This window comes from Pagrus major, chromosome 3 (assembly GCF_040436345.1).
Source record: "Pagrus major chromosome 3, Pma_NU_1.0".
NCBI classification, from domain to species: domain Eukaryota; kingdom Metazoa; phylum Chordata; class Actinopteri; order Spariformes; family Sparidae; genus Pagrus; species Pagrus major.
Window position 1 is genome coordinate 5,893,154 of NC_133217.1, and position 262,500 is coordinate 6,155,653.

At 42.0% G+C, this 262,500-nt stretch overlaps 8 protein-coding genes across 11 annotated transcripts in view; 3 read left to right on the plus strand and 5 right to left on the minus strand.

Moving 5' to 3' along the window:
* The window catches only part of atxn1a (ataxin 1a), a 98,532-nt gene extending 45,248 nt beyond the window's left edge, over nt 1–53,284 (minus strand). Inside the window, exons 1-2 of the mRNA XM_073462985.1 lie at nt 53,145–53,284; nt 26,775–26,950 (exon numbers count right to left, since the gene is read on the minus strand). The gene's annotated coding sequence lies outside the window, so the exon portion shown is untranslated. The remainder of the gene's footprint in view (nt 1–26,774; nt 26,951–53,144) is intronic.
* A 20,504-nt stretch (nt 53,285–73,788) lies between these two features.
* fam8a1a (family with sequence similarity 8 member A1a) lies at nt 73,789–77,044 on the minus strand. The gene is made up of 5 exons (XM_073463159.1): nt 76,543–77,044; nt 76,159–76,279; nt 75,873–75,996; nt 75,053–75,192; nt 73,789–74,895 (listed from the first exon to the last, which is right to left on the minus strand). Exons 1-5 carry the CDS (start codon nt 76,961–76,963, stop codon nt 74,751–74,753), a joined length of 951 nt encoding a protein of 316 aa, XP_073319260.1. The 5' UTR covers nt 76,964–77,044; the 3' UTR covers nt 73,789–74,750.
* A 14,690-nt stretch (nt 77,045–91,734) lies between these two features.
* Nucleotides 91,735–93,377, minus strand: fabp4a (fatty acid binding protein 4a). Its single transcript, XM_073463229.1, has 4 exons — nt 93,233–93,377; nt 92,833–93,008; nt 92,579–92,680; nt 91,735–92,022 (listed from the first exon to the last, which is right to left on the minus strand). Exons 1-4 carry the CDS (start codon nt 93,303–93,305, stop codon nt 91,969–91,971), a joined length of 405 nt encoding a protein of 134 aa, XP_073319330.1. The 5' UTR covers nt 93,306–93,377; the 3' UTR covers nt 91,735–91,968.
* A 1,377-nt stretch (nt 93,378–94,754) lies between these two features.
* mrpl53 (mitochondrial ribosomal protein L53) lies at nt 94,755–97,431 on the minus strand. Its single transcript, XM_073463290.1, has 3 exons — nt 97,322–97,431; nt 95,781–95,893; nt 94,755–94,955 (listed from the first exon to the last, which is right to left on the minus strand). The coding sequence occupies exons 1-3, from the start codon at nt 97,414–97,416 to the stop codon at nt 94,837–94,839; spliced, it is 327 nt and encodes a 108-aa protein (XP_073319391.1). The 5' UTR covers nt 97,417–97,431; the 3' UTR covers nt 94,755–94,836.
* A 4,201-nt stretch (nt 97,432–101,632) lies between these two features.
* pag1 (phosphoprotein membrane anchor with glycosphingolipid microdomains 1) lies at nt 101,633–156,336 on the plus strand. Its single transcript, XM_073463519.1, has 9 exons — nt 101,633–101,876; nt 137,560–137,595; nt 138,968–139,199; nt 140,681–140,738; nt 145,686–145,782; nt 146,208–146,377; nt 146,598–147,029; nt 152,538–152,597; nt 152,888–156,336. The coding sequence occupies exons 3-9, from the start codon at nt 139,012–139,014 to the stop codon at nt 153,236–153,238; spliced, it is 1,356 nt and encodes a 451-aa protein (XP_073319620.1). The 5' UTR covers nt 101,633–101,876; nt 137,560–137,595; nt 138,968–139,011; the 3' UTR covers nt 153,239–156,336.
* A 1,606-nt stretch (nt 156,337–157,942) lies between these two features.
* znf704 (zinc finger protein 704) lies at nt 157,943–202,353 on the plus strand. Its single transcript, XM_073463570.1, has 9 exons — nt 157,943–158,527; nt 165,304–165,491; nt 194,758–194,861; nt 196,125–196,402; nt 199,494–199,594; nt 199,987–200,281; nt 200,882–201,016; nt 201,099–201,190; nt 201,821–202,353. The coding sequence occupies exons 1-9, from the start codon at nt 158,267–158,269 to the stop codon at nt 201,933–201,935; spliced, it is 1,569 nt and encodes a 522-aa protein (XP_073319671.1). The 5' UTR covers nt 157,943–158,266; the 3' UTR covers nt 201,936–202,353.
* A 12,868-nt stretch (nt 202,354–215,221) lies between these two features.
* Nucleotides 215,222–234,820, minus strand: tpd52 (tumor protein D52). Of its 3 annotated transcripts, none has more exons than XM_073463325.1 (6): nt 234,691–234,820; nt 221,213–221,343; nt 220,653–220,801; nt 220,170–220,271; nt 217,003–217,051; nt 215,222–216,227 (listed from the first exon to the last, which is right to left on the minus strand). In XM_073463325.1, exons 1-6 carry the CDS (start codon nt 234,707–234,709, stop codon nt 216,102–216,104), a joined length of 576 nt encoding a protein of 191 aa, XP_073319426.1. In that variant the 5' UTR covers nt 234,710–234,820; the 3' UTR covers nt 215,222–216,101. The 3 variants fall into 3 exon arrangements, with proteins under 3 accessions (XP_073319426.1, XP_073319427.1, XP_073319428.1); XM_073463326.1 differs by lacking the exon at nt 234,691–234,820 and adding an exon at nt 225,491–225,652 and having other exon boundaries at nt 216,022–216,227; XM_073463327.1 differs by lacking the exons at nt 215,222–216,227; nt 217,003–217,051; nt 234,691–234,820 and adding exons at nt 218,079–218,251; nt 225,491–225,659 and having other exon boundaries at nt 220,166–220,271.
* Nucleotides 234,821–237,149: 2,329 nt separating this feature from the next.
* On the plus strand, nt 237,150–255,795 carry zbtb10 (zinc finger and BTB domain containing 10). Of its 2 annotated transcripts, XM_073463311.1 has the most exons (5): nt 237,152–238,105; nt 245,254–246,286; nt 252,253–252,318; nt 253,724–253,899; nt 254,709–255,792. In XM_073463311.1, exons 1-5 carry the CDS (start codon nt 237,431–237,433, stop codon nt 254,997–254,999), a joined length of 2,241 nt encoding a protein of 746 aa, XP_073319412.1. In that variant the 5' UTR covers nt 237,152–237,430; the 3' UTR covers nt 255,000–255,792. The 2 variants fall into 2 exon arrangements, with proteins under 2 accessions (XP_073319413.1, XP_073319412.1); XM_073463312.1 differs by lacking the exon at nt 252,253–252,318 and having other exon boundaries at nt 237,150–238,105; nt 254,709–255,795.
* The last annotated feature ends 6,705 nt before the right edge of the window (nt 255,796–262,500 follow it).

Genomic DNA, 262,500 nt, shown 5'->3' on the forward strand with positions numbered 1-262,500 from the left:
ATAAAATGTAGATGAGGGTTATTGTTTGTGTGGTGGGTCACATTTTATCAATGGGAATCTAATAATGTGGATGGTAACCCACCTCGCCTGCATAAAGCGAGAATATCAAAAGTAGTTAAACCCAGACTCAAACACACTTCATGGCCGCACAACGAAAACAAGACTATCTTTGAACCCGAGACAGATCAAAAAAAGAGAGAGACAGAAATAAAAAAAAAAATTGCAGAGGCAGATGAGGGTGGGGTGATAACACAGAGAATGAATAAAAGACAGAGACGAAACACAAAAGACGAAACCGAGTTGAGGCTGAGTATAATAAAGGAAAAAGGAACTTGTCTGTGTGTGTGCGTCTCTCTCTTTCATTCTGAAATGTTCAAAGACTAAAGCAACACTCCTGAGACACTGCTACCAACACTGGTGGGACACACATACACACACACACACACACACACATACAGATACACACAAGTTCATCCTGCTGGGAGACAATCTCTGTGCAACCCTCCTCTGAACCAAAGTAATGATACACTAGAAACTCAGACAGACAGATGAAGGGAGAGAAAGAGGCTGAGTAAGAGAGAAAGAAAAACAGATGACAAAGAAGGAAAGAGGAAGAAATTAGACAGAACGTATTAAAGATGTGTGTTGGGACACCAGCTACAGGGGCAGATCTAGTTTACATTACTCTTATATGTGCATTTAGCAAAAATCAAAGCAGATAAAAGCAGAAAAACAAAACTGTTATGTCATCTAATTTAACTGCCATATCATCAAGATAATAATGAAAGCTGAACTGTAGAACTACATATTCCCATCAGGAGTTGGTTCAGACCAAAACAGAGCTAAGAGAGTGAATATTGGGCTTAGCATATTTGGTGTCTACAAATAAAAGTTTCCAAGCATTAATATTTTTAAAAAAAACACATTATTTTTCTTTTTTACCTTACATTGCTCTGTTTCAGCTCCTGTCTCTTTAAGGCCCCCCTCCTGAAAAGCCCAGTCTGCTCTGATTGGTCACTTCTCACAGGCCTGAGCCGGCATCATGTTTCTGCACCAGTTCTGCAGGTGTTGTTGTTACAGTTGGAACATCACAACCACACGAAAGACCTGACCGCTTGTCTAAAGGCATAGTTTCTAAATACTATCGGCAGCTTTAATGAAGATCATATTTACGCCAATGTTTTCTTGCAAAACACAGATGTACGCGTGCCCAAACTCATGCCAATGTCATCTTGCCTTCGTCATCTGCCATTATTTTTATAATCAAAATACTTTCTGTTAATCTTTGATGAAACATTACAGAAATAAAAGCAATACAATAAAGATACCTGCCTTCTACAGACAGCTGACAAACATTGCTGTTTCTCTCCACCGCTGCCCTCGGAGAGAATTCACAACCTAACATAACATCACTGTATATCCCCTCACAGCTTATAAGATGAGTCTTCCTCGGCGGCGTGAAAATCTGTGCTGTACACGGCTTTATCACCAATCTGCACGGCTGATAAAGTCGGACTCATCATTTGCCGTGGTTGTTACTGGGGCTGCTTGGTCTGGGGAAATAATATTCTTGCACGCCTTGTTAACTCTGTTTCTCTTCGGTTCTTTCACCCGCCCTCATTTTCTATTTTGTCTCCGTCTTTCTCTTCACAAACCTCCTAATTCTCTTGTCTCCCTCGCCGCCTTTTTCATTGTTGTCTTTCAAACTCCGTCACTTTGTCTCTCACTGTGGCTGTAGGCTGAGCATATCTCGTCTCTTCCTCATTTGACCTTCCTGCTCCTCTCTCTCCTTTACCCTCCGTGCAACACACTTGCGAGTTGAACAATGATGTGGCCCTTCGAGTCAGTTTACTCATGTGTGGCCTATTGCAGACTGTATACACTTGTCTAAGGAGCACTCGGAGGATGTTTTACACACAGCTCAATTCCACGCTCAATTGGTTAACTGACAGAGCGCTTTGCTGAAAACTAGCAAGTTGTGACAATGCTCTAAGTTACTGCACAAATACAAGAACAAGTCTCTAACCTTTTCGGTGAAAAGTAGGTAACACAGGTAAAATTTAAAAGGAAAAAAGAGGAGATGAAGCTTGAAAGAAAGAAATGCAGGGACAGATATGATATCAAGCCAACATATAAAAGTTTGTTTTTTAACTTACTGTAACTCCACAGAGTGAGCACCTGACTGTAGTCCCACTTTGCAGTTAACGTTGAATACAGATGAACACGCAGGCACGTTAATGAGCGTCATATTCCTTTAAGAGTGTGGGTTCCTTTCAGCAGTCACACACTGAGCCACATCTATTTATAACCCTGCTGTTTTTGAGGACTCTGCTACATTTACATGGGAGCTGTGCATACACACACACACACACACACACACATTCATAGTCCACATATGCATTCTCTCTCTCTCTCTCTCTCTCTCTCTCTCTCTCTCTCTCTCTCTCTCTCTCTCTCTCTTCACACACACACATATTTGCATACGGGTACACATGCTGGGTGATACTAAAAATGCTTTTCCTGCTTCATGTGGTTGTGTGTGTGGTTTGACATCACTCTGACAGTAAATGTATGATATTTCTCGACATCACAGAACAGTTCAGTCACACAGTGTTTGTTCAGAGATATGTGAGTGCATCCGTGTTCAAGTTAAGTAACAGTTAAGAGTGATTACGAGTGAGCTGTTTGATGCCTAAACCTAACAAAGGGGTTTCGGTGCCTAAACCTCACCATGTAGTTATTGTAAACCTTTAAGTAAGTAGTTTCAGTGCCTGGGCCTAACCATGAAGTTTTGGTGCCTGAACCTCACCAAGTACTTATTGTGCCTAAACCTAACTGTGATCGTTTCACAATAGTAACAAAAGTCCATAAGTCTTAGTGTGTCAATATATGTCATGTTTATCCGCAAGCTTTATTTTTAAAGTCTTACTGGACACATACTATGTATTTTTGCCCTGTATTTGACAGGTTGAGACCCAGTAATTAATCAAATGAATCATGGCTCCATTACATTTAAAATCCCTTATTAAATCGTGCTAGTGAGCAAGCATGTATAATAGGATTTTTTTTTTTTTTTTTACAGCAAACACTTGCCATAGTCGCAACAGTACAGGTGTTACTAATAACATTAATGATGGCTCAGATCAAGTGTCCCAGTGAGTCATGACAGTGTGACAGTGAGCCAACATGCACAATGCCAGCACTCTGAAACTAAAGCAGCTAAATGGAATTCAGCCATCATTAATTTTATGATTTTACGACTGTTGCATCTCAAAATGTCTCCATTTTAAAAGAGTGTGGGTTCAATATGTATTTCCATGTGTTCAGGAGTGTGATATACCCTTTTCAGTACTGTTACGTATTCATACATGCAACATATAAAACATATATACAGTATAAGAAGCCAAGACTGTCGTGTAGAGAGAGAGACAGCACACACTTTATCAGCTTTTACAGCAGCCTAGAATGAATTCACCCGTCTACACTGATGTGCTGTTTCTATTATTTTCCTTCTATCACAAATCAAAATGTCTTCTGTGAAAAAGACTTAATTGTGTGTACATGCATCATTCTTAGCAAATGTATCTATCATAACCGCTTGAAGCCACGTTCATCGTGCGTGACTTCAATTACAAAAATGACCTTGTAGGATCTCTCAGCGAAGATGCTCGCAGGATGTTAATCCCTTGTTTATCAAAGGATATTGCGTGGTTGTTTTCAAGGTCTGAGAAGTGCTTTGAAAGAATTAAGTAATATGTGTAATGCATTGGTGTGTGTGTGTGTGTGTGTGTGTGTGTGTGTATGAGAGAGAGGATGACATCATTACTACCACTGGGCGCTGGCTGGTGGAAGGTCATTATGGCTTTCTGCCACGAGCTCTTAGTTTGTGGACGTGTGTGAGCATGAACACCACTCTCTCTGTCCCTTTGTGTGTGTGTGTGTGTGTGCGTGCGCGCGTGTGTGTGTGTGTGGATATTATATTGAGTTCATAAACATAATTTACACCCACAGTCCCTCTCTCTCTCTTGGCACCTATACAATTCTTTCTTCTTCTATCCCTCCTTTCTTCTCTGTCATTCTCATTCTCCATCCATCCACCTTTTTCTTTTTCTTTACACAGCAATTGGCATATGGCGATGACCACAGTATAACATCACGATGGAGGATTACATCGTTGTTGGGTTGTTCATTAGCACTGCTAGAGTCACTGCTGTTTCCCTCCGTGGCTCTGATGGCTACCTCCAACTGGCACACCTAGCCGAGGAAACTGTCTCCTGTCACCAGCGAAGAGAGTCAGAGCAACTCTCACATTCCTGCCTGGCAAGGTCGGACATACATCCCTGTGCAGGGTTTAAAAGGGTGTTCGTCTCAGAGCCACATATCCGTAACTTAGTAGTGTTCAGCCTCAGAAGTTTGAACATAGCTACCCTGCCAGCTATGCTGAGGAAACTAAGCTAGGAAACCAGAGCACGCTTCTCTTCCATTTTCTTGGTATCCAGAGTGACAGGTGATAAGCCCACCCAATCTAGAATATGATTGATTGCCTGAAAAAAAAAGTGACAATGACGACTCCAGCGCCTTTCTGAAAAGTTCAGAGATTTACAGCTAGAAGCGCTTGGAGGGGCCACACAAAAAAAGCCAAGTATCTATCTAGTAAGAAAAATAAATGAGACAAGGAGACGTACAGTAATGTCAGTGCATTGCATCAACAACTTTCTTTCCAACTCCTGCCTTACCGCAACTTCTGAGGAAACACTGCTTTTTTGCGCTCTCTGGTGAGGGGCCCTTTAAATCAGCATGTTACCATGGTACAGGGCTCAGGAGTCAGTGACTGCCAGCCCAACAAGTCCATCATCCATCAGCCCAATACTACTTCCATCCCTTTCTTGCTTACTTGCAACCTACATGACATTCATCCCTCTATCCCTCGATTAGTAATAATACCTCATTTACCAAGTAAACCAAATGTGATTTGAGTCAGATACAGAGAGAACATAGTCACCATCTCATCCCTTCGTCGTTCACTCCCTCTATGGAACCCCCACTGCGCTCGAGTCTAAATTTTTCCTCTCTCATCTCACTTTCAGCATAAATATCTCCCCCCGCTCTCCTCCTCTCTCTCCATTCACCCCCCGTCAATGTCATGCTTGTCCTTCTTCCCACTTTTCATCCCTCCCTCCCTTCCTCCCATCTGCTCACCGTCCTTCACCTCCCTGTATCTGCACTGCACACCTTCCATCCACCCCGACTTCCTTCGCTGCCTGTTGTTCAGTAGTTAGGTGAGGTAATACCCAGTTACACTCGTAAAGTCTCCCCATACACACATAGACGCTCTGTTCGAGCATAAAACAGTGCGATCATAAAGCTGACACTGCTGTCATTCAGACTTATAGCACTAGGGAGAAACACACCCAGAGAAACAGCAGAGGGTGGGGGGGCTGAAGGCTACAGCACAGAGGGGAGCCACTACAACTATTTACTGCAGTAAATCCAATGAAGAGAAAACTCAGTGTTTGACTGGAGGGACTTTCCTATATGCTCCATTCACTCTTAGTATAACAACCTCACTATGTGTGTGTGTGTGTGTGTGTGTGTGTAGGGGAATCCGCAGTTTGCTCCGCTCAGTTTCTCATTACATCATCACATGGCGCTCTGGGCTCACTCTCACGCACACACACAAAAAAGACACACGCTGTAGACACACACAGACGGAGATAAAACGTGTGTTAACTGTAGCTGCGTGTGTGTTTGTGTGTAAAGTGTCAGCGTGGACATACGGTAATGAAGTCATATGATTGCAGGGGCACGCTGGTTGACTCTCAAAGAGCTTTTATAATTCCTATTCAATATGACTGTGTTAGCGCGTGTAAAGAGAGAGAGAAGAGGAGCAGCCAAAAGGAGAGGAGAGAAGGATGGAAATTGAAAGAGAGGTGAGGCAAATTGAGCTTGTAAAAGAAAGAGAGACAGAGAGGATGAAGGTTAACATAGTAACGCCTGCATCGGGGAAGTAAGGAAGGAAGGAAGGAAAGAAAGAAAGAAAGAAAGAAAGAAAGAAAGAAAGAAAGAAAGAAAGAAAGAAAGAAAGAAAGAAAGAAAGAAAGAAAGAAAGAAATGCATCATGACTTAAAGACACAAGAGACAGACAAACAGAGAGTAAACAGAGTGGAGCTGAGATAAAACAGCGTGTGAAGCTGAGTCAAAGACGGAAAAACAGACAAAAGCAACAGATAGTCAACTCACACCATGTTTCTTCCATATCTTTGTCTGCTGCTGTCATATAAACTGACAAAGACATACAACACTATAGAACTGTCAGTGTTGAACACAAAAGTCATCCTTGAGTAAAAGTAAAGACGTTGTTTTAAAATATTAGTGCGGTAAAAGTCAAAGTCAAAGTCTTAAAGTATCTGATGTACTGAAAGCTACTCTGAGCCTTTTTTTAAGTGTTACATTGCTCTATATTTCAACAGTATGGAGTTATACAGTGTTTGGTCTGGGATCCATGTCTCTCCTCCTCCTGCTCATGCAATAAAAGAGAAAATACATTTTCTGGTATCCCTGCTCACTTTATCCAATCAGGACAGAGAAACTCCATAAAGAGGCGGTCCTGTTGGGGAACTGGCAGAGAGCAGGATCCTCCAATTCTCCAACTGACACGGGAATGACACAACAGGGAAAGCTACCAATTCGTGCAGGCCAATGCTGGCTTATACCACCTAATATGCCGAGCAAAGAAAAACGCTTGAAGAAAAGAAAGAGGCAAAGAGAGCGGCCTCGGAAAAGAGAAAGGAGTCGTGAAAATGTGTTGATGTGGAGAAGAGAGATGGGATTGCCAACTGCAAAAACGGACAGGAAGTTAGCTAATTGGGTAGTATTTTTCTGGCAATAAATGTAGATATGTATAAAAAGTACAAGTAAAAGTAAAATTATACATGTATTAATATATATGAATATTGTGTATATGATGGGGCAAACGATTATTTGATCAGATATTCAGTATTTGTGTGATTTTACTGGTAGGAATCAGTGTTCATTTTTAAAAAAAATCTGATTGCCGATTAAATAAATTATTTAAAGAGGTGGTACTTTGGCCTTGATGTAACATGCAATCTGCAAAGTATCTCATACCTTAAGTTATAAAAATGTAGTGGAGTAAAAAGTGCAAAATGTAGTCATTGGAAGAATAAAAAGTAGCAGAAAATGGAAATACTCTAGTAAAGTACAAGTATGTCATTTACCAAGTTACATTTCATCACTGAGAACTGTAAACATTCAATCAATCCGCTGTGATTCCATTTTTTTCATGCTTTCTGTCATTTAAAGTAATTTTGTGTCAAACACTGGTTTAAATGCAATAAACACCCTAATGATGCTAATAAATATCAGTAAGAAGTTTCTTAGTGCGAATACACTTCAACATGGTACTGAGTGAGTGAATATGGGTCTGACTGACTGCACAGTTGCTTGAATGGCTGACAGCCTGGTTACCTGAACAGCTGTCTGATTCACTGCACAGCTGCAAGCCTGGCAAACAGACAAACTGATTATCCGTCTCACTGGCTGGCTGCCTGGTTACTCAACAGCTGTCTTGCCGACTGATCGAGCTGGCTGACGGGAAGTTTGAATATGGAAAGGACTAGCCTACTGACTACATACCTGCATGACTGATGTTGTTGGCTAATATAGCAGGTACTGTATAAAATGAATATAATAACAAACATGTGTTTACCGCCTGTATCTGTGAGTGAATGACTGGATGTGTGTGCTGCTTCTCTATGCACCAGGAGGGGGCCTGTTGCTCTCTGCTGTTATACAATACATATTGTATAACAACTGGCAGTGTGTGGGCGGCTCCCGCCATCTGGAGAGAAGCAACCCCTGCTGTGCCTGAAACTACACACTGCATGTGTGTGTCTCTGTGCACTTCTGTGTGTGTGTGGTTGTGTTTTTGTCTACCCTGCAGCCACAAATAGATAACACGTCATCTACAGTAGTTAGGTTCCTGGGTTCATGTACAGAACGAATTAAAGGAAGGTAACTGAGAGCATGTTTTTCTGTGTATATTAAGATATACAAGTGTATTATTGTAAACATAATAGGGGTTTAGGGATTCTTCATCACACTAAATGTGGTAAGGTCCTCTGGGGGTTTGACAGCTGACAACAGAGAGTGAAGACTTCATTATGTGGCTTAGCAGGAGCCAAAGTCTGCCGGTGCTGCTTCCCTCCTCGTTCTGGGTTTCCACAGAGATGGGCTCAGCCAAACAAACAACGTCTTGGCGCTCTTCGTCCACAAATAAACAAAGATGCACTCAGAGGAAGACATACAACGCGCACACACTCACACTTATACATGCGCACACACAGAGTAAATAAGGTGCTGAGAAAATCCACTCCATCAACTCCAAGTCAGTGCTCAACAGTGAACTGTTGCTATGGAGAGGAAAAGCACGGCTTTCCAGTCTATTTTAAGGAAACCGGTGTTACTTATTTTTTCACTGCATATATCAGAGTCAAACAAACTGTGATAGGAAGCATTGAGCATTGTCACTACACCGTATGGCAAATATGAAAGGCTTTTTAATTACCAGACTTCAGTACGTGTCCTTCTGCTGCTGATCTGTCACTAATTAGTCCCACAAAAAAGATGAAGTTGTGTCACTGCAAATAAAGGTGTAAATGCAAAATGTCCCAATTAGAGCATGTACTACATTATGAATAGTATGCATGAGCAGTTACTGCCTTCATTTAAATATCAAAGCTTTAATTGCTAAGTAATAATGTATAACATTGCATGCTCCGTGCTACATCAGTATTAGCTCTGTATGTGCCTCTACATAAATGTGTGAATGTTCCTGTATTTTTTGCTTCAAGGTGGATGTGTAAGATCCACGCAGCGAGCGAGGTGTTACATTGCCTCTGTTTTTAGCAGATGACTTCACACCTCGAGAGGAAGTCATTGGAGCTCACATCCTGTCTGCTGGATTAGTGAATCCCAGCTTTTCTTTTGCGAGCATCACCTTACCGACTGCTGATAATCATATCCTGAATGCAAAACTTTATTTCACACTGTTGTGGCTGTGTGTGTTCCTGGAGTTTACATGTTTTCTGCTGTTTTCTTTCTCAATAAACTTTCAATTCAAGTGTCATAATGACATCTGCAAAACAGTGCATTTTAATACAGAAGGAATTAATTAGAATTGTTCTTTGTTGTCTTGAAAGACATAAAGAAAAGACATATAAATATATATTTTAATGAACCCCAAAGTTCAGGTGTTAGAGATGCTAATTTTATTCCTCCGGCTTGTCAGGTAGCAACCACCCATGGTGTTGAAAAGCAGGAAAACTGTGAAATATGTGGACTTAAATAATGAATCAAAATATCTGCTCTCATTGAGTGGTTTACAAAGAGGAGATGTGTCATCTCACTACCTTTTTTACGCCCCCACCTGCTGAAGCACAAAAACACACATATGATGCACACACCCAAATGCAATCAGTACAATGAAAAGGCAATTCCTAAAAAGCTGTAGCTCTACACACAGTTATTAAACTCTTATGTGGTCAAACAGGATTAGGTATTATTTTGACATCTTGACCAACACATCACAATAACAATCCATTAGTTTTAGGATTAAAAATCTTAACTATACATCTGCAGACAAACTGCATATCTGAGCATGCAAGAACTCTGTAGGACTCACAAATAACTTCTGTGAAACAGGCCAAAGTACAACAGTGGTTACTCGGCTGACGGCAGCTATGCACATGTTCAGATTAATGACCGTGGAAAATAAACTCTGGGCAACACCCAGGCCCGAGTAGAGTACACAGGAAGACCACCGCTGTTGTTACGTCATATTTCATCATCACTACTTCCCCTTTCTCTTGTGCCCCAAACAGGAAATAGTTCTGACACAAATCCCGGGGGCCAGTCGGTGTAATGAGGCCTGTACTGTACGTGTGTGTGTATATATGTGTGTGCACTGAAAAGGGGGTTGTGTGTACAAGGGTTGCATGCATTTTGATCTGCCTCTTGTTAAGGACTTCTCTGCAGAAACACACACAGACATACACACACAGGTCTGTAGAGGTTATGGGAAAGAGTCTTTGGCTGCCATTCTAGGACAGAAGGGAGCAAAAGAGCAAGAGAAGAAAACAAGAGAAAGCAAGAAATAGAGAGCAGACAGGCTGTAAAACATCCATACGTGTACATCAGCTGAAAACATACCATTCATTTTTTGTCATATCTGTTGAAAGGCACATTCTGTTTCTGACTTGGGCAGGCTGTTGTAAAAAATCAGGCTGCTCTGGATTAGATTTGACTAGAGAAGAATTTAACTGTCGAGCCCGAGCCAATGGAAAAATACCAGGGAGGGGCCTCATAAATAACTGGACCAATGACAGCTCATATCAATATTGAAGAGCAGAGAGGACATTGGAAGCAGTGGCAGAGGAGGGAGTGACATGGAATGGGATGAGAAAAAGTTGATGGTCTTGACTTTGGTTCATTTTAATGACACAAATCTTAATTTAACGTCCTATATGACTCAGTGTCCGAAATATTGATAAGTTGATGTATCCAAATTACTTACAGTTAAAGATATTGAGCTTCTTGCCTAGACGATAAAGAAAAACTGGCATCTTTTGCATCTTTTTATTTTTTATTTTATGCGTTTTTACTTGAGAGAAGATAAATATTGATTATCAAAACTTCTGATTATTTTTGTGTTGATAGGTGAAGCAATAAATTCAACTTTATGTCTACCTTGACCGCCAAAAATAAATAAAAGAAACTAGCTTCATTAGTTTAAGTGATTTGGATATTTACCATGGTGTTAAATTTTGGATGCTGGACAATATTTGAGTCAGAGGAAGTTAAGAATCTGAGGAAGACAGAGATAAGGGTCGTCCACACCAAGAACGATCACAATAACGACAACTTTAACGATAATGATGTCAGTATGCCCACTGATGAAGGATAATGTTCTGTAAACAGTGGCGCCAGCTGTGTCTGCAGCTGAGGAAAATGGATACTGATGACGTGTTACTGCAGAGTTTTATGACATTCCTCCAAAATGAGTGTTAGGAGATCCAACACTCTGTTACAAGAGTTGTCCTCTTTTGAAGACGAATTTTATTCAGACTTTTGTATGAGTCAACAGCAATTATCCTGGCATTCGTGAAAGAGGACAACAGTAAATACAAAACCCCATCAGTGCCAAAGATCGTTTGGCAGTATCTCTCAGGTAAAATGACGTTTTTTATGTGTACGCTTCGGCCTAATATGTGTTAAATAAGCTTTTATTAAGTTGTATAAATAACCGAGACTAAGTGATTAGAGGAGACCATCTAAAAAGTGTTTCCTAAATGCCATTAATAAGCTTAAAAGAGGTCAGCTACGGTTAAAAAACAATATTATAAGCACTCCTGCAAGATTGTTTTGTAGAAAAATGTCCATAAAACCACAATTTTGAAAGCAATCCCAAAGTACCATTTGCCACTGTCATTCTTTAGCCCACTCGCCAGGATATGATCTCACCTGCAGTTTTAGTCACACCACTATTTTTAAAGGACACCTGGGGACATTTCCAGATGTTTCTGTGGCGTCAAATCAAGGTGTTTTTTAAAGAGACCCGCGGACAATTCGAGCTGTTTTTGTGCCGACCAAAACAGGCATTTTAAGCCAAACCATGATTTTTTATTTTTTATTTTATGCTAACCAAGTGGTTTTTGTGCATATGACAAATGATTAATGTTGAGATGTAGCCAGTACTTGCTATCCAATCTGATTTCCATGAACGCACCATCTGTACCAAGGCCCATATACATCTAATCTAACGAGAAAGTAAAAAAAAAAAAAACAATCATCAAAAAGTTATCCATATATCATCTGAGAGTGAACCTTCCTGTGTATCCATCCAGGCTGTCATCCCTTTCTTTTTCTTTAAAGCTCAAACATCAGCAAAAAAGACACGGCTGCTGCTACTTGACATGCTCATCATAGCATGGGTTCCCTGTGGAGCACGTCAGTTATTAGTGCACCATTCATCAACTCCTGTCATAATAACAGGATAGAGACCTGTCTCACTGCCAACACTGAGCCACAATATACCCACATGAATATTCATTTGAACTGGCACCGACTATCGATACATGGCACTAAATCTATACAAACAAAAATCACTTGTGCTTTTTAATATTCAAACAAAAATGAGTTTGTAAATCAGATATTTACTCCTTGGTGAGGAATTTTAAAGGTTGGATCAGAAAGAAAAACCTGCTTAGGGCATGTTTAAAAAGCTACTCTTGTCTAAAAGTGTTTGTGACTTAGAAATTGTCTTTTCTGTGTACACAGAAACTCTGACAACAGTGACATTCGCTCTCAACTTTTAAGCCAACATGGACGAGAAGTGCTCCAGAACAGCTGTCCAGTGGACCTTGGGGTGAGATTATTTTGTCACCTGCTGATTTTAAGGTCAGGAGCGAACTTTCAGTCTTTTAAAATGCTTAAACGACCTACAAGGAGCTTTTAACTGGTTATCAGACAGCTGATGCCTCCAAATGACTGACATAAGCAAACAAGACCATCAGAGAGAAGATTGGCTATATCTACTGTATGTAGTTATTCTTAATTCTTAAAGTCCACCTGTAAAGACAGACCGGAGAGCAGATGAGTCTCCATTTTTAGTGTGGTGGCATTTTACATCCCCGAACATTAAAACCATGTTATGTCTTTCTTTCCAGAGCACACATTATCCAGATCATAATCTTTACGATACAAGGCAGAGGTGTTCATTCTGCTTTTGTCCACAGGGGCTGCCAGAATCAACAAAATGAAAGATCCGTATGGCAGCTTTAAGCAAATAAACTTTTATTTGTATCTTCTTCTTCTGGAAAAACAAAAAACAAAGAAAAGAAAACAGGAAATGTATCTTAGAGGAGTGGCGTAAAGGCTGCAAGATAAGATATCAAGTGTGTTGAAGGTGCAATTTTCTCTTTAAATAATGATGATCGCAGACGTTGTTTAGCAGTGATGGAGTAGGCACAAGTATATCTTTAAATCTCAACTCTCTTTCCGTCTCTCTGAATTTGCTGTTGCAGAGCAGGGTGGAGCCTTGTGAAGGAAAAAAATGCTCGTGTGGGAGTTGGGACGACGCACGGCAGTAAATAACGACTGTCTCAATGCACGGGAGATTTTAGAGGCAGTAATAGCAGCCTGTGATATGGGCCAAATCTGTCTCCAAGGACGACACTGGATTAACCAACATCACTCAAATCACACTAATGTACACACACACTCACTGGAATACTGGTTCACAAATAAAGCTGACCCTCCTTCGCACTCATCTAACAGAGGAGACTAAAAGAGGAAAAAAGAAGGAAGGAAGGGCCGAGGGAAGATAACAGTGTGTGTGAGAGAGAAAAATGAGATCTAAAGAGGGAGAGAAGAGAGAAAGAGATGGAGAGGGAGCAGAGAAAGAGGACAGGCGCTTCAATAATTCACAAACTCCTGCTTCATTTAGAATAGAATCGGTGCCCAAACTGGACCCGCGTGTCCTCCACTCATCGTCCACAGCGGTCGGCTCGCTCATAAACTCTGCGCCTTTTCTGTGCATCGAGCTCGTGAAAGGATGAGGGCAGCTCTGCCAACGAGCAGACATGGATTTCTATTAAAGGAGTAATGTAGATTCATTATCACGGCTGGTGCAGTGGAGGAGAGGGGAAAGGGCTGAGAAACAGGCTGCATTACATTTTTTACATTACAACTCTTTTTCAAGTTTAGCAGTATGTTAAGCACCTGGGTGTTTCAGACCACTCAAATAACACAGACATCAGCCAAAACACTACAACCAACAGTCTAAAAATACTTCCACAAAGCTGGCAACGACACGGCTCCTGTGTGTGTGTGTGTGCATGTGTGTGTGTGTGTGTGTGTGTGTGTGCAACAGAAGTCAATAATTCTGCACATAGAAACAGACAGATGGATCAGATGGAGGTGGTATGTCTCATTGTACGTGTGTTTGTTGCTGCAGCTAAGAATCTGGTTTGTATGTTTGTTTATCCTCGTGTGATGGGCTGATTTGCAAGCATCGTCCCATGCTTGGCACTTTCCAGGAATCGTGCAGTATCGCTCCAAAAATGCGACAAAGACACCCCCCCTTCCCTGAAAACCATTACTCGAAAATATCAAGCAGCTGAGGATAACGAGCAGAAGAATCTTACTGTTTTGTGGGTGAAGATTTCATCATTCTGTATAAATAAAAAATAAAAAAAACCTTCAAAAGACCCTCAAACAGACCAGATGGAAAGACAAAAGAGAGAAAGGGCAAGAACACTGAAGGCATACAAGAGGAGGTGTGTGTGTGTGTGTGTATTTACAACACACGTTTGTATTTGTAATGATTTACATGAGTGCCTGTGTGCGTGTGAATGCTGCTGTCATTCACGGTGACCTGCAGCAGCAGGCATCTCTGTTATGTAATCTTTGCTGTCAAATGCATTCACACACACCTCCGCACACACACACACACACACACACACACACACACACACCTGCCAGCGCCTTCGAACAGCTCAGAGGTTATTCTCGAGTTGTGGTGAGAAAACCTTGTGTGCTATCTCAGCAAAATCAAGACCAGAGCGTCCGTCCCTCCTGCAGCTGGTAAATAACTAACTAGTGTAATTAATGGTTCAAGTCCGAGGTTGTACTGCTGCTTCAGTTATTTTTGGGATGACAACCAATCAAAAATCCTTTTAAACTCTCTCAGAGTAATGAACAGTACAGACGCAGACTCATCATCAGGGTGATTTTTCAAGTAAAGGACCCACCTTTACATTTATGGCAGTCAAGATCAGTCAGTCTGTCACAACCTCTCCCTCTTTTACACATATATATGAATGTGACATGATGGCAGTTCTTTCCTCCCTCGCTGTGTGTGTGTTTATGTAACCTCCCACACAACAGTCAACACTGCCTACAGTTATGTACAGTGGCAGGCTCACGGCATTGTGCTGCTGTGTGATGTGTACAGCACGTTCCTCATCTAAGGCTATCACAATACTGTATGAAGTCCCATCAGAGTGTAGCAGCACAGCACCGAATTACTGCTTGAGAGGGGCTGTGTTGTACAAATGGATTCATGAAAGAGCCAGGGATTTCAGTCCAACAAAGGCGTTTTATTTGGAGGAGAAATTATGCCCATTTGCGAAGGACGATGAGGAGAGTAATTAAATTAATGTGCGGGTGCTGTATGTGGAGTTTCTTCTGAGGTCAAATCATTGATTCTAGCAAATAAACCACAACAGAGAGAGCTAAAGTGATTAGTCTATTAATAGAGCATGTCGATTAGAGTTCAACTGACATATCGGTCGGCCAATATTATCAACCAATATGTGCTTATAAAAGATCTATCGTATCGATCTATATGGAAATACTGATATGAGCCACTATGGGAACTTTTTTTTTCTTTCTACAGAATATAATGCAGACAATGATGGTTGGGGTAATTTATAACTATTGAATTCCCCGGTGAAGATTACTGTTTCGGTGCACTGATGTTATTTTGGACAATATATTTTATTGTTAAGAATATTTGTCAATATGTGAATTTTTTCGCCCTACTATCAAGAAAACAATCCCAAACATTTGCAAACGTTTTCTGACTTCTCACATGTGAAGACACTGTACAGTGATATTCTTTGGCCATTATGTTATATATGCTATATTACATAGTTGACGTGTATGCACAGGGACTGTACCTTATGTATTTACTCTGTGTTTATTGTGTATTGTGTTTTATTATGTAAGCCTAAGCAGCTTATTTGGTCACTTTACCCTTTACGATTTCTTTCTATATTTCTATATATTCTTTTCTATATATATTGTATAATGTCCATGTGAAGCACTTTGTGACTTTTGTCTGTGAGAAGAAACTTAAAGGTGTCCCCGGGCTAAAAGCAAACACCTGAACTGTATAGTCATGAGTCAAAATGGTACTAAATTCCCTTAATTGACTGAATTCCTGCACAAAGTGTCGCTCTGCCCACCAAGCTCAGATTAAGAAAAATAATAAATAACAAGGGATCCTACATGTTTAAGGAGTATTTTACTCACAAAAAAGGCAAAAAAACAACAATTTATATGATAATTTTCATTCATTTTCATTCATTTTTTCATTTTTTTGCTAGAAACATCATTGGACAGCCCTGCGCTTTACAAATACATTTTACTTATCAGTAAAATTTTCAGCAGACTCTGGCAGGCAGCACTTTTACTGCTTTACACTTTTATAGGTTTTTTGTAGGGGTGTACAAAAATACACTGCAACTTTGAAAATCTCTCGTGTATCCATGTTGAATAATGTCTGCTCACTGTCACCCTGGACTGCTCCATTAAAATCCCTCAACTGAAGCCTATATGCCATTGTTATACCGTTCAGGAAACCACAGGCCTTTACATTAGCCCCGAGTTCACTCCGTTCCCCCAAGTGAAGGAAAACTAGTTTAGCTCAATGGGCTATTAGCCCACACCTCTCCACGCATAAAGGGATTGAGTAAAGGGGCATAAGTGGATAGAATATAGGGATACTGGTAAGTGGCCATCCATCAAGGCAGCCATACAGAGCCGACAATTTTGTGATGGCAGGAAGGCCTGATATATACAGTACAGTACAGCACTAGACAGTAAGAGAATAATGGTGTGATTTTTTGAGACAACAAACCAGAATCCCACAGCAAAATGTTTGTTTTACCAGAGACAAATACATTATGAGAGAAATAATGCTGATATGTTTGTGTGTACAGCACATAACTGTAAAACCAGTTATCTAAGTCAACACTAGCTGGCACAGACCAATAGGAAGTTTAATTGTCTCCCAGGCTCCTGTCAAGCCAACTTGTCTGGTTTTCTCAAGGTAATTATCACAGAGGGTGGGAGGCTGTGATTGGAGCTAACAGCTCAGGTATCATATCATTAGATCACGAGCATGAACCAATCTGCCAATTAGCAACACCACTTAGTGTCTGCTCAGCCATTCCAACCACCTGATGAAAAGGAAATTGACATTAATGGCATTAAAACCAATGGCTGCTAACTACAGGGTTCATACAGGTTTTTAAGAGTACAATTCAAGCACTTTAAAGGTACTTAAAAGGAAGCCATTATCATCACATCAAAACTGTTGTAAATGCAATTGTGAAATATAAAGTTTACAGAATTCATTTGTAGTCACAGCAATCAATGTTTTCTATCAGGTTAGAAGTTGTTTTATTAACTTTATATGTTTTGATTATGATTATTTAATGCTTGCTTATTTCAACACCAGGAGACGACAAACAAATGTGACCACAGGATCTTATAATTTCAAATATCAAATGATTTTTGCTTTACACGAGTGACTGTGTAGATGATGCACCAGAGCATTTTTCAAGGGGTCTGTTTGAATTCAAGCCTGTTCCTTAACTTGCAAACATAATGGTTACTATTTAAGCATTTTCCAGACTTGCAATAGTTTGTACAAACCCTGTCACTATAAGAGACGAGAGGAGAGCGTGGCAAAGCAAACGACAGGGAGTTAGAAAGAGCCACGCAGAGAAAAGCAGAAGGGAACAGAAATAAGGACACACACCAAGATGAGAGGGGAAAAAATGAAGGGAAAGTTGACAAAAAGAGAACAAGATAACAGAAGAAGAAGGCATATACACAGAGTCACATGCAGAGAGACGGAAAGCAAACGTTGTGTGGGAGAGAGTGGGTGGTCAGAAAGACGGCACTTTATCATAGAGCCTTGTTGTAAAAGCAATAAGCCCTCTATAGGTCTCAGCATAAGGACTTCCCAGGCACCACGAAGGCCATCCCCATTCATCTTACTAAAACCTCAAGTTGCTGAACCGAGCTCAATACCTCTTGGGGGAGGTCTTGTCATCATGAACTCCTGAGTATTTCAGAACAGCTAGGCTAAAAATCCATAAATAAATCCGAGAAACCCTTTGATTTGTTGCTTTTGAGGTGAAGGGGCCATCTGCTTTTCTTGTTTCATTATTTTAAATGAGAAAATAAACAAAACTTTGAGCTCTGAGCTCAACTGAAACAGCTCCTTAATCTTACGCAAAACTTTTTTATTGTATGTAATTGGTTGTTTTTGTTTCTACACTGGTAAAGTCGAATCAGGTAACCTTATTCACACTGTTCAACAATCGACCAGGAATTCAGTTGAACCTATTGATCCTTTTCTCGTTTTCTCGACAGTGTATCATAAGCATACACTGTACATTTTAAAAAGTTTACTTTCCTTCAAAAAATAAGATAAAAATGTGTAATTTAAGTTGTGCCGGCTAAATAGTTGTATTCACTTAAAATTATTAGTCAACTTTATCTGATAATTTTGGGGTAATCGGTTTCCTTGATTATTTTAAAGTAAAGACATTTAGTCAGATTTTACAGTGTAAACTAGGTATTTTAAAGTAGACTGAACTGTTGATGAAGTATTTTCAGCTTTGAGTTTCTAGTTGAAAGAAACTGACAGATTTCGTTGACTCAACTAGAAACCGCTGCGTGTTTCAAGTAAAAGTTTGGAAGACAAACAGGTTCCTGAATGTGACCGTATACATATAATGAATTTGAAGGCTGAATAAATCTAAAAAGTAAAACAATTGTCCAGGGCATTTCATGTCACCAATCAGCTGATCAGTTCAGGTATGTCTTGACTGGTATTCACAGACGCTTCATGAATACCAGCCTTAAAAACTATAATAAAGTAAACAAATTAGTAGTTCTGTGATTGTACAGTTGACATTTGTACCAATAACCTAAACAGGTAACTTGACTAACAGGAGAACCTGTAAATTATCTAATGTGCATGACTGCCTCCAGGTAATTATCCTCTGATGTGATCACTCCTGCCAGTCACCACCCACCAGTCCCTCTTCTGTATCTCCTTATCCTTTCTCGATTGTCTCTCTCTCTCTCTCTCTCGGTGCACTTATACTGGAGGTGTGATTGCATTAAGCTGCCGAGGGCGAGGGCATTCCCGTGGCCATGCTAATGCACAGAACAGAATGTACAGCGGAGTGAGTGTGAAGGAGAGCAGGAGAAAGGCTGGAGGAGGAGGAGGAGGAGGAGGGGGGCATCCATTACTATAATCAATTTTACCTCATTTGAAAAGGTGGCTGCTGTGAAAGGAAGACCACAGAGAAGAAAAGAGAGATGAGTGGTGGAAAAAGCCTCTCATGGCTGTTAGTAAATCTGAAGCGCAACTTCATTTTTCAACCTTTATTGCTTTCTCACATGAGCACCCAGAGCACCCACACAATAACCAAACACATTCCAGTGGTATATTATTATCCCCGTAGTGCGTTTGTAATATCCTTAAAGTATCCTGAGATGCGCATGTTGAATGACAGCAATTAACAAGACCAGTCAAAGCTCTGCAACAATCACAGCTATTTAACTTTGCTCACTGTTCAGGTTAAAATGCACAGACCATAAATCAGAAACCAACCAGCAAATTCTCACTATAAATACAACAAAACCAAAACAAAGGCAATATGTTGCTCCATCCAAATAATGAGGGATATCTTTCAAAGCGGGGGCGGAGGACAGGGAATACCCTGAAGGAATAACATCTAATGCAATCAGATCGCTCTGGCCAATTAGTCGGCACTAGCCTAGCCAGAGATGATGTCAGTCATCATTACTCATTGCTTAATGCTATAAAGCAGAAGGGAATCAAGAGCAAACAAAGAAAAGAGCAACAAAAGTGGGTCGGAGTTAGGAAGGATGCTGGATTAATCACGCCAAAAGGCAGACAAGCGCTCTTCTGTGAACAATGGCACCCACACAGAGTCGAATTACGCACGAACACACACACTTCTTACTGTAAGTTCCTGAAACACACACTTTACCCCCTTAAATACAAATTGAAAAGTAAAAGCTTTGATATATTAAGTCACCAAGACACAATACACACCACAAATATGCAGACGCAGGCATCCACCCTCATTCCCTCACACACACACACACACACACACACACACACACACACGCTCGCTCACAGACCCACACAATGTTCCAGCACATGTATGGCTCATTAGTAATGACCTACAGCAACATGTTTTTCCATGCTGATGGCTGAATTCCAGTCGATACCCCACAGCTCCACATGACATTTCACATTTCACTTACACATGCGCTTCAGCATGTTGCGGTTTGCCAACAACTGAAGGCTGTGTCTCTAACATGACCACGCACTGTACAGTCCACACACACACACACACACACACACACACACACACACACACACACACACACACACAGATGCAGATACTTATAGAAGAAGGTAAATGTATGTTCATGCAGGGAGACACTCACGGTGATGTTTATCAGGACAGAGTAATGGAACATAGGGGTTGAAGCCAAGCACACATAAGCATGCTGATTAGCTCCTATGGGGGAAGCCATTGCAACCCCTGTACAGTTATTAAGCCTGACTTCAACATCTCTCCTTTGTAAACAGGCGGCGGCTTTATGGAACATAAAGGAGCTGCTGCAGAAGTTTACTGTAACAGAGTTATCTACTTCAATAGCTTTTGATTTTCTGGTTCTCAGAACACAAAGTGCAGATTGTTTTACCGCTTGAAACTCCTTTTTTTTGATTGTATCAACCGTGCAAAAAGCGAAAAGAAGCTGTTTTTAACAATACTACCACATAACTGCTTTGTCGGGTGGTATTAGGAAGAGAGACAAAAGACGTATGGTGAAGCATTACAGCCCTGCAAAAAGGTTTATGCTACAGTTTCTCATTTTTGGGTCTGGAACATGTATGAAGTCACTTGATATGGAAACTGGATCGTGACAGATTTCAAATATGATTATGTTACTTTGTTAGATAAATCCAGTTAAAATGAATATTAGATAGTAAGTCTAAATGAATTATGCTGGTTTTGTAACCTAAAAAAATCCAATGTTTTTAATGTAGTATGGCTCCTTTTTGCTCTTTTTCTCCACATGTAGATCTGGGTATGTTGTCAGGTACAAATATTACATTCATGTGGCATCGTATTAATTGAATGAATGAGTTCCCGATGAGAGAAATTCACATGAAGGCCCCCTCAAGCCAGAGCAACAACATGGGAAGTCGGACGAAAGTAATATTTGGTAAATATTTGGTTGATGGTTATTAATTCATGTCTTAGATATCATTTTTTTACAAACATATCAGTGTTTCCCACACATATACTTTACTTCGGTGTTCTGCACAGGTTTATTAACAACGAGCCGTCGCTGATAACAAGTCTAGTAACGCAATATTTTAGCTGTTTGAGGGGATGTACTGAAGTCTGGCACAAAATCACTTTGTGATTTAATTTTTCAAACTTCAAACAGCTATCAACATGTTGTTTAAAACGCCCTGAGCAAAAGTTACAACATCACCATGGTCCAACAGCTAAATCAGTACTCAAGTATATTTTTTGTTTTTTTTAACGCATTACATCAAAAATCCCCTAATAACCCCGTAGTAGTAGAGCAACATTATTCTTTATTCTTCACATTAACAATCATTAATTATTCATAGTTTTATGCATCACAGCTCTCATCTAAAGTCACCAGCACTGCGTCAACACGTGACCGCGTGACAGCCTGGCTTGCAAATTCCAACGCAAGATGTCGGTAAAGTCAAGCCTTAAAAAACTGAAAAAATGACCCCCAAAATGTCGAGTGCCAGATGTGCCAAAGGAAACTGCCATATCACAAATCAACCACGAGTTTGGCTATCCACCTGAAAGCTGTAAGTAACAGCTGAGCCATCTTGCACTTGAAATGTCTTTATGGCTGACATACTATGGCTTTTGGTCCTGTCCCCACCAGCCGCCACTGAAGCTTCGAAAATTCTCACTGAAGCTCCAAAGCCCTAAAAATGGTATTCTGGACAGCCCTTCATATAGTTTCTATATTCCAACTTAACAGCTCATTAACACACTGAAGTCCAAAGAACCACTATCCAACATGGGAAACGGGATCATCCGGGGAGCATGTAAATGCAGGGATTGTCACACAAAATTCAGCAATTTTAGCAAAAGACGTTTTCACATAACGGACTTAGACTTTCAAGAAAATATCCTTACAAATGTCCTAACAAAGGAGTCATGATATGGTTTTATTAGCCTTTTCAAGCCGAAAGGCCTTGGCTGAAACATTCAAATGAAGTGTGTTCAAACACACTCCATTGTGTTCTTTTCTTCTCTCTTGCTAAGAGTTTCTAGTACCGGCACAATAGGCAGTCTGAGGTCAGTTCTTCCAATTGAGAAAGCCTCCCTTTTCATTCATTCCTCCACTCTTCATTCGTCCGCCTCCTCTCCTCTCTACCTCTCTCTTCTCAACTCAGTAGTTCAGGATGAAACATGGTGAACTAAATGACCCTGTGCAGGGTAATTAACTACTTGCTTATTGTGCGGTGACAACCATAGTACAGCATGTGTAACATGACAAGTAAAGAGGGCGAGACAGTGACAGAGAGACAAAGCAGGAAGGAGATGGAGGAGGAAAGAGAGAGATTCAAATTGAATGTGTCTCGTCTGTGGCCAGCGCCGTATTAGAAGAGAACACTTTCATTTTAAGATGCAAATTCTCTCGGTTCATTCCAGTAATCCAGCCTCTCTCTCTTATTAGCTGTCTCTTCTCTTCCTTCTCTTCTTTTCTCACCATCTCCACCTATCCTCGTGTGTCTTACTACTTCCCCTCCTCACCCTCCCTCTCTCCCTCTCCTCTCTCTGTCTCTCTCCCTGCTTCGTTCTGGGGCAGCTGCTGTAGCAGTTGGCAGTCTCAGGTGTGTGTGTGTGTGTGTGTGTGTGTGTGTGTGTGTGTGTGTGTGTGTGTGTGTTTCCCTCGCTCTCCAAACCCAATTCAATCCTACTATGAGAGCGGGGGCCCAGATCAAATAAAGCAGAGCGCAGCTATTACAAGAAAACAGAGAAGGGGAAATCCATGCTCACACACAGAGAGCCAGAAGGGGGGACCTCTCCATTTACTTGGGTTGTTTAACCCTCCGAGGGATGCAGTTTGCACTACATGTAACAGGCTTCTTACTACAGGAAGCTTATGTTACGTTTTCATTAAATTTTCTTTATATCTGACATGTAAAATAGTATTAACGGTAACATTTAGCAGGCTAAAGCAAACAAGTTATTTGGATCAACATGAACATTTTTGGTGACCAAATTACCTCAGTCGAATGTCAAACAGCGGGAACAGGTTCAGTTTACTTTTTATCGACCATTTGGACTGACACCTGCTGGCATAGCTGGACATCTTATGGCTGCTCTGAAGCTTTATTATCAAGACCATTGCAGGGTTAATTGGTAATTTGACATCAGATTACTGTGAGCCGTCGCTGCAGGCCGCATTGAGTCAAACCATGAGAGAGTGGGTGGGAGTCATTTCAGTTTCAAATGAAAAAGAAAAATCAATCTCTGGAAATATAAAGTTAATATAATGCTGTCAGATTTGCCCTGCAAGACGAGTTTACTCTCTCTATCTTTCAGTGTATAAAATATCACAGCCTGGCTGTGTAATAATGAAATCAAAGCCAAGCATTTTTTTTTTTTTTTTTGTAAATGTGCCCCGGGTGTTATCTCAATTTAAAGTTAAAGCCAACCAATAATGTAAGAAGTTTAATGAGTGGATCAATGCGATGCTTCCAGTGAAGAAACAGCAGAAAGAGACTCAATCTTGTTCCTGATTTCTGTGGATTCTGTAAAGAGCCACAATCAGTGGAGCCTGAACAGCAGTATTGAAAACATTTTATGCTGTATTTTATGGGTCTATAATTTAATTGTAATAAATTTCAAGGAAGTTTCCTGGAAAGAAGTATGTGATTTGTTACTAATTGTGCGGGGAAAACCGACATGAGTATTTATTCCTTATTCAATTATAGTTGTAAGCTTTCCTGTAGACAAGTTTCACATGATTGCATGTTTAGCTGACCTACTGGGCACTGGCTAAAAGACTCACAGGACTTAAGCACGCAATTTATTGGGATATGATTAACAACAAATTACAATGTTCTTTGCATACAAAACTTTCTGGGATAATACAAAAAAAATTATCTTGACCAAAAAAGACTTGGCGGACCTGTAAAGTAAAGCGGTACCATTTTTTAAAATTGAATTCTGGCGGCGTCCTGCATGGAAATTCTCAGTCACATGAGAAAGAGGTATTGTGAAGTCTGAGAAAATACATGGGAAACACGGGGGATGCACAGCATACTAACTACTAACTATTCATTTTTATAACAATTGTTGACATGCACGCCTGGACCATTGTTGTTTTTGTCTATCTGGTGTGTTTTTAATGCGTCTGTATGTTCTGTGTTGTACCACAAATTGCCTCTGAGGAGGAAATTAAAATTTTGTCTTCTGTTTCATTCATAATAATTAATACAACAGATTTTTAGCGCACACGAGCCAACCAGCAGCCACATTCACCATCTTAATAACTCACATATATAAAGATTATATTATTTACGACTTATAATGTTAGCTGTCAGTAACATATGTTTATTGAACTCTCTGTAAGCCATGCAGGATACAACATAAGGCACATGTCAAACATCTGAACACACATGTCAAGTCTTAAGTGTTTGGATTCTGACTCCACGTCCTCAACAGGAATCCTTCCCCTACATAGAAGACTGACAGTCTGTATACGGCTCCCCCATTAACAGCCATTTTCTGACATGTGTTGATCACCACGACTTGCCGCCCAGCGTCATTGTTTGAGCTTCGAGACTGTCAGCCCTCCATCTGCTCATTTCTGAGGCTTTCTGCTCGGAGAAAGGCGACTGTCAACAGCGAATTTACAAAAGAGAGAGGAAGCAGGGAGCGAAATGTGTAATTTCCATTCAGCGAGACTGATGGGTGAAGAAAGGAGGAGAGAGGAGAGAGGGAGGGGAAGAAGCAGCAGGGAAAGGTTGAATCTGAGTGAGAAAGAAACAGAACTTAAAAGACTACTTTATATTCATCATTTTTGTTTAATTATGTACTTTCTTTACATCTCTTTCATCTAAATCTTACCTTTCATTTCTTTATTTTTCCTCTCTCAGAGGCTCTACTCATTTCACACCCCTCCTCGCTGCTCCTCTCTGAATTGGTACAAAGTTAAATTAATAAACTAATTAGTCTGCACTTCAGAACATATTTGTATACTTATGTAGCAAGTCCCCGAGCACACTGAAGTACCTCACAGCAAAATATAATGATGCTGTTGTTGAGTCAAGTGCAACTGTATATTGCTGAAGGGTGATAAACAAAAAAACTGTTGAGTCAAAAGTCAGTGGGTATGCTGCAACTGGGGTGATTTTTTTGAACTAATAAAACTCTTTGTAGTTTCACTAAAAATGCTGCAAACAAATCTGTACGTTGGCTCCGTTTGCTTATAATCTTTCCCTCACTTTCTGTCTTGAAATACATCCTTCTTAATATTAAAACCCCGTCTGAGACACTGGGTACAGCGGGAGGAAGATGAGATGGGATTGGTCACAGCAGCGTCTTAGGACAGAGGAGAGGACAGGAGGAGAGGAGAGAGAGGAGTAAGAGACCAAAGGCAGGGATTGGCTTCCTCACTGTTCTCACTGTAAGCCCTTCTATTCATTCTGCTCTCCCTCATAGGAGAGAATGGAGCTTCAACACACAGCTGGTGAGACTGAGATAAAGGACTGACGGAGGAGCTTCAATAGATCCAGCGAGCAGAGTGCAGAGAGGAGGAGGAAAAACTGAGTTTTGAGAGACATCAGCGGGAGGGTCAACGTGAGGAATCAAAAGACAGATCATGAGAATGGAAGAGGAGAGGAGGAGGAGGAGGAGGAGGAGGAAGGAGGAGGAGGAAGAAGGAGGGCAAAATAGCAAAAACTCAATAGGCACAAAGAGTGAAATACCATGCAGGTGCAATATCTAGTGCAGGTGTACACTGTAAAAACAGATTACATCAAAATGACCAAGTAAAGTAGACTAATAATCTAACTAACTTTACATGGTAATTAAGATGTAATCGGTTTGACTTTAAAGTAAAGTCAACTTTTAAACTTTACAGTGTATGTTTGATTTATTTTCATGTGAAATACTGGACACTCTCTCTTCTTCAGGCTTTTTAAAATCCTGCAGGATAGAGGTTTGAAATGCTGATCATTCAATTCCAGATTCCAGTCGGAGACCTCCCATTGCATGTCAGGTCTCCCCTCACTCCCTGTTTACCTGAAGTCTACAATCTGCCATCAATGTAAAGGCAAAGATATCCCAAAAAATATTAAGAGAAACAAAAAAATGTTAGTAAGTTAAATGTGCCACATTTCATTCTGGTGACTGAGAGCAGGTCACGCAACATTTTGCTACATCCCAAGTATTTATCCTATCTGGGGTCACATGAGAGTGCTTATGACAAAAGTTCACTATAAGTCAAGACTGCAACTTGGACTGGTACACAATGAATCTAGAAACAGGCTAAAAAAGCGGCATACTGTGCTGTAATGTTGTGTATATAATGTTTTAACGACTTGTCACTTTCTGATTGAGCAATCTGATGGTTATGTATAGGTGTTGCCATGGTTACCAAATGAGCTTGCGTGAATACATCTCCTGTGCAGGCTGAATAGATCAATTTCTTAACAATTCACAATCAGCAGATGGATTTAATCGTAGTTTAGATTTTGAATTCATGCTAAAATCACATATCTTCAAACTCCAAACTCCACTTCGGTGCAGTTTGTTTGACTTGCGTCCTACCTGAGCAGAGGAGGCAGAGCTACTTGGGCGGAGTAGGTGGAGCCTGCTGCTCAGTTGAAAGGCGATGACCGACTGAAGCCGCAGTTCCTGGTGTGAAGTCTGAATGGGAGGGAAGCGTTCTGGGTGTCTGCACCGTCTGTCCACGTCTGTCTGTCTGCAGGTGCTGTCACCATTCCCTATAGGGGAAATACAGAAAGAGAGAAGGTTAACGCCATGTTGCACTTATTCTACACAGCAGCAGGAAATTATATTTCTCCTGATATGATCGTGGCTTGCTCTAGCTCAATTATCGCTGCATAATAACCAAATCACCTGCTATGCAATTACAATCATCAGCTTAACCTTCAGCCATTTTCCACAAAACGATTTGCTTTCAGTTAAAATGGCATTTGTGCAGAAGAGCAGCAGACACACTCAGACTACTAACTACTTGCATCAACAATAATTGATCTTTCTAGTTAGTCAGCGAGACAGTTAACTGATCTTTCAGCAGCACGGACTTTGATTTAAAGAAAAAAAACTAAAAGCAACATTAATGTGGTGTTGATAAAAGTGTGTAAATGTTACAAAGGCAACCTGTTGACTTTGGATGCATACTGACATTCATGCATGCGACTCTCCCACACAACATACATCCATGCTAGTGGAAGCTCCTCCTTCATTAGATCCTAATTTGTGTATAAATGTGCATAGCTGCAAACCATGTTCATCTGTTAAAGTCTGTGCTTGTGATTCAACACTGGCTATCACTGTCTCCCTGCTATTCCCTCTGTGTCTGTCTCCTCTCTCTCTCTCTCTGGAGTATTCAGAACAAACACCCATGCTATTTATACACTGACGCCCCATCGGCATGGCAACCACGCTTTGTTTACCCGCATGAGACACTGGTTTGAGGCGTGTGTCCTCCCTTCTTTTTTGTTGAAATTAAAACATAGTTATTTGGAGGCATTTAGGTCTCTTTCATGAGCTCGGCTCGCTTCTCAGTGGACAATCTTTCACTTTGTCCAAATGCCTCCGGTAAACCGAGAGCTATTATGATGAAATGGAAAGCTGGGGATAAAACGAGTGGTTCTGTGAGACCAAAATGTACTTTGTTTGTTGGTTTTCTTGTTGTTTGGGTCATAGCCTGACAGAGCTGCTGTTAAAATGTTAAAATAATTTCACGCTACAAATGGTTATGTGAATAAATACACACTGCAAGGCAGTTTCATGAAGCTCTATCATAGAAACTGATGCTTAACACCATAATAAACATAACAGCACGTCATGTAATGTCTGCAACAATACTGAGAGTATCACACTTTATATAGATTATAATTTCTTTGTTTACTTATTTCTATCCTCATTAGCTTTCACAGACTGTTCACTAATCTCCCTGGGGTCCTTGAAAAAAGCATTTATTTAGGGCACTAAATGCTGTTTTGAAGTCCCATAGGTCAAAGACTTACAGATCCAGCTCTGCCAAAACTTCTGTCAACAACTACAGGGCAGAGCACTTAATCTCAAATGACTACAGTGGCACTGCACAATAGCCTATAGAGAAGTAGACTATGGTATCATGTATCAGCCAGGTGTGAGTCTAACTTTATGAAAGTGTTTCAGAGTGTTCCCCTAAAACGAGTTAATCCCCCCTGGGAAAGTAAATGTGGTAAAGAGCCTAATTTGATGCACAAGCACAGAGAAAACTGCTCGGCGCACTCATCCGACTCACTCGTCTCATTTACAGTAACCCCGGAGGCTGTTACCATGGCGACAAAGACATGTCCCAAGGTCACGGGGCAGAGCTGAACCCTGAAACAAGGCATCGCCTCTGCAACGCAAAATCAGGTCGGTTGATCGTGTGACAAATAGGCCCTGGGGAGAGAAACTGATACTTGTTTGTACTGAGTTGACACAAACTCAACAAACATACAAACACAGAAGCATGCAGGCATGTGAAACCTGTAAAACACCTCATGCACACATAGAAATACACACACAGAGTTTAGAGTCACGTACACACACTTGTAATACTTGTACAAGACATCAAGAGTCCACAATGACAAAATGGAAATTAAGGTTTTGGCACAGATAACATGCTAACTGTCTGACATGTTGTTTTTAAGAGTCTATGTGCAATAAGCTGAATCTTGTTGTCTGACGCACATCATCTACTTTAACTAGAGTATTTGAAATATTTCCACATTTTGATTTAAATCAGGAAGTATCTGAAGAATAAAGCAGAAGAACGAGTGAACCTTGCAAACATGACCAGATATTCAATGCAACAGTCAACAGTTCTCAATACTTGAAGCTACAGACACTCTTTGGTCGCTTCAAAAACAGTATTGGCTCTATTTACACTGTCGCTTTAAGACCTTTAACTGTAGTGACTGTATATCTTAACATCTTAATTCACAAAGTAAACATACCTCTTTACCATCAGTGCTGTGACTGTAACTGGCACATTAACTACTCTACTTGCTTCTTGGAAGAGAGTCACTCAGGAAATCATTACCTGCATTAAAAAAAATTACAACCACCAATAAAATCACTACTCCTCATCTCTCTTTCCACAATATATTTCAGTTGTATCAATGTGTAAGATAATCCTCCCATGAATCAGTATCTATATCTGATTGATTTCGGAGTTGAAATCAGTACAGGGACAGAGCTTTCACCTGGATTCACCTTGTCTATCTGTTTAATGGAACAGCATGGTCCAAATTTGGTGCACACACACTCACACACACACACACACACACACACAAATGCAAGTTTTTTTTCCTCCAACTCAGCAGGCTAGGATTCAGTTCCCTGTCTGTCGCAAAACACACTCAGTAATACTGGCAGCCCTGTGTGTGTGTGTATGTGTGCGCATCTCCATGTGCACCTATGAAACCATGCCCTGCCCCTTTCAGTCTGCTTTTCTATTGGTCCCCTGCCTGTTGTCCCTCTGCCACACGCAGTGTTGGAAACGTACGCACGCACCCACACACACATTACACGCGCACTCTCAGAGACACAGCAAGCACAGCTGTCAACGAAGAGCATGGAGCCATAGGTGGGGTGTGCGTGCATGTGTGTGTGTGTATGAGGAGTAGTGCAGTATCTCTTGCAGGATTACACCCTGACCTAGCTTGTCTGGCTAATGCTTCTGTTACCATCGACAACATCTACACCTCAAAGAGACGAGAAACTCGACTCTACGGCTACAAAGAGCACGTTATATTATGTTTTTCATTTCTTCTTTTAGCTTAGAGTTCAACCTATACATCGCTGTCTCAAATGTCATGTCACATCAGCTACTGTTTTTAACACATTATTTGTTTTTTGTGTGTTAAATTAATTTAAATCATTCCTAGCAGGCGAGGAGGGCCAATCCATGTTCCCTTGTGGGCTTGCTTGGCTCCATAAGCATGTCCCTCTTTATGCCGCCTTTGTTCTTTATTTGTAACTTTGTATGCAGATGAAAAAAAAAACAAAAAAAACCCTCGAATAAAAGGAAAGGACCAAATGCACCAGAAGGCAACTGTCCTCAGACGGGAATTCCACTGAAGCTGACTTTTACTTGGCTACTCTGCAAAAGATAGACTGCAACAAACAAGCTGTTTTTCTGGTTTAAAATGCGTCATAAGTGTTGGCATCCAAAGGGCCGAGGAAAGTGCAGCATTGCAAAGTTCTTGGACTGCACCGCAGGCATTGGGTTCACTGGCTGAACACACAACAAGACAAGCAACTAACTGGCCAATAATAGGTGGTTTAGCTGAACACAACCCGATCTGCACCAGCCTACAGAGGTATAATTATTACCCAAAGTATGGGAGATGTTATGCACAGATAATTGAAGCACCTCTTTTAAATAACTCTAAATAAAAAGGCTCAGTTCATTGAGACTCTTCATGAAGCACCAGGTAAACTAGTCATGATACATTAGATTACATAGGAACAGTTCACACTTGAGCTAGAAATAAACAAATATCTCACATCCATAATGACTGTCTGTAAACAATGCAGATATTGTGAAATGCAGTATTAGAAAAACATCTACTCAACTAGCTTAGCTTGCAAAGCCAACTCAATGTTATGACATATAAACTACTTGCAATAATTCTCAACTCTCTTTTTCCTGTTTTACTAACTTCATCTGTTTCTGCAGTTTTGTTGCAGAGACATTCAAACATAAACCAGGCATCATTATCGTCTAGATGAAATGTATCTAAATGCAATGGTACTGCTGCTTGTGAGCTATCGGACCAGTGCAGCTTAATAAAATTAAATTCAGAAAAGCAGTGAGAGGGGAAGAGAGAGAAAAGAGAACCGACATACAGACACAAAGAGAAACATGAACTACCTCTTGGTTGTGCAACTCACTGCCTCACTAACCCTCAGCATTATCACTGCAGGTCAAAGTTCAGCACTCTTAAAAGCTGCTCAAATGTGCTTCTGTGTATCTGATGATCATGCTTTTCCCTGCTGATAAACACACACACGCACATGTCTCCTCTACCATTCATAAGTATGCTTACATAGCACAGATACTACTGCAGCTAAAACAGACGACAGGCACTCTGACACTTTGTGTACAATTAAGATAAGGCAGACTAATGTACAGCGATACATAAAGATAAAAACAGTATTGAGTCAACGTTGGGAGGCAAAAATGTAGCAGAGGTTTAGACTGAAGGCACATGCTCAGTCTCTGACTCCCATCTGTTAACAGGTGGGGATGTTAATTGACCATCTCCTGATGTCATTAAAGGTTTTTATGGTATAATAACAGCTGTCTAATGCCACAGTGTGATTGCATTACTTCACACAGGAATTTACAAAGTCAAGTCGATGACAAACTATCAAGGTTGTGTTCGTCCTGTTACAAAAGGGTTTAAGAGTAATAGTAAATCAAATCGAACATCATCATCTCTCATTTCTTCTTCTCTCTCTCTCTCCTCTCCCAAGGTCTCACATCTCTACTCTCCTCTTTTCATTTCCTCATCCGTCCTCTCTAACACTAGTACTCTCCCGGGCAACGCATCACATCATAACAACATCACCATGACACGTGACAGAGATGTGAGTGAGGGGGAATAAAATAGAGAGCACGACTCACACACACTTGTTCCACACTGTGTGCTGCAGAGAGGAAAAGTTTGTGAAACTTACAAAAGTGGAAGATGGAAAAAATGAATGTGTGCATGTATGTAAAGTATTTAACCCTGAGCGCACACACACGTGTGTGAGGAGCTAACATGTGTAAGTGAGACTGTTGGAGGTCTCTAACGCTGAACATCAGCACAAGCTGCCACCTGAGGGAATTACTCAGCATTCCTCCGTCGAGGCGCGTTAGCACAGAGGGCCTGGAGACGCGGGAGTCGCAGGGAGCCCGGCTTTGATCGGCCCCCTAAGATCCCAACGCTGGGATCAGGGGAATATGCTGGGAGGGGGGCCTGCAGGGAACAAGCACACACACACAAACTCACACATACACACACACAATCACATCTTCAAAGGTGAACACATGCACACACACAAACTTCTTTTTCCAAACATTCAAAAGACATATATGCTGCCCACGCATGCATAGTAATGATCCACTGTGTTTTGATCCTTTCTCAAGTCTTCTTCCTCCCTCTCACACACAGACTGTGCAAGCAGCACATACACACACACAATCTAAAAACATTAGTACGGAGAGCTCTCAGTGTCATCTGTACGCAAAGTCAATAAACTCTCCTTTACTTAAACACCCACACTGTCCAGCCCACCAACATAAACATCGTGCGCAGCAAACCAAAACGACAGGACGTAAACTGTCCAATTAAGAAAAGGCATTGAAATGTTTTTAAAAATTTAGTGTACAAAATGAGTAAACAGCGCTGATGCGACTGGCCTGCTCTCCAGCAGTAATCTGACAGTAAAGCAGACAGCAGGTTCTGTATAATGGCCGGATTATAGAAATTCTACCGCCGTCTTACAGCGAGGTGAGCTGCTGCCGTAAGATCATGTTTCATGAGGACTCATTCTACTCCTTGACACAAACTTTGAGTCTCACTCGCCCCCACAATTTCGTTCCTGCCAGGGCGTGCTGAATGACGTGTCAACCTGCACTCTTTTTCTTGCCTGTCGTGATTTTTACTGTGGCGAGAGAGCTGTTTCTTTTTGATGGCTTGAATGCTTATAGAAATCAAAGATTGAGGACAGAAAATGTTCTGCAATCATGGTGGAAAACTTTGATGTGGCAAACTCCCAGAAAAGTGAAACCAATGTAAAAACCAACAAGAAGCCACGTAGATATATTTTTGGATCAGAGAGACGGCTAATCTCAAAAATGCCTTTACCATTTAAGGTCACAAACGTAGCGGTCCAGCAGCAATCAGTACCATAAATTACATTTAAATAATAGAGTAAAGAAATATCACAATATATATCTGCATTTGTGCTCCATTTAATCCAAATCACTTTATTAACATTCAACATTTTGTGATGACATTGGGTACAGTCCTAGCCTTTTATGAACATATCTGTATCAGTCACGTATCTGTAATGCACCAAATACTTTAACACCCCTCTCTGGACATAGAGGCGAGTTGACTTTAAGAGGATAGTAGTTATTATGGGGCTCACAGCACGACCTTAGGAAGTCACCAACATACGTCATGAAGCACCACGGCTGTGGCAGGTCCCTGCTGGCAGCACAGGTGCTCACATGCACACACTAAACGCACACACGGATATACAGACACTTGGCCAGAGCACTGCAGGTACCCCCTCCCAACCCCACTGATGTACATAACCACACACATAAAGATGCACACACACAAAGTGCAGGTGCTCACACTGCCCCACCAGCTGTCCCTTGAGATCCTGCTACAAGGTCTGATGACCAAGACAGAGAGGACGAAGGAACAGAGGCACTACAAGAAAAAGGACTGAGCAGACGCCAACACTGACAGGTGTGTGTGTGTGTGTGTGTGTGTGTGTGTGTGTGTGTGTGTGTGTGTGTGTGTCTGTGTGTGTGTGTATGTCAGGCTCACTTCCAACATGCTGCACTGCCCTCAACCCAAATAAAGTCCAGTTATCTTTGTTTAACCTTGACTGCTAGTGCTGTGTGTGCATTTATGTGCATGTGTGTACAGTGTGTGTGTGTATGTGTGTGTGTGTGTGTGTGTGTGTGTGTGTGTGTGTGTGTGTGTGTGTGTGTGTGTGTGTGTGTGTGTGTGTGTGTACTGTGCCCTTAGTGTCCTGTGACAAAGTATAAAGTTGCTCATTTAAATCTGCAAAATCATCAAAACAAGCCGAGGGAGACTTACACCTGAAACTCAATAACGTAAGAGAGTAATGTTACTCCTCAGGTCAGCGTCGTTGGTTCTTTCGACTTTATGTTACGTCATTGTTTGTTATCTCTCACTACTGAGACTGACAATCAGTTATATAGCCGAGGTCACAGGGTCAGAGCAGCTAACACAGCGGCGCCACGCCCTGTGTGGCTGTTAGCATTCCATGGTGAGATACACTGTCAATACTTGACAGGTTGGAGATGTACAGCGCTGCTGTCCTGGCTTCAGAGGCCAGGCTCAAACATGTCTAGTGTGACCTCCTCTCTCCTGCAGTTAAACACAGAAAAAAGAAGCATGAGAAACTGCAAATTACCCCAGGAAGATTGTAGAAGATAACAAATAGTCACTGGTGTAAGTATTTTATTAAAGTAAAACAAGGAGTGCTACAGTATAAAAGTCTTTTAACCTTTTTCTTGCTTACAAGTAAAAGTCTTGCATTCAATATTTACATAGTAGTAAGTAAAAGCTCTAGTTTCAGCAGAAGCACTGAAAGTAATAAAAGTTTTCAGAATGAACCATTTCAAATTAAGTTATGTTAGATTATTGGATTATGCCTTTTGATGCATTAATGCCTCCAGAGGTGGGTCCAAGACCTCATTCTGACCAAATCAGGCATTGTGGCGAAAATGCCAATCCTCTGACTCATTTGAATGAGGGCAGAGCGTCTGGTCTGTAGTAGTGCAGACCGCAGGAGGTGGTGGAAAAAAAACGACAGCCTGGTTTTTGGCAAAAAAGTTAAAACAGAATCAATTTGAGCTGGCAATCAGACTGGAAGACTGTCAGCATAGCTAGCAATGACAGCAGCATAAAAACACAATGGAGTGTAATGTTATGTTTCACGTGTAGTCACTCAACTTGGCCTTGAGCACCAGTTTAAATCACACTGTAATGAGAGGCCTGGCATCCTGGTTATTTACTGAAAGTAAATGTGTTTTTTTCCATGTGTCAAAAATTACTGTCGGACCGCCATGCTTAACCTACTATAGCCAAGGTATGACCCATTCCATCACTTCTAATAGTAATAAACAATTTAAACTGGGTCAAAAAAAATAGTCCACAGTGATTTTTTTTTTAACGTAAAATAAGGACAGATGCTTTGTTTATATTGTAAACAGGTGAAGAAATAGTAAGAGTGAGATCCCCCTGAGCCAGACCACACATCATTTTCTATACTTCCAAGGCGTAAACACTAAGTACTGCTCTTTTTCCTAAAGGAGATCGCTACCTTGAGGCGACAATGGTAACCACTGAGACACAGCATCACTCTTAAATAAAGATATCTAATTCAAAATATGTTGCTACGCATCTATGCATCCTTAAATGTTAAATACAACTGCTCCACACTAAGAGGGGAGGCATGCCGACGCTTGCTGCAAAGCTACACTGTATATTGTGTTCTTTTCAAGTACATTAGCGCAGCTGCTTGAGGCAGCATGTTAGACTGGGTGTTAGTCACTGGGATGGGCACCGTGGGGCTACAAACTGCTACAAGGTCATACTGAGATTACAGTGTTGGAAGGTCCGACAAATAAAAATGTGCGCTCACACAAACACAGACACACACACTGTCACGTAGAGATTGTAGGTAGTTGTTGATTTCCATTACTTAACATTTACATTTCAAAATGTAAATATCATACGAAGCAGGATGTTGAATTTTAGGGCTTTTCTCATCCACACTATCTCAAAGCAGGAGTCTGTATTTAAGTATAAAGGCATGAGGTTTTTTTTCCATGTCCTGAAAATTCACATAATTCAAACAAGTAGAATATTTAGCTCTAATATTTTTTGCATCAACATCTTAGAAAATAAATGTCAACTTCACAAACACAAAGCTCAATCCGAGGAATCATTGCCAACAGAGCTTATTGCAGCTCAACAGTTCAAATGAGGACATCAGTTCTGCCTTTCTGTGTAAAAGAAAAGGGAATATGCATTATGAATCACACACACACACACACACACACAAAACAAGCACACACGCACACAGGGTCTCCGGTCAGAGAGTTCTAAGTGCAGTCTCTTCTGACACATACTGTACCAAGACCCTCGTTCACGCTCACGGATTAACACAACTACAGTACACACACACACACACACACACACACACTCAGAGATGCACAAAGGAGTGCCCCGAGTGTCTATACATGATTAAAAGACTGAAAGTGGGGCAAGTGCACAATTCTGGCTCCAGTGAAATTACTGCAGTTCCCTTCACCCACACACACACACACACACACACACACACACACACACACACACACACACACACACACACATTCAACTCGCTCTATGTCCAGTAAGCGTGCACAGCTACACGCACACAGCATTGGTGTGATAATCGAGCGATTCTCCCGATGAAGCAGCAGCTGAGAGGGAGCGTGAGAGCCGAGGATAACATTTTTAAATATTAGTCCCTCGCTTCCATTCATCAACCTGCTGAGTTAATGTTTTCCCGCTGTTCTGCACTTGACAGGACGGTGGCTATTATCATTTTATATTAGCATTCTGTAACACCCAAAATATTAGATATTACACTCCTCACCGTGGACTGACTGGGGGTCCGCAAACCGCTCAAACAAAACCTTCATGTTGCAAAAAATGTGAATAGGATCTATAAAATCTGTGTGAATTGCATTTGTTTTATCAGCTTTTAATGTAAAGCAATTAGCTGTGAATGGAATATACTATTAGATATTTCAAAAGTAGCTTACACAAAGCTTTTCAGCTCAGCGCAAATTAAAGGATCAATTTAAAGGATTAAAAAAATATCCCAGGGAATTTAAAGGCCTCATTAAAGTCAAAACTGCGGTCATGATGCTTGTCTTGCTGTTGGTGCACAATGCTGCATCACCATGAAATTCAGTGCAAGTAGGAGTGTTGCAAGTATGAGTGTTGCAAGTATGAGTGCTGCGTCACACAATATTAAATGAAAGAAACTGATCAGCTTCAAATATCAATAATAACAGACATACTTTGGTACACAACACTTAAATCAACTTCAGGCTTTTTCTCACTGCTCCAAACCAAACTTGGACCTCAGATCTCTCTTAAAAGACGGTCAGACATGAACATATTGCAGCCAGGTCCTGCTCACACTGAGTCACACACAAATGTTGAGAATCAGGCTGGAAATCTTCCATGACTCACAGCACTTTGGTCTGGAAGACATGGCTGAAATTACTTCTGTTATGTTCAGTTAAATGGATCTACAGAGGAGGTGTCTGGCATTTGCACGATTTTCCCAAATGCTTGATTTCATATAAACCATATGATGAAAACACAAAACTGAGTAGAAAACGTGTTCATCGTATTTGTCAATTTACCCAAAAATGAAGCCTTTAACACATGCCGTTCAGTTAAAAGCAACTGATGTTAGTGACCCGCCTCTGTAGTGTTGTAAAAGAGTGACAATGGTGCACGTTACAAATATTTCACTGTGTGTGCAGCCGAAGGTAATTCTCAGAGAAAACTAGACAGTCTGAGCTGAACCACATCTGGGCAAAACCTTTCTTTTCACGTCTCATGGGGCTTACAAACCGAAAGACCGTATAAATGAGCACAGGACACAAGCTTACTACTTTTACGAGGCATTATGAAACTGTGCCTCAGTTTTAAAAGATTAGAAGTAAACAACAACAATATAAACCCTCCAAATCTCTTCTCCAAAGCTGAACCAGAGGGGCCTGAGTAGTAATGCTATTGGTGGACTATAATCATGTGTTGCGCTTGGCAAACACACTTAGGACGGAGAAAAACCTTTGCAAAAAGTTCAAATAGAAAACCTGCAAATCCAGCAGCTTCTTAGCAGCCTTGTGCAAGGTCTCCGAGAATCCAATCCCAGGGTGTTTGCAGGAGAGGGGACTTGAGTTTCTCTGTTGTGATTTGGGGATTGAAAGAAATCTTTTGCAATGTGAATCTTTGAACTTGTGGTTTTTGTCCAGTTGTTGATTGATCATTCAGCTGAAAATGGGTGTTTCTGTTTCAACATCGCCACCAGATAAACAGAAAAAGAGATGATCACTTCCAAGAGAAGCTTCTATGAAACACAGATAGCCTGTAGGTCATGTTGATAAAGCTTAGTTTTGTTGCAAGTCAGCAGACAGGAAATGAAACACAGTCACACTTGCATACATACACACACATTTTAACATGCTTGTGATGACTACATTTCATGCGCATGCATACTTAGCAAACAAAGCAAACTCTGACACTGTATTTTGTCATGTCTCTAATGCATCTAGCCCTAATTAAATGCGCGGGCTGCAGCAATCTCTCTGAAGAAGGCGACTGACGCAGAGTATTTTGCAAGCCTTTTCCTGAGGTATCCATGACATCTGTGAACAAACAAATATAAACACAAGGAGTCAGCGCTAACAACCAAGCTGCCAGCTAGACAGAAGCAAGTGGCTCAGACTAGTGAGCAGCAAAACTCAAATGTAAAGAACACCTCCAAAACAAACACCTGCCTTGTGCTCATGTGCAACGGCAATATGTAGTATCAACAGTCCAGTTACCAGGATAAAATGGGAGCAGTTAACGTTTCTGCAACCGCTGATATGTTAACATCTGTACATGTCATGGGCTTATGTACCATATTTACATTTGTGCAATCACATTCACATTACATGTTCATGAAATTACTGTCATGTGGAGGGGATGGTGTGGAAGTTACGAGCAAGAAGGCTGTCAACTTAGTGACCGCATTTCGAGACTGCATTTCAACATTTGCAAGTGTGAAACCACTGGATATTTAAAAGGAAACCTCAGACAATTTCCATCCGTGTTTATGGTGACAAAACAAAGGGTCTTTAACACTTGACTTCTCAACATCTCCATTTGTCTTTGTGGCAACAAAACAGGTATTTTAAGACAAAATGATAATCTTTTACAAATCCCAGCCAAGTGGTTTTTGCACCTAAACCTAACCAGACCATAAGCACAGCACAATGTCACAATATAAAAAAGAAAATAGCTGCAAGGTTTGAAATACACAACAGTTTCTCTTGCACAGTTTCTAACATGTCAACAAGGCTGTCATGTCTTGCTATATAAAGCGAAAAGGAGTTGACCTATGAGGCTTGCATCATGGGGAGGATCTGGATCTTGGCAGGATAGTTGTTGAAAATCTCATTATATACCGAATGATCAGCAGCAGTAAGTTCAAACCAGTCTGCAATTTCTGCCGCTGTTAATCCACTAGGAGGGTATTAGCAGATGCTAGCTGATGTTCAGTGTCACAGTGAATCATTGTATCCCTCACATGGTTCAGGGTCACTCGAGCTCTGAGGAAAAGGTCATAGAGTTCAGGTCAGTTTGACCAAACTGAAAAAATCCAGCAGTGTGTGTTTGAGTTTCTGTGTCTGTGTGTGTTTGTGCATGTTGCTGCTGGGTTTTCATCAAAAGCCCAGAAAACCTGGCTTACCCTTTTCTACATACAGACCTTGGGTTGTCTGATGTCCAAGAACAGATAGGTTGAAGCAAGTTGCCTGAATGTTTTACCATCATTGTTCAACGAATGTGACAGCCCTGTATGTCAGCGGCAAATTAGGTCTCTCTATAATGTAGTGTGTTAGATAACATCTCTAGAGGAATGAATATTTGAGCCAAGGTACTTACAAACCAGGCAAACAACTATTTCCTTTTACCTTACTTAGAATGTATCAAGGTGAATGGACAACAGAGAAAATATGTTGGATCGTAAACAAGGCGATCTACTAAATGGGATCCAATTGCATCAACAGTGGTGGTACTGAACCATCGATCAGGTCCAACCGAGAGCTGAACTCAGAAATATTAAAGCAAGTTAAAAATATATTGACTTGAGGTTCTCTTTACCCTGCCAAGGACAATTTATGTGGCAGACAGATATATTGAATACCTTTTGAAACACTTTCAGATAACAGTAAATTCCAGACTTTTATCTGACTGTTAGCAACGGTCACGATTGTTTAGTCCCGGGCAGAAAGTAGCACATTAACAGTCTTTCACCATCAAATCTGATCATTCAGAAGAAGTCTTCCAACCTGGGACCCAAACGTGTTAGGATCCATGTTTTTTTACCCAAGTAGCACACAGAAGACCTGGCCGTGATCAGACTCATCTCATAGATGGCAACAAATGTGATTTTGTTATTATAGTTCAAAAAGGCCAAATAATCAAAGATTTATTTATTATGCAAAGCTGGTTCTGAACAAGTTGCATTTGTCATCCGTTACCATGACAGCAGGTGGACATTTAAGATGAAATAATGAGTGGATGAGCCAAGCTGTTTCAATCAGCAAGAGATGAATAACAGATAACCTGGACGTATTTTACCAACTTTCTCTGCAAGAATGAGGAATTATGGCACAGTGAAGAGGGAAACGTTACATCAGGTATGATACAATGTTTTCTCGTTTAAGGTTGTTAATTGCAACCACCAGTGAAATCAGTGCAGATTGAGTCTGTGTCACCCAGCTGGGTTCGGGTCCAACATTTCTCGGTTCTGCACCGGTCCTCGTCCCAGTTTTAAAATAATAGACAAGTCCAATTAATTTCTGAGTACTACATTTCCGGGTCTTTTGAGTTCAGGCCTGAATTTTTTGGACCTGTGTGAAGACCTCTAATCAGCAGAAGTGACAATCACATAATCAACGGTTGGGTGCCTTGATGTGGTATCTAAATGATGTAGTTTGCCTCTTATCCAAAAAAATACAAGTCCACATGTGATACATCAGCAATGGCAGTTTTGACAGGTGCATTTTGTCCAGGTTTGATGTCCTGAAACAACATAAATTTTAGATGATCTTACTCATTAATGACCCCCACCCCTGACCTACATTTACACACTGTTTCCCCTTACCACACGACAGCCCTCTTGCTTTGAGTAAGTGTAAATGGTGTCCATGAAGTGCCTCCTAAAAGGGTTATGCTACCGCTGTACTCTCACCCCCCACACACACACACCTCTACCCCCACACTTTCGGCAGTAGCCTACAGTGTCCTGTCAGGTTGCAAATGCACTCAGCTATCCATCTCAGGCAGCCACGCTAGAGGTAGTGTGGGGGCAAATCGCTAGCAGAGCTAATGGCACGTTATGTAGGATTAAACCAAGCTGACTGGGCGCTCGCCTCAAAAACAAAAGCACTGGGCTGAAAGAGGAAGAGGGGGGCGAAAGCATCTCCTCACTCAAAAAGATTGTCTGTTGTTGGGTTTTGAGGCTAATTGGCAGTGAGAGGTTTGATAGGAGGTTAGTGGTTAAAGCTACACATCTGACAAGCAGGCGTAGTAGGAGCCCATTCAGAATCTGCCTTGATGGAGGATGTCTTAAAGTGCTGTGGGAAATATTGTGCCAACATTTTCAGAACACATTACCAATCACACAGTGTAGCAAAGGCGGCGTGGAAACTCACAATTTCCTTTTTATCTGTGTCGCACTCCTGTGACATTTATGGGGCAAGCTATCAGAGGAACACAGCGGAGAGCACAGAGCAACAACTGACAATAAAAAGTCACTTTATTTGTAAGGCCCTGCGTCATTATTGTCGTCTTACAGCACTTCACTATAACCACACTAGTAAATGGACAGTTCACCACAAAATCAAAAATACAATGATTTTTCCTTGTACTTGAAGCATTATCTATCAATCTAGATTGTTTTAGTGTGAGTAGCCGAGACTTGGAGTCGCATAGATGTCTGGCACGAGGTTTGAGGTGGTCAATGCACCACAACACAAACTCAACAGCAGTATTCCAGAAACCATGACCCGGTTACTCAGGATAATCCACAGACATTACTGTGAGAAGTTTCATGTAGGAACTGTTTTCTACCGAACTATACCCACAAACCATATCACAGCCCAGAAGATAAAGAGCACTACAGCAAAGAGAAAAAAATATATTACTCCTAACACAATGGAAACAACATCTGAGACCTTAGACCTTCCACTCAGGACAACATGTGAATTAAAACCTCAAGATGAAGAAGAAATCTTTAGATACTTTTAAAGGGATCTACCTGCTCTGATGGTTTGGATGAATAAGGGATCCACATCAAAAGTAGCAGGGTTACTCCCGACCATCAATCACACTTACATGTGTTTTTATCACATACTAAATATAACATATGTTTTCAGGCCTGTGCGTTTTCACAAATTAGACCTCCAGTTTCTCCTGAAGTGAGCTATACGTATCAAAGACACCTATGTGTTTGTTGATGATGATGATTCCAAAACCACCTGATACTCAAACTGTGGCTGCTGGCTGAGATCTGAAGTTTTAAAGTTCCCGTAAGAGCTATTAAGGTTATGGAATGTACAAATTATTTTTGGTCTGATGAGGATGCCTTGTGATTTCCCATTAGGTCAACTTTCTTCTCCTACCGCAGGTATTTTCCCTGGGCAAACCCCGGCAATGGATGTGTACACTAGCACAAGCACAGCTGCACCAAGTTTCTGTGTTGTATGTCCATACAAATACGTGCTATGAATGTCTTTATATGGTGCAAGTCATGTTTGAGATTGATGTGAAACGTGCGCTTCTGCATGGGGTGTGGAGTGTATTTATGAGTGTGTACTATTGTGGCTCACGCAATGGAGGTATGACACTTAGCCATTTTGCAGCCAAGTCACCTCTCCCACTGTGGCCGTTGATAGTCGATGACAGTGTCAGGAAAGCCAGACCACAGTGAAACCTCACATTAACCTCATGTATCTGTGTTGTAGCTCATCACCTGACCCTCACACGCTTGTTGTTCTAATGGAAAAAACACTAGTCTGATCATACTAGGGCTGTTGAAAAGAATGTCTGGAGTTAAATTATTATTCAAATGTATATTTTTTGTAAATTTGTAGGCTAAGGGCCTATGTCTACATAACGTTTTTCGTAGTACCAGCAGCACAGAGAAAAAGTGCTGCTCCCAGTCTTCTTTCAGAGCGCTTCTAGTTGAAAATCTCTCAACTTTTCAGATAGGCGCTGGTGTTTAAGTAGTTTAAGTATTAAAAATGTGAATATAGGGGTGCACAAGTAGCTCAGCTGGTAGCGTGTACGCCTGTCCTCGCTGAAGCTGCCCAGAGTTCAAATCTGACCTGTGGCTCTCCAATCCCCATTTCATGTCACACTTCATGCTATAATATCAAAACTTATCAGGAATGATATTCGAATGGGATTACAGAGGAAGATTGACAGCACTAGATCTCACACAAACACATGCACACACACACTAAAATACCTCACACTTTACAGCAACCAATGAAATGTGTGAAATAGCATTCCACCTTTTCACCTTTTTAAAGTGTAACAGCTGAAAGATATTGAATTTCTCTTTAAGTTATCAGTGCAGTACTATGCACAAAACTACAAAAATGAAAGCCATTAACCATGTACAGCCATATTTGTCTTGCACGGTGCTTTTGCCACTACACTCAAAGCAGGAGTAATGTCACCATCTTAGAACATGTCTGTGTAATTTATAGCACCAATTAAGTTGCCTCTCCTCAGCCGACAATGTATGCAATCCCGTTACTTTCAGGGGACGCTTTGTTGCTCATCAAGCTGTAATAGCAGGCCACTGGAGAAACTTTGTAAAAATACAAAACTATCACAGATTCATGAAAGAAAAACGGAAAAAGAGACGCTCTCTAAAGAGGTGCTGATACGGTAATTGGTGATGGACTCCAGGGTCTCGTGGGCAGGCAGGGAACATCCTGGCTCACTCAGTCTTATCTCTGTCATCAGTGTTTTAGCACACCTCCCTGACTGTCATAGCCAAATGTCCCTGTTCCAATGTCATGAGCTTACTACATAGCTAAAGGAAGGTCCAGAAATAATAGCTAGTCAGTCAGGCAGCCAGCGAGTCAGTCAGCCAGACGGGTATCCAGAAAGCTTGTCAGCCTGCAGCCAAGCATCCAGTCAAATGTCCGGCCAGATGAGGCTGATCCGCGGCCATCCAAGCCTTCCAGCCATCCAGTAAAATAGACGAACTGGCCAAGCCGCAACTACCAGTCACGCAGCCAGCCAGATAGACAGACGAACAGAAGAAATCCAGCAACTTGCTCTGTTCAAACCACACCACAGCTCCGTCGGAGAGGAAATAGTTTCAGCCTTACAGACACTGTTTTAAATATTGCCTGTGGTTTGGTTGCACAGGCTTGTCTCAACCTGTCCTCCAGTGCCCACCCATGTGTGCCCCTGACCATATGGTGCTAAGTCCAATGTTTTCATCCAGAGGGGGACGGTGACAACAACTGGCTGCGGACAGACTGGAATTCAGGACTTCGCTGCACATGCCACATCGCAAACCATCAATGAAATGAGATGTTTGGGGATGCATTGTACTTGAGCATCTCAAGGAGTAAACAGTAGTAATGGAAAGCAAGTTTGTGCCAAGAACAACACTGGTGAAGGGTGGGTTTTGGTATTCCAGGGATTGTTTCTATCACTGGCCATTTTCCTGTTATTGAATTCCTCTCCCTAAATGCATATCCTCCTGGCTCAGAGTTAAGTCATTGTTGATACCCACAAACACACACACCCACCTTGCAGATGAGGGTCTGGGGGCTTTACTCCCAACCATTGAGGTAGAAGTACCACAAAAGGCAAGCACATGAGGTCATTTTTTAACATAATGTAAACTATTTTAATATAGATTTAGTGTAACATGAAGGACCCTTCTCAGCTCCCAGGCAGATTTTGATCTAGGGTTGAGTGAGCTGGCGTATGATGATGTCCAGAGTGAAACATCCCGGTAGATGTGACGATGTTTCCCACTGTCACTCTGACACACTGGTCTCAACCACTGACTGTATAAAATAGTGGACAGAACCACCTTGATGTGGCCCATAAGTTTCTAAAGAGCCAGACTGAAGCTCACAGATAGCTGACCTGTGTCCACACATAAAGATTGACCAGTTTCTTGGGATTTATCGGTATTCTATCTTGACCCAGCCTCAAGTAGCCATTCGAGAAACTGCAGCTCTGGGTACTTCTGCATTGGCTTCAATTCTCAGACCCAGAGGCCGACGTTTGATCTCAGCTAGCATAGAAAACTATCTCCCGTCACCACTGACATACTCCCCATACCGGTTTAAAAAGAGTCTTCATCTCTGCGCCACATATACGTAACATAGCCCTGTCCGGCCTCAGAAGGTCGAAATTAATTTAGCCGAGGAAGCTAAGGTAAGAAGATGTAAACAACAACGGCACGAATAAAAGAAACAAACTATTAGCAGCCCGCAGAAAAGAAACACAGCTGCCAACAATGTAAGCAAGCGTCTTGGGTTCACCTAACCGAGCAGGTATTTACAGTACACCCCTAAATTTACAAATTTATAAAAATTGCTACGTTTACCCTTATCTTTACAAAGACAATGCCTGTGAATGTGATGCTTATTTTGGGGTAACAGAAATAATATCATTTGTGCTCCAATATATGAAGATGACCCCGATTCCAAGCATTCTTCTTTCATCTCTCTTCTTCATCACTATCTATCTGGCTTTGTCCCAGGTTGTCAGCTTATCCCTGTCCCAGGCCTGGAGCTCTGTGGGGAAGAGAAGCGTCTGCAGGAGCTGTCTGACTGCCAGTCAGTGTCAACTCCCCACTGTAATCCTCTACTGCCTCCGATAAGGATAAGGCAGAGAAGACTGGGCCAGCAGGAAGAGAAGAGAAGAGAAGAGAAGAGAAGAGAAGAGAAGAGAAGAGAAGAGAAGAGAAGAGAAGAGAAGAGAAGAGAAGAGAATCCAGTTGCAAGAAGACGTGGAAGACTGAGCAGAACGACAGAAGTTGAGGTTACATGAGACAACTAACTGTTTTTGATGAAGGGAAATGAGTGGAAATATATTTTAGAGAAGGGAGATGGAGAATAATCATTAAGGCAACAAAAAAGGCACAGTTGAAAGAGCTTAGAGACATTGCTCCATGATGCACTCTGTAATTCTATCAAACATAGAGAAATAACTCCAACCACATTTGGACATCCTATAAAGAGTGAGCCGTTATCAGTCTCCCTCATTTAACTTGGCCCTCAAAAGGCCAAAGCTTAAAACCATTTCCACTCACCCGGGCTTCGCTCGGAGTATGATCAAATATGAATCAAGGCAGAGACATCAAAGGGGCAGCATACTGAATCAACCATTGCATGATGACTTACATGAGGCATCATATTTCATGTATAGCTCAGGCACAGGAACTATCTTTCGAGAGTGTTTATAAAAACAGATCGGAGGATTTTAGCCAATTTTCGTTGCTGGGATACAAATTGATGTGGGGCCTCACATTTGTAGCTTGGTTTAGAGATACTACTACATTCAGGCACTATACACTCTGGAGTTCAGTCCAGTTTAGCATTTTACAGCAACTTGCCTGGCATATAGACAACTGTATATCATGTCAGCAACACTGGCAGCCATTACAGAGCCAAAGCCAACACACGGCTGAACTAAGTCCCAAAGCCAGCTTCCCTTTTTCACATGGTTATTGAGCCGTGCAGTGGCTTATCGACCCGACAGCGTAACACAAGTTTGTAGGATGGCTTCAGTCCTCTCTCCCTCTATTTCCCTCCCTCTGTGTGTGTCTCTCTCTCTCATTCAAACACTGGGATTACCTCGGCCATTCAGAAGATTGGTATTGATTAGATTGCCGCTTCAAAATAAAAACGGTACGCACGGAAATAGGGTCACAGAGACTGCAGAATTACACATGTACTTTGACACATAATGTGTACTTTGACTTTGACACATAAAGTACGAGTACTTTAAAGTGCTTAACACCCCCTCTGGATGTTATAATGTATATTTTTGATTGAATTCTACATCTAGAAATGACTAAAGGGACTTCAAGTGTTCTCACTGACCTCTTTATAACCACTAACATGTTTTCACTCTTTATAGCCTCCATGAATTGCAGATTTAAGTGCTTGCCATGGCACCTCAATTGAATTGCTTTTGCTGCTCATACAGACAGCAGTCTAAGAAACACAAGACTGTGCACTAAGCAATAAAGCCACATACGATCACAAACGGTGGAATGTTCTTTCACACAAAATACAAAAAACTCTCATTGATCCCCTTTTAAAAGCAGTATTCTGTGTGAGAGTGTGTCCTTTCTCTGGTGTGCATGCACGTGCACTCGTGAATAGAGGAGGATGAAAGGAAAAGCTGAAAAGGTCTGAGCGCGCCGCATGGTTCAACCAGACAGCTCAATCTCTTGATCTGCCCCCACCCACACCCACCACCGCTCTTTATGTTTCCAAAAATCATTTTTCTCACACATTGCCGTTGTTTTTATCCTGTTTCGGGTCCCTTACTACCTTCGTTGCTTTTCTTCTTCTCTGTGTAGCTCATGTAGCTCCTTTGTGTAAAAGGAGGTGACCGGGGAATAACCTGTGACAGCAGTGTGGAGTGAATGCAGCAACATTGCAGTTGACATATTTTCATGATCCCGTATCGAACATAAAGTTTATGTATGTGAAAGTCAACATAGCCGAGAGATATTAGGGAGAAAAGGAAGCAATATCTTATCAATATGCTGAACATTGTTGCAAAAAACAGAAAAACTTCGGCTGCACATAAGAGCTAATAGTGATTGATGTGGCATTGTGTTAAGTAGATTTTTATTTGACGCAGCATGATTTACATACGTTTTTCTTACCACCTAAAGCTTTTGCAAACCTCAGTGCACTCTTTTACCTGCGCTCACGACGACATCACGATCTAGCAGAGGACAATGCATGCCAAAACAGCGGGATATCACAGGATATGGATTAATGCTGTTTCAGGTGGTGTTTACCCTTCATCACACCTCTACCCGCAGTGTGTAATCTGCCAAAGTGATTCTGTAAGTTAAGAGAAGGTACTTTTGTTCCAACTAATTTCTCCAGAAATACACACAGACACCTGTTTCAGCCATTGGTCGGTCCATTTGCTCCACCTACCCATCGTTCACTCTGCCTGTATTAGCAGGTTGGAGGATAGAGCCATTTCTGTCACTTACTCATTCAGCCGTGAAACCTCCGCCCAATCATTACCTGGAAATCTCTCGCTGTCTCTTTCAAGCACACGCTTGCTAACACACAATTTTCCTCTTTTCCCTTACATAAGTAGACAAAGACAAGAACTGTGGCATGATCTAGCAGATGTGTGTATTCATGTGTGTTTGAGCGTGTGGGTCCGTGTGCACATATGGCTCTGACAAATGAGCCAAGCTCAGTTAAATGGCTTGTGATTAGGACACATTGGCTTCTAATTGCCTCTCATTACCATTTGAAAGTGAGTGGCGGCTGGAATCAAAGGCTATGGTGGCAGTGGTAAGCGTGTGTGTGTGCGTGCGTGTGTGTGTGTGTGTGTGTGTGTGTGTGTGTGTGTGAGTGTGAGTGGTACGTGGGTGGAACAGCACCCCTGATTCACAGCGGCATCTACATAATAGAGCACTACAGTTTGGTGTTTCCCTATCACAAAGCCTCCACATTCACCATCATAACTAAGATAAATCCACAGCTTTTACAAACCTGGACAATATTAAACCTGGTCCTCTGTTAGACACGATCAAACCCCTCTCTGCTCCAATCTGAAACTACTTGACTTTCAACTGTTGACCAACTACAACTACTCCCTCTACTGTTTAACAGCTAAAATATATTTTAGCATTTCCACGTGTCAGTTTTGGACAAGCTCAGCACCTGGTTGGTCCTTATCCCCCTGCCTGTATCTCTACCAGTCCCTCTGTTTACCTACGAGGGGTGTCATGATTCTCCAAATCCAAGATTCGATTTGGCTTTTTGATATAAGGTCAAGATTTTATTTTCAATTTAAACATTTTATATTCGGCAATTAATTTTTAGATCACATCTGGATTTCAGATCAACAGATGTTTCATGCCCCAAAAACTGTCATTTACATTTTCACAATATTATTTTAAGTACAAACAGCTTGAGTTTATCCTGGTGGCTCTCTGCAGGTTCGGGTTAGACAAGTTCAAATAATAGTCACAAAAAGTAAAGATTTCAGAGTTAACAAGAAAACACCAGCCATCAGAGATTCAACAATAAATAACACAAGACAGAACACAAGTTTGTTGCAAAGTTTGGTTTCTCAAACCTGTTTAGAGTAAACCCTCTTCCCAAAAAAATCAATAAAGGATCTCTGAGACTGAAAACAAACCCAGTATCTGCAACGCTGTCAGAGTTACCTCTGGTACCAGTCAGCTGATTGTCTTAAAAGCACGCAGGATAAGTATCTGGAGTGTGCAAGCAGACGCGGGTGGAGAGAAAAAAATACTGGCAGAATCACTGATCCTGCTTTTGATTTCGATGATCAAAACTGAATGCTCATTTCAGTCAATTTTCATGTAGAAGCTTGTCAGCTTCAGTCTCCACCCTTTGTATTATCATCTCTCTGGTCATTATTCACCACCCTTAACACACAAGTCTTGGTCGTTAACCCCCATCCTGACAGACAGCTGGAACAACTGAGTTTAACTTTTGTTCCATCGATCCGATGCACAGTGCAGCTGACCCACGCTCTATCTCCACTCTTCTTTACAACCGGTGCTGTACATCTTTGGTTGATCTTTGGTTGTTCTCTTAAGTAAAACAGTTTGTCTGTATTTAGACCATGACCTCAGAGACCTCCTCATGGTATTCCACAGGGGCTAATACTGGGCCTCCTTTGCTTTAACACCTTCTCCTCGAATCATCCCCCGTTACAGAGCTCATGATAAGTGATTCGTTTCCATTTCACCCCCTGATAACTAGCTCTCTCCCTCTCCGGCCTGCTGTCTCTACAACACAGAGAACAGGACGAGCCAAATTCTCAACTCCAATTCCTTAAAGTAATTAAAGCACAATTAATACATTTTCAATTAATTTCGCAAAATGTTATGTCCTGACTGACATGAAACTTGTTATTATTATTAAAATATATATTTTCAACACTAATACGGTAGAATTCAACACCATAGACAAGCAAATATATGATGATAACAGTAACAAAACTGAAATTATTTGAATATACTCAAATATAACTTACATAACTTAACAATATCTCAATATCTCAAGTGCTCACAGTTCTCTTTCTGCTTGCCTATCCCAGGTGATCATAAAAATACTCAACAACAGTCCCCTCCCTGTCACCTTCAAACTTTACAATGGAGGTATAAAGACTATATACCCATGACCACTGCTCATTGTTGTTGTTAACATTGATGTTATGCTGTTATGACACTGTGATATATAATACTACACTACAAATTCTACACTATGGTTACTAGACTATATGGATATTGAAGAGTAACAACAGAAGCAAGTATTTTTCAGGATTTCTTGTGTGTTTCTGCATTTAAGAATATATAGCCATGGATATTCATATCATCAGACATTAAAGATCCCCCCCACACATGTATAAGGCATACAAATTCACTAATGTCTTTATCACATGCGACAAAAAGTGTTATCCACATTCAAATCCTTAAAATGGCACCTATGTCTTAACCTTCAATAAAATGAATATTTGCTGGACACAAGATGTCTCCCACTGGAGGCTTCAAGTCTCCACATCACACTTGTGTTTGCTGCATATCGGACCAGGATTAGCTTCCAGACTATTTGTGTTGTCACAAATCATGCTCGTAGGCCCACCTCTTTAAAATTCAATTTTCAATGAGCACAGAGAAACATTTCCACATTCAGCGATGAGTATCAGCCTTCTAGTGCCAAACTCTGCACATTCATCACTCTGCACAATGAAGCTCAAACATTCAGCTGTAAGTACAAGAAGAGAAACATATTTCTGAGTGGAGTAGGGACTTTAAAGATCGCTGTAGCCTGCTCAGTGAAAGATCGTTCATCGCCGTGCTCTAAATGTAATTACTCATAAAAAATATTTACATTTATTCTCAACTCATACAAAAAATACACTGCTATATCTGTTTCACTATTCAGGAGGCTATGCAATGTCAGTGTGGGGCTTTCAGCAAGAGCTATGAGCACCACACATGAGATCATTTCTCATTTAGTATCTATTAGACAGCATCTGTCAGCAATCACTGAGAGCCACTTGTATCAATTACTGTATATTATATAAATATCGAGCAGAATAATCCAAAAAATGTTGATCTGTGTGCTCACTAGGTCTCAAATACTGTACATGTATGTTTACTGAAATTCTGCTAAGTAAACCGATATTACTGGTCAACAGAGAGGCTGCAGGGCGGCATAAGTGGAAGTTTTTGAATGCAATATTTTGGAAAAAATTACACAGTTTTGAGGCACAATGTGCTTACAAGCATTACTTGAAAATTTAATTATGCTCCATAAACATTTTTGCAAAGTTTGTATTAACTTTATGGATGTTAACCAGCAAACTTTTCGGTGCATCAGATACAAAAGCATCAATCAAATCTCCATTTTAACTGTAAACATCTACATATTGGTTGTTTGTTGTACCCAGTAGTGAGCTAATAATCTAAATATATTCAGATGTACTGCAAACCGGGCTTGGGGAGCAACAGAATACATGTAACAGGATAATAAGGATACAAAAGATGTAACTGTATTCCTGTGAAGTTACAGGGAAAAAAAGATGTAATTAGATTACAGATAGTAAAAAAAAAGGGATTACTAACAGGATTACATTTTCAAAATAAAGAATGACATAGTAGTCTGTAATCATGCACGTGCGTAGACATGACAACAAATAAAAGATGATGAAATAAAAGTCATCGTATTGATATTTCTTTACTCTTGTAAATCGTGATATTGAGGTTATAAAAAAGGAACTGAAAGCAATCAAGTTACATTACTTTAACATTGTGATGCTGCATTTTTTTTAAAGTAACCCTCCCAATCTTGATGACTCCAACATGCTGCCATAAACACAGTATCTGCAGCTTCTCGTGAGGTGTTTGTACAGTAGCAGCTCTCTTAAGGACTCACTGCTTCAGGGAAGGCAGCTCAATAAACAAAGACGAGAAAAAAACACACACAATCAACAAGTAAATCAGACTTTTTCTGTTCAAATTGAAAATAATTACACAACAAGGGTTGGGGTTGGGGGGGGCACTTGGATGCAGCTGGTGTGTGAAGAGCTGCAGCTTGTCATCTTTTATCACACAGCCTACATCTGTCTCATCTGGATGCCATATTAAATTCATAAATGTGAGTGAAAGCATAGGCTACCTACCGCTTGGGACGCATAGACTACCCTGAGTGCAACTCCGAGGTGTAAACAGTGTAAAAATAGCCTGCTATCACAGGCTTCCCTACAGTCCCGTTATATAATGGTCCAAGCTAGGATGAATGACATCACGGGTAGTCCAGCAATCACAAACCCTATGTCCTTTACAACCAGCTGGCGATGTAAAACACTGTGTAGTAACATGTTACGTGCGCTTACATCTTCTAATAAACGACCACAACGTGCAAAAATACACTGACAACTACGCTTTTTGTGCCAACACTGAGACACATTATGTGGGACTGGTGCTTAGTTGTTCTTCGTCTCTTTTCGTGTGGAGAAAAACACTTCCGCGATGGTGAAACGTAGATTAAAATGTAATGACAGTCCCGCTCGGAAAGAAAAGAGTTGAAAAGAAGACACACGCGGCTCGAAGCCATGTTATTTAGCGGTGTGTGTCAGTGTGAGAAGCTGACAAACAGTCTTGCGAAGAGCAAAATGTTGGGAGCCGAGGTCGAGTGGCGCAGTTAGTGGAAGTGCAGCGCCTGCCCGACGCCAGCTCGCCCCGGCGAACGCGCTCCTCGGCTCGGTCACAATCCGAGCCGAGCCTCCGCTGCCTTTCCCCCCCCACTTAAACACTACTTCGCGCTGACGCCCCGAAATGACAAGTGTACACCGGAAAAAGCCCGCTCGACCCCTGGCTGTTTGCTCACTTAGAAATAGGTCAGAGGGCGAAGTAAACATTTCCCAAGGCTTTGAAGTAAACCGGAGCGTCAGCGCCACCCTGCCCAGTTCTTCCAGCCATTTTCTCTCCAACAGCTCCAGAGAAAGAGGAAAAAGTGGCACGGTGGAGGCGATGACAGGTTGCAGAAACCAGTAACTGAATGAGCAGTTTTGTGGGACTTACTGTTGGGTGTAACGGGCTGCTGAGTTTGTGTCTCTCGTTGTTGCCAGGGCTCCCCTTGCCCTGCTCCGGCGCTGACGGTGGAAAGCGTCTCCCCTCCTAATGATGTTTGCAGCGCGCAGCTAATAGCTCTCTGCCCCCACCTCCAGAGAGAGAGAGACACAGAGACACGCAGGGAGAGAGAGGCAGAGAGAGAGAGGGAGAGGGAGAGAAGTTCAAAAATGGAGCAGTTTGTAAGCTACTCATGCAAAAATATGAGGAGCGGAGCACACACGGACACACGGGCTGGATTACAAGGCAAGTTCACTGACAGTACTGGGGCGTGTGGATGCGCAGCAGACATATGTCATAACCAGATCAGGTGTGTTTGGATATAGCCGGATTCCAGTGGTGTGTGTGTGTGTGTGTGTGTGTGTGTGTGTGTGTGTGTGTGTGTGTGTGTGTGCGTGCGTGCGTGTGATAGAGAGAGAGAGAGAGAGAGAGAGAGAGAGAGAAAAAAGATATTTTTAATGCTTTTTCTGTAAATGCCAAATATAATGGACAGCTTCCTTGACCCAACCTCACTCAAAAGCAAGTTGCAATAGTAGCAGAATTTTCCTCAAGTGTTCATGAACATTTCAGCTGCAAACCTCAACAAAACATAAGATCAAGTAGTGCTTAATCTAATTTTAAGGTAGGTTTCCGCTCCTTTTTCCATTTCTATTGCTTTTCTTTTTTACTCCTCGACATATGACAGCTGCCTTTGCAGATTAAGATTTTACATATAAAACATACGATACGATATGATGCGACACGATACGATATGATACGACACGATACGATATGATGCGACACGATACGATATGATACGACACGATACGATATGATGCGACACGATACGATATGATGCGACACGATACGATATGATGCGACACGATACGATATGATGCGACACGATACGATATGATACGACACGATACGATATGATGCGACACGATACGATATGATGCGACACGATACGATATGATACGACACGATACGATATGATACGACACGATACGATATGATGCGACACGATACGATATGATGCGACATGATACCATAACACTTTTTTGAACCCTCAAAGGAGAAATTGACTTGTTACAGCAGCTCAAGAGTCATAAGCATAGGACAAAGAAGAGATTGAGTGATAAATAGGACATAAAACTACAAAATGCAATCATAGCAAAATAAAGGCGCCATATGTCATATCTATGTTTCAAAAATCCAAAAATTATCAACAGAACGTGAATGGATATTACTTTTTTTACATTCTGTCAAAGACGGAGGCTCATTGCTCCAAGCAGCAGGTCTGCAGAGCCTGGAGTCAGCTCAGGGCCGCTAGCTGCATGGCTAACTGAGCTAACTAGCTAATGGCAGCTGTAGATGGCTACAGAAAAGAGTATAGTTAGAAGCAGTTAACGGTTCCTCTGATGATATGCTACTCCCTATTTGTTTGTAGTGACCTTCGACAGGTGGTCAATCCTTACATATCGCCCCTTTAATAATGAAGACTATGTACACTCAAGTCACCTTTGCACAAACATTGCATTGTGTTAAATATATTATAATACACTATAGTATGTGTTATATGTAAATGTGTATGTATATTATTTGGAAAATGAATCAGTAGGATATATTCATGAGATAAGTAGTGCAAAGTAGCTCTGATGTTGAAGTGGTGGACAGTATGATCCATTTATATGATCTGATCCACTGTGATACTTTCAACCACCCAGCAGTATATAAAGTACTGTAGGGGCAGCTGTGGCTCAGGAGGTAGAGCAGGTCGTCCACTAATTGGAAGGTCAGTGGTTCAATCCCCAGGTCGCCCGGCGAGGTTTCCTCAGGCAAGTCCCCTTTAGGCGAGATGCTGTTCCCAATGGCTGTTCCATTGGTGTGAGTGAATGGCTGAGCATAGAAATAATGTGGGTACGATTTGGATAGGCTGCCATCTGCCAGCAGCGTAGGAATATGAGTATAAATGGATAAGTGCGACAAGTGTTGTTAAGGGCTTTGAGTAGTCAGCAGACTATGAGTACATTTACTATTTAAAGTCTTCAAAATAGTCCCACCTTTACCAGCTACAGCAATAAAATGCTACATCTTAATCTATCTGCAATGCAGTCGAATTGAGTATTTTCATATTCAAGTATTGCTACTTTTACATATATAATAGTTCTGAATACTAGTTTCAACACTGCATACGATATCAAGCAAAAATCAAGCAAATATTTTAAAAAACAAACTCTAAGAACATACAGATTATGATACTTCTTATAATACATCTACTATACACAATATTAGGCATTAAAAATAAATATCATATGCCCATAAAACATGTAGCATACATTTTATTGGGGCTCTAAAGTGTCACAATTACAAAGCGCTTTTTGATCATGAAAAACAATGCTGTCTCTGTGACATACCGTCAGCATTTAAGACGTATTTTATAATGTAACTTCTGAAACACTGGTGGCTTTTGTTTATTTCATGAGTTCAGTCCTATGTTTGATATCACATGGTGGGGATACTGTACCATCTTTACATTTAATTGCAATGTTAAACCTTAAACCTCTCTTTCTCAGAGAGCTGCTGTCAGCAGGCCAGAAGGTCATGGCAGGCGTTTGACGTCGAAAGCTCGAGATCACAGAGAGAATCAGCTTCAGCTAAAGGCAATGACTGATAGTCAGCTGACGGTGACAAGGTGGAAAATCTTTTCACGCACAGACACACACACAACCAGAAACACACACACACACATCATGCAGTAGTAACAGACAACATGTCAATTACGTTTATTTACTCATGACATTATTCGGTTATGGCTAATTCACTTTAAGCTGCTAAATTCAAGTGGCTCCTGGACAAATTTCCCTATCTAAAAAAAAAGGAGGTTAAACCGCATTACAAACAATGATGAGAGTTCATATCAGGAGGATATGAGGAAATCAACAATCTTGCAGAGTGGTGCACAGAGAATAACCTACTGCTCAGCTTCAGTAAAACCAAGGAGCTGGTTGTTGATTTTAGTGCCAAGTTCTTGTCATCATTTACAAACGAGCATGTCCCAGGACAGTAAGGCTCTGTCTGCATGGGATGATTGAAAACTGCCCAGAACATCATTGGTATCCATCTACCGAGCATCAGCTATATTGGTGAAGTGAGGTGTCTGCCATGGTCTGTTCAAAACATACAGAAATATCTGCTGCTGTACCACCAGACTACGGAGCAGCTTCCTCAGGCTGTAAGACTCCTGACTCCTCACCACTCCACCATAATAATATTTTTTTTCATGGGTAGCATAAAGGGACTACAACCCCGAATGGGTATCTGTATGAAGACAAAGTCAACTAAGATTATGTTTATTTTCACTGTATTTATCATCTTGACCTCTGTGACCTCTCCCTGATTTCCAAAATGGCAGCTAGCACCTTCGCCACTCCGTCACAGGAGAGTGCAACCCGACACTGACCACGAGCTGTAGGGTGCACGAGGCCGCAGAGTGACACACGATCTGGGATGTATCCCACTCCCTGCCAGTCACTCAATAAGTGGCCTATTGTCCGGCACTCTATTGTGCCCTTGTCACATGTATACCAAACAAAGAGACAGAGAGGTAGACTGCCCTGTGTGCCAGGAGGCTAGCATTACATTCATGGCCTGGATGCATAGAAATGAAGAGACAGCGTCTGGTGGTGAATGGACTTTGATATATGAATGGAATGAGGAGTTTCAGTTAACAACCATATATTATGCAGACTATATGTATACTGTGCATCCCATAGAGTCACTTTTAATTCAAACTTTATGGTTCAGTAATAGGGTTGCAAAGTTCAAGAAGAAGTGCATACTCATTTGCATACACACAAGCATGTACTCGCACCACTCTTTACTCTCTCTCTCGTTTGTCTCTGCGTGTACTTACAGGTATACACCTACTCACTCTTACAGCGAGTTGATGAATGGCTTCACTCGTTGAAAAGCTCCAGGTAAGACTTTTCAGCTGCTGCAAAGTACAAAAACCTACAGGGAGTGATAGTCGTTTAGGCACTTGCCTGTCTTTCAAGGCCTCCGTCTGAATGACTTTCACCATACAGAGTGCAGTGAGAATGTAGCCGTGTATGGGTGTGCATGTGTGTAGTACAGGGCCGTGGCGTGCTTGAGGAATAATAAAGAACTGCTCCCCAAGGAGGAGCAGATTCTTCGAGGCTTGGGTTACTCCCTGGAGATGTACCTGTGTTCTTTGTAGGAGGTGTGAACAGCGTACACTCAAAGACAATGAAGTGTACCAGGTGTGGCTTGTATGGGAAGAGCCCTGAGAAATGGAGGCTGGCTGTTTAAACCTGCATACCTGTACGGCTATTTTGTGAGATTAAATGACTCATATCTTAAATGCCAATTCAATTTTTTTTTCATCATGGTGATTAAAAAGCTTTCTTTTTGGGAAAGGACGCCGATTTAAAAATAGGAATAAAACAAGATATATCCCTGTGCAGCCTTTTTATGAAATATGTCCCTGTCAAAAAAATGCTGATCTAATTACTAGTCAGTTTTTAACCCTTTCTGACTTGAAAATCGAGGACATTCGACAAAATAAGATACACCCACTTAACTGACAAGTATACACAAACAAGGGATTTAACTCTTCACCTGGGATATGAATAAATAACACATTGGACTCAAAACACACACTAAGGGCGGATGAATAATTAATCGTCAACAGCCTTTCAAAGCAGCTCTTAAGGGATTTTGAAAGATTTTAATGGTCATGGACATCTCTCTTTGTCTATTGGAAAGAGTGTGTGTCTGAAGTGCCTGCCACTTAACATAATACACTGACTCAGCTGTTGAGCATCCCGGCTCTTCAGGCAATTGTACGTGAATATTATCCTTTACTTGTTCAGCTGGTGTGAGAATATAAGCAGGCCACTGCATCCACATGTCAGTCCTTCAAAAAATCCAATAAAGACTCTCACAGTGGAAGTTGAACGCTCATCCTGAATGCTTTGAAAGCAGCTGTCACTTCAGATTTCAAGGCTACAGTGTCTTGCTCAAATTCTGTCTGTGCACAGGAGATGGTGTGTTTTACAGCTGCTCACTGCTCCCCCTTTTGCTCAAATGAGGAAGTGTTTACAAGTATCAGCCAGGTAGGCCTACTAGACTGCATCATACTAAACACATAAGCAAGGAGAATAAGTTAACTCTTATTTTATACCCAAAGTATAATCTGCCACTTCTATAATTTTAAACAGACAAGATGATCACCCTTGAAACAACATTATTTTCTGTACAGTTAACTGTTCATCCGTCACCTCAATATTTATCCAGCGGCCTAACTGAAGCCATTATCCATTATTATGTTTTTCTGTAGCTATTCACTGTGTGAATTTTACTTTAGCTCAACTGTGCATTAGGCCTTATTATAGAGGATGGGGTTTGCAAAGCATTCTGGGTCAGCACCTCTATTTTTTTGAGAGTATAGCTAGGTAGCAGTTATTTGTCATCTGTCAATTTTAATCATCATTAATCATCATGTATAAAGTATGCATGAAAGACAAAAGCTCATATAACTAGCGAAGCACCCTACAGAGGTAATGGAGCCATATTTTAGGCATAATGATAATGTTCGTGGTTTGCCAATTTTATGTTAACTGAATGCTACCAAAATTTTGGTTTATCATGTATAATTAATCTACAAACATTATCTAGTGAAAAGAAACACATAATGTGAGCCCAATGCTGATGATAACTCCATGTTCCCATTAACCATTTACCAATTGCTGCAAGCCAGCTAGCCTAGCCTATTTCCCTTAAATATACCTGTCATTAGCCTACACTACTAGCTTGCTATTTTATTTTTATTTATTTTTTTACCATTTATCCATTACTATTACCAAAAGTAATGGATAAATGGTTTAAAGATTTTAGCTCTATGCTACAAAATTGAAGTTATATAATGATAGAGTCAGGGTAAACATTTTTTTGTTCACTGAATGCTACCAAAATGTTGGCTGATCAACCAATATGCTTTTTGATGATGTAATATTCCCCATTAATCATTTAGCTACCCCTGGCTATAAGATAGCTACCTAGCCAATCTCTCCTAACCATTAACTCATCATTAGCCTCATAGCAAGCTATCCTTTTAAACTATTTATCCATTGCTATTAGCTAGCTTTCTCTTTTAACCATTTGCACATTACTTTAGCTATCTATTCAAACCATTTATCCATAAACTTCAGATATCTATTTTAACCATTAATGCGTTTGCTATAATGAATGGTTTTAACATCTGCTCACTTAGCCTACTAGTTTTTACACACACTTTTAACACATGGTGGGTTTTTTTAATCCAAATCATGATTTTTTTTTTTTCACCATGTTGAGCTACACGACAATCCCCCAAGACAATTTCCACAAGATGCTGCAAATACATTATCACTTAATCATAATATATATACTGTACGGTAGCCTATATTTTACTTACCAACTAGCATAAAGATTTCTGTATGCACTGCAATCTATTTATGTATGTATGTGTAATCTAGTCCAAAATTGTAGAAGAACCAATAAATTGGACTTGCACCCAATTGCTTTCCCCCATTTTTCGTACTGCAGACTGTGCTGTAGCAATATTGATGCATCTCATCCACATGTGATGTCTTCATTGAATTCTAAGCATGAAAAAACTCAAATCCAGCCTCTGCAGCACTGTAATCGCTGTGTAACAATCACAAGCTCACTTATAAACCATCACTTTCACACCACCTCTCTAACAACCAAATTACAAAGGCTTAAAGTTGCCCTTGTGTAATCCTACAGTGAATGCCTGCTATCGGCTAACCTGTTCTCACACACCTTCCCTACTCCGCGACAAGGGAGAACGAGGCGAGGAGGATTAGGATGCAAAGAGAGTTCCCTAATCTGTGTATTAACAGCAGCCAATTGAATCAGGCTGTCTTGGGCAGGCAGATTTTGGGAAGTAATCTGGAGTGCATTAATGTGATGTGTTAAAAAGTCCAGACCTAATTGGACTGAAGAAATATATACTTAGATATTACTTAGTCAAAGATGTGCATGATACATACTCAGACATGAAGAAACTTGTCTCACTGTCTCTTACACATGTCATTGCACATGCAGGCACACAGAGAAACCTGAATGTCTTTATGTTACACTTTGCTTTTGATGAAACATAAAGAAGAGCGGAAAGAGAGGCACAATGTGTGTGTGGTGTCTTACAGCTGAGTTCCCTCTGTATGAAAAAATAATTGGCTCTTAGCTCTGGACCAAGAACTTATTATTAGGCTGCTGCCTTTAGATGAGACTGCGATATTACTCTAAGACAGAATGTTTTTCCACTTATTACTCTGTTGCTTTGCCTTTTGCACTCCCTGTTTAAACCTCAAGTCATTTTGGTGCTAATGTTTAATTCCACTTTCACCCTTCTTGTAATTCTCTCTGCGCTGGTGTCAGCGCCACTTTAAAAGTGATGTCTCTGTTCCACCCTCCATCCCCGAAAATAAAAACACCAGCCCCTCATGTATCATAAATGAGGATGGTTCCTCAGCCATCTTTTCTGGCTTAATAAGGGGAGAAAAAATGGCTGATATGCCCAAGCCACTCTCCTCCTACTAACCAGTGACTTTAATTATTGACCAGGCAAGGGAGGCTCTCCAACACACTTTTATATTCACACAAACACCCTAGTGTACGCACACACACACATACAAACAGTGGTGAGTGATATCAGGACAGCTTTTACAGTAAGCAGTCACCAACGTGGGGGTCAGCGAGGAGTCAGCTGGATAATAGATGAGCTGGAAAGAGGCAGCTGACAAATCTATAGCACTCGCCTTACACCCTGCCTGTCTGCCCGGGTGCCTGATTTTCTTTTCTGTGTGTGACAGTGTGTGACTGTGTTAGAGGAACAGAGAGAGGAGCTGCCAGTCTGAGGAGACACATTTTGCAACACCAGCGAGAGGGAGAATGACAGAGACGGAGGTAAAGGAGGAGATGAAGGGAAAGTAGAGCAGAGTGTCCCTTTGGTCTATCGTGGATATGGTGTGAGTGTGTGCCGCAAAAGAAATCCCCTTAATTTTAGATGAGCATATGTTCAACAGGGGTTGTCCTGTTTGATTCAAACATAACAAACGTGCTAAAGAGATTAGTATTCATCATTCTAGAAACAATTCATTGATTTATTGATTAGCTAGTTGACAGGATCGCAACAGTTCTGATGATGCTGTCACATTTGTACGTGTCGTAGGCTGCGAAAGATAAAACGTGTTCATTTTACATGTTTATGAGCCAACTTTCATGTCTGGAGGTGGAGGTGATGGTGATGGTGGTGAAGTTACAGGCCAGTGACAGTGTTTCAATGTTTAAAAAGTGTGAAACATTTTTTAAGTGTGACACAATGCCGGTGGCATAAAAAAAATGATATTTTTAATGTGATCTCGGTAAATGTCCAGCCATGTCTGTGGCAACCAAAACAAGTATTTTAAGCCCAAACATGATCTTTTCCCAGTGGCGGCCTCGGGATGTTTGAGGGGCAGGGGTGAAAATAAATAAAAAGGGCACTAGCTGTATGCAGTGGGGCACCAGCGTGCAGTAATCGTGGCATATTTGTAGTGAAAAGAGGGCGCTTTGGCATTTTGTCCAATGGAAGGGCACCCTAGATGGCACTGTATCGGGGTTTTATCTACCATAGGGGCATCCAAGAGGGCACTTTTGCAGTGTTTTTCAAACATGGGGCCACCAGGGGGGCAATCACGTTTCTTTGGGTTCAATTTTGATCTTCATAATGTGACAAAACTAAGCTCGAGGCACAAAAATGACTTGGTTAGAGCTGGGAAAAGATCATGTTTTGGCTTATCTGTTTTTTTTATTCCTGTTGCCACAAACATTGCTGCAAATTGCCCCGACGTCTCGTCAAAAATATCCAGTGGGTTTGCACCATCTCGAACAGGGTTGGTAGCCGTCTTGCCCAGCTGGCACGCGACTAACATCCCCTCTGCCTTCTGACATGAACGTCAGGTCATATACATGAAATGTGAACATGATATGACAGGTATTAACAGGAGGTATATACTGTAGAAATATTAGCGCTTCCCTGCTTCTCAAAATGTTCCATTAATTATCTTTCAAAGGGAAAAAGCTCAAATTTGTTGGGTCCATCCTCTCAAATGGATCTAAAATCTTCTTCTTCTTCAGCAGCCCTTCAGTTGAAACCTCCTATTATTGCAAATGTTGTTAGAGGACAAGTGGAGCAGGAGGACGGCAGACTGGTGCAAACGCCCTGTCTTACCACATGCATTGATTACAATGCGTCGTAGTCATCGATCAATACTGCTTCTGCGGCTTCACCCTGTGTCCGCCATCATTAGCACCTTCCGCTGTGACCCACCTCTGTGTCCCCAGTGCCACCTCTCCCTGTCTTCGCCTTTCTCCTCCCATGACTCCTCTCCACGTTCCCCTGAATGTTGAGGTTAATTTTGCCTCTTCACAGCTCTCACTGAGATATGTGTTGGTCCATTGGAGGGCTGGCCTTTTCCTCGAGTGGTACTTGAGGAACTTAAGCCTTAAGCGTGTTTGAGGGGATACATTTAAAGATCAAAACTCTAGTAAAGCTTAGTTTATTTAACATTGTGAGAGGAATATTGTAGAAGCACGCACTTTTATGAATTTGCATTATTATTGTGTTCATGTAAAGAAAGTGAAGATACCGTGACAAGGCAACATCATATACAATTATGGTGTACTATTCAGTTTCAGTATCTGTGATGTAAACTTGTTAAAAAACAAGCCACTGTATCTGTTATGTAATCTCCCTCAGCCTTTCATTCTGCCATGAAAGTTATCTGACTGCTGCTCTCTTCTTCAAGTGCAATTGGACATAAACATCCGCCCGGCCAAATCGTCTAGACGCTCGATTTCAAAGGCCTTTTAAAAAACTCAAATCAATAAACTCTCTGTCTCATCAACACACTGCTTCCCCAGACGGCAGGCCACAAGAGGCCCCGATAACATTGTGCTCGTACAAACTCAGCAACATCGTCAATTAATCTTTATCATCCCCCTGCATGTGTAGTCGTTGTCATAAGCGGAGGAGAGCTCTCTCAGCGAGGGAGAGTCCAGGTATGAGGTGGCTGTGTGTGTGGGCTTACTGTATTACAGTAAATGTAGGAAAATGTTTCCAATTATTTCTGTTGTGATAACCATCTCCCAAGTTTGTAAATGTACACGTTTACTGATTCGCTGTGGAAGTGCTTTCCTGGATGCCCCGGTGGTAGATATACCACAATAAAGTGCCCTTTTTGCATGCTGGTGCCCTTTTAATGTTTTTCACTCCTGGCCTTCAAACATCCTGAGTACAGCACTGAGTCTAGCCGCGTTTGTGGCGACCAAAACAGGTATTTTAAGCCACAACATGATGTTTTCCTAACCCTAACCAAGAGGTTTTTGTGCCTAAACCTAACCAAAGTTGTGCAGAAAAGTACGTTCTGGTGATTGGGTTGTAATTTCAGTGTAAAACATGCACAGAAGCTTGTAACTGCACTTTGCTGCATGGTATTTATTTACATACAGTACATCTTTGCATCAGGTTCTGCTGTAAATTGAGATCTGTGTGTAACACTGCACCACTGTCAGATCAAATCTGCAGGAATTAGAACACAAAGCTACTCCAACGATTATCCAGAAGCTCATCTTCACAGAGAAGCAAAACCATTACCTCTTTTTAACAGTAATGTAAAACAGCCATGAGTGGCAAAATACACAATCTCTCCACATTTAATTTCACACGACTTGCTTGCTTGATTGTTGATGTACTGCAGCCCTGCATGAATGAATTAATGAACTATAAAGGATTTTCTTCATACAGGGGCACTGAGTTAATTAATACACACAGACGATATTTGTAGGAGAATATTTATACAAAAGAAGATTTCAAAGAGATATAAGAAAGAAAGAACTGCTTCAAGAGGGTTGGCTATTTTGGCAGTGTTTTTTCTCTCTGCTCTCTTCTTCTATTCAAACAACCTTTAATCTTATTTATAGATCACTTCCTCTTTAATTGCTCAGTTCTCAGTTTTTCAGTTATGCAGACTCTTTTAAGTACACTAGCTGCAGTTGTATAACACATCTCAGGCCTGACCATGGATCATTAGCAGGATTCAGTTAGTGGTTTCAGGCTTTATTTGCTATATGGCTGAAAGTACAAAAAAACAGGCCACACTTTGTCCTGCAAATGCCCCCAAAACTTTACAGAAACTAACAGTCGCTGGCTTGCCAAACAGCATGCGTATTTGAGTCAAATCCTCTTCTGTGTGTATACGTGTGTGTGTGTGTGTGTGTGTGTGTGTGTGTGTGTGTGTGTGTGTGTGTGTGTGTGTTTGAGTGTGCTGAGGCATGCTGGATGAGTCATTTACAGTGGAAAAGGAAGGGTTTTCCAAATACTATAAATATCTTTGGCAGTGTGCTCCATGCATGTTGCGTGCAAACATGGCTAAATTATCACATGTAACAAAAGAGTTCACCACACACTTAACATCGTCCTTGCACAACAGCTGATTATGAAATGATTTCCCAAGTTATGGATTGTGAAGTCTTCTCTAAGCGTTGTATAAGAAGTGGCCTGAAATAAATTATGTGTGACTAATAGAGGTGGGAAAAAGCCAAAACTCTGGTTGACAGAACGCTAATCTTTATTAGTTTAAAGGGAATTACTGCAACATGTAGGGAAGGATAGACTCCTGTGCAAAAGGGCAAACAGGAAATGGCGAAATATAATGCGGCAGTAGTGAGAATATTTGCTCAAAAAGAAAGAGGTGTGTGGTGGGAATGGGCTGGGCGAGAAGGTGAGGGTGATCAAACCAGCTAGGAATGATGAAGAGCAGAGTTAATTCAGATGGAAGTGTTCAGACACACACTGCCTTCCAATAGTGAAACAACTCTTCCATCAAGGACAACCCTTGAAAACCTGCATACACGTTTCATCTGTCATCATCACTATTCCCAGCTCTATGGCTTTACTGACAGCTGATGTGCTAGTGTTACCTACCTCATGTTCACTATATGCCACTTTTAAAAAATGGATCCAGATCAATCACACAACCTGTTAACAAGATTGAGCAAAAAACTGAATAATACAATCATTATTCTGTGTAGTGTGTGCAGTTATGTATGCGTGCATGTGTCATGTCTGTGTGTGTGTGTGTGTGTGTGTGTGTGTGTGCCTGTGTGCTTGCTTTCCGTTCTATTAATAGCAGACCTCTAGTAGCTGACCCTGCTATAACACATGTTGTCAGTCAGCAGGCCAGATTATGACCCATCAGTTTGTTACGCTGCCATCTGGGACAGGATTTCTCAGACTCACACACACAGACATGAAAACACACCATGCATGACTGTACATTACTGTTAAAGTACAACATATGAGGAGAAGGAGGCTCTCTGTGTTTTTAAACGTACGTATGATAGTGTGTATATTTTATGGTAAAATAATACCAACCCAGAGTATTTCAGTCTGTGCCGGAGGAGCAAGAATGCAAAGATGTTTAGGTCACATCGTAACAGTGACTTAAGATAGTTATCGGCTTTAAGTCAATTTTTCTTGGGTAAGTCAAGTCCTTGGTTACAGGGGACTTCTTAAGCTTTTTAAATTGTTATCCTTTCCTTCAGTGTTTTATATATAGTATGTTCTTGTGCATGTAAAAAGATCTTGAAAGTAAAAAAAAAAAAAAGTCTATACCAGCAGATGCTCCTCTCTCCCACAGAAAACACTGCTCCTGAAACGCCCCGTCAGTGATCCCGCCTTTAATTCTGTGACTTTGGTGACATTACACTGCATCACCATGTCACACATTCACATAAGTAATGCCTAGCGGCTAGTTTGGCATGTAAAAATTGATTTAACACAGCTCTGTTGTTGTTAGCAGGCTCAGGTTTGTGTGAGCTGACCAATCAGATGAGACTGGGTATTCAGGAGGAGGAGCTTTAAAGAGACAGGAGCTAAAACAGAGCATGTTTATTGAGCATTAAAGCATGTAAACCTATTTGAATAGTAACCCAAAATAAAATCATGAACCTGAAAATGATGTGGATTATATCTAATATTTACACAGAAATCAGAAAATGAACACCAACAAGTCATTTGAGTCGTCATGTCTTAAAGGAGACATATTATGCTTATTTTCAGGTTAATAATTTAATTTTGGGTTACTACTAGAACAGGTTTACATGCTTTAATGCTCAAAAAACCCATCTGTTTTCTCATTCTTTCAAGTAATACAGGACTGTATTCCCTCTCTGTCTGAAATGCTCTGTTTTAGCTCCTGTCTCTTTAAGGCCCCTCCCCCTGAATACCCAGTCTACTCTGATTGGTCAGCTCATACAGGCCTGAGCCAGCACTGCTCACCATGTCTCTAGTCGGCTCTGTCATGTTTTTAACTTCCAGTTGGCTTCACTTCTACCTCGAATATAGGCATAAATCATGCAAATGTGTGACATGGTGACATAATGTGATGTCAAGAAGTCACAGAATTAAAGGCGGGACTACTGACGAGGCGTTTCAGGAGCAGTGTTTTCTGTGGGAGAGAGCAGCTCCTGTTGGTGCGGACTATGACCTTTTTAACTTTCAAGATATTTTACGTGCACAAGAATTGATATACACACTGAAGGAAAAAAACATCCAAATCAAGTCTGAAGATATTTATTTCTGTTGGGTCAAGTTGCAAGTCTTCAAAACAGTAACTCAAGTTGACTGGAGTCCAAGTCAAAAATGTCAAATTCTTAATAAAACTCCCACCTCCATTGTCCCCATTCATTCTTTTATACCTCTACAAATCACTAAACACACACACTTAAACACTATCTGTCCACAGACTTACACATCTACACATATGGACATACAGTACGCCTACACCAGCAGCCTCTCAAGGATTATTTTCGTCCCGTGTCTGAGAGACTCACTGGCATACAGTACATACCTCCACCAGGGGGAACCGGTTGGTGAGTCTGCTGAGGCCCCCCACTGGAGAGGCACTAATCCTGGGTCACTGCTGGCTGTCGGAGCCTGGAGCCTGAAACTTCTGTGTCAAGTATGTAACCCGCTGCCGTGCGTCAACACGGGCTCATAGAGGACACAAATGCTCCAAAGAGTCAGACAGCCGAGGGATTAAATACACTCAGGACTGTATGTTCAGAATGCTCACACACACACACACACACACATTAGCACATATTTATAAAGATGAATGTTTGGTGTAATTGCTCATGAGTGTATCTGGACAGAAGTTGTGCAACAGAGTACATGTGAGCAAATAATGTGTTTGTGAATTCACAAGAGGGAGAGGCACAGAGGGTGGGGCGCCTTTATGGATGTTTGGCAACTTGGAACAGCTGACAGTACTTCTTTGCACACACGCACACACACATTAACACACAGCACAATAAGATTGCTGCTCCGTCATCGAGTGCTTACCACTTCCTCCTCCGCTCCACTCGTCTCCTCCCTCTATCCACATATAGTATAGTACTACATGCTCCAGTTGACAGCTCATGCCGAGCCAGCACATTCCACATTATTACTACTTCAGATGTTTGTGGCCCAGAAGCGTGCCGATTGGCTGAGCCGCCTCCGACACTGGGGCTTTTGAGAGCCAATGAACAGCCTGCTCTGGGGAGCTGAGGAGACAGACAGTGGATTCAAAGGGAACTCCCTCTGCTGGGTAATACAGAGAACGCCTGAGTTAGTCTAAACACAGACACAACTGCCTGTTAATGGAATGTAATCTGATATTCACTTCACAGGGGAGGTTACGCTTGTTTCCTATTTGCTTGCACTACTATTAGATCTGTTATATATGCTCTCCTTCTCGCTGTGTTACCTTCCCTAGCTCCATCTTCCTCTCCTCTCTCCACCTAGTCTCCTCGCTTTTACTCAAGTTTTTGCACCATTCTTCTTCCCTTATATGAATTTATGCACAGGCAATTTTCCTTCTTTACTCTTTCGCTCGGCGGATCCATCCCTTTACTCAATTCTACTCATTCTCTCTCACTATCAGAGAGCAGTCCTGCAGCAAAAAACACTGGTTCAAGCATAGTTGACCTGCTGTTGCTGCACCCTGTGCGGTCTAGGAGAGCATCCAAAGGCCTGGAATGAGGTTCTATGAAGTATCACAGGGAGTGTCTCCTTCTATTAAAATCCTCATGAAATCTATTGCGTCAGATGGAAAGTCCAGTTGTGACTGAGCTGTAAATGGTGAGTCACAAACTTTGAGTCAGAATCAAATCATTTAATCTACTGATTTTTTCCTTAAATGGTCCTAGTTTTTGCTCCTATACATATTATGTATAGTATGTAGGCAGTTATTATAATGTAGTTAGTTAGTTAGTTAGTAAAGATGATGTCAGTGAAGGAGCCTGGTTAAATAGCTCCAACACTGACTTTTAATCTGATAAAACACTCACACCAAACATTTATACGGTTATTAAGTCAGATGTTTGTTTTTACACTTTATTACAAAGGGTTTAATTGTTAAAAGTTAGTTAAAGTTAAAAGATACAATACAAAGTGTTATAATACGATACAATACAATACGATACGATACGATGCGATGCGGGCTCAGTGTAGACAGTTTACAATTGACACCCATTTCCAGACATGGGCAGCTATTTTCAGCAGTAACGCTAATGAAACCACTCCCCAACAGCAGACACAATTATCAACTATTCCCAAACGAATTCAAATGATGCTCCACAAGTTTGCCAACACCATTACAACCTCAGAAGATATGTCATTGTTGGGTTTGCTGCCTCCAAGTGGCCAAAAATATTGCTGCTTTAATTTTTAAACCAAACAATACTCAGCTTGAACAACAATGTGTCGAATGGTAATGTGACAATGTGAAAAGCCACGCTTGTAGTGATGAAACGACAGAGAATTATCACCCAAAGCTGCAGCTCCCCTAAACTTCAAAGCTTCAGAGTTTCAGCTCATTGTTTCCTTCTTCAGTCCACCAATGTACTGTTTTTCTGCTGCAGCAGACTTCTTTCAGTGAAAAAAGCTCTAAAAACCCTCCTCTGCACACTACCAGCTCAGCATCCAACAGCTGACAGACACAGTTAGCAACTAGCTGGCGAACATAGTCGAGCATTTAGCAGCTAATGACTCATAAATTTCCCTCAGAAGTTGGTGGAGACCAAAAACAGAGCTAAAAGAGAGTGAATATGGGCCTTTTATTCCAGAGACATGACTCCAAATGAATGATAATGTTGCTGTGTATGTAAATAAGAATCATTGTTGTCATTGTTGTGTTTACAGCTTGTTTCTGCAGCCCCCTAAGACATTTGTGCAGCTTTAATTTTCATACAACACAATATTCCTTCAAAAAATGTTACTACCCTCAGAGCGATACTCACTAAAAACCAAGCCAACATACCTTCAACGCGCCAGTTCTGGTGTTAGTTACAGTCATATATTTTACACTATGTATACTGTGCTAAGTAAGTTCAAAAGCATTGTCCACAAGTTTCTCTCTTTGTCATAGAAGTGAGACAACTTTTGCTTGTGTGTGTTTGATGGGAGTGTATGCGTCTGTTTGTCTTTGGTGTGCGTGTCTATGTACTGTTTGCATGCGACAGAGAGCAAACAGAGAAAGCTGAGCTGTGCAGGGCATCTCTTGTATAATAACTGAGCGCTTTAGCGAGGCTGGATGAATTTTAATAGAGTTCTGCGGGGTATTCCATCGCCTCTGGTCCCACGGCTCAAAGATCAGAGAGAATTTTCAAGCATGGTGTCCCTCAGCCTCTCATACTCACTCCCTCTCATTCTCTCTCCTTTCCTCTCTTTTTCTCCTCCACTTCTCTTCCCATTTTGAACTCCATTTTCCAATCCTTTCCTTCCTCTTGGGCTTTTGTCTCTCTCTTAATCCCTTTCTGTGTCTCACACTTTCTGTTGGTTTCTCTCCCCACTCTGCCTCCCTGTGAAATTTGTATTAGAGCCACTCGAGGCGTAATTATTGCTAAGCCTCTCTCAGTTCCCTGGCACAGAGAACAACTCATGACTCTCAGCACAAAAACTTGCTACTGAAGGACAAAATGCTGTGATGAACTTTTAAAATCGGGCACAATGGCTGACAAAATGTTTGGATAGTTTCCTCTACGCACAGAGATTATACAACAGAAAGCTCATTTTCTCTCTGCCTCAAAGCCATTTAAGGAGTTTTGTACTTTTTTAACACGTACAAGGCTGAAAATTATGGACGATGTTACACATTTATAATTCAGACGCCGCATTTACATGTTCTACCACTCCTCAGATCAGGCCACACATGGGTGAAGATGCAAGCTCCGAGATGATATAGATCAGAGAAAGGGGGACACGAAAGAAACGGCTAAAAAGAACGAAACTCAAAGAAAAACCTAGCAACAAAAAACCTTGAATGGTGGCTATGATTTGTGCGTATGTTGGAGTGAGAAAGTTGGCAAGAGTCTGGTGATAATTACTAATTCATAAGGATTAATGGTTGCTATTTAAAAACCCACCATTCTGAGGAGAGCTGAGCGAACGTTGTGTCTTCCTACTGGGACCTTAAGACAAAATATGCCCCTGGCTAATCTTACATGAACACAGCTCATGGAAATTCAACTCCACAGCACTTTGGCACCAGAAATTAAAAAAAGAAAATTCAAACTGAAGTTGTGCTTTACTTTGTGTCACCTAAATAAACTGTTTCTAAAGGACATATGAATAACTTTATTAATAATCTTAGACCTTTAAATCAAACACCAAACCTGTGAGAGGAGTTGGCACAGTAGGGATTACCATCAAATATGACATGTAAGGTCAATTTTACCATCCTACGTCTAAAGGTGCTAAAAGGCTGTAGCGGTAGATTACTTGAAGGAACAACGCAACAATTCTTATTTTCCGGTAATTAAACACTAATGATATAGTGTTATAAACGCACGATTTTCCGCTGAAGTTCGAGCAGTTTCGGTTATTTTATTTTCTCTCTGATCACTTCTCACTGGTTTCAAAGGGGCAAGACTTTATATAAAAAACTTGTGTGAACCAAAATTATTTAGCACCAATTCAACCAGAATCTTGTAGTCACGGGTGGGATTTTTGGTCTCTATCAAATAGAATCTGACTCTTGATTTTAATTTTCTTAATAACGAGGGACGTTTGGTCTCTTCTTCAAGTGTGATGCAGCTGAATTCATCATAAAAAATTAATGTTTCAGAGAAACTGTTTTGATGGTACCCAAGCTCAAATGTAAAATCAACTTTTCCAAATGTCTTTAAGGCACACACGGTACGACCCCACTGCAAGACTGTAACAGTCCCACAATGCCTGTGCAATACTAAGTTAACATAAAGCAAAATGTTCACACTGGTAAGGCACTGTTGCATCATTGTTTATCCAGCAGGCTACCTTGCATGGCCTGTGGCCTTAAGATTTCTCATGCACTTATACTTTTGCTTCAGCAGGGAGTTTGCAGATGTCAGCAACCCGGCGATGGCTGGCGATGTCAGCGAGGAAAACAAACGCTGTCTGAAAATTAAGAAGGAAGTCTGTCAGCGATGTTTGTATACAATGTGTTCACATCATTAAGAGCTCAGACCCAAGCGTGACATACACCTGACAGCTGTTACAGGTGAAAGGGCATAAAGGCAGGTGCAAGCAGAATTTTTTTTTGCATGTCAGCATGTGATTCTTCAGCTATAATCAGGTTATTGCTTTATCAGTTATGAAAACACAGGCTGTGCTTTTTACCACTCGGGAAAGATTGTGTGCAAGAAATAATGCCAACATCCAGAAACTACAGTCTATTTCCATCGACTGTATCTGGGCCACAACATGCACTGATCTGTGTTGTCTAATGTCGCCCCCATGTGGCGATACATGTTGTAGCAACTCATGGTATTCTCTTTTCAACATGAAGAAAGCAAAACTGTTACATGGAGGTTTATATGAAAGACAGACAAACTATGAACTCAACATTATCCCAACTGTAGATTTGATAACTTCCTGATAATAGTGTCTGGATGAAGTAGTTGGAAGTTGTTCTGTACTTTAGTTTAAAGAATTGAATACTGACATTAAGGTGCACACCACGTGCCTGTTGTACCAGAGCGTGTAATGTCTTTTACAGGTCTTTAAGTATAAACTAATCCCTTTAATCCTGTATTCCTATAGCACAGTAGCTCCATCAGCCACATTCTCAGGCATGAGACAAAGAAGATTGATTTCTTAATATATTCTGAAAATCCTGTCAATCATGTTCAAGCTTTGTTTAGCTGAATCAGCTCTTTTCTTACTGTCTGAACTTTTGTTCCACAGGTAATAATAGGCCCTTCGCTTATACCTGCTTTCATGTTTTAAAATTAATGGACGCTGCAGTGCGATCACACTCAAATGTTCCTCTCTAACACGTCCACGCTGCATTCAAATGCTCCCTCTGTGCTCAGCTGCAGGACTTTGCTTTCCCCCGAAAGAGCTGTAAGGAACCGGGCAGAGAGACACTCTAATGATGCACCGCTCTCTTTGGACCAATCAAGGACAACAATTACATTTTAATTTAAGCAAGAGGACAGAACTCATTAAACGAGAATCTAAATGAAGAAGCTTGTATGGCATCTTTATTGTAATCCTCTACAGCGACCTCCCCGGCAGTGTTCAGTGTCAGTTTGTAAATGCTAAGTCAGCAGCTAGTCATTTCAGTTTGGTCTTAGCAATTTGCTTTCTCAACTATTTGTTTCAACTAAAAAAAGTTAATGTCCAAACAGCTTTAAATTTCTAAGTTTTGAATTTGAGAATATAAGTTAATTTTGTAATGATTCACAATAAATAAACTTTTCAACTCATGTAACTTTGATAATAAATCAGTTGTACTACCTAAAATATCTAGTTCACCTAACGTTATTATGGCAACTTTATGACTGTAAACATCCGGAGTAGCTGCCACTATTGGAGATACTTTGGTGCAGCAAAGATACAAAGGTTAAACCACTACCGGCTGTTCTTTCAAACTGCAAGTGAAAGTGTGAGTGGCTAGACTGAATTCAATGCTAACAATGTTTTAATTATTGTGAAAGCAACCAGCCATGATTTATCTTTAAAAGTATTTCGGACACAGCAAGTTTTCATCACACGTTTTCTTCAACTGTTAAACATTGCATGCTGTGAAGTATGCTAATATGCTGATCATGTTTCTTTAGAAACTTGTTTTCATGTTTGGTTGACTGCTGTACAGTGTATTCAACAAACTTTGTTAGAAAAAGTTAGAACTCATGTTTCATCAGTTCTAAAGTGGTCTGACAATAAAAACAAGAAGATTTTAAATTAGTTTAATTATCTTGATATAATTCAAACTTAAATATTTAGTTGATTCCACTAAATTCCTGTGACTTTTTAGAGTAGTGGATTTAAATATCAGGTGCAATATCAGTTTTTTAATTCATCTGCTGAGCCAATGGCACTGTCTGGCTTTCAACATGAGTGTTCTTGTAAAGACAAAGGCATTGCCTAGTATCATACAAAAAAAAAAAATCCAGCGGCCACACAGTGGATTTAAGCGAACTCTAAAGGGGACTGCTGTCATGACCAGCATGGAAGTGTGTTAATAAACCATTTATCATCTTTAATACCAGCAGAATTTCACACTGTGCATTATTGGAAATCTGACACGAGCGGTGGATTCAACAATGCAGCTAAGACAATCAGTGGCTCCGCCCTGAGTCCAGAGAAGTCCAAGACAGAAAATATGAACAAACAGGATTTCTTGGGTTTGACACTGGGAAAGAACATTGTTACATTTCACTGTGACAGAAAGATAATAAAACAAAACTTCTTCATTAAAATATCCAGAGGCACAGAGAAAGGGTACAAATAAGCCAGGTGTTATTTTTCTTCAGTCTGAGTAATCACAAACATTTGATTCACCATTATTACCTTGAAGAACAGAACAATGCATAGAAAAAGAAGCAGTGAAGTCAATAAATTAATAATGTTTAATCCTGATTTACAGCCCTTCTCTTCTGAACTGTTATGTGATTAAAGTGCCAAATTATTCTAAAAAAGTCTTGAAAATTAGACAATCAGCGTGAAAACTGGTGGGCTACTTGGGTTTTTTTTTTCTGGTCCAGCCACTGGTGGTCGCTATAAGTCTATAAATTCTGCACATACGGGTTTTAAACTTCAGGAAAATAAATAAAAAATATATTAAGAGTTAGCAAGCAAACTAAGATCATGAAGAAAATTCTCAGGAGATCCTGGAAACATTTGAAAGCACCCGACCATACTTTGCGATTATCAATCATCACAATACTTCAGAGGGTTTCCTGATAGCTTATTTGTTGAGTCAATGGTTCAAAAAACAACCTTGCACCAAAAAATGTATGGCTGGAGTCTTCTGTTTCCAATGTACCAGGTCTGATTCAGTATGCATCCAGTGCAGTTTGGGTCCTTCTTTGATCCACTGAGGAGACTGGACACGCTTTTTTCAGCACACGTGGTCCTGAAGTATACTTTTTTTACTTTTTTGTCGAGTATATCAGAGTCTGCTGCTGGAGGAGAGGCTATCTGCCCCCTCTGCGCTGGACCACAATGGTCCCCGCCACGATGTCATACACAGTCCTGTTGTGCTGGAAGAAGAGGAGAGTGATGAAGACGGGAAAGAGGAAGGCAATGGAGAAGTTCTTATTAAGTGCCCTCACTGTAGAGCTGTGAAAGACAAAGGAGACAAAACGAAACAAAGGTTAGATTAAGAGTTGCCACACTGATGCTCTACAAATACAAGACAAAATAGACATTGGATGTGATTTAGACACTATTCTTATTCCCAATCAAAATGTGATGTTTCCAGTCTGTGATCACTCACGCAGAGAGGGAGACATTAGATGCAGGGACTACGAGGACTCGGTTGGGTCGGACCAGAGTGGACGTGTCACAGGTCACCACTCGCAGGCCAAGCAGGAACTTCCCTGGTGTGGCACCACCAGCGCCCCAAATACAGATTGTCTGATTGGACAACAAGGACAAAATGTACACAGTTCATCACTGAATCCAATTGTGTGAGATGCACATTGCTCATAACGCTGTGGGCTTCTGACCATGCTGATAAGATGCATGGTTTTATTCTTTATTGTTTAAAACTGCAAGAAATTAATTTTCAGGCTCACACAGACAAGGTCAAACACTTTGACGTAAGGAAACATGCCAGATGGTGTTAGTCTAAGAGGAGGAGCCTGAGTGTCCCTGTGCTGCTTCCCACCTGGGAAAACCTAGCCACTAATGCACAGGTCGAACAAGAGACGTGGTACATGACTTCACCTCAAGCAACTACGAGTGCAACGTTGCATCACTGTCCTCTGTGGGAAATAATGTTGTGTTGCAGAGGAACTGTGACTCCTCTCATTAAACAGGAGCATGTGGCAGTGAGGGACAAAATGGGGAAGGAATGTTTAACTGTGAAAACAAACGGTGTGTTGAAAGTCTTTCCATTTAGCTGGAAAAACCTGTATGCAGCATGACATTAACTAAGAAAACATTGGTTTTAAATACTCAAGTTACAGACATTTTTAAGCTCAAACACAACACAATACAAACACCATCTTAAGCCAATAACCATGATATTCTCAACTTTACACGCGATTTATCGACCGCTTAGATACTGCAATATCACCAAACACATGACTCACCTCGTAGACGCACACTAGCACCCTGTAGACCAGAGCTACAGCCATCATCTTCTGCAGGTCCTCCATGGACGTGTTCTCATCGATCTCCTCCACAATGAAGTGGGTGATAAATTTGGCAATGTCCCTTTACAGAGGAGAGACAGATGCATGTGTGAGAATGTTGAAACAGCTTTAAGATATCATTAAAGCAGTCAACTCTTTGGTCAGCTTGATGAGAAGTTTGACATGTGTGAATCCCCAGTTTAGGCTCTGCCTTTATCTGTCTGGGTTCAATAGTTTCACTCACTTCATCCCACTCAGATGCATGATCCACAGCACGATGGTGGCCTTCACGCAAAACAGGATGAAGAAGTCCACTGTCTCAGCCAGGAACCTCTGGAGAGGAGAGGGGATGGTGTACTCCCGTCCTGTATGAGGTGGATGAGAAGACAAGTGCACTGAGAATGTTGTTGTTTTTTATTATTCACACATTTCTGCATGTTTACAGTCACATAAATCCCCCTGAATCACTGACTACATATAGCTGCTGTAGGTTAACAGAGCACTACACCTCTAAGCATATAAGCTTGTTTTCTTCACTTAAGCCTGCTTTCCACCACACTCGTGACCCAGCTTATACAAAATGAAGCCCACACACTGCTGCAGACCTCACTGTCAAACTGAGCCCTACCTGCCTGAGCTGGATTCCCGTTCTGGTGCTGGGCTGGCCGGGCATCAGCAGCTGAGGCTGGTGCTGGTGCTGCGGCTGAGCTCTGCTCGGTCTGGGCAGGATGAGGGAAGGATGCTGGGAAACTGAGCGGATACGGGTAGCTGTACCAGTTTCCCGTATCAAACCCCTGCTGCCCGCCGCCACCGGACGTCGAGGCAGGTGTCCCCGGTGAGTGCGCGCCTGCCCCCGGCGGAGGGAACCCGCACGGCGGCGGGAAGGCTGACAGAGCCAGCCAGCTCTGCCAGCTGGCATACCCCCAGTAATACTGCCACATCCACTGCTGCAACTTTGCGCAGTATTCCGTTGTTGCGGTGGTGTGAGGCGGCTTGGCGTCGCTTTCAGGGCCGTCACGGCGGTTGTCACTGCCGGTAGTCGCAAACATGTCCGACCCACCTCACAGTCTCACCTTGTTTAACATGAAAATCCTTTAAAAACGTCTTAAATGTTCGCTTTGCTCCGTTCATTAGCCCTCTGCAGGAGGGTACAGCCACCGCTAGCTAAGCTAACTGTGTTTGTAAATACAGGGATATCCGGAACCGCTCAACGCTAGACGTGAGTCCCCAGACTGGTGTCATTGTATAATATTTCGGTATCTAAATAAATCAGTAACGTGTAGATTAGAATTACAATGGCCATCTTAAATGTGGAGCAGATATCAGCGGAATAAGATCATTTTTGGAAATAGCTAATGTCGCCTCCTCCCCCCCCGCTGTCAAAAATGGTATGAGCCATTTAAAGGAGCTTTTTCCTCATTTTCAACAGCTCCATCATCAGGCACGAACATCACTTTCTCACAGGAGTTTGGAGTGATAAAGGTTATTTATGCACAATGAGTGAAGAAAAACATATTTCTTAAAAGAAATGAAGCTGTTATTGCCTTCTTCATGTCAGCCCTAAATATAAGACAGAACAATTTTACCAGATTTGACAAAAAGTGAAGTGCCAAAGGGCTAAACTTTTACATTCCTTATGTCTGACATGTCAGTCTTGACATTAAAAATGTATTCACTATTTTTTTCTCTGCTATGTTTATTAGTTTTAATCTTAGCAGTAGGCTGTCAAGTTGATTCTCGCAAATTCAATCTACTTAAACAGCCTGGGTTAAAATGTATTAATGAAATGAATGGGGTAATTAGCCAACTAACAAAATGAGCAAAGGGCCCGAATGAGGCCGCATTAGGCCCAATGGTCACCAGTTGAATAGGTCTGATGTAAGCTATACTGTCCACGTCCTCTCGTTTCACCCTGACCAAAATGTCTCGTGTCTGATTTAGATAATGCTATACATCAACTTAAAATGTTTTATTTACATCGTTGTAACCTGTATAATTAGTGAACAGAAATATACCAGCAGTCAGGGATTGAACAGGTTCAGTATCATATGAAGGAGAGCTTATTTAGCTTGGCTAAATACACAAAAGTGTCCGTTATCATCAAACTTCACAAACAGGAATTTTGATGTGAGTATTTTTGTTCCTTAATGTGTTTCAAAGCCAAAGTATTCTTATTTTATCAGCAATCGGATAAAGACACTGACCCCAAAAATCTGGAAAATGCTAATTATCAGATATATAATAAATAATCAGTCAACTCATTGTATACAGTGTATACATACATGTATATATGTGTAATTCTTTGATACTTAAGTACTACTTAACTTAATTTAATATCAGACACTTAAAGGTGCAATATGTAGGACTTGGCCACATGTTGAATTTATGCTTAAAACAAATGTGGGGCAGCATATCACCAGAGTAACTGCTAAATGCTGACAACAGCATGTTAGCTCAGTTAGCCGTGCAGCTAGCAGTCCATACTGGGAGCTTGGAGCACCAAGGAAGTGTTGGTGTTTACACGGCTGGCACAGGACCTTGGATCGGGATGGTGCTAGTTGGTTAGCATGCTACATACATAGATACATGTATGTGTACATGTGTACATAGAAGTCATAATGACAAAAGTCTTATCTTCTTTCCTTAACATTCTGTTGTTACATTTAGTCTGGCTTTGAATGTTTTCAACCAAAATCCTTACATATTGCACCATTAAAGATTTACTTGAATACTATTCATCATTTCAAAGTAATATTTTAACACGATATCTGCACTTTTACTCAAGTATGGCTTTTGGGTACACTGAATATACAGCATCATAAAGATAAATAGTCTTCCTCTTAGTCCTCACTGAAAGAAACATTATTTCAGATGCACCACAAGAGAGCAGCAGAGGCCAACTGATACATTTTATACCATACATACAATCAGAATTAACCACATTATTTCTATTAACAATATACATATTGTACAGTGGTGTCATATCATGTACGTAAATGTGAAAACATCTTGTAGCCGCATTTTGTATCTTCAGGCAGATAATACGTATTTTTTAATGCACATGCACGTGACATTTTCGCCTATTTAGATGTACATCCCAGGTTACATAGGGTGAGAGGGTGGGAGTTTCAACCTGCAGCCACATTTAGGGACCCCAGACATCAGAGTTCAGTGACAAATCAGTAGCCTGCCACAGAGGGCATCGGGGTCAAAACCTCCAAACTCTGTAAAAGCTGCTGCGGAAACGGCTTTGATTCAAGAGAGTGGCCGGCCAGTCAGCTGATGAAAAGCTGTTTTACTCTCTGTCACACACACACACACATGCACGCACGCACACACACATTGTCTCTCTTTTTCTCTATGCTACTCTTTCCCTACAACCCAATATATGCAGGAGTTGCTCATTCATGTCTCCCACTCTCTCCTCTGTTCCACCTCGACCTTTTTTCTCAGTCGTTTTCTTTGTCTGACTTTTTCTATCATTTTACTCCCCTCCTCTCTGATTACTAAAAGGGTGAGGAGGGAGGGGGGTGAGGGGGTTTGTATTTGCTGACTGGGCTGGCCCGGCTCTGTGGGTTAGGTGTTAGGTCTGCCAGTTCTAAATGATTGTGCCTGGCCCAGTGAATGGAGCCAGTGAGGCGGACGCCAATCCGACCCCAATGCGCGTTATCCCTGTCGACAGAGGCCATACGATGACTGTGCCCAAAAGTAATCGGGCCCAAATAAAAGCTGCGTCCGGCAAACGCTGACCCCCATAGAACCCAACAACCTGGTGGGATTAATGTGAGGGAGGTGTGTGTTTGTGTGTGTGTTTGTGTGTCTGAAGAGGGAGTGTATATGTTGGGAGAGGGGTGAGGGAATAGGGGAGTTTGGGTGAGTGGAATGTAACTGAGTACATTTACTCAAGTTCTGCAGCGTGGTTTTAAAGTAACAGTCAGTCTATTTTATTTTGAAAGATTGATTACTTTTGCTGACATTTATTTCCACAACACAATTACTCCATCACATCTGACGGCTTTGAATACGTCTGTATGCAAAATGCATGATGAGGTCATGAAATTAGAGCTGCAATTTCAACTGGAACGCCACAACATTTTGGCTACGTGCTTAAAATTGTATTATTAAATACAGTATTTATCAAGCGGATTGATCCGAGCTCTACATAAAATCCAATGTATTGTCACTCTTTAAATCAGCTAATATGACGGATGAACTTATCGGCAGACACTAAATATTACCCAGCTGTGGTGATAGTTTCACCGTTGTTCAACCTACATTTCAGTTTTTACTCTTTGAAAAGGTATGTGCTGAAAATTGTTATGACGTAGTTAAATACAAGTTTGCAAAAGTAGCAAATAAGAGCCACAGTGGGCCGATATTATATCCCCCATGAGATAAGGCTATCTTCAGCAAACATTGAGAGTACTGTTGCATATCAACAGAGCTCACAGTGTGTACCTTATTGGCCGAAAACATAACTTATATAATCTATCTTTGCTTTTTTAAGGTCAATACAGTTGATCCCCAGGAGAAGGCCATCTTTGAGTAAGGTGTAAGCACTGGTCCAGTGTGCGTCTGATTGGCACACGCACATGCTCTTCTGGTACGGTCAAGTTTACTGTAGAGGCACACGACACCATTCCCTTTTTTCATCTGTAGCAGCTTCGTGATAGGACATTTGCACGCTCAATTTTTTCTTAATGACGCAAGGAAAATGTCCCTTTTCACCGTGGCTGCAGCCTGATTACATCGCAGATGCTTGCACACACAGTGCACATGCTTACAGTGTGTGTGGAAGACAGGCCCGTCTTTTGATTTATTGGATTTCTGCTCTCATAAAGTTTGTGCACACCACTGAGTGTGAGACAGACACGAGTGAGGTTCACACAGTTCATACAGTTCTTGTGAAAAAAGTTTGCTGTGTCTATACCGGATGTGTACCATGCTCCTAGACATACACTACGGGAACAAGGTCACCAAATAATTGCTCGGAAAGACAGTTTGAGAACAAATTCAGAGTCGAGACCTTGAACGAAAAACTGTATTTGCTTTTTACAAGGGATGAGCACAGGTGGCTGTTGGCTGGTGGCAGCAGACATGACCTTGATTACTGTAAGAGGCTTCAATCAAATAACTTGTGCTAAAGGAACATTTTCCTTTGTGAGTACGATACCAGAGGATTAATACCGACAGAGACTTTATAAGAGAGGTGACAAACCACTTAAAAGATTTGAATAGAAAAGACAGAGATGGCGGTTGTATGACACACATCCCGCCCTTTCCCCCCCAAAAGCCAATCGTCTGCTTAAACGACAGCCAAATCAAGAAACATATCAGCCAATAGTTTTGTTGCGCTGATCTGAGCGCACGGTTGAAAATCACAACAGTTTCAGCCAATTTGGTGCGGCTGCAGACGGACTTCTGATAGGCATGGAATATAAGGATTTCACACTGATGCACAGGATTACCAAGAAAGGTGAGGTTATTTAAACGTATGATATTAAAAGTTGATAGTTGACATTGAGAGTGAAGTTCTGGCTCTCTCTCCCCATTCATTTATTTATGGGCCGGATCTTGTTAGCCCTGAGGAACTGCCCTGGGGCATTGCCAAGATGGCTTCCAAGTGGCAAGACTTGCCTAAAGGGACTTTGATACTTCTCTCATGCCAGTTTGCTAAATATGTCAGCAGGCAGCTAGTTTAGCTTAGAATAAAGACTGGAAACGAGGGGGAAACTGCTTCATTGGTTTCCTTCAGCCTCACGGAGATGACAAGAATCCAGGAAGTTGCTTTACTTTTATAGCCTATCGCAGGCGGACTTAGTAGGCCCACTGTTTCCCCCTATTTCCAGTCCTCATGCTAAGCTAAGCGAACTGGCCCCAGGGTTTAGCCTTATAATTGATGGACAAACATAAGAGTGGCATCAACTTTTCATCTAACTCTTTCCAAAAACGTGAATATGGATATTTTCCAAAATGTCAAATCAGGTTGCTAACAACCTGAGGACTTTGAAACAAGGCTATTAAGGGAAATAGATCTTTTTAAGTGAACTGTCTTGTGCATTATACAACTGGTGCACATGAATTTTAAAATGAAGTGGTACTTGCCTTTTAGCAGGCTTACTATCAGTCCTGTCCATTTACAGTGACTCCCACAGTTGTGAAATACAGTAAAACCTCCATAGATAACAGCATATCGCAGCTCTTAGCCAACAGTGATTTGGAGCTCTCTCCAAAAAGCAGTGACTCTTGATCCTCGAACTCATCATTCACACAAGTTTGTCAGAGAGCCCAGTGGGAGAAATATTGCAGACTTAGTCATGTCAAGACATAGGTTTCTAGATTTGGCTGCTGTACTCATGGGGTTTTCGTACTGGCATGTAGCCTTGTACAACCATGCACTGGTTTAGCCTTGGAGTGCACACAAGTGATTCAGCCCAGTGAGAATGTGTCCAGTAGGTCGCGGGTTAAAAAAATGAACAAAGCATTCGTTAGTCATCTGGAGAACTTGGGGAAAGGGGTCACTCACGTCCTGTTTTGAGAGAGCGGGGAGGGGAGCTGTCATGTGATTTATGTATAAATTACTTAGACTGTTTATGTAATGGTGTAAATCCATTAATGGGCTGGAACAGGCTATAATGAGAGCAACAGGGCATATACAAGAGGATTGTGACTTTGGCATTTTCATGTTTCATGTCATTCTTTACTGTCTCAAATAGGATTAATCTCTTTAATTCATTGATTTCATGCAGAGATCAAAGAGTGTTTACACAGTCAGTCCGTCACTGTGATTCGTGCTCGAACCTTTTCAAATTAGCTTTGATCAAATTAACAAGTAATGTGCAGATGAATGCTGCTTTAAACACAGTGAATATGTGACTGGAGCAAAGCACTGAGAGGAAAAACAACTGCCTTTGCTGAGACAGCGGAGGGAAGTCCTTGCTACCTTTGACCCAGAGAAGAGAAAAATCCCTCTGAGATTCTGTTGCTTTGTCTTCGACGTGTAACAGTGAGAACCAATTAAGTGAATTATGTCTGCTTCCCTGGAGCCCTGACAGGAACACCCAAGGGGAGAGTGAGACTGCTCTCCTGCTTCAAGCGAATTTCCCCTCATCCCCCTCCTCGTCCCCTCATCCTCCACCTAATCCTCTTTATTTCCTGTACCTTCAACGTCTTGCTCACCTTTCCCCTGGCACACTGTGGTGAGGAGGTGAGAGGGTTGTTCAAGAAGACTTACAGTCCTCTTCCTTTAAAAAACCCTGTTCCTTTCCTTCCTCTTGACATCCACTGCCATATCAACTTTATAAGGTGATCAAATCTTGTTTTTAATGCAGGTCCAAGGGAAAATTTTGTTAGAGGGGTAAAAGAGGGTAAAAGAAGTTGACATTTTTCTGCTACATGTTCAAAACAGTTTCCAAGATTACTTCAGCCAGTCCAACAGAACATATGTTGACGGTTAAGTTATTTTATTTAATGAAGCCATAATTTCTTCTTCCTGCTGCCAAAAGAAAGAAGAAAGAAAGAAAGAAAGAAAGAAAGAAAGAAAGAAAGAAAGAAAGAAAGAAAGAAAGAAATGACTCAATATATATGTCTAATATGTACTTAAATACAAAAAACATAGCATTAAAAACAAATGTAGGCATTCATTAATTAATTAATATTCCTTTTTTAATCACATCCACCAAGGAGGTTATGTTTTCACCCATGTCTGTTTGGTTGTTGGTTTGTTGGTTTGTCAGCAGGATTACACAAAATCTACAAAACAGTTTTCCACGAAATCTGGATTTAGGATGCGTCTTGGCTAAGAATAGACTCCATTCAGATTTGGAGTGGATCCGGCGTTTTTTTTTTTTCTTTCTTTCTTGTTAACCCTTTTCCATTAATTACCTCCCCAAACCGATTGATTTCTGTATTTTCTTTTTGCATGTCTTAATGACTTCTTAGGCTGTCATTCAAAGTGTTCCAGGGGCTCAACTTTTTGCCTATTGGGTGATCATCATCATCATCAGAGTACTGCTCCCTCTAGGGCAGCAGAGCACCTTTGAAAAAACCTTTGCCGCATATTCTGCAGTCCAAATGATGAGTTACTCTGGATGCTTCATCTAATTCCACTGTTGCTGGTGTCAGGAGCTTAACTTAAAGTCACATGCTCCACTTTCGCTTCTGCTTCCTCCCCCTCAATAGTGCCTGAATAGACAAAAATCTAACAACAAGCGTCGACCCACAGAAGGTGCTTGTGTGTTTAACGTGCAGCTGTGCGTTGCAGGGAAGGCAGCTGAGTTCTTTCCCAGTGCGTTTCACACGGGCATCGACTCAAACAGCTGTAAACCCATAGACCTCAGATTTATGGTTGTACACTTAAGCTTCATAAAGAAATACAGTTCTGTCTGACAGATATGGCTGCTTTGTAGCTTTTAAGGGGGATGCTGTTACTTTAAACTGACAGAGTGCTTACAGTATCGAGACAATGATGACGATGCCGGTAGATGTTACAGATAAAGAGAAAACTTAATGGTGGTTTAATAAATCTCACCCGAAGCACTTTGCTGCTGTTGACTCGGAGAAAGGTCAACCTGTCAGGAATAGCTTCCGTTTTCCTCCTGCCTATCAGAGGCTGTGGTTATCTCTCTAGTGCATTGTGGGGAAGTGCCTGTTGGATTCAGCACGTCTCAAAGTGCCTATCAGGCCAACTCTCCTAATGACCTATTGTTTTTTTTCTTTTTTATAAAAGTTTCCAAAGCCAAGTTCATACTGTCTGCGCCTGTCAGTGACTGAATGAGACATTGATGACATAATGTGCTATATATACACACACAGCAGAAGTGACACACTAACTGTAGATACTGTAAAGACCCAAAACTTGATCATTGCTTTTATTCTTACCATCAATTCACACTGAGCATGCTGCATTGCCAGCTTTTATTTCTGTGGTTAAAGCACGATGGCATATTTTGTTTTAAATATGAGAATATTGTTTTGGTTTTGCCCCTTTTAAACTCTACACAGCTAATATAAACTCCATAGATCCTCAAAACATACACCAGCCATACTGAATGTGTAAAGTCTAGTTCCTCATGTTTCATTCTCGCCTCCGTCTGTAGTTGCATGACCTGATAAAAAAAAAAGTAAACCATTAAAAAACCAGGACAGACAAATACCATAGCCTGACCTTTATAACATCAACACCATTCAGCCATACCACCTGCAAAAGAAGGTCAGTGTGTCTGTGTGCATACTTAAGACTTAGAACCACAACAAAGCATTTCCTTTCCACCGCTTTATCCATTTAGTTTCCTTGAAGTCTTACTGTGCACTACCATAAGGAGTGAACCAGACAGTGCGTTGTATCGTCTGGCTCAAGAAGGTGTGTGGCATTTTGTTTAGATGTAACAGAATATAACAACACTAACACACAACAGTAGGACATAACAAACAGAATTACAATTTGAACATTTGTTGTTTGTTTTTTTAGAGGAAGCATTGTGTGTGTTTGCTAGCACGTATTAAAGTGTGTCATGTATTCATATATGCAGAAGTGGAAGAGTGTGTTAGGTGTGTACGCTGTCATGGTTACGCAGAAGGGACCCAAACGCAAGACACACAAGCAGGCAGGTAGTACAACAACAAGCGAGCTTTAATGAAGTTGATTGTCCTAGCACTGAGAACACAGGAACTAGAACATGACAACAAGATACAAGAGGAGTTAGCTACAAAATAAAACAGGATATCAACAAAACAAAAAACCCAAACTGTACACACATAAGAGTATTAACATTAACATGGGTTTGCATGATTTTCAAGTTTAATATGCATTTATTCTGTCTTAGGGCTGAGTATGTAAAATGAATGCATCTCACAGTTTCACTGATTTAATTATGTAATAATTTAGTGTTTCCAGTCCATTCTGCTGACTTCCGTTCGCGCTCTTCGTGCTGCGGCCATAAAATAAACTGCTCCGCATGTTACAAAGTCACTGAGTTCTGTCTGAGGGTTGAGCACAAAGAACGCTTGATGTGAACAAACAGAGATCTACAGTATGCTGTTTCCCATCTGGTTTAACACACACAGCCGTATATTCAAGCTGAGACTCACAAGCGTTCGAAGATCACCCCATTCCTCACTCCCCCATCGGCATCACCCCATCCAGATTACAGATCACATGTCCCGTCACACAGTAGTCACAGGAGGAGGAGGAGCGGATTTAAAGCCGGCACTGTGACAACTTGTGGCATATCCAGAGCAGAAAACACTTCCTGACTTTTATTACCCCTTTCTTCAACAGAAATGCACAAGCATAAACACATGGACAAAAAATAGCAGGCAGCTGATCATGCTTGTGTATGAATGAAAGTCAGAGCCAGTTGCAGTGCTCTCCAGGGGAAACTATTGTTTAGGATCTGGTTTGTATGGCCTCACTTTAAAGATTTCCATCATCCTTCCTCTGAGCTTTACAATCGGGGGTCTCGCTCTACACTTAGCTTTGGCAGGAACTCCTGGTGGGAAGACTTGAAAAAACAGTCATTCTTTGTGTTGTCCTCAAAGGCAGAAATGTATTTCCTCATATACAGTGCAGAGGCCCTTAGAAGTTATATTTTGAGCTGGCCCTACACTATTTGAGTACATCATTTCACGTTGAGCACCATCTCAATCCCAGAAATACATATTAATATGTTTCATACTAGGTGGCCTCCTGTACACATTCCTCAGCTGAGCCTCTGACCTCTCTGTCTGGGAGCCCAAGGAGATTTTTTTTTTTTTTTTAATTTCAGAGTCACTGAAATTGACTTTAATCCTGTAGGCAAGTGAGAAATGTGGCCATCAGATGCAGAATTAAGCATTTCATGTTTCTTAAAGCCTGCATTTCTGAATTTGTGAGCACTAAGCCACTGGACGTCTTTAATGAGAGACCACTGTTTGAGCAGCGTTTCAACATTTGTAAACGTGTGAAACCACTTTATTATTGAGACGTCAGGACCTGCTCCAGCCCTGTTTGTGGCAACAGAACCAGGTAGACCAAAACATGATCTCTTCCTAACCCTAACCAAGTTGTTTTTGTGCCTGAACCTAACCAGACTGCACGCACAGCGTTGTCACAACATGAAACTGAAATATAAACCCAAGGAACTATAAAGTTTCGACATATCAGTGGTGGTCTGCAGAAATGGACATCGCCAACATTTACTATAGCGATTGCGTTGCTAAATGCTGCTAATATATGATGACTGAAGATACAGTTTTGGACTGATTGGTTGGACTGCGATCTCTAATCCTAAAGAATGTCCCTTAGTGGAATCCCAGGCATGTCTCTCCGGGTGTTTGGGGGAGATAATAGAGCGGCCTGCCTCTGTGCGACCGACCAGACGGGGCACAGCTTGCATAACATTCAGGGACTCGTTGGTGAAATCAGAGTTCACTCTAAAGTATAACTGGATTGCGGGGTTCAGTGGAAAGAAAGCCTCCCCTACGGTTCGGCGGGGCCTCAACTGACATAGTTTCTGCCCAGCTGTTTGGTTGCCCTCGGTGACTGATCCTGGGTCAGAATAGGTGCCATAGATCCTGTGGAGAGGGTTGAGGTAAAATCAATGTGCGCTCAGTGGTTTTGAGTTAAAGTGGAGGCATATAGTTCACAGCAGCAGGTCGTCCCCACCCTGTAGGAGAAACCGAAGTCCGAAAAACAAAAAGAGTGGGAGTGGGAATTGTGCTGTTGTCCGTCTTTTTCCTTGAAACCAAAGTCGTTCAGACACAACATCAAACCACGATGAAAAAAGCTGACGTAAAGTTCTCGTGAAACTTATAGCTGTTTTTTTGTGTCATTGCTTTAATGCTGACATATACTGTACATCAATCACAGCTGAATTATAAAGTTGTCCCATCATGCGAGGAAACGATCTGTCACTTTCTACAAACAGTTGTCTGTATAACCAAACTAATCTTCACACTCCTTCAGATGTGGAAACAGTTTGTCCCTGAGTTTGTTCCTACATTTCCTGCGGTTTTAGGTTTCCTGTGATCCCCAAATTCTGTTCTCCAGACCTGCTTATAGATTAGATTGTTGTGACTGAGAATTTACAGCCTCACACACTGTGGTCAACACATCGTGTTCGCTCACTCTGCCACCGCTCAGCATCCCTGAATTAAAAAATGAGTGAGTGGCTGGAATTAGCAAGTGTCTGACCTTGAACTCAGCCCCTCTACAATCCACGGCAAGTAAATACATAAGAAGTCTGCAATGGCGTGGGAATTAAAGCTCGTACTGCACATCATGTACCTTCTCTAGCCCCGTCCTGTCCACTTGAACATGAAAGGTGTTTGTGTTTGACAGAGTTTAAGTTAAGGACAAGCAGAGGACAAGCGGAGGAAGGGTGTCAACGCTGCAGCTCAAGTGGAGCTTTCCAGATGTTTTGCGAAGGATGTGAGTCCATTCTTCTTAAAGTCCAAGACAATCTTTCTTGACACAGAACAACCTCAGTGTCAACAAGATACCTTTGCCTATCACGAGAAACACACACACGCAGACACACACACACACACACACGGACAAACAGCAGGCAACAAGGGGAAATCAGCACTTTTTATTATCTGAGTAGTATATGAGCCACTTTCAGGGAGATAACGTACATATATGCCTCATTATTTATATATCGAAGTGGTATTCAGTGGTGGAATATAACTAAGTACTGGAGAACTTATTTGCAGATTGTAGGTACGTCGTTTTATCATGCAATTTTCCATTACTTTCTTCGACTCCACTACATTTCAGAGGAAAATATGGTACGTTTCACTGGTGGACCCCCACGGTCCCCCCATGTGCAAAAAAAGTGCCCTCTATGGTGCCCTTCAAGTGGACGAAACATGGTGAAGTGCCCTCTCTTCACTATAGATATATCACGACTTTCGGTGTGCTGGAGCCTCCTCGCATTCATGTGGTGCCCCTTTTTATTTTTTTCACCCCAGGCCCCTCAAACATCCTGAGTCCGCCACTGCCTGAGAGCTTTAATTTGTCCATATTGGATAATGAACAGCTTATAACATATGATGTTCTGGCACTAAATAAACTACAGTATCTAATAAACTATCGGTTGTCGGTTAATCGATCGCTCTTTTGACAGAAAATGAATCCAAGAATCATCATTTTTCATAGTTTTCAATTTGTTTTTTATTTTCAAAAAGTAGGAGAATTAAGAGTTAGATGTTTTTCATTCTCATTACTTCAATTATTTGATTTTTTAAAATAATTTTTAGGTTTGAACTATTGGTTAGACAAAAACAAACATTGCGAAGGTGTCACTTTGTGCTCTGTGTAACTGTGATGGCATTTCTCACTACTTCACCAACTTTCCTCAACCTCAACCAGCTACAACATCCTGCTTTTATTAATGCGTGAGTAATAATAATCCAATGAAATAATGTATGACAGAATAAAAGAAGCTACTTTTCTGCACTGAGTACTTTTACTTTTAATACTTTACGCATATTTTCATGATTGTACTCACATACGTTTACTTAATATTTTCAATCGAGGACTTCTACTTGCATTAGAGTATTATAGTGGTTCAAAGTTTAAAGAGTGGTATTATTACTATTATTTAAGGAAAGAATGTCATACTGATCAACATCACAACTCCAGTTCATCCTGTTGTCCCTTTGTTTTCCACCGTCCTTCTCTCCCAGTTAACTCTCAGCAGGCCTCTCACTATCAGCTCCTTCCTGAACAGTTTCCTAATTGTGACTCTGAAACCACTCTGCTGATGTAAGGTCTGCCTCTGTCAGGACCTTTCCTCTGCAGTGGAATACCTCCTGCCTCCCTTTCTATCCTGTTTGGCCTTCAGCTAATAGAGTATTATTTCAGATGGTCTTCAGATGCACACTGTTAATGTGTACGGTCGTATGTTCCTTGTTTTCAAATATTAGAGATGCTATAAATCATCACTGAGAGCTACTTGCATAAAGAGTCTTAAATCTCGTTCAATTGTCTCCCAGTTTCCAGCTCCGGTTCCCTGCTCTATTTTGAATAATTAAGAAACACAGAGGACTCATCAAATCAAGATGTCTGAGATGAAACAGGGAGGTGGAGATCTGCCTCATTCCCCGCAGTTATCCAAACAAAGTGACGGGGATGCCCGTGGAGCACAAGCACTGCACCTGTAAGTCAATCCGGAGCAGATGTGATCTTTTCTCTCTCTGGCTGTGAGAAAATGGAGAGTACAGTTATCATGTGCATACAGAACACCCATCATTTTGACTAGTACGTACAGGCATTAGAAGAAGACAGAAGCAGCAGCTCCTTAGATCATTTTGATCAAGATGGACTGCAGAGTATTCACAGCATGTAGGAAAGATGCAGAGTTTACAACAAGTAAACTTTATAGCCACCATGTCTTTATAAATTAGCATGGTATGAATTAAAAGCCATCATACTGGTGGAAAGTAATATTAATATAGCGTTTTAAAGTCTTTATTATAGCTGCAAAATCATTAAAAAAAAAAAAAATAAATAAAAAAAGCCACATGTTTCAGCCACTAGGTCTTCATCAGGGCTCAATACAACAAGTAAAAGGAATGTGGCCAGATCAGTCGGTGGCAATCCTTGCCTCTGATTGGCTGGTTTCTGAGCGCCTGGATTGCCTTTCTGGTTTTGAAGTACTTTTTTTCCGGTTTTCCAAGAGCACCCGGCACAGTTCTTTTAATCTACATTGTACTACACAGAGGAACCTATCCTCTTTTTCCTTGTATTAAAAGGCAGCATGATGCACAAACATCCACAATGAAACAGAGGAACAGCTGATCAAACAGAGTGCACTTGCAAGAAAACAACCACATGTCTCCCTTACAGTAGTTGCCATCATTTGAATGCCAAGTTGCCTTTTTTTTTTTTTTATCAGATAGGAGCAGTGCAACAAAGGAAATTCCACCTCCTCTAACGGATTTGGCGAAATGTCTTTCAGGCATTAAAAACATGTCCACTGACACACTGATCCAACTCTACACTGGTGACCTTTGCTTGCCGTCCGCTCTGATATTCTCATCCACTTGGCATCTCCCCAAAAGTTCAAGCGCTGAACATCCTCGACCTCTGCCAGCACCATTGTCCACGCAGAGGGGAACGAGAGTGTTGGCCTACGATTCCACCTGTTTCAGCTGTTTGGGCTATTAGGTCCAATCAGTGCTATCATCTCCCTTTCCTGTCATGGGAAAGTGGCGTTGCCTCTGGAACAATCCCCCCCCCCCCCCCCCCCACCCCCCCACCAACACACACACACTTGACCAGTGGCCAAAGGGTGGGGATGTCTATAGGGACGACCTATAATGCTTTCTTAGTTTCTCCGTGTACGTACAGCTGCCAAAAACATGTGCAATGGGAAATGTTTGACCTCCCCAGAAAGGAAGAGGGGATACATTTCCTCGCTGACCTCGCTACATGATGCTCTCAATAGTTCTAAAAAGAGTTCACATTCCTTCAGGGGTCCCTGCCAACACACATCGTACATCATCAGGACGGCTGACAGTTTTGACCTTAAAATAGGGAATATGTTTTGCTTTTGTCCTCTGACAAAAATGAGGAAGCATGAGGGAACTGTGCAAGCTAAAGTAGCTGGAAAGAGTGACAGCATGTGGAATAATTACTGTAATGTTCACCAAGCATGGGAGTAAAGTTGAAGCCAGGGGAGTCAGCCTTGTCAGATTAGGTGGTATGTTCCCATTAGAGCACTTTTTTTAACTGCAGCATTCCTCAGCATGCTTTTCGAGAATAATTGGACGTGACACCATTTAAATAAACAGCAAAAACCAGCGATAAACAGTCAATAAACTCACAGAGACGGCGTTTCGACAAATTCTCATTTTTATTCAAATCACCACAACAATTCCAAATGAACCCAAATGTGTCATGTTGGAGAAACAGAGGCACAGAAATTTAAATTTTTGGCAACACAGCGAAGATAAAGAATAGGAGGAGCAGAACACGCCATTACTTTAGTTTGGTATTATGCTCATTGAACTGAGCCTGTCATCCTGCGATGCGTCCTTCGACGATGAGGGGGGTCGGAGTGGACTCCCATCATGCCTCCTTCACGTACATCCTCACCGCGATCACGTCTCCCATTATGCATTTCTGTGGGGAGAAGAGGGAGATCAGGTGAGGCGAGGTGATGGATTCCTGCATATGTTTGCAGTTTAGGAAGAATTCAGTGTGCAGAGGCTATTTTTACACAAGTCTCTATGACGTGTGTTTGATTTTTACACAGTTAATCTTACAGTATATTCCTATTGGAGTGTCTGTGTTTATTTCTTATGAGATGAAATAAGGCGTTTGTTCTTACAGTACTTAATTACTTTGTTCTCCTCATATAACATAAGACTTTTTTGTAGTATAATGTCATTTTAATTCATTATTTTCATCCTAAGGTGCATGATTGCTCTCTCAGGTAGAGTGAAAACACATTAACGGTGGGAATAAGTGGTCGTGAACTTGTTACATTTGCATCGGCAGCATGTTTATTACAATGTAAGCATCAAATCTGACAGAAAAGGAGGCTGCGACTTCAGGGAAAATGATGGAGGATGCAAGTGATGAGGTACTTTTGCACAAACTAATTTCAAAGTCATACAGCCAGTTGCTCCTGGTTTTCCTACCCAGAAAAAAAGTCATGAGATAAAAAACACCTTACCGCTATCAACTTCCCATCAGTGACCTCCCTCTCGATATTTGTTTCTTTGCCGTCCCAGCTCTGTTTCTGCACGAGTTTGCCGTTCTCCAGAGTCACCACGGTCTGCAGGGCAACACAACACAGACAAGCTGTTAATCCCAGCACAGAAAAGCAGGCAGACCCCCTGACTGTGATATGACATCTCTCTCTCTCTCTCTCTCTCTCTCTCTCTCTCTCTCTCTCTTTTATTTTTTCTGCCCTCAGACCACACTAACCCTTGTCTTCCTGTCGTCGGCGGTGGTCTCCTCAAATGGTTCGTTGAGCTTGAACTTGATTTCAGTAGTTTTGAAGGTGCTCTGGGTCTTCATGCATACAATCCCCTGGTCGTCCATGGTCACCACCAGATTGGGTTTGGTCCTGTTGCCCACCTGCCGGGTCGCAAATCCCACACCTGCAGAAAAATACATCAAATATAACAGAGTAGTACAACTGCACTTTATCAACATGACTGCAGAGGATTCCTATAATACATGTCAGATGCTACACGTGTCAAAAAGCAGCATATCCGACATGAAATCAACAAGTTAGACGTCACACACACACAAAAAAAAAAAAGTTATCATGAATTAAACAATTAGCAACTGTCAAGCTAGCTCAAACTGCACACCCTCCTACCAATTGCCTTCATATAGTCGTCAAAGTTCTCGCTGGAAATCATCTTCCACGTCCCGACAAACTTCTCAACCATTTTTGCAGGTTTTCTGGTGTGATATCCTCAACAACGACAAGAACAAGCAGCGGAGTGACTCTGGGTTCAACTCTCCTCCACTGTGGGAACAGACTCGTTTTTAAAGGGCCAGCCCGACGTCCAGCGACGCGGCGGGAGCCAATCACAGCCCGCTACGTCACATGACGGAACGTGGAGATCCCGCCTCCAGCCTCACTAGCTGCTAGCATCCCTGACTTAATGACTTTTCTCATAAATGAGCAGTTAGATTGTAATTTTTCCCCCAAAAACGTCACATCTTCATGCGGTTTTAATTTATATTTTAAGCTGAATGTGTGTCTTTCACCACCCTGCATTATTAAATGTCAATTATTATTAAAATGTAATAATAATAATACGATTATTATGTTAGCATGCAGCAACAACACATCCAATGAGCCTTAAGCAAGTAGCACACTGTCAATTATAAGACATTAAACACATCTGGGTTGCCAGGTTGGGAAAAATCCCTCTGTTTTAACCACTTTTGCAGACAATCCCAGACCAAAAGTCATATTTTGACAACTTAACATTTGCAAACTGCAAACTCAATGATTAAAACCCTTTGAATGATTTACTAACATGCATGTTGCAGACTTAATGGTTTGTTAGACAGTGAATAAACCCATTAGCATTTCATGATGGATTAGTAACATTCATATCTGTTAATGTAGAATTATTAATGGCTACAACTGATCTGTAAAGCCTGAATCAATTATTAACTAATTAGGCCATTAGTTACAACTTGTGAAATGTTTCACATTAGGCCATGGTAGGAATTTTAGTTCCCAGTATAGTAGAAAACATTTAAGTTATTTAGCTTCTGAACGGCAAGCCCCATTTAAAAAAACATGGCTGTAATTACAGTGCATCCATGGAGAAAACCAGTTAAGCTACAGATGCTAATGAAACAGAGGGTAGCGAACAGAGAGGACAGGATTTCAGTTATCTATAACTGGGTGAAAGGTTTTTTTCTTTTCAGTGCATCTGAGACTCTGTGCCAAATTACATTCAGGCCTGCTGTGTCAAAGGTTGGAGCTTGCATAATGTTCTCTCAAACGCTGGAATGGTCTCTTTTATCAGGAAAATGGCACATTATGCAAGGACACACCATGAACCGGTACTGATCACAGCACGTTCTTACAGCGTTTCAACTGATGTATTCAACAAGGAGGAAATAAGCATGATGCATAAGCTGATGGGGCTCCTGGTGAAACTATTTCCCCCTAACATGAGAGTGCAACGCTTTTTCACTTTAACAGTAGAAACATCTGTTGACAGCAAAGAACATCTGGTCTTTAAATGGCTGAGGAATCTGAAATGTGTCATTCAAGTAGTAACTGACTCAATATCACGCCGTTGAAATTACATCACATTACTTAAGGAGTAGTTTCAGTAAGTCAAAGGTCAATTCACACTAGGACCACCACATTTAAATGAAAATCTTTAATTATAAACATCCAAGAATATACACATAAATACAGATAAATTCGCACATATAACATGAGGCTCATCATTTCTTTGCTGCAGTTTTTGCCTGTGGATCCTTGGATGTGCACCGGGACTGAAATGCACTCAGCATTTCCCTGCTGGTCAACTTTGCCCCCTTCATCACCAGCCTATCTCCATCCACTGTAGAGGAGAACGACAAAGACACAATGAGATGACTCAGAAAGCCACAATGACTGATCTCTGTGTAAAAGGGAGTACAAGAAGGAAAAAGGTGAAAAGTTGACTCTGTGCAAAAGTGAAGGGACACACAATGGACCACATCCTTATAATGTTCTGCTGAACTATGGCAGACATTTTTACTTTTGGTAAATACTTGACTCATGTGCGTGGGTGGTACATACTACGTAATATCAGGCAGTAACAACAGCAACATGAAAGTCCAAGACCAGGTCATACAGTCCTGAGTATATCCAACGTGTTGTGATGCATGTAAAGAGCCACATTTTACAGCCTTTTCCCCAATTACACCCATCAATCAATGGCAAGTCTGAGGAGATCAATATGTCAGAATGTAATTTATGGTTGCGATGCCTTTAGTTTTAGTTTTTCTTGTGACCATCTCTCTCTCTCAGCCAAAACTTAATAAATGTGTTAGTGTTTAAAATTAAGTTAAAAGGTGCAATTTGTAAGATAGTTGATTGTCTAGTCTCGCTCAAAGGTCGTCAAATTACTGACGCTTTGGACTGGTGGCCGGCCCGACCAACCAACACCAAATCATGAGTACTTGATGACCTGTGAATGAGACTCAACGATAACCTTTCTTCCTTCAGAATTGCTTTTCGCACCTTTAATATCATCCGCATGAGGTTTTACAGATGCAAAATTCAACATTCTCTCCTCGATAACCTCTCCATCTTACACGTGTAAGAACAATTCGAGAAATTTTGCCATAAAAATCTACTATATCTTCTTACACAGATTTGAATGTGGTAAAGTAATACTTACAATAAGTAATATCCACTACAGGTTCAGACTTGTCGTGTTTCACGGTGGTTACCACTTCACAGTTCATGTTGGTCGATCTGGCTTTCTCTGAGCCCACCATGGCCAGGAACTCCCTGTGGGGCAACGAGAGCATACGACAGACTGATTACATTAAGTACATTTATTAAAGTACTTCACTTTGAGGTACTATTTTTGTCTACTTTACACTTCAGTTTAAAATGGAGTATTTTTACAATGTGGTATTGCAACATTTACTTGAGTAATGGATCTGAACAGCTCTTCCTCTGCTGTTTTAATGATAGTAGACCGGAGCTCAACAATAACGATTGCCCGATCGCCGGTGCAAATAAAATGCAACATGGGGCAAGTAAAATGAGCAACTCGCACTCCAGAATCGGTCAGTGGTTAATGAAAGAACTAAACGCATCGTATTTTCCAAAGCTAATGATAAAAGTAGCTAAGGAGTGCGCCATCTCGTTTTCCCTCTCATCTCTGTTGAACACTGCTGTGGAAAGTGCAATACATTAGCATTGAGGGAGCAGCAGTTGCCAATTTTGATGCTGAGCGTGTTGTGCAAAGGTGACTGTCAGCAGGGCAGAGAGCACGTCGGACGTAATTAAGATTTGAATTTGTTTGATTTCATTAGGTTTTAAGTTGTGAAGCATCTGCTGTAGCCTGTACTTTCACTCACTCACTGTTAACGCATCTACGTCTGTGGAGAAGGAGCGGGGAGTGTCATACCATTTTCATTTCGACACTGTGTCTTCAGTCCTTGTTGTTACTTGATTGTCACTAAAATATAATAAAATCTGTATGGGGGCAGGTAAAAATTGACTTCAGACAAGGAGATTTCTACCCAACTGCGCGAGTAAAACAATACATTACACATATAGGGCTTATATCTTGCATCATACTAAACACAAAACTAAAATAGGTTTTATTTTTGATTCTATCCAAGTTGTCCAAAGGTTAAAGGGCCTACCAAAACAGGTGTTTTCATTTGTTTAGCTTTATTAGACCTGATATGATGACTGTGGGTGGAAGAGGGTACCCCAAAATTTTAAGATGTCCTATAATTCCAATATAAAATAGCTATGTTAGTGTGCAGATACATTTTACACCATTTAATCTCAATAAATCACTCCTTATACTGTGCAGGTCAGCATGGCAGGTAAATATAAACGTAATTTGGCTGTATTAAAACATAGTTGAGCTTTTTCCAGCAGCAGGTAGCGTTATTAAAGAGGAATATGAATTAATATAAAGTATATTAGGGTTGACGTGGCTGTGTAGAGAATAGGTAAGACAAAACCCTGGGACGACAACACAAACTGTCTACAACCACACCGCAGGCTTCAATCATCTCACTAAACAACAACAAGATATTAGCTAGCTAACTAAAATACAGCCTGAAGACTGTAGCGGCTAGTTAGCTAACATAGCTAGCTCATCTTGTAGCAGCGACTGCTGTTTGGAAACGGTTTATCCACAGTCTCCGTGACTTTCCCACACAGCAGCACATTAAAACACACATTTCTTACCGTGTGGACCGGACATTAGACTCAAACGGAGAAAACTTAATCGCTATTTTCTTCACAGCCTTCAAAACCACGGTCGCTTTACTGGGAGCCGCCATGTTTGATATTGTGACCTCCGCTGTGACGTAGAATGGCGCCTCTCGTGTGAGCCACTAGGGGGCGCCAGAGGATAGAGAGCTCACCAGTGTCAGGTAGCTGAGAGGGAAACTGGTAGAAATAAGGCACAAAATGTCACAAACGGCCAGTGGATTTTATTTGAGCCATGCCTGCCTCATACATTTAGGATTATCTGGTTATAACGATGGTGATAATGATGATTTGGGTTATATTTTTAAACCTGTTCATTAGTTCAGTCTGTATTTAGACCTAATCCTCTGCCACTTGTCATATTTTCAACCTCCACCTCCACAGTTCTCTTCACCTGCAGGCTCATGAAAGTCAAAAATGTGTTTTCCTGCCTTACAATCCCTCAAAACTGTCTTGTATCTGCTCTCCGAGAGTGGGTGCATTAACATTTGTGAGGTGAGGCGTGGAATTTATTGGCTGCAACGCTGTGTGTCTTATGTGTAAATGCATTTCCAACATGGGGTCCAGAGAAGGTGTTATTTATAGTGAGATCGGTCGTTTGGGCGTCGAGTATCAGCTTCTGCAGGTGTCGTGTTGTACAACTGCATTCCTGCTCTCTCCTGTAATGACAGGTGTCTCTGCAAGCTCACAGAGATAGTTAATAAATAACAACAGTAGTAGTGAGATTAACAGTCTTTATACGGGGGGTTTTAAATGCAGCACAAGTAGAGATATGTAGCCTAAACAGCAACAACTCGCTCATAATGGCATGACAAAGCTCATTAAAGCCAACTCGCAGGGAAAGTGACTGTGGCACCTCCCTGTAATGATCTGACAAACGATGTCACAGAGCAGAATTACGTTAGGAGAGGACGAGCAGAGGGGTCTGTCAGGCACTAAGTCAATAAAGGAGGTGCTGCTCTCCAAATAGACAATCAAACAGACACATCTCATAATCAAATAGACCAGGATGGGGAAAATGGTCCCCAGCTACTGCTGCTTCCTGCACTCAGCAGATGAAAAAAAAGGTCAAAAGCTTGTCAGGGTATAAAAACATGTCAGAAATGGAAATGCATTTGAATTTTGACTGTGTTAGCGCTTCAGTCAAATGTAATCAGGGCATGAATGGCTTCAGTAATGGAGGAGCTCTTGCAGCATGAAATCAAAACAACAATTATGCATTTTTTGCGAGGGAAGGCTGACAAATTTGATTTTCATAGTTGAAGGTAGAACCTTGTGCCTGTGTTTTGTCAGCAGTTCCAGTATATTTTCTCAATAAACTTATAATTAAAGGGTAACTCCACCTATTTTACACATTAAAATCTGTTTACACGTCTTGAGGCGTATCACTGCATATGTGAAAAAAGTAGTGTAAAGCCTTTTGTGGCTCCAGAGGAAGCTGCATGTATTCTGATAAACTGCCTCCAGTGATGTCACTCAGAAGCTAAGATGTATTGTGGGTAATGTAGGCGTCAGGAAGCATTGCACTCCTATCACACTGTTGGACTCAGTATAGAAAGTTTAAAAACAAATGCTCAAAATCAATATGGCAGAAACAGATATTAACTCTTTTATTCCAGGCTTTCTTCTTCCTTTTTTCAAAACCTGCAGCCTACATTACCCACAATGCACTTAAACTAAACTACTTTAACTTAAAGGGTGACTCCCCAAATTTTGCATATTAAAGTGTGTTTACAGGTCTTGTAAGTACTACTGCATAGGTGAAAAAAGTAGTATAAAGCCTTTTGTGGCAGATCACATGCAGCTTCCTCTGGAGCTGCAAAATGCTTTGCACTACTTTTTTTGGTGGAGTGATCCTTTAAGTTGCATTAACTGGCTTTTTTTTAAAAAAAGACATTACACTGCATACTAATCTTGTTAAAAAAACAAAACTTAAGCATTGTGTTCTTACTTCCCTGTCCTCTGGTCAGCGACGCTGGGTATTTATAGACACCCTGTTTTCAGGGCGTGTGAAGAACAAACGTGTTTTTCTCAGATCAGCACACCCCAGAGCTCGCACAATTTATCCTAACTTCAGCACGCCTCAAGTCTCTTTCCTGAGCGACCGACAGTCCGACCCAGCCTGTGACAGTTTGACAGTGGAGGCACGGGGCTCCAAATTTAGACACACGGATACTGAGAGGCAGAAGCATTTCCTATAAACTCCCCACACCCACTACAACACACAAAGATACTTATTAAGTAGCCGTACTGTAAGTCCAGGAATAAGAAAGTGGGGAGGAGGGCGCTCAGAAACAATGAAAGCTCAAGGGGACTGTTGACCTCAAAGAAAACAGGAGTATTGTCCTGGTGAAAGGGATTTCATCTATCGAGTTCTGTGCCTGAGCACGATAATAAGTTAAGAAATGATCTTCCAATGCAACACTGGTGTTTAGCATGTTCTGCCTGTGACCTTTTGAAAACTTAGTGCTGCTCGTATTATGAGAGTGTTAAACATGGAGTTGCACCGGGAGACATTATAACAATGTATGTGAGATGGGAAATACCAGTGCGGTTGCAGGAAAGGTATTTCCCCCTCGAGAGCAGCACAGCATTCATTACACCAGTCAGTATTCAGGTTCTGGCTCTCTGAGGAGCTCCCAGAAGTCCTCAGGGTTTCCCCAGGGGTGTGAAGAACATAAATTCACAGCATCACTGACTAAGACTGATTGTAATAAACAGGAGTGCACTAGTTTTATGCTTCTCTCTGCATGTGAGCTGTAACTGAACATGTTACCCATAAATCATAAGGTCATTATCAGACAAAGTATTTTTGTGTGTTGAGCCCCGCGAGGCAAACTGTTCTGGAGTCTCAGGGAAATACTTTTTACTCCACTGCATTTATTTGAATACTTTAGTTACTAGTTACTTTGCAGATTGCATGCTGCATTAAAGCCAAAGTAGTCCATTTTTAAAACTTTTATTTTTTAAAATTACATATGGTCAAAGGGTTACATCCCAGTTGAAGACAGTGCAATTTAGGAAAGAGGAAAAAAGAGGTGATAAAAACAAAGGAATAAACAGACAAAACAAAAAAAGATGAAAAAGCCCTGATAATGAATTAAGTAATTGATTTATTTTATTGACATTTAGAAAAACACACATTTTGTTAATGGAAAAAATGTATATTTTATGTTTATAAATAGAAGTAAACAAATGTATAATTTACTTTTACTTGCACTTTTGATGCTTAACATTCAATATGAGATACACTTTTACTGAAGTGCTTAATATAGGTGTATATATTGTAAATATTTCAACACATCTTCACTTTTATACGGAAGCCCTAAAGGGCCATGCATTCATACATTTTATTTCCTCCGTTTTCCCGTGATAACGAGTTAATTTCATTTGTTTTCTCGAGATCTCGAGTTATTATCTAGAAATAACAACTGCCGTTTTCCCGAGATAACGGGATAATTTTCTCGAGATCTCGAGATAACGAAACTTTGTTTTCCCGAGATAACGATATAATTAATTCGAGATCTCGAGATAATGACTGTGACATGATAGGCCTGAGATTATGGAGACGCCCGGGACCTCGTAACTGGTCAGCTATGTAGTTAACGACGACATCAGGCTCACTTAGATTGCGCCGCCGATATAGCTGAAGCCTTGCTAACGTCTTTTTAGATTACGCACACTAATGTGTATATTATCTGTAATAGCAAGGCATAATGCTATTTCAGCCTGTGTCAGGCCTTGATTGAAAAGATATGTGACATGGTGATCGATATGCTCCTGCTCCTCTGACATTGCTACACTGACTGATGTTTCCTGCAATGATTTAATATACTACACTATCGTTTTGTTTTCTCAAGATCTCAAATTAATTATATCGTTATCTCGGGAAAGCGGCAGTTGTTATTTCGAGATAATAACTCGAGATCTTGAGAAAACAAATGAAATTAACTTGTTATCACGGGAAAACAGAGGAAATAAAATGTATGAAAGCATGGCCCTTTAGGGCTTCCGTACTTTTACACAAATATCTCTCTTTTTTTTTTTTTACATGTAGTCCACTGGAGAGAAAAAAAACAAACATTTATCTTTAAAAGAAAATTAACTGTATCTAAAAGTCCCCTCATCCCTAGCCAGTTGCCACCTTTGTATTTCAGCACTTCTGGGACTTCTCAGTAAAGTTAGAGCCACCGCGGACTACATCTCCCAGGAAGCTTTGCGCGGCAGCTCTCCAGCCCTCCCCCTCCTCCCCCTCCTCCTCCCAGCAGCGTCCAGGCTGCCGGAGCTCAGAGCGGAGCGGCAGACTGATGAGCAGCTCCGCGTCTCCGTCACGTCCAGAAAATGTGCGCAGGCTGAAGAAGGAGTCTCATCCCCGTTCACACGCACGAAACATCGCTCTGACTTGTTTCATGCAGCAGCGGAGGAGGAGGAGGAAGCTTCAGACGGAGGACAGAAGAAACAAACCCAACAACCACTTTGTGTGAGAGCAAGACACCGACTGCCGACGGCTGCGGAGAGTCGTCTCTCTCTGGTAGGAGCTCGTTTCGTGTCTTTTTCTTTTTTTTACAGCTGTGTGTGAAAGTTGTCGTCTTCTTTATCCATCCTGCCACTGCTGCACTGCTGAGGGTGTGTGTGTGTGTGTGTGTGTGTGTGTGTGTGTGGAGGGAAACTTCACTGACAGTGTGTGTAGTAGTTGAGACTGCGGCAGCCTCGGTGGTCGCAGTGTGAAGCCTAATGTGAGAAGCGGTGACAGTCGACTTGTTGCCTTCCACTTGAACCTTTCGTGTTTCCTGTTAATGTAAAACAGAGAAATGACACTGATGTCAGCTCTCTCTCTCTCTCTCTCTCTCTCTCTCTCTCTCTCTCTCTCTCTCTCTCTCTTCATTTGGTCAAGGCTGCTGCATTAGGTTCATTTGTCTTAAAGGTGCAATATGTAATTTTTTTTCCGGAAAGAGCTTCATCAGAATCAGAGAATCAGAATCAGAATCAGAAATCCTTTATTTGTCCCGCAAATGGGGAAATTCCTTAGTCACAGCAGCCAAAGGACAGTATCACACTTAAACAATAATAAAAAGTAAAAAATAAACAATATAATAGAGATAAGAAATAGAATTAACTCGTATATACATAGTATTTACAATATGAACTTGGTATTTACAATATGACATAGTATTTATAATATGAACAGTGTAAGTATAAGCAGTTTTGTATTTTTATTTACAAACATTAAATAATAAATATGGGTATTAAAAAATTGTCCAATTAGTGCAAACCAGAAAGTGTGTGGATATGTGTCATCAGCTAAACAAACAGCTCTTTGTTTTCACGACTGAATAAACCGATTAAACAAAACGGGCCTCAAAGGACGGCACGTTTTCATGCCGTTTGACTTTGTTTATATGTGGCGGACCCTGCCACCTTCTCTAGCTTCAAACAGTGTTCTGGGGACCTTATTTTCCTCTGAGAACAGCTTCTTTATTCACTCATGGAAAAAATATGAATTATAGATATTAAAATTTTGAGTTTGAATTTCTTTCTCCAAAACTACACGGTGTCCGTGCAAAATGTAAGAACAGGCCGCCTGTCAACTTCATACTCAAAACAAACAGAGCACCAAAGTATCCCCTAACTGTAGCCGCTGTTAGCTCGTTAGCTCATTTAGCCGTGCATCTAGCGGTCTAGACTGGGAGCACCAGGTGTGTGTTGGTGTTTACACCGCTAGCACAGGAGCTTTGGTTGATAATTGTCGTTAATTTTTGAACGTTTTCAACTACAATTCTTACATATTGCACCTTTAAGGGCCGAGAACAGAGATTATGACTTTGGTGACAGACCTCAACTTTCAGTGATATTAATGGACTTACACCTGAAGATAAAATGTCTGTATTATCTTCTCATCTTTGTTTTCACGCGTGAATTTTTGTGTTTTCTTCCTCATTTGCTCACCACAACCTTTCTGGGAAAATATCTGATCATCGTCGTTAAAGTGAGATAGGCCTGTACTTGTTGGTCGGGTACAAATCAACTTCCCCACAGTGACAGACAGACAGACAGGTTTTAATCACAGACAGGCACCCACACACACACACACACACACACACACACACACACACACACACACACACACATATGTGGGCTACCACCATATACTGTATGAATGATGGTCGTGTGTGTGTTGCACAGCCCTCTGGGTAACCTCAGACGTGCTTAAACAGCACCGTCCTCGCCGACGCTGACAAGTACATGACATCTCCTTCTGTAAATTCATGCACACACCGACATGTGTGATGCGCGGTGAAGCACACACGTATTCTCCACCCGTCTCCCTCTGTAATTGTGAATTTCATCTCTGCTGACCTGCCAAATAAATAAACACCCCTTTTTTCACACTCTGTCAGTTCTCCTTGAGATCCCCCCCCCAACACACACAGACACAGACACACACACACACTCACACACACACCCATGGGCACACAGCGCCAAATGCCACCAATAGAAACCCCCCCCCCCCTCTCCTCCCTCAGTCTGTGCTGATGTTGTTGAATAGGAACTGTTGGCAGCCCATCTACCCTGCAGCGGACTGGCTTTCACAGAAGTTGACATTCACTTCAGCAAATACAATTTGCGCTTTGTTTTATAAGCTTCCCTTTGCTTTCACTGCACTTCCTCCCGTTTTACGCTTAAACATTAATGAATTTGGTATTTCCCTGACATCTCTTAATAGGAACACGGTAAATAAACAGCCGCCGCTCGGCCCGAATCTGGCAGCGGTTGTGATTTGAATCCTAAATGTGTGACCGAGCCTGAAACGAGCGCAGGGTTCCTTGTGCAAACATCGCACGACGGCCACACGATTCAAGCGATCCCCTGAAAAATCCCCCAAATGCTCACCAATGCTTTGTTTTCATTGTATTGTGTTGCTGGCAGTCTTTTGCAGCTCAGAACAGCCACATGTCAGGGTCAGAGCTGGATGTCAATATGTGACTGAATCTCTGTCACTCTCTCACAGATGTCAGAGTGAGAGGACAGCAGCACGCCAAATGCTTTGTGACAATTTTAACTTCGGAGTATTCATAGCATGCTGCTAATGCTGGTATTTGGATGGAGACGAGGTCGGGGACGTGCAGCTGTTGCACGTAAGAAGGGAGATGAGTGAGGAGCCAAAAGGGCCAAGAGAGCGTTCACCAACGACAGAGTTTGTCTCTTTGGGGAGCCTTTTGTTCAACCGCCCCTTAATTGAAAAGATCGGCACTCAAGCTGTCCAAACATTTTCCTCAGACTATCCACACTGCGCAGCTTTCAAGTTTTTTGTCTGCTCTGTTTCTAGTTTTCAGTGGGAAGCTGGAGTCAGAAGCCGGTCAGCTTAGCTTAGCTTAAAGACTGGAAATGGGGAGGAACAGCTAGACTGGCACTGTCCAAAGCCTAGCAGCACCTTTGACACGTTCTAGATATTAACACAATGTATCTTGTTTGTTTACTGGTACAGAGCCCAAAGCTAGAAAATGTCAAGTTGCGTTTATTGCCAAGCAACCAGCAGCCGAAACTCCAGGAAGTCACTGCTCCTGGCCAACAAAACCGTCTGGCGCACAACCCCCTCCGAAAATCACGACTTGTCATTTTTATACTCCAGTTTTTGGACAGATAAGACAGAAGAGATTAGGGTCGAGCCGATGGACGACTACTGAGCCCTGTAGCATCGTAGCATAATGATATAAAAGGCCCCCCAGCAGAGAGCGCAAAAAAGTAGTGTGTCCCCTCAGAGTTGCCGTAAGTCAGGAGTTGTCGGTGTTTGTGACATGTGGGAGAGGAAATAACAAGAAGTTTGTCGCCGCTCAATGCGCTAACGTTACGTCTCCATGTCTGAGAGCTGACTTCCTCCGCTGGTGACAGGAGACAGTTTTTTTTCCCCGGCTGGGTGGGATAGTCGGAGGTTGCTGTCAGAACAACAGTGGTAAACAGTGTTGACTACAGTGGCTTGCTAGTAAGCGACTCCTGCCTTGGGGACACACTGCCTCGAATTCACAGACACATAATGTCTGCCCCTCAACCCAGTGACGTTTCAATGCGGACATTGTCGTATGTCAATTCGGTAGACAATGCAGACGTCATGTCTTGATACAGAAACATCAAATCCTGTTCTTGACATTATGTTCGCCTTTAAGAATTCTGTGAAAGCGGGCCGAACATTTCTCTACAGCTGAACCACTTGGAAGGTGAAACATAACGGACGTAGACGTGTGTTCTGAGCTATGCTACCTCATGAGTTTTGGCGAGGATGGCTGAGTAAGTGTTCAGGGTAAGTGATGGCCCTCTGATTTCAGTTTTCCATTTCTACAGTGTGCTCATCGAACTCTGGGTAAAAAGGAATTAACTGTATCCCAGAGTATCAGACTATGCCTTTATGTGTTTGTCCGTTGCTTTAAGGAAATACTTCAGAACTGAATCATTCAAATCTGCTTTTTTTAACCTCAGCAGGCCTGTTTCATCCTCGGTGTAGGCTTTTGAGTCACATCACCTTGTGGTAAAATTACTTTGTAGAAAGTCATTTGCATGATCTGAACTGTTCCCTGTTCAGGAGGGGCGAGGCTGAACAGCTGCCTCTAATTCTGCGCTCATTAAAACGGCTCCTAATGTGTCTGGACTGATGGAGAACACAGTGATGTTGCTGTGCTGGGCCCCGACGTCTTGCGGCTGAAAGGAGAAAGTATAATCGCACTCTGTCCGACTGCTGTGAAAGTAGAGTTTCATCATAGGCTGTCAAGATTGTCGCTTAGCAGACTATACACATTTCACACTCACTTAGGCTTTAACAAGCAAAGAAGCCTCATCCCCATCATTGGTAGGCAAACAGCAGAGCGTTCGGCTCTGCACCCCAGGTTTTGCAATTACCCTGCACGCCCTGTTTGACACCCCTGTCCATCTGAGACGCACACCTCCGGGGATTGGACCGAGGATTGAGTACGGAGGAGACGCGTGTTGCTGTGACTACCAAAGATTTTTTGTTAAATGTCAAGCTTGCTTTGGATTGAGCAGGATTCAGAGGTGAAAATGGGAAATGCTGTTATGTGCTGTTGTTGGGAAGAGTATTTTTTCTTGCATTGAGCTTGGACGGAGCAAAATTGAGAAGCTTAAAGGAGACCTATTGTACTTTTTCTTTTTTTTCCTTTCCCTCAGTGTGTTATATCTGTTCTTGTGCATGTAAAAGGTCTTTAAAGTTGTCGTCAGTAGTCCCGCCTTGTTTTCCATGATCTTGTGACTGCACACTGCATCGCCACGTCACACATTCGCATAACCTATGCTTATAATCATGGTAGAAGTGATGCTAACTTAAGGCTGAAAACACGACAGATCCAACCTGAGACAAGGTGAGCGGTGCTGGCTCAGGCGTGTGTGAGCTGACCAATCAGAGCAGACTTGGCATTCAGGAGGGTCAGGGCCTTAAAGAGACAGGAGCTATAACAGAGCATTTAAGAGAGAGGGGGAATACAGTGCTGCAGTACAGGACATAATGAGAAAACTGATGTGTTTTTAAGCATTAAAGCATGTAAACCTATTCTAGTAGTAACCCAAAATAAAATATGAACCTGAAAATGAGCATAACGTCTCCTTTAGTATAATTATTTTCCTTACAGATTTGAATTTATATGTTTTTATCCACCAAAACATCACTGAAACATCATCTTTCATGGACATAAAACCAAACAACATGTTCCAAGTTGGCCTCTACCTTATTTTTGCATGATGCTAAGCTTGATGTTGTTTTGAACTTTTGAAAACATGCGTGTTCTCACCTTGCATTTGGGTTTTTTGTTTCCTCGCTAAGAAAGAGGAACCACGTGTCATAGCCAAAATAGCAGTGAACAACACTGTGGTCGTGGGATGCCTCTGTGGGCTAGCTGCAAACTGTGAAGGAAACACCCTGTTTACTTCTATTGAAAACGCAGGTTAATGGGCTGAGTGGACAGGGTTTCAGTTTCCATTCCCACCACTGCGTGAAAGCCAATGTTGTATATTCAAAGTGCTTTTATTGTAAGGCCTCATCAAGCTGCAGTGTAAGAAGTCTGTGGTAAATGATTCATTAGCTTGATTTGGCATCTTTTAGATTTAGTGTGACTGCAGGGAATGATGCTCATTTATCTCTAATCCGTCATTTCACTACACGAGGTCTGTCGTTGTAGAACAAAAGAGGAACCTCGCTGCTTTCGGAAAAATGATAATTAACTTTAGAGAGTTCGGCGACAAATGGAAAGAAAAAGAAGAAGAAAGACGATTAGATGGAGGTTATAACAGAAGAGGAGGAAGAAGAGCAGCTCTAATAATAAAAAGAGGATATTGATCTACAGTGCATCAGTTGGGTCACTGGTGCTCCTCTCAGTCTCCTCAACACCACTGACCCTCGCAGGATTGATTTTTCATTTGTTCTGTACAGAGAAAAGGACACTTGTTATGCTGTTTGAAATCCCATTTGTGGTTGTTATTAGAGTACCCAAAGTGCCTCTACACTATCTTCAAAGGGTGCACTTGACAGAGTTTATGGATCCTCGGCAGGGTTAGAGCCGCGTTCAGCTCAGAAATGCAAATTCCCACAGTGAAACAAGCACATGTCAAAAAAAAGATAGATGACAAATTTGTTTTTTTCGCACCTCTGTAAGATGAGGAAATGCACCTAGCTGTTTATTTCAGATGGGGAAACTCCCCAATGCTCTGCTGAGTTAATGTGTTGCACTAGTTGATCAATGATAGATCGACATGTTGAATCATGATGAATCTCTTCTTCGGCAAAATCTGGAGCTTCGGACTTTGGAAAGATTTATCATCCAGTGGGAGATCTTGTGGTGGTGATTGTCTTTTTTACAGCTTCATCACTGATGTTATTGAATACATTTCATTACAGCAGAGAAAGCAGTGTCAGATCATATCGCTTTCATTACATCTTCTGTAAAGGAGATATTATATGTGACATGGTGACGCAGTGCGATGTCAGAAAGTCGCTGAATTAAAGGCGGGACTACTGATGAGGCGTTTCAGGAGCAGTGTTTTCCGTGGGAGAGAGGAGCTCCAGTGGGCTTTTCTAAATTTCAAAATATTTTACTTGCACAAGAACCTAAAACATTTGGCAAACGTTGAAGCACATAAAATCTGTTGTTGCATTATTTTTCAACCATGCATACGCGTGTGAAAGGGTGTGTTTTCATACTTCACTTGGAATAGCAAGATGCAACAACTTTGAGGCAAGAAACAGCTGATCTCATTATGTAAGTAAGCCAAGCTCAGGAATGCAAACTCTCACGTGTGTGTGTGTGTGTGTGTGTGTGTGTGTGTGTGTGTGTGTGTGTTTGGGTCCTTGTATCTAACATGTCACACATTGTTAAAGCCAGACTTGTTTGTCTTGACGTACAGTAGTTGGAATCCTGCCTGATCCTGCCCAGAAACTCACACACACACCAGCCAAAACACAAAATGTGCTATCAGATAGACAGCACACATGCACTCACAGGTTACACACACACACACACACACACACACACACACACACAGTTATGAGATATAGACACACACATGCATAACTTAGTTTATCCAATCTCAAAAACATATTACACGATTGTTTACCACTTTCATACATGCAGCGCGTAGACCCACACACACTGTTATCACCTCAAGGTGGCCCTTAGCAATTTTCTCAAGGATAACAGGGTGTTTCAGCTCGTGTTTGGCGGTTCTGCAGCTCTGTGTTTGTGCTGTGTTCAGACTCTGAGCGCAGGAACAAACCTCAGCTCTGTGCTGCTGCGTGACGGAGCAAGAGAAAGAGACAGAGAGAGACAGAGAAAGAGAGAGAGAGAGAGGGGTTGAGGGAGTGTGTGGCGTGTTCTAGGCAAGTAAACACTGCGGATGCGATTAACTGAGATTGCCCTGGGGAAGCTCTAATGGGAAATCACAGTCCCTCTTCCCAGGAATTGCGGGTAACACAAGTTGTTAGGTATTCACCCCCTGATGTTAGATTCTGCTTCGAGGGAGGGGACAGGGTGGAGGAATTTGAAATGACTTGTATTCTGGTGCGCTGTCATCGCATGCTATGCAGGAAAAGATTAAATTGCTTTTCAGAGCATTCAACTGTATCACACTGTCTTCATTTACGAATGGAGTTAGCTCAGTTGTCAGGAAGATGCATCGTGACAGAAATGGCGAGAAAGTATCACTCTTGAGTAGGGATGAACTTTCGTGCTTGAAGGAACAGTCCTTTTTGTGAAGTTGCACATAATTGCCGTCTTGCCAAGAATTAGATGAAATAGTTGATACCACTCTCATATCTGTACACTAAATATGAAGCTACAGTTAATAAACAGTTAGCTTAGCTTAGCATAATGACTCGAAACAGTGGGAAAGAGCTAGCCTGGCTCTGTCCAAAGTAACAAAATCCTACTAACATTTCTAAAGCATGCTAATTCCTCTTTGACACTGGACAAAAAACCCAGCAACACTAACATCTGGATTTTGTCTTCAGTGGAAAGGGTACAATCAGCATTTATTCCCAGATCAAATGATGATATATGTATATGATATTTATTTTTTAAAGGTGCGTAAACCTGCTAAAAATTGAGTTTGAAAGAGAGACTGACTCAAAAGATCGAAAAAAAGGTAACGCCTGTAATATTGTCACTGGCCTCCATGCTGCTTTCTACTTGTTCCTTTTTTCTAGAGTGTTTGTGACATCACATGTGACAGAAAAAACAAAGAGGCTAACTCGTACTGGCAATGGGAAAGGAGTCAGTCATCTTAGTGGGTTTCCTGCGTTTAAAAATATATATACACACTAATTTTGCTGTGAAAGAGGTTACAAGTGCCAGGCTAGCTGTGTCTCCATGTTTCCAGTAGCTAGCGTAACTAGCTTCAGGCTGCAGCTTCATACTTGCTTTACAGACATGAGTGGTATCAATATTATCATCATCATTCATTCATTCATTTCTGGTTTACTTTGCTCATTTAAGTGTATGATTTCCAAAACAACCATACAAGACACATCAGGGCTCTGGCTCTTGAGCTGGTACGCCGACAAATCTAACAGACAACTAAGCACCCATGAAGAAAACTATATGATGCAGTTATAAGCCCAAGAAGGTAGTTAGAAGACCTTGAGCTGTGATGGTGAGCTGATAATGTTTATGGTAAACATAAATGCTTAGAATATTTTCTTACGTATCTGGTCCATCTGCTGAGATCTGTCTCCGAGATGTTGCCAACCGAATACAAAAGAGGTGAATGGAATTTTTGTCGAGACCTTCAAAACAAACAATCATCAGGAACATCTGTTTCTGCATGTATTGTCTGTAGTACTGTGGTAGTAATATGATTTCAATAATTTTGGCTAGGTGACACTATTGTGAGTATTCCTAGGAAACATTAAAGAGCGTTTTCAGCCGGCAGCCTCTAATGGACTGATTTTACATTGTGTGCCACCTGTTTGGAGTTAAGAGGAAAACCATTCAAGCCCACATGTCTTTATTTGAGTTTTACTCTGGCGTAGGACTGCCTGTTCCCTGCTATCATGGGCTGCTATCTACTGCTATTGTTGCCTCTGGCTCTTCAAGTCAAATGGAGCGATGCCAAGGACTGGGAGGGGACACGTAGCAACACCCTCCCTGTAACAGTTTATGGGAAGTGTTGTTTTTATTCTTGATGCACGCCAGAAATACTTGTAACACCTTTAAGTTCCCCAAATGTGGCTTGCATGTGTCGAGCTGCGAGCTCACGGTGGCCAAATGATCAGCGGCGTGCAGAGTGTAGAGGAGGGGTGAGGTGAGGTGATGGACAGGAGACATGGGTGAGTGAACAGAGTGGGTATAGGCTGTCCCTTCTCCCCGGTGTAAAGTGCTGCTGATGCAGCAGACGTTCACACACAGTCACACACTGCAGGGGTGGGATGCTATAATGTCACCTACGGGGAGGATCCTCATCTCACACTCTGCTGGCTAAAGCACTGCGGGGAGGGTTCACACGCATACATGCACATCCGACACGCAAAGGTCTGCGTGCACACTTATGCATGTCCTGAGCCTCATTTGTAGTCCCTGCAGTTGACTTTGCTTTTGTGAGAATATCTATTTCTTTGTGTGAGATCTGGCTACCTTTTCTGTTCAACTCACCTGTGTCCTTGTCTGCATCTCTGTCTGGGTATTTCTCTCCGGGTGTATTCATCGACAAAAGCCATCAGTGAAAAAACAGCTAGCAAGTAATATTTTTGTTTTTGTTATATGCGAAATGCACAACACAGTAAGGCAGTGTTCTGTCGATGTTAATAAGGTCATCATGTGTTTATGGGGGTCGGGTGTTTGACATCATGTGTTTGCAGGGAAATATCTGTTCATGAACAGTTTATAACTGGAGCTGAAAGAGGGTCATTGGGGACGTGATGAAAAGACAAAGAGATGATTGTTGGTTGGCCATCTGATGTCTCTCTGTGTGTATATTTAGCACTTTTCTACCATGTGTGTGTTTGGTCGCAGGATCTGATATCGCCGTGTTGGTGTCGTTCCTGGAACATTTTAATTAATGGTGCTTCAGGACCATCACTTCAACTGAGTCACGTTTTTGTAATGTCACAGCTTTGCGACTCGGGGGGGAAAAAGGACAAAAATAACAATACAGCAACGTCTCGTGGACTCAAGGAGGGGGAAGGTGCCCCCATTATCGAAAAAACACTGTGAAAGTGCCCTCTTGGATGCCCTACACTAGATAAAACATGATAAAGTGCCCTCGGCACACTGGTGCCCCATCTTATACAGCTGGTCCCCTTTTCAATTTGAATTTGGTCCATTTTTAAGTTCATTCCATCTAAATCAGACATGGTGGCGAGGCACACACTTATCAGGTGATACTGTGGTGAGGTTTTGTGCTCTACAGGGTGGTTGTTTGTCTGTCTCAGTGCACATGAAGGATGGGACGGCCGGTGGATTGGCTTCCATCCATCACCAAGGACCTCAGGCTAGCCGACACCATTTCACACCTTTTCTCACTGTCTATCTGCGCTGCCATCGCCCCATTTCCCTTTCCCCCTTCTTTCTGTCCTTAGGCCTATTTTTTATCGGTTTCTTCCGTCTTCTCTACACTCTACCTTGTTTTTCTTCGCCGCCCTCCCACCTCCTTTTCTTTCTTCATCTCGTCTTGCATTCCAGTCCGCCGCCAAACTAATCTTCTGCCACCATGTCTCATACTTATTCACATTTCCCCTTTATTTGTCTTCTTTCCATTCCTCTTTTTATATTTGTCACCGCTCTCTCCTCTGCCCTCTATCCTTGCACTCTCATACCACCTTCCTCTTTCTCTGTCTCTCAGTGTCTGAAATCCTGCATCCCTCTTACTGGCATCAATCCTGAGCAGAGGCACTTGGACACACACGCACGCGCATGCACGCACACACACACACACACACACACACACACACACACACACAAAAAGACAGTCTGTGCTGCTTACAATTAAAGCGTACCTCCCTCTTCCCTTTTCCCAAGCAGGCTCATAATAGGAAATGCCCCCGTTATCTCTACGGGCACCAGCGTATTAATATAAGCCGTAGACAAACAAGGTGTGGGTACGTGCTCTGCTATGTGTGCGCTCTGATAAAAAGGCCGAAATTACACGGGCAGCTATTTCAAACTGTTTTTCCCAAGTGATTTGTACGTGTCAGTGTAGTACTGTGGTGAAGGACGGTGAAGAACAGACAGGTGAGAAAAGCGAGAATGAAGTGAAAGATTGAGCTCTCAAGGGTCAAACAATGTTTTTTAAGGGTGTTTTTCCTTTTTATTGTGTCGAGTTTAGAGAGCCGAGTGTGGAGTGGACAGGGTGATGCACAGAAATGAGCTCGCTCTGTTATAAATACAGGATTGCATGTATGAGACAATTTATTATAGTAAGAATAAGGCTACGTGATGATTTTTTTTCATTAGTAATTCATCTGTAGTGTCGTGAGCTGCCAAACCAAAGTGATCTGGGGATGATTAACTATCTTTTTTCCAGGAAGTTGAATTTTTTTGTGCATGCAATCCAGAGGTCAAGCTATCACAGCTCTGAAAGTATCGTGTATTAAATTTCTTGTCTTTGTGTGTTTATATTGGCGAACACTTCCTTACTGCGTGAAACATGTGAGGGGTTTTCTAAAGCTACCAATCTAAACTTTGCTTAATAAGGAACCATCAAGTTCCTTATTGAAGTGCCAGTGACTATGAAAGTAGCTTCTCCTTTTTTTCTGTTATCTCTTTGATCGTTGAGCTTCTGCCTCTGCCCTCACTTCAACATAAAGGAAGTGATCGGTTTTGATTTCTGTCTAGCCTCAGAGATGATTGTTTGAAGCTATTATCTGGCCGGTACAGAGGAAATGAGCGGCTGGTTTTATCAATTTGTCTCTGAAGAGTGGCTTTTATCATAATTGAAAATGACTGTTTACTGTAGGGACAGTATTTTGTTAATGGACTATAGGGCATTATGTCACCAGGGAGCATGATGTGTGTGTGTGGGAGGAGGACAGCGCGACAGACAGTGTGTGTGTTTGTACTATTGAGTCTGAATGCAATAACCTGCAACATGAGATTTGAAGCAGATCTTGATGGTGATGCAATTATAGCCATTAGGACTGTTTGCACATGCTGTGTGATCTCTGAAATGAAGGGGATTGCTTGATATCCGAAAGTCATCCCGGGAATTTACTCTCCGTCTCCCTCTGTTTCCCCCCCCACTTCTTCCTCCTCCTTCCTTTCTACGTCTATGTCGCTGCCGAGCTCTTTGAATAGGCTGCTTGTTTGCCTCCGCTGGCTACTGGTAAATATGCTCCACTATCCAGGAGTAGACAATGCCAATGCCAAAACGTAAAGGAAGGAGGGAAAAAAGAGAGAGAGGGAGATACGAAGAGAGAGTGACACAGACAGAGAGAGTTCTGAATGAATGAGTAAATAGATTTGGAGAAAAGATGTTTGAGCCAAGTGGGAGAACAAAGAGGTGATTGTTGAGGTGAGTTTAGGGGCCTTTCAGTTCCCGGACAGTCGGTCCCTGATGTTTTTCTTAGATTGCCTGATGAAAAGTCGGAGGGTTTGGCATGTTAACTGTGCTAACAGTTTAACTTCATGCTGTCCTTCAAGAAAGGGTACAGTTTTATTTATTGAAAGAACTTTTCAATGGATCATTTTGGTTCATTTAAACATTTTAATTGGTACACTACCAATCAAAATGTGTAATGAGATTTGGCCTTGAATTATTGTTCAGATTTGTCTTTTTGGTTATTTGGTATTCGTCGTCAGTTTTTTTGCTTAAATATTTTGGCTGTTTGTCAAAGCTGGTGTCTGTCTGCGTTTGTTTACACAGCAAAATTTTTGGGAACTGTGGCTTTTTTAAAAAAAAAAAAAAAAAAGAAATGAATAAAGGGAAGCAAATATGTTCCTAAAAGGAAAGCATACAAAGCAGTATTGTTTTTGGTATAGGAACTCGTGCATCAGCACTCGTATAAAACATTTTCAAACAACCTGTGGAAATATTCTGGCTCTGCACCAGCTGCTTCTCTGATGTCTGCCCGTGAGACAGTGAGTTACGAGTTTATTTTGACCAAACCAGACTTGGAGACTGATTCTGGTGAGTTTTATTGTGTTTTTTCTGCCGTGTTCTTAAATGTGTGTTTTTTGACAGTAAAATTACTGTTTCTGCAAATTGACTGTGGTGGCTTTGGCAAGAGCGATAGCAGCTGTTTCTGGTTCAATTCTGGTTCGCATCAATCATTTGATGTGAGGATCTGTCTCTTTAGGGATGTTTTCCATAAAGTTGTCCGACAGGCAGAATAATAATCTGAGCCTGTCAGTGAATAAATAAGCACTTTTAGAGGACGTACTTTGACGGTGACAGGGATTACATTGCAGCCCAGTTTGTGGCAGCTGACTGCAGCAGTTTCTTAATATTGGAACAATTCCAAACATTTTTGTTCCTATTAGATGATTAGCCACATAGACATAGGGAAATAAGGTCCAGGTTGGTTAGCTTTTAAATAGAGTGGAGCTGAAACCACTTGTTGAATAATCAGCAATCATTTTGATAATCGGTTAATCATTTCAGTCATTTTTCAAGTCAAAATGCCCCCAAATCTTCCTGGTTCGAGCCTCCAGTGGAGGCTTCTTTGTCTTCTCAGAGCAACCTGAACATATTTGGGTTTTTGGACAACAATAATAGACGACAGACCAACAAGCATCTGCAGATGATCAAAGTAATCGTTGGTTGTCATGCAGAAATACAGCTGCTGCTGACTGCTGCGAACTGACTGCTGTCAAATGCTTATCTGTGACTTTTATAATCTTTTTATTTTTTCACACAGCTCAGTGAGGTTGTGAAGAGTACACACTTGGCCCGGGGAGTAGAGTGTTTTGAAAAATGCCTACAAAGCTTAAACGCTTAAGTTGCATGGCGGAAGTTGCACCTCTTCTCGGATAGCACGAATGGGAGTTTTGACAAGAGGAAGAAAAAAAAGAGGGAGGGGAAGATGAAAGTGGTTTACCTCCCAGTGCCAGAGAGAGAGAGAGAGAGAGGGAGAAAGAAAGAGAGAGGGAGAGATGGACCGGTTAAAGACCCACCACAGCAGGGAGCTCTGCTGAGCTGCAGTGAAAAGCGACATAAAAAGGTTTTGAACCTGAACCAGGCCCCTGAGCTTTCTACAAATGCCGAGGGACCGAGGAGAGCGGAAAAAAAGGAGAGGAAGTGATGGGAGGACAGAAAAGTTGGAGAAAATGGAGGATTAGAAGGGAGGGGTGGAGATGAAAAGAGGAGCAAGGAGTCAAGAAGAGAGGAGGAAAATGGGAAAGGACAGGGGAGAGGAGATAAAAGTGGAACCCTGTGTAGCGAAGTGAAGAAAGGATCTTTCCAGTGAGTTCTTTCAAGTTGACGGGTGACGTTTCGGATGAAGCGTGGTATAGATGACTGATTTCTGATGAAGGGCTTTAACTCTCTGGGATGCTGTCTTTCTCTTATCAACTGCATTTTTTTTTTATTTTCAGGGGAAATGTGAACAGGAAGCCTTTTCTTAAAGGGTGTGAGGGGATAACAGTAAAACTCTGAGGTTTGGGTATGACTCATTCAGGAGTGTCTCTGGATCCAGAGGAATGTAAGATTGGAAGGATGGAGCTGAGGATAGAGGAAGAAACGGAGAGGAGGAGGAGGAATTTGGGGGAATGAGCCAGTGGTAACTCTCAGACAGACTAGGAAGTGACGGCAGGAAATCCAAGTTGTAATTAGACCTACTTGTTGCTGATTCGCGAGACACAACAGACGAAACATTGTTAGTATTCAGATGTAAAATGCTCCAATCTAATGATATCCTTCTGGATCATTTTCCTAATCCTGAAGGGAATTCAGATGAAAGCATAAATGAAACGTCTTTGGCAGTGAATGAGTGTCTGATTAGAAGATTGGATCCTTGTGTTTGGCTCTGTGGACGGCTGTCGGACCGTCGCTTCGGTCCCGACTGAAATCAAGCTCAATCCCAACAACGATTGGACGGATTGCTATTAAATTTACTTTGTGTTTAGTACAATTTAGCAAACATTCGCTTGCTGACACTGTTAACTAAGATGATGCACATGGTAAATATCACTCCTGCTTTGAGCATGTTAGCATACCGGCGTTAGCATGTAGCTAAAAGCATTGCTGTGTTTCAAGATTTTTTGTCGTAATCATTGTTTACCTGCTACGGCTGCAACTATCTGTTATTAACATAAAAAAGAGGCTTAAAGAGGCTCTATGTAATAAACTGTAGCTGTTTACATGTATTAATCACTTTATTTGCCTTATGTGAGTGGATTTTAGCAGATTTAATAAAAAATAAGACAATAAAAAGGGCACCACATGTACGCAGCGGGGGCATATATTTACTGATATCATTAATCCATAATCAAAGTATAACCTGATTCCTTTTCTGTTGATCAACTATTTGATAAATCAACTCATTCAGTGCAATCAGACATAAACTGAAGATATATAAGCTGATTACGAATGTGTGCCTACGGATGTGGTTGTTTGTGGGTGTTGCTCTTTTCTTTGTGAGCTCTGCTGCTGCACTCTCGCTCTGATTTGAATAAATGTTCAGAGAATTGCTCCCTCTCAAGTTGTCGGGGGCAATAAAGGATGGTCTGGTGAAGCCCGTTTTTATCTCCCAGTAAATAGTGCCTATTCAGTGCTCCTGTGTCGCGTTTGATAAAAACAGGCTGCAGTGGCTGCTGCAGTGCTGGAGCAGGAGAGACGCAGGATGGGGGGAATTCGACAAACCGCTCTCACTGTACATTACTTCTCAGTTTGTTCCTCTCCCATCTCCACACAATCACCTTTTCCTTTTTCCGCACACATACACACCGCCTCCTGGCAATAAACACACTCGGTCATAAAGCGGTAAATTAAAAGCCTGAGTCAGAGCAACAAATGGGGCTGGGGGATTAGCTTCTTTTCAACCATGTTATGAAGGTTATTTTTAGGCTCCTCTGAGCCACACAATGCTCATAAAAAAAACAAAGCGAGTAGGGTTTGGCTTTCAAACACAGATCTCTGGCTCTGTGTCAGGTTTTAGTGGTTACTCATTGATTTTGACTTCCAGTAAATGTTGCTTTGAGGCAATTCATATGATGTAAAAGGGAGTTTATTATGACGTATACATGAAAAGTGCCTGATCTATTTATATAGGAGGAGTATTTAACCTGTTAAAAGTCAGCTTATAAGCCCGTCCTAAAGCCTGAAACAGCCAATGAGTGATTAGACAGGTGACCCACTCTCTCTTCTTTCTCCTCCCTCCTGAGCCACTTACACTCCAGCCTCCAGATGACTGATGCATCATGTGTCCAATGAGATTTCAAGTCCAGTAATATATAGTTTATTATAGTTTTTAAAGCCACAAACTTGGAAACTATGCAGGTTTATGTCGATTTACGCATTTTGCTCTTAGAATAGGCTGTTTTTCCACCTAAGCACTTGTTTTTGACTATTTTAAATGCATAAAGTTAGTGGGAATAAGGAACTACACTGAGATTTTACCTGTGTCACTCTCAGGCAGGGGTATTTTGAGGTCATAAAAAGACATTTTTTTTGCCAGGCCCCTGGATATTTCTTCAGAAAAGCAATTGTTAAGTGTTGAGTTATGAATTTGAAGTTGTGTTTTCCAGCTAACAGGGGCAGTTACAGGTCATGTGCAAGCTTATTTTTGGCGCGAAAAATAAATACGTAATTTAATGTGTTCAAACTCCTATAGATTATTGCGAGAGGAATTTACAGAGCTTCTGACAGCTTTGGGAAAAAAACACCCACTTATAACCTTTCAAATGAGCCCAAACCCACGCCTGTACTCCGAACGGTTCAACAACAGCTTTGCGTTTACGTTGGGCGAGACTGGGATGGGTGTTTTTAGGCTAATTTTTCATAAATTTCCAGGATTAAGAACAGGTTGGAATAAATTTGGCTTTTGTTTTTTTTCTCAGCATGACTGTTTCAATTTCGCACACACTAAACCTTCCCCGCCTTCTCCCTCCAAACCCCCTGCGTCGCGCACATACACACAGAAATCGGTGTTGGCCCTCAGCCTCCACAGTAACTAATCACTCAGACAGCGTGGCCGTGCCCTCTCATTAAGCATGCTGTACGCTGAAAGCAACACCGCTAATGACTCTGCATTGCTTGTTACACACACAATACTCTCAGGCTTTAATGCCATAATAGTACGCTTAAACCACACAAACTCCACAGACGGACGGACAGACGACACTCCTGCTCAGCTGTTTGTGAGAATGTGCGTGCTTTTCTGTTCAGGGATTTTAACCTAAAGCCCCGTGCCGTGCCCTCCTCCAACAATACCATCAACTGTTCCAGAAACTTCACATCCCATTTGTCCTGACGTCGGGGCCGCAGAGACGTTTGAGCGCTTGTTTTTCCACACTGTCATCTTGCATGCGCTGACGGCTGGAAGTTAGCATATAGCCCGCTCATTTGCTCTAGCGGAGTTAGCCGGGTTGCGCTTGACAACTTGACATTGTCAGCCGAGCATGCACGGATTCAATCAAGAGGAATTTGCAAGGAGGCGGATCTCAGTGCTGTTGAATCCTTGTCAGCATTATCTGTTTCTCCTTTAGCGGAGCACTCTGCAAATATTCAAATACAAAGATTTCTTTTGTACAAATTGATCTGGACATCACATTCCTCAGCACACGTCAATGACAGACGTGCGTCCCCACTCTGTGTGCTCCGTCTGTTGGCTCTTGTTTACCGACTGGCCCTAAACAGACAGTCATTTTGAATTGTCTGGTGCCGTTAGCTGGTGATGAATGTGAACGAGTGTAGCGGCATTGATTTCTCTATTCTCGATGTGAGGTAGCATATTGACTGTCTCAGTAACTCAATCACTCGGGGTAGTAGCACAGAGGAACGTGTGTGCGCCTGTTTATTAGTGCAAACAGGCTTGTGCTTGACATTTTGTGAGTCTACCTATTTTTGACCCTTTGTCCCACTGTGCTCCCGTTAATCTCCCGACTTCAAATCAAATGGCAATGTCTCAGTTTCTTGTGGGTTTGTGTGTGTCGTGGTACCTGGCAACCCCGTCCCTGGAGGCAGAGGTGGAGGTGAGCGTGCACAAAACTACCCTGCCTGATGTGTGTCACTGCTGAAAATGGATGAAACAGGTGCCAAAAAGAAGAAAGACGTTTCCAAAATTCTCTCCTCGCACCGCATGTATGTGTGCGAGTGAGGTTGTGTGTGCTAAAATAACATTTCATCTCGGTGCGAGACGTTCCCCTTTACTGACATTTGCTTCCTGTCGCACTCGCTCATCATCTTTCCTCCCTCTTTCATCCTCCCTCTTGTTCTTTTTGGGGGTTGTGGCTTCTCACACGCTCTCTCAACACACTGTGTTCGAAATGTTGACGTTTGATCGCTTATTTGTCACATTTTAGTTCACCGTGAGCTATGAATTTAAGACGAATATAAAGTTATTTTACCCTCACGTTCTTGTATTTACTCTATTATCCTCGTCTTCACAGCCCAATGTTGGCAAGTATGCAAGCATGTGTGTACCATGAATATGTATGCAGGAGGCGACCGTCCATGTCTATAAATTGTATTTTCATGCACGCAAGCAAGTTTTTCTTTCGCCTTTATGTGCCTGTCTCTGCATGTGTGCGGATCTGAAAGGTCTGCGTTATAAAGCCTTCTCCTGGCAACAAGAAGCTGATCACGCAGACCTGGTTACAGGGTTGCTAGGTGATGGATGGACAGGCTGGCATCACCAAAGTGCCAGCTAGGCATGTGGGCGCTCTGTATCCTGACGTCCTGCTCTTCTTCCTCACTCTCCTCCCCTTCATCTTGTTATTCAAAACGCCTGTGTTGGATTTTGAGTTTAAAATTCAATTGATTTTTCTGCACAAAAGCAGCGATGCAATAAAGGAGCTTTTGCAGAGCTGAGATTATCATGAACGAGTCAGTTTTTACTCAGTAGGTGCGACTCAAAAAAAGGCACGGCACCAACAATAATACAGAGTCTAATACCATGCGATTTGGGGATTAGGAAGCAAAGTTTCTGCTCTTGTGATGATTTGTCTGTCTGTTAAATAAAAACCCGCTGCATAAACAGGGCGTGTTCGGTCCCGGCAAACAGGAAGCGAGCGCGTGGTTTCATCTTCCCCCTCCCGTCCGAACCAGCGGTGTGATTTACATTCTGTCACAATTAGCAGATGACAAATCCCACGTTATGAATGGACTTCCTGTTTGTGTCCAATTATCGAGTTGTCATGGTGATGAATGCTCACGTTCGAGCACTGCAGTCGATTGAGTCCTTTTAATAGACAAGTCATTTATTATTACTGTTTCATTAGTAATCATGATGCAACAGCGGCGGCGTGGATGTTGTTTTAAAGATGTGTAGTGGTTGTAGAGAGAGTGTGTGTGTGTGTGTGTGTGTGTGTGCGTGTGTGTGCGTGTGTGTGTGTGTGTGTGTGAGAGGGAGAAAGAGAGGAAAGGAAAGGAGTGGAGGTTTGAGGCGCCAGCAAAGAGGATATGTCTGGCAGCTGTGTCATTTCGTGGAGTAAAGGATTATGGGAGAATTACAACGAATGAGCGGGAGGACCCACACACACACACACACAACTTTCCCTCTACATTGTGTGTGTGTGTGTGTGTGTGTTAGTAAGAGTGAGACTGTGTGTACTGTACGTTCATCGCTCATTTGCTGCCAGTGACTCGCTACTGTGGCATTCACAGCAGCTGGCAGTGCTTTAGTCACAGTCTACCTGCGACTTCCTGTAAACACTCACGCTGACATGAAGCCGTGTCACACCAAATGAAGTCAAAACACAGTGGCTTTTTATTTATTTAAGTATTTATTTCGAAGACGAAAAGGATAAGAGCCGTTCCTCAGCTGAGCTTTGCAAAGAAAGGCGACAAATGGGTGTAAAAGGATTGTTTACTTTAGATAAGCCTGCCAGATATGAAAGGTAAACACAGGTTTTCTGGCTTGTAGTAACGACAGGATTACTGTACGATTGTGATAGGATTATCTTAACGCCATATCAGATATTGACAGTGACTTCTAGCCCTCTCGACCCTCCGTTCTGCTCGTTTCCATCTCAGTGACACGTGATTGCAGAATGAGTTCTTGCATGAACTTGTCATGAGGCCAAACCCATGTAGACACAAACACACACAACACAGTCCAGTCATCAGGAATAATCGGTGTGTAATGTGTCTGTTGTCTTTGTGTCATCCCTCATCTGCTCATTACGCCACACTCACAAGGTTGTCTGATACGCGTCGCCGTATCGCCGAGTGCCTCTGAGGCCGCCGCTATGCATCGTCATTTTTACAGCCTGTTATTGGGAGTCGCCGCTCTGGTGCGACGCGGCCTGCCGAGCGATAACAAGAGCTGGGAAAAGGCATCCAACCTCTGAACATCAGGGGGGGCTTGTTAACAAGCTTTTTTGATATCCCCGGGTGTTTGTCGTACAACACACACACACACACACACATAAACACACTCACTGACTCTCACATGACGGCATAAATTAGTTGTGGACAGAGCGAATATAGACAAACAATTCAGGATTCATTCTCAGCTGACTTGAGGGCACTCAGCCATGGATTCACTGTGGCCCAACATCTTTGACCGTGTTCTGCTGTTTTAAGAGCTCCAGGCAACTTAATTATGTATTCATCTCTTGATTTATTCAATTTATTGATTAATAATTAATATAGGGTCAATCATCAAAGCCAAAAGTGATGCCTTTAAAGTTCCCATGAAGTCAAAATCGATGTTTATATTGTTTTTATCACATATTTCTCGCTCTGTATCTCCCCTGTGCACCACTATCAGGCAAACACCAACTCTCTCTTTCTCTCACTACTTCTTATCACTCTCTATGATCGAAACTATCCAAAATAAAAGCCATGAAAACAATCTTTAACATGCAAATGGTTGTCCTCCCGAATCAATGTCCCTGTCATTTTAAGGACCAGGAAGCTGCATTGAAACGCTGCAGGACCGTCAGCCTGGCTGCACTGTCAGCACTTCCTCTGCTCTATACGGGTCAGCGCACTAATGAACACCATGTGCGTTTTGCGGGTTCGAGTCCAGGTTCTAACATATGTCACATATCACACCTTTATGCACATCCTGTCCTCGCTGTTGCTTCTAGCATTACAACCAATAAAATCTATATTCCCCCGAGAGACTGCGTGACGCTCCACTCAACAAATCCCAGGATGAGGCTACGGAGCTCATTATTGTATCATCATATGGATCAAAAGCTCCACGCGTTGATTAATTATTCATAGGAATCTCTCTGAGGTGAATAATAAGTGCTTCTTTGTTCAGTTAGGACTGTTTGTAACACACTTACACTAGAGATTTAAGGTCAATAACTTTCTATTAGTGGTTTTTTAGCCTCCCAGAGGTTTTTCTCAGGGGGCTGAATCGAGTCTCCAAGCAGCTTGTTGTGCTTCAGAAGTCGATTCATGTCTTCTCCCACTTCCCTTTCTCTCTATCTCTTTCATTTCCTGTACGCGTCTTAGAGGATGAGGTGGGGGCTTTTTGGACCGACTCCAAACATCTGCCATAACTTTCTTTACCTTTACGGATCTGCACATGAAAGGGCTCTCAGCTTGACGCTTTACTGTTGCAGTCTGGGTAATTTAATGACCATACAGGGAAACATAAGGCCGGTATAACCACATATAGTGTGTTCTTTTATTACATTGACTGTCTGTCTTCTCTCCTTTTAAATTAATGAAGCGAGGGGATCAATAGGGAAGGTGCTTTTGAAGCTAGGTGATACTTCAGACACAGTAATGAGGGAAAGTTGTTGGTAATGATGAAATGAACCTTCCAGTCATAGCAAGTTTCTTCTTTTTTCTTCAAATCCTGAAGCATTTTTTTCTCTACATCTTCTCGTATTTAAAGGTGCAATATGTAATAATTGGCCAACTGTTGAACTCATACTCCAAACAAATAGGGGGCAGCATATTATTAGAGTAACCACTAACTGCTAATTGTCGCTGGCGTTAGCCAAGACCCCAGACTTTTTCACATAAGCTTACATTGTGAAAGAAGCATCTGTACAACGCAGGATATATTTTTTTGAGTGTCACTCAGAATTTTAATATTTAATATTTACATTATTAAGTATTTTAAAAATCGGTCCGGGAAGTCATCTTTCTCATCTGATTAAAATTTCCTCCCCAAAACTACACAGTGCACCTTTTAAGACTCCTGAGTAACTGAGAGGGAATTCACTATTAAAGGCTAAAAATACCTTCAACTTTTCCTGCTAGCTATCAAAAAATACTGTGATCTTCTGTGGCTTTTATATTTCCTCTGATGTGTTTCTTTTCCTCCACCCTTGAGATTTTTCTAAACAAATGTGTCAGCCGATTTTTGCAAACAAAACGACACTATAAAAGGACTTGAAAGCTGCAATGACCACAATTTCTCTCCCTGCTAAAGAAAGAATCTCCCACTTGAAACAATGGGAATCCACCCTTTCAAAGGCAGACGACTTCAAACTCCTCGGGTCCTTTTATTTGGAGCACTTGTGGCGAGTTCAGCCACAGAGACGCAGGGCGACACCGGCTGTTTATTAGCGGCCTGTCAGCAGAACAATAGCTGCAGTTGCCACAAGCAGAAGGAAGGCTAACTCTGCTAAGCTAAGCAGCAGGACTAACCACAGGACAAGGCCCGGGAGAAGCCAAAACACAGGAAATTAGCTGTTGTTTACTTTCGCTCGTCTAGACTTGTTCCTACTCATTAGGTGCAAAGAGCCCCCTTGTGAATTTCTGATCTCTGAGGAATGAACCTTCAAGGTTACTGCTGGTGTTGCATTGTTAGCGCTGCTTTTAAAATGAGGCAGTGTTTGACCCATTTGTGGCCCCCAGGACTGTGTGCTGCGGTGTTAGCCCTACAGTAATCCCCCCACGACCCAGAAAGTCATTTCTAGAGCAGCTGGTTATGTGGGCCATAGGCCTAATAACACAACAATGGCGTCATATGGCTGAGAAAGTGTAAAAGACAGCAGGGGTTTGGCAACTTGGTGTGCATTATTAAAAAGCAACATGTTCAATTCATGCCACTCCCCACCACACTATACCCAGAAGTTTCACTCTGCAACAAGTGTAAGTGATTAAAATCGTCTCAGAGAAGCTGAAGTGCATCTTGAGCACACACACAAACACACACACTAACTCAGGACTGTTGTGTGTGACCCAGAGAGGATGATGTCATTTATCCGATGCATAGGATTAGATTGAAGTATTGTGTGTGTGTGTGTGTGTGTGTGTGTGTGTGTGTGTGTGTGTGTGTTTGTGACAGGGATAATAAGAATAATACCGTCTGATGTTAAGTCTCTCATCTTATATTTCATGATAGATTCACCATCAACCAAACATGTTCTTCTTCTGCTTTTTAACTTCTCACCACACATTCTTCATGAATGCCAGTGTACGTGTGGGAAAACATCCACATTATTTATACATCTGGTCCCTGGTTTAGCTTTAGCCTCAACGCTAGCTGCAGCTGCGACATTATTTGCAGCATCATTCGACACAGGATGTTAAGTGCAAAACAAAAAGGTGAAGGTTGACATATTTCCCAGCATGCAGCTCGTTCCTGTAGCCTCTCATGGGGCCCTTTTTGAGGACGGTGCAAGGACATAGGGGGTAAACCAAGGGGACAATCCCAACAAACCGCGCTGTTCTCTGGGGCATCTTTTTCCAGATGAGGCCGTCGTCTCACGGCCTCTGATTAAGCATTCTGAGTGTGTGTGTGTGTGTGTGTGTGTGGGTGGCCTGTTTACATTCCACTGATTCCTCACGGGATTCCCGCTCTCTGTGTTCCCCAGCTTATTTGCCTGGGAAGGTACGCGTGTGTGTGTGTATGTGTGCAGGATATTTTTAGACTTCTCACTGGAATACAATTGGCAACCGTCCTCACACCAGAGCTTATCCCCGGTCAAACTTCACTCCCTCACAAACACACACATCCTGGTGGACTCTTTAACCTTGATTGGACTCCTGTTGGAGTTGAATGTGGGAATGCGACGACGCTCATGTGTACGGTATGCGCCTAAATGCATCATAGGGGCATTTTCGAATGAAAGTTTTCAAACTTTGTTGTGCTTTTCTAGGGAATCTTGCACATTTGTCGTAGGGAGCGAAGGGATTGCAGATGTCATTTTTGTGCCCAAGCAGCTTAAGACAAATCTGCAATCTCTTCTTTGGCTCTGTTCACACTGTTAAGTCCTCCTTCAAGAGATGTTTTTATGCTCCTTGCTGGTTGCCTTTTTTTTTTTTTTTTATCTCCCATTAATCTTTAGAAGCAAAAATCACACAAAGTGGAGCTCAAGTTTTTGAAAAGCTTAAGTTGTGTTGCCTATCACGCAGCAGGGAACGACTGTAAGGACAACCAATAGAGGGGATTGCATGCTACAAAGAAAAAGAGGTGGTTTACATCTATTTAAAGACTCCATGTCCGTTTTCCTTTAATCGACTTCCCCCTTTGAGAAATCCTCTGCATTTACACCGAGCAACATCCTGTCTGCTCTGATCGCCTGCTTCACAGTAATTGATATGACGCTGATAGACAGTCAGGAGGTTCTTAAGTAACCGAACCATAAAGACGAGTCATTATCACTGTAACATGCTGTCATATGTTGCATTACACATTTCACCCAGGATGATATCGGCAGGAAAAATCACCACGGGCAGCTCTCGAGAGGTCGGAGCAGCGTGGAGTGTGTATGTTGTGCCGAGGTGTGTTAAGTGTCCAGGGCTACGCTAATGGCAAAATATGAGTGTGCGGTCAGGAGCAGTGAGAGGTAATTTACAAACGCTGCAGCGTAATGGCTCTTGATGTGGAGGGGCACTCCGGAAGAGTGTGTGTTTGGTTAGAGTTCAGATGTGTGTGTGTGTTTGCTGAGGAGTGCACAGTGGTGTGTAAAGGACAAACAAGTTAAAGGGCGAAATGGTGGAGAAACCAAAGAGTGCTCAAGATTAAACGACAAATTACGTTTTGTAATGGCCCATCAGATTGATGTATTTTGTGTAAGCGACCTGACGGTTGCTAAGATACCGAGGTCCGGTGGTATCTGGCTCTGTTACTTCAAGTGAAATTAGCAGGTTTCAACCCAGCTGAACACCTTTGGAGCAAATTATAATGCAAAAACTTTTTTTACTCAAACTATTTACATCGTGTACCACCTCTTACTTACTGACTGTTTTGCTGCTAACGTAAGGAGGTGCTGTGAACGCATAAGCAGCTCTGCTTATGTTGCCATTAGCGCTCGTTAGCTGTTGACAACTTCAGTTTCGACGGGATGGATAGATGATGGATGGAATGATACTCAACAATCCCCTAGAAAGTTACAAAGTGTTGCGTTAAACCATCAATCAATTATTATTTATTATCCTGTATTCTTTAATGGATCCCCATTAGCGTCTGTGAAGTGGTTGCTAGTCTTCACGAGGTCCTCATCAACATAACAACCACAAAAATCTACAAATTAAAATTGTGCAGTGTCAATAAGACCAAAATATGCATTAAGATCGGAAAACAAATGAAGTAACTCTACGTATAAAGCAACAGTAACTCAAACAAAAAAATGCCAATAACATGTGCCTTATAAAACACACAAAAAGGAACCGAAACTTTATACAAACAGTTGATCAGCACTATTCTTTTTATAAAGTCTGGGTCTGTCCTCCACTTACTTTTCCCCCTCAGAGTGAATAATATCAGTGAGCGTCAGCCCTGCCTAACCATCTCTCCTCCACACATTATCCAGCCACTGTGTCGGGATGGATTCGCCTCTGGCCACCTCAGCTTCCTTAAGAGTGTGAAGGTGTCTCGGTTGCATTTTCCTCTCGGGCCGCTGCCTGCACACTGAGTGTTGCTTTAATGTTTTCTCTCACTCCGCTCGCTCTCTCTATCTCCCTCCATCTCGCTCTGTCACGCTGATGTCTGTCGCCTGCTAATTGGTTCATCTCTATTCGAATGTGTGACCATCTCGTCGTGTTTTTTTGTATAAATTGTGTGTGCGTGCATAAATAATTGCGGACGTGTGTGTGTGACTGACGGCAGATTTTCCGCCACCAGCAGGCGTTCTGTTTGCTGCTCTGATGCACATTCAGTTAGTTCATTTGGTTTTCAGCCCTCCCTCGGGACACACTGAGCCGCCCCCATTAACTGATTTGAGAGGAGATGTCGCAGCCACCGTCGCTTTGTAAATAAATATTCTATCGTGTTATATATTTATTATACATGATTTGGCCCTTTCCTTCATGTTGCTGTTGAATATGGAAACCATTTTGTAGAAATATTCAGCTGTGTGATTATTCGGTTGCTTGTAAAAAGACTTCTGTGGTGGCGAACAACAGGTCGTAGTAGTGGTACTGTAAATAATGGGTCAAACTGTGAATGTTAACTTAAAGCAACATTATGTAACTATTTGACCTTAAAATATCAGCTTCATTTTGAATGAACACTGACTTGTATTGGGGTGAATGGTGTCTCTGCCAGCCCTGCTCTGAGCCCAGATCACTTGTATTTGCACTGTGTAACTTGGGTGGGCGGGTAAGATCTCCCAGGAGAAGTGTATAATGCTGTACGGCACTATGTCACACAACATTAACTATGTCTGTGAAACTGAATCATATTTTTGGAGATAATATTTTCTGGCTCTCCCTCTGATTTCCTCTGTGATTTTCATAGCTCCTTGAAGGAAAGTTGGCTTCAGTCGTTGCTAAAGAAAATGTTACTGCTGCGAACTGTAGCTGCCATTAGCTAGTTAGCTCGTCTCACATTTCATCTGATGATATTGTTACAGTAGCCTGGGATTCCTCGACAGTGGTGTTCCACTCAGAGACTGTGGGGGCACCAGTCGCACAAAATTCCTACATAATGTTGCTTTAAAGAAGTTTGCCATTTTGAGAATTATTCTGAGATTTAGGTGAGAAGATTGACACCACTCTTGTATTTGTACAGTCGATATGAAGCCACCGCCAGCAGTCGGTTAGCTTAGCTTAGCTTAGCACAAAGACTGGAAACAAGAGGAAAGCTCTCGCGTGGCTCTGTCTGAAGGTAGTAAAAAATCTTCTTACCAAACATTTTATGTCTAGTTTCTTTTATCTAAGTGTAAAAAGTACATACTGTGGTTTAATATGTGCCAGACCTTTCCTTGGCGGGGTGCAGTGACTTCCTGGATTCTCCATCTGGCAACCTCACAGTGACAAGGAAGGGGGTAAAAGTTTGACATTTTGTAAAATATCAGCCTTCTTCCCAAGAGTTTGATGAGAAGATTGACGCCACCTTCATTTTTATACACTATATATGAAGCTACCTCTAGCAGTCACTTATCTTAGCCTAGCTTAGCTTAGTTTAGTACAAAGACTGGAAGCAAGTGGAAACAGCTAGCCTGGCTCTCTCTGAAGGTAACAAAATCTGCTTACCAACAGCTCTGAAGCTCACTAGTTAACATGTTATTTCTAGTTTGTTTAATCGGAATGTAAAAATGACACATCGTGGCTTTACATGTGCCGACTTGTTCTTGGTGAGGTGCAGTGACTTCCTCGAGTCTCTGCAGGGCCACCAGGAAGGAGGTTACCGTGCTTGGCCATGAAATAGTCCAATGACCACAACTTGGCAGATTTAGTTAACTTTTGACAAAGGCTAGCTTTCCCCTGTTACCAGTCTTTATGCTAAGCTAAGCTATCCAGCTGCTGGATGTAGCATCATATTTACCGTACAGGCATGAGAGTGAACTCTGCTTTTAAAATGTGAAAAAGGCTCAAATTTGGTCACATACTCTATAAAGTTGCTGCCAGTTTTGATTCCTCCTCTCTGACCTGGAGTGCCTCTTCCTCCCTGAACACCTCTCCTACTTACCGCCATGAAATATGGAATAAGCTTTCGGCTTGTGAAATGAGAAATCAAATGGAATTTGTGAAAAAGGTGGAGGCGGAACCGTATCTGACTTTTGCAATCACCCGGAGTTGCTCAGGCGTGTGGATTAAACCAGAAATCTGAAGATTGCTGTCTGAGGGTTGCCATGTCTTGCACCCCCCAACCCCCTCTCCTCCTTATAGAGGTTGCCAAGTATGTTTGGCTGCAACCCCCCACGGCCACCCCAGCCGTCGTCCACCCCACCCCCAGCTGCTGTTTCTGATTGTAGATATGCCCTTTGAGTCCCTGCAGGCTTCCATATTTTACCATATCTTTATGGGCTAGCAGACACTGTTGAATATGCTATGGTCTGGATGGAGAGGGACGGAGGGAGAGGTGAGAGGAAAGGTGCAGGGCTTGAGGATGAAGAGAGAGATGGAGGGAAACAGATTAGACAGAGACAAAGAGATGGAGGATGAGAACGGAGACACAGATTGCGGGACATGGGAGATGGTGATAGAGCTGGTGTTTTATGTGAGGTGGAGGACATGGGAGAGGTGCATCACCAGAGCCAGAAAGGGAGGAAGTGGGCTGATATTAAACAATCCCAGCCTGTACAAGTATGTCTGAAAAATGTCTCACACTGAAAGGTCACAAGCTGCATCAGCACGCCTAAACCTCCCTCCTTCCTCCTCAACTCTTCCCCATCCTCCCTCCTTAACCTCTCCTCATAAATGCACACACACACTCCCATTAGCGCGGCAGACTTGTGTTCCCTCTCCAGCGCAGCCACAATGTGTTACAGCCCGACACTACAGAGGGGTTGAAAGGGTCCGACCCCCTGCCATTTTCCCCGTCTGGGTCGTCTAATAAACCCACCCCTGCTGCGTTTAGATCCTTCTAAAGACGGATCGCATTTCCATTTCAGTTGCTCATCTGCTCACACACACATATACAGACACACACTTTCTATTAATTCCCCTTATTGCCCTGCGCTTTTTGTCCAAAAGGCTGGTGTCACAGGAGGAGATAAATGGAGTGCTGCGTGGCACTTTTTCAGCAGTGTGCAGCCTCCACAGCGTCGGGGTGTGTGTCTGCGAGACTTGGAAGTAGAAAGATATCAGCGCTTGTTAATGCATCTTTGATAGTGTGTGTGTGTGTGTGTGTGTGTGTGTATGTATGTATGAGATCATGCGTCTCCGGGCATCTGTTGCATCTCATTAACAGCTTTTCGAATGTATTACCTCACACACACACACACACACACACACCGTCCCTCATCCTATTCCATCCACCCTGATAATCCCTTTATCTTGGCGGCTATTCAGCACATAAAGGCCGATGCCACTGAATAATGATGTGGTCGTATCTGCTCCTCATTCACTCTCATGCTAATCTTCATCTCAAGGTGACAATGATAGAGAAATTTTATGCACGCAGTCGTTCAGCGCTGAATAAATCTTCCGCTTCCTAATCAAGAGGTGTGTGTGTGTAAGCATGAGTGAAGTTAAAGGTCTGTGTTTCCGAGTTCAGTATCAATTTTCACAAACAAGCCTCGTCCACGCTCATTCCTCAAACTCCCAGAGTTCAACAGTTCAACGACCTCCCCTCTCTCACCCCCTACCCAACCCCTCCATTAGCGTTCGAAGGTCACTTACAACGTGAGTGACAATCCCTGAAATTATTACAACAATCCGGCTCTTTTTTTTGTTCGTGCTCGGCGCTTCCATCTACATATTTGGATGACACGCCTGGCTGGTTTGTTTAATCACCAAGAATTGCTCCGCCGCACAATTACCGAAGCCGCTTTTGTTTTTAGTGTTTTTTATTATTAGCTGAGCGGCGGCGCTGTCACAAAGCTAATCAATTCCAGACAATGACAGAAGAACGCTTTTTTCTTTCTGCCGGAGCGAAGGGAACAAAAGTGCTCCGTCGGTGGGGAAACAAATGGCTTGTGGAATTTGGCTCAGTTCAATAAAGGTGCAGTCTGTAGTTTTGGGGAAGAAATTTTAATCAGATTGACTGACATCATTAACAAACGCTCTTCCTTTTAATGGCTGAAGCAACTGAATAACAAACTGACCTTAAAGGACAACACAATCTGTTTTACTTTGTGTATATTTGGCGGACCCTGCCACCTTTCTAGCTTTAAACAGTGTTCTGGGGACCTTATTTTACTCTGAGAACAGCTTGTTGATTTAGTAATGGGGAAAAAAGTAATATTTCTGATTTCTCCAAAACTACATAATACCTAATTAAATTTCAATTTTAACGTGTGCTCGTTTGCTTAAACAACCCACACAAAAAACACTGCGGCAACAAAGTTTTTGCTTGTCATCGACAGTCATGTTTTTACTGATGGGCGAGGTTCTTGTCAGCGTCCACTTCCCCTTTTTTTGAGGAGCGGAGGGAGTGTGTGAGAAAGAATTGAAATCGAAAGATTTATCATGTAAGAGACACACCGAAGCAAGCCTGAGAAAGCTGTTTTTCAGTGAAAGAAGGGAGGGAATGAGTAATGTGGAAGTGAAATTGAAAGGTGTCTGAGTGTGAGAGCGTGAGTGTTCTTTCCGTTGGACCCTCACACAGTCACACACAGCTGAATGAAGGCTCACAGAATCAAGTCCAAACAATTTAAATGCAAAGCAGCGGCCTCAGCCACTGGCAAAAACAACGATCGTAGGTTAGATAAAGTTTGAGAAAGTGGGGGAAAGCCGATTTGAGATGCAAAAATGGTGAATTATGCAGAACATTAGGGTAATTTATATCCCAAATATAAGCTTTTTGTTTTTAAAGTGAGTTCACCATGCTCTATTTGTCACAAAACTACCCTGAAATTCAGTTTTACAACCAGTAGTCAGATAAGCAAAACGCCTGAGGAGCTCCGGCCTCAATTGAGTTACATCTTCACGGTCATCCAATTAAAATACAGTAATTTCCGCTTCAGCAGTGTCTCTGAGTCTGAGCACAAAAACATCTGCAGGCCTTTCCAGGACTTCATGGTCATCAGTGTCCTCGAAAACACAACGGGAGACAGGAAGTGGTTCTGTCCCGTGGGGCTGTGTGACATTAACTAGAGGCCGATTTTACAAGCACGCACACATGTTGACACAAAATCTGAACATGTACAGTACACAGAGCCTCTGTGGACTGGACATAGAAACGCTCATGTTGTCATTTTTGGTGAAGACATAAGACACATGTTGCTGCGTCTGTGCAGCTGGGAGGGATTCAAGAGAAGAGAAGAAGAATTCTTGTATCCAGATTCTTCAGTCAACCACGAGACCACCCTGCCGTCCTGTAAAATGTGGTCGAGATGGAGTTCACCTCTTGCCAAATGTTTTCATTGTGGTGCAGGCAAACAAAGAGAGGAGAAGGAGAAAAGAAACAAACAAACATGTGCAAATGCTCAGTGTGCTTTCTAGAATGGTTGCTGCGTCTCTTTGAATCTTCAGGGAGTGAAACGTTTATCTGCTCCGAGAGGAAAAAAAAAAAAAGCTTCATATTTCGTTTATGTGTCCCCCAGTGGGAGATCGATATAAATGCTGCTGCCAGCAAACACAGCCACGGTGTCTTGCGAGAGAGAGGAGCGCAGTCCTGTGTAGTGATGAAGATACAACATCTGTAATATGAGAGAGGGAGAGGAGGGAGAAAACGGGGGGAGCCTCGCTAAATTATGCAGTTTCAATTTCCCCATTTAGGGAGGATAGATCAATTTCTCATGCTAAAAACCATTAACCCTTAGGATGGGCAGCGCTGCCATGGCAACATGAATTACGTCCCTTGATCAGAAGCACCTGTTTTCATGCTCGTACAAGCTCGCAGGCACACACATAGCAGACAGTGATTAGTAAATCAGACTGTGGACGACTGACTAGCATTGAAATACAGTGACCTCGGTTATGAAGTTACACTTGAGGTTTCATTTGTTCGTAATGATGCATTTGAGTCAACAGATACGTCTGTGTCTCTTAATTGCATTGTCCCTCTCGCCCTGCAGCCTGTTGGGAGTTGTATTTCATCAAGCCTCCCTTGGGATGGGTGTGTGTGTACGTATTTGTGTCACTATGACTATGCACACACACCTTTTTTTCTTCTTTACTTGTTAGTCTCTCTTTACTCTGTTTTCTTCTGTTTGCATTATGCTCTCTGTTCATCTTGACGACCCTCCTCCCACACACCTCCACCCCCTTTTTCTCTCTTCATCTTCTGTTCTCTCCACCCTTGGCAGCAGCCCCCTATCCTTCTTGTCTCCCCTCCCCCATTTTTTTCCACCCCCACTGTCCAAATGGCCCTCCGGTCAGGACACAAGATGGTCAGTGGTGTGTGTGTTATGTGGTTCGTAGTGTTCCTGGCTTTATGGAGACAAAAATCCCCCCAGAAGCCCTTAAAAATGACTATTTCTAGATTTGATTTAAAGGGGCAGTATGTCGTTTTGGAGAAGAAATTCAAACTCAGAATTTTAATATGTACAATATTATTGAGGTAATAATACAAACTCAGAAATATTTATATCATAGACGAGCTGTTTTCAGAGGAAAATAATGTCCCCAGAACACTGTTTGAAGCCAGAAAGGTGGCAGGGTCCACCAAATATAAACAAAGTATGACATTGTGTTGTCCTTTAAGGTCAGTGTGTTAATTCAGTTTGTTTAGGCTTAAAAAAAATCAATTGTTCTGTGCATTTTGTGTGTATGCACATGCCACTTGTGCTTATTAGCAGGTCCTCAGTTAACCCCGGTGATATTATGACATCAGCAAAGGACAACCACTAGCAATCTAACAATGCTGCATGCTGGGGGTGAGAAATTGAGACGACAGGGGGAAATGGAGGCTGTTAGACGAGGCTTTGATGTCTTCTTTTTCATTTCACATGGGGTGGTTTTATTTTGAAATTTAGTGCAGAGTGTGTGCAACAGTACAGAGAGACCCTGCAGGGATCTGTGTTGTTGTTCATGAGCATGAGGTCTTTGGGTTGTGTTTACTCCCTGTGGAACTGCAGAACGAGTGTCAGCGGCTGCATCGTTTGTATGCATGAATTCACATTTCTGCCGCCTAGAAAGATCACAGAAATTAGACGAAGTAGTGCTTTTGGATACAAAGCTTCTGTAACAATACCTCCTGGATAATTTCCTGCAAATGAAGCACAAATTCTAATTGTCTGGAATAAACTCCTCATCTTTTCTCCGCGAACTCCTTTTTTTTTTTTTGTCTTTATAATTTTAGAAATATGCTTCCAGCTTCCTGCAGTGTGCCGCACAAGCACGGCTTCTTAGAGAAAGTTGAGGCTCTTTCTCCCCTAAAAACTGGATTATTTATTATTGTGGAAATGCCTCTGGCTCTCCTCTGAGAAGCTTCCTGGGGCTCATTTCTCAGCAGCCATCCAGCTGTAAACCTTCCCCGTCTGCGTTGCACCCAGAGGACCCTGCAGAGGGAGGTGTCACACAGAAAGAGCCGCACTGCTCTGCCTGCGGTCGTTAATTCTCTGTTTCCTCCCTGTCTTTCGCTGCCGTCCAACAGCTTGTCTAACAGATGAAACTCACACACACACACACACGCACACACACACACACACACACAGTCTGCATGGCTGGTAAACCTCACTGCGATGTCAGGTAGTGTCTCAGCAGGACTCCGATTGGATTCCTCGACTCAAGTTTCATGCATGGAAGGTTATGCCTTGATGGGGCTTTTGATTGGTCGCAGGTCTCTCTTTCTGTGTGTGTGTTTGTGTGTGTACAGCTGTGCGAGGGTAGATTTTGGATTTCTGCCTCCGGTTCCCATAACACATTCCTTTTCAAATGGCTTTTCCAGTCGGTTATTTTCTATGGCATGAAACAGAAGACGGCCACGCTGATCGTCGCTCTTCCAAGGCTTCTGTTTTCTTTCATTGAAAGCCCGAATGCACCGCGAGAAAGAGAATGACAGCATGAAAGGCGTACAGTTGTAGGCCTTGGCTCGGCATCTTGTATCACATGGCGGTGGTCTGGGAGGAAGATTCTCAGAGTTTATATGCATGGTATTCATCAAGTATTTAGGAATGAAGTGAGTCCTCAGAGGAAAGACGGGATGGTTTACTCCACACAGCATGGAAATATGTCAGCAATGTTATCCAGAGCTGGATCTGTGTTTGTACTTAACAGGTTCTTCATACCATTTGAGTTAAGATGGCGGAAACATGACATCAAATGTGGTATGTTAGAGTAGGAGACAGGGAGGACTGGGGATGAATACAGCTGCAAAGAATGTGCCGGAGCTGTTTGCCTCAGAGGACAAATTTAACGCTATATTTACTAAACAGAGTGATTACAGGATAATGGCAAGTGTGAAAAAACTGTGATAGCAGTAGGATAAATAGCGAAGAGTTAATGTCAACAAACTGAGTTAGTACTGTCTAATGAGACAGAGATCTCAATCATAACATTAATTAGCATAAGCTAAGAGTTCCTGAAGAGGAAGAATCTGTTATTTCTTCTGCTTTTATGGTACCTCAGGATGTTTTTTGTCCAAATAGATAATCAAAGTTACCTGAAAGTAAGGTAAGTGAGTTTAGGTATCATTGGGAGAGTAGAGGAAGAGTCAGATTGGAATATCCCTCGATTAATCATTAAAACTCATCTTTCCAGCTTCGACAAGTCAAGGTCATTTCAGATGTCTGTTGAGATTTAATGAAAGAACAACCGAATTGTTTAGTTTGTCATTTATGAACTAACCTAAACTACACACAGTACAAACAGTAGGTTCATTGTAGACCCTGAAAACATCATCTTGACAAAAAAAGTGTCGGCATGAGGTCCAACTTGTCTCGCGTCCTTCCTCAGCAGGTGAAGTTGCTCAGCTGTCATGGAGATTGCCTCTGTTTGATGCTAGTGACCATACTAAGATATACACCCATATACAGTACGACCACCTGTTGTCACATCACCTAACTTCCACACTCTGCTCACATGATAACAACCAAACCGTCTCACTGACCCTGGACTCTTTACGTTGCGTGTAAAGACAACAAATACAATCAACTCAACACACACACCTGCAGCTTAATACCCCTCCACAGTGTATGAGTTGGTTTAAAACATTTCTGTGGATTTTTTATTTTTTTCTCTCCCTCCTACCACCATAAATAGCTCTGATGGGAAGAAGGGAATGTTGCCATGGTGACACAGAGCTGTGGCAGCCGGTAATTATTCTGGTTTAAGTGCCAGCAGAGACACACGAGCTGGCACACAGCGGCTGATAGTGACACCTGGACACACACGAGCCTCTCAGACGAGACGTGGTAAAGGAATTTATCGGGTTGGGTGTCAGTCACGTTAAAGGATCGACGTCTTGACTAACGTGGACTCAAAAAATCTGGAAATCAAGGTCAAAACCTCTGCAAGTTTGAAAGACGAGAGATGAGTGTGTTTCCATGTGGACAACATGATGTACGATACATCGATCCTCTCAGTTACATGGGCAGAGTGGTCAATAAAGTGGACATTGTGTGCACATGGTTGAAGGTGTGTGTGTGTGTGTGTGTGTGTGTGTGTGTGTGTGTGTGTGTGTGTGTGTGTGTGTGTGTGTGTGTGTGTGTGTCTGAGAGGTTGCAGGCAGCCTGTTGTCCAGCATGTATTTGATATAAGCACAAACATACTCACAACTCCCTTGCTGCTCTCCCACACATACACTTGCCCAGTTCATGTATCCACACACACACACACACACACACACACACACACACACACGCATGCCCTCCAAGGATAATATTCAACTCGGTGCTTCACTTCCTCCCCCTTCTCATTTTTTATCTCCTCTCTTCCAGGCGAGGCCAACCTGACTAATCATCCGAGGTGTCAAGGTAAGGTTGTGTTTGCCTCTCACCACACACTCACACTGATAGCAACACGAGCCCCGGTTGTGTTTTTCATCCAGGAAAACACCAACCCAACAAAAACAGGAATTCCTCAGCGTCCCCTTTGAAGAAGAAGTTAAAATTGGCTTCCATCTGATGCGCCACGAAACTTCCCTTCGCCTCTCGAAGACGGAGGAGCTCGGCGCTGCTTCCCCCAACTCCCACACTCCCCGGTCGCATTAGCATAGGCGAGAAAAGAGACACAATGGAGTTTTTCACCGCCAGCACAAAATACACTTATTCCATCTAGACGAGCACTCACATCGCCGCAGACGGTAGTTAGAGAGATGAGGTGAGATAGATTGACATGTTTTTGTTACTGTCTCCCGATCCTGCTGGAGCTGTCTTGTGTGCTGATTGAAAAGAGAAGGACAAACAAAAGAGAGGCAGATAGATAGATAACCAGAGAGAAAACCCTCCTGACTTTCTGTGCTTTTTTCCCTCCCTCCTCACTGTCAGTCGTCCTGCCTCGCTCTCTTTTCAATCACCTTTTCATTCCCGTCCTTACCTGCCCGCACAAACCCTCTGCTTCCCATTTATTTGTTTTATTTCAGAGTTTTCTGAGTAGCACGCAAGCTCATCCCCACCACAGCCCCCCCTCCACCCGCAATGCCACGCGTGCAGCGCCATAAATCACCCGAGATAACATCAGGGGTTCCATCAGCTCAGTGAAACCCAACTTTGGCTGTTAGACGGAGACGTGATGAGGTTGCTTATGCTGTGCGCAGAGCCCAGACACCAGTTGTGGAGGCTCTGGTGTGAGGGGCTACTGCAGCAGACTCCTCTGTCTGCACTGCAGTCTGACTCTGCTGCCACCTGCTGGCCACAGTGTGCAGCTAAGACGCTGGATTATTAAACCTTTAGATCTTTATTAATGCATGTGAACGGGTAAAGTGATCAAGGGCATTACAGGACCTGCATTAAAGTAAGATTTCAGGTGTCAGATCAGTGATGCATGTTTTATTAAAGATGGCAAAGCGCGCCTGTTGTTGTTTCATAGTAGAATTTGTGGATGACTAACTGCGATGAAGCAGCTGCACCACAATCAACTCAATCCAGCATGTTTGCTTGACAAATAAGAGACAGTTTGCCCAGTTTCTCAGTAAATAAAGTCCTGATCCTCAACCGACAATGATCATTTAGAATGTGCTGAGGAAGAGAAAACATGCAGATTCTTCCATTACATATTTATTCTTACTTATCTGTTAGTGTCTCCGTCCAAAGAAGAAAATCATTACTGGTAAATATTTAATTTGTTTGTCTGTTTTCAATCTGCAGAGAATTTATGGTGTCTTTTTTTCCCCTTGCGTTTCCGCAGCCGGTACCTGTCCGATGTCCTCTCCGCCCACAGTGTGATGCGTCATGGCTCCGGTGCTGAGTGGAGTGTGGTGGGGGCCGGAGGCGGGTGTCGTCGGGTCGGGGGCGGCAGCTGCTACCGGGGTGGCATCGTGGCTGGGCAGCGGGCAGCTGGTCCTGGCCATCACCCTCAGCACCCTCACCGGCCTGCTGCTGCTCTCTGTGCTGCTGCTGCTGTGTGCAGGCTGCCAGGGGTGAGCAGCATCGCACACACACACACACACACACACACACACACACACACACACACACACACACACACACACACACACACACACACACACATTACAGTGCTGACTTAGATGATTGCTGTTGTTTTATGAAAAACACCTATTTAGAAGATGTCAGGAAAGTCTGAGCTGTTTGCTAGTTTTACTACACAGTACATTTATATACTACTGTAATACTCGAGACATTCATTTTATACTACTTTAGCACTCAATTATGTTTTAAATGCAACTAACTAAGTCGGTTAACATGATGAGCCAATCTGTAGAATGAGTACTTTTACTTTAGCTATTTGATTATAATGTCACTTGATTATTTTCCTGTTACTTTTGGATGAACTCAATAACAAACATGCAAACAAAGACAAGAGAAATTAAATATCAATAAGATGACTTTTATTTGATTTTGATACACATGTGTATATTCGGTAAGAATCCCAATGTAATCTCAATACATGTATTACTTTTCTCCCCAAGCCCGTAGAGTTGTTTTATTGAGTAATACTCAGCAATTCTAATGTGTACTTGTTGTTGTTGTGGTTGCTTTGTTAATGAGGACCCCAGAAAGACTAGCAACCATTAAGTGGAAGCTAATAGGGATCCAGTAAAGCATAAAGAATCCAGGACTTTGAATTATAACAGAGTATTTTTAGACTGCTGTATCTCTACTTTACCTCAAGTAAAGGATCAGAGTACTACTCTCTCCACTGTTTATTTATCCTGCAGCCAAGAATCGAAACAGAATCTGTTCCTGCTGGAAATGCCGGTTCTGCATAGTGGTGTTGATAATAGCGCAAATACCTGAGAGGGCATTCTGAGCTACAGTAATTAAAGGTGCAGCAGCAGCGAGGAACAGTTCTGCTGAGCGGCAATAAAGAACGTCCTCGGGGATAATATGCCTTTAATATAACAATTATGAATGTGTGCTGTCAAAATGGGCTAGCATGTAGAAAGTGTACTATTGTGTAACTGTTTTTATATTTACCCCCAAGAGTTTATAGAGCTCTAATGTCCCTAATGGCTAATTTGGCTTACAGCCTGCGGTCAATAAAAAAGCACAGCAATGAATAAAACCACTTACAATACAACAAAGTACACAAGTTAATGCCAACGCTGTTGTGGTTATAGTTATCAGAGAAAATTGGAAATCAGCAGATAACCCTGTGACATCCAACTCTTTCAGCTAATTACATTTTGATTTGAAAAGCCAGAAGCTGATGGAATAAAAGACCCGCTGTACCTGGGCGGATTGGAGCGGCCTCAGACACTATTAAATCAGAGCAGCCGCACTCTAACCTCACGATGAATAACAACAGCTTCATTTTCCTTTTGGCCTCACACAAGACGCTGACACAACAAACTGCAAAATGAGTGCTGTCTGGTGTCCTCTGCTCTGAAATCATCCACCTTTAACCCCCCCTACCCTCTCCATTCCCCTCTCTCTCCAGGCAGAAGAAGGCAGCCAATGGACATCCAGCAGGAGACAATGAGAACCTCATGAATGGAGTGAGTAGGACGTCAGGGGTTTTCTTGCAATAGCAATAATAGTAGACGTGAATGAAATTCAGAAGAAACTGTTGACATTTTGAGAAATACACTGTCGGTTAGCTTTGCTTAGCTTAGCGTAAAGACTGAAGAGGAAGGGGAACAGCTAGCCTGGTTCTGTCTGAAGGGAGCAAAATGGGCCAACCAACACCTCTGAAGCTCACTAGTTAACACGTTATTACTCATTTGAAGTTGTCCCTATTTCTCGTCCTTAGGATTAATTCCAATCCCAATACACCCCTTGCTCATACCACTGAGCCCTACGCCTCCATTTTTATGTTCTCTAGGAGTAGGGTGTCCTGATTCTTGTTGGGATAGAGAGGTAGGGCGACATCTTTGGGCTACACGACCCTCCAAACAGAGGTTGCTCAGAGGCACTTCAAACCAAGGGTTATGAGAAATCTCTGTTGTTGCACAAATCAATCAGTACTAGTTTGCTGTTGTCTCGGTAGTTAAATAGCTAGCTAGCTAACGTTATATTCTTATTGCTGATTTGTGAATGAAAGCCCACGTTTCGACACAGGCCTATAATATTGCATTCCTCCACCAGTTTTATGGTATATGATGCCCTTAATTTAACTAAAGTCCAGATGGGAAGTTGCTCCTCTAATATCAGTGCAGACTGGCATCACGGGTTGCTAATGTTTGCTTATAAAGCAACACTAGTGGCCATGTAATGAAGACGTTTTCTTTGTTATTTGATGACTTGATTCATCCATGCTTATCTCCATCAGATAAATAGAAAATAGCATTGTAATAATACCAGGATTGCCAAAGTAACATAAGAGAAATCGCCACATCGGAAGACGCCATGTTGCTTCTGTTTATATAAACGCCATCACGACTAATCACCATGTATGAGAGTCTTGAAGAGTTGTCCCATTTCGTAGGGGGAGATTTCGACAGGGCCGAGGGTGAACTTGAAAAACAAGGGGTAGGGGTAAAAATTGGAAATGGGATTGAGCCTTGAGCCTTTGTGTCTGATGCGTTTTGTGCGTGTGTCCATGTTACATTCGATGTGGAGGGGAACAACTGTTGGTTTTGAATCAGCTCGTCACAGTGTGTCAGGAAGATTAATAACTACACGTGTGTGAACGTACACACTTTATACACATTTGCTCTCTCACAGTCTCTCAAGCAGTCGTGTGTAACCGCAGATGTATTTTACGGAGAGATGAGGTCGGGGTTCAATAGCATCTTGGAAAAATATTTACTCCGATTCATTCTCTCCCTTAAACAGAAGCACCCACACCGTGTTACAAACCAAATCATGCATGCTCTCTCGCATACAGTCCTCATTAGTCCCGGCGTGTGTGAGTGACACGTCTGTAATCAGCCAGTGTAACCACTTGTAAATGAGGCCGGGGATTGAGCTTCCACATTGGCTGCATGCCTGAACAACACACACACACACACACACACACACACACACACACACATCTTCACCCTGATATCCTATGACACACAGACACACACTGTGACATTCGTCTCCTAACCCACTTCCTTCACACTGACACAGAAACGTACACAAAACAAAACCTCCCTGCACACAACTGATTGACAGCGGTTGTCGGAGAGATTGTCAGCAGCCACTTAGTGTTCCTACTGACATATGTGGGGAACTGTATTGATTGCTGTTCACACATCGTTATAATATTGTCGCAGCATTTTTCTTGAGTCAATTAAAAGAAAGAAGTCAATTAAATGAAATAAAAACCCTGAATATTCACGATCTACACAGCTGACCTTTGTGCTCTCTAGGTATGTGCTCCTCATAATGACACTATATACTCTTGAACATCCTGTCATGGGTGCAGATAGTAATTGCAGACTCCCATAATACAGATGCGTCTGTATCCAAGCAACGTTTAAGCGTGACAAATGCTTGGCTTTCACAGACTAAGTGACATCCACTTACTCTCTTATCCTGTCACTCCCTCTGGGGCTTTGTGTGTGTGTGTGTGAGTGTGAGTGTGTGTGAGAGAGAGAGAGTGTGTGTCAGCCTACATGCTCCCATATGCACACACGTTTCCTCGGAGCCTTCTTGCGTCTGATGGATATCTTCGCTGTAACCCGCAATTGCGAGGTGGTCAAGTCGTGTGCAGAAGGGGCCCATTTAAATGACTGATAGGTTAAGTGGGGGTCTTTGTCTTTGCGGATGTGGAGATTGGCTCTCGTCCCTCACCAGCAATCAGTCTGGCTGTCGTTCACAGTGAAGGAACTCTCTCCCCATACTTGCCATCCTGGAGACCCTCTTCAGACGGCATTTAAAGAATTGGAATAACAAAATAATACGTATGAATGAATGAATTTTTATGTCAAGTCATTTTAATTTGACTCTTAATTATCAGAAAACAGAATAATTCACCCTGTAGCGAAAACTTCATTCATTCATTCATTCATTCATTCATTTTTTGCCCCTTAGAGAGTCTGTGCCCCATGATTGAGACATAAATCAATGAAGCAGGTTTTATAGCCCCTTTCCTTGAAAACTTTTCGTAAATTTCCTGTCCGTCTCTCACTCACTGAGGAGGACGAGGCAAAACAGTACAGCAGACTTCACACTGAACAGTGCCAGAAACAGGTTGTGATAAAAGTGTGAAAATTCGTCATAAATCTGGAGAAATACAGGAGAAATGTGACCCCGTGAGGAAACCAGTCTGTCTCTCCCTCGACTCCACCATTTCTCTTTTTAATGACATTTTTAGCCTAATTGTTTAAACCTCTCTTTCGTTCAGTGTGGAACTAGACTCATCAAAACACCACGACTCGTGTTTTTTATGAGATCCAGCCAGATAAAGGAGCGTGTGAGCCATTTTGCAACCCGATAAAGTAAAAAAAAATGTTGGAAGTGCCGGCTCTGTGACTGGCAATACCACTGTTGTAAATACAAACCCCAGGTCTGCAACAGTTTGTCAGACGTAATGTAGGTGCTAACCACAAACAAAACTCATTACGTCATTACAATGTTATGTGTTGAAAACTTGTATCTTGAAGCAAACATGTATGTAACGCTGTGATGATCCTACACCTCTCACAAACAAGTGATGGGGGGGCGGAGTGGCTGAGGCAGAGACACCATTCACCCTGTCACAAGACACTGAACCATCGAAATGATTTTGTCGCTCTTATTTTAATGTTAAAAAGTTACATGATGTCGCTCTTAATGATGCTGAGATGCTGAGTCTTCTTCATCTTGAATCTGTTTCCCACCTTGGTCGAGAAAACCAAACAATGGAGTTACATAAGAGATATTTGGGTCACAAAATAGTTAAAGATTACATCATAGTCACCAATAGTTATTTGAGTAAGCGACCACTAGGTGGGGCTGTGGAGCTTCTCATACACAAACTCCCGCTCACACAGGAGCAAAACAACAAACCTAAACAAAGAGAATCTTCACTTGCTGCAGTTCATATATCGTCACAGTGTTTTCTGAGCTCTTAGTAGTGAGTGACGAAGCCATATCTTCGCTTACAGACACAAGACAGTTTATGCTCAAAGTGTGTTTTGATAAATCGTGTCTCGATGCTGCAGGTGCTCAGCACATGCAGTGTTAATTAGTACTGTTTCTGTTCTGTCATTGGGAGTGTTGACTTGAGTGTCTGTGCTGATTTTGCCATGTGATGTAGCAAATATGGAAACAGCCTTGAGTAAAGATTCAGTGTGAGAATCACTGCGATGCTGAAGTGTCCTTGAGCAATACCGATCCCTGGCAGCTGCAAGGTTTGTTGATCTGTAAGCTTTGTCTTCACCAGAGAAGGAGGGAGAGAGGCAAATTTCCCTGTGGGTATCTGTAAAGTATCATCTTCTATGCTGTTCATTTTTATTCATGCGATGCCACTAATGCCTGTCACTTCAACCTCCTCAGCCGTGCTGTGCTGGTATTTAGTGTCTCTCCTTATTGAACCCAAGTGACATTAAAAACAAAAAGTGAGACATGTTCATGTGAGGATCACCTCATTTCATGTTGTAAACTCATTTACGATCAAAGATGAGAATAAAAAGTATTCTATCTTCATTAGGCATAAATCAGTGAAAAGAACAGCTTTGTTTTTTTTGTTTTTGCGATCTATCTCTGGATATATTTGTCAGTGGGTAAAAATATGCCACATTTAATTAAGCATGCGTAACATCCTGCTAATGAGCTTGAAGTAATCAGTAATGTGATTGGAGAAGCTAAGAAAAGCAGAGATAAAGAACAGGGACGCGTGGAAATTGTAATCAGTGCTGCAAATATGAGTCATATCCCCCAAAATCGTGAAGATCATGAAAAGTAATTTTCCAGACACATCTGCTGACGGTGGATACTGGAGCGCATCCAAGGTGTGAAAGTCAGATTGATTTCTGTTCCCCTCTCAGAATACTGTGATGTTTTTGGGTCTGACTTTGGTTTGTAATTGAAATAACAATAAAAGAATGGATTTTATATGCATTAAAGAGGTTCTGTGGAGCTTTTGTGTTACTCTTGTTTGTTTATGTTAGCTGGCTGCATTTCTCAACATAAGCAACTGTTGCTCTTTGTCAGTGTTTATATTTGGCGGACCCTGCCACCTTTCTAGCTACAAACAACGTTCTGGGAGCCTTAGTGTCTCCTGAGGAAGGCTTATTTATTCAGTTATGGAAAGTTTGTGCATACTTCCTTATCGATATTGTAAATATTACCTTTCAGAGTTCCTGAATTGCTTCCCCAAAACTACAAAGTGCCCCTTCAAACAAATCATCCACAGGCTAGTAAAATATAAAAGACACGTGAAAGGTCTCTGTTTTCACGTCACATTACAATCTGCTCACATATAGCCAATAAAAATGTGATTATTATATGAAACTGCTACAAATTGTCGAATAGAGCCCCTTTAAATGCATCAGCACTCAGCAGTAACAAACATCTTCTCCTTTGTTGTGCAGGTGTCAGAGAGAGAGACGATCAGCCAATCAGCAGACAGTCCAGCGACTGATGCGGCCGTCAGCACCTCTCACAACGGTCCTCTTACCAGCGGTACAAGTAAGCCAGTCAGCTAGTTGGCCTTAGCTTAGCATGTCATGTGTTTGTTGTCGATGCAGTGAACCGCTGTAAGCCTGTGCTGCGGCATGTTTCTCCTGTTGTTTACTTTTATAATTCAGCTACATGAGAACATAATCTTTGCAGCTGGTGTTATGCAACAGCTTTGTTGTCTTTCAACAGTTCATTTAAAATGTCAGCTGTAATCTCTGTAACGTTCTTAGTCATTTCACCTGGGTGGGAACTAAATATCAATAACAAAAAACTCTCCACTGTGGCAAACAAGGAAAATATGACTCATTGCAAAACCACTTCGAAGTAAATCATAAAAAATAAGACATCTTCCTCTCATAAAGACTCTTTGAAAGTCACCAAATGAGAAGCTTCATTACTCCCCTTGACTCTCTGTTTTTTCTCTGCTCCACCAGTCCTCACGGACACACAGGACACCAGTCCCCAGCCGTCAGAGGAGCTGCTCTCCAGCCAATCAGAGCTCAGGTCCTCCAAATGTCCTCAGGACCGCGAGCTTCCCAGCATTCCACCCAACAACGCCCTTATTGGGGACGGACCCCCGCCCTCAGGGGACAGCACCTATGAGGTCAGTGTTTAAAGTCAGCCGGATGATGTCTTCACTTGCACTGAAGGATATTAAAGCTTTGATTGGCAGAGCTGGTGATTGATTGAGCTTAATATAGCGAGAAACAATGAGAGTTTTTTCCCCAAGAGGTTGAGGTTATAGTGAGAAAATCGAAGCATTTAATGTACTTTGCTCATTTAGAGGCATCTTAAAGAATCCCATGTATGTGTCTGATGTCCAGGTGGTGAAGGAGATTGCAGCGGCGTCACGTGACGTCAGCGCCGAAGACTCCCTGTACGAGACGGTCAAGGAACTCAAAGACCCCCCGTCGCAGCTCGGCCTCCCCAACGGTACCATCCAGCTGAGTCCCGATGAACCACCCCATCATCCCCCTGCCCTTCTCAACGGCCACCTCAGCCCCTGCACACCTGAGCGGGGGCCCCTGTGCACAGGGGTGGAGTACGCCTCCATCGACCTGAATAAGAAGAGCCGCCACAGCGCCGACATGGAGGCCAGAAGGCGCTCTGATAATGCCAGCGTTCCCTCCCAAAGGCCTCTGGAGGAACCTGAGGAGGACTTACCTCCGCCGGTACCGGAGAAGGTTCTGGATGAGAATGACAACCAGCCGGTGGTGATGAATGGGCTGGTGGGGGCTGGGCTGCACAATGGAGAGGTGAGGATGTCAGCAGCATGTAGTATATATTGGCAAGCTACCCGTTTTGTTAGCTTGCAAATACTTAGTCGGAGGCTTCAAAACTTAAGACTGAGCAAATGATCTCTTGAGATCGTGTGAGTAGACACAGTGAAGAAGCAGAACCTGATTGGTTCTCTTGTGTACACTCTTAGCACTGATTGGTGGTACAGCAGAACAGTTAGAGAACAAAGTAAAGCGATCCGTTTTGAAGATTGTTGCAGAGCTGTTAACACAAGTCTAATTAATAAGTTGTAAAAGATTATTACCCTGTGACTGAGTCATATTTTACAAAAACGTCGGGCAGAACACTATAATTCCAAGGTCACGCTGGGTATCCTGTCTCTCCTTCTCATCCCCGACCTAATAACACAGTTTATCCCCATGTAAACCTGAGGTGGTCCATCTGCTCGGCAACACTGTGAGAAAGAGTTAATGTAGCTGGCTTGAGAAAGAGACCACAGAGAACAAAGAAAAAAGGGGACGATGTGTCGCCACTACAATTATCAACTGCGAAGCTGCCAGCTCAGTGCTGCTTTAGGGAGAGTGACAGACTGAGAGGGAGAAAGAGGAAGAGGCAATGAGAAGAGAAGAGAAGAATGGAAATGGGAGCTGGAGTGAGGGAGTAATAGATGAAACAGAGATAGTGACGGAGAGATGATGGGAGATTGACTCAAAAAAAGAGCCGAGAGGACCGGGAGGCGTAAAGGGTGAGAGAGAAAGAGAGTCGAGAGTGAGAGACGGTGAGATAGAGAGAGAGAGAGAAAAAAAAAGTGAAACCCAGCAGCATACAAATAGAGCCATCTGTAGCAGAGAGGAGGGGGAGAGAGGAGATGAGGATGATAAAGACGACACACTGGAATTGAAGCACTGGTGAGAGATGTGAAGGAGAAGAGGGAGAAGGAGCGTTAAAGGAGTGGCGAGGAGAAGAAAAGCAGTTCAGTGTCGTGCTCTGAACGGAGAAGAGCTGCTGTGCTCAGCGTGCCGCCTTCCTCGTATAGAGATCTATCAGAGAAACACACACACACACACACACGAACAAAATAACACACTCTTGGAGGAGAATTGCATCAGACTGTTGTCAAGCACACACACATCACATCTGTCACAAAGCTGCGTGAAGAAGCAACTTCTTCTCGACTCACTTCTATTCATATTTACTGCCCTCTGCATTACTCTCCTTTCTCCTGTTTCAAAGAGTAATTATGGTTTATTATAACATTACATATTTAGCGGTGCGATGGCCCGGCTCAGAGGGAACTGTAAAATCATTACCCCAAACTGTCTATTGTTGCCATACAGCGATTAATTCTGGTCCAGAGGCGGTCTAGAACTGGTAGCCACAACACAGGTGGGCCTGGGCTCTGGGCTGGAGTAGGACCATCTCTAGTCGTACTGTCAGCAGATATTTCTATGTCTTAGGCACGTGTCTCCTGGCTATCACACCTGGACCACCTGTGGACCGTAATTCATTGCTGTATTTGGGCCGGGTCTTAAATGGGCTATTTGGCCTGTCACTGGGCCAGAACATTTTTGCTATGTGAGATATTTATCACAGCCCACAGGCTGGCTTTGTGGTTCAACTTTGATTATTATCAAGATTCCACATGTCGCTCTCACTTTTGGTTTTACCCTCAGATAAAGTGGTTTAGATCATCTGGTCGACGACTTTGTTTACAACCTGTCTGACTGTCTGAACGCTTCTCTCTCATCCTGGTGGACGAATCATAACCAAGAAAAATCAGTGCCAAACCTCCATCTTGTAATAACCCACAACAATACCTCTGTCTCCTCGGTCTTCCTTTCCTCTCTTCGTCTCCTCCCCCTCTCTTTATTCCTCCTCTCTTCTCTTAGTCACATCTCTCTATCCCTTTGTCTCGGCTGTTGTTGCCAATTAGTTAATCACTGCTGCACATTTGGACAGCAGGCGAGTCTCGCCTCATGTGACCCCGTATCCATGATGAAATCCTGCTCTCCTGAGCTACAATATATCTCCACACACTCAAAAATCTACTAATTTATCGACACACCCACATGTATCTTGTTGGCATGTCGAGTCAGCATTAATTCTGTTATTTCTCCCCACCCCCCGTATTACACACACACACACACAGACACTATGACACGTGTGTGTTTACATACATTCGGCTACACACAGACTCCCCGGGGCTGATTTAAGTTTAACCCTGAATGTTGCCGGCTCCCCGCGGTTTACGCTCGTGTATGACCAGGAGCAGTCGGTGATTTGTCTTGTCAAACCAAGTGTGTGTTGCGAGCGTCTGTGTGTGTGTGTGTGAGCCTAGTGAGCGCCAGCTGGCCACCATCACTATGACAGTTAGTCTGGCTTCATGATGGATGATACAAGCTATAGAAACTCACTCTCTCTTGTCTCTCTCTCTCACACACACGCACACACACACTCATATGTGCAAATGCTGGCGTGCCTGTATGTAAATGCCTGAGATGATTCCTCTTAGGTAGCAGCTCGGTAAACGCTGCTCACACACACATACACACACGGAGGCAGGTTTTCTCATTTACGCACATTTTTCCATACATAACTTCATACAACCAGTGTTGTAAAAAGTACCCAAAAGTCACAGATATCATGTTAAATTATTACTTTGGAAAAAGTGAAAGTCACCCATTCAGATTGTACTTGAGTAAAAGTATCTCTATCAGTCTTAAAGTATCTGATATTAAATGTACTTAAGTATTAAAGATAATTCACTGTATGTATATAGCGTATACTATGGATCGACCAATTATCCGCCTGACTGAAGTATCAGAAAATGGAAATACTCAAGTAACATAAAAGTACCTGAAATTGTACATAAATACACTACTTGAGTGAATGTACTTAGTTACATTCGATCACTGCCTATACCATACCTGGATTCTACTTAAACTTCCACTGCAGACACACACAGACACACACACTCGCACAGTGTTTGTGTGACCTTTCATTCACAGCTTCTTTGATCCAGTACAGTTATTGAACCGTTTTAACAGCAGTAACGCTTGTTTGCAGCCGTTTGCCTGCGTGTCGCCTTTGGGCTTTTCATGTGAAATGCAGGAAATGAATTTGACCCAGCCAGTGGGCTTCTGGGGTATACACAGGGGGACACGGTATAGGTAAACTGCTGGTCAGCACTGTTGAGTCGCTGAAGGGAATCACTGTTGTTAGAGAGAGGATTGACTATTTAATATGTGTGTTATAGGTTATAATGTGAGTTGGTGTTGATGTGGTTTATATATTTTGCACATCTACAGTTTGTTTGGAGTTGTTTATGAACTTGTGCGAGATAATCTGAGCTGATGTATTCATACTGATTTATATGTGCGCATGTCAACACGCACGTCAGCATGACTGACACACTGACACCTGAGTCGTCCATCTTCCGAGGCCGCTGTAATCAGCTTACTGTCATACTTGCATGTCCTGCGTGTCATTGTATCTCCTGCCTGAACATAAACGCATTCCCATAATCTCTCATACACACACGCAAACGTCTTATTGCAACCCGTCGAAAATATTAACCTCACAAGTGTAATGTCTTGTGTGTATTGACGCAACACAAACACCCGTCCATATACTGTTACAGGTCTTTATGTTAGTTTAAAGGAAAAGTTCATGCAAAAATGAAAATGTAGTCATTGTCTATTGACCCCCATGCCGACGGAAAGTCAGGTGAATTTTTATTGTCCAGAAAACATTTCTGCAGCTTCACGACAAAACAGCGTTGCAGCATTCTCCTAAACAACTGAAGAAGATGGGGACTTGTTTTAAAATGTTAAATACGACCAACAAACAGGTGGCAAATTCTTACATATTGCTCCTTTTAAGCAGAAATCTTCACTGTGGCTGCACACCCTGTCTGAAGTGGGTGCTTGAGCTCAGCCGCGTGTTGAGGGTGTAAATTACGTCTTTTCTAATCAATTTGGGATCTTGAGGCTTTCAGAGACTTGGATTAAGTTGTACATGCTGTATTTTATGTTTTTACTCCTTTTCTTTTAATGTTTTAAAGCAAGTCCCCATCTACTTCAGTTATTTAAGGGAACGCTTCAACGCTGGTATGCTGTGAAGCTCCAGAAATGTTTTGTGGACTATGTAACTTCACCTAACTGAGTAGAAAATGACTGATAATTTTCCTTTTTGAGTGAATTTATACTTACATACATGCATACAATTAAGTTTTTATGACTCAAATTGAATGCCCATATGCGTCAAAACCAGGTTAATTACTGTGTTTATTGCTGACTATGTGACTGACTTAATGAAAATTCCACTTGATTAATTAGCAGTGATACTAAGGAGGCTGCAAATTAGATGAACAAATATTGTGCGACACACTCGAAGGTGCGGCGACTGGGTCAAGTCACCTTTATCCATATTTCATACGAGGACTCCTCCGGGGCACTCTGCTTAATTGGTCGGCTAATTAAAGCGGAATGAAAAAGGCATCTGCTGCACTACGGAGCGCGTGTCGGATCTATAAAAGTAATCATGTCTCCAAACATGCGTTATCCATAAAGTAGTCACATTGATTGATGCTCTTTGAGACAATGCCAGAGAAACATGTACCTGCATGAAGATACTACGCCGCACCTTGATGGATGATCTCTCTGCACAGCTTTTCATTCAGAATATGAGAGTGTAGCTCGTGTAGATGTGCCACTGATGAGCACCAAGTACTTTGCTCGACAAGTGAAGATTTTTCCCTCCTTCTTGGAGCTTCCAGGAGCCTTCGTAAATCTTTACTTCTTTCATCCAGTCAGAACAATAACACAAAAAGCATTGTGTGTTGTTTTCCTCTCAGACAAGTGTGTAAAAATTTCACGTGATATGAACTATTTAGTCGACACAGGCAGCGATATTGAAGTTCTTGTTAGTCTCCCGGGGTGTTTGCCGCTGCTGTCAGATGTGCTTTGTTGATTAATGGCTCCCTCATCGATCATAAGGCGGACAGAGGCTGTGCAGCAAAAACAACACGCTCTCTGTCACTGCCTATTGACTTTCACTCAATAATTTTCTTAATGAATGGGTGGTTATATACAACATTAGCTTCATATTTATCACCGGAAAAACTTAAAATGCAGAGCTTGTTTCACTCCAGCTTTTGGGAATAGTTCACTTTATCGATCGGTTACCGAGCACTCTTTTAAAACAGAGATTTTCCACAGAACTTGTCGATGGTTTACCAGCATGTTTAAGTAATGCAGATCGATAAGAACTGCTGCCATATCTTAATTTCAGTCCTGCAGAGTTGCTACTGCTTGCTTATAAGAGCAACTGTTTAACCTCTATGCACTTTTTTACAACAGGATATTCTTAAAACTGTTGAGAAATGTGTGAAAACCCCTTAAATGTTTAAGGAGAAGTAACACATCCACTTAGTAGCCTTAGAAGTGCTTTAAACATCTGATCCCGTGCTCAGTCTTTTCTTTCTGCTGCATCTAAATGTGTCTTTTTGTTCTTTTCTCCTCCAGTTACACTCCCCTCTGTCTCCTGCACCAGGGTTCGACAACCACATTCTGTCAGACAATGAGGTAAGTGTGTGTTAAACTCCCTTATTCCCAAAACTGGCGTTTCCACTCCCGAGACAGCAGCACTTTACTCTTTGAATGCCAAACGCTCCAACCTCCAAAGGTAAAGCAGTCATACAAAATCAGAAAATGCGCTGCAGGGGGGATCCCAGCAGGGGTCTTTTGGCACAAACGCATCAATTTCTTTTTGTGTTCACACTCCTGTTATCTCAGTAAATGTAGTTTTGTTTTTGATAATTTTCTACAAGTGATAACCAAAATAATGAAAAATATATGTCTTCTCTGTCCTTCAGTCGGCAGTGTACTCTACAGTCAACAAAACAAACTGTGACGATGCTGTGAACGAGGACGACAAAGAGCACGACTACAGCAGCATCGCAGAGATCAAAGGCCTCGTCACGGCCTCCTCCTCCAGCGACCTCTACGCCACCGTCCGAGATATCTACAGCCAGCCCGACGAGCCCCAGCCGGGGGAAGACCCCGCCTTGGACAGCACAGATCCGGGCTACGAAACCATCCGCATCCCAAAGACTGGTAGCTCGGACGATGAGCACAGGGCGGAGGGGTCGGACGCTGCCAAGGCGGAGCCAGACTACGAGAGTGTCGGAGAGTTGGGTCTGAGCCGGGAAACGTCCCGCCTCTGAGTTTCTCTTGCTTGGCATCTTCATCTGTGGCGTTCGGGGAGAAGCTTCCTCTGTGCTTTGAACCTGCTACCAAGCATGCTTTTGGTGCATGACTTTGGTGGCAGGCTCGCCACAAGCATCCATCATCAACGCATGAGTGTCTTCTTTGCAGCTTGGGTACGGTTCATCATATCTGAACTTTTAATTTATCAAGCAGGGTGAATGTCATTGGTACTGCTAGGAAATGAACTGTAGTACCTCAGTCATTGGGCATTAGTAATGTGGAAGAGTGCACTTTGGATCATCGTTAAACTCCTCTTTTGTCTTTTTGACACGTGCATATCATGGACACATTTAACAACACTTGATTGTGAAGAAGATCAAATAAATAAACTATCAGATAAATATCCAGTCACAGCACACATGCAGGACTTTAAGGGTTAGCTGAGTGAGGACACTATCAGTGCCTGTGATATAAAAAAAGAATTCAGTGCCATATAATCATGAAATTCATGCACTTACTGTACATATGAAGGTAACAATATTTGTATGCTCCTTCTGCAGCTGCTAGTAACTCTCTAGCTTCCTCCAATGTCATGTTTTATTGAAGGTCAGACGGTGTATTTCTTTGTCCAGTGTCTCCACTGTGCATTCCGCTTGAAAACCCTGTGAATGGGGTTTTTTCAAGGCACGGAAAACAAATGGCCAAATGCTTAGTAGAAACAGGCTTAGCTTTCAATAGATTACTGCAAACGTAAGGGTTCAACATGTGAAACTAGTCGTCAGCGGAACCAAAACGGAAACCAGGGATGGCGAAGGCTTGGCAGTTTCACAGTGCATTTTGAAAGTGTTTTTAGACGTTTTACAGTCCCATGTCAGTGTTTTTTGTGAAATTCATATTTATTTGAAGATGCATATTGTTGTGTACTTGTGAAATGTGTCTGTGAGAGCAAAGTTAATAGGATTTTTTAGAAGTTTCTAGCATTTTTATCAAGATACTGTATGAAAGTGAGCTGCAAAATAATGACAGTTGTAAAGGTACATTTTCCCCTGACTTTTTTATTCATTGTTTAAAGGGTAACTCCACCACTTTTACACATTAAAGTGTGTTAACATGTCTTGTCGGGAGTACTACTGCATGTGTGAAAAAAGTAGTATAAAGCATTTTGTGGCTCCAGAGGAAGCTCTGTGTAATCGGATAAATTGCCTCCAGTGATGTCACTCAGGGGCTAAATTGCATTGTGGGTAATGTCGGCACCAAAAGCAGTCCACTGGTCTTGCACTCCTTTAACACTGTTGGACTCGTGGAAAGTTTAACAACAAATTACCAAAATCGAACCAGAGATATCACCTTTTCCTTTATTCCAGGAATTTTCCTTCCTTTTCAAAAGCGCCTACATTACCCACAATGCATTTTAGCCACTGAGTGACATCACTGGAGGCAGTTTCAGCTTCCTCTGGAGCCACAAAAGGCTTTATACTACATTTTTCACATACGCAGTACTACTCCCCGAGTCCTGTAAACACACTTGAATGTGTTAAATTGGTGGCGTCATACTTAAAAAAAGAGACCCATGAGACCATATTTTCTTTTTTTTTCTTTTTTTGTCATTTTGCACAGGGGTCAAAACAAATTCAAAAGACATGTCATGTACAAACTTGCATTATTAATGCAAATGTAATGATCAGCTGTATTTTTTTTATTGTCATGTTTTTTGAGCCTACTCTTGGTACAGTATACAGTCTTCAGTTGGCATCCCGGATGATTTAAAAGCACAAGGTTGATATCAAGGTACTGCATTTATATCATCACCATCCAGTTACACCTCTGCACAATTTGAAAATGCTTTTTAACCTTGTAGAAGCACTCTGAGAAAAAACATATCTGTCTGTTTGTAGCCTGTATTGACGACATGCCAACCAAGGCTTGTATATAGTTAGAGCACTATTTTAACCAACTGTTACTCGCTGGAAGTTTTATGTAAGCTTTTACTTATTTGTACAATGTTCAGAGTGGTATAATTTTAGAATAAGCCGCCTGTTATAGCACTGATGTATGTCTGCTTTGTTTTAAGGAAACCTTGCTCTTTACCTTGTATTGTTACTCCAAGTTGTCAAATAGCCTCGGAGGTCAGAAAATGTCAGAAATAAGGTACAACGTTTTGGTACACAACAGTGAGTGTGGTACTTTTATTTAAAAGAAACTTAATTAATGTCTCAATACTGTTGTTGGATGTTTGTTTTCAGATTAACCGGGCCAACGCTTCTTGCTGTAATTATCTCTTTCACTGCTACAGTATCTCTTTGCACAAGAAATGGTGTCATCTGTTTCCACCCACATCGAAATATTACAGTATCTCTGGCCTCGCTTCATGTTTTATTAGACATGCAGGAGCTTGTTGCAGCTTCAGACAAACACAGCTGACTGTTATTAGATTCATAAATGATATCAGACATTTGAAATGCTTTTGCATCTCCCAGCGATGCCACAGTGAAAGAGGATTTTAAATTCAAAACACTCCCAGTATTTAAGGAAAGAAAATGGGTGAAAATTATGATCATTTCTGCAAAGAGGTAATTATCATCGTTGTTTACACTCCCAAAAAAGCATTGTTCTCCCAAGTGATGCGCCTATGTATCATGGTGATGCCATCATTTAGATATAATGGTGTTCACCGAGTGCTATAAATGACCTCTAAGGAAATTATCTGTCATAGGGGGGTGTTTTAGTGCCAAATCTAATCAGGACAACACACACACACACAGTTAATAGACACTTACCGAAAATCACTTATTCTCTCTAGCTGTCTATCTTGGTCATATAAACACACACACACACACACACACACGCACACACAACCCCCTTCAGGGAATGGGGGTGCGGTATAGGTTTGGAGACGCTGGGCCTCCCTCAGCTCCACTCCTCCCGTAATGAGACCATTTGTTCCCCCTACGACCAGCAGACAACTCCACGGTGACACCTGCCTTTGATCACAGGGCAAAGCCCGTTTTGGACGTTATGGCCACATCTGTCACTCCGCTCTGTCCAATTTCCATTCTCTGCATGTAAATATTTTATGACATGAATTGTTCTATTAAAATATATATATAATAAATTGTGTCATTGTGTCTTTTATTCACATGGGGTGCTGTCATGTAGAAAGATTGTAAGCTGCGTATGATTTTGCAAAAACATTAAGTTTGACATTAATTAGGCTATTTTTTACTGCGATAACATTAGCTGGTATGTTCTCTCTGCCATAATTGATGATAATCGCCATGAGTTAATTGAACTTGAATTAACAAAGCGCTGTGAACTTTCTAATGAATAAAGAAACCGCTATTCTTTCTCAGAAAGCAACAACTCGTGTCACGTTGTGAGATCACACGTTCTTATTTAGAACAGGATGTAGCCTTCATGAGAGTGTTAGCCGCCTGTGAGTGCTGTTCTCTGCAGTGTTGTAATGAAAAGAGTAATGTTGGCTCATTGTTATCATTACATCAGATACAATCACTGTAGCATACTTCTGGCAAGGCCGGCCTGTTGGTTGAGCATGATAAATTTGCACAAATCTTTTTATTTTTTAAAATCTAATTGTATTATTTGCACATTAAACTCTTTATAGCATTGTTTGCTTGAATTATCTGATGGTGCTGGCTCCTGCCTGGGCAGATGTTAACACCCAATAGCATTTAAAGAGGCACTATGTAGTTTAGGAAGAAATTTAAACTCTAATTCTAATATTAACAATATTAATGAGGTAATAAGCCAGACTCAAGAAGCGGTTCTTAGAGGAAAATAAGGTCCCCTGAACACTGTTTAAAGCCATAAAGGTGGCAGGGTCCACCAAATATAAACAAAGTAAAACAGTAATGTGCGTTGATTCAGAAGTTTGTTTAGGTATAAAAAATCAGTCAATAAAGATATTTCCCTTCCGATTAAAATGTCTCCCCCCTGTAAACTAAATAGAAATTAAAACTGGCATTTTAATGAAGCCCCGTAAGACATTAAATAACCTGTTGTGTTTACATTCACAAAAACAGACCAGTGCAGTCCATTACTTCCATTTTAGAAGCAGACCATAGTAATTTAGAAGTCCCATGGCACCTGAAAAGTAGGCTACAGGCCTCTAACAACTAGGTTATAGCAAAAAGCCTGTCTGTCTGGTAGAAGTTTTCTTTCCTTAGCCTAAATTCCCCTTTTTCCCTTTCTTTCCCTCTACCATACCCCCTCCCCTCTCGTTTCCTCTCCATCCTTGCGTCATTGTTTTGAATGGAGCATCCTCCCGGCTTGCATTACCTTCTGTCGGAGGAGAAGGGGGAGCGGTGGGGGCTTGTGGAGGCGTGTGCTGCACCGACCAATCGGAGCTCCCGTCGGCCGCCGGACCGCACATGTTTACAGGCAGCATTCCGCCGGTAGAGGCTCTGCTCGGCCGGAGACAACCGCGGACTGGAGCTCGCAGTAGCCGGAGCTGGAGTCACCTAACGGTCTTATTTCCAGCCGTGTTCATCATCTGCCGGGGGGCTGACGACGTGTGCGGTCGAGAGAAGTGAAACAACTCGACGTGTTCGCTTCCGCTCTCGGACGTCCGAGCCGTTTATCCACATATAAGCCGCCATTTTGTATAATCGTGTACAAATGTCATCTCGGTTCACGAAGGCGGCCGCTCGTCCGCGTTTTCCCGCCGCCCGCTCAGCTCGCAGGGAGCAGTGGGGAAAACAAACAGGTCGGACGGAGGAGGATTGGTAGCCGGTCGGATGTGGAGGTTGTTTAGCGGCGAATGAATCGGTGTTTGTCGGGCGCTAATTCCAAAGTTCCCCTTCAGTTTTTCGGTGCTTTTGAGTGCGGTGCATTTAGGACGCTGTTCGGAGTTTTCTCCTCCCGAGCATGTTGCCGCTTTCTAACATTTTACCAGGGCTGTTGGAGCGCGTAGTCTACCCGCTGCGGTTTTGTGTTTTTCACGACGTTGTTTACCGGCTATAATTCGACGCTTAATAGTCTAAATCCACCGGTTCGCCGGCTCTGAGTTCAGCGACACACTTTCAGACATGCATACGAGGCGTTTAGTGAAGCGGTCGATCCTCGGCAGCCGCGTTTATGCGCCGAGTCCGACGGGGGACGGTGCCCCGGTGACAGGAGTGGTCCAGGCTGTCAAGCAGGAAAACAGAGACGTCTCGGCCGCGGGAGCTCGGCGCAGCGTCTACACCGTGCTCATGCAAGACGGGAGCCTCAAGGAGTTCTCCGAGGAGGAGATAGCCGCCGGGATCAACCACACTGCAGCCAAAGGACCGCTCAAGTCCAGCTTGAAGGTGTGTGTGTGTGTGTGTGTGTGTGTGTGTGTGTGTGTGTGTGTGTGTGTACGTGTGTGTGTGTGTGTGTGTACGTGTGTGTGTGTGTGTGTGTGTGGTAAAGCGCCCGGCCGGTAGGCAGCGCTTCACTGTTTTTGTTGTGCGGTGTTTTGCAGCGTTTAACCGCTTCCTGCACGCAGCGGATTTAACGGTGTCACCGCCGCCGCTGCCGCCGCCGCCGCCGCTGAGGGCAAATTTAACCAGCCCTGGACAAAAATAGCATTATTTAGATGATCCACAATGCAAATTCGGTTGCACGTCGCATCAAATAACGGGCTGTCATGACATTTGGCGACACCAGATATATGGGACAAAGGGCTTGATAGGGCCTGCGCAATGTTTATGTGGGCTAGTGGGTGGGTAAGCCGAGGCAAACAAACACGCTCTGACTGCAGCGTTTTGGATTGATGTAAAGAGCCGGTCCGAGGTTATTGCACACAGGCTTACATAATGTATGCATCACATTTATTGCATATATCTCTGTGCACCCTGCCTCTCAATTGCACATCTGCACTCAAAGAATAGATTGCATTTTGGACATTTTCATTGATACATGATGCAGCTTTGTCGCCCAGTTGAATATTGCATTGCTTTATGGGAAGTCAGTCTGCACAACAAGGGTATTATTGCTTAACAACAGTCAGAAATAGGCAATGTGTGCTTCCAGGAGCAGAATAGGAAGTTTCGATGATGTCCAAATTTGTAGTCCTGATTTGGGCTCAATTAGCAGTGACCTAATTGCTTTCATATCCAACTTGTATGCTTTGGTGTCTCATGGCCTCAGATAAAGATTGTAAGAGGAAGCCAATCCTGCTTTTGGATGAAAACACTGTTTCTGGCATTGGGGAAGTGTGTGTGTGTGTGTATGTGTGTGTGTGTGTGTAGTGTCCTTTTTATAGTGAGGGAGTGACTGAGGAATGCATGTGACTGACTAACGACTTGTTTACGGCCTGATTTTGGTTTATTTTGATCAGTGCCTCCTTGCATTCATGTGTGTTGTGTTTTCAAATGTTATTGATGAAGTCACTTAACAGGCTGCAACCAAAACGGAAGAGTTGAGCCGCTGTTTGTTACCACACATGCTGGACTGCTCCTCACATTTCCTTTATGTAAATGCGTGCACATTTACAGATACAGCTGCGACGCTCAAATTAAGTTGTAACATATTCTTTTAAACTTCACACAGACACGTCAAACCCCAACAAAGGGCAATGCAGCATCTCTGTGGAGAGTTGTCAGAGCTTTGATTGATGGGAATTGCAATGTAAACTTGGGTCCCTTGTTTTGCATTTGCACATTTTGTGTATGCGGTGCCGCACTCACAAAAGCTGTTGCACAATACCGCTACAGTCACCGGTGCAGGCTGGAGTGGTGCAGCTGGGGCTGAGAGTGCAGTCCTGTCAGCAACAATGGTCAAGTCTCTTTCAGCTCTCAATTCCCAGTGAGGTCGAAAACAAGCCATAAAATGAGGAGGAGGGGTCTGCCGTGTGTGTTTGTGCGCATCTTGCATGCTTTTTATGTGCATGGATGTGTCTTCTCTCACATGTGTATTTGTACGTTTAATGAGTTAGATCTGATTACTTTACATTTTGGAGTGGGGGTTGTTTTTGAGGGCATGCTGCCCCTTTTGAGCAGCAGCTGTACAGCCAACAAAGTGGGCACCCCCAGGTTGGCAATGGGTGGCATGCTCCAAAGAATCTGGATGCTTGGCACATTGCCCAGAATGGCAAACGAATGCCCCCCTGTTCTGGAGAGAGAGGAGGGGGGGTGCAGGAGACCACTTGTTGACTCGTTGGTTTGTGTGTTGTGTGAGCAATGTTACACACATTTCTACTTGCTAACAAAAAGGCATCGCTTGTTTTTGTTTTTCCGGCGCTTTAGTTGTCATCGCTGTTGTTGCTGTTTGTGTTGATCGTACGCCGACGTGGGAGTCAATGAAGCAAGCTTGTTGACAGAAGCTGAGTGACTCTTTGTTCTGAAGCGCCGATCCCAGGCAGGCCGGCGTCGGCTGTCCTTATTGGTTGGCTGAGCAGCATCAGCATGAAGCACAGTGACCACAGGGTCAAGTCTGGATGCCGCTCCCCCCTCCCTCTCAGCCTGTGAGGATGTATGAGTAATTTCTTAGAGTAGAGGAGGTGTTTGTGTTTATGCTTGTGTTATGTGTGCTATGAATACACAAACACAGGTTTAACACACACATTTTTAATCCACTTTTCTCAGTTTTGTTCTTATGTGAGTCCTGCAAAAGTGTTTATGTGTCAAATATACACCAGAATTTAATCACAGATTGCAGTTCGGCATGCAGAGTAACTCACATCATTACACAAAAAAAGACCAGGTGAGGACCAGGTAATTGTAACCCTTTTTGCGATTGAAATTTAAATCCTGTGTAATTTCTATGAAGTAGACTGTATTTAGTTTCAGACAAATTGCTTGTAACAAACATAATCACAATTGTGTCTTGTTTTTTAACCATTAAAACAATCACATGGAAAGAATGCAGAATGATGTTGAGATCTTGCAGGGGTCTTTTATTCTTTTATTAAGTTAGTTATTTTGTTTGTAAAATTTGCTATTTGTTTAAAGATGTGTTTATATCAAATTAGCTTATATCCAGTGTGGTATTACATTAGTAGAATACTTGATATTACTCATTAGCATTCAAGAGGGTTAGGACACAATGTCGATTTGGGAATATATCATACTTCCTTTTACGTTACGTTATTGAACTGGCGCCAAGTAAACATGCAGCCATTCTAAAACGATTCTCCTGCCAATTTAACTTACCAGAGTCACTACACCTGATGCACTGCGCCCCAAAAAGACTTTTTCCCCATAAGCTAACATCGTGAAAGAAGCATCTGTAAAACAGTGGATAAGTTTTTTCAGCAACACAACCCCCGCGAAATGGCTTGTTTGACTGTCATAATTTGAGCCATTAGGTTCAATAAAATTTGGAAAGTCTAGAAGAGCCGCACGATTAAATAATTTTATTCCCATTCAAGTTAACTGGGTGCTAAACAGGTAGTTAGCCACCTCGGTCCACAGAAGTCTCTAGTGCGCACGCTCTACGGGCCCCACAACACGGAAGATCCGGGTATTTTTATCGAGCCATTTTGGCTTCATGCGCCACTGAGCAGCTTTCATAGGAATGAATGGAGCTCTGTCTTCATGGCTGTGTCCACATATAATTAAACGTCCTTGACACAGACATTGTTTCTGATAACCAAGGTTCATTGCAAAAAATATGTGTTTATGTATATATTCTGTTTATATAAGAATATCGACCAATGTATCAGTATCAGAATTTTTTTTTACTCCCTAAAATCGGGGTTGGCATCAACACCAAAACTCCTGTATCAGTCAGGCTCTAATATCTTCATAGTATCATAAGGTAATCTGTGATTTCCAGCCCTAGTATTCAAATTTAATGATGCCTACAAGTACATGAGTTTCATGTTAATGGAATCAACGTATTAGCTTACAGCTGAGATAATTGCGATTTTAATATAAAAAACATTGTTCATCCGCAGCCTTAAGTCGTGTGTTATGTTAGAAAGTCTACTGTTAGTCTGTCAGTGCAGCGTGACACCACCGATTAATAATTACCATTCCTAATCCAGACCATTCTCAGTAGGTACATACTTCCCAGCAACAAAGAACCATTGTAACAAAAGACACAGTCGGTTGGAGTTTTATGACATTCGGTCCATGGGATTCAATTTATAGTCTGTGTCAGCTTGCTTTATTATGACCTTTGACCCATAAAGGTTCAAGAATCTTTACGCTTGACAAACTGCCCAAAGCAAGTAGGTTATGAGTTTGTCTGTGAGTGGGAGAGAGAAGGAGAATGAGAGATGAAGGGAGGGGGTATATGAGGGGACACTTGGGGTATTTGTTCTTGTGCACATGCACACGCACACACATAAACACCAGCTTTGACACATGCAACTCAAATTTCACAACCAATTTGGCATGCTTCACAATTTCCTGGCTCCGCGAAATGCCATCATTCATAAGCCTGGCGAAAAGGACAGAATCACCGTTTGTTTTATCCGAGGAGTACTCATCCTACACACAACACCTAATCTTCGCGGGCCACTGTAATCCATCTTGTTGTTTTACTCAAGTCTGTGTTTTGCGCACCAGCGAGTCTTTGTGCTGCCGGCTTCTGTCATAAGCGATACTAGATACTCATTTCTCATGTGTTTCTTTACCTCATTAATCTAAGTAAATTGTTCTCTTGTGTTTGTGTGTGTGTGTGTGTGTGTGTGTGTGTGTGTGTGTGTGTGTGTGAGTGATTGACTAGGGTGCCACTGCCTTTTCCATAGTCGAGCCTAATCGTGTTACAGTGCTTTGAGATAAAGATCTAGATCACACACACACACACAGCCATACACACATACACACTGGCCTGCATGTCATACTCCTCATTCCTCTGTTGGTGTGGGCAGCCATGCGTGTCACTCTGTGCATGTTTTGCCGTTTCCTCCGTGTGTTTCTAAGAGCCTGATGGTGTTAGTTACCTGCAGAGATGTGTGTGTGTTGGTGTGTGCGTAGGTACATGCAGGTATTCATGTGAAGAAGGATGCCATTCGTTGCTGTTGTGTAAGAGATGATGTTTTTTTTTTTTTTACATTGCTACAGGTAGGCGTTTTCAGAGCATTGGGATGGTAGACTTGCTTTTCTTTTGTGATCGTGTGAGTGTCAGTGAGTAGTTACGTCAGTGAAAGTGTGTGACACAGAAACCGCTGTCTTGTGTAATGCAGTCGTGCTGTATGGAGAAATTCTATGTTTACTTTGTGTGTGTTGTAGCATTTGGTCATCAGGGAAGCAGAGCTGTCTGTGATTATTTTGTGGGATGACTCACTCAAACATCCAAAGAGAGCCACAACTTCTGGTTCCCCCACTTTGACAACTTCTACTTCATCTTCATTCAACTGTATTGTGGTCAAAAATGTAATGCTAAATCAATAAAATGAGAGCCATTATATTTGTAACACACGACTGTTAAAGATTACCGAAAGTTTTGGCAACAAGGTGTGAAATGATACACCAAAGGTCAACATGAAATTTTGTATTTTAAGTTCTGAAAAATCCTCTAAAATTAAGGGAAAAGTGAGTTTGTTTTTCCTTTTTTCAGATTAACAGTGTATAAAAACATGCAGTAATTATAATTCCCATTTAGGCCGTAGATATACTTGTTTTTAACATGTGTACACATGTTAAAAACAAGTGAACATGAACATGAAGAATACATGAACAATAACGAATGGGGATGTGACAGGTCAGAGGTCAGTAAGCACATCAGCAGCAGGGACAACAAGCTAACATGTGTCATCTAGTGGTATCCTCCAGTAACATGCATTGTATATAGGCAAGTATGTGAACAACTACATTCATGACGCAACCGGTTGTCTACCTGAATGTGTGGTTGTAAAACAAATGGCCTTAAAGGTGGCCAGTGGAGTTTTCTTTTAAGCAGTGGTTTTGCCTGCAGAGGTGAATTTTTATAAATATTTCCAATTATAACATCAGTGTTTGCTAGATAGCATTTTGCTACAAGGGTTGCACAATTAAGACAAATACAATTACAGTTAATCAAAAATATAATCAAAATTGCAATATGGCCAAATGCAAAATCCAAATCACAAAAAGCTAAAACATTTTGATTAAGGTAAAGTACCAAACAAGAACCAACACAGAACCAAATAATTGTCACATTGTCATGATTTTAAAAGCTTTGTAAGTGAAAATGAAAATTGTGATCCAAAAAAAAAGCTCTCCCACAATTTGTGATTCCTATTACAATAATATTGCCTGTCAGAAGAATCTCAATATGATTTTTTGACCATATCGCATAGCCCTCATCGCTACACTCCTTTCTGTGTTACTGCCGCACATTGTTGATCAAAAGAATAGTGTGAAACCAGCAGCTTGTGCGTATCACATGCTGTGTATTGCAGCATCCACATGTTCATGCACTATACAAACAAGACAAAGCTCCATAGAGTTACCATTAGTCCAAAAGCTCCACATGGTACCTTTAAGTAATGCACAGGATATTCTTCTGATAAGGTCTTGTGTCCTTAGAAACACAAGTTGTGATATGAAGGATTTTATTTGACCAGTCTTTTAAACTTAGAATAGAAAGGCCTTGTATTACGTTGCATAGTTTTGTGTAACATTTAATTTATTTTCGTTCATGCGAAGGCAGTTTTAGTAGAACTGTCAACAGTATTTTGCGGTTTTTGGTTTGAAAACCTTAAATTTCTCCAAAATGTCTACAGGAAGTGAGAAAAACAGCCTTGTTTTGTGACTGACCACTGTTTTGAAAAGGCTTTTTTTAAGCTGAAGAGGCTGGAAAATGTTCTTAAACCATATTGGACCGTGTACTCCTTCATTTGAAATGTAAACATTAAAACGAAAATTGGTTTTGATGTTTTTCGACATGCAGAGCAGAACTTTATATCTGCTGCTGTGTTAAAAAACTACATACATTTTGTAATGGTTTCCATACACATACGTAACATATCTGTGATATTTCAGCAAGTAAACTAAATGATGTAAGTATTTTAACGGCAGCAGAAATACACAATATGCTTTCACAACAGAAGGCTCGTATCTGCACTTTGCATCACATTTTTCAAGACTCAGTCTTATATCTGCATTGGTACAACCTCATACATTGTTCTCGACCCAAACATTGACTTATTTATCTTTGCATCTCTCTACAGCACAGCTCCAGTAACGGAGCTCCAGAGAGCCATAAGGTGGAAGGCGGCTCCCTCAGCCCAGAGGCAGTGGAGGAGCAGCGGGTGCCGGACGGCAAGCGTGTTGGCCGAGACCCCGACACCCGATCAGTGTCCCTGCTAGAGCAGAAACGCAAAGTGGTCTCCTCCAGCATCGACGTCCCTCATGCCAGGTAGGGCAGTGTGTGTGTGTGTGTGTGTGTGTGTGTGTGTGTGTATAAAAGCTTGCCAGTTCTTTGACAGTGATGGTCTGATTCCTGTACTAGAGGGAGTTTGGCTTCGGTTCATACATGCAAAGTTCACTGAAGGTTTATGACATAGATCTGTCATCTCATAAATAGGACAGAGTTTATATAAGCTGAAATCCTATTTTTTTCATCCGATCCTTAAAGCCTTTTTGGCAGACCACTGAATTCAATGTAATTTGACAGGAGTCCATCATTATTCCATTACACATATATATTTTATCACATGCCATCATGCATGTTACCCTGCATATCAGTGATGCCAGCATGTTGGAATGAATCTATCTCCATCTACGTATTGAAGGCCTGTGTGCAAAATGTTGTTTTTGGAAATATCCCATGCTGTTGCCTTAACTTGCTGGAGCAATTATGGTTATGGTTGTTTAAATGGCATGCCTCTGGTGGTTTCCCAAATTGTAAAAGTGGTGCAACACGGACTCAAGGCCATGACAGTCAACTAACATAGTAAATTGCATCAGTTACCCTCTTGCACGTGTTCCCTGCGCCAAAGCAAAGATGGATGGACTCAGACATAGGGTAGCCTTATAGCAAGACAGACAAAAGATTAATTCTTCTTGATATTAGTGCTGGAGACTACCTATCAGTCTTTTTTTATTGAATATGGTGGACATAATCCATGTGATCCTGCAGTATAGAGCCCTATACGAATTAAAACCGTTATTATGTTATGATTCATGAGATGTTCCCTCACATATTCAGCATATACATACAAATATCATTTTAAGGTGGTCAGCATAATCCTCCACTGAAGCTAGTCCACAATGGGGCAATTAAACAGTAATAGGCGGCAGTGCACGGCAGTAAAGAGCCATCCAATAAAGAAACAACACTCTCGTCGCTATTAAATATGGAACACTAATACCTTGTAAAGCACTACACCGTTATCGAGCATCACTCCCCATTACTTGTCCTCATGCTGCCAGAGGAGTCTAATCGATAGCAACTTCCTGAAAAGTACAGTAAAAGTCGCCCCTTTGAGCAGCTTTATCACTGCATCCCGAGCCCCTGCTTTAAATCTAATAGTTATTTGCTGATGAATCATTGATTTAACGCTCTCTTGTTGCCCATTAAGAGGAAAAATCTCTTTTTGAATTGAATCCATCCCATGGATTAGACTGAAGTTTTACACCTGTCCCACTATAATTACCTCCTTGCATAGGGATTGCCATAATATTGATGTGTATATGGTTATTGTGGAATGGCTTATTGATCATCTGACTGCCTTTGCACAAGTTCAGCATGTCGTCTCATCTCTGGGAAGATGACTTCATAAACCAAGGTCCTGTTTATCCTCCTAATGAGGCCATATGACAACAAGAAAGCCACAGGGGATGTCTTATGAATCTGGATTTACTCTCAGCATACAATAATCCTGATATAATTGTTAAGACCAACCACAACCTTTTTAAAAGCTTTACATCTTTACAGCTATGAGTGTGGACACACACAGAAAAATCCAATAACCAGTCCAAGTTGTCTCCCTAGCCAAAATACATATATACATCACAGAGAGGACACACTTCAAACAATCAAAGAATCTTAAATAAGTTATCATAAATCACAAGGTTTTCCTGCACAAATAAAGGATAAATGAGTGGTGGTAACCTCATCTCACTGTCATTCTTTAGTTTTGAATCTGTAGTAATTACATCCGATTGAACTTGGTGACAGCCATGTTAACAGGCTGAGGCAGTTCAAAATAAATCAGGAAACCAATAAGGGACTGTACATCACTGAGCTCGAGAGCCTTTTAAAAACATTAATGTGAGGATATTCACGATTGTGAGTCTTTTCTTTATCACAATCTGCAATAAAATATTTTATTGTCCCATCCCTACTTTCAGTAGTGTACTCTGCTGACACCACTTGGACCTAACCCTAACCCTTTCTTTACCACTACCGCTAATTTAGAAAAACAGGAACTGTTGCCATGTGAAGGCCATGTGTAGGGAGGAACAAACAAAGAAACCTTGGATGGTGTGTGTATCTCTGTTTTGACTCCCTTTTCTCCCTTTTTTAATAAGTGTGCTCCATAATCTTGTTTCGGTCACTGAGATAAAGAATGAACTCTTTTATTACATGATTCTTGCTTTAAAGTATCTTCATAGTTAAAGTTCAGCCAGTTCATCCCTTAGTGTCATGAACCTTTTTTATGTGTTAATGAAACGTCCAGTTTCTTTAACAGCATGGACTTGACATCCAATTATTTTGTGTATAGCACTTCAAAGCCTGGTACTAAAAATATAAAGATCTATTGTGCTTGTCAAGTGCTAGTACAGTTTATAAAGTGTGCTCACACAATAAAGAATATGAAAAGTTCATTCTTGCCACATTATAGGAGCAGGTATGAGCCCGATCTCTCTGGTGCACAGCACCGTTATTGCCTTAAGATTAAGATCCATGGTTCTCATCCTCTGCACACCTGCAACCGATTTTCAGTCCTGCTCTGGCACGGGGAAAGAAATGGTGTCGCCATCGACCACAAAGTCTATCTGTAATGGAGACAAGAGGGGAGGAAGGAGGGAGGCTTGGAGGGATGGTGGAAAGGGGACGAGGGACCAACAAGGAAAAAGAGTGAAGAAAATGTATGTGCATGAAGAGGAGGATAAGAAAGGAGATGAAGAGAGTGTAGCAGAAACGTGAAGAGAGAGAATGCCTGAGGATTTTTTTCTCCAAGCGAACTCTCCAGAGAAGTCTGACCTTGAGGTTGTTAATTGCACTCTCAAAAGTTCCCTCTCTGCTGGTGATTTACCAAGAAAATGTCTGGCTGTTTGATGGCTCTCCAGGTCCCTTGTAACCCAGATAGAATAGGTTCCCTACCTCGCTGGGAGTCGCTGAAGTACCCCGATTCCTCGTCTGCAATCATTGGGAAAATAGAGGAAAAATGACATTGTGTCATATAGATGTTAGACCTCGGGGGGTTTTGTGTAGCTACATTTTATGTTTCTGTCAACCGGTCTGGCTCTCATTACTTTATCGAGTAGCCTCCTTCATCGTATTTGTTAACAGCACATTTACCTTGCCCGCATTTTGTCAGATCTTGCTCCAAAAATCAATAGGTGTCATTCCATGATTGACCTATTTTCTGCGTTGCCCCAACTCCCAAATGCTCAAAGAAATGGTTTCCTGCATGAAATTTTTTTTTTTAAATATGCTGTGTCTCAAAATACAGAAGCAGAAATTGCTCACTGTGGCAGATTTCCGATTTGTTTACGCCATATTTATGGTCCGAGTCTCTCTTAACTGAGCCTTCAGACATCTCTACGCAGTGTCAGACTGCAGTCTCAGCCAGCTGCTGGGCCTTCTCCTTCCTCCAAGGGCTTATGTTTTCTCTATGCAGGAAACAGTCAATTGTAACAAGAGCTGGCGGGGGCAGACCAGTGGAAACGAATGGCTTGGCTTTTGACAAATAGCATTCTGGAGACTAATTGCTAGCAGGGGAAGCGAAGTATAACCTTAGTTGAAGGGGAAATCAAGAGGGTGCTCGGCTTGTTATTGCAAAACCCAAAAACAACAGATCTGAGGGCTCAAATCTTCTCTTCAGGCCGCCAACAGTCAGCACTCCCTTTCTAGTATGAACTGAGGTTACTCACGTTTCTCAAGACCCATCGCTGGCCCACTATGATGTCGTAACTTCTTGTTCATAGTCCAACAAAATGATCCCATTTAGTTTGATTCATGGTAACCAATTCCAATTATTTAAAGCAAGGAAGCTGGTGGGATCAAACTGACTTCAGAACTCAAGTCAGTGCCAAATCAGAACTGTTTGTTATTGTTGATCATTTTTATTGTTGATCAGCCTGCTTGCAGTTCACCGTGCTGAGCCAACCATGTGTTCCACACTCGGTGCCTGGTGCATCAGCCAGCTCAGATATGGAACGGTGCCAGAGACTCCCCATCCTGTGCAGGAAGAAGCCCAAAAGGACTGTCAAATTATTTTTTGATAAACTACCGTGGCTTTTTAATCCGCTTGTTTTCCTTCTGCTCATGCTTTTGGTCGTCTTTATGGTCACTTCTTTACCTTTGTGGAACTCTGTTACCAGTTTTACTCCTTTTGCACAATGTGTTTTTGTGTTTGTGGCGAAGGAGGGCGTTTGAGTTTCGAAACGGGAGAAAGCACGGGGGGGCGGGGCGTGTGCATGAGAGCAGTGTGGGTTCTCCAGAGAGTGAGTGACAGAGAGAAAGAGTGAGAGAGATACTCAGCATTTGCCAAAGAAAACAGTTTTCCTGGTTTGGATGCCAGTGGAGTTCAGAAACCATGCGATTACCATCTGAAAAGACTCTCTCTCACTCCTTCTCGCTCATTCACGGTCTCACTCTCCCACACTCAATGTACTATTATCTGATTGAGTGCTGAGGTTTTTTTCCTATAACAATTTACTTGACCAAACCCAGTGTGTTGACTCAAATATGCTGTTAAACTGTATCAGATTGGCCCAACAACACACAGCTAAAAATATCAAACAGAAATGTGCTTGTACTTAAATAAAAAACAGACATTGCTCAACATGTCTAATAGAGGGGTTTTTATTTTTTAGCCACACTAATGGTTCCCAAAATTCCAGATGTTATGGGATTTGTCACAATGACAACTTCAGCAGGCAGTGTTTTGTGGAGGAAGTTGCTTTACCCGCATTTATACAAAAAAATGGCAAATAAATCGCTTTAAAACCCTTCCTGCAATACACTGTTCATTGTGGTGCAGTGTGCAAAACCTGAACAACTTTAAAAAGCACTTTGCAATGTAGAAAATAAAGTCAACAGTTAGAGTGAAACCACAATAAATACAGGCCTTAACAAGGGAGTTACATGAATGTACAGATTTGACCAATATGAGCTCATCACAACAGGTTGTTTCATTGTCGAAGATACCCTATGGGAAAAGCCTGCTGTTGTTTTTAATCTGGGCTTTAGTACAGCCAGTAGGAACCAAAGCCAGGGCCCTAAGTCTGGCTCACATGAGGTTAAAATGTCTGTGATCATATCTTGGTACAAGGTGGGTTCATATTTGAAAGGGGATTTGCAAAATCTCCTAAATCAATTCTGAGGGTATCAAATAACCAGTGCAAACATGCTAAAATTAGAGTGATATGATCTCATTTGAGTCAGAGCTACACATTAACCATCATGTGCACCATTCTCCAACCTCCCACTTCTCATCTTTAGTGTCTCAGTATAATATAACTCAGTATAATAGGACAAAATGAGATCTTCTCTGTGGAGGAGAAGAATAAATGCACGGGAGAAAACCAGATGAGATAAAGAAGCACCTTGTGTGGCGTAGATTGTCATTGTGATTTTCTAGCATGAAGGATTTCCTTGGGGCAGCATCTTATTAAAACGTGAATATGTGTGTAATTACAAGATTCACTCGAGTTTGCTGTGTTCAAGGCTGAACCGCCTCACACTGAATCTCAAACCTCACCCTGCTGTTAACTCCACTTTTAGATTTATTGCACATAGACTAATCAAAGGCAAAGCCTCCGCTCTTTGTCAATACCTGTGGCTCACTGGTGAGAGCCGCATTGAGTTCTGTGCCGGCTCGTTGGACAGGTTCTTGCTCCTGAGAAAACGGCCACCTGTGATGTCGCAGGAGTGGATTGTGAGTTTAAATTTATATGCAAATTGGCTCTTTAATTAAGCATGTGAGTGTGTGACTGGGGGAATAGTTAACTGTGGATTAGGAGACGGTCAGTCCAAACTCACTGTGATCTTTTGCCAAAGTGCTGGATGGTAGTAAGCATTAACAGGCCATGTGTGTGTTGTTGTCGTCTCAATCCAAGATTTACATTCACTTTAAGAAGACTTCAAGTTCATCGGAGTACGTCTGGCAGGCTAATTACAACATCAGTTATTGAGAGCAGAAAGGACGTCATAACATCTGTACCACGTTTTACACTGAAGGCTAACTCCATGCAGTTTAAATTAAATCCACAGCGTCCACAATCTATCTACATAATGCCCCTGACACTCTAAAAGTCGTACACTGATTACTTTGACGCTAGCCTTGGAATTGACTCATCATGTGTGACATCTATTTTGGAGACATCAGCAAAAATCTATTTGCAAGTTATTGAAGTCGTAAATAAACACAACGCAGCTCCTTAGAGTTCGAACACTCTTCATGGCTGTCAAGGGAGCGTGGCAAAATGTCATGAATCAACAGACTAATCAATCTAAAGCCTCACAGAAGATGTCACTAGTATGCTAATTTGTCCAACATAGCCGTTGTTGTGTCTGTAAGGTGGTTTTGTGCTCAATCATCCCCTGCCTGCTATCTATAATGCATAGTGCAGAGCCTCCAAGCCTATGTTTATGTGACAGAAGGCTCCGTGGGCCCTCTGCTGCTTCAGACTAATCCATTGTCCCCAGCTTTAATGGACTGACAGTGCTACGGAAGGAAAAACAGCTCTAATTGATTCTATCGACAGACATGCATTATGGTCATCTGCGGTATATATACGAGGTGGTGCTAATTGACGGCAGCGTCACACAGTGTGTACAAACAGAAGCACTAATTGGGAGGTGAAATTAGTCTTCAACTGAAAATCCATCCTTTTAGGTATAAAGTGTGAATTTTACCTGGAATGGAAAGTTTAATCAACAGATATTATTGTAAAGCCAGCTCCTTAGATGATGACGAAATGTATAGAGATAATTTGAGCATTACTTTTACAAGGTTACGTAGTGTTTCCCACAGGAGTTCATGAGACTATGGTGGGTGGACCGCAGACCCTCTAAGGAAGCTCATCGGCATGCTCCTCCTTAAGACAATTTTGCACATTTTAAAGGTGAATGCATCGATGTGGTGCAGAAAAATATAACAATGAGCTTTGGCTCTGCTGCCCGATTAGTCCAGTCATCACAATTCACTTTACAGCTTTGGCGATAGGCCTACAATTTTAACACAAGTCTATAGGCTATGGTCAATCAATAGTCAATACCAATCCACTCCTTTCAATCTTGTATAAGTCCAGAGTTGTATCTAAACCTTGACTGAGAGACCAGATAATCATTGTCTCGTTTCAAAATTACGAGCGACTGTGAGTGCAATCTTAACTGTATACTGTCTGGTCTGTCTGGTTGAGGTTGCTGCTGAAAAACACAAGATTCATTGTTAAATTAACCAAGAGCTGCACTATTGCTTGTTTTCGGATCATTATGAGACTGTGTCTTGGCAAATTAGACTTTGACTTTGGGAAACACTGGGTTACGCCTATTATAACACAATCATACATAACCTGAAAATTCCTGAGTGGCACTATAATGCTATCAACAATATTCTCGTCAAATTTGAGAACTCAAACAATGTTAACTGACTGGTTATAGACACCAGCAGGAAAGCCATTGTTTAGCATTATTGACTGTTTCATGATTTTATGTATGTGCTGCTTATAGATTACTGTTTGCGATTATTTGACAGATATGATTCACAATTAGTGGGAATGATGAATTACATAACAGATTTTATTTTCATCGAAAAAACAAATTAAAATCATGATTATGTGACATTTGTTGGAGTCTGTACCAAACAAACATGTTTTCCATGTTGCCAGGGCATCTCTACAGCACCTCATTATAATGCTGTTTAGTCACACATTTTACCTTTATCAAAAAATATTACAGCCCTCTTTGTTTTCCTATAAAGCAACAGCAAATTAGCCATCTGTTTTTATTCCAGACATGTACTCAAAACATTTTTTTCTGATTAGCTTTTTCCCAAATGGCCAAAAATGAGAAAAACAATCAGTTCTTGTGTGTTTTGTGCACAATAAATAACAAAGAGAAGCACAAAAGTGCACATGAAAAACAAATCTTGAGCAGAGCATGTACAACATAAGCATCGCCCGTTGAATAATTGTGCGTCTCCCGACATAATTCAGTATGAATATTACTACTAGTACTGACGCTTGCAAAGTTGTGGTTTGGGGCAAAGACATTGTGACACAGTGGGGAGGCGACAAGTATAACCTATTAAAAAACAAACCCAGCCCTGCAGAAGTACCTTCTCCCGAATCCCCACATTATTTCTAATTATGGTCATCAATTTTGAAGCTCCATTGACCTGTCTGCTTTGAATTATTGATATCTGTCAGGCTGACAGGCTTTATTAATTAAAATGGAGATGTACTAATTAAGAGCACGGCATGAGGGTGTCATAATTGTAGCCCCGTTTTAATTTGAGTGTCGCTCATCAATTTTATCGCGCTTTAGCAGAGTGGGCGCGGCGTGACAGAGGGGTGGGTGAAGGTGCCCTCATGTGACATTTGTGTGATTGCATTTGTGTGTGTGTTTCCGTATACGTGCGCTCACCATCATTTGATACCACTCCACTTTTAAGATTGTCAGCAGCACCGCCTGCTTTAAAGAGCAGATGTTGAAATGACTTCCTTTCTTTGTGCATGACAGTTTGCATGAGAACATTAATTATTCTTTGTCATAATCCGAGGAGATAAGTGCAAATTAAATTCAAAGGCAGGCCCATCCTTGGGCATATCAGTCCCTCCCATGAGCTGCTCGACACATATTTGTAATGTGGGGGCCAGTTAGATCTACTTTTAATGGATTGAGTCGGTGGATTGTTTTTTCCAAAGAAGTGATCTAAAATAGCAGAATTTGTACGTTTTAGTAATTCCTTCCAAAGGGTCCCTCAGATGAGAGTCTGTTTTCTCGGCTTGGAATGAAAAGTGGAAAAATGCTGTGAAGTACTGTGACTGCCAAACAGTTTAGTATCGCTTGTTTAATGCCGTTCAGTACATCTGTTTATCAGAGTACTCTCGTGTGTGTGTGTGTGTGTGTGTGTGTGTGTTCATTTAATCTGACTATGTGTTTGAGGGATCTAGTCTTATATCATATGATTAATATCTCAGACTCAGCAGTGGCGTCTCTCTTTGTCTCACATGCTGGGAGCCCCACACCCCCCCCTCCTCTGAGTCATACCAGGTCAGAACACAGGTGTGTCTGCTGTGTAGCCACTCAAACAAATCTTACATCTTCCCACGTGCCTTCGGAGTCCCTCAAGCAGTGTTTTTTGACCACCTTCGATCCTGTCAATAAGCGCCTGCACTGGTGTAACCACAGTCGAGTCATTGACAAAGAAAGGACACCCATTACCTGCCAATTAGCTGCTTGGAAGGACAGGATGTAGTGGTGGAGAATTGACCTTGAATCCCCCAGACGCCCTTCAACATTTTCAAAAGGATCTGTGTTAAAAGCAGTAAGTTAACATTAACTGGTGTCGGGATCCTTTTAAATGTTGAAAGTTGCACTATGAAGTTTTGGGGAAGACAATTTAATCAAAGAGAGACTAAATAAACTGAATAAACAAACTGACCTTAAAGGACAACACAATTTCATACTGTTTTACTTTCTAGCTTCAAACAGTTTTCTGGGGACCTTTTTTTCCTCTGAGAGCAGCTTCTTTATTCAGTTATGGAAAAAAAATAATCTCTGAGTTTGTATTATTACCTCATTAATATTGTAAATAATAAAATTCTAAGTTTCAATTTCTTCTCCAAAACGACATAGCGCCCCTTTAAAGGTAGTCTATGAAAACATATTCTCGTACCTTTTACATTCATAACCACAGAAACCTAAAAGTGGTGTAACAGATTTGTAGACTAAACCGTGCCTTCATATGATCCCAACCTGTGTAATGAATCAAAACCAGCTGCCTGCACTAGTTTTAATTCCCAGATGTGGAATTCACCTTCTGGACTAACAGATGTAGAAAAGATATTTACACCATGGATGAAGCTATAATGTGTTTAGTGCAGTGGCATGTAATTTCAGCTCCAAGAGAGCAAAAACATAATCTCTCACACAAGAATTGGTGATAGTGGGACGTGCATAAGAGGGCCTTTGTGCACAGATTCGCTTGATTTAATGTTAATTCTTTGCCAGCATCGTGTTTAATGACAGGAATAACATGAAGGCTACAAGAAGCGATAAAGCCATTTGAAATGCAGCATCTCAACAGTTGGCATCCTCTGAACGTTGCTCCGTACGGTTGAATCCACTGCTCAGTAAGATAAGCCAGACAAACTATCCCACAGATGTCTTCCTCAACAGAAAGACCTTCTGTTGTGAGGAGGGAGCGATAAAGTTAATTGAAAGTTAGCCATTCGTTAGTCCAACATCTAACAGCCATCTGCTGGAGCCGATCTACATAAATTGTTCCCGAATAGGACAACAGTGGAATATCCTCTTACTTCATAATCCAATAAGGTGTCTCCGTGGTCTGTGGTGTCTCTAGTAAGATCTAAAGCTGCGTGTGGGCAGCAGACCAGAACTGTAAATAAGATGCCTGGTACTTCAAGGAAAAGGGGGAAAAAAAGTCATCTTGATCTGAGCTGCTCTCAACTTTGCATTTCAGCTTTATTACTGTTGCTGAGGCTCTCGTGACTTCGTTCCCTCAGAAATCATCATGACATTTAAAAGCCTTGAGATGCATAAACCTCCTTTCTGTGGTGCTAAAATTGTAAAACTTAAAACGGAGGACCCCCAGCTGCTTCATAAACATTCAAAATCATAATTGGCCCTTGCCACAACCCACCCAACCTTTCAAATAAGATAAAGCCTCGATTGTTGTTTCTCTTCTCTGTGGGGGTCCTGTGTAATATCCTCTCCCTCTCTTTTACACTCACCCACTTTCTCTTTGTCTCTGTCTCTCTGCCATCCTTTGTTCTTCAAAGACATTTGTCATTAGCTTCACTGGCTTCACCTGCAAGCTGGCCTGCAGTGGCATGGTTACTGCACATATGCACATAGGCACACAGAGAAACCCCTGAAGGTAAAGGTTAATTTTTAACTGTTTTGCTTATCTTCAGGTTGTCCCTTGTCTCTGTACAGAACAGCTTGTATGGGGGTAAACTGTCAGTCGTGGCACTTTTAGCTCTGGGCGCTGATATAGTGTGTGTGTGGATTGAGTGGTGTTGGAATCCAGAAGACAGCTGGTACAGTTGCCCCCTCAACCCCCATTTGGAGATGTTGTTCAGACCATCTCCTGTTTTCCTCACACACACACACACCACCCCCACCATCATAGAGCTCTTAATATCAACAAGGCAGCAGTTTGCCAGAACTACAGATTTGTCACCTCCCTCCCTCCCCACTCTCCCTGTAAACAATGGGAGCTAGTTGTTGGTCACATGGGCTACCAGCATCTGCAGACGAGGTTGTTATTGTTTTGATTTGGGTTCCACATGCCGGACTCGACTCCCATGTGAGCGGGACTGCGTGTGTGATCATTTTAGGGGTTTGGGCTGGGTGGGACTGCAATGTTCTGCCAAACTGAACAACTTTGTGTGTGTGTGTGTGTGTGTGTGTGTGTGTGTGTGTGCACGTGAGGATTGTGGTAGCTTTGGCAGCATTACCTCACTATGAGCTGCAAATGGACATGTTTACCAGGGTCTTCTCTCTCTCTCCCTTTCTTATTTTCTCTCTTGCAGGCGTTTGAGGCTTGGTGGAGGGAAACATAACCTCCCCCCTTAGACACATAAAAGCATTTTCTACAGTTTAGGCCTGCAAACGTAAAATGCACACACACACACACACACACACACACACACACACACACACACACCATGTTGCACTTTTCATATAGCATGCATAATTTATGACCTCCCATTGACATCTATGTAAACACGGGTGCTTCCTTCAGCTGCTCTGCAGTTGGTCTTTGTCGGATCCTCCTTTGCTCAACCTAGTTACACACTTGTTTTCTTCTAGCAACAACTTATCTCAAGGAAGTCACTGGTTTTATTTCCTCTTCTGACTTGTGCCATATTGCATAGTTAAAACCACGACTTTCACTTGTCCAAGCACAGTTGTACAGTTTTTATTCAGCCTACAGAATACGTCAAAATTATATTAGGATTTTATTTGGAAAGCTGTGTAACTCAGGTAAAAGTTAGATTTGATTGCTAGTGTAATATATTGGATTAGTCTCAGTGTGATAAGAAATAATGCTTCTTCACTAAAACAAAGAGCAAACTGAAAAACTCCTTCTCTTCTCTCTCTTTTTGTCTGTTTCTCTCACTTACAGTGCCCTTTTCTGTCTCTCTGTCCACTTTTTTTTCTCTCTCTCTCATCGCCCACTTTGCCTTTTTTTCTAACTCCCCTCCCGTCCTTTTTCTCCCTTCCTCTCTCACTCCCTCTGCTGCTTTCACCTCCCCTGATTCGCTCTATTCTATCTCGCTTTCTCCATCTCTGCTTTCCCGCTCATTTCCCCCCTTCGTTCCCTCACGATCGGTGTCTCTCCCACTCTCCAGCCCTCCCTCTCTTCCTTTGTCTCCTCTCCCCGCTGCCTGCTTTTTGTGTGTGTGTGTGTGTGTGGCTGTTTTTCCCTCTGACTGACAGAGAGAAATGTTAGCCCACTGCTGAGCTGTAGAATAGGCAGTGTGGCTAACTTAAACTAGCATATGAAATCAGTAGCAACAACCACAGTGAGGCGAGCACATGTTGTTTGTGTGAGCATTCTCTGACAAAAGGACTTGTGTCGAATTTTGGCTCCAAAGCGCTCTCAAAATGTGAAACCTGCATGCACACACTGTACAATCCACTGCTGTCTAATTGCTTCCAGTTGTCTGTTTTCATGAGGGAAATTTAGTTATGGAGAAAAAAGCTGTAATTAATAATCTACACAGAAATTAACATGTAGTTTACTGAACAGGCATACAGATTCTATACCCACAAACTGCACCCACACATGCACATTCCTAATTATGTATGCAAATATGCCAATCATTTGCAGTTAACCCCCACAGGAAGGGTTAATGATTAATGTTGGGCCCGCAATCACACATTTCTGAGTGATTATGATGTCACAGACAGCAAAAATACATCAGCTGTGCTTGATGTTATTTACTATCCAAGTTTGTTTTTGTTTACATTTTGATTGCAGGCAGTTGTAAGCATTGACCCAAATCCTAAGTGACAATTGGCGCGTTGGCTGGCTGGAACCGTCCGTCAATTTGCTGCTTCGCCTGCGGCTGCTCGGAGCGTTTGCACAGAAGACGTGCGCGGCATACTGACACACACAGACATGCAGGTGGTGGGAGTGCATATATGTTTATGTTAGCTTAAGGGTTTTATATGCGCAGTTTCCTGTTGCGTTTTGTGTTAAAGCTCGTAATTGGAGGCACATTGAAATATTTCTTTGTAGGTTGAAATCATGCTGCACGCTGAGGTGCTGGCTGTGCTTTGAAGAATCCTGAAAACCGGCACAATAAATAATAATAGATAATTCTGTTTGTGGAAACTTTTGACTATTGTGACACCTGCAGTTTCTGTTCGCCTCCCCGTGCTTCTTTGTTCTTTTGTGCCATAATATGTTTTAAAAGTCAATTGTGTACGCTGTAGTGTTTTGTGAGGTCAGGTGTATTACTCTTTGAGAAAAGGGGATAAAATTATTTTTTTTGTCCTCGCCTGCAGCTAAGATTTCAACTGAATTGTTAAACTTTGTTCCAGTGGTGTCATCTTACTGGCCCTTACTCTGAGTTGATTAAAACAGGCAAGTTATCTGCCCCCAACACATGCAAACAAAAGAAAGAGAGAAAGAAAAATGGTGAATGGGAGCCTTTTCTTTCTTCTAAAATAAGATCAGTGGAGAAATCTGGTTTCTGATCTGCTGCGTATACGTGGATTTACAGTAACCAGGTTAGTGCAGTAGATGTAAACGGGTTCTCAGATTACCTGCTTAACCTGGTTTCTCTGAGTAACCTGGTTACTGAAGTTGCCTTTTTCCCTGCACTCAGAGCAACTGAACAGCACTGAGCGCTTTATGCCTCTTTGTCCCAGAGTGTCACATTTAATGAAATACCCCTTGTCACTCTCCGGCAGAAATGTACGTAGACAAAAGTTCAGACAGTTGAAGATGCTGCTCTTTATAAGAGCATTTGTCTTGTATGGATGCATCAGTATAGATTTTAATGGGATAATGGAGCGGAGGAGTCTTTGTGTGGACTTGTTGACATGGTTGAGAGGGAAGCGGGAAGGGGTGGGCTCTCTCTCCCCCCTCTCCCCTCTCTCCCCTCTCTCTGGTGTTTTCATTTTTTTTGTCACGGCTGTCTCTTCACGCTCAGTGTCACATCCTCATACCACACAGCAGTAAATTAATCAGAGATAATGCTCGCCTGATGGAGACCTTCCCCCCAAAACGCACCCTTCCCCTCTTCTCTCTCTCTTTCCCTCTCACTCCCCCCTTCTGTCTCTGTTTTGTCATGTTTTCCTCTCCAATACAATTTTCATCACCAAAGTAAGACTGTCCATAAAGGTCAGCAAAACATGCTTTGTGACTCGTATTGATTATCTGACCACTAATGAGTGATTCTCTCTTTCCATTACCAACAACTGTTAAGGTGCCAACGGGCAAGACGGAGAAAGCTGCGCGTCGGTTCACTTTCCCTGGTCAAGTCAAGGTTAACAATCGCACAAATGGTGAATAAACTGGGAAAGAGGAATGAGACGTGGAGAGAGGGGGTGAGGGAAAAGGGGGAGGGGTGTAAGTAAAAGGCCTTTAGGTAAATGTTGAAGTGGCGGGCAGATCCTTTGTCCTGCCTCGGGGCTGTGTGAGGCGATTGGACCAGCTGATAGGCCTTTTATAATGCCCTCCATCAGCTCAATCTCCGGGGCTTTTATGAGCACCTTCAGCAAATACACACACGCACACACACACACGCACGCTGATACACACATCCACCCCCCTCCTTCGTTCTTCGAGGTGTAATTGGGAAAGAGGCCCCTTCCTCCAGTGTGTGTATCGCTCTCCTGGGAGCCGAGGGGCTGGAGGTGTGTGTGGAAGTGTGGGTGTGTGTCTGTCTGCTGCGGTTAAGGGCGCTGTGTTTATAATCAAACTCAGCAGTGATAAAAGGGTGCTTGTGTGTGTTTATGTCTGTGTGGTTTATGGCACTTATTGGCAGGTTGTGTGTGTGTGTGTGTGTGTGTGTGTGTGTGTGTGTGTGTGTGTGTGTGTGTGTGTGTGTCGGTCCGGAGGGCAGGTGGAGAGAAAAGAGCACTCGTGCTGCTCTTACGACCCTCCATTATCACCACTGCACTGGCCACTAAACACTAATGAACACACAAACACACACACACACACACACACACTCTGATGAGGTGAAAGGTAGCTGGAGGAGCATGTTCCCCCCGATCCTTGAAGGAAGACAGGGACAAGAAATGTGGATGTGGACAGATGGAGTAGACCTTTGTCGAGAGGTGTCTGCTCCAACTCAGGCCGAGGTGGCATTTCACTAACCTACGTTTAGCCAGAAGGTCATTTTCCTTCATCAAATCTTTCTTAGTTTAGATTTATTTGATGAAACGAGTGAACAAAAAAACATTTATTATTGCCTACATGTTGACTGACTGCGATGACTTGTTATTACTGTCACTGAGACAAATAAGCTCATTTTGTGAATTAACTGATTAGAAATCTTTTATAGATATCCATTGCCAAGGTCTGACGAATACTTCAATAACGTTAAATATCATGCAACATTGAAAGCTGTTTTGTTTCGAGGCATATGCTGCAAATATAGGTTTGATTTTGCAGCTTCTTTTGAGCCATATATCCGACTCTCGATTCAGTTAGCGAGTTCAGTGTGTTCCCAGAGCCAGCACTGTGACAGAGGCCAGAGTACTTGTGCCAGAACACAAATAAATAATGCTAAACCACGCAGGAGAAAAACATCCTCTCATGTCAGCTCGACACTCTCAGACTCCTCATTTACTCCATTTCTGACACATGGCTCAGCTACTTCATTCCTCCAGCCACTTCCTTTTGTTTACTCTAGTGCTGCATCTTATGGATGGAGCTGTTGATCCAACATGAGAGAGAGATGGAGGTGGATGGGGATGGAGAAAGACAGGTGAAAGAGAGGTGGGGGAGAAGAGAGGAAAGAGAGATGAAGGGTGGTGGTGGTGGTGGTGGGGGGAGTGTATTTACCAGCCAGCCACTCTAAAGGTCGTCATGACTCTCATAGCTGCTGCCTTTGTTCGCACCAGTGATCGACCCCCTCGCCGCTTATACTCACTCTCTCACAATCATATACGTTCACATTTGCCGGCATGCGCTCAGGCGTCCATACACTCAGGAACTTGCAAGCAGAAACATAAACATCTCACAGAAAGTGACACATTTACTCACACACACACACACATGCGTGCTGTCACATGCACGCACATGAGGCCAAATGAGTAGCTTGGAGCAGTGAGATCCTGTGTATTCCCTCTGCTCATTAGGGCATACAGCAACATCAATTCAGGGAAAGCCCATCACCGTGTGTGCGTGTGTGTGTGTGTGTGTGTGTGTGTGTGTGTCAAGATGACTTATCCCAGCTCCTACCTCTCTCTCTTCTCTCCCTCATCATCACGCTTTGCATAATAAATGTGTCTCCATCATTACACCTATTACACCCATTGTTGTATGTGTATCTTTAGAAATATGAGCGTCTATTTTTGGAGCAGCGCCTCAGGGTTTTGGCAGCATCACATTTGTTTTTGCGACATTGTTGACTTTCAAGTTTGTACTTTGTTGTTGTTTTTATGTGGTGGTTATACAGTTTTTAAAACGGTTTTCTGATATGTGGTGGTTTTGAGTTGTTCTTTTTATTATGCTGAATTGTGGCAGACCTGGCAGATAGAAGGTAATGTGACATGCAGTATTATAGAGAGCTCAGTCTCCGCTTTCGTTTCCGTAGAGAAAAAAAATCTGAGTGCACAAGTTCAAGTAGCAAACAGATCCAAATCTCTGCTGAAACAGATTGGCCGGGTGCACCTTATCCGTAAAAGAGGAGACAAGAGTGCATTTGTTGTTCATGTTTTCACTGTATAATAAAACTTGTTTGTCAAGGTGCTTATTTTGGAGGATTCAGTTCTGAGAAAAGCACGCTGAGATGCGACGATAGCGCCGTCACAGGGGATTAGTTCAGTACGTCAAGAGGTAGATACAAAAAATATATCCAACCAGAAGAGTGCAAAAACAACCCGGGTGTTTGATTATATAATCAGTGTTGCATGCGTAAGGTGTTAGCTGCATGGGGAGAAATATTAAACAATTACATCTGAAAGTTTGAGACTAAAGAGACTGAAGTAACCACCTATCTTATCTACCTCACTCTCCATCATATCTCTGCATCTCGCTCTGCTGTTCTCCTCACCTGCTACTGGAATATTAGATTAACAGGACCCTGGTTAGTTGTATATGTGCATGTGTGTGTCTGGCCCAGAGGCTGGTACGTAAGTGGGACCTCCAACCTATAGCACCAATCTAGGGCACAACCACCAAATATGTATGTGTGTGTTCGCCCCAAGCCCAAAGGGTAGGATATACTGTATGTAGGAACCCCGACCTATAGTGCAAATCTAGGGCACACTACTGCAGCATGCGTGTGCATGTCAATCAAAAGGCGTATTAAAAGGTAAAGTGCAGCGGAGGGAGTGGATGATCAGTTTCCCTCATCTCTGTCGCTTAAGGGCTTAACTCTTCATGGATGTGAAATGGGAAGAAATCAGGAGTTATATACATCAACCTGACACACACACACACACACTCGCTGAAGACCTGCTTCTTTACCCTGCGGCTGTTTTCCTATATAAACAAATGCACACACTACCTGGAGACTGCATACACTTAACCATCCTTGCATCACAGCCATTAATGTGTTGCTATCTACACCCTTTGTCATGATAGTTTACCTTCAGGTTCAAAGGTTATCCATTTATGCAGAATAAGTTGCCACCGTGTCATAAACAAAACAGCTCTGTGTGCCTTGTTTAATGTCCTTTATTTTATTAGAAAAGTAAAAGGAGAAGTAGGGACTGATAAGGATTATTGACTATAGCAAGCCGGGAGTTTGTGGCAGAAATCGAAAAAAACTGATGCAGAGGTGGAGGATACTTGTGCAGCTTATAAGACAACGATTAGCAGCACCCTTCACAAGGTTTGGTCATCTAAAAATACATGAATATGCCTTCTTTTTAGCCGCAATGACGTGTTTCAGTCTATCAAAGATATAATGGTCCAGATGATGATAAAACATTATGTTTAAGATGTAAACAGAGTAAGCCTAAGGGCTTTTTTAAAACACATTTATTTGTGCGTTTGTTACATCTAAGTGGAAGTATTTGTTTCTCCCCTGTGCATGTGTCTCTGTTTACATGTATGATCTAATTTACTATTTTATGTGGGCACAGCTATAAGTGTTGTCCCTTAAGTCTGTGTGTGTGTGTGTGTGTGTCTGTGTGTGTGTGTGTGTGCGTGCGCACGCTCTGGTCTCCCAGCGGTGTCATGTGTGTAGATGGATAACTAGGCTAAAGAGCAACATAGAGAAGGGAGATTGTTGTTTTTCCCCGATGCTGGAGATCTCGTTTACTCAAAGTTAGAGCGAGGAAGAACGACTGACAAGCACTCCAGCTGTAATGAATTGTACTATGAGAGAATCACATGTGAGAGAGAGGTCGAGTGTATCGGCAAGCCAGCGTGGACTTATTTTATCCATTCACAGCATGAAACATCTCATCCAGTCTTGACTTGTTGGAGGCAGAAAAGGACAAAAGCAAAGCAAAACGTGGATAGATGTGTCGATCTGCACATGGTCCAGTGTTACTACCGTGCAGCTGTAACTGTCTGTCTGCAGATGCATGAAGAAGTAACACACATTACACACACAGAGGGTCTTTGGCTCCATGCCCAGCTAATGTCCGCCACTCCCTGTTTCGCTCTCACCAGAGGGTGTTCACTACAAAGTGTGTGTCTGTCTGAGAGTGTTGTTCAAAAGAAGGGGAACTTGCAAACGCTATTTCCATCTGTGCGAACCGTCGTTTACTCATGTGTAAAAATGTGTCCGTATATAGCACCGTATCCTTTTACCCTAAGTGCGTGTGTTTGGAGAACAGAAAGAAAGAGAGGCAGACAAGTAAAACATGCTAATACGTAATCAGCTAATTAGCCGCTAGCACATGTAGATGATTAGACACAGTGTGGCCCTCAGCAATAATATTGTTGAGTGTTAATGACTTCATCATCTCCTCTGTGCTATACATGACCTTATACATTCAGTTAGCATTATAGAAGACTGTGTGAAGGGAAAGCATAGGAAAAAAGTCAACTTTTGACACAAATCTGTTAAATATTTCACAAACCCCTCAATGAAAACAAAAATCACCTCTGCCCATCAGGAAGCGATGATGTTTTTTTCATGTCTGCCGAACAGTCCGTGTTCTCCAGGTTTGATTGCTATAAATGGTACAAAGCTATTTCTCGACACAACTCTGTTTCCGCCTTTGATCACCAAAGCTTTGAAAGCCAGCTACCACCCATAATGATGTCTTCATTGCCCTCCCTTCACTAATGAAGTCAGCTCCAGCAGCTTCGCAACACAGAAATCTTCTGAGGCTCCACTGTCGTTTTTAATTTCTAAATCAGAGAGGACACCCAGAAGTTGGCTCATCCTCTCTTCTAGCTTTTGTAGTTAGCCTGTTATCCCGTTAAGCTCCATTATTGAAATATAAGCGACATGCTGTTAGACCTTTGTATTTGTCATGAACTTAATGCAAACATATCATCAATATAAATCAATAGAGAGCTCAGAGTTTTTCATTTAATTTCATGTTACCAGCTTACTGTTTTGGAAGGAAAATCGATACAAGCTTGCTTTTTTTATTAACCAAAAGCTTCATCATGTTCGTATCAACGTCAACCAAACAACCAAGACTGTCTTTACAAATATGTGCAACACGAGACAGCTTTTCAGTGCAAGATTAAAGAGGGATTATCTTCTACACAATTGCATTCGTGTCTGAGTATGACAACACAAAATTCAAATCATGGCATTTTATAGTGGCAGTTTGAGTGCAGTGTTAAAATCCCTGTCTCACTAAGTATGTGATTTATTATGAGGTTAGAGGTAGACTTCCCCCTAAAAGAAAGCTTACTGTATCCTGCTCCAGTTATGTCTGGCAGTGTAGTCCAGGCTTTTCATTATGATCATGTTTCTCCAAATCTAGACACCAGAAAGTTATTAAATTATTGTAAAATCGATTCTCCATGCAAAGATAACCTTATTTTCTGGTTATATAACACTCCACCTTTCAGTCCCAGAGTCACATTATGTGTTGTAATCCAAAACCGTCTTCTTCTTAAATGTTTCTGATGTGATGTATCAACAATAAATCAACACTGAAATGAGGGTATCTTGACGTTTCTAAGAAAAGGGGGTGAACACTGATCCAGGCTACAGTTCACTGCAAAGCTAAAGTTTCAGTGAATCAGGTGGAGGTTTGGCGCTTCTCCTGTCAGAGCTGAAGTCAGTGTAAAGGGAAAGATGCCCATGGCTCCTATTTCAAGAAGCTGGCTGCCAGGCCAGTGCATATGTTGTTATGGCAAGGAAGATCACTTGGTCCTTTGATTATATGTTGCGCGTGCGTGTGTGCATGCACGTGAGTGGTTGCTAGAGCAGATGTGCCGTTTGGAAACCCTGAAAAACCAGTGTGTAAGTAACAGATTTAGATTTTGATACAAGGGCCATCTTAAATGCTAACTTTTTTTTAAATTTGACAGTATGGTGTTGACAGATTGATAACCGACCAGAACTTGAAGTAAAATGAAAAAGCATGAAAACCTTGAGAATTATATGATCATACAGGTTTCGATTGTAAGCCAATTAAAGAACACAAACACACCAAACAATAGGTAATCTGTTGAATTGAGATGGTTTCTTTCTAGGTTGTTAGCAGCCACATGATTCGGATGACGTGTGAAATTCAGATGGAGGGCAGAGGTGAAAAGCAGAATGGACAAGATGAAGGAAAGTTGGTTATCAATGCTACGTAACCTTGTTCAGTTACAGGGGTGCAAACTCCAGCAAAAGGAAGAAAAAACCCCACAATAACTAGTTCCTTTCGATGAAGTGGACACTACAAATGAGCATTCTCTGACAACGCTCCTCCTGATGGGAGACGAATAAATCACCTCCTGTCTGAAGTGTGCACCATGACAACTATATGACGTGACATCATATGCAACAACAAACCATTTATGACAAAGAATATGATCCAAAATCATGCAGTTAAATGAAAAGAGGCTACAGCCATGCTTGCCTCTCTATGAGGTTCTACTAAGCATGGTAGTGCCGTCTTAGTTTAGCTTGTTAGCCTCCATTGTACTACGTTTAGTGCTATTTAGCAAATTTTGCCATGCTGATATATACCATAAAGTATTTGGTCATAAAGTGTTAAAGTGCTTTACAAATAAAGTTGGATTGGATAAACCAATGTTTTCATAAATAATTCTAAGGTGGACATTTCTGTGCCATCCAATATTTGTTGAAACACTTCGCTCACAACCACAAATGTCACCCTGCTGGTGGCGCTAGAGGAAAGGTCAGAGGATCAACAAACTCATCAAGCTTTATCAGGCACATGAATGTCTGTATGGACATTTATAGCTTTCTATTAAACATTTTTGCACCATAGATGAAAGTCCCATAATTTCTAGCAGTGCATGTTTACCATCTAGTGCCACCATCGGCAGCCAGTTTGTGCTTGTATTCAATTGAAAGCAACAGATGACAGCATAGCAAGATTATTTCTTTTGGACCTCACCTCTGAGTGTAGTTAAACTCCTACTGCATCCATAAAAATGGATCCCTCTTATAACCCATGTACTTTGCTCTACAGTAAGTCAAACGCCAGCCTGCAGCTGTTGCCAGCACCTGTCCAAACCTCGCATACACCCTCATGTGTGTCATAGGTGTAGGCCTCACGCATACATGCCTCTTCACAGGAAATTGAATTGGCAACACAATGCGATAATATGCCCCTTTGTATATTTCTCAGGTTTTATTGAAATTGTGTTTTTTTGAAGATGTGTGTTTTCCAACAAAGGACCATTATCTGTAACATCTCTAGAGCCTGAATGATGCACACGATGCATGTGGAGGAAAATTCCTGAGCCTGTCCCTTTATACACAGCTGCCAATCAAAAGCTGTGCCCTTCATGCATGTTAGCCCTGTGTCATATGCAGATTCCCTTTGTGGTTTTGATGTTGTGTGTGTGTGAGGAGAGGAATGAGATCAGATAAGAACGAGGAGGGGCTTTCTGATTTATAGGAGATTATTGGGGAGGAAATAGGCGTCATAGTCCAGTGGCTGTAATAAACGAGAAGACCTCCCTGAGCTGCTAAGCATCAAAGAGACATGCCAACCCCGACATGCACACACACATACATATATATGTGTACACACACAAACACACTCTTGTTTTTGTCTTTCTTGCTCGCTGACTTCGCTCACAGTGTGACTCGCGGCAACAAAAGTCGAAGAAGTGTGGGAGGGAAAGTGAGCAAGAGGCACAGAGAGTTTAAAGTCAGTCCAGCAGGGGTGAAGGGAGGAAGAGGAGAGACAGGACGGAGTACAGGCTGGCAGCAGAGTGTAGGAGTGAGGAGTGTGCTTGGCAGCACTGGCCTTTGTTTCAGGGGAATTCCTGTAAACCACATAAAAACTTAAGCTACAAGGGATTTGTGTGTGTCTGTGTATCAAGAATAACCTTGGCCCATTTAGTCTGAATTAGTTTGGAGAGGGAGTTTGTTTAAAAGATTACAATTTAAACTAGTTGACTGTGGCTACATGTGAAACATCAACTGTTTCGTATCTGAGCTTGTCAAGAATGTGACCTGCGATAATTTCGTTGACTCTGGAAAGTTTTCCCTCATTAGGGGAATAAAAGTCTTGTATACTGTTGAGGTATGTTTTGGTCATTGACCTCACTCTAAACTGCTCCACGGGCTGCTCTGACTTGTTTCTGAGAGAGAAAAGCGAGTAGTAGCAAGAGTTCAGCAAAACCGCCATTTTTGAATTGATGCTGATGCTGAAATTAGGGAGTAAACAACTTCCAGTATCGATGTATTGGCTGATATACACACATTTTTTGCAATGATCCCGCAAATGTAGTAATCAAACACTTGTATTACAGTAAAGTGGTGTAATTTTCTGAACCTTCCAACTGTTCCACTTGTTCTGATACATGCCTGTAACCACTTAATCAATGTCCACATTACTTATGATTATTTATCAAAAATCTCATTGCGTTAATATTTTGTGTCATATCAGCATTGAGGTATTTCCTCAGAAATGTCATGATTTGATTTTGAAGTCCTAGTATTTATGAGGGGCTTTTTATGAGATTTAAAAAATGTTAAGATATCTATCATGTATTGCAATGTAGCCTAAAAGATATGGGATATGTTTTTAAGGCCATATTCAGCCCTAGGAGATACTGTATGTTCGATAAGCCGATAACGCAGTTATCGTGACAGGCCTAGAAATATCTGTTTGAATTCTTAGTGGCATGCAAGGAAACAGACAGAAGCCGAAGTGTTTGTGCATTTACTATCCACCATCCAGGTAAAATGGCAACTCCTTAAATTAAGTGTTGTTTTAAAAAGAAAGAGGTTGACAGAAGCTTCTTGTCCTCTGTCCGTCCTGAGCATCGAACTAAACTCAAACGTGATGAAAAACAAAAAACAGGCTCACATCTACCTGTCAAACTAAGATGGCCACAGTAACTTGAGCCCCTGTTATTGTCTCTCTGCCTGCCCAGTGTTTTGTCTGAAACTGGACACTGCTTGTCCCCCATAATGGTGGAGACTTGGCCTCACACACCTACACCATCACCCCAACTCCCTCCCATCGTACTTGTTCCAGTGCAGGCCTTTTGTTTTGTTCAATCCACTTGTGGTACCTTAAAAAAGGAGTTGGCACAGCTGTCCAGGGAAGTTAAACAAGCTTCAGGACATGACACACACACACACACACACAAACACACACAGCCAGTTGGCAGATTGGCAAACAGCTAAATCTCTTGCCAAGCTCGCCAGAACCCCTGAAGAGGGAGCTGTTGTTTTATTTCTATCTTCATACCCTCACAGGGAGGAATCCCATCTCATCCACGATTCTAATTTTAACTCCTTTACTTTGTGATTTCTGTCTTAAACATGTGTTTGTGATCTACTCAATTTTCTCTACTTCTGCCTACTTGCTCAGTACCTCATCTGTTTTCATGCTCTCGGGTCCAAAAGCTTAAGCTTGCACTGTGATCTGGTTTCAAATCTTCTAAGTCAAGTTTGGTCTAGATGTAAATGTAGGTTTCTTTTGTTGATACAGAAATCTTCTTCAGCATTAACATTTTAGACACAGAAATAAAGAGTGCTCATCCACACCAGATGCTGAGTGGCCTGAAACACCAGGTCATATTAACTCTATAATGAATGCAGTTTAAATACATAGTAGAGTGGATTGTCTCCTCTAATTGATTGGTTAGAGCTGAAACAATTAGTTGATGAATCAGTTAGTCAATTAGTCTTCTTCCAACATTCTCTGGTTTCAGCTGGTTTTCTTTGTCCTGTCTGATACTAAACAGACTCGCTCTGAGTTTTCAGGCTGTTGGTAAAACAAAACACATAATTTTATGATGTCACTTCTGGGAAATGTTGTTGGGCTTTTTCAGCTGTTTTCTTACACTTTGCAGAGGAGTAGTAGCAATATATTGTTTTCAAGTTGTGCAGAGGTATGAAAATTGATGATTATCACACCGTGATGATTTGCTGGTCATGGTTGAGAAGTCTGAGAAGTATTTTTACCTCCACCTAGGAGGTTGTGTTTTCACCTGTCTCGGTTGATTGGTTGGTTGGTTTATTGGTAACACCAGAACTGCTTCACGGATTTCCACAAAACTTGGATAGAGGATGGGTCTCAGACCAGAATAGACCCCATTTACTGTTGGTGCGGATCCAGATAAAGGGACGGATCCAGGAATTTTTTTCTCACTTTATTTAACATTGCAAGATAGGGCATTTATTGACACTTTTATTAATTTCTCTGTTTTCATCCTATTAAAGGTTATTGTAAACTAAATATGAATTATTGTATAATATTGTATACTATGATACAGTGAACCGGTGACCCATGAAAATGTCATACTGTTGCAATTCAAGAAGACAATAGAAAAATGAATCAACAATGAAAATAGTTTTGCCATTTGTATTTATCTTTTGTTTTGTAATTAAAATTCTATTTTCCTAATTGCCAATTGGAGCATTTTAATTAGAGCTTTTTTCTCATGTTTTCAGGAATGAAGAAAACAACATGCAACATTATAACTACCTTTAAAATGTGTCTCTTTATGTATTCATAAAATGATCTTGTAACACAGTGATACAGGTCTAAATAGGATACAGATAATTCCTTCAGTATGATGATGCCAGCTCAATAAAATATACATCAATTAAAGAGTCAGTGTCCCTATTTCAGGTCAGAAACCTTGACAGTCTTTAAAGGTATAAACAACATCAGCAGCGTCTACAGTAATATGTTTGTTTTGCCCCTGAAGATAAAGTCTCATTTTCCATTTATGAATAGCCTGCAGCAAGATAACATTACATGGAGCTGTTTCATGTAATCTGCATTAGTAAACATGCTGTTTACTTTCCCGCTGCACCTCCATGATATTGGTGCTTTTAGGAAGCCTCAGGGATCAGATATTGGAAAATGCTTTATTGCAAGTTAGTGAAGTAAGAATATTAAAACACACACATGCACGCACACACACACACACACACACACACAAACACAGCAACATATGAAACTCATTTATCAGAATTCACTTACCGATCCATTAACCATCCCACTGCGTCTCCTGTGTCACATGTATCATTCATTTTAACATGTCTGTCTCTAACACACACACACACACACACACACACATATGCTCCCGTGTGTGTTAATTAAAGCCATACTAAGCACTTGGACGAAAACTAAGTTTGATAAGGCCCCTAATGGCAAATGTGATTTGGGACGTTCCCCTTCCCACTCTCTGTTTCTCTCCCTCTCATACATCACATCTTAATTATTATTCCTCCTAATGTGTTTTTCTGAGATTTACTCCACGTTTGAAGAAAGACAAAAGCCACCTGTAATTATTGTCTGTCACTGTTGCTACGGAGATAATATCTACAGTCACATGATGGCGTCCCAAGGTGACCAGGAAGTGGTTTTATGGCGATGCAGGATGGGGGGTTATGGGTAAAAGTGTCAGTTGTGTGCGCTGCTTCATTTCTTGATTTATGTGAAGGCTGTAATGACATCATATTCAACAGTGCAAAGGGTAATAAATTAGACATCAGCTAATGGAGGCTGAGGCTTTTCTTTGTTTCCTTCTCTTCTCTTCTCTTCTCTTCTCTTCTCTTCTCTTCTCTTCTCTTCTCTTCTCTTCTCTTCTCTTCAATTCTCACCTCACCTCACCTCACCTCACCTCTCACATTTATGTTAAAGCTGTAATATATTCAGGAAATGATTGATAACACTAACTTTTAATAGTCTGTCCATAACTTTAACTGCAGCTCTTGTGCACTAATGAAACTAATTGCTTCATGGCTCTGGTCATCTTGATTAATGTTGTAATATATGAATGTTTTGCTATTTTATATCTGTAGTCTAGTGATATATTTAATTAACGTTATCTATTGGATCACTGTTCTGTTACAGATTACTTAAATTTATGAATATATTCAAGTTAACTTTCTTTATTGGTTTTCTTTGATGTTTTTGTAGATTTGGGCACTCGGGGTCAGTTTTAGTAAACAGAACTGATTACAAAGCTCAATCTTATAAAAATTACAATTATATAAATGTACTGATGCAATTCCCACATGCTCTGATTCAGTTTTATGAAACTGTGACAACCCTCCAAAAGTCTGCTCTCGTTTAGAAAAGAACTTGGAAATCCCCTTTCGGTCAGTTCACTATTTTAACTCGGTTGCTAATGCAGGCCGTGAGCACTCACAAGGAACTAGCAGCCAAAAATAAGGCCTTACTCACTGGATCTGGAGGAACAGCTGCACTACGGTCAACAACACCATCTCAAGACTGTGTGGAGCTGCACAGATACATGGAGTGAAGACACCTGTGTAGTGGAGATCAGACTATCATTCATAATGTTCAGTTGTGTCATCGTCAGCACAAAAACAGGACCTTTGATGATACAATTTACATTTGCTCTGAAAAAAATGGGGATTTTTGGTGGAAAAAGGTCAAAAATATATAAATAATATGGGAAAAGTGTAAACTTGTGCCAAGGAGCGTTGTGGAAAACAAAAAAACTGTGGGGCTTCATATACGCAGAGTCCTCCAAGTCATCTTTAACAGATCTGTGTTAGTTCAGCACATCTGGATTTTGGGACTTTTTTTTCTTTTTTCTAGATTTGCTTGAGCTCGGTCAACTTGGATGTGGAGCATCTGTGCCTTAAAGCCATTCTTAAAATAAACACGGAGAGCCACGTCTGGGCCTCGACTGGGCCGCTCAACAGGTTTAACACTGTTGTTGTTCTTCAACCCTCTCCACTGCTGCCTCTGGTTGTACAGTTTTCTTTAGCTCGTGTTGGGATGAGAATTGTTGCCACAGTTGAAGAGTCAGTGAAAGTCTCTACATGTCTCCTGTGGTTACTTTCCTGAATTTGTATATAATTTTATTAATTTAATTATATATAATTAGTTTATGGTAATTTCAAACTTACTGACAAAATTGACAATCATCTAATTTGTTAAGATGATATTTGTTTATTGCAAAATACCTCTTGCGGTCCACCTGCAGTACCTTCATGGGCCAGGGAGTGGGGATCACTGTTTTAGATGATTCAGTTTCAGATTGTTTAATCTCAGTGGTTCACTGGACAGTACAGATGTTTATTCATTTTTCAGGAGCTCAAAATTCTCTTCTATTCCTTCCATCCTTGTGTTGTACATGTCTTTTCAATCCTCTTTTGTCTTTTCTTTGTTTTCTGTTTTAGCTTTTTTAAAAGAGGCCCCCTTTGGACAGGTGTTGTAAATTAGTGTGACACTACAAACACTAAATATATCTGCTGCTGCTGCTATGTTCATTAAAAATGAATAAACTTGACTAACAGCTCAGAATAAGTATAGTTTTTTTGCTCAAGTTAAAAGATATTTTCCACCAGTAGAGTCTGTGCCGTAGTTTAAAGCAGGTGGAGCAAATCCTCACCCATTTGCCTTCTCTCAGTTGACTGTTTTTGACCCATTTGTGTCATCATCATTATTTCATCACACTCAGCCAGAACATAGTTGAAGAAATGGGAGTCTAACACACTTTCTGTAATAATTTTTTTTTAAAAAGTGATCTAATTAAAAGCTGCCATGATCCATTAAAAAAGTATTGATAAGATGAGTGTTAAGTACAGAAACAAGTGCTGATGGAGGCTAATATACTGTATGTTGCATCATCTCATCTCTATCCGCTCACCTCTAAGTTGGATTATGTTGTTTAACAGGTATTGAGAAAGTAAAAGCTGGATTATTTATCTCAACAGTTTGTTGCATTACTGCCAACAAACCAATTAAGATGCAGTCTAAACTCCCATCTGATCCGAGCGGCTGTGAGATCTCGGTGATGGCTGATGTCATGTTTTTTCCGAGGCGGCAGCAGATTTCATCATTGTAATAGAATTGACTTTGATCATTTGGCTTCTGCACGTACACGTCAAAGTCTTGCTTGCTCAGGAACAAAACACACACACACAGCTTGTTAATAGTGAGCACGTACCATACAGTAGGTGTAGCGTCAGTAATAAAGCTATTGACATGTCTTTGATCACTGGGATTGTCTCCCTCTGAGGAATACAGGAGAGAGGATTAAGATGACTGTCTGCTTTTCTGTGTACCAATTAGACAATACGTGTGTTGTGTGTGGTTTCAGTCTGTTGTATGGATTGGCTAGTGTGTGCACTGTACAGCTTATGTTGATAAAAAAAGGCTTTAGGGATTGAATACAATACCCAGATCAGTCCAGCTTAATTTTTATTTTGTACAGTAGCATTTCAGCTGTTTGCTGTTGATTTTTCTAATGGTGTCTGGGCGATTGCATCACCCAGGAAGGACAAAAAAAAGAAAAGTGTATGTAATTAGCAGCTTATGTTGCAGACATTGCAGTGGAGTGAGGTTAACACCAGAAGGCTCGATATTTGTCTGAAAACAACTGGCTCACCCACCTCATGTTCAATTTCAGACATTGGTATATGTGTTTATTGTGTGTGTCAAAATGTGCGATGATATATTGGGAGCAGAAGATGCTCAGTGAAATTCTCCTCTTTTTCCGTTTCCACAGACGGTCGGAGGAGGAAGTGGACATGGACAAGGTGACGGCTGCCATGGTGCTGACAAGTCTCTCCACCAGCCCGCTGGTCAGGAGTCCACCTGTCAAAGTCAACGGTCAGTATCACGACTATTTGACAGATACAGTATGCTTTAAACAGCTCAGTTAAGCCTGTAATTTGTATGTTCTGCTTTACTTTTCATTCCCTCACAGCTGTTATCTTGTGAATGCATGTGGAAGCTCAGGCTGATAAATTACCGCCACCTGCCGTGCTTTAGGATTCTCTCATCAGTGACTTCTGCATATCCGCAGAAAAGCACAATGAGTCTGGATCTCTGCCACTCGTCACGGTGGCGGAAATCCAAAGTGCCCCCGCGTTACTGCAATCACGTGCAAGAAATCGTCAGTGCAACCAGCCGACTGCCCATTCAAGCAAGCAGCCAAGCCTCAAACCACCGTGCATGCATTTATCGCAGTCACACACGCAGTCAGATGTTAAATGTACACACATCAGGCACATGTGCACAAAGTGGGTTTTAAATACCACGTACAGTTTTATCTCAATGAAGTCGTACAGATGTGTATACACATGTTGGAGATCATACAGTGTGTATTTGCATCAGTACACACAGTGGATTCTCATGCATAGAGATTGTAGTCAAGCTGAGCGTTGAAGCTGACATGTATTTCTCTTAATCTGCAGCAGGGAATGAGCTCAAACGGTCATCAAAAGGTGTTTTCTTATCGTGATATTACTTGAATTCATTCTATCATAATATTTGATATCTGTCCCGCAAAAACCAACTGCATATCAGAGCAGCTTTCTTATTGTCGGTGAGCCACTTCCTCTTTTCTGTCAAATGTGGTAAAGAAGACACCAAAAAGCAAATAAGTCTTCTCTTAACTCTCTCTGACTCACTCACTGTGCTTCACACACACACAGTCATAAACTTTGTCATACGCGCTCTTGTACACACTGCAAAGTTTTCCCCAGCCTCAACCTTCACAAAGTGAGAGGCCTTTTGTAGTCGATATTCAAAAGAAACATCTCTTTGATCTAAAAAAAAAACCCAAAAAACAAGCCCTTGAAAGTGTCTCAGCGGAATCACTAAACAAGAAAGTAACCTTTATTTTCTTGTGTCACACGCAAGAGCAGTGCCGGAGGCTCTCTTGTCTGAAGTGCAAATAAAGCTGTCTGAACCTAATTGAATGTGTTGATCTCCCATCACTGACAGAGGAACACCCACATGTTTTGTTGTGGTTGTGTCATCTACAAATATGACTGAAGAAGTTGTTAAATTTACTCTCACACTCCACCTTCCCTTCTCCTCCCCTCTCTCCCTGTCCTCCCCCCTTTCTGTTCACCTCCATCCTCATAGAGGGTCTGAGCGGTTCGTGGAAGGACAACGGCTCAGCTGGCCCCTTCACCCCATCTAGCAACAGCTCTTCAGGAGGCTACTGGAGCTGGTCTGCTCCCAGTGACCAGTCTAACCCTTCTACACCTTCTCCGCCGCTCTCCGCTGACAGCTTCAAGCCCTTCCGTGTGCCCAGTCTGGGCGGCGTGGGACCCGGCCCTGCGGGGCCAGAGGACCCCAGCCTGGATGAGCAGGACGGCAGCAGCCTGCTCTTCGATGAGCCCATCCCTCGCAAGCGCAAGGTGAATGCTATACTCCACAAGAAAAAGCTGAAAACAAACCTTGGTAAATTAGTAGTTGAAGGCATTGCTTCTATTAAAAAGGAACAAGCAGATCATTTTTAGAATGGATTTCTCCACATCAAAACAGCAGACAGTAAGGAAACAACTACAATTCTCCTTCTTCTTCTCATCCTCTTATAGTCAGCAGACATTAAAATTGTTCATTGACAACCATCATCTGGAAAAAAAATGGACCAGACACAGCCACACACTGGTTAAACCTCCTGCTCGTCATCATTGCTTGTAGTGTCTTTTAATAGCTGAACTCCAGATTTAGTTGTTCTCATTCACATGTTTTCTGTTGTCTTAAACGCACACTGCATCTTAAACGCTCCATTTTGGCTACAGAGTGAGACAACTTGCCTCTGTTCAGTGATGAAGTCCAGATCTTTTACTTTCAGGAAAAAAAGTAATTCAAAAGTTTCAAAGTGAAATACAAGGCTGATTTACCTTCTCACTCTGAGTATTTTTAAAAAAGATTTGTTCCACGGTGTTAAAATGCTGTGCGAGTAGTGGTTTAGATTAGAGAGAAGGTTAAAGTGGAGAGAAAAAGAAGTATTTTTTAGATTGAATAGTCTTCGTGTTGACAAGATCTAAACAGCTCTCAGAATAATAAACATTCACAGAGTTATTTTCAAAAGCTATTTTCTCTCTGCTTTGCAAGTTCCAGTTAAATAGTTACCATCTCAATCCTCACTCTTAAAACAAATAGAAATGTTCTGTGATCATGAACGTATGTGGCCCTGAGTGTTGGGAGTTTTAGGTAGAAGGATTTCAGACTTTTATTTCAGTGTGAGGTTTCATAGAGTCACAAGCAGTTCTTTTGTTAACAAGCGGATATCTCGACAGCAAATGGGTCAGGAGTCTTCGATATGCTGTCAGATGCACACGAGCTGGTTGGTTCCACTTCTTCAACACACTGTGATATTAACCAGTGAGGTTATGGGTGGAGTTCTGGCTCGGACTGACTGATTGGCCGAGATGAAAATGTTATAGGAAAGGACACAAGGCTTTTTGCTCTAGCGGGAGTTTTGTCTTTGCCGTCCGCCTGTTACGAGCTCTTTACACACACACACACAGTTTCATCATTTCAGCCGCTCTCATTTCTACACACCACTGACAGCTCATCACATCCACAGCTCAGTGTCACTCTCATTATTTCTTCAGATGTATATTGCTTTGCTCACTCGCTCGTCTTTTCAGTGCTTCTCCTCACTGGTTTGTCTGTCATCCATCCATCCCTCCTTTCTCCGCTTCTTTCTTCCTTCCAGTCTCCTTTCTCCCCTCGCTCTGCATGTATGTGAGTGTCCTCCCCAGACATTTGCCATTCATAATTACTTCCCAGCCTTCACCAGCAGCCGCTCCACAACAGCAGTAATGATTTTAATACGGGCTCCAGCAAACATAAAGATCCTCAAAAGATCGATAGAGACTCTTGGGTGAGCTCCACATCGGCGCACCAAACTGCATTAATTGGGGACTTATCTCAAAGAAGGGCATGGAGAGGGAGAGGGAAACATTTAGAAGTGTGAAAGAGGTTATGGATGAAGAATTAAAGGGGGACTAAGAGGAATTACAGGGAAAAGAAAGAGAGAACAGAAACAAAAACAGACTCTGTAATAGCTTGGATAACAATGAACTTACATAAACACACACACACACACACACACACGTGCAATGTGTGCGATGCCAAGGTTTCACATAAAATTATCTACACACTCCTCTTGTGCTTTCGCTTCTCTCTTGGCAAGACAATACTGTTTGGAGCTCACCATTTAATTAACTGTGAAATGCTTCCTTTAAAAGGAAAGACACACACACACACACTAACACACAGAACAGGCTTTTGTTACCCAAAGACAAAACAATGCAAGGGGGACAGATGATTGTTGTGTGCGTTTCTGAAAGGAGGTGGAGAATTTAAAAAAAACAACTTGTTTGTCAAAATTAAATCAGCCCCCTCAACAATAGTTTGATAGACAGGCCTGTAAAACCGTTTATAATGGCTCCGAGCAGGGAGGCAGGAGGGCAGGGAGAACGCTCACAGGGCTTTTCTCTCCCTGAAAAACAATGTACAGTCTCTATAGGAGGCCAGCAATGTAATTACAGTAGACGGATAAAAGATACAGGAGCCTCGCTGGCTCACAACCAGGGATAAATTTACTGTTATTGGTCTCATTCAGCTCCGAGATAAACAGGAACGCTGTCACAGCCGAGCCGTGTGCACTCTCCAAATACAACAAAGATGAAGGAGCATGTAGCGAGGAGTTGTTTTATTCCTTTGCTGTCAGTATACAGTGAGTACAGTGATTCATATTTTTCAATATCAGAATAACCTCTTTAAAAATTCATAATTTTATCCTTTGTTCCATGTCATCTCAACATCTCAAAGCATCTCATAATGCTTACATTTTCCCAGAGCCCAAAGTGTTCACTTCACTCCACAAGTGCAACTTCAAGTAGCTTCTTTGTTTAACCAACAGCCCAAAACCCAAAGACTCTTCATTTACTGTCGTAAATAACAAAGAAAGGCAGCAAATCCTCACATTTAAGAAACTGGAACAAGCAAATGTTTGACATCTTTGCTTGAAAATTGAATATACTATTGAATATTTCAATAGTAGGCTATAAATTGTCTTTCAATTGACTAATCGTTGCAGCTCTAGTTGGCTGAATGACACGACGAACCTGATCTGCATTTATAACCACTTTAAAAATCCTTAATTCTAACCGTTCATGACATCTCGCTTCAAAGTGAGGAACACTTGAATCTACAGAAGTTGTTATGTCATTAACTCAACATTAACATATGAGTGAAAGGATTACATCGACTACAAGGGTGTAAAATCAAGCAGTGTGGTGGTTAGTGTATGTTGTGCAGCAGTTAGGGATGACACAACTGGTAGAGTATCACTTGTCAGAGTATGATTTGTAGGTCCTGGCTTGGGATCAACAGCTCTTTGTCCATCCAACAGTATTTTTCCTCCCCTGCTGGTGCAGTTAAAGATGAATTAGACTGTCTGACTGTAGCTGTACTGTGTGTTTCTCACAGAACTCCATGAAGGTGATGTTCAAGTGCCTGTGGAAGAACTGTGGCAAGGTGCTGAGTACCGCTGCCGGCATCCAGAGACACATCCGCACCATCCACCTGGGGTGAGACACCAACACACACACACACACACACACACTGCATACTTTAGCTATAGTCCACTCAAAGCCTCTTTGTCACTTCCTCTCTGACCCCTCCAACCAGCTTCGTTGTCAAAACAGCAGATTAACGGCTGATGGATTATCGCCACGGTAACACTTTCTGCTCTGGGTGAGGGCGGGGAGGTGGCAGGTGAAGGGAAAGTGAGCGTGGCGGAGAACAATGATATCACACATTCATACTGACATTCAATTAAGCTCAGGCCACTCTGCACCACGCTGATTAACTGCAGATGACGGTGTTTAGTCGGGTGGAGGAGCTACATTACTGTTGAAAGGCAGGCAGGGGGACAAGAATAATCATTCAGTTCCTCTTTTTCTTTTTCATCTGCTTTTAGGCGCAACTGTGACTCAGACTGCAGCGACGGCGAGGAGGACTTCTACTACACGGAGATCAAGCTGAACACGGACTCTGTGGCCGACGGGCTGAGCAGCCTCTCCCCAGTGTCTCCGTCCATCCTCTCTCCCCCTCCTCCTCCCCCGTCTCCTCTCCCTTCTCTCAGCCAGCTGCCGGACTCCCACAGACCTCCGCAGTCCTCCGACACCAAGGAGCCTCACGGCGGCGGCACCACCCCGCTCAGCCGCTCTGCGCCCAGCGCACTCTACCTCATCCACACGGACCACGCCTACCAGGTAAACACACACAGTGGTGAGATTAAGATCAATGTACAACACACACCCTCATACTCAACGTGAAGATAAAAGGATCAATGCACTCTCTGGATCAATACACACACCACAACACACTTAAAGCACATATTTCTCGCACACACACCACTATCAGGCTCCTCATTATCCTGATTATGTGTCAGAGTGTTTGCAGAAAAACTAATGATGTCACAGTGACTTGTGGTCCCTCGCTCCCATCAGCATCTGCGCTAACAGTTGTGGTGTTTTGACACACATGGAGCAGCTAATTGTAGGAAGAATAATCACACAATTAATCAATTTTAAAAGGTGCAATATCTAAGAAGTGGCCACTTGTCAAATTCCCGCTGATTGCTGCTTACTTTAGCTGTCCTTAGCTAGTTAGTTCAGTTAGCCGTTCAGCTAGGACTGGGAGTTCGGGGACCAGAGTTAGAAATAACACATTTTATTTGAAAAACACTTTTTATTAAATGAAAAAGGTGAAAATGTGCTAAAATTTGAAACTGTGGCAGTTAAAAAGGCAGAATGTGACTTGGAAATCAGAGCTTTGAAGAGAAATACTACTGCTCTGACCTTTGACCTCAGGCCACGGCTCCAGTGTCCATCCCGTCCAGCAGCAGTAACTCAGCCGGCTCAGCCTCCACCAGCTTCACTCCCACCAACAGCTCCAGCTTTAGCATCTCCTGGCAGTCACCGCCCGTCACTTTCACTGGGAACACGGTGAGGGGACTTTAACGCAAAGACCAAACAAACGTTGTGCTGTTTGGATTCTTATAATCACACACCTGTTTGCCCTCTTCAGGTGTCCCCCAGTAAAAGCCAGGGCTTCGGTGAACAGCGCTCCCAGACCATCGCCGTCCTCTCATCCCCTCCCAGAGCCACCACCGCCCTCAGGTACTGGAGTCTTTCCTGACATTTAATGTTCAGCTTTAATTAAGATCAGAGACATGCTTTTAATTTTCTACTTGAACCTCACTGAGAGAAAACGATAAAAGGCAAAATATTGACTCTCACAAATCAAACTCAAGGACTCTTAATTAAAAAGTTGTGATTAGTCGCTCAGTTCAGCCTCTGATTTGCCTAATCCACTTAAATAAGGAGCAAAGCTGTTTAAGATTTCTGTGGTGTCTCCTGGTTACGAGATAAGGACACAAATGATCATTGTAGTTTGAAAAGGTCGCTGTTGTCTGTTGATGATTGTTTAGCTTCAACTAGAAAAGACTAAAAACACCAGGGCCAAAACCTAAAGGAATAGTCTGACATTTAGAGAAAGACATCTGCATTAGGCATCTTGAGTTAGATGAGCAGTAGGTTAGGTTAGCTTAGCATAATGACTTGAAACAGGTGTAAACAGTTAGCCTGTCTCTGTCCAAATGTATAAATCCTCTCATCTAACTCGGCAAGACAGCAAACAAGTGTATTTGAAAGGGAGTAGATAGTTACTAAATTTTCATTTTTGAGTGAACTTTTCCTTTAAGTTAAGACCGTCTTCTCCATCCTGATCTGTTATTCTCTCCTCTCCAGTCGGAAGGTGCGTGGCGAAGGGAAGAAGTGCCGTAAGGTGTACGGGATGGAGAACCGCGACATGTGGTGCACCGCCTGCCGCTGGAAAAAGGCCTGCCAGAGATTTACCGACTGAGCGTCTCCACGCCAACGTCAAGGCACTGCTGCCTTTCACCAGAGATCAGGGGGAGGGGCATCATTTTGCATGCATTTGGTTTTCTTCAGCTCAAAGTCGCAACTTGTCCGTTAAGCTCCGGCTCCGCCCCGACCCCCCCTCAGCTCCACTGAACCATTCCAGCTGTGGAAGGAACCAAAGGACAGTGGAGCCACCTTTTACATTGCCGTCCAGGATTCCCAGTACTGCCTCGCCATTCCCATCGTTCCCTGTTTTGGGAAACTCCAGTGCAGCTAAACAGTGTAAAGATAAAATAGATCTCAAGATTTCTCCTGTTTTTTTTGGTTTGGTTCAGTGTTGCATCTTTCTATGTTTTGTAAAGCTCTGGTTTTTAAATGGAAAGTCTTGTCAAAGAAAGGGTCCAGAACAAAGGCCAAAAGCTTTTTTTGTGTGTTTTGTTAAAAGAAAAGAAAAAACTTTTTTTATCCAAAAGAAGAACGGGCCTCTTTGCTGCCGTTTTGAAGAACATTATTATGAGACAGCATGGAGGTAAAGCTCGCAGTTTCTGTTCCTTCCACTCGTTAATCTCTTGTTTTATTTCTGGAGGTGATTTTTCTTTCTTTTTTCACCGACATCACAGCCTCTCCCGGTTCCTCACCTGCTCTTCACTCCTGACAGCCCCGAGGGAATGTACGACAGAGCCGGGAAGGGAGGGTTGACACCTAGCAAGAAAGGGAGGAAGGACGGTGAATGATTCATGCAAAAAAGATACAATTTACAGTCAGGGAAAGCAGATGGACCATGCCGGTGATTTACCACATAAAAACAGCATTCACACACACACACACACAATCAAAGCAGAAGACAGGAACTGTTTTCTATCTCACTTTTTTATCCAGTTGATTCATTTTCTTTGTTTTATCAGGGATGTGATTCAAAGAAAGCAAAAACCAGCAGCTAAAAACTAGAGGTTATACTATATACAGCACTATCTCAATAGTTTCTCTCTCTCATTTCACATGACAACTTCGCAACCAAAAACTACTTTATCTTCTTTCTGTTTTTGGTTATTGTTAAGGTGCCATGTTTACTGTTGTTGATGCAGTTCTCTCTTTCCTTTTTTTTTTTGTGTTTTGGCAAAACCAAGACTGTTTACTTACCACCTGCTAAAGAAAGCGTGTTAAAAGACCTTCCTGACAGCACTGGAAGCATGAAGTCAGCAGCGAGCGAGGCCATAAAAAAAGATCCTGGAACATCTTCCACAACATACAGAGAGACAGACTGCCCTCCTCCTCAACTTTTACACCTTCCCAAAGGGAACTAAATATGTGTTTACATTGATGGTCTGTTAACCAAAGGGGGAGGGCTGAAAACCAAAAGTGAGGCACTTGCACTGTATGTGTGTGACAGAGCACTTGGTACATTTGTGGTAACTGCTAGAGGGTTGAAAATGTTCCTGTTTCACCAGCCCTCTTCATTTACAACTGAACAAAACAGAGCAAATGTTTGGCCACCCAGACGTGGCTGCTTTTTTGTTCGCTCCAAGAGTTTTGTAGAAGGGTGGAATAAGTTACAAGCACTTGATTAGGTCGCTCCTTTTGTTGTTGGCTTTTCCTCGGGCTCTCGTACATGTAAACTTGTCACGAGGTAAAAAGGAGGTAAAGAGCAGCATTGGTCTAAATAATGCGGTTTCCTTATTTGTCATTTGAATGTGTTCCAGCCTTGTCGTCGGCTCAAAGGCGGGGAAACAAAATCACAAAAGCCAAACAGTTTACAGATGTTCACTTTGTCGTGATAAACGGAGCAACTTTTTTGTCACCTGGAGCTGCGTCCGACTTTATTACATTTATGTACTCGCATTGATACAAATGTTCGAGTCCAGACCAACCAACGGGCACAGTGTGACTCTGTTTCTGCATTATGATGTTTGCATTCAAGCGCTTTCGTGTCACGCGCAGGATCATTTTACACCAGAACCAACACCAGCTAATAAACTCACGCGCTCCCCCCCGTTTAATATTCAGTACTTCCGCACCTGTAGCTCTGCCATGTTTGCTCAAAATGTTTCTATTTTGTCAATTTTTTTCTTTCCGTCTGTTCATGTATATATGTAGTTCTTGTATTTTCTCTGAGCTCCATGTTTATGACCAGTTAGCTCGGTCATTACATCCGCCACCTTACGAACGAGGCAGGCGAGGAAATAATGTACCGTTCGACCTGTTGGGCTACTATTGTTTGGAATATAGAGATAGCCTTAAAGTCACTCTTTAAAAAAAGATCATTGTGCTTCTTCTTTCATGTCATTACATCGATGTTTCAGTAAGAAATATTTAGATTATCTCAAAACTGATTTGCCATTGTATTATGTGAACGTATTATTGTTTAAGAAAAGATAAATCTATATATACGTAAAGAAAGAAGAAACTTGTCGGAGTTTTTAGATTCAAAGCAAAAAAAAAAAAGATATTGATTTGGCTGTTTTTATTTTTTTCATATATATGAATATATAATCTGTTTATGAATTTTGTTTTCATGTTCTGCTGAAGGAAATGTTTTGTTGCTCTTGTAACTGTCGGAGGGAGTCCAGGAATAATCAAGCCAAGCTTGTTATGCTTTTTTCCAGTGAGCGTGACCCGCACGCTGCCGCCCGGAGCTCCTTCACGTCACGATGCTAAGCGGTGGAAAACCACAGTTGATTAAAACCTTTATCTTATTTCCAATTCTCCTCTCACACTTTCAATTAGTTTGATTGACACCTCCGTGTGTTTGTGCTCGGTCGCACGCATCTGTACGCAAACGTGAAGGAGCCTCCGGCAAAGTATGCGGGCCGCCACTGAAGCACGGTGCTCTGCTCCCCCCCAAGTGTTACTCGCTCCTCCCAAGGAGCGACACACCTTTATCAAACGGCCTGTGGCGTTCCCCCGTCAGGGTGTGCAGGTCGAGTCCACTGCGAGGCTCCTGATGAACACGCTCTGAGGGGGTCAAGGATGTTTTTGTTGCTTCAGACCTCTGCGGCTGGATGTGGCTGATGTTTTTGTCTTTATTTTTACTCCATGCACTTCCCACTGCCCTTTCTCCATCATTGTGGTGCTTCATGTTTGTGTTTTCCTCCATTGGCATGTGGAAAAAAAAAATCTGGCAGCCAATCAGATTGTGTCCCTACAGCAGTTCAGACCATTCAGAGGTTCTGGCAGGACCGGATATTTTCAGTGGCAGCATCTCCAGGCAGCTAATTTTAAAAGAAGTTCTCTCTTCGTGCTGATTCTTGTTCAGCGTTGTGTCGATCAAACGGCTCGTAGTAAGATTCGGCCAAAATAAGCTAACGTCACACCCTCGTTCAGGGTTCATCCCGATGACCTCTGAAGGATATCTGCTGCCATATTTCTCACTCTGGGATTTGTTTGTGGACTGTGTCCTGGTCTGCATCGTTGTAGTGACAACATCTCGGTCTCATTCACTGCCAGTGGCACAAAGACACTCAGCCCAGGTCTGTCTTTGCATACTGTACGCTCTGGTGCTGCGGCGTCGGCGGGGGAGAAAGGGAGGTACTTATATTCCCGTGTTTCTCTCATGTGTCCTCTGATCATATAAACTCCATTTTGTACACATTGTTATGCTGTAGAACATGAAAATAAAAACACCCTGCCTCAAGTCTACCAAGTGTCCAGACACCAGTTAGTGAGTGGCATCGCCCCGAAGACCTCTGCTCTCTCTCCTGCTTCCTCATCAGTTTATTTTGTTTGTCATAACTGTCTCTCATCTGTCAGACTGAGCCCTCGAATATAACATTATATGTGAGCCATAAATAACGTTCAATGCTCAAACTAATCGGTTAATTCTTGATCTTTTGATTCATTTGCTTGTTCTGGAGCTTTTGACCGTCTCACAGTGTCTTCATGAAGAGATGAGTCGTATCGGTTCAGTCGTCTCAAAACTGCATCGCAAAAACTCAAATTGTTGCTACGTTTGTCTTATTTCTTGTCAAAATATCTAATTACACTGAATATAAAACACAGAACAAGTAACATTCAAGTAAAACCTAGTGATCTCTGTTTTTAGACATCACAACTTATTTTCAAGAAACCTTAAAGGTGTAAGTAATCAAAAATTAACTATAATAATCAATAGAAAGTGAGGAAATGGCCATTTTTGCTCATTTTTGCTAACTAGCTAATGGCAGCTACAGTTAGCAGCAGTTAGCGATGACTCTGGTGACATGCTGCCCCGTTTGTTTTGAGTCTGATTTCACTGGCAGATTTTTTACTTATTAAGAGCAATAAACACCTCGTATTGATTCATTTTTATTGACTTTTCTGTCTGTTCACCTGCACCTGTTTCATTTGATAACATCTACAGAGGACGACCATGTAATTCAGTCAAAAGCTTCAGAAGGAGTCAGTAAGTGAGCCTCGAGTTGAGATTTTTTTCAAATTTATTTTCCATGTTGTACATTAAAGGAGCAATATGTAGGAATTTTAGCTGCAAAACATTAATAAAATCTACTAATAGTATCAACAGAATGTGAAGAAATAACAGCTTTGGCATTATTATATATCTTTATACCGCGTTACAGAGATATAGACTGAAGTTAGCATGCTAACCAGCTACAGTTAGCGGGTACGCTGAGGACATGCTGCCCTCTATTGTGAATTCAACAGGTGGCCAATTCCTACATACTGCACCTTTTTTAAAACAACTTTACAAATGAAAAAGTCATTCGTAGCCACAATCTGAAGAAGACGTGGTCATTTTACACGACATCAAAGAGTCGTAGTGGTTTCAAATTTAAATCCGTACCCAGCTGAAGAGCAGACATGTTTGGACTATTGATGATGGCTCATATTCTTTTTACTCCTGAATCTAAAACCCTAATGAGCCCAACACGCCATATGTCCTCACCCACCTGATGTGATCATCCAACTTATTCACACAAGATCAGAAGTTAGCTCCCGGTCCTGCAGCCCGGTGCGAGGAGGGGGAGCGAGCCGCCGAACACGAGCTCAGAAATGGTCGCCGCCGTCACAAACATGTGTTCGCACAGCAGAGCGATCGTGGTATCAAAGAGCCACAATAGGCGGTCTTGTTTGTTGCTCTGCTGAGAGTGATATGAATACTTATGAGGACTTTTTTTCTCCCTTCACATGGAGCGGCAGCGGCTGTTCTGGCTTTTGTTCTCTGGTGTGTTTACCCCCTCCACCACTGCCGCTGCTGCCTATTAAACAGCTGAGCGTTCAGCCGTGATTTATAAGCTGAATAAAACAAGATGGCATTATTCTGCTTACGGACGGTATAAAAATCTACTCTTGTGAGTTACGAGGGACCCTCCATGTATATGTCCTCACACGCGCACACACACACGTCCATGCACGGTTGTCCAGCTTAGCTACTGAGCAGCAGCTGACAGTTTTATAAGCATTCCTGGTTTATGTATGTGATCCCGACCCAGATCAATATTTCATACACATGACAAGACTTGTTTGTGACAAGGAGCTGACACTTATTATACCTTATATCATCCAAGTATAGGTCAATATATGCTACAATGTATACAGATTAAGCTGCAGTATATCTAAGCTACAGTATCGGTGTGTATCGGTGTGTTTATGTGATATCCCTGACTTTAAATACTCTCAAATTTCCTACTTGTTTCCGTTTTTTATCTGCACTCTCAGATCTAGAAGTCAGAGCGGTTTGCCCCTCAGCTCTGCGGTCGCAGATTAGCCGGACGCTCGCAGGGTTTTGTTATCCGCCCCCTTCGGCCTGCGGCTCCTTCGCGACAGACCCTCCTGCGTTCTGCAGTAACGCCGCTCGACGACGGTCTGACAGCAGGGGGCGCTCTGTGGAGAAAATGGCTGAAAAATGCAATTACTTTGAGACTTACGCGCGCAGCCGAGCGCACCTGAGCAGTCGTAGCGTTGCCTTGCATGACCCCCCTACGCACGGATCGAGTAGCAGCGTGTCCTCAAAGATGCTGACGGCAGGTTTTTAATTGGAGTCGGGGACGCTCCGTCCTTCAGGAGGAGGGTGGAGAAGTGGAGGAAGCGGCTTCTGCAAACACCTTCTCGAGCAAGAAGTGTGTGTTTCCAGGAGCTGCTTCACCACCTGTTCTGGTTTTCTTTGGAGGATCATAGGAGTCCTGAATGTGCCTTGATGAGCGTAGAGTTTCTAGAGTAGGAGCTCAGCAGTCGTCACGTTCCTGTGGAGAAACTGGTGTGGAGGTGTGTTGCTGTGATGTGCAGGGCCACAGCGACGATGAAGGAATGTTTCTGGTGCTGGCTAGTCTGAGTTCTGCTTTCTATACCTGTGATTCAAAGATTTGTGATACAAAGAAAAGTGTCCTGTGAGTCGTGTTCAGTTCAGAGGCCCTTTTGGCCGCGTTCTTGGTTCTTGGAAAGACACCGCAAGGTCCAAGAGTGACTTTTCTACTCTTTGCTGTAACTTGTATAACTATTTTCTCGACGATGTTTCAATGTTGGGTTTTTCTCCTCGTCTTGTTATATCTCCGTCTCTTTGTTTTCCCAAACATGACTCCTCTCTCTCTCTCTCTTTCACTTTCCCTTTTGCGCAAGGGCTTGTAGATAAATGTGTGTCGATGTGAAGAAAAAAAAAATCGCTGTTGTGGTGCAAAATCTACGAAATGTTTGGGAAATCAAGGAAGCCTCACTCAGCAAAGCAGCACGTGAAACAGTCGGCTGAGATGATCCGCTAAATGACTCCCACAGGAGCCCCGAACCTGAAGAAAAAAACACTCTCATGAGCCTGAAATCTGTTCATGGATTGGATTATTCAGAATAAACTAAACATTGAAGGTATTTCTGCCTCAGCTCCTGCGGTTTTAAACTCTGATATGCAACACAGAGAGGGCTGACCCGCCTTCCTCTTTGAACCGGATCATCTCATCGGCTGTTTTAATCCGATTACAATCATGTAGACCTCAAGAACTCAATGACTGTCGCACTGGATTTTTACACTCTTTTTTCAAACAGTATATAAACTATATGCTCTGGTCTTTCTGTATTTTTAATACTGCATGTGCATGCAAATAAGGAATTAATGAGATTTATATAAATGTGCTCTATTTGTGCTTTGGCGTCCATGACAGGAGTTGGGAGCAGCCTCAGTTTACTTTGTGTCGTGTTTGTGGTTTCAAAACTTTAAAGGGGCAGTATGTAGAATTTTAATATTTACAATATTAATGAGATTAATGAAATATTTATGTTTTCCATAACAGAATCTGGGGAAAATAAGGTCCCCAGAACACCGTTTGAAGCTAGAAAGGTGGCAGGGTCCGCCACTAAACTACATAGTGCTCCTTTAAGATCGGTGGAGAAAAAGAAATCCCCGTGAAAGACCTCCGCTGGCTGCTCTCCTCCCTGACGTGGCCGCCTCAGTATGTTGCGTTTTATATCCTTCTGAAGCCTCTAAATGTAAATGTTTGACATGTGTTTCCAGACTGTACACTAAATCGTAGATGCAACACATTATTTTCTCCAGATCTGTTCATGGACGGTGCAATAGGTTGAGATGTTGTCTGACGTAAACAGGGCTGATGGTCCGGGGGACGGTATTTCTGCGCCGAGGTGACGACACGCTCAGGATGTCATTTCACAAGTACTGACGAAATTTCAAGAAACAGACGGACATTTTGGGAAAATGCGTATTAGCTTTCATGCTCAGAGTTAGATGAGAGGATTGATACCACTTTGGTGTCTGTACGATAAATATGAACCCACAGCCTGTTAGCTTAACTTAGCCACAGCCAGCAGCCTGTTAGCTTAACTTAACGGTTAGCATCAAGACTGGGGGATGTCAACAGCTGGTCTATCTTGCAAATTGTAATAACTTCCACCTACCAGCACCTTTAAAACTTACTAATGAACACTTTTCATCGTGTTTGTTTTCTGTATAAAAACTTGGGTGTAAAAACAGCTGCGTACCGCACTGTTTCTTCATGCCGAGCAATAAATGATTAAAAATGTTAATAAGTAAGCTTTAGAGGTAGCGGTAGGTTCATTTTATCACCATTTGACAGAAACAGAGCAAGTGTTCTCCCCCTTCTTTGTGCTAAGCTAATGGTTGCTAGCTCCAGCTACATTTTCATGGCATTATCGACGACACCAGAGCGCTCTGATATCTCAAACACTGTCAGCTCACACAGCAATACTCGTCCCTCTGCTCACCAAGCGGCTTGTTTGTTACGTTTATGTGGAGAAAAGAAGTGTGGGAGCTGTTTTACAACCAGTACGAGTCCCACATGTGTACTTCCTCTGGGTCATCAGGAGTAACAGTATGTTTTCAGGACCGCAGGATGAATGAGACGACATTTATCATTCTGCTCTGGGAGGGTTTTGGGGGACGGTGCGTTGCCAGAAGTGGCGAGGCCGTCCCCCACTTCTCCAAGCCAACTACCAACATCCACATCAGTCTGCATCACTCATCAAGCAGAATCTATCAAGGAAGCATTTGAATATGCAACTAAATATCTTTTTTTCGCCTGTGTTTTATTTTTCATAAATACCTTTTGGGCAGGACTTCTGTCACAAGCTGATATTACACAACCATGACCCCCCTCCACACACACACACACACACACACACACACAGGAGCATCATAAGTGAAAGAGGTGTGAAAGCCAAGCTCACGTCGTGGAGGCAATATGTGCCCACGCTGCTCGACATATGTCCCCGTGGCTTCGGGTCTCATCCTGTGACGATGTGAAGAGCTCGCTGGTGGAAGCTGCTCGCGTCTCGCCGGGCCGCTGGTCCTAACGCACAGCTACGCCAAGGAGCTGTTACCATCTAAAAGTGTGTATGTGTGTGTGTGTGTGTGTGTAGGGTGAGATGATGGAGTGTGTGTTTCAGATGACCGCCCGAGGTATGTCCCATCTGCTCAATGTAGCATTGACACCTCCTCCTGTTTGTCTGTGTGCTTGTGTGAGGAAAGTGTGAGCTTACTGTGTTCACTGTGAGAGCGTGCGTGTGTGTGTGTGTGTGTGTGTGTGTGTGTGTGTGTGTGTGTGTGCACCTCTACTCCCTGATCAAGCCATTCATTCCTGCGGCCATAACTGCACACGTTTCATTGTGCAAGCTGTCATACCTCGTGCATTATCAACCAGTTCATAGCATAACAAACCTCCACCTGCTGCTTATTCACACCAACCAAAGCCTGATGACCAAAGTGAGATGTGAGGAGCCCACAGTGGAGGGACTTCACGTGTTGATGAGGTTAAACGTGAGGTCACGTTACATCTTGTTCAAGCTCACTGACATTGTCACACGATGCAGTGATCGCACTGACGCTCATCCTCGTCTGGAGCAGCAGTGAGCTCACACAAGATGTTTCGGGGTCCTGGTGGAGCGCGGGGAGCTTGTTTACGTGTGTCCGAGTCGTTGAATAATTGATGAGGGCGATGATAAAACGGCACATGTGCTCGGGCTCCATCTGCGACCCCCCTCAGCTGATAAGAATCGCTGCCGTCCAAAGGAGTCGGTAGCTTCCCTTCGCTGTGAGGTTCATGGCAGGGGGGAGGGTGGGGAAGAAGAAGAAGGAGGCACATCAGGATCCGCTTTAAATACAAGCCATACAGCTTCTCACATCTGAAGGGTTTAAAACACACAGCGACAAGAGTCAGAAACTTAGTTCGTTGAGGAAATTGACACCAAACACACATGTTTGGGTGTTAGCAGCTGTTTAGCTGATGCTAGCATTCAGACTTAAAAACAGGGGCGAACTGCCTCGCTCCGTCCGAAGGTAACAAAAATTGGTGTACAAGAAGTTGAATTGGACTATTTAATTTTTTTAGTTGAGATATTGACACAAAGTTCTGGGCGTTAGCCCAAATATGAAGCTACAGCCAGGCCAGCAGCCGTATGTAGCTAACGTTAGCATTGCGCTGAAAACGGCGTAAGGTAACGGAAAATTCTTCTAACGGCTCCTCTAAACGGACACCGCGCTCCCGTATCCTGAGTTAAGCAACGAAGCTACAACCAGCAGCTGATCAGCTTAGCTTAGCCTAGCTTAGCTTAGCCTAGCCTAGGCACATAAAACCACGTAAACATGTTTGTTTTTTTTTTACACTTTTGTAGTGATTTAAACAAGTGGATTATAATGTAGCTTAGCTTTAGCGGTGGTAGTAGGACAGAGCCAGACTAGGTTTTAAGTCTTAATGCTAAGCTAAGCTAAGCTAAGCATCTGGTGGTTTAGAGAGCGGCAAGAAAGCGAAAAGAAAAGCTGGATTTCCCGCAACGTCGCTGTCGGGGATGACGGGAAGCCATGTGGGACAGTTTCTGAAGGTGTTTTTCCTTCACACAGACTCGACTCAAGCCATGTTTGAACTGAATGTTCTCCTGCACATTAACACAAAGCCTGCTTCATCATGTTACACAGAGACAGTCGTCAGTATCACACGTTCAGTCTGTACATGAGATTGTTTATTAACACGCGAAGCAGCTGCAATATGTTTGTTCTCTGTCGCACCGACGATGTTTTCTTATATTGTTTTCCACGATATAATCAAATGAATTCTATGAATATATGATTTTTCTCAAGCGAGGGAAATCGACACACACTGACTGTTAACTCCTGTACTATTGTTTGTTTTCTTTTCTTATCTGATCTCTGTGTGTAGAAAACTGCCTTGGTTCTTGTTGTAAATGGTGTTTTCCTGATTACGAGTTGCGTTCTGGTGCTGTTGTTGTTTGTGCAGTTTAGACCGTCTCCAGAGTGATGAACTGACTCTGGGGGCATCTGGTTATAACTGAATAAAGATTTTTTGGCAGCTGTTTGTTAGCCACTGTCGCTGCGTCTTCCTTCAGTTCAAAGACACACCAGTCAGTAACAGTGCTGCTGCTTTTACTTGAGTTAAACATGTGAACTTGTCCCTCTCTCGCGCCGTGAACTCTCCAAAATGGCGGCTGTGTGCTCGTTATCAGAACACTTAATTAGACCTCACGAAGCCAAACAGCCTCAGAGCAAACTTTAAATGGAGCATCATCACCATCTCAGCTCAATATCGATGTAATTTGTGCCTTAAAGGAAAAGTTCACCCAAAAATGAAAACTCTGTCATCATCTGCTCGCCCTCACGCCGATGGAAAGTCGAGGGAAGTTTTCTTACAAGTCCACAAAACATTTCTGGAGCTTCACGGCAAAGACGGCGTTGAAAAATACATTTTGAAACAAGTCCCCATCTACTTCAGTTGATTAGGGGAAAACGCTGCAACGCTGTCTTTGCTGTGAAGCTCCAGAAATGTTTTGTGGACTTGTAAGAAAACTTCCCTCGACTTTCCATCGTCCCGAGGGTGAGCAGCAAGAAGTTCTCAGGTTTCGCTTGTAATCGATTACTTCTCACGTCTCTCTTTCGCTGCATCACTTGTTGGATTAACAAAAGACTATAAAACCCCCCCGTTGGACTGTGAGTAACTGAATTTCCACTGAAACTAAATATGTTCTTCTGCTTTTGCTTTAGACGGGGTGTTGGCATTTCTCTACAGGCTTTACAGTAGAAGTTGTGAAAGCCCCTGACAGCTTCATCTTAAATGTCACTTTACTTACATCTGTTGAAATCATTTGCAAACACCCCAACTGTCAAGTTTAGATTTGTATCCTGATTTGTGCTCAGAAACACACATGACATCACCTCTTCCCAGTCATGACGAGGATGTAACTACAAACAGATACTTCTCCTGTGAAATATCCAAAACTGCTTGGCATCAGACTGCACATAGCAACAACATGTCGTTACTCTTATTTCCTTCTGAACTCATCTGCTACATCTAACAGGCCTCAGTATTAACTATGAGTCAGTCTGGATTGAGGAAAATAAAGCCAGCAGGTGTCGCGTCTGTTCTTGGCTGCCCTCTTGTGTTCAAACCAGGTCACTACAGCTGGAGAAGGTTTTGTTTTGTCCTCGACCAGTCTCCAGTTTTAACCGATGACTGACACTGATTTTATTTTCTTACCTTCAGTGGTCGGCTACACTTGAGGAAAAAACTCCCCCTCGCAGTCAAATAGGATTCCCATTACCGCCCCACGTTGTTACATAAAGACTCATAATCAGGTTACTTCAGAGGTATTTTTAATTAGAGTACATTTCTTCTCTCCATGGCTCCAATTAACGAACAAACAAATCCTGTGTGTGTGTGTGTGTGTGTGTGTGAGCCTCAACACAAATAAAACCCTCATGTCTCAGATAAAAGGCTGTAATGAATTCTCCCACTGAACCAGGTCATGGCTGGAAAGTGATGTTACACGAGGACACGAGCTGCTGCAGAACTGTTCAAAATCCATTACATTGATGTTCATGCCTGTTGTCCACCAGCAGGGGATCATCTGTACCAGGCCCGTCCTGTTTGTGTACCAGAGGAAACGCTGTCTGTGTTCAGATTGGCTCCATTTGCCCTTCAAGTTTTATTTAAACCACCACCGGTAGCCCTGTGCATATTAATCAGCTAAGAAACAAATGTCTGGTGAGAGTAACTGTCCAGTGGTTTAACAGATGTGAAGATATAAACATAAGAAGCTGTAAAGCCGACGCAAGAGAATAAATGACTGTTTGAGAAGGTTGTTGGTGTATATAAAAGCGGCATCTTCAGTAAATACTGTATCAGATCCTGCAGTTTGCCAGGACTCTGTAAAAACAAGGAGATTTTGATCATTTTATCTGATTTCCAAAAAACTTCAGTCTCAGACATGCTCGCAGCTCTGTGAGGCTGTATTCAGGCTAATGCTAACATGCTGATGGCGAGTAAGTACGTTAACCATGTTCACCTCAAGCTGACACTGGTGGGAATGTTATCAGCTTTACGATCATTTAATCACGAACAAAAGAATTAAGAGAAATTGAAATTTAGACCTGACGATTGTGCAAGAAGGACAAGTAAACACAAAGTTGTCACAATTCATCCTCGAGGGCAAACAACCAACCAGGATGGCCAAGTACAGAGCCATGATGCTAGCATGGCTTACAAAGGTAGGTGTCAAAATGATAAATTATAAGAAATGTAAGTAAACCTCCTCTTTAATATGATTATTCTGTACCACTTTACAAAATAACACCCGGTGGAGGCTCTTGCCTTGCTTTTATCTGTGTTACAGCAGTGGGTGGTGGAGGCTAGGTGTTACCTCCCACACAGAAACAATGAACAAGTGTTTAAATATTGACTCTGGCTCTGGAAGAGACACATCTATTTCACTCTCACCTCGGGTCAAGGCTGAGCCTTGACTGTGTGTTTGCTCTGCCTCTGTTCTGCTGATCTTGGCCGTTTTCCTGTAACTATCTAAGCGTGCAGATCATTTTCTGACAGACTCTTTAACAATGGAGCAGGGGATGGTTTTTATTCTCAAGTGTGTTTTGAAATACCAGGTCTAGAGTCGTGAGACTCTGAATCAGTAGTTCACTAAAGTGTTGTACATACGTGACACAGAAAAGGCATACATTCATGTTCTGAACACAGTGTTAGACTATTTTATGATTGTGTGGCGTCCTGAAATTAATATAATGAAGAACACGGACATCGGATTGGCCCCACAATGCGAACCCATAGTAAACCAACAATGCCCCAAAACGGAGGCAAAACAAGTGCTTATAATAATAATAATAATAACTCCAGTATACAATAAGGGCCATGCAGAAGCAATAAGCCAACATCTCCCTGGCTAACATAGAAAGAAAAAAGCTTTAAAGTGTAAATCTTTCTCTAATCAACTTCATAAGTGTAAGTCGTTCTGTATTAGTGCAATTTTCTACACTCGAACAAACACAACGTGTGAAACAGTGTTAATATGATGAAGAACAAATAAACTAGGAGCACATTTGGCATCTGAGCTTTGCTGGTTAGACAAAGGCAGAGAGATAAGGAGTGAAGGAGTGAAGGAGGAAGAGGAAAGCCATACGGTGGGGGGAGATTTCTCCCACAGTGAGCCAGAACAGACTCAAAAAATATTCAATCGGCACGAGACCACATGACCGCCATCCCATGCTTTCATTTCCACACCAGTTAACACGTGAGTGCGCGTGTCAGACAAAAAGACCGGACAATTAGATCACAAAGAAGGGTGGGGTAAGTCGTTTGTTTCCAATAAAGGGAGACTGGCACACAAAAGTTTAGGGGGCGAGTGTTGACGGTCCAGGGGTTAGAGGGTCAAGTGAGGAGGGGCGGCGGGGAGGTCAGGAGGGGTCAGGCAGGTCTCAGTTCATCGGCGTCTCCTGGGTGGGCGAGCCTTCGGGCTGATTGAGCAAAGTCTCGCTGGTGGTCGGACTGCCTTCCTCCTGGTCTCCAGGGTTAGTGGCGGATGGTGATGGACTTATCTTGGTCTGAAGGAGCAGGATGAGCATGAGGGGAAAATAATCTAATTATTGACTCCTATGACCAATGTACATGATGTGATGTGTACACACACACAAAACCACAAGGAAACTAAATTTAAAATTAAAATCTGTGGAAAAATATCCAAAACTCAAACTTCAAAAACACACATTAACACAAAATGTTCTTCTATTACAAATTAAAAGTTGAATTTATTAGCAATTAAATGCAAACTAACACTATTTAATCAACTGTGAAATTTGGCTACTTTAGCCTCATTTGATCTGGTATGACCAGTAGCTAATGCTGGCTAACGTTAGCCAACTTAATATACTGTAGATATTGCTGTAACTGTTTTCTCTAGATAAGACTGTTCATCTTTAAGACTTTGCTCTATTTGTGCTACTGTTACACATATTATCTCAGCCATGTCGCCTAAAAATGATGCTTCTGAAGACTAGAAAATGTTAAAATGTTGACAGTTTCTGTGCCATTATTCTGTAGTTACCACTTGTGGCCACTAGCGGTCATCGTTCAACAAATGTCTCACTTTAAATGTTGATTAAATCATTATTTAAAGATGTATTCCTGTTTTTACCACCACTGAGACAGTGAACTGTCTGTGACCTCTAGGTTTATTGGATAAAGCTATAAATGGAAATGTCACATATTACTGATTGAAAGCTTATTTAAGTCCCTATAAGTATTAGTTCAGGATCATAGGCACGTTCTTTAACACACTACCAGAAAGTGCGGCCACTTGTCCTGTTTTTATTAAGTTACCTTCAAAGTCTCCACTCTCTCCTCAAATGACTTGAAAGTTGGTGCATTCCTGTGAAAGAAAAAGACAAAAGACCAGATCAGAGAGCAACCAACAGGGTTTGAATATATCTGACATGCTTATAAACTCTGCTACAAGTTTGGGTAAGTGGAGATGCAGACAACAAGTCGTCCCCTCAACAGGAACAAGGAGCAGGAGACTCGCTGTATTCACACCTTTAAAAAGGTCACTGCTATCGGATACTCAAAACAGACAATGAAGGTGTTTTTTAGGTGACCTCATTCTATTCTGTTCTACTGAAAAGGTGCTAAGAGGTGTTGATTTTCATGAGCATGCAGAATGATCAGTGTTACAGGAAGCAACATATTTCTGTAAAATACCAGAATACAGACTTATATAAAATATTATAATACTACAATTAAAACAAATATTAAATACTACATTTAAAGAGAGCTGTGGAGCCTTTTTGATTCCCCAGAAACACAGATAGATTCTTACATTTTGTGATATTTTTGTTGGATATAGGTCAGACTGGTTTGCTTTAACGTGATTTTTCATGTTTTGAAGTGGTAACTTCACATAGAGCTGAAATGATTAGTATTTTAGCCTGTCGGCAGACAATTATTCAGCAAAAAATAATAAAAATAATCAGTGGTTTTAGCATAAAGTATCAACATTTTCAGGTTTACCTAACCTTCAGTGTTGACTAACCAACTCCCTTTTCATTGTTTGTCATCATTTTAAATTCTAGGAAACATTTTTCATGCTCATTTGACATTTAGTCCAAACAATGGATTATTTAATCTCTTATCAATGGACAGGACTTTAATGAGCTTATCTAGAAAACCAACCAGCGGAGCTGTTTTTGAAGGTAATCGCCTCTGGTTTCAAAGATATTTGTTATCTCTATATTATTTTTCAAGATTTGTTCTTGACCTCTGTAAGCTTCGACAAAACAGAGGTCTGTCGAGGCAACATGATTAAAGCTGCAGCTTCACTAACAGCTTTTTAAGTAGCTCTTAGCGGTGGTTGCTCTTGGCAACCTCAAGGTTGAAACTTCTGACCTTTTCATACAATCCTATAACATGAAAAAACATCTCTGAAGCCAAACAAGTATATATTTTAATGGCAGGTCAGAGGGCACCACTGGTTTGGGTCTCCTTACCTTAGGACCGGCATACTAGCCGAGTGTGGCACTGAGCGCATGCTATCCGACAGCGTTATGGAGAAGAAAGGGGCATTAGTGGTCATCTTAGAATAGTAGAGACAGTTTTACACAGAGAGAAGAAGAGAACGAGGCACATTCAGTACAAACCTTTGTTTCTTTTACTATATGTTCAATGAATGGGTACTCTAAGTGCATAAATCCTATAAATCCTGCTTTATCCAATTAAGATCGATTGTGTATTAACACAGTGGGTGTGTGCTAATCCTGTATGTAAAGGGGGGGTATCTCGTCATTAAACACACACACACAAAACGCCCACAAGGCACACAGACACACGCAGACACACACACACACACACTCACAGACGCACACACGTTGACCCCTGTGAGGTTGCTCTTCACTACCCCACCCCCAAACCGGCTCCGTGTCGAGGCTCATCCGCGAGGCTGCATTTCTCAGCACACTGGTGCTTTGAGGGGCCTAATAATCTTGTTTGCAGCTCAGTAATCCAGAGAGAAGAAGGATGACGGGGGAGAAGACGGATTAGGACCTGGACGGGGGTGTCAACTGAAGCTATATCACAACTGGAAAAATCTGTTGTTGGTAATTTAAGCCTTATTTAAGCAGGAAATACTAACAATAATCCATTGTTAGATATTAGAGGAGACTTCAAAAGCAAGACAGAAAATCAATCCATTAGATCTATAGCTGCCATATTAAACAACTTCCATGAATAAGGAGAAGACAACAGAGACAGCTGGCAGCTGTTCACTGTAATGTGATTAGGATGGACATTTAAAGATCGGAAGTGGTAAAACTGGTGATTAATGGAGGAACCAAATGGTGTTATCATATTAGGTAGGAAACAAAAACAAGGACACAAAACACAATTTGCTAAATAACACGCAATAAAATGTCATCATGCAAAATGAAATAGACAGGAGGTAACGAAGTTGGAAAGAAATTGGAAATATTGAGGAGATGCACAGATGACAGCAGCCATATTTTATATATAAAAGTCGATTACTCCTTCAAATTCGACTACATTTTTGTTTTTAACCTGTAATTTTTTTAGCTTTACTGCATAACACATACATTACCTCTGAAATAAATAAATTCAATAGCATTGGAGGAGAAAGTTTTGGATTAAGAGCAGCAGACTTTGAGACAATCACTGCCCACTGCCCGTTTAGCCAGACCACTTGGACCCCGTGGGAGAAGAGGGAAGAGATCCAGGATGGAAGCCACGCTAGCCCAGCTTGGATTAAAGGCTGCTCCTGGCTAATGTCTGGTTGCAGACAATTAAATGAACAAAACTGGACTCAGGCCGGAGACTGTTGTGGCCACATCTTAACAGAGATCTGGCTCCACCACAACGGAACCGTTTTCCGAGCCCAAAGGGCGCAGGACTACTACAGTGGAACCGTGTTTACGTTATTGATGCTTGGTGCCTGGGCGTAGTCAGAGTGGATGGATATCTGTTTCCCAGATGCTGAACTTTTGATGTGAGGTTGAAAATCATATTATCATCACTATCATGTTACTGCTGTTTACATTCAGCCAGACGCAAATTCAAAAAATGCACTACAGAACAATTTCCTGGGTCTATTTGTGTCCATGTGTACTGTATATGTATCTTCTATGTTTGTGTAGTATGAAGGAACTATGAACTTTCATTTCACCCTGTGTTTTTAGTTTTAGTTTTTAGTTATGTCAAGTTACTGGTACTTCCAGTGTGTGTGTGCACTTATGAACATTAAAGGAATAGTTTGAAATTGGTTTTGATGGTAACATCAGTACCAATCTCTCCTATCGTTTACGCTCTTACTGGAGATTATGGAAGTCACTGCTCCTCACATACACCCACCCTCCTTCCTAATGACCATTTTGAGATCTCTGGACAATTTGTAGGAATTAAATGTTGAGGTAACTTAGTTAAGCAGTAGAATATTTTAAAGTTACTGTATATGCTGTCATGCTGAGGTCTCCTGTCTGACTGACCTGACATCCTCCAGCTTCTTACTGATGGCTGAGCCCACATTGGAGAACGCTGCTGTGGCCTTCAGACCTGCCTGAGACAGCGTTTCAGAGGTCCTTTTATAGCTGAAAGAGAGGAGAGACAATGAGTGAGGGAGAAGTAATGGGCCGCAGACAGAGAGGATATAAGAGTGATGAAATGAATCAGAGCTCAAAGACTGCAGAGAGGCACCGAGGTCACAGCTAAACAATTCACTGTCTTTCATTTTAAAAAGCCTGAAAGCATCAGAATGCTGCCTATTTCCTCTACATGAAAACATCGAACTGTCTCACACAGACAGATTGTCACGACCACTGACATCTCTTTTCCTCGTTGTTCAGAGGAGAAACCACATCTCAACAGTGCTGACAGTCAATATCAAACGAGCAGAGAATCAGCACACAGCCATGATGCATATGTTGGAAAAATGGTGGATGATAAAGCTGTTGGCTTATTATGAGGCTTACGCGGTGGAGGTGGTGACATCCTGCCAGGTTTTGGTGATGTTTTGTTTCAGCTCATTGAGCGGTGTGATGCCCATCTTCCTCTTAATGTCCGCCAACTGCTTCTCCTTGGCTGCCAGCACCTGGGTGAGAGTCTGGATCTCATCCTCAACCTGCACACACACACACACACACACACACACACACACACACACACACACACACATAATTAGGACATCTATTGAAAGTTATGAGGCTTTAAATGTAAATGTGGAGTGTTAAACCTTGTCTTGTCTTAAGCCATCTAAAAAAAAGAAATAATAACTGGACTGGACTAACTACCTCTGGACATTTCCAGCTGTGTTTGTGGCGACCAAAAATAGTTATTTATTATTTATTATTATAGTAAACATGATCTTTTCCTAACCCTAACCTGGCCTTGTTTGAAATTCAAATCATACATTATACATGTACGAGGTCTCAAAACCAGCAACTAAAGTGGTGTGTGCATATTGTATTATTAAAAAAAAAATTTAAAAACTCTTTGAACCATGACTCATCTGATCCCTGATCTGTCTCCTGACCTTGACCAACTCTTCCTGTAGCTCCTGCCGCTCCTCATCCGTCATGGTGGGGGGAGGGGGAGATGGTGTGACAGACGTCACTGCATCTTCTCCCATCTCTGGGACTGAGTCGGAAGGATGCTGCTGGGAACCTGTGAAGTAAAATTAAAAAAATGCTGAGACACATCCATACATCCTCTCACTTGGCAAGTCATGTGCTTTGACGCCGCAGGATATCTGTCTAATCTTTTGTCATTTTAAAGACATATGGGTGCCCATGTTTGCTGTGTGACAGTGAACAGGTGGTGTTGAGAGAGGAGGCTGATGTTGGTTGTCAAAGTCGAGCTGATATGCTGTTACTCTGGAGGATGAGGAGAAGAGAGGAAGCTGGTAGTGGAGGAATCAGAGAGTAAGACTACGAGAATTAAGGGTGCTAAATATGCTGTTTGATGAATGTTTGTAGTAGCCAAGAGGGAAAATTTTTTCATGATCTAAAACACAAGCTTTCATTCCTACTGTACCTTCTCCCTCTCACACACACATTCATACTTTCACTCCACACACACACACACACACACACACACACACACACACACACACACACACACACACAGCATACAGTATATTGTGTCTTTGATGTTGCCATCTCTAAGCCCAGCAGGAGTAGCAGTGCATCAATAATACAAAGAACTTTCTAGATGGAGACATCCTGGGCTCAGACAGCGTGAGAGAACACAAGAGCGAAGGGGTTGTTAGGATCTGTCAGTCAAAAGGACAACAGCGGGTGAGGATGTTCTGGGCCACAACTGAGCTGAGCTGAGTCTCTGAGGTAGTTTTTCCTTCTATCTGGTCTTTCCAAGAATTTTTAAGGATTCAGAGTGAAAGTAAAAAAACAGAAACAAAGACAAAGACATGGTGGTATTAAAAAAAAAAAGACAAAAAGACAAACCCAAGAGTTGAATAAAAAAAATGTGCTTATTTGATTTCTTGCCCAGCGTTGGATGACAAGATTGATAATACGCTCATGCCTGTCTGTAAACTTAGCATAAAGACTCCAAACTGGGGAAAATGGTAACAACTCTGCCTCCCAGCATCTCTAAAGCTCAGTAAGTTATATCTCATTGGATTAAACGGTACAAATAAATAAAACTAAATGTGAGGTTGCTAGGTAACCAACACCGACAACTTTTAATTTTCACACTTTTTTGTACCGATCAAACAAATGACAAACAGTTAATTACTTAGCTTCAAAGGACCTAGTAAGTGGATGTTGTTACCTGGACAGAGCAAAGCTAGCCTTTTCTCCCCCGTTTCCAATATTTATGCTAAGCTAGGCTAACTGGCAGCTGACTGTAGGTCAATAACACCCAGACAAAAGAGTGCTACCATAACTCCAAATATTATTCTCTGCAAGAAAGCAAATTAAGTGTTTTTCCCCAAAAGCAACTATTCACTGAGTCACATTCAGATTAGGAAACAAATGTCTAGACATTGCCACAGATACAGGTCTCACAACCGTATCTTTCACACTGAACCAGCTGAAATATGACGTCGAACAACACTGTGGTTGGGGTGCTGATAATAATCTGAATGATAAGCGGTTTAAAAATTGAAGGCTGTTAATCTTCCTCTACATTTGCTGGTGTGGAACTTCAATATCATAATAAAATAACTTCTTTTCTGATTACATTAGCTAGATCTACTCATTGCTGAACATCAAACACACAAAAAATTGAAGTAGGCATTTTCAGTCATTGATTTAACCCATACTTACATCTCTTTGTTCATAAAGTCTAGTTTAAAGTTTTAAGTCTGTTTCACCTCTGACCACACCCAACATGACTGATGAATGTGGTCAGAATCGAGTCTTTCCATACCAAGATGCTGCACCCTTAAATATCTTTTTTCCCCTCAGCGAACTGCACATCCTCTCCTCCCACCTCATTCCTAACACTCTCTCATGTCACAACCCAATACTCCCAATACTTTAAAAATATTTTAACTAAGACATGCTGCTTGTCCTGGACAGAGATACCAACATCACAAGAATCTAGCAACATTACTCCCACAAAGACCACCTTGGAATATCCTGGCTGTCTGGAGAGCTGCTCGTGGGATGACAACATTTCTCAGCCTTCCAATCACACAGTGTTAACATACGCTCAGGACTGGACTCACAGTAATTAATACTGAGGGAATAAGAAGAGCTGATTGGATAAATCTCAAGTGGAAATATTTATATGTCAAGAAGACAGATGAGATTAAACTAAAATTCAGAACATCATTTAACAGAGGAAATAGAGGCGAGGCTTTACAGTAATTAAGTGTGAAGACATAGTGGAAATTCTTCTTACAGCCTTCAGCCTTGAAACCACCCCCACTGTTCCTCTAAAGCGTTACACTTCATCTGCCCTCAGGCTTGTTTTCCTCTCATATCGCTCTTTCTTGTCTTGTATTCACCCTCTCCTCACATTACTGGTGATACAGCACTGAAAGAACTGACTCACACAGACACACACATAATATAGAGATATGCACCTGCTTATAGTGACAGAATTGTGAAATGGACACTTCCCCTTGTTGCCACCAGGAAGAAAATCCCTCTCTTTATTAAAACTTGCTTTTACATTTCATTTTTTATAACCTACAGTATGCTGCTCCTCGGGGTGAGAATAACAGGTTCTGAGTTATCAGGCCATGTAAAGTTTTATTATACGTTCCTGCAGGCAGCAGTGCGAGTTGTGTGTGAGCGTGGATGTAGCTTTGTATGCAGTCAATGTATGCCATGGAGGTGTGTGTCTATGAGTAAGACCCTGGGCTAAGAGACACACAGACACAGAGGGAGAGAGAGAAAGAGAGAAGTTTGAATGTGGGTGTAGCCAGAAGTTTGGCCTGCTACGCCAAACTGCATACCCACCCACAGCACTGCCCTACCCCTGTGCTTCAGCTCATTTCCTCTTAGACTAAGAGCTAGATATGGTCTTCTCCATGACCACGTTACTCAAACTACTCTAACTGTAAAGGGTTCGAGGTTCACTTATTTATCATTTTACAACACTTTCATTTTGAGTGCCTTCATGCTACATCAAAGAAAGCTATTTTATACAGTGGAGTGTGGAGAAGGCAAGGCTGTAAAGCTGAAGCATGCCTGAAACAAGGAAACTTTTACTGCCAGTGTATGATTTCTTTTGTAATAACTAGTCAAAAGCAAAGCTAAAGGGACAGATCCAGAAATTCTTTCTACTTTGTTCAACATTGCAGGATTTATAGCTGTATGGTACGGAAGTATGCGCTCTGAGTGCTATTCTAGTTTCCAATGATTTATATGCCCCTGTAAACAATTTCAATCGCCTTGTGTCTAAATGGTGCTGTATAAATTAACCTTGTAGCCTTGTCTAATGTAGCCTAATCATTTGACAGCTGAATTATAATTACTACTTTGTTATTAGGAATAAGCCACTTTTGATATCTAAAAGCAGGACCAGGAAATATGGCATGGATAGATGACTTTCTCTAGTCCAGAGGCTGAATTCAGTTTTGTAAGTATGATACAGTCTTACTTTATAAAAGTAAAAAATGAAAAGGCTGACCCATAAACAAATCATGTTTTCTGTGTTAAAATATAATCATCCATGCCTCTGTAAACCATAAAAAAAAACAGTTTTATATTTTTCTGATGAAGTTTTCACAGTGTGAAAAGACACAAACAAAACAGTCAGCTCATGCCAAGTCACACTGGATTTGTTATGAAGGCATTTGTGTCTCTCTCCAATCCAAACTCAGCTGACGATAATAAGTTCTCCCTGATTCACTGGACTAGTAGGATAATTAAATTTTGTTTGTAGACAACAAGGGTGGAGACATCACATCAGCTGGTCCTGACGTACAGTACAATATAATCTTGACTTATTCAACATATCAAAATGTGATCAAAAGTACTATACATCTGTGTAGTAGATTGTGAGGCGAGTTGTGCGATGATAGTCATAACCAAAGCAACATAAACTGAATCTCATTTAGATTAAGATTTTCTAAAAATAAAAATGAAATAATATTAATAATAATAATACTTAAGAAGTGTGAAAACTGAATTAAAGTAAAATGGAAAGTGGTAAATGCTGCTTTCACACACAGAGCTTTGTGTTCCCCCAGATTCTTCCCGTCAAATGAACCAAAGCCATGTTTTGTCTTTTTGTCCTGCATGTTCACACACACACGCGCACGCACGCACGCACGCACACACGCACACACACTCTTCACATCCTCTACCCAGCCTCTCCCTTTCCTCCTTGTGTTTACCTCTGGTTTTGACAGCTGGCGAGCTGGGCGGCGTGTCGCTGTAGGCCGGCGAGAGGTAGAGGTAGTTGGTGTTGACTCCTTGTTCAAAGTCAAATGGAGAGTGGTACTCCTCCAGGGGCTCCATGTTTACAGCTTGTAGTGTGTTGTTGGTTGGAGTGACCACCAACTCCCTACGACCTCCACCACTACCTACGCACAAACAGCCAAGTGCTGATTGACTGCATGTGATCCTGGCGCGTGCTGCCTCTGTGAGTCCTTCTCTGCAGCGTCCTGGACTTTTGTGGTGTGTGTGTGACAGAGAGAGAGACACAATATCCGAGTGTGTGTGTGAAGGTGGGAGGAGGTTTTGTATTGGCTTTCAGGTAGTCAGAAGGTTAAAATGACAGTATAGTGACGCCGCATTTCCTTTTGTTTCTGCAGCAGGCCAAGACGCTGTGAACCCTCTGCTCCTTTCTTGCTGTTAATAAGTTACCTGTTCCTTCAAGCAGCTGTTGCATTAGGTACACACACTCTCCACACACACCCTCCCTCCTTGTCTCGAACGTAATCCCACAGGTCAATTCTCAGTCCATCCTTCACACATCCATTTGCGCAATCAGTGCTGTTGTCAGGTGCTCTCCACTGTTAGCAGAGCTAGCGCTGTGGCGATACTGTGTGACACTCCGGTGTCGATACTCTCAGGTCTCTCTGTCAATTCTCTCCCTCCCTCACTTTCCATCACCAAGCCTGTCATCCAAGGAGGAAATAAAAGAGGTCCCATTTGTGTGGGCTGGTCACGTGATATGTGTGTGTGAGGGGGGGCATTAGATGAAAAGCATAATCTGCAGTGTCCCAGATTACAGCGAAGCTCTAATCCAGGGTGGCCGGTCCAGCTTGGAGCAGCAGTAATGCTAGTCAGCTATTAGGGGAGAGGATGCCAGAGGCTACACTTGGTATTGTGTGTTCTTAAGAGAAAGTGCTCTCTGTGTGTTAAGCATGTACGTGTACATTTCATGCGCTACTGTGTGTTTGTCATTTCAAAGAAGGGCTGCAACTATCAATCAGATTATTTTGTCGATTCATCGATTGGTGCATGAAACATAACCAAAAGAAAGGGAAAAAAATATGCCTGTACAACAGTCCAACAACCCAAATATGTTAATTCTTATATGATAGAAGGAAACAAAGAAAACCAACAAATATTCAACAAAAAAGCTGGATCCAATAAAATAAGGGCATTTTTGCTTAACAAAGGGTTAAATGATCAATGGATTATTTCAATAGTTGCCAATTAATTTTCTGTTGAAGGTGCAATACATAAGAATCAGCCACCATGAATTCATACTCCTAACAAATATGGGCAACATATCACCAGAATAATGCTAACTGCTGCTGACTGTTTCCTGTTTATACACCCATGACTTAGCTACTGTTAGCTTGTTAGCTCAGTTAGCTGTACTACCAGAGGGGAGCACAGGAGCACAAGATGTGTTTGACATGACGTCAACAATGTTGTTTCTTCACATTCTGTTCATAATCTTAGCTAATTTCCAAATGTTTGAAACTGAAATTTTTACATATTGCACCTTTGAATTTATTCATTAACTAATAGTTTTACCTCTGGTTCATACATGCTATTATTAGCATCATTATACACGTAGAGCTGCTACAATTAATCGATTATTTTTCAACTATCATATTATCATAAACTATTTTGATAATCAATTAATTGGTTTGGGTAGTGTATTAAGAACAAAAATCTACATTTCCTGAATCCAGCTTCTGAAATGCAAATATCTTCTGGTTTATTTACTCCTCTGACACCAAACTGAATATCTTTGTGTTGTGAACAAAACAAGATGTTTGAGGACGTCATCTTGGGCTTTGGGAAACCATGATGAACATTTTTGACCATTTTATAGACCAAACAACTCTACAAAAAAAATCTACAGATTAATCCCCAAAGAAAATTATCTTTAGTTGCCACCCTAGTCACATGACCACCAAACCACATACAACACCAATCCAATATTTTCAGGCAGGAATTCAAGATGCATAAAGAGAGCCAACATGTATGAATAGGTCTCATGTCTCATTTCATTCCAAGACATTCATGCAGTTTCAATAGAAAGAGGGCATCTCAGTGTGTGCACGCACCTGCTGATACTCTATGGCTGCAGGAAAGTGGAAAAGCAGCCTGGTGACATTCCAGCACTAATTTTATGACAGAGGATGTAGACGCTATCAAAGATTTAGAGAAGCTCTTTAAAGAGTATGAAGTTTGGAGGGAGATAGAAAGCGGGAAAAAGTGAGTGTAGAGGAGCTATAGAATCAGGATTATTGTGAGATTACAATTTCTAGTTGGAATTCACATGTAAATTTGCTCTAAGACTGTTCTAGTAAACCTTTTGACAGAGCACTAGGTGCCAAAATGAAGACAGAAATAAGCTCTGGTTGAAATCAGAGCAAAGCAAGCACCCACACAAAGTCTATGTCAGTAAATGGTGTTGTGACCGATCTGATATTGGGTGACTTAATTCACTTATCGGACATCGAGCTTACATTACTGATCAATGTTCCGATCCAGATTCCAAAGTCCTATTGATTGATTGTTCATTTCCCATGGCACTCTTTGAAATACTCTTACTACTTGTGAACTTGGGTAGAAATCTACTTATTAGTTGATAATGCTTTTCTGTGCACTTAATTTGGTCAAGTTTTTCAAAAGATTAAAGAAGTTGCCATAGCAATTTGCTCTCATACATCTGGTTGATACATACTGTTGAAGACTATGACCTACAGTTTAAATAAAATGCTCTGGAAAACATTTACATGTAATTCATTTTTGTGTATTTTTTGCTCTTTTAATAAGTAGTGCTTTGTGGCTGACTACAGCCTTGTGTGACCTTACACATAAGACCAACAAGAACAACCATATTATTAGTAGAAATAATAATATTCAAGCAAAAACAGCTCTGGTATCAGTATTAGTATCGGTACTGGTGAATATCCAAATTCAGGTATTAGAATCAGATCGTAACTGGAAAAAGGTGGCATCTCTCTCAGTAACCTCCATTTGACACAATTGCATTTTGACTTGGAACGTTGGACTAAGGCCAATGAGAGCAGCTCATCCTCACAAAAGAAAATGCCTGAAAATCATCTGATCTGTACAAAAATGCACACTGTGTACATACTTCCCATCCACCACCCATTCCTCTGTGGTTATGAGCCAGACGAGCATGTTTGTGTGATCTTCAGGAAATTCTTTGCATTAAGTCAGAGGGTCTGGGTGCTGTCCTGGAGCTATTGAAGCATGGACTATGTCAAAGAGACTGGAGTTTTCAACTGTTAACTTAAGCTGTGTATACTAGTTTAACTATTTTCATACACATAATGATAGAAGTGATTGTGTTCTATATAAATCACTCGGCTCAAGCGATGCTAACATGCGACGCAACTCCTTTTACTGTGCTGTGCCCATGATCTGCAGAGTCAGGCTTCACTGCACTGCACAAGGTCAGCCCAGCAAGTGACACACATACAGTCACTCATCCCAAACTATCAAGTATCAACACGCACACATGCACAAAAATAAGCCCACATCAAGGACAATCAATCCTCGTCAACATCCTTCCTCTCTTGCTTCTCATTTTTGTTATTTTTTGTCAGTTCTGTCAAGAAGAAACCAAATTTTGTAAAACTATTGCTACTTAAAGTCTTTGATTGACATATTTAACAATACTCAAACCTACTTCACCCATAGGTCTCCTTTACATAGTATAAAGCTGAAAATGAAACAATCTTAGACTGCATTATTCTGAGATTAATAAAGCAGCAAAATGTTTATTAATGGGGAGGTAAATGAAACTGGTGCTTTTTGAATCTTAATTTATACTCTTCATAATTCCACTCTTCAGCCATCTTGACAAGCAGAGCCACAGATTCATGAGTAACACGCGATTCATGTGATATTTGTCAGCACGTCACAATGCCTGAATGGGATAAATTATTAAACATTACAAATAATTTCCATCAAAGTCACAAATTTACTATAACCAAACAACTTCAGTGTGATCATGGATTGGATTCTTTTATATTTTTCGATTTATTCACTGAAACAGCCCATGGCACCCATCCAATCAGACTGTAGCCAGAAACAAACGGCCATTTTCAAGTGGTTAATGAAGCACAGCATGAGATCAATTACGTTACTATTCGTGGCACACCCTGTCACATGATTAACCTACAACAAGAGTCATGAGACATGGATGACTGGGGATGCAGCGAGAGTGCCCACAAAATTCCCATGATGCACATGTCATGGGAACAGCAAGAAGGGCGACAAGGGGCTACATCTCTGACGGAAAACACAGATGCTGTTCATGTACTGTGCTGCAATAAACAACTGAATGAATTTTTAAAACCAACACCTTGATTGTAGCAGAAGGAAAGTGCCATATCTTCATCTCAGTACTGTATTTTGATAATCTCAGACATCTCACAGATTAGTCTAATATAAAATGGACTTTCCGTGACAGTTTTGCAGACAAACATCTTCAGAATAGCTGTTTAAAGGAATTGTTTGACATTTTGGGAAAAAGGCTTATTGATTTAATTTGACAAAAATTAGATGAGGAGATTATAGTCTGACCCACTGGATGTAGGCTGTTGGTTTAAGTCTACCAGGCCACACACAGTTTTCAAAATCCCCACCACTATGAGAAACAACAACAAATTACCCACACCCTAACCTCGCTAATGGTACATACCTAAACAAGCTAGCAGCTCTCACCCTTTCCTTGCAGAGATTTAGCCATTTTGTTGCCATGACCTGCCTCCCCATATGCAAAACAAGTTCCCCTGTCACTATTTTTCAGAGGCACTGTTGTTGCATCTTGACTATGGCGCCACCCAGGAAGACTGTAGTTGATTTTAAGAAATGCAATCAAGTTTGTTCCCTTCTTTGCAGGTCTAATGAAATTGGTGGTTCATAAAAAGGGTTTAATAACAAATAAAATCTTAGGTGAAGTTACAACACTCCCTAAACAAGTGTTTAGAAATTCTACAGTTTCTTCCTTGTATTGCCTAGTATTGCAGAAAGACTGAATTTTAAGCCACTTTTAATAATTTACACAGATGTGACATCTATATTTGGATTATTTTTGTCTGAACTTGTCTTGTTATGGATGCTGTGATTTCCATTACTCTCTCTCAGTGCTCCAGTAACCATAGCAAAGAGCAGAGCCTTTTAAGAGCAGGACTCTTCAGCCCATTATAAAGAACATGGGAACATTTTAATCATATACCACATTTTCTAACTTTCATCCATGCAACTATCAGCTCAGAGATCAAAGAACAGCCGGGGATTTCCCTTTTAATCTTTGAGATGAAATGCAAATGTGCTGACACCAGTGAACCTGCAGGTTTTTTGGTTAGGTGCAGAGGTTTGTGTAGCATCTTTAGCGGCTCAAATCAAACCCTTTGGGAGCTTTTTAAACTACTAGCAGTCATGACTAATGTGCAGAAAGAGATGCACTTTGAAGTGACAGTTTTGACAAACATCCGGTTCTACCTACCTGGAAAATCTACACAAAGACAGTTGCTGAGCTTTATTTAATCTTTAAACTTCTCACACTGGTTGCACTAGTGCACCTCATTCAGGTGCACCAGCAGATAATGCCAGCACATAATGCCTCAACACATTATGTTAATGATGTTAACAGGAATAATGGTGCAAATTCATTGAAATCACAGTACACGCAACAAGAAATCATAATAACCTAAGCTGTTTAAAAAATAATCTGCTAATTATGAGGCGTACTGGTGCAACCAATGAAAATGTTTAGTTGCACTTATTTGGGGTGCATGTGTGACCAACAAAGTTGCACCCTATAGCACTAATTTTTTTTAAATATCGTGCAGCCCCAGTTTGCACTGATTGAAATTAGTCACAACATGATCTGAAACACTTGAAAACATATGCATATACATTTTGTTCGAGTAAAACACAATTCCAACTCCAGCAAGTCTGCTGTACATGACTGGAGAGGATGTTATCTGTAACAGACTTCCTCTGGCCCCACAGCTGAAAACATCCAGTTGTGCCTAATTGAAATCTAATAAGTGCTAAAATGTTGGCCACTGCAGATGATCAATCTCATTAGCCAAGTGAGTTGAAAAACAAGTCAGATCGGTAGGCCTGACTGTCTCATTTTTGAACATCTGATTTGAGTCAAGGCCATAAGCCGGTATCAAGGAAGCAGCAAATACCAGACACAGACTACATCCAAACAACAATCTAAAGTTATCTAGATCTTGTCAGGCTCTAAAGTATTTTAAGGAAATTGCAAAAATGCTCATGGAATAAATTCATCAGAAATAAAAATATCACAAATGCGAACAAATCAAATTAAGTTTCCCACAATATATCACGTGGCCAAACTGTGTGCTAGTCCCCAAAGACAACCTCAAATTCCAGGCACTGTACTAAAACGAGACAACTACTGAGGCAAAGAGATTCCTATCAAGCATTAAAAGGATCGACCCATATAATCTAAAGACACTACTGGAAGCTCTGCAGGGAAAAGCAGGCACAAAGAAAGAGATGTCTGTTATCTAAAAGGTAATCTCGGCAGACTCCACTCCACCCAGGAGTCAGAACACTCCTAATAAAACCTGCTAAGCTAGCTCCATAATATCACCTGATATACCAACAATACAGAAAAGGCAGAGTGTGAAAGGGGAGATCTGTAATGAGATGCTTCAAAGTGTCATTTAGTCTCAAATACTGGTGACTTAGTGAGGAAAAACATTGTCAAGGATGCAGGTACAGATGGTTCCAGGATGCAGCTACCATAAATTAATGCATGAAAGAGTGACAGTAAAATGGACTTAACTGTCTGTTGCCATGAGAGCGTGACTATTAAAAAAAGAGAACTCATCAGTTCCTATGATGAAGTTTAAAATGGAGACAATGACAACTAGGAAGAATGAAAATCTACTTCTGCAGGCAGACGAAGTGAATAAACCTACACCTGAGCCCTGCAGTAAAGGACAGTTTAGTGAAGGTTTTTGTCTGACAATTTTAATTCTTTAGCATATAACAATTATTTCATAATTTTGCTGTTTTACATGAGCAACAACCAACCAACAAATGAGAAAGGCAGCACAAGAAGAGTCATATTGTGATTTTGATGAATATCAGTCAGAAGCACTTCTGAGGAAATTCTGTAATATGGTAAAAGTAAACCTTAAAAGCATATGCCAAGCACAGGAAACCTCCACTACAAAAGAGGAAGAGTGGTCACAAGACAAGTAGCCCCAAACAAACGGTGACTAAGAGACAATTTTCTCAAAAATATCATGAGGATGGAATTCTGGAGCTGCACCTTACAATTATTTTCATTGTTGATTAATCTGTAATGGCTAAAAAAAAAAAGCCAATCATTCCTAGATATAGTCTTCAAATGTCTTGTATCGTTCACAACCTAGAAAATACAGGCAGAAAATATTTTTTTACTTTAAAAATGTCAAACTGATTAATTGATCATCCAAATAGTTGCTTTATTTAATAGTTGTCAACTAACTGATTAATTGTTGCATTTCTGGAACACTTCTCAACCAAATGAAATCAAAAATCATGAGCTTCAACAACTTAGCATTTAATCCAGGGCATCTGTTCTGTACTGTAAAGTCATTATATATACATACATATACCTACATATATATATACACACACACACACACACACACTATGTTTTCTATTTTAGTATTTATTGTTGTTTACCTAAATAGTTTACATTTATCAGGCCCTTATGTTTGCATTTACTCCCATTTCATTATTATTATTCTGTTGTATTTTGCTGTAATTTTGAGTTCTATGACAAAGAATTTCCGTCAGAATTACTAAAGTTCTCTCTTATCTTATCTCTTATTGTCTGATAGACATTTGGTCAATAGATCTGATATTAGTAAGCATGTTTTATCAACCAGTGACAGATTACATTTGTCAATGCACACAATATGCTGCACCTTTCCCGTTAACACTATATTGATGCCAAAAAACAAAACATGCAGACATCAGGAAATTATATTCAAGCAGGGGGTGAAGACTGGTTTTGCTGAAGGGAAATAAGGTCAGGGCTGTGTCTTGTCTACGGGGCATCCCCTTAAGGTTAGCAAATAATCATCACTTTTTGCCCATTTCAACAAGAAATACAAGCTCTAGTTATGTGCAAATGAAATACAAGAAAAAAATAATTTTTATCAACTAAAATGAGTCTCCCATACCAGCTTTATTTCCTTGTATTGCAGCAGAACCACATGCAATAGCCTCAGAAGCAGCTGTCGCAATAAGCAAACCATGAGGATAGGTAAAGACAAGCAAGTGGTGTGGAGGTATGAGAGAGCAGATGGCTGCCGAGCAGGGCGGAAACGTCCAGGTATGTGTAGGAGAGGAAAGGAAGCAGGAATAATACATTCACAGAATACCTGTGGCTCAGACACTCAGCTCCTCTCTGTATATTAAAATACCTAGCAGTCCTACACGTGTGCTTAGGCCTGTCTGACCTCACTCACAGCCTTCAAACACAGACTGACACACAGTTGGACTGTGCTGCTTTCAAACTAAAGGTATACACTCATGGTTGTGTTCAAAAGGGCGTGTGACATGGCGAAAACAGGTATAGTAGGCACATTAGAGGACATGTGTTGAGCTGTCAAACGGGTGTGACGTAGGCGTTAAGTTATCAGTTAAGAACATGTGAGTTTTCACCATATCTATGAATAAGTCTTTAATTTGAACAACTCTACGGCAAATGTACCTTTCAGAGCTTGTCCAGCTTTTAATATTACATTTATTTTGAAATGACAACTTCCTCGTTTAAGTTCCAACCGTTGTAGCTCAACGGTTGGAACGTGGTTGGTTGGTTGACAAATGCTGTGTAATATTAAACTTCCGTGATATTTTGGGCATTTTTTTGATTTTTAAAAAATGTATTTTCTTTCTAAGTCTAAATTTTGTTAAATGCTCTTATCTCTGTCACAAAAATGCACTTTTTTGGGTTTTAAAGTTAGCATATGTTTCCACCGAACGAACGTTAACTTTAGTCACTGCGCAAAGTTAGCTAACTAGTTTGCTAACTTTCACGTGAGACAAGAGTAATGACAGTTTTGCTAATAACACAATCACTCAGAGGCTTTCCAGCAAAATCATTTACCGTGTTCTGCGTCCTCCATTGTGCCGCTGAGCGTTGTTTTCTGTGGTTTTTCTGTCCTAACTGGTGTGCAGGTTGTTCAGTTGGCTGCTGCAGATCTTCCTGCTCCCTCTCTCGTGTTGCCAGGCAGCTCGCCGTGCGGGGTGGGGTTCTCCGTGACGTCATGACGCAGCAGTGTAAACAGAGGCGAGCACGTGGATCAAGTTTTACACCATCAACAAGGCACAGCTGCGTGTCAACGACACGTCATTGTTTGGATTGGGTTTTTTTGTACCGTACAACACGAACTTCAACATGCAAATCCGTCAAACCTCAGTTATACGTTGTTGTGAAGATTGGTAGTAAAATGCTTCACTTTTTATCCACGTTTGACACACGCAAATACAACTAAACTGATAAAGATGGATGCTTCTGATCCCAAGGAGAGGCAGGGACAGGATTGTGCAGTATATCTACTGGTATGAAAATATGTCTTCTTAAATTAAAATCCACGTATCCTTTACATTAACCTAAAATTAAATAAAAAACAAAATATGTTCTAGGTGGGAAAAAAATGGTGTTCCACATATGTAGATAAAATACAGAGGATATAATATCAGTGGAAAGAATACTTGAATTATAACTGATATATGCCTTGATATAAGGATATATTGATATAATTGATATGATTATATACTTTTTTGTCACACGAACATGCTTATTACCCGGGTATGACTCATTTTTTTTTTTTTTTTATTAAGCATTTGCAGGTAACATACCTCTGGATTAAAGTTACACAAGGGGCTATGTAGTAGTAGTAGTAGTAGTAGTATATAGATAGATAGATATACATAGCCCATAATCACAAATGACATTGCCTCAGTGGGCTTTACAATCTGTATAGTGTACAACATCCTCTGTCCTTAGACCCTCAATTCGAGTAAGGAAAAGGAAAAAAACACTCTAAGAAGGGGGGGAAATGATAGAAAACTAAGGATGTTATAGATGTTGAGTGTACAGAACAGACCAACAAATTCACAGATAAATCACAAGTGTAAAAGCAGTCGTGTACATTTTTTTAATGTAAAATTTCCTTCAAATTACTTTGGAACTTGAAGGGAAATCCTGGGGAGTTCACACTGAACTGGACTATCAGGTTTTATTCCTGCACTTATAGTGAAACTTATGGTGAAATCACCATAAAAAAATAATACCAGTAGGAGTATAGTCAATGATTTATTAGCTATAGCTGGAGGCATAACAGTGGCAGGAACTAAAGCACCGAAACCTGCGAGGATTACTCATTAATGTAATACCTGAGAGAATAGTTTTGACATACACTGTCCTGATCACTGCAGGGCAGTTAGACTTGTCAAATTCATTCTGGTGGTTACGTCATGTTGACAGCCAATGCTTGTATGAGCTGGAGCAATAAATAGATACACTAATCATACATGGCATGCCTTATTAACCCCTTGAGAATTTAACCATTACGGTGGGATATACAGCCCCTACCTAACTGTAATAAAAACCTGGGTTAAATCCCACTCTTGTTCACACGCTTTGTGCAAAGCTCTTAATTGGACATAACTGAAACTATACACCCAAGAATGCCAAGCATCACACACACAACTGAGAGAGAAAGCCAGATAGATGTTCACATGAAAGAGTGCCACCTGCTGGACCTGAACTTGATGACAGGGAACTGAAATATATTCAGACTCGAGACACATGTTGATATGTTGGAATATTTCACTCTAGGCTATAACATCTTAATTATCTCTGCAGGATGCCAATTTCACATCCAAATGATCACACAGCCAATGCCTTTATTAAACAAACATTTTAATCATAAAACAATTGCAATCAATTTATCATTTAGCATATATTAACTTAGATAAGAAATAAAAACAGCAATTATATTATAAACTTTTATATCATGGTGACGTACTATTATGCTTGCATGCTTGGGACAAGAAAAAAAAGTTGTATTAATGTAATGGAGTGGTAATATTGATGTAATGGAAGATTAATAAGCAATTTTTTATTTTAATTAAATATCACAATTAATTCACACAGCTGTATGTTTATACATACACTGCATATATGTGTATAAGCTGATTTATAGATCTTTATAATCACATTTTAATGCAAATATTGATTTAATATAGCATTGTTTTTATTTTTTATAAATACAATAAAATGTTTTTTTTTAAAAAAAAGAAAGTATTATAGACAGACTACGAGTTATAATGGAATTTCTATAGGAACATTATAGGAACATTATAGGAATATTATGGTAACCCTGTTTAGCAAAAGGCTAAAGTGGGGCACGCAAGGCAGCGCTTATGTGCAGAGATTACAAGCAAAGTCAAAAGATGAAAAGCATGCGGAAAATGGGTGCAGCCTCCAAACACAAAAGACCCCTTGCTGATAAACAGCACCCCCATCTTCCTTTAAAAGCCGCCCCCTCCCTCTCCAACCCCCCTTTCTCTGGTCGAGGTGCATTGTGGGGAGGAAAGTCGTTGCCATTCGACCTCTGCGGGGCCTGCGCGGACGCAGCGAGAACCCTGAAATTCATTATGCGTTTAAAACCTTTATTTATTTCCGCATAACCTACATACTCTCACCGGGAGGGCCAAAGCGGAGAAAAGAAACGACGACGGTCCATCTCTTTCGGAAAATACATCCTGTACAGAGACATTATTTCTTTCGGAGGGGGATACTGTTGAGAAAGTGAAGATTCTAATATATATTAAGAAAAATGTCCGGTGAGAGAAACCGCAGGTCGCTGGCTTTCCGAGGAGGTGGATTAGCTGGGTTAACGGGTTCCAGCGGTCTCGGTGGGGGGAACTGTAACAGCTGGGAGGCCCCGGCCTGTCAAGACCGACAATTTAACGGGAACAGGCCGGATCAAGAGGAGGACAGGGATCTGGGGGCAAACGGATCATCGCAGAAGAGAGTGGAGGGCGCTGGGTCTGTCAGCGATAGCACGGAACCCGAGGCGGAGGAAGAAGAGGACCCGGAAGGGGGCAGCTTTGCAGCCGCGGACGGCGACGATCGAGACGGCTCGGGGGAAGGGGACGACGGGTCCAGAGAGGGGAACGGTTTGACAGCGGGGAACGGTCCCAACAACGCCGACGGGCAGGAGACGGGAAGCGGTGCGACAGGAGGCGAGACGGGATCCAGGAAATCTGGGGTAGAGATGAGACCGCAGACGTTGCTTCAGAAACACTCACTATTCCATGCTTCGTGGTTGCAAGAATTTCCATGGCTCAAATTTTGCCAGGAGACGGGACTCATGTCCTGCTCCTGGTGTCACAACATTGCCACTAAAAACAGCGACGAGCTTGTCAAAGGTAGTCGCAACTACAAGCGGGCCTTGCTGCTGAGACATCACCTGTCTTCTGAGCACGGGAGAAATGACCCCACCAAACAGGTAACGTTAGCTCGAGTCCATGACGATTTCGCTTCGGTTCTTACGTAGCTTAATGTACCTGTCACGCATTTGTCACAGCATATGTCAGTTTCTGCTCTGTTTTGTCACTGTTGGCGACAGTTTTTACAACTTAAAAACACAAGGAAGGCGAAAATAGGCCATTACTTAAGCTTCACAATCCCCTCTCCTGGCTGATTAGCTAGCATCAGCCTGCTAACCTGAGCTAACAGCTAGCTTAGCCAACTAGCCCCAGTAGCTTCGCTGTGTACCCGGAGGTAGATGGCCACTGACGGCAGTGGAAAGCCCCTAGCGAGGCTAATGTCGACTAACTGAGTTACTGAACGGCAAAACACACTGAATGGTGTTACAATGAGAGTGACGTGAATCTGATTCGGCTGATGTCTCAAATGTGATGGTCCGTCCACTCATCTGTCAAACCTGCTCCAGTATGACACCTGCTAGCTACTCTCACACCGGAGGCTGTTTCCCTGCCTGTCACAAATGACTGTGAACCTGTCCAAAAAGTAAAAACAAACGATGGCCAGTTGTTGCGTTGTAGGTTTTGTTTTATTTTAAAGCTGCACACTGTACAGCACTCCCTTTGTTGCATCAGCAGTCTTCTTAATTGCTAGCTTGCTAGAGGTCACACAATGGCAAGGGCTCGACCCTAGCAGCCTTTGGGGAACCGCACCCCTTCCCCACCCCCCGCCTCTTGGCCTCTCTTGCAGCTCTGCTGGCTCGCAGTCCCGGGTGACCTCTGGCGCATTTCTTCCTCCTCCACCTCCTCCTCCCTTTGGGGAGCTAAATTAGAGGCATTGTGCTAGAATGACCCCCCAAAATCCATAGATGGTGTCACTTGCGGGGCTGGACAAGAGGAGAGGAGTAAATCATGTCGCCTGGAGCCTGACAGCCTGCCTGGCCCGCAGGCACCCTGTGTGAAGAGGCATGAATGAGTGAAATAGATGTCAGTAAATAGAATGACATGGCATCACCTGACCCCGTCATCCACATATTTATGGATTAATGGGCTCTAGTGTTATAATTTTGGGGCATGTCTTCTTCTGTATGCACAAGACTGAAACCATGCTAACCTGAAAATTATTTTGTTGGCTTTTAAATACTAGGTCGCTTTAGCCTTCGCTTGAGGTAGGTTCAAACTTATCGCCAGTATTGGCTTTAATTCAAAAACACTGAAGCCAGTTTTATATTTGGTGAACCCTGTCTTTATTGATGTGCATGAGATCTTTTTATTGGTTCATTATTTTTATTGCAGTGTAGGCAACATTTCTACGATACTGTTTCAGAGACCTCATAAAAACAGGGAGTGCATCTTTCCCCGAACAATCTGGTGTCAAAGGGCATTTCTCCCATCGGTCCTATATCTGAAAAAGAAAAACCTCACTACTGCTTCTTACTGTTCCTTGTACACTGCCACACTCGACCTCCTGTGCTGACAATGGTCTGAGCTGTCAGGGGAATTAAGAGCGGGGTGCTATTTGACTCTAATTTGTGAGTGAAGAGGATTGCACTACTACATTTAGTTCCCTTCCTTTGCACACGCAATCACTAATCAGAATGACTTAAAGTGATCCACTAACTTGTGTACATCTCTAATTGGTAAGGAGAGCAGTAGGAGTGGATTAGGGGCTTGGTATGGCTTCTCCCTAGCAACAAGGACCCCAGACACTATACGGAGAGGTTATCCAGGTCATTTTCTTGTTCAGAATAGAGCTGGGAAGATCACGTCCCATTGCTGCACTTCTTGAAATGAAAATGAAATCACTTTTTGCTGTTTTGATGTTCATGAGATTAGGTTTTTCTCCTAAGACTGCCTTTTGAATAGAACTACAATCTTCATATATGCACCACTGTTGAGATAATGAGCAGCAGTGTATGTAAAGCAAGGCGGCATTGTGAGGCAGTACATTAAAGGGGAATTATGGTGTTACGAGGCAACGTCTTGTTCTATTCACCCATTCCTGACGTTAGTCAGGCCTCTGCTGCATTCGTTAAAGCTAACTCAATTAGCCCTAGCACACCAGGGCAGCTGTGGTGAATGTGGGTCTCCTTGGAGAAGGGGGCCGTTGTCCTTAATTCTCTAGACTCTGTCTTGTGCTCTGATTGTTCCCTATGCTCGCTGGTATAAGGTTAAGACACGGCAAAAGTAGACCATTGGTTCCCTTAGATCAAACATGAGATCACATATCGGACGTATAGAAATTATTTTTACTCTCTCTACAATCACAGATTGGTAAATGTTATGTGTCAAACTGATATTCTTTGTCACAGCGTGTCCCTTGTCTTCACCATATATAGTCTCTATAACTGTATATACATATGTCAAAACGCACATTGCATTCATTGCATAGTTAAGTTAGTTTCAGTTCTCTCCACATCCAGCCTCTCCATACACTTCCTCTGTCTCTCTCACCCACCACTGCTTTCTTTTTTCTTTGTCGTCCAATTGTTTGAATTGAATGTCAGTAAAAATATAATTTACATCCATAATACAGCCAACTGTTCTCCAAACCCCTGCAATATCCAAACTGCAACAAAAACCCAGGCCAGGGTGAGGCTCATGAAGCCAGGTCAGACGACCCATGATGCTCCATTCTGTTTGAGGGCAAAACAAATGTTTTACCTGCATCACTGTGTTGATCTAAATGGGGTGTAAGATGAGATAACCCTCGCAATCAGATATGGGGGACCTATACAGGTCTTTTTCACCCCCTCATTTCAGTTAAGACAAACACCACACTCATTGTTAAGAGTACGTCTCCCCGAATGGGAAAGGGGACCCACCCATTGCGGTCTGGTGTCTGCCAGATATATGAGATGTTTATTGGGGGCCACAGGTCAGGGGAATGGGGTGGGGTGGGGTGGAGCCAAAGGGAGAATTCTTCTTGTTGAATCCGTCAGTGACTCTACCCTCCCCTCGTTTTCTCTGCCCCCCTCTTTCTGCCTCTTCTGTCAGAGCATTGTTAGGAAGCCGGGAGACACTCAGCACAGCCCTCCCACACCTTGGGCCAAACGCACACTGCGGTATTGTTCTAGCATCTGGGGACAGACGGGTTTGGTGAGGAGGGGGGATTGAGGCAAGGATACAGTAGATGTAGGGAGTCGTTGAGGGACCGGTGGAGATGGCCTCAGGGTTGGGCTGGTCATGGGGCTGGCTTGATGATGGGTGGGGGCAGATGAGTGAGGGGGTGTAGGCAAACATGTGTAAAAGGTAAACAAAAACTGGCTCCAGTGGGTCATTATGTTGCATGGGGACAGTGCTGTATCTCCTGATCTGTGAAGTGGGTCTGACTGTGGCCAGAGCTTCAGTAAGCTCCAATTTATGGCCACATTGGTTTGTTTAATCCACCTGTAAATCAATTCTTATTGGCCGTTGCCTCCAGATTTTAAAGCATCAATGTTAGACCCAGATCAAAGGATTCTTCTTCCCCGGCACTCTCTTGGATTCCCTTGCACTGCACTCTCTTTCTTCCCTTTCATTCTTCCACTCCTTCCATCTCTGGCTCGAATAAAAGCCGAGCCACGTCATGACTGGGGGAGGCTGATATTGTCCCCACATTCTCTGTTGGCTCAGGCTGGTTTTTGCCTCCAGCATCTGCCGTGCAGGGTTGGTCTGCTGGTTCTCCAGGCTCCCAGCTCACACGTGGCACATCTGGAGAAAGGATGATGCTGCTGATGAGGCCAGTATGGAGCAACTTATCCAGTACCAGGCTGTCCTAGCCTGACTTAATACACACACATGCACACACAACTCATATCAGAACTGCCAGGCCAAGTCTTACCTCTCTGGCCTGTTGCCTTGCTATGTGTAATGGATAAAAGCTGTGGGGAGTCATGGGGTTCAGGGGTAGGGATGGCTGGTTAGTCGAAATGATAAAATGGGTCTACTGATTCCCAGGTGCTAGGAGCAATATAGCGCTTGTTTTATTTATGGCATTTTTAACACATTGCTTCATTTTTGTGTTTAACTCTGACCCCTTCATCCTGGGAAAAATACAAGTCACTATTTATGTTAGATAGCGGCTTGCTGACTTTTGCTAGCTTGCCACAGTAGCATCAGCTAGAGTTTGTAAGCTGTTTGAATTCTAATTAATGAGAGATGCAATGCGATATAGTACTGAACATAATTCATCTTCCAGTTAGTCCAGCACGTTGGAAGCTTGTTAGTTGTCTCTTGGCAAATATCTGCATATGAATACATAATCTGTTGGCGAGGACAAGATTTTTGTATCAGAAGCATTCTGATTTCGGTTTTTAGTCCGTTTGTAGTTGGAATAGTGACAAAGCACATTTGGGCTGGTTGACTGCAGGTAAACAGTGCTTGTGGAGAGCAAAAGAGGCAAAACGCATTGATTGAAATCCAGTCTGGAAGGTCAGAACCCATCAGCTATCATCTGACCACCATTTAGACTGTTATGATCTTTTTTTGAAAATGTATCTGCATTCACATGCAGATATCTGCCTTTAAAGATCAGCCGAAAGACAACATATATGCCGATATGATACATCTGTGATAGGCGAATATCGGCCGCTATATCTGTCAGGCTTTAGTTCTAAGATTGGGTTTAATTGTATCAAGAGAGGAGAAAACAAAGCAGCAAAAAGTGTATGCGAACACTGACAATCCCACTCTATATCCAGCTCCTCTTGTTGTTATAGTCCACCTGCCCTTCACCACACCAATATATTCCGCCACAGTACTCAACATGATGACCATGCCCCTCCAGAGGCTTTGATGTGTATATCATGGAATAATTTTTCTCCTCTCTCCCCATCCTCTCCGCCTCACCCACATGCACCCTGGCTCCTTTTCTATGCTCGCAAGTGGGAGATAGTGTGTAATAAGAGAGTGAGTGCAGAGCCCTTTCACAAAGGCCCACAGTGAGTGGACAATGAGCCTCGGGGAGAACGCGGGCTATTGTAAAGGCTAAAATGGGGTGACCCAACTCCTTCTCTCTACTGCGCTGGCTTTCCGGCTCCCTCTGCTCCACATTTTCTCCTCCGCCCTTTTTGTCGAGGCTCAAGGTCTGGCTCTCAGTCTCTGCCTCATGCTCTCACTCTTTGTGCATGTGTTATCAGGCTTTTCTCTTTTATGCTCTGAACATTTCTCATCTTCTTTCCACACTTAATTCTATCAGCTTTGTTTCTACTTTTTTTTTTCTCCATCAGAACCATTCTGCTGTCTCATCTGCCATTATTCTCTGTCCTTCCAGTCTCCTTTTATGTCTTTTAGCCTGCAAAGTACGTCGACTTTCCCCCTCTGTCTCCCTCTCCCCCTGTCTGCCTCTCATTTCATCCCATCCCATCTCTCTCTCCATCTCTCTCCCCCTCCAGCTGTGGCAGAGGATGATAAGCCCCCCTATACTATCCTGTGCGCCCAGGCTGCCCTGGACAAGAGCTGCAGTGTGGAGGGAGTAGGGGTGGGGGTGGGGGCTGGGTGGGGACCTCCAGAGAAATGGATTTAATCTGAATTACTCGAGCTGAAACCCCAGCTGTGTGTATGTGTAGGCAGCTTGGTTTGTGTGTGTGCACATGCATGTGTGCGCAGAAGAGGTGGTGGTGGGTGGGGGCAAAAATGCAGGGCTCGAGCAATGTGAATTATTCTGGATTAGGACATCTGCTGTGCAATCTAAAATGAGCTGGAGATGTATGCTGCTGCATGTGTGTGTGTGTCCGAGTGTAAAAACTATAATGTAGGCTTCGACAAACACAGGGTGTATATGCATTTTCTTAATAGGCTATATATTTTTTCTATGTGCATGTGTGCATTCAAGTCCAACCATGTATTTTTGCATAAAAACTGTATGCATACACACTTATGTACTCCCCTCTCTTCAGCTTTGTACAAGGCTGGCCCTTTGCCCTGTTAAAGGGGAGCCGGGGAGGGGGAGTGGGGCTGGTACAGGGTAGTTCTATGCTTCTGCCAGTTCCCATCCTACAGCCACGTTGTGTGTCCTGCTTTGGACACTTGTCGGCCCTCCTCCTGGTCTAATTCTGGCGTGTTTTACATCTAGTTTCCCAGTCAAAGGGAGACATGATATTAATATACAGTAGCTTATGTGTGTTAAGTCTTTTTAATTTTGCAAATCTACTTTTCAACATGGCTTTGGAGGTGACAACCAAAGCCAAACTTGAAAGTGTATTCATAGTCATGAAGAAATAAACATCTGTCTCGGTCAAGAGGGCTTCATCTAGTATTACTACAAATTAAATCCATATTATGGCCCTGGTAAATTGATTCCTCATGGTTGCTTTAAAGAAAATTAAAACTAAAATGATATTTTCAACTCATTAAAAGGGGAATCCTGATGGACAGTGGTCTTAGAAATCTTTAAGAATAGCCAAATATGGTGTGTTTTTTTCTGTTTGGTGATAAATATTTTTTGTATTGCCTCGGATTTCTAAAAGATGTAGAAAAACAAGAATAAGAATACGTTGTTTTGCAGCAGCCCTCTTGAACAAAGGTTTCTTTCCAGGCTCACTGCTTCATTTTGTTTTTCAGCAGTCCTAGAAGTAAAAGTCAGTCAGATCAAGCAAGCAGTGATGGTAATTTCTCTACCCATTGGAAAAACAAAAACATGCAAAAAGTTTGGACAGGCTCTCTGATGTCAAAATGTAGTAAATTATTAATTCAAATTAATAAGTAAGTTAAGTAAGTTGGTGTGCCAACTTACAGGAAAGTCTACAGCAATTTAACAAAAGTAGCTTGAGGAAAGCACTGAACATTGCAGTCTAGCCTTTTTATATGTCAAATTGTAGTCTTTTATTAATCTGTGATTGGACCTCACGTCATATTTTTTGTGTTAGGAGTTGTGAAGTTTAAGTTTGATGGAGGACAGGAGTTAAAGGGCTGTGTAATACTACCTAGCCTGAAAATAACACGCCTTTCTTTGCCTCTTTTCCACCTCCTCCATAACACAGAAGCCTGTCAAACCTGTTTCACCCCTAGGGCAGGTGCGTCAGTGTCACACTACGAACCCCGAGGGTGTAAATGTGTGTGGCTTTTAAAGACAGAGTTACAGGAAGGGAAAATATATTTGTGTATAAGTACATTTGTTCTTGCTTTTGCAAATGATTTGCATGCACGAAATCCACCACAATAATGTATCTTTCTCTCTTTCATGTAAAAGGAGATGGTGAGGCCCTCAGACAACACCAGCCCCTCCACTAACTGCTCAGGGGAAGACTACCGCAACAAGCCCAGTGAGAACTCCTACTGTTACCAGCTTCTCCAGGAGCTGGACAAGCAACGCAAAAGTGGCATCCTCTGTGATGTCAACATAGTCGTCTCGGGCCAGGTGTTCCGTGCACACAAGAACATCCTGGTGGCGGGCAGCCGCTACTTCAAAACCCTCTACTGTCTGACCAAGGGCGAGGCCCAAGACCAGGCCACGGTCACGCACCTGGATGTCGCTGCTGTGCAGGGCTTCTCAGTTATCCTCGACTTTCTCTACTCCGGGAATCTGCTGCTCACTAGCCAAAATGCCATTGAGGTGATGTCTGTTGCGAGTTACCTCCAGATGACAGAAGTTGTCCACTCATGTAGGGCTTTTATAAAGGATGCCCTGAATATCAGCATCAAGCAGGAGGCTCCTGACTCAGTGGTGGTGGACTACAACAAGAGGCAGACGGTGGCCAAAGACGGACAGAGAGGGTCAGACCGGAAGCCAAGCAACTTCTGGGCCACGAGCATCCTGTCAAAGCTGTCGATCAAGGCCAGTAACAACCAAGGAAAGGAATCAGTGGAAGACGAAGATGAAGGCGGCAGGGTGAAAGAGGAGACCAGTGATATAGAGGTAACGGTGGTTGGGAGTGAGGGCTGTGCCCTGGTGACCCCTGGAGCCTCTGGCAACTGGGCCCACCACAACGACAACTCGTCTGATTCAGCAGAGACCAATGAAACAAGGGCGGCAAGCGGCAAAGGTCAGGTGTTCGTCTGGAACGAACCGACCACAGGTGGCGCTGCAGCAGCACCCGCGGCAATAAAGAGAGAAGCACCGGACGCTGCAGCTGGAAGCGGACGGAGGAAAAAACAAACCACCACGCGGCGTTTTGTGTACAACTTTCCACCAGAGCCTGAAGAGGGATTCGACGAGGGGATGTTCGTCCAGCCTTCAGCCTCCTACCCCAGAGAGGACTTCTCCTCCCTCTCTGAAAACGCTGGTATGACACACATTTGTACCTGTAAACATACCTCACACACTCCCCACCAAAATCCTTCTCCTGTATTGCGTTCACATTTAAATCATGAATTTCTTATTCCTAGTAGTCATATTTGTAATATTATGCTGTACACTCACTCCAAGTGAATGGAAGAGGCTCTGTTTTCAAGGAAGAGAGATGCATGTAGTATTTTGATCACCTAAATTAAACATCTTTATGATATGGAGAAACATATTTTCCTACATTATGTGTGGAAATCTGTTATGTTGGGGCCTCTGGATTACATCTTTTACACCAATGTAGAGCGTTCAGTCAAACGTGTTTTGCATGTTTAAGTAGCCTCTAGTGTACAAAGCTCAACAGCATGGCCAGGGTGAAGGACGTGTTTGGCCCTCTGCACTCGATGTAACTGTGCATCTATGTCTGCAAACTTAGCCTAAAGCTACTGTTAGAACAACAATAACCAGTTAAGTCAGTCAGGTAGCATCGTTAGCTAGCCTGGCGCCTCTCTGCTTCCTACTGTTCAAACATTTGAAGCCAAATAATGCACACTAAAACCTTGACAAGGTATTTTCATTCCTGATGTTTTCTGCATCATTTTACATATTTGTCCCCAAAATTTAGCTTGTCATATTTAATATCTTTTAGAAGACATCTGCATTGAAAAGTGTTTTGAATTTAATTTTGTTGGTTTGATCAATGCCTGTCCCTACACCATGCACCTGTAATGATTTATGCACCCAGGGGTCAGTGGTGGATAACAGTTATAGGTCACGTGGTCAGTAGTTGATCCTCCTCCACTGTTCAAGATCACACCTTAATAGGAATCAATTTTCAGCTTTTTCGATCAATGTCCCGCTGTTGCACCTAACAGCAGGGATGTTTGGTTGTCAAGCTCTTAACCTGCTGTGCATAGCCAACATGTGAGTCACCACTCCCGGCTGTGATCTTCACTAATCACTCCGGAGCAGGGGGCTTACGAAAGTTACGCCCACCTGCACAGAGATGTGTTGCCACATCACTGCTGAGACTTGTTGAAAAGGAAAGATGAGATGTGTTATAAGGTTCAAGTCAATCATTTGAATTCAATGAGTCGTATGAGTTTATATTGTTTTATAGTAAAAAATAATAACATGACAATACTTTAAATTGGGTTGGAGATAAGAATAGATCATTTGTCCTATTCTTCATTACATTTTAAACCCACGCTATATTCTGTGTTCGGCAAAAACATTGAATCCCTTCGACCTTTTTAAGCTGCTTTCACTCATTTAATCAAGATTTCAATCTTGCTTGAAAGACATTTTCCACTTATCTTCTCTCTTTCTCTGTACCCTCTGATAACTTCCTCTTTCTGTACTTTAAAGGGGAATTCCAGTATTTTAAAACCTGGGCTGTATGTTTTTCAATGTTTTAATGTGTAAATGATTCATACTTACCAAAAGTTTACGAAGCGGTCTATCAGAAGCTGTCAGCCACAAAATCGCTGCTATGGCTGCAATGTAATCCTTTGGGGCAAATGCGACTGTCAAAATTACGCCCACCAAAAGTGCTTCTTTTGTCACTGACAGGTTAAGGTTGTTGCTCAACAACAGTGGCTGACAACGTTACAGAAACAATTACTACAGATTCAGACTTTTTGTGTAAGTGTAAGATCTTTCTTGTAACCACAAACACAAGTCTCATTCAAGAAGAAGTCTCACTCTGAAATCTTGCGATTTGTAAGCATGAATCATTTAAACACACAAGCATGTCAATACAGGACCCGGGTATAAAAATACCAGCATTTCACTTTAATCTATCAATCGCCTTGTCCGTCCTACCCACACACAGCATAGCGCTCTTAGTTAGGATTGGCCGATTTGTTTTTTTCCATTTTCACATCCTCCAATCATGAGATCACCGAAAATTCACCCAGTCGCCAAAGGAAAAAGTAGTATGGACGACGAGAGTTGAAGAATTGTTATGGACACCAACATAAACCGCCATGTTCAGAACAGACCCATTTCTCAGATTCATGAAAAAGACACAACAAACTGTTTTGTAAGTCGTTTAAAATCACCTTAACATCAGTGATCATCTCTGCGATCGTACATATATGATCTGATGGCAACTGGCACAAGCCTACTCTTAGTAATCTGTTCTCTCAGCTCCAGCCTTCTCCTTCTGTTGGCCCCATTAAGCATGGCGCTGTAACCATAATGATATCACATATTAAGTGGAGTGGTATGGAGGGTGGGTGAAGGGGGGGGGTTGTGTGAGGCCAAAGTGTGTTTAGAAAGAGAGAGAGAACTACATTTTGTGTGTATGTGTCAGAGAGAGCGAGAGAAGCCATCCCTAATGCAGGCAAATGAAGAAAGCAGGGGAAACATTTCTTCCCCCAGGCCTCCCTAAATGCACTTGAATGCTCTTAGTGCCTCCGACTCCTCGTAGGGCTCTTTTTAATGTGTGCACAAAGTGATCCAGGGTGTTGTAATAGCCAAGAGGGAGACGCTCAATTTAAGACTGAGTTTGTCTGCATGTGTGCAAACTCTCCAACCTTCTTCTGTTCATCTCTGTTGTTTAGCTCCATGTCTCTATCTAATGTACACTATGTTACCAAACAGAGATATGGTGAAGACTTGAAGTAGGCTGTTAGTCACAGTAAAAGGGTTCAAGGCAACTGTTTACCCTCTAAATTATAGTTTTGTGTTTAACAGTTCATTTGCCTCCAAACCATGGAATTAATTCATACAATATAGTGTATGTTTACAGTTTGAATGTAGATCTGTGAATATTCAGACTCTGTAAGGCCTTAAAATTGTACAGATGCAGTACATCCGTGTAGACAGGATCACCAAAAATAAGCCTCTCCCAACCCCAGTTTTGACAGTCAAATTATTTATTGCTGTAGCCATGAACGTTAAAGGCCTGCGACTGATGGACGTCCAATTGTTTAACATATGTGAAAGATGGTTTTGAGAGACTGTGAGGCAGAAATGCATCATCCAGATGTTGTTTGATGTCAGGGTGAGAAAATGGCATTTTTACCTCTGCCAGGATGGTTTTCACCCGTTTCTGTTGGTTGGTTGGTTGGTTGGTTTGTCAGAAGGATTACACAAAAACTACTGAACAGTTTCCACTAAACTTGGAGTTTAATGAAAACAATCAGGCATATTTAGGTGACTGGTATCTATGAGTGAGAATAATTCGATGCAGATCAAAATAAAAGTCCAGATTGAACAGATCAAGGCTCCAGACTAATCTTTTTACAGAGGTTGCACTGGTGCGCCTAACTTTGTCATTTTGGTGCACCAGCACATAATTTAAGTGCATCAAATAATAGAGTTTAATTGCATTTTTTTAAAAATACATTCTGTAAATGATTGTAAACAGGAAAAAGGGTGCGAAATACATGCTCTTCTTTGTTTAAAACGCATGCAAAAATGCGGAAATCTCAATTCTTTGAGAAAATAAACCTCTACATCTCAGTCACACCAGTGCGACTGTGTGCTATTCTAGTTGCCATTCTGTTGGGGTTTTTTTTAAGCCACTAAATGAACAATTAAAGTAGTCATGTTTTTAAAAGATGCATTCATTTCTGTGGGTTTCTCACATTGTAGCGTTTTGACAGAAAGGTGTTTTCCTAGACGTTTCACAGTTCCCTTTTCAGAAGAATGTTCTTTGAATACTTTCTTAAATGTAGAAGTGGTGTTGAAGCAAGATCTTTGTTCCCCCCCCCCCCCCCCCCAAATAAACTAGCTGACCCCCTAACCTTTCAAAATCTGTGTCATGTGGATGGGCTGACGTTGACTAGTGTTTTAATCTGTCAATAACAAATAATACTTCATATGAAGATCCAGTGGCGTGTAGGTGATACTTTACAACTGTTTACTTCTGGATAGATGAGAAGTGTATTGCGAGATGTAATGTATTTGTAGCGTCCGATCACTCAAAACCATTTTATTTAATCCTTTTTCACTCCTCATCTTGTGGATTGCACATGGAAAAATGGTCGAGTGCCATTTATGGACAGACAGTCACTTGTCTCAAAGGTTTCAGTTTGTGACAGTGTTTCCCACAGTCTCTCTCTCTGCTGTCGAGGCTTGATAAGCCTTGTGTTGCATACAGTGCTCATTTGTTGGGACTCGCTCTGGATATGCGTGTCACATGATGTCTGACGTGTTAGTTACGCTTTATTGAAATATTGCTTTACAAAGCAAAATTGAGTTTGTACAATTGTCTACTGTGCATTAAGGTTTATGGAACGGTCGATCAATTTGCTCATTTGTATTACAAGGCAAAACAAAGCCTCATCTTTTCATTGTGAGTTGCTCAGACTAGAGCTAGACGGCCCTCTTGCACCATGAGTCGGCGTTTACTTGCATATTTCTGTTTGAGCCTAGGAGCCGTCATCCACCAATATTAGCTGTCCCAGTTTCTCACAGTGATGTCACACATCACACACACATTTGGCTTTCATTTTGCTGCACTTCGATCTCTGCGGTCATCCCCTTTCATAATATGTGCTTGTTTTTTTCTCTTTTTGTTTTTTAGAGGTTGTTTAACAACTAAAATGTTTAAGGCTGCCACCAACAATCGGTATTGTTATGGATTCATCCGCTGATTATTTTCCACAGTTAATCTAGTCTTTTAAATACTGGTTTTCATAGGTCCAAACATATTCTCTTCCCAATTTTATAAAGCAGAGAAAAGTAAAAAAAAATCTCACATTTTAGAGGCTGGAAACATCAAATGTACAGCACAGTTTTCTGGAAAAAGAAAAATGATTGATTATCTAAATAGTTGGTGGTTTGTTTCATAGTTGACAACTGACCTATTAATCGTCGCAGCTCATATTAGGTCATTATCAAATAGTTGCAGATGAACTTTCTGTTGCTTAACTAAACAATCAATTGCTTTTGCTATTAAATATTATTTTTACATCTTCAGAAGCATTATAACCACACAATATGAAAATTCTGATCTCTTTTTCTTTTGCCAAAGGGTGGTTATCTCTTTTTAAAATTATCTGTAATTGTTTGCCAAAAAAAAAGACAAAGCGATGATAGATATGACTGTAGAGGCAGCCGGTGTTGAACAGACTCTCAAGATGTGTTGTGGAACATAACAGTTGAAAGTGATGGTAGCTTTCAGAGATATAAGTACTTTGCCATTGCTGAGCCCAGAGCCAACACTCGTGGCCAATAAATTCTTGGGTCTTCTCCAAACAAGACTGTTGGATTGTTTAAAGGGTGGGTGCTGCACGCACACGCACAGAGCAGGTGAGGAACATTTGCATACACACCAGTCCCTGTTTAATCGTGCACACAAACACACACCCATGCTCACGCACACAAAAACTTCCCCCAATCCCTTGCGAGGTGCAAAGCCAGCAGGGGCAGTTCCTTCCCTCCCTAATCCACTCTAATGCAGCGGGGCTGTCCTCACTATTCCAAATATTGACCCAGGGAGAATGGACACAAACACACACGCACACATACACACACACACACACACACACACACACACACACACACACACACACACACACACACACACACACTCACTCGCTGGGGTGTGTCTTTAATGGCCTCTAAGCGCTGATGCTGGAGGAACCGGACACACACACACACACACACAGGTGCTCACACACAAGTGCTTACAAAAGCCGAGTGTAAGCTGAGCCGGTGTGAGGGCTCGACTCCTATTCTCTAATTAACCCCATCCCTGCTGGAGCCCTGGTTACACCAACAGTTTGTTGCTCTGGCCTGGGGAGCACACTGCTTTACATATAATAGTGGGCTGTGTCTGTGTGTGTGTTTGTTGTCAACTGAAACTTGCATTGTTTCACGTGGGGGGTGGTTAGTTTATGTACACGAGGCGTCCCGAGGTGTGCGTGCACCCCACCAGGCTTTCAACCACCTCTCATCTCTCTTTCTCCCTCTCGCTTCTCTTGTCCCTCCCCCCCTCCCCCCCTTTCCCAGAGCTGGCCAATCAGATCCAGTATAGCATCATCCAGGACTTACAGCAAGGGGAGTCCTGGGAGAATGGTAAGACGCCGCACTCGCTAGAACAGGAATGAAACTTGAAATATTTAACTAAAAATGCATTTTCTCCAATGAGTGTGGGCAGTCCAGTCAGTATGTCTCCTAAAGGGCTCATGTTAAAACAGCATTTAACTGCATTGTTGATGTGCATGACCCTCAAATGAAGATCTTCATTAACCCCAACGTCAGGGAATAAATGGGTAAAGTCAGTTTCATCTATATAGGCCAAAATCTCAGCAGGGCTGCTCGAAATATTCTCCCAATGTTTCGCACTTCTGTTCCTGATAGTTCCTGTTTGGAGCCACGTTTGTAGTGTTTTTTTCCTTTGCTTACTATCTTGCCATCACAGTTTGAGTTTGGCTCCCAACCCTGCTACTGACAGCTGCTGGGACAAAAAAAATAATACAACCAATCGAAGAAAAAAACAAATAACAGTAAGATTTCTGGCATTAAGTCGCGGTTTGATTGACATACATTGGTCCCATGGACGGGTGGAGTTGTGGGTGGAGACGTCGGCTTTAAAGACACATAAAAAGAAGGCTCTAGTCAGATAAAATCCCAGGCTAGCAAGGTTACATCTCAAACTAGAGAAAAAAATTCAAGTTGACTTAAACTTGAAAAAGAGGTGCGTTTCTTTCCTACATCTCCAAAGCCTAAATTAACAGCTTGTTGCACTCGTACGAGGTTCTGCTCTTCTGTGTGCGACACACACACTCACACCGGGAATACACAGGTGACCTGCTTCTCATCAACCCCCCCAGCCCCCACTCCCCTCCTCCCTCCTCCCCCCTAGCAACCTGCCCTGACAACGCCTCTGTTGTGCGCTCCCTGGCTCAAACAAAAGGCACCCCACTCTCTGAAGACTCGCTCAAGACCTGCACTCCGTTTGAAGCCTTCACAAAATCAGTCGATTTGCTTATTTATTTGTAAGCCCAGCTGTCGTCAGGAGCTTGTTAGCGCAATGAAGACGGTGCTGGCGTGAAAACATCTTGATTTCTGTCTTTTGCACTCTGAAATAATAAAAAGACACTATAACGAATGATATGATAGCAAGGTTTGATGGTGTTGTTCTCATTTTTAGCTTTAGTGATCTGCTTAAAAACTTCTGTAGCAAACTTTCACTAAAGGAGCTTCTTGAGATGCATCAGTTTGTGGTTTCTTATTCTCTCTAATGGTTGCCTCATTATAACTCAGTGATCTGATAAACAGGATATTGGTTCCTGACACACCCCTCTCTCATTAAAGGATCTATAGATGCAAATGTAGCTTTTACGGTCATTGTCTCGTTCTATCTCCAGTTCATGGAAGCAACTCTTAGTCAGCTTCCCTCGAACATCAAACCGTAGTTGTTTTCAGATCTTTAGGTGTTACTAAATCTGACCTTGTGTCTCTCTGTGTCTCTCTCCAGGCGAGTCCTCTCACCTAGCCCTCAATAAGCTCAAGTGCCCCCACTGTAACTACATCGCCAAGCACCGGCGCACGCTCAAGAGGCACCTGATCATCCACTCGGGCGTGCGCTCCTTCAGCTGTGACATCTGTGGCAAGCTGTTCACCCGCCGCGAGCACGTAAAGAGACATTCCCTGGTGAGTTGGCGTATGCACAGGATCCTCTCCTCTCTTTCACTACCCTCCATATTCTGCCAAACACTGCAGCGCTCTGTCCACCCTCACATCTTTGCACTCCACCTCATGTCTGGCAGCTCTCTGCTCAAGGGAGTGAGTGCAACAAGATATTTTTAAACGCAGAAATGTTTGGGCTATGATAGCTCTTTCTAATGTAGGGAGTATCTTAGAGTCTCTCTCAAAGTGGTACAAGACAAATGGATTTTTGAAATCAGCGGTCTGTATCATTGTCCTTGCAGCAAAACTTGAAACAACATGCAGGCGATGTCATCTGTCAAAGTTTTCTTTAAAAGTCAGAACATCGACTGTATAAACAGTAGATGAAAAAAAGTGAAGGCAATACAGAAATGCCTTGTATGTGCATTATTTCTAATGGCCAGGAGGGGGATGGCTCCACTGGTTTCAAAATTAATCGATTGTATGTAAGCTTATGAGAAAATGACCCAACTTCTCACTTGATTTTATCACCTCAGTAAACAGTTTCCTAATCAGTTTATGGTCTCAATCTCTAGTTTCAAGTCTTCTTTAACACAGCCTGATGTTCATTTGGTAAATTTGGGTCCCGTTTAGAGTAAAATACCCAATAAAGCCATGTGTGTTAAAGATTTAAGTGAACAAAACAACAGGATTTGTTGTTCCTCTCTGTTTCCAGTCTTTTTGTTAAGCTAAGCTAAAATTCCAGCTGTTCCTTTCAATGTCATATTGACGAATTATCAGTGACCTGACTCATCTCATCTCCTCGCCACTCTCCACATCTCTCCCTCCAACAGGTGCACAAGAAGGACAAGAAGTACAAGTGCATGGTGTGCAAGAAGATCTTCATGCTCGCGGCCAGCGTCGGTATCCGTCACGGCTCGCGGCGCTACGGCGTGTGTGCGGACTGCGCCGACTCACACCAGGCCACTCAGGAGGGCCTGGAGGCCATGGAGGGCATGGAGTTTCCTCGCGACGAAGACTTCGAAGGCGAGGACGGAGAGGACCTGGAGGGGGAAGAACCCACCGACAACGACCAATCAAATTGGGGTGAGGGCAATGCCGGTGCTGCCCCGGAAGAGGACTAAGAATCTTAACAAGCTTGAGAAACAAAATAAAAAAAGGTTGATGTTTAATATATATGTATACAAAAACTTAGCTGGTAAACAATCAACTCCAAAGTGCTATCAAACCATGAGGTTACTTAATTGTGCAAGTATATGACAAAGAGATGGATTTAAAACAAAAAAGCTTTGGTAGAATGGGAACTCCAAGATGTAAAGATTTTATTATTGTGAAAATGTGTCCCAAGTCTGGGCCCAGAGACCGCAAGAGAAAGATTAATAACGACAAATAATATGATAAATCAGGTTTTTGGTGATGTATTTTTATTTCCTGTTTTTCCGGGGCGAGTCGGGCAGGGTGGTGATGTAGAGTTGGGGTAGGCCAATCATCTAAAAGAGCGAAATGTTAATTATTTAATTTATGAAGAGAGGTTATTATGGTCTTATCAAAGTCTATAATTTTTATTTCTGTTGTTTTTGTCTGCAGGCAGAGGCGCAGTAATGGCTGTTGCTTTCTGCACAATCTGAAAGTATATTGCTTGGTGCTTGTAGAAGTACACAGAAGAAGAGCATTATTGTCCACAGGAAGATTTTTAACTTGCTCTGTAGATCTTGTTTAGATGCGCTAAATATTATTATATTATTCTTTTCTAATGTTTTTTTTTTTCTTTTCCCTGCACAAATCTTGGAACCAAAAAATCTGTTTTGTGACTCTAATGTATCACAGCCATATTTATGATTAATTTAAGAGGGCTGCGATATTGTGCCAAACAGACCGCACACCAAGATTTAGCAGGAAACAAAAACTACTGAATACGCTTTAAAAAGAAAAAAAAAAAAGACAACGTGAGGTTTTATGTTAAGCGGGGGAAAAAAGATGAATTTTTAAAAAAAAGGACGAGGGGAAATGTTATTGCTAGCTTTATACAAATCACGGCGTCACAGTAACACTTTATTATTATTAAACAGAAGCATTTGACTTTCACTTAAAGCTTGAATTTTGCCAAATGATGAAACGTTTGGTGCTGTAATGCTTGTCGCAGAATACTGGACCTACAGGCTATATATGATGTTTATAATCATAAAGCTTAAACTGACTCAGTTATACATATGTAATCAGCTCAAACTATAGAACACTGTTGTGCTACGGCGACTATCAGGTATGCTTTGCCATCGTTTTTAAGCTTTTATTTAATGCACACACACACATACCATTTTGTAGAACTACCGGCAGTACTTGTAATTGACGTTTTGAGGACCTAAGTGGACATCAACACCTGTATACGTTTGTTTATATTTGGTACTGAGTTATAGTATAGTAAATACAGTATATATATTTTGAATCACTTGAACCTTGGTCGTGAGGGGGAGGAAGTGTGCAGAAAATCATGATGTGTGATGTTTAAAGTCCGAAAGAACTCCATTTTTCACGTGTAGAAGGTATAAAAGATGTCATCGGTTTAATTTGATGTAAGTTTGTTTTTATTATTTTTAGGTCTGCCAGGTAGAAAAACACTTTGTTCCACAAAAAGTGAAGCTCTATGGCGCCTCATAGACATGCACTTACGTTTGTGTTCATGAAAATAATTTGCTTTATGTTTCTTCGCTTCCCCCAAAAGCGGGTCTGAATGGAACTATATAAAAACTGTTGTGTCTTTTCTTCCAATGAGCAACTTTTTTTTATTAGACATTTTGTTCTTTTTTTTTTTCTTTTTTTTTGTTATTTAATATTATATATATTGACTCCAAAATGCAATCAAGACTGTTAATTTCTATTTGTCCAACCAAAATTGTTGTTTTTAATTATTGTTGAATTATAATGTATGAGAAAAGCCAGGTGAAAACTTGCTTAGTGTAGAGAAATCCTTGCTCGTGTCTGTAATTGTTGAGATTTTTAAATGTTTTTATGCTACAGAATCATTCACTTTACCCTAGATACATATTTTGTTTAATTTTTGTCCTTTCCACGGATGTTTCCTTTTTCTCCTTTTGTTATTTCATTAAGCACATATTTTCTAAAGAAACATGGATTGTTTGCGGGTTGAAACCTTGGAACAGCAGTATCTGTTCATATGCAGTGGAATATACAGTATATACTGAAGTGCTAATGATACAGAAGAAGTGTAACTTCCCTTTACTCTGTGGAAGAAGATATATTTAAAGTCATAGAGATATTCAGCCTCTTCGTGTCACTTTTACCTTCAAATCACTGTGGGAGGGGTTATATTACGGATATATATATATATATATATATGTTGAGAATATATATATAAGATAAATATATATATATATATGAAGAAGATATTATTTAACTAGTGGATTTGTGTAATGGAACACATTGACAGTCAGCTCCAGACCTCCTGACGTGTTGGTTTATTTCCGTGAACTTTAACCTTCCGCTTTCTCTCTCTGTCTCTGTTCACGCTGTGTGCTTGTTCATCACACCATCCTGTTGTCTTGTTTGTTCTTTTGATACTATTTACCATCCTACTGATTTTACTGTAATGAATGAAACTCAAAACTTACGATGTATCATTTTAGATTTTATGCTGTATTTGTTATATGGACAAGAAAAAAAAAAAACACGAAAAACGAAGCAAAAACACTACAGATGTAAAGCAGAGGTTTTTTTTCCCCAGCTGTATTTTTTTACGCTGTCGCAAAAGGTTGTATTTTTCAACTTCTCTCGAACTTTAACAGTGATGCAAAACTCGGGCCGCGCCTCAGTGCCCACCGAACACAAAGCAGATTCAGGTTACTCTTTTTACGTTTTTATCAAAGGTTTTCAAAGATGGAACTACATTTCTCCTTTTTTCTGTCTGAATTGTACTACTGTTCCTCTCTATACTACATTTTAAGAATAAAACTTTGATATTGCTTTAACCTTTTTGTCCACTTATTGATCTGTACCCATAGGGCACAAATTCATAAAGGCATATATTTAACATTCATGACCAATGAAACATATCGCATAATATCCTCTGATCCAGATCTTATCCAGCAACACGCTGATTTTCTGTTAAGAAACAGGATAAACTGATGAGTAGAAGAAATCTTCACCCTGTCATGTCTAAAATGTGTGAATGTGGGATTATTATGATCTGGGTTTCATACATTTTTTTGTGTAAAAGGTTTGTGAACCACAAAGCACCAAACATTTATTTTCAAAAAGTGAAGCCGCACCGCTGATTGAATTAATCGATTCATTTTCAGCTACTAAATTAATCGCCAATGATTCTGATAATTGATTCATTGTTTTGAGTCTTTTTTTGTTCTACGAGCTTCTCAAATGTGAATATCTTCTTGTTTCTTTACTTCTCTATGACAGTAAACTGAATGTCTTTGGGTTGTGGAAAAAAAAAAAGACAAACAATAATCGATTCATCAAAAATTATCTTCGGATTAATCAATAACCGATCGACCGTTTAGACTACAAACCAGTTTCTGATTACCTTTTACATATTTCATGTATAAAACTACAGCTGTACACTCATTTTGGTGCATCATTGTGCATTATCTTGAGTAAAAGTAAAGATATTGTGTGAAAGTAATACTACCATACAGATAGCACTTGAGTAAAAGTCTTAAAGTATCTCATAATAAACGTACGTAAGTATCAAAAGTCATATTTTCTGGCAGGTAATGTACTCAAGTATCAAAGGTACGAGTAAAAGTAAATTATGCGTATAGTTGCATCTACTGAGTACCATTTGTCAACCAATATCGACTCCAATATTCAGCATATTTCTGATTATCAGAATAAATGGGGTTTTTTATTCGACTGCCATGAAATTAAATTAAATTAAAACTCTCTAATGCAGCATCAAAGGTAAAAGCACCTCAAAACAGGGACGACAGTAACAAAATGTGCATGTAGGCGACATCCTGCCTGTGAGGATGTCACAGCGGAGATTTTTGCATGTTTGAAAAGCAAAGTATCAAATATGAGACGATGATGTGTTGTGAACGTGGGGACTTCTGTAGTGTTTTGAGAACTTCCCCAGTCTTTCAGAAAACGTCCTCAAAGTAACTGAAACTGTCAGCGTGTCCACATACTGTAAACCCTCCGTCAGCACGGTGACACACCTGTGGTTAAAGGATAACAACAGGGTGACGTGCAGCAGACGGCCCTGGTTACTCGCTCGTTCCTGGTGATGAGATGATATTTTCAGAATGACGGCTTCAAATCAGGGCGACCTGCAGTGTAGTTAGTGGTTTGTCAGATTTACACATCTACAAATAAACCTCTGGAGGACGAGACTCAACAGCCTCATGAATCATCACCTAATCGTGTTAAATCAGATTTTTTCCCTCTACACAGTCCTGCCTGGGAATGTGTCTCTCTTATCACAGGGTGGACTGGGGTGAATGGTTTTGTAAACCATTAACTCACCACCACCCCCCTAAAAGCCAACATGCTGCCACCTGCTGTTAGGACTCTGGATTAAAACATCTCTTGTCTTTTTGTCTCAGCCGACACCAGGTGGCAGTACTTCTCTTTACATTTCTGCCTGTGCTGCTCCAGTTGTTGGAAGAATTGATCGATGCATTGATGAACATGGGTTGTGGGCCTGGTGACTGTGTTTGTGCCTGAGGTGGTGCACAGAGCAGTGATTTGATGATGGCTTATATTTAGGTTCAATCTTATTGGCTGGTGAATGAGTTATGATGTAAATGAGCTGGAGATGACCAAATGTAACACAAATCACTGTGTAAGGCAAAAAGCTAAACAGCATTTGCCGTGCATCCTTTTATTCAGACGCGCAGTGAGACCTCTGTGCTCCTCAGGTGGTCGTGTAAACACGTGTACGGCATAAAATCTGCATCAACAGATTAAATCTCCCTGTTCTGAAGCACGCACGAAAAGCAGAAGTAAAACCTTTCAGCGCGCAGGTTTGTCAAACAGATCGCCTCTGTGACAACTCCTCTGATGTTATCTGAGCGACTGACTGCAGCAAACTCCAGCAACTCCACTGAAAACAGACTGAAACAAATGCAAAGAATGCATTAAGAGTACAATCTACTGATGTGTGTTTGTCACACTGATTCTCTGTGGTACACGCTGTCCTGTGCGGCCAGACTGTGCGCGGCAGCCTCAGTTTATTGTACTGTGTTTATTTCCTCGTGGGCATGAGCGCTGCTGTGTGTGTTTGAGTGTACACACACACACACACGGGGCAGTCATCAAACATTGGCCTTGTGGGCAGCCACACACTGCTCTATTCTTTCCTGTTAATGTGTGTGTGTGCGTTCACGTGCACGTGTGTGTGCGTGAGCCTCCTTCCCCATTCACAGGCCCTTTTGTGTGGGTGTCTGTCAGCGGTGTTGTCTGCAGGCAGGCCCCCATTGTGTTGAACCACTGCTCCTTATTGACACAGGGCCCCTGGCGCTTCGTGTTCCCATGGCCCCCCAGCCACAGCGGACGGAAGGCTGAAACCGGAGCCCCGGACCTGGGGAGAGTTTGTTTGCACTCCCCTTTCTCTCCCCCGGTGCTCCTGGAGCTCTTGTGGGTTGGACGTTAAGAATCTAAGGTGGGAAGAGGTAATCATGTGGTCACAGCTGCAGCTGTCAACAGGGGAACCCCGGGTCCACCCATTGTACGGGTATGAAGTGTGTGTATGTGTGTGCGGTTTTGACCTACCGGCCCTCTGCCGTCCTCTGCAAAGGCTCGATCCCTCACAGTGAGGCACTCGGAGGTCAAAGGGAGAGCAAACATTAATGGAGAAGATTATTCTCTGCTCACTATTATCTCCTGTGTGACCTGCTGTGACCCCGCACTGGTGTTGAGACAAATCTGGTTCTCATGCGTAAAGTGTTCCCAGCAGGACGGCTTAATACCGCGCTGCACGTGGCCCGCATTTACACCGCCACTTTAAAACACACTTTGAAGTGAGAAAGCAACAGTTTGTACAACTGAAAACAGAGAACTGACATTTCTGTTTCTGTGTTTCTGACTAATCGTCCTCATTGCTCTACATTTAAAGGGGCACTCCACTGATTTTACACATAAATGTTTGTTGTTAGTTCATCTGAAATGCAGATCATTATGAAAACAGTTGGATAACGTCTTCTGTCGCTCTCATAAAGTTTGGTAAAGACATTTGAGACTCTCTGGCTTTGTGTTGCATGATGGGAAACGTAGGATACACTGTTTCTGGAGCTTGACCCATAATAGGGACTAAAGGTGAAGGATAACTCAACAATAATTTTGACTGTTTTTTTAAAGTGTTCAGATACAGATGCAATTTACTTGAGACCAGGGCTGCCCAAAGTGACCAGACGTGTTGAATGTCAAAGAAAACAAACCAAATAAATAAATAATAATAATTACATGAAACACATTTGTTTTTTTTAACTGTTTGCGGTTTCATTTCTTCTATAACATCAAAGAAAACACTTTTAAAGTAAATTCAATCTTGCACAGTTGATGGATTTCTTAAATATTGTCAAAACTTTATTGTGCAGAAAAAAAAGCTGTTGAAAGTCTCATCAAAGTATTGTTTGTATTTAATCAAATTAAAGCAGAATGGTTAAAATCGGAAGCTAAATGTGTTTTTTGCTTTCCCCAAATTTTATATTTAGTGAAAATAGAGATCGCACCAGCTTTATGCGGTGGGATACAGTGCACAGAAAGTCATGATATATTTATACCCTAGAGGGCACTTTATCATGTTTTATCTTCCTTAGAGGGCATCTAAGGGGGCACTGTCATGCCGTTTTTTCTCGAACATGGGGCATGTTCTTCTTCTTCCCTCTTCTTCTTTTTCTTGTTCTTCCTCCTCTTCTTCTTCCTCCTCCTCCTCTTCGTCTTCTTTTTTCTGTTCTATGGCAAGCAACCAAGATTATTTACACAGTATTATTACATGTGTGATATCAATATGATACAAATTTAAATATCAAGGATTTTGCCAACGCTGGCCTATTTGAATCAGAATCAAATAGATCATCTGTCAATAAGAGTCGCCACAGAGAGGTTCTGTACTCACTTAAATGTCAGACCTCTTCATGAAGGAGTGGCTGAGCGGAGGAGGGTGATGGGAAACATCAGTTGATGAAATAAAATGGGTGTATGTGGGGGTGGAAACGCTCCATCCATCCATCCCTCCATCCGGCTGTGTGTACAATGGAGCTCGGGGGCAGCGGAGTGAGTGTGTGTGTGTTTATGGCAGAGGGAGACGCACACACTCACACAGTGTGTGTTGGGCTGGCGGGCTTTGCTGTGTGAACCTGGCAGGGGCACACAAATAAACACACACACACACACACACACACACACACGAGGAAAGGCATTACCATGTGAAAACGAAAGGGCAATTAAGATGTGGAGAGTTTACTGGCTTGTGGTGTGGTGGCCTCTCTTCTGTCCGCTTTTCTTTTCAGCCTCGCTTTATTTAGGGCCACCATCTCCAAGTCAAGGCCAACACGATCAATACACACACACACACACACACACACGCACACACACACACAAGGTAACACACACACATTGTACGTGGCGGTGTTTCTGCCAGGCATAAACACCGCC

What these genes read in the sequence shown, in the direction of transcription:
- fam8a1a (XM_073463159.1), bottom strand. Translation starts at nt 76,963, where the DNA reads ATGTTTGCGACTACCGGCAGTGACAACCGCCGTGACGGCCCTGAAAGC. An exon ending in CGGGAATCCAGCTCAGGCAG is followed by an intron (nt 76,280 to 76,542) that starts GTAGGGCTCAGT and finishes CACCTCATACAG; the next exon opens with GACGGGAGTACACCATCCCC. An exon ending in TCTAATGTCTCCCTCTCTGC is followed by an intron (nt 74,896 to 75,052) that starts GTGAGTGATCAC and finishes TGTCTTTCACAG; the next exon opens with CTCTACAGTGAGGGCACTTA.
- fabp4a (XM_073463229.1), bottom strand. Translation starts at nt 93,305, where the DNA reads ATGGTTGAGAAGTTTGTCGGGACGTGGAAGATGATTTCCAGCGAGAAC. An exon ending in CCGACGACAGGAAGACAAGG is followed by an intron (nt 92,681 to 92,832) that starts GTTAGTGTGGTC and finishes GTTGCCCTGCAG; the next exon opens with ACCGTGGTGACTCTGGAGAA. An exon ending in CTGATGGGAAGTTGATAGCG is followed by an intron (nt 92,023 to 92,578) that starts GTAAGGTGTTTT and finishes TTCTCCCCACAG; the next exon opens with AAATGCATAATGGGAGACGT.
- mrpl53 (XM_073463290.1), bottom strand. Translation starts at nt 97,416, where the DNA reads ATGGCGGCTCCCAGTAAAGCGACCGTGGTTTTGAAGGCTGTGAAGAAA. An exon ending in TCTAATGTCCGGTCCACACG is followed by an intron (nt 95,894 to 97,321) that starts GTAAGAAATGTG and finishes GTTGCCCCACAG; the next exon opens with GGAGTTCCTGGCCATGGTGG. An exon ending in TGTAGTGGATATTACTTATT is followed by an intron (nt 94,956 to 95,780) that starts GTAAGTATTACT and finishes TCTCCTCTACAG; the next exon opens with TGGATGGAGATAGGCTGGTG.
- pag1 (XM_073463519.1), top strand. Translation starts at nt 139,012, where the DNA reads ATGGCTCCGGTGCTGAGTGGAGTGTGGTGGGGGCCGGAGGCGGGTGTC. An exon ending in ATGAGAACCTCATGAATGGA is followed by an intron (nt 140,739 to 145,685) that starts GTGAGTAGGACG and finishes TTTGTTGTGCAG; the next exon opens with GTGTCAGAGAGAGAGACGAT. An exon ending in CAGGGGACAGCACCTATGAG is followed by an intron (nt 146,378 to 146,597) that starts GTCAGTGTTTAA and finishes TCTGATGTCCAG; the next exon opens with GTGGTGAAGGAGATTGCAGC.
- znf704 (XM_073463570.1), top strand. Translation starts at nt 158,267, where the DNA reads ATGCATACGAGGCGTTTAGTGAAGCGGTCGATCCTCGGCAGCCGCGTT. An exon ending in TCCACCTGTCAAAGTCAACG is followed by an intron (nt 194,862 to 196,124) that starts GTCAGTATCACG and finishes CCATCCTCATAG; the next exon opens with AGGGTCTGAGCGGTTCGTGG. An exon ending in CCATCCCTCGCAAGCGCAAG is followed by an intron (nt 196,403 to 199,493) that starts GTGAATGCTATA and finishes TGTTTCTCACAG; the next exon opens with AACTCCATGAAGGTGATGTT.
- tpd52 (XM_073463326.1), bottom strand. Translation starts at nt 225,614, where the DNA reads ATGGAGCCCCTGGAGGAGTACCACTCTCCATTTGACTTTGAACAAGGA. An exon ending in TACAGGAAGAGTTGGTCAAG is followed by an intron (nt 220,802 to 221,212) that starts GTCAGGAGACAG and finishes GTGTGTGTGCAG; the next exon opens with GTTGAGGATGAGATCCAGAC. An exon ending in GATGTCACCACCTCCACCGC is followed by an intron (nt 220,272 to 220,652) that starts GTAAGCCTCATA and finishes CCTCTCTTTCAG; the next exon opens with CTATAAAAGGACCTCTGAAA.
- zbtb10 (XM_073463311.1), top strand. Translation starts at nt 237,431, where the DNA reads ATGTCCGGTGAGAGAAACCGCAGGTCGCTGGCTTTCCGAGGAGGTGGA. An exon ending in GAAATGACCCCACCAAACAG is followed by an intron (nt 238,106 to 245,253) that starts GTAACGTTAGCT and finishes TTCATGTAAAAG; the next exon opens with GAGATGGTGAGGCCCTCAGA. An exon ending in CTCCCTCTCTGAAAACGCTG is followed by an intron (nt 246,287 to 252,252) that starts GTATGACACACA and finishes CCCCTTTCCCAG; the next exon opens with AGCTGGCCAATCAGATCCAG.